Genomic DNA, 284516 nt, shown 5'->3' with positions numbered 1-284516 from the left:
ACATCAACTATACCAGCACTAACAACTCTCTTTTAATCAAACCAAATACAACACCAACTTCATACTGTTACCTGGTTGTCAAAGTTAAAACTAGACCATTTAATTTTTCATAAAATTAAGTTTGCATTGTAGAAATAAATTGTTTTTACTGTCAGCACAAAATCCCGTGACAAGATCTGAAGTTAAAAATCTCCTTCTTGGTGGTGTGGCTTCGTTTTTCTGCTCTAATTGTTCCTAAACGGTTTTGTTTCATTTTCAGTTTTCAGTCACAAAACATATTTGCATCCCTAGATTACCTTTCAGGTAAATGTTGGTGTTTGAAACGAAAAGATGCAAAGTGCTCTAAAAGGAGGCACGTTGCTAAGTGAATGAAAAACAAACATGAAGCTGGAGTTAAACCGTAATTAATAAAATAAGACTATTTTTTTTTAATAAATATTAATATATGTATAAAGAACCACATAACGTAACTGGGGCCGACTGTAATTCATGCAGATCCAGATGGAGTTCAGGGCAAATATGAATGTGTGCTTTATGATCTGGGAGTGGTTACAGTATTCATATGAATAAGATTTTGCAAAATAAAGAGACACAAACTGGATGACACAGGGTGGGACTGGGGGCGTGGAGGGGGCATTGGATAGGTGGTTCGCCCAGGGCCCCAAACAGGCTAGGACCACCTCTGGCTGCTCTCTGAATTTAGGAATGCTTGCCTCAGATACAGATCCTCTTGATTTTGCACATCCAATCTGCAGAATTAGACAGTTTCAACTGCAACAGGTTTCTGCTTAACTGAATTACTGGGTCGACCCTCTGAGAGCTGCATTTGCGTCCCACCAATCATTATTAAAAATCCAGAAATCCTTCACAAGAACCGGGTGGAAACAACAAATTTAGATCAGTAAATCTCCCCGAGATCCGGAGGCAAAGGGTTAAACCAGCACAAAAAGTCAGAGAAGTAAAATTAATCATATTTATTGAATACAAAGATATATTGTTGGGATCACACATCTCAGAACATCTGACAGCAAAACACCCGAAGTGATCAGAGATTTTACCCCAACAACAGAGACTATCTGCCCAAATCATCACACAATAACATTTCCCCTAGAATCTGTTCACCTCTTCAGCTGCAGGTCTGTTTTCCTGAGCTGATGCACAAAATAACCCACTACTTACTGGAACTGACCCTCCACCCGGATTCACAGACTTTCCTGTCCTCACATTGTTATTGAACAAATAGTTATTTATCATAAAACACTTGAATAATATATAAAATGCTTAAAAGGTTAGATGTGAAAGTTAAAAGTTGAACCTGATTACAAATAATCTTTCATTACACACGTCAGACATTTTAGTCAAAAATATCTAAGATGACATTTTATAGTAGCCAACAAACCGAACAGTCATGTCTAAATAATGATAATTCAATCAGAAGATGAAAAACATTAAACCAAAACTAAGTTGTAAGAATCAAAAAAGAAATGCAAAAATCCCATCTGTACATAATGAGATATCAGGTAAAAGGAATTGTGATTAAAATAGTATTTTTTATCAACACATCTGAGTAAGATATCTACAAAACAAAACTGGAATTTTGAGTTGCACAGTAAGAAATAATAAATCATTTTACATGAAAGTGACACAAACATATTTATACAGAAAACCTTTTTCAAAGGTAGTAAAATATACTAAATGTTTCTCCTGCCAGGAATGTTATTCTTAATCAATAATTAAATGCATGCATACATTTCTTAATTTCTTTTAACATTTTTTGGGCTCCATCTAGACCTCTTCTAAAGGCACTGGGTTCCCTCTGTTTTCTGGTGAGGATGAACAGCACCGGGAGCAGAAAAAACAACCCACATAAATGAAGGTCAGCCCAGCTGCTGTGCAGAATCCAATGAGCTAAGAAAACAGTCAAAAACAATTAAAGATATACTGTATGTTATTAGCACACAAAAAATACTCCATCTAAATTATTAGTTTGTATGAATCTCTATAAAATATCATCCTTTCTTACCTGTGATTCAGAATACCAGAACTGGGTGTTGGCCAGTGAGTCTCGCTCCAGAGATGAGTTTGATGGTTTACACCATTTCTGAGGAGCAGCGTTCTCAATCAGTTCATACTTTCCGTTCCAGTTGGTCTTTGCACAGGCGTAATAACGACCATCAACAAACACTATTATCAACCATGTTACGGCTGGAACCAACATGATAATTAAGGCTTCCCAGATTGATTTACATGTCCATGTCCACGGACATGTCCATGTCCATGTCCACGGACATGTCCATAACTTAAGCGAATAACTAATGACGCACATTAGTAAAAAGACTATAAGTGATGGAGCAATGAAAAATACTAAACCATATCCATGGTTGTAACTAGAGTGACAAGGGCATGAAAACTCTGCTTCCACCAGTTTCTCCAGTATCACCTGGATAAATCCAAAACCTACAGTGGCTCCCAGTGGACTGGTTTTTAATAATTTTTTCACCATAGACAGCCAGTTGTCGGTCGACTCCATGGTTAACTAGAAAGACAAAGAGGAAAAACCAAAATTAGGAAAAACTATAAAGATTATTGTTTTTAGCATGTATATGGAAATAATTCAAAAGTTGTTTTTTAACCCCTGTGGATTATTTTCTCCTCCATCAGTCTGTTTTTAATAATCTATATAATGTGTTTCCACTGGTGAATGGAGTAAATTTACTTTTCAATAATATTCACATTTACTGAATGATTGTATGTTCAGCCTGCTTCATAATTAATAACTAGTTGAATGTTACGTGGTTCTCTAGTTAATTATTGTCTAATTCATTATTTTTAAAGCTTGACCAATTTAGAGATGAAAATCACAAGTTATTGCTTATATGGGGCATACAGTTTTCAGATAACTAAAATATAATATTGAAGATGGTAATTCTTAATGTCAAACCTAATTCTGTAAATAAACACTAGCGATGTCATGATGAGTTATAATAAGACAGCAGGTGTTGGAACAAACTGTTTTCAAATCAATCTGACTACTGAGGTGTTTTTACCTTTCAGACAAACTTTGCATTGATTTCCTGTACAGCATTCTTAATTCTTAATGTTACATTTTCAAATTCAAGCTATTATGACTTTTTGTGAATATAAGAGTAAGAAACAAATGGAAGATATTTACCTGGAAAGTGAGTCAGAAAATCTAAAGAACAAGAATCCCTTAAGTCTCTCCTTTATGTTGTCGTCAGTCTTGAACCTTCATGTTGTTTATCAGAGGAGAGACTGAAGGAGAAGCTTTCAGACCAGCCAATCAACTGCTGTTTCTTTACTTATTTTACCTTATTGAGACAAGACATGAAATGATTACAAAAAAAAAAACACACGAACCCAACAAGCAGCTCTGTGGAAAAAAAAAAAACACTTGCAGATGCGTCTCTGAAAGTTTTGCAGATACATCTCACCTTCATCCTGTGTTATTCACACAGGATGAAGGTGTATGCACTTTTACTTACTTCTCTGCAAAGTAACTACAGCTGCGTTTCCTTTAAAAATATACCCAAGTCTTTGTCTAAATTCTGCTAATGTAAAAAAAACAACACAATTTTGCAATTGCTGTGAATCCATTAAATAAGAAATGAAACTAAACTCACACTTGAATAAATTTGCTTATTAAAAATCATTGCAGCACCGGATGTAAACTCATGAGATATTCATAATTCAGAGAAGACGTCTGCATCTTATTCAGGCGTTGGTGTGACAAACCACTTATACTTGGTCAGCGATTTTACAGAACAGCTATGGATTCAGCTCTTTCTAATGACACGTTTCTGCCAAATGACAACCTTTGTTAGAGGTGCACAAAACACAATGATACAGCTTTTATTTTGAAGGCCATTACTGCTTTCTTAATGTAAGAAGAAAGGAATATGTGCCACACCAATGTGTTGAATTTGTTTTTTTTTTTTGGAAAGTAGCTCTCAAAAAAAAAACAACAAGACAGTAGCAAAAATTGTTCTTTAGCTGGTTGTGTCTTCAAGTTTGAGCAAAGAAGTAAGAAGTAAGGGCTTGGTGGTAAAGTCAGAACAACCAGAGCAAAACATGAAGCAACACCTAACCTCAGGTTTCACTCATCTCACAGGAAAGAAACACCCTCACCAAATCTTGGGTTTTATGAATCAAGATAAAGAACAGAACCTGTTTCAGTTCAAACATCTCATAGCTGTCAACCATGGTGGTGGAGGAAGAGAAATAAGTTGCACTTGGTTTGCAGCCTCAGAACCCAACACCGTTTGCATCTGTAACCTTACAACCACATTGTGTTTTATTGGGATTTTATGCAGAAGACTAGCAAAAGGTAACATATTAAGTTTAATGAAAATTAAACATTTTGAAAAATAAAATATACAGTGTGGAATACACTTGTGGTCAGTCCCATTGACTGAAACCCCTAAATAAAACCCAGAACAGGGTTTCCCCCAGAAATCTTGCCAAGACCAGTGGTCGGCTGTCCACTGGCGGTCCATCCATCATGTTTTTGTATTAAAAAATGTTAAGTAGACAGGAAAAAACTGTCATGATGGGCTCTAGTTTTCTAACCTACACAGAAACACCAGGCAGAGAATAGAAATCAGTTAAGTGGTTTATTGTAAAAATAAAAATAATAATCAGAACAGCGTGTCCAGGGGATGACTGCAACTGGGAACTTGATCACTGGAGCGAGAGAGAAGTGGAGGTGAGTTTGAGGAACGTAGGAAATGAGCAATGTGAAACAAATGGACTAGTCTTACTTGGGTTTGCGGAGAAATGATCCAGGAGGGGTTTACTGAGGAAGAGGGCTTGCTGCTTTGGCCGATGGAGGAACAGCAGTGGAGGGCAGACAGGTAAGCTCTTGAGTTTCCAGTGGAGAGGAGCGAAGGAGACAGCCAACTGAGAGATCCTGGGAGGCTTGATTAACTGCGGGTTTGTCGGTGGAACTTGGGCAACCAGTGGGTAACATCCACGGCATCACGAGGGTTCGCCTAAGGAGGAAGAACTCAGAGATTTACTGAGAGATCCACAACGAGGAAACACTGAGGCCTGAAGTACCAAACACTGGCTAACACTCTGGCAGAGAAGTGGTCTTTTTCTTCTTCTTCTTCTTCATAGACATAAATACATAGACGCCTCATGGAGCGGATCGGCCCGTTGCTGCGATACGTCACAGAGTCTGCCATATTGAATGTGGCCTACTGTATGTGGCAGTAAGCTAATACAAGTAAATGGACTGAACTTCACAAAGTGCCATTTTACAAAGTATTTAAGTTAATTCCTGTCATTAACACATTTTCTCACACACACTAATATTTTTGACAATCAAAGAAATGACTAAAGATAGAGTTTCTAACTTTTGATGTGATTATTTAATTGTTTTGGGGCATTTCTGAATAAAGAGCACAATGTTTTTATTTAATAGAAGTTATTCTGATCATTTTCATATTAACATTGAACAGACACTTTTACAGTGTTTAATTAAAGAACATATTTACATAATTTCATAATTTAATGTACATTTAACGTTTCAAGACAACAAATAATTTTCTTGTACTTATTTTTTATACATTATTGAGGAATGACTTTTGATTTATAAAATCAGTCATTCTCAAACATTAAACTACATTTTTTTCTTACTTTTTTCCCAGAGAAAACATATTTATTACAGAATGTCAACTCTGCTATTGACAGCAAAGAGAGAAAATAATTCCAACAGAGTAAATTATTTTTATTTCATTACAGAAGCTGTAAAGATATGAACACTTTAGAAGCTGCTAAACGGTGTAATTTACATTCTGTGTCCCGTCACCGAAGCCCAGTTCGGGACAGAGTTCTGGGATCCAGGGAGTCATCCGCTTTAGTCAGCGCTAACCAATCGGAACACGTCTTACATCGCTCGTCCTTAAGCCCCGCCCAGAATGTTCATGTAAGCTTCGCCAAAGCAAATAAAGTTGTATAAGCAAGAAAACGAGTTCAACCAAAAAACAGGCGCTTCAAAAAAAACAGACTCAGCCAAAAAATAAAAGTTTCAAACAAAAGTTCAATAAAAAATATATTTTTATGATTAAAAAGTTTTTAAGATTTTGTTTGAATTTTTTTTTTTGATTGAATACTACTTTTTTTTATTTTACTTTTTTTATTTATTTATTTTTTGATTGGATAATTGTGAAACAAATCTAACTCCATAGTTTACCCTGACTGGGAACGAGAATACAACCTGCTGAATGTGACAGGCAGCCAATCAGAAAGCGCGGTGACGTAAGAACAGAGGGGAATCCCAAACAGCTGACATATCGCGCAACTGAGAGTCCGGTGGATATCGGAGATGATATGTGGAAATGTTTATTATTAGATGTAAAGGTCATTATTATATATTATGTTTATTGAGTTAAAAGTGTTAACTATAAAAAACATAGTCGCCTCCAAATCATAATAGAGCGGCTGCTCCGCTGTCTTTTATCCACCGCCTTTTCTTTTTGTTACATCTTTTATCCCTTAAAATAACTCCACAAACTATCACTATTGCTTCTACATCGTCATCCGTGTTTAGTCATTCTACATTCCCGTATGCTATGTTGGGGGTTTTACTGGATTTTCTTCTGGAATCGCGATGTTCTTGACTGGAATCGGTTCGTGTTGCTCCTGCCGTGAGACACGAACCGATCGAACCTGTTGTACTTTTATCAGCTCTGTGGTCACAGAGGTTTGGAGAATCGGCCGACAATCCTTAAATGTTGCCGTCTAAACCAGACTTAAGACTCACAAGCTCTACTCATCTCCTCTCGACCACTGCCCAAACGCTCTCTGACTCTGGTCGCTATGGTAACGTTTACATATCCCTTCAAAATAAGATACAGATGAGCCACAAAAACGAACATTTTACTTTCGTGAAAATTTTAACTCACGATAATGACTAACGGGAACCCTGAGCTTGTTTCTCTGCAACGAGACGGTCCCATCTGGGAGTGATGGGAGACAATGACACCCAAAGTGTTGCTTATTTGCACAGCCTGCTGGGTCTCTACGTGACGAAGCAGTTTGAAGCTTCATTGCCTCATTAGCAGCCGGTCGCCGCATGTTACACAGAGCGGCTTGTAATGTGGGACTCACCTACCGGTCCGGGATAAATCCATCCTCCTGTCTCTTCTCTGGGCCTTTTCCCCTTTGCAAAGAAACTTTCCAAAGACATCTGATCCGTTTCTTACTCATTTTGCTCCTTCGTGAGCTCAGCGTTGGAGCGCAAGTAACCGAAAGAATCCGGTTAAAGGATTTTCAAAATAAAAGATCCTCCAGACTCAAACAGTACATAAAACGGAAATATTTAATTATTTCTTGCGCGGCCCGGTACCAATTGGTCCACGGACCGGTACCGGTGCACGGCCGGGGCTTGGGGACCATTCCTAGACGATCCCACCGTGAAGTGGCCTCTCGGCGCCCTCTGGTGGAGAAAAGGGAAAAATGCAGCAAACCCCCAGACCACCACCCCGGTTCCCAACAAAGACATTACTGGGTAATTATATGTTACGGGAAAACGCCATTGAAACGTTATTTAAACCTACAACTATATAATCTTAAAAACAACAAATCAAAAACATACAATTAAAATGAATATCAGTGTGAGGGTTCTCACATTAACCAGCCAGAGAGACGCTGAATGGAATTCAAAAAATAATCTTAATTTATTACAAAAAAGTTCAAAAATAATCAAACAATGAAGAATTGGGTCCAAAAACTGAGGTCAACATAACAAACTACAACTCAGGTGTTAACACAAAGAACTCAAGCACAAAACTGACCTAACTAACAAGACATGAGGGGAACTTAAATAGTGGCTGATCAGACCACTGCTGACACACAAGGGGTAATTTAAACATACAAAAACTTAAATACAATACCAAATCTTTAAATTAAACAAACATTAGACTGAAACTACCAAATAGAAAAAGCATTAAATAAATGGTCAAATTACATTAAAGAAGACCAAATTTCCCCATTCCCTGGCAAACAAATGGAACGGCCCGCTGAGGAGGTTTGCCAGCCATATAAGGACGTCAATTAGCTGGAGTTTTTCTGTGACCCTCCAGGAGCAGCTCCAAAGGAAACTGGGAACTCAAAACAAATAAATTTATTTGTTGCTTTCAACAAAAATATAAAGAACTGACAAATAAGGTTAACTAAATGTGTGCACTCCAAACAGTTAACCAAAAAAGTCAGACTAATGAAAATAATTTAACAAAAATCTAAACTATTCACTAATTAATGTCTAAATTAATGTAAAGGATAAAACAAACAAAATGATTACCATTCAGATCTGTGTGACAGTAGGGTCAGCTGTCACAATCAGTTATTTGCACTGTTTTTAAGTCAGCGGCTCCATAAGGCCCCGCAGGCCTTCATGGGCCCCATAAGTGCTAATATTTTAACATCTATCAATGTAACATTTGTTTATTGAGATCATCAATACTGCTGAATTTGGTTTAATGGTTTCAGCATACATAAATTACAATATTTTAAATTGTTTAACATTTAAATGTTCGATTTAAGGAGATGCAAGTTCAGCATGGCGGGCCACCAGACTTAAAATACACTGGAGGAAACCCTTCAGAAAATTAAGTGCATGAAAGTGAAACATCAAGGATTCAGGTTTACTGAGTACTGTGTGTATAAAAGGATAAATGTCAGCTAAAATTTGTTCATTTAGGTAAGAAATGTTGCACTGAAAGCTGTTCTATAAAGTTTGAAAACAAACACTTGGTTTAATATAAAGCAGAACAAAAGAACAATGACGAGTAACATCATTAACCCTTTTCAAATTGAACCAAATTGAAAAGTAAAGCAAAGTAAAAGTCAAACAAAGTCAGGGTGGGGAAACAAGCCAGACTGAAAAGTGGAGCCGGGTGGAGAAGTCCAACTCCGCTCCACCAGACCCGGGTCACCATCAGGAACACGGCACTAATACAGCCAGGAAACACGGGGGCCCCGGTGGATCTTAAATAATGTTACTTCCTGGATGCCTTGAAAAATAAAGAGCAATTAATGTAAAGGGACGAAGTGGAGGGGGCGTCACAAGGTGGATACAGTGAGGTGAATGAATGCTGTAAGACTGAGGACAAGTTTCCACATTCATTATGAGAACAAAATTATTTTCTTGTCTGGAATATTAAAGCAAGCCAAATTTTCAAATGTAATAAAGAAGCAGATTTTATGTTACTTTAATTGTCTACAGTTTAAAATGAACATGAACATAAACAAAATTTTGATTGAAAAGGAGCAGAAAAAGAAAAATCTTTTATAATCAATCCTTTAAAAATAATTTGCAAAAATAAGCATCGAGATTACAGATTCATTCAGTAAAAGGAAATAAAACATTTCAATGGATTAATTATAACTTTTGTTTTTTATCTTATGCTCTTTGATTATGAATGCAATTTATTTTAATATTTTTGTGAATTTGTTGGTATTTTATTAAATATAACTTGTAAAATATAATAGTCCATCAAGTTGTGAAATTTCAAAAATATGATCTCTGTACCATTTTCTGATAATGATTCTTACGGCTCCTTTTTACAAAATAAGATTTGAATTTATGGATAATTAACAAACATTCCTCCAAACGTCTTCAAAATAAGTAAAGTAAGAAACAAGAAGTGAATTAAACATCAACAAAGCTTCATCATTCAAAGCGCCTTTCAGTTTATGTAACAAAATTATCTTTAAATTCTGATGAGTGGTTTCCAGTTTTGGTTTTCATCAAGAGTAAAACCCGGGGATTTAATATTTCTCGTATGTCTAATTATAACACCAGTTATATTTTAGTTATTGTTACGGCTCTGGGCCTTATAAACTGGGTTGCAGGTGTTTGCCTTGTGCTCCTCCCACCTGGTGGCTGATTTGCTGATTTGCACCGTGGAGTATTTGAAGCTGGCCGTCTCCACTTCCTGGGTCGCCTTCGCCATGTGTGGTGCTCTGCTGCCAGGCTTCAGCTGCTTTTGCACATTTGAATTTCTTTGTTTTTGCACCTCAACACTTCCACATGCACACATACAAGACATGTTGCATTATGTCATTGACATTGATATTCACAATCCATTGGTGTTTTGTTAATAAGTATTTCCTTTTCTGCACCGTAACCATTGCTTGTTCTCCCGTTTTTGTTATGACCTTGAGCCAGTCGTAACAAATTGGGGGCTCGTCTGGGGGCCAGTCGTAACAGACATTCATTGATAATTGATCTACATTGTCATGTTTTTATCCTTTTTAACTACAACCAAAACATGTCAAATCTAATCCTGAAATTTTAAATCATAAAGTTTATACCAGTAGCATTTTAAATTCCAAAACAAATAAAAACAGGGAAAATTTCTAAAAAGCAATATTTCTACAAAATCGTTTCATCCACCCATTTTCTTAGACCCCCATCCCATTTGGGCTGAGACGGGAGCTGGTGCCCATCTAACGGCCGAGAGGCGCGGTCACCCTGGGGATATCCTGTTAGTTATTAAACCCCTCAGTCCTCTGTGAGTTTACCTGTGAACATCAGGGCCAGACAAACCAAACCACATGAACCGGCAACCAAAATAGAGTCAAAAATCCGCAGAACTAAACAATAAATAGACAATGGAGCAATAAAAATGGAAAGAAGAAATATGGTGGTTCTGTCCATATTTGCACAGCAGAATGAGTAGAAGGAAGAGACGATCAAACATAAAATATAAAAAAATGTCAACAAAAACGCTGCCAGGAATCCATAGAACTAAAAACAACAGGGGAAAGAGAAACAGATAAAATTAGATCTCATTTGCAGTAAAAACTACTTATCATCTAAACAGATTGTGCAAATCTCAAGAAAACGTCGTTATTTCTTACCTGCGATTCAGAATACAGGAACTGGGTTTTGGCCAGTAGCTCCTGAGATGAGTTGGGGTTTGATGGTTGACACCATTTCTGAGGTTCAGCGTTCTGAATCGTTTCATACTTTCCTGACCAATCGGTCATTAAGCAGGCGTAATAACGACCGTCCAATAACACAATTACCAGCCATATTCCAGCTGGAATGATGCCGAATCTCAAGGCGTCGTAGAGTTTACAGTCACATGCGGTGACATAAATTAGTGAAAGGACTATAAATGGTGGAACAAAGAAACATACTGAAGTATGTAAACTGTTGTATCCAGAGTCACAGGGACATGAAAACTCAGTTTCCACCAGTTTCTCAAACACCATCTGGATCAATGCAATCCCTAAAGTAGATGCCACTGGGCTCCTGGAAAACTCCTCTTTCAGTTTAGACATCCAGGTTTTCTTTAAATCCACAGTTGGATCCATATTCTGCAACAGGGAAAACACAGAATAATAACTGGGTCTGTCATGATAACAAATTGTGCTGGATGATAATTTGTCCCAGACGTTATTGCGATAAACGATAAAATGTTGAGATAATTTTCAATCAGTATAATAGTAATGGCATAATAATGCAAGAACACATTCTTAAAGATCAATAAACTTTCAATTCCAATGAACATTTAACACTGGAACTGGAAGACATTTTAAATGTACAAAATAAATAAATGTAAACAACAAATAAAATGAATTATGAAGTCTCTTTAAACAAAACTGTTCTTCCATAAAAAACGGTCTAGTTGAGACCAAAACACCAGACTGAAGACTTTTGGTAGAAAGAGAAAAAGAAAGAAATTATAAATCATGCAAGTGGAATCTGAGTTTGTTTTAATTTCATGCAATTAATTGATTTATTGTTTATTGTGACAGGCAAAAGCAATACTGGCAACTGGAATTTAAAATGTTTTACACCTGCTGTGGATGATTAACTTTCTTTTCATTGATATGCTAAAACAACCTCAGTTTTACAAAAAGAAAAGAACATTTACTGCAGTTAAGAAAATAAATACACTGTTAGCATGAAGAGTCTGACTCTGGGTTATGGAGGCCGCAGTAAGACAGAAAGTCCATTTCTGAGAAAATGTCCTGAAAACAGACTTTACACCGAGCTCCACAGCTTCTCCAGATGTTGATTACAGTCCATCTGGTAGAGAAGATAATTTCAGGTTTAGTGTAAAGAGGAAAAATGGAAACTTTGTTTGGTAAACTACTGAAACCCTTCATGGAAGTATTTCCCTCTGAATAATTTGTACAGGAAAAATTTTCCATTGTAAACAAGGAACTGGTTCATGCAAATAATCTCTGTTAGTTCCTGGTCTTATGGTCACCTGCACCGTTTTTATGTTTCTCTTAATCACATGGCAAAAATAGAAAATAAAATAAAATAGAATAGAATAAACTCCATCCAGACAATCTGAATACATAATCAGAAACGTTTCTCCGTAACAGAAACAAGGCAAAGTTTTCAAGCCTGCTGATCATAAAAAGAACATTTTAGAAATTAAAAACCTTCAGAGTTAATATGACTGAATATAGTTATTGTAAGTATATATTCTGTTTCGGAAAGCATTTTTGATCTTCATTTAATTATTATATGCTAATTCGCTCTGGTGGTTTTTCAAGTAAAATCCCAATAAAACAAAACATGTTTTTTATGCATTTAAATCATGCAAAATATCTTTCAAGTTGACCTTTTGATATGAATTTAACCGTCCTAGACCGATTCCCTTTTGTCACTTCTATGCCGTTTTCCCAAACATCACTCAGGAATCCAACGATTGACCGATTTAAATCAAATATATTTACCTGATGATGTGACTCAAGATAAAGATCAAGAACAGAAACAAAATACAAGATGATAAAATGTTTCAGTGTCTTCAGCTGAACAAATGAAACCAGTTTGCAGTTGATCCAGTAAGTAAAAAATTACAGCTGAAGTTCAGAACAAATACAGTCAAATGTGGAAGCAAAAGCAGAAAAAGATTCATTTGATTTCTCCTGAAAGTAGGCGAACCTGTCCTTCTATACGTAGGTCAATGAAGGAGGAGTTACATCCCTAACCAATCCACGACTTAAACAAGGTAGAAAAAGTGTTTAAATGCAACTTATTCTATATGTCAGCCCAGCATCATCAATGAAATTTGACCCAAAACACAAATGATCATTTTGGAAAGCGTTGTGGATCCCAAAGAGTTTTAGTGAAAAATAAAAATAAATGTGAAACAGGATGAACCAGAAGGCGCTATCGTCATGGTCTGACTGCATGAAATGGTGAAAACAGTTTTTCTTCTGATGGAGGAACTTCTCAAACTTTTTCAAAATCAGACCAATACAATAAAACAATAAAACTTTGGTCAGAGATTTTAAATTGAGTTGGATCCATTCAGAGCTGGTGCATCTCCAATGGGAAAAATGTCCTAAATCACCCTGAGCAACATAAACAAATAAAAATATAAATACTACAGCATGGTCAAATGTTTCAGTGAGAGCACTCTTAAAACCTGTGGTCAGTCTGAAGAAGAGTTGAAGCTTTAGATGCAAAAGTTGGACCAACTCCATATTAACGTCCTCAGAATGTAAGAGTTTTGTAAACTGTATAACATATATAGAGTTTACATATTTCTATAGAAATGTGTCCATTTACTTTAGAGAAACAGAGTTAGAAAATGTTTTCAAAGCCTGGGATATTTAATATTTCCTGTGCTTCCTGGTTATCAAAGTAACAAAAAAAGTTTGATAAAATCAAGGTTGCATTGTAAAATTAATTACAGAAAATAAACCAGTACCAAAATCTGAAGTGGTTGAAAATCTCCTTTTTGGTGGCTTGACAGTTTTCTGAAATAATTGTGCCTTTATTTCCATTTCGTTTCATTTTTTAGCAACAGAACATATTTGCATTCTAGGCTAGTTTTAAGGAAATATTTGGAAAACATGCAAAGAGCTTTGAAAGGAAGTGAAAACCAAACATGAGGCTGAACAAAATATGAGGGGAGATTAGAAAACATGACTGATTAAAATGAAGAAGAGACTGAATACATGCAACAATGAACACTTTTTTTTATGACAAAACTTTTTCTCCTGCTGGGAATTTGGGTCGAGACTCTGGTTGTGGAAATTCATCCATTCGCTGAAGATTTCCCTCATTTTTCCTGTATTTTTCCTGTATTGCCTGTATTTTACTTTGTATTTACTACCTTATTTAAATTAATGGTGGATCTGATCTCTGCAATCAAACATAACAAATTACCCCCCTGATTAAACCAGTATAAGACACATTAACACCCATCATCCAGATGTGGAGCATTTTAAACATCTGCAGTCACTAAAAGTTTCTGCGATGAGATTAAACTCAAACCCTTTGACGTTTCAGCCTCCCGTGTTTGGAGGAAGAAGGAAACGGTCCATATTTTTGGGCCTCGTTTTGCATGAATAATTACATCATGAAGCTGATCAGCCTGCGGTTCTGCTGAGCCCAGGTTGCTCTCATAGCTTCATCTGTAATGTTGGGTCTTGTGCAGTGTTATAATAATGTTGGATTTTTCAGTATAGTTTCATTTTATTTTGTCACTTTTTTTTTGTCTAATTCAGTTAATTTTAATAAGGTTTTAGATTGTTTGCTAGTTTTTATTAATTATTTAAATATTTTTCTAGTTTAGTTTTTTTAGTTGTAGTTTTAGTTTTTTCATATGGTTAATTTTTAGGTGCAGATTTCAAAAATCTATTGTATTGTGATGACGTAAACATTGGCTGGATAATAAATACTCAACAGAAGATACTAAAAAAACGTGTTAAATTATTTTTGAACAACCAACCGACTGGCGTTTTCTCCCAACTTTTGCTATTAAAGCAGCTTTTGGTTCTGCTGGAAAATGAAGTTAAGATCTTCATGAAGCTTGTCAGGGAGAGGAACGTGAAATGCTTGGAAATTTCCTGGTAACTGAAACTTTTTCACTATTTGTATGGAGATTTTAATTGTTGCATTAATAATAATGTAACGCGTGGGTCTGTAGCTCCACCTGCTGGTCAAAATGAAAATCGCTGCATTTGGTCGTTATTTTTATTTTTTATCTGCGCAGCCGAACTTGTCTCTATTTTTCACTCATTTATCGAGTTGTTGCATATTTTCTGCAATGGAAAAAATAAGTGCATTAAAAATTAAACCCCAAAGATGCCGTTTTACTGAGTGCCTTGTAAAAATGACAAATAAACTACTGGCTATGTGTTATTTAAGTAAGAAATGTTGCTATTCTATAAAGTTTAAAATCAAACACTCTATGCTTTACCAGCTTTTTATTTTGGCCCTGGCAACCTCATATTTCTCGTGCATGCTAACATACATACATGTTATGTATGCATGTTTTTCTATATGTATGCATTTTATGCATCAACAAATGTACTTAATCAAATGTCTGTTTAAAACAGCTGACACTTAAGATTTCAAATGTGTGAAGCCAGATAATTTGTTCAAATTGCTTCCCAGATGTTGAAAATTGATTTTAAATCTTTTCTTAATTTTTGTCTGTTGTATTTTGTGATGCAGGACAGTGTTTTTAAGTTCCAAAAACTGTGAATAAATGTTTTGCAACATTGTACAATCACTGAGATCAGTTCTTATGCTTAATGCACTTAAATAAATGCTTAACTGAGTAAAAGTATTGTTGAAATTGCAGATACCGTTCTTAAAAACTGAGATTATTCATAATATAGTTTGTAAAAGTGAAATTCGTTCAATATAAAAATCAACAACAAGTCCACTTTTATTGGTTCTATTTAATCTTGCAATGAGTTTACTTGTGTGGCCCCCTGCAGATCAGATTAAGCTGTATGCGGCCCCTAAACCAAAATGAGTTTGACACCCCTGGTGTAGAGACTAGAGAGTCCACTGAAAATGAGAAGAATAAAATTAGCTAGTATATTGGATGGAAATTGAAAGTAGTAAGGAAGAAACTTCAACAATTTTACAAAATTGTTGGGAATATTCGAAGTTAGTAAATCTAACTTTGAAGTCAGCTTTACTAACTTTGACGTGAGTAAAGATGACTTGATTGTTGAACTTTAACTTAGCAAGTTTAGGCTGCGACCGTTAGCTGCCGGTATGCTAATCGTTAGCCATCTTTAGAATGGCGGTTGAAGAGCTTTGCAGTTTAACTTTTCTTTTCCCCTTTATTTTAGATCAGGAAAGAACATACTTTCTCTCCTAGGGAGAATGCAGGACATTCTTCATTTTATTTTCCTGTGTTCTTGTTGAACGCTTTTATTTCTATGTAATGTGGTTTAAAAACTAGATCATGTAATAAACACATAATCTATTTTCTTGGACCAATATTTCATAAATACCTGCTGTTCTCCTTTGTGTTTTGCCCATTAATGAACTGCAGCAAGATGCTTTTGTTTTGTGAACTGTGAGAAATTTTTTTCTCACAGTTCACAGCTATGATGGTGGTCGGGGCCTTCCTCTGGTACCATCTCCGACTTCCTGTCTGTGGCCAACGCTGCATGTGAGCGTGACGCATTTGAGGTGGCTGCTAAGACCCCTTTCACATGGGTAAACATACTTTAGTTTTCTGAATTTTTTTTTTCTCATTCCTGACAGAAGAACCAAGAGAATCGCTATTAAATCGACTGAATATGAAGAATCTGGTTATTTTGAATTGTCACTTCTGTAGTAACCAACAATCTGAACACTCATGTTTAAATAATGCTAATTTAATTAGAAGATTAAATGCATTTTACATTGTGGGGTGCAAAGATGAGAGACAACAAAATACATCTGAAAATGATGCATATCTGAAAAAAATATGCAGGATGTCTAAAAATAATGGGATTTCAGGTAAAAAGAACTGAGATTGAAAAACGTATTTTTATATCAATACATCTGAATAATAGATCCACAAACATATATAGTTTGTCCAAATTTCAGGAATATATCCTGATTTCTTACCTGTTAGTAAGAATACCACAGCTGGTTTTGGCCAGTGACTCTTGTTCTTGAGATGAGTTTGATGGTTTGCACCATTTCTGAGGCTCATAGTTGCAACTATAGTCACAAAGGGATGCAAACTCCAGTTCCACCAGTTTCTCCAGTAGCATCTGGATAAATCCAAAACCTTAACTAATTGCCAGTGGACTGGCTTTTAACAATTCTTTCACTGCTGAAAGCCACTTGTTGTTCTGATCCTTTTAAACATAAGATTTTAAAAGTAGAGACATTATTTTGTTATAAATTAAAATAAATTTAGTATATCTTATAGAAGTTGGATTGTCCTTCACATTTGATCGCCTCCAATTGGAACATGTTTCAACCCGCTCAAATGTCATTTTCTTCTCTTTTGCTTTCTTTCTTTTCTTTTCTGAACTTCTGTCATTCGTTGTTCTGCACCTGGAGGTGGATTTGTTCAGGGGGATTTACTGTGTCTATTTCTTCTTGATGTTTGCAGCAGAACTTACAGAACAAATAGATCTTAAAAACTGCAGTGAGACTAACCGCAACCCAGAGTCCAATGACCTTTTTAAAAAACACACAAAGAAAATGCATGAAAAAATAATGTCAATGTTTAACAGCTGTTTATCTGTTGATGAATGTAAAATAAGTAAAAACACGCTGCATACCTGAGACGTGGCGTACCACTCCAGAGTCTGGATCTCCTCTCCATGAGACAAATTAACTGGTTTGCACCATTTCAGAGGGGAAGCAGTCTCACTGGTTCCATAGTGTCCTGACCAGTTGGTCCAAAAACAGGCGTAATAACGTCCATTCATGAACAATATTATACACCAGGTTATAGCAGGAACTAGACCAGGAAGGACAGTTTCCACATATGATTTACACGATTTACATGGACGTTCAGTACTAAGCATGAGCAGAAAGACAATTAAAGCTGGAGCTGAGAAAAATGATGAAGCAGAGACGGCATTCAGTTTCGACTGACAGGGACAAACAAACTCCAACTCTACAATTTTCTCAAAGCAGAGAAGGATCAGTGCAAAGCCAATGTTTGATGCCAGAGGATTCTTCTCAAGTTGTCCCTTCACTGCTGAGAGCCATTGTTTTACTGCTGCTATGTTCATCTCTGCAGAAAAAAAAGGCAATACAAAATAAATTATTTAATTTTAGTTTTTGGCACCACTTGTTTTTATTTAATTATAGTCATTTTTAAAAGTCAACTGTCCCACCACTAATCCTCTCTTAATAAAAAAGACAATGGCACATCAGGGGTGGAGCTATGGGGGGCCTGGGAGGGCAGCGGCCCGGTGGGCCGGAGGGAGGAAGAGTTTCAGTTGTTTTAACGTCAGAGAAAGTGGGCCCTCTGCTATTGAGTAAGGTGTATATAGAATAATAAAGAGGTGGGCCCCAAGTATATTATACAGTAGGCTTGCCCAGTCATAGTTTCACTCATGGTTTTTCTGATATTTTTTCCAAGTGTTTTTTGGGTAAAATACACTAACGAATACGTTATGTTCGTACGTCCATACCCCCCACCCCCTCCAAAAAAAAGAGAAGGTACGTGAAAAAGCAGACCCGCCATACACATACAGGGGCCCGGTCATTAGCCTCGCTCCCGGGCCCGACGCTGACTTGTTCCGCGATTGCGACACATTAACTTAATGCTGTTTCCTTCTGCTCAATTTTCAAAGATAAAAATAGAAACTCTGTTTTTTGGTTTTTGTTGGTTTGTTTTATATTAATGAAGAAATCAATTATTTTACTGCAAACACACAATAAACCAAGACCAAGATCTGAGGTGGTTATAAAGCTGCTTCTTGGTGTGGTGGCCAAGTTTTCAGAGAATGCTTTTATTTTGTTTCATTTTAATTTTTCAGTCTTAAAAAATATTTGCATTTAAAATTCGCTTTAGGGAAATTTTTAGGGAAATGCAAAGTTCTTTGAAAAAAACTTTGTTGAGTAAACAACAAACAAAGCTGAAGTTGGTGCGACTCACCGCAGCTGAGGGAAAAGCAGCAACCATGACTGCTAACATGAAGGAAAGGAATTTTAAAGAAATGTGGGATCATTATTTAAAAATCGCACGCAAAATTCAATACTGCAGGTGCCTTCAAATGACCATTTACCTTTGCTTAATTATGATTTTTCAAATTTGTGATGCTCTTTAAATGCAATCCCTTTAAATATGTTTTGCTAATTTGGTGGTATTTTACACATAACTTGCCAAACAACATTCCACCAAGTTGTAAAATTTCACAAATTTTAAGTGTAGGAACAATGGATTTGTTTGATCTCTGCATCATTTCCTGCTTATGATTCTTAAAGCTCTTTTTTGTAAAATAAAAATGGAATTTTGTAGAAACTTCTACATAGAAAGTCAAGTAAGAAAAAAAATCAGTGAATTAAACAATGTTAAAGCTTCATCATTCGAATCTTTCAGTTTACATGGCAAAATTGTCATTGACATTATCTTTACATCCTGATGCTTGGTTTCAGTTTTGGTTTTCATCATGAGTAAAATCCAGGAATTTAATCTCTCTCTCATGTTTAACTACAACACAAGTTAGATTTTTTGACATTCATTGATAATTTTACACTCAATCCTGTTTTTATCCTTTTTAACTATGACCAAAACAGATATAAAATCTGTTCATAACATTTAATATTAAAGTTTAGACATCTGATATTGCATTTGAAATTCAAAATTCAATATCAGATAATAAAACAGTCAAAAATTCTAAAAACAAATATTCTCACAAAATCATTTCAAAATTCAACAAGGGTAATTGACAATTGGAGAAATTTTGGTTGTCTCTAACTAGCTTTTTTAAAAAATGTCCATGCTTTTGCACATAAAACTTTAATTGATACGTTTTGGAACTTGATAAATGGCAGTTTAAAATATTCATTCCCTTACCATATACCATAAAGGTTTTGAACTTACATAAATATGAAATATAGACTGAACTACAATAAAAATATACAAAATGTAAAGGAAAAACAATTGAACATAGAGTGCAGTGCTTTTTAAAATAGTACTTTCATATTAATAGTTAAACATATAGAAAATACAACCACAATTAGCTGGGTAGTATGGCTATGAACAATTAGTCAATTACATTTACAGCGCACAAGTAAAGCATTCCAAACATTTTTTGGAGTTGGAATATCTTACAATCATTAAAGATGCTCCTTCCAGGAATGTTTTGTAATCCCACCAAAGCATGGCCAATGATTTTATATATGCATTCATACAAGTATTAATGTAATCATGTTTAGAAGTATCCTTGTTTCCTCCATTACTTGAAATTTATTCGTGTTTGTCAGAACTGAATGAGCACTTGGAGTAGAACAGGTGAACTGCAGTCAATCCAAATGCTATCAAGAATCCAACAGACTAAAACACAGGCAAATAAAGAGAAACAATTTTAAAAAATTAAATCTCATGTTCAGACAAAAACTACTCATCTTTTAAGTTGTAGGCCATGCATATTTCTGGAAAAGGTCAGTTTGTTACTTGAGACTCAGAATACCACAGCTGGGTTTTGGCCAGCTGTGATGAGTTGGGGTTTGATGGTTTACACCAGTGGTCCCCAAAGTTGGTCCTCCAGGGCTGCCGTCCTGCATGTTTTAGGTCTCTCTTTGGTTTAGCACACCTTCATCAAATGATGGCTCATTAGAGGCCTAAGGAGAACATTGACTTGCTGAGGAGGTTGTTACTATCACTAGGGAGAGAACTAAAACATGCAGGATGCCGGCCCTCAGGATCAGGCACCCCTGGTTACACCATTTGAGGTTCAGCGTTCACAATAATTTCATATTTTCCTGACCAATCGGTCTTTAGACAGGCGTAATAACGACCATCAAGGAACACTATCAACCATACACACCAATGGCCTCACGGTGGGCTTTACAGCGACATTTAATGGCAGACATTAGTAAAACAACTATAACTGGTGGAACAATGAAGCATACTGAAGTCTGCTGCTGTTGTCATAGCAATCTTCCAGACCTTTCAGGTCTTCTGGTTCTGGTTCTGGTTCTGCTCTGCATCCAGAACCACATTTCAGCCTTGTTGCTGAAATGTGCTATACAAATAAAATTTGATTGATCTTGTGGTCAGCTTGAAGAAGAGTTGAAGCTTTAGCGGAAAAAGTTGGGCCAACTCCATATATAGAGGGTTAGGGTACTCCATATGTCTTACTCCATATGTCTTACTCCATATGTCTTACTCCATATGTCTTACTCCATATGTCTTACTCCATATGTCTTACTCCATATGTCCTACTCCATATGTCTTACTCCATATGTCTTACTCCATATGTCCTACTCCATATGTCTTACTCCTTATGTCTTACTCCATATGTCTTACTCCATATGTCTTACTCCATATGTCCTACTCCATATGTCTTACTCCATATGTCTTACTCCATATGTCTTACTCCATATGTCCTACTCCATATGTCTTACTCCATATGTCTTACTCCATATGTCTTACTCCATATGTCCTACTCCATATGTCTTACTCCATATGTCCTACTCCATATGTCTTACTCCATATGTCTTACTCCATATGTCTTACTCCATATGTCTTACTCCATATGTCCTACTCCATATGTCCTACTCCATATGTCTTACACCATATGTCCTACTCCATATGTCTTACTCCATATGTCCTACTCCATATGTCTTACTCCATATGTCTTACTCCATATGTCTTACTCCATATGTCCTACTCCATATGTCTTACTCCATATATCCTACTCCATATGTCTTACTCCATATGTCTTACTCCATATGTCTTACTCCATATGTCTTACTCCATATGTCCTACTCCATATGTCTTACTCCATATGTCTTACTCCATATGTCTTACTCCATATGTCCTACTCCATATGTCTTACTCCATATGTCTTACTCCATATGTCTTACTCCATATGTCCTACTCCATATGTCTTACTCCATATGTCCTACTCCATATGTCTTACTCCATATGTCCTACTCCATATGTCTTACTCCATATGTCCTACTCCATATGTCTTACTCCATATGTCTTACTCCATATGTCTTACTCCATATGTCCTACTCCATATGTCTTACTCCATATGTCTTACTCCATATGTCCTACTCCATATGTCTTCAGAATGTAAGAGTTTTGTAAACTATAACATATGGCACTAGAAATGTGTGAAATTTAATTTCTCCATTTACTTTAGAGAGACAGAGCTAAAAAATGTTTTCAAAGCAAGGGATATTTAATATTTCCTTCCTGGTTATCAAAGTCAAAAATAGTCTGTTTGATTTTGACAAAATCAAGTTTCCATTGTAAAATTATTACAATGAAAATAAACCAGTACCAAAATCTGAAGTGGTTGAAAATCTCCTTTTTGGTGGCTTGACAGCTCTTCTGAAATAATTGTGCCTTTATTTTCATTTGGTTTCAGTTTCAGCAACAGAACATATTTGCATTCTAGGTTAATTTTAAGGAAATATTCATGTTTGTTAAGGAAAACATGCAAAGAGCTTTGGAAAGAGTCTTCAGTGAACTGAAACATGGGATTTAGGAAGTGCCAGTTTCCAGGGCCTCTAACCTATCTCTTAGCATCTTATTTACTCTTTTTCTTAAACTCTTTTTCAACTCTTTTCTATGAACCAACATCACATCCAAACCTCTGGCTGCTCTCTGAATTTAGAAACAACGCTCGTCTCAGAGACAGACACTCTTGATTTAACGAGTTCAATCTGCAGAATTAGACAGTTTCAACTACAACAGGTTTCTGCTCACCTGATTTAGTGGGTCGACCCTCTGATAGCTGCATCTGCGGTGCATCGATCAGTTACATGGATTACATTACAAATCCATAAATGCTTAACAAGAACTGGGTGGAAACACCAAATTTAGATCGGTAAATCTCCCCTAGATCTGTATGCGAAAGATTAAACCAGCACAAAAAGTCAGAGAGGTAAAATTTATTATATTTATTGAATACAAAGACATATCTTTGGTGTCTCACATCTCAGAACATTTGACAGCAAAACACCCGAAGTGATCAGAGATTTTCCCCCAACAACAGAGACTATCTGCCCAAATCATCACACAATAACATTTCCCCTAGAATCTGTTCACCTCTTCAGCTGCAGGTCTGTTTTCCTGAGCTGATGCACAAAATAACCCACTACTTACTGGAACTGACCCTCCACCCAGATTCACAGACATTCCTGTCCTCACAATGTTATTGAACAAATAGTTATTTATCATAAAACACTTGAATAATATATAAAATGCTTAAAAGGTTAGATGTCAAAATTAAAATCTGAATCTACAAATAATCATTCATTACACGTCAAAAACATTTTAGTCAAAAATATCAATGATGACATTTTATATTAACCAACAAATCAAACAGCCATGTCTAAATAATACTAATTTAATCAGAAGATGAAATACAGTAAACTAAAACTGAGCTGTAGGATGCAGAAAAGAGACAAAAAACCCCATCTTAAAATAATGCAGATCTGTAAATAATGAGATACCAGGTAAAAGGAATTGTGATTAAAAATAGTATTTTTATATCAACACATCTGAATAATATATCTACAAAACAAAATTAAAATTTTGAGTTGCACCATAAGAAATAATCAATCATATTACATGAAATGGGCACAAACATATTTATACAGAAAACCTTTATCAAAGTTAGCACATAGTAAAAATATCCTAAAGGTTTCTCCTGCCAGGAATGTTATATAATCCTTAACCAAACATGGCCTATCCTCAGTAATTAAATGCATGTATACATTTTCATATTTTTACAAAGATTTTTGGTTCGTTCAGTTCTTGAAGGGTTGCTGTCTTCTGGTGGGGATGAACAACACTGGGAGACGATAAAACCGACCACATAAAACAGGGTCAACCCAAGTGCTGTGTAGAATCCAACGTACTAAAAAACAGTCAAAAACACAAACAATGAAAGATATGTTATTAGCACACAAAAAATAAATTATTAGTTTGTCCAAATCTCAGGAAAATATCATGATTTCTTACCTGTGAGTAAGAATACAGCAGCTGGGTTTGGGCCAGTAGCTTTTGCTCCTGAGATGAGTTTGATGGTTTACACCATTTCTGAGGTCCAGCATTCTCGATCAGTTCATACTTTCCTGACTAATCAGTCATTGTACAGGCATAATAACGACCATCAATGAACACTATTATCACCCATGTTATGGCTGGAACAATCATGATAGTTAAGGCTTCCCAGAATGATTTACATTTACATAAATTAAGAGAATAACTAACAGCACACATTAGTAAAAAAGACTATATATGTTGGAGCAATGAAAACTGCTGAACCATATAAATGGTTGTAATCAGAGTGACAAGGGCATGCAAACTCCACTTCCACCAGTTTCTCCAGTATCAGCTAGATAAATCCAAAACATACACTAGTTCCCAGTGGACTGGTTTTCAATATTTCTGTCACCATAGACAGCCACTTGTTTTTCGGATCCATTACTGAAGAAAAACAAAGAGAAAAACAAAATTAGGAAAAACTATAAAGATGATTGTATTAGCATGTATATGGAAGTAATTCAAAAATTGTCTTTTTAATACCTTCTGTAGATTATCTCCTCCATCAGTCTGTTTTTAATAAACAGACTGATGGAGGAATCGAGTTAGGGACAGTGAAAATCTCGTTCAGTGAATTCATTAAATTGACTTTTCAGTAATATTCAAACTGGCGACCTGTCCAGGGTTTACCCCATCTCTCACTTATTGTCCACTGGAAATAGGCACCAGAACCCTTCATCTCCCCAAACCACCCTAAGGCTTGTTGCCTCATGCGCTGTCGTTGCTTGATCTCTTAAGTTTACCTCAAAGCGCCACACGCCTCCTTTCACTCACAGACTGACCTGTGTGTGCACGTTGAGGGAGTGGTGAGAAGGATTTATCTTAGTGAAAAGAGGGATGATGTGCAGAGTTTACATCTCAACATGCATGCTTACTTTTGCTAAGCAGGAACAGCAATTGCAAAAGGTCTTTTTTTTTTACATTAGCAGAATATAGACAAAGATTTAGATATATTTTTAATGGAAACGCACCTGTAGTTAGGCATCTATGTCTTGTTTCTCTGCAACAAGACTTGCATATCAGTGAACCACTTCATCCTGTGAGGATGCCTGACATGTATCTACAAGTGTTGCAAAGAGTTGTGTTTTTTTCACAGAGCTGCTTGCTGGGTTCATGTGTTTTTTAATCCAAGCATTATTTCATGTCTTGTCTCAACAAGGTAAAGTATGTAAAGAAAAAGTAGTGGATTGGTTAGTCTGACAGCTCCTCCTTCAGTCTCTCCTCTGATAAATAACACAAAGGTTCAAGACTGACGACAATATAAAGGAAACACTTAACGCAGGGGTGTCAAGCGTACGGCCCGCGGGCCGGAACCGGCCCGCCGAACGATTTAGTCCGGCCCGGGGGCTAAATGCATTATCATTGTTCATGAAAAAACTTATACTTCATTTAATTGAAAATCTGCAGTTCCTATACTGTCCACGAGGGGCGCTGTGTTTTATTCAGAGCACACAACATGATGCAACACTACAGCGGAACTAACAGCAGATGGCAGCACTGAGCTTCAGGTTCTGTAAACAAGTTCGATTCTATGCTTTACCAGCTTTTTATTTTGGCCCTGGCAACCTCATATTTCTCGTGCATGCTAACATACATACATGTTATGTATGCATGTTTTTCTATATGTATGCATTTTATGCATCAACAAATGTACTTAATCAAATGTCTGTTTAAAACTGCTGACACTTCAAATGTGTGAAGCCAGATAATTTGTTCAAATTGCTTCCCAGATGTTGAAAATTGATTTTAAATCTTTTCTTAATTTTTGTCTGTTGTATTTTGTGATGCAGGACAGTGTTTTTAAGTTCCAAAAACTGTGAATAAATGTTTTGCAACATTGTACAATCACTGAGATCAGTTCTTATGCACAATGCACTTAAATAAATGCTCAACTGAGTAAAAGTATTGTTGAAATTGCAGATACCGTTCTTAAAAACTGAGATTATTCATAATATAGTTTGTAAAAGTGAAATTCGTTCAATATAAAAATCAACAACAAGTCCACTTTTATTGGTTCTATTTAATCTTGCAATGAGTTCACTTGTGTGGCCCCCTGCAGATCAGATTAAGCTGTATGCGGCCCCTAAACCAAAATGAGTTTGACACCCCTGATCTAGAGACTAGAGAGTCCACTGAAAATGAGAAGAATAAAATTAGCTAGTATATTGGATGGAAATTGAAAGTAGTAAGGAAGAAACTTCAACAATTTTACAAAACTGTTGGGAATATTCGAAGTTAGTAAATCTAACTTTGAAGTCAGCTTTACTAACTTTGACGTGAGTAAAGATGACTTGATCGTTGAACTTTAACTTAGCAAGTTTAGGCTGCGACCGTTAGCTGCCGGTATGCTAATCGTTAGCCATCTTTAGAATGGCGGTTGAAGAGCTTTGCAGTTTAACTTTTCTTTTCCCCTTTATTTTAGATCAGGAAAGAACATACTTTCTCTCCTAGGGAGAATGCAGGACATTCTTCATTTTATTTTCCTGTGTTCTTGTTGAACGCTTTTATTTCTATGTAATGTGGTTTAAAAACTAGATCATGTAATAAACACATAATCTATTTTCTTGGACCAATATTTCATAAATACCTGCTGTTCTCCTTTGTGTTTTGCCCTTTAATGAACTGCAGCAAGATGCTTTTGTTTTATACGCAGCAAACAAAATTGTTTTTTCCTCACAGTTCACAGCTATGTGTTATGTTCCGTGTTTCTGTATGTTTATTTTTGAGTTTTCTGTGTTCAGTCCTGTGTTCCTGTGAGTCTCTGTCCTGTCCTCCCCGTTGATTGCTCCCCAGGTGTGTCTCATTCCCCTGATTACCCAGTGTGTATTTAAACCCACCTGTTGTCTGTGTTCCTCGTCGGGTCCTTGTCTTTGTTGGTCTTTGTTGGTTACACTTTGTATCACTATCCGGTCGTACTGCTAAGTCCCGGATTGTGTTTTGCTTGCATGTTAGTTCCGTTAATCTGTTGCTACCGGCATCTTAGCTGTGCGCTAGTCTGTTTGCCGTGCTGCCTGTACCTGGACTACTCCAAGCGTTATCTTAATTAAAATCATCATCTTCACCACACCTGGGTTCTCAGCGTCTCTCCTCACCACCAACAACCACACCTTATGACACTATGATGGTGGTCGGGGCCTTCCTCTGGTGACATCTCCGACTTCCTGTCTGTGGCCAACGCTGCATGTGAGCGTGACGCATTTGAGGTGGCTGCTAAGACCCCTTTCACATGGGTAAACATACTTTAGTTTTCTGAATATTTTTTTTTCTCATTCCTGACAGAAGAATCAAGAGAATCGCTATTAAATCGACTGAATATGAAGAATCTGGTTATTTTGAATTGTCACTTCTGTAGTAACCAACAAACTGAACACTCATGTTTAAATAATGCTAATTTAATTAGAAGATTAAATGCATTTTACATTGTGGGGTGCAAAGATGAGAGACAACAAAATACATCTGAAAATGATGCATATCTGAAAAAAATATGCAGGATGTCTAAAAATAATGGGATTTCAGGTAAAAAGAACTGAGATTGAAAAACGTATTTTTATATCAATACATCTGAATAATAGATCCACAAACATATATAGTTTGTCCAAATTTCAGGAATATATCCTGATTTCTTACCTGTTAGTAAGAATACCACAGCTGGTTTTGGCCAGTGACTCTTGTTCTTGAGATGAGTTTGATGGTTTGCACCATTTCTGAGGCTCATAGTTGCAACTATAGTCACAAAGGGATGCAAACTCCAGTTCCACCAGTTTCTCCAGTAGCATCTGGATAAATCCAAAACCTAAACTAATTGCCAGTGGACTGGCTTTTAACAATTCTTTAACTGCTGAAAGCCATTTGTTGTTCTGATCCTTTTTAACATAAGATTTTAAAAGTAGAGACATTATTTTGTTATAAATTTAGTATATCTTATAGAAGTTGGATTGTCCTTCACATTTGATTGCCTCCAACTGGAACATGTTTTAACTTTATTCTAGATTTTCTGAATGAGATCTGACTGTTCAAATTGATAATCCTGGTTGTTTTTTTCCCACCCAGATGTCCTTTTCTTTTCTTTTCTTTTTTTTCTTTTTTTTTTTTCTTTTCTTTTCTGAATTTCTGTCATTCGTTGTTCTGCACCTGTAGATGGATGTCTTAAGCGTTATTTTCATCGTCTTTTAAATAGATCTTAAAAACAGCAGTGAGACCAAATGCAACCCAGAGTCCAATGACCTTTTTAAAAAACACATAAAGAAAATGCACGTGAAAATAATCTCAATGTTTAACAGCTGTTTATCTGTTGATGAATGTAAAACAAGTAGAAACTCGCTGCATACCTGAGACGTGGCGTACCACTCCAGAGTCTGGATCTCCTCTCCATGAGACAAATTAACTGGTTTGCACCATTTCAGAGGGGAAGCAGTCTCACTGGTTCCATAGTGTCCTGACCAGTTGGTCCAAAAACAGGCGTAATAACGTCCATCCATGAACAATATTATACACCAGGTTACAGCAGGAACTAGACCAGGAAGGACAGTTTCCACAAATGATTTACACGATTTACATGGACGTTCAGTTTTAAGCATGAGCAGAAAGACAATTAAAGCTGGAGCTGAGAAAAATGATGAAGCAGAGACGGCATTCAGTTTCGACTGACGGGGACAAACAAACTCCAACTCTACAATTTTCTCAAAGCAGAGAAGGATCAGTGCAAAGCCAATGTTTGATGCCAGAGGATTCTTCTCAAGTTGTCCCTTCACTGCTGAGAGCCATTGTTTTACTGCTGCTATGTTCATCTCTGCAGAAAGAACAATTCAAATAAAAGCAACGTTAACTTTTAGTTTATTTTATTTCTAAAAATATGAACAACTCCACCTGTTTAATGATCTAACTTCACTATGAAATAATTTATGCTTCCAATGAAGCAAAACATAACCAGCAAGTTTAGTTATGACATATTATATCTACTCTTAAAAACAACACGGCTCATGGTAGAATTAAAAACATCAACTATACCAGCACTAACAACTCTCTTTTAATCAAACCAAATACAACACCAACTTCATACTGTTACCTGGTTGTCAAAGTTAAAACTAGACCATTTAATTTTTCATAAAATTAAGTTTGCATTGTAGAAATAAATTGTTTTTACTGTCAGCACAAAAACCCGTGACAAGATCTGAAGTTAAAAATCTCCTTCTTGGTGGTGTGGCTCAGTTTTTCCACTCTAATTGTTCCTAAACTGTTTTGTTTCATTTTCAGTTTTCAGTCACAAAACATATTTGCATTCCTAGATTACCTTTCAGGTAAATGTTGGTGTTTGGAACGAAAAGATGCAAAGTGCTCTAAAAGGAGGCACGTTGCTAAGTGAATGAAAAACAAACATGAAGCTGGAGTTAAACCGTGATTAATAAAACAAGACTACTTCTTTATACATATTAATATATGTATAAAGAACCACATAATGTAACTGGGGCCGACTGTAATTCATGCAGATCCAGAGGGAGTTCAGGGCAAATATGAATGGGTGCTTTATGATCTGGGAGTGGTTACAGTATTCATATGCTGGGCATATGAATAAGATTTTGCAAAATAAAGAGACACAAACTGGATGACACAGGGTGGGACTGGGGGCGTGGAGGGGGCATTGGATAGGTGGTTCGCCCAGGGCCCCAAACAGGCTAGGACCGCCTCTGGCTGCTCTCTGAATTTAGGAACGCTTGCCTCAGATACAGATACTTTTGATTTAGCACATTCAATCTGCAGAATTAGACAGTTTCAACTGCAACAGGTTTCTGCTTAACTGAATTAGTGGGTCGACCCTCTGAGAGCTGCATTTGCGTCTCACCAATCAGTATTAAAAATCCAGAAATCCTTCACAAGAACTGGGTGGAAACACCAAATTTAGATCAGTAAATCTCCCCGAGAGAACCCGACGGACCCACCGGTGGGTCCAGCTGCCACGACCTCGGCTCGCTCTGTAAACAAAGGCTCCACGTGCCTTTAAATTTTTTTTTATTTTTTATTATCCGCTAAAAGAGGCTTTGATCTTTCAAAAACTATTCCGCATAAAGGTTTTGCCCAAAATGTTAAGTTTAAATTTATTTATACCCCCTGAGGGTATAAGAGGATTTATTAAACCAGAACAAAAAGTCAGAGAAGTAAAATTAATCATATTTATTGAATACAAAGATATATTGTTGGGATCACACATCTCAGAACATCTGACAGCAAAACACCTGAAGTGATCAGAGATTTTACCCCAACAACAGAGACTATCTGCCCAAATCATCACACAATAACATTTCCCCTAGAATCTGTTCACCTCTTCAGCTGCAGGTCTGTTTTCCTGAGCTGATGCACAAAATAACCCACTACTTACTGGAACTGACCCTCCACCCAGATTCACAGACATTCCTGTCATCACAATGTTATTGAACAAATAGTTATTTATCATAAAACACTTGAATAATATATAAAATGCTTAAAAGGTTAGATGTCAAAGTTAAAACCTGAACCTGATTACAAATAATCTTTCATTACACACGTCAGACATTTTAGTCAAAAATATCTAAGATGACATTTTATAGTAGCCAACAAACCGAACAGTCATGTCTAAATAATGATAATTCAATCAGAAGATGAAAAACATTAAACCAAAACTAAGTTGTAAGAATAAAAAAAGACAAAAACCCATCTGCAAATAATGAGATATCAGGTAAAAGGAATTCCATCCATCCATTTTCTTCCGCTTATCCGGGTCGGGTCGCGGGGGCAGCAGCTTCAGAAGGGAGGCCCAGACTTCCCTCTCTACTCTACTTCTGCTTTTCAAAGCTGTGTTATTGTATAATTGATCATCTGTTTGCAGTTATTTTCACGTGTGGTTGTAAACCTTGACTTGGGGTGACGTGACCAGCAGCTTAGTTGGATTTAAAGTGATAAAAAAAAAAAAAAAATATATATATATATATATATATATATATATATATATATATATATATATATATATATATATATATATATATATATATATATTGGGGTTCCAGCTCCTCCAGGAACCCCAAGGTGTTCCCAGGCCAGCCGAGAGACATAGTCCCTCCAGCGTGTCCTGGGTCTTCCTCGGGGCCTCCTCCCGGTGGGATGTGCCCGGAACACCTCACCAGGGAGGCGTCCAGGAGGCATCCTGACCAGATGCCCCTCAACTGGCTCCTCTCGACGTGGAGGAGCAGCAGCTCTACTCCGAGTCCCTCCCGGATGACCGAGCTTTTCACCCTATCTCTAAGGGAGAGCCCAGCCACCCTGCGGAGGAAACCCATTTTGGCCGCTTCTATCCGTGATCTCGTTCTTTCGGTCATGACCCAAAGTTCATGACCACAGATGAGGTAAAAGGAATTGAGATTAAAAATAGTATTTTTATATCAACACATCTGAGTAAGATATCTACAAAACAAAACTGGAATTTTGAGTTGCACAGTAAGAAATAATAAATCATTTTACATGAAAGTGACACAAATATATTTATACAGAAAACCTTTTTCAAAGGTAGCAAAATATACTAAATGTTTCTCCTGCCAGGAATGTTATTCTTAACCAAACATGGATTATCCTCAATAATTAAATGCATGCATAAATTTCATCATTTCTTTTAGGATTTTTTGGGCTCCATCTAGACCTATTGGTTCCCTTTGTTTTCTGGTGGGGATGAACAGCACTGGGATGAACAACACCGGAAGACGAGAAAACAGAGCAGATAAATCACGGTCAACCCAAGTGCTATGCAGAATCCAATGAACTAAAAAAACAACCAAAAACAGAAATAATTAAAGATATGTTATTAGCACACAAAAAATACTTTTAATTTAAATTATTAGTTTGTATGAATCTCTATAAAATATCATCCTTTCTTACCTGTGATTCAGAATACCAGAACTGGGTGTTGGTCAGTGAGTCTGGCTCCAGAGATGAGTTTGATGGTTTACACCATTTCTGAGGAGCGGCGTTCTCAATCAGTTCATACTTTCCGTTCCAGTTGGTCTTTGCACAGGCGTAATAACGACCATCAACAAACACTAATATCAACCATGTTACGGCTGGAACACAGATGATAGTTAAGGCTTTGCAGATTGATTTACATTTACATTTACATTTAGATGTACATTTACATGGACATTTACATGTACATTCATATGTCCATAACTTAAGCGAATAACTAATGACACACATTAGTAAAAGGACTATAAGTGATGGAGCAATGAAAACTGCTAAATCATAGTAGTAGTAACTAGAGTCACAAGAGCATGAAAATTCTGCTTCCACCAGTTTCTCCAGTATCAACTGGATAAATCCAAAACCTACAGTGGCTCCCAGTGGACTGGTTTTTAACAATTTTTTCACCATAGACAGCCAGTTGTCGGTTGGATCCATGGTTAACTAGGACAAAGAGGAAAAAGCAAAATTAGGAAAAACTATAAAGATTATTGTTTGTAGCATGTATATGGAAATAATTCAAAAGTTATTTTTTAACACCTGTGGATTATTTTCTCCATCAGTCTGTTTTTAATAATCTATATAATGTGTTTCCACTGGTGAATGGAGTAAATTTACTTTTCAATAATATTCACATTTACTGAATGATTGTATGTTCAGCCTGCTTCATAATTAATAACTAGTTGAATGTTGCGTGGTTCTCTAGTTAATTATTGTCTAATTCATCATTTTTAAAGCTTGAGATGAAAATCACAAGAGTTTTTGCTTAGATGGGGCATTAATTTTTCAGATTACTAAAATATAATATTGAAGATGATAATTCTTAATGTCAAACCTAATTCTGTAAATAAACACTAGCGATGTCATGATGAGTTATAATAAGACAGCAGGTGTTGGAACAAACTGTTTTCAAACCAGTCTGACTACCGAGGTGTTTTTACCTTTCAGACAAACTTTGCATTGATTTCCTGTACAGCATTCTTAATTCTTAATGCTACATTTTCAAATTCAATCTATTATGACTTTTTGTGAATATAAGAGTAAGAAACAAATGGAAGATATTTACCTGGAAAGTGAGTCAGAAAATCTAAAGAACAAGAATCCCTTAAGTCTCTCCTTTATGTTGTCGTCAGTCTTGAACCTTCATGTTATTAATAGAAGAGAGACTGAAGGAGAAGCTTTCAGACCAGCCAATCAACTGCTGTTTCTTTACATACTTTATCTTGTTGAGACAAGACATGAAATGATTACAAAAAAACCCCCACATGAACCCAACAAGCAGCTCTGTGGAAAAAAAAAACACTTGCAGATGCGTCTCTGAAAGTTTTGCAGATAGATCTCACCTTCATCCTGTGTTACTCACACAGGATGAAGCTCATGAGATATTCATAATTCAGAGAAGACGTCTGCATCTTATTCAGGCGTTGGTGTGACAAACCACTTATACTTGGTCAGCGATTTTACAGAACAGCTACACTCTAAGAAATAATCCTGTAAATTTACAGTAACATACTGGCAGTTATAGACGCCAGAAGTTTACTGTAAATACACAGTAGCTGTACTGTAATTAATCCTGACAGTAGATTACCGTCAATGCAAGTACGATATGGAAACTGTGAAATAACGGTAAACTTCTGGCGTCTGTAGCTGCCAGTAGTTTACCGTTTTTTTTTGAAAGAACGATAATCTACCGTTTTCTGAAAGAACGCTAAAAAAAATACTGGTAGCTACAGATGCCAGTTTTTTTTTTTTTTTTACCATTCTTTCCAAAAAACGGTACAAAAAAAAAAGCTGGCATCTGTAGATACCACATTTACCTTTTCAATCCGGTGTAGTACTGTAAGTAAATACTGTAATGACGCAAACACACCGCAGATGTGGTACCGCAAACAGGGTTTATTAGTAATAAAAGCGAGCTGCTATTCCTTAGGTTGCATCTCGCCCCTCTAACAAATCGTTACACTCAACTGAATAGCTTCACTGCTAACACACTGAACTCTCCGCTCTTCCAGTGTTCTGTCAGCATCGGTCCTGGTCCTCTCGCTCCCCCGTCCACATGACAGGTTCATCACATGTGAGGGGGAGTCAGCAGTCAGACAGGGGAACCCATAACACTCTACACCAGGGGTGTCAAACTCATTTTGGTTTAGGGGCTGCATACAGCTTAATCTGATCTGCAGGGGGCCACACAAGTGAACTCATTGCAAGATTAAATAGAACCAATAAAAGTGGACTTGTTGTTGATTTTTATATTAAACGAATTTCACTTTTACAAAATATATTATGAATAATCTCAGTTTTTAAGAAAGGTATCTGCAATTTCAACAATACCTTTACTCAGTTAAGCATTTATTTAAGTGCATTAAGCATAAGAACTGATCTCAGTGATTGTACAATGTTGCAAAACATTTATTCACAGTTTTTGGAACTTAAAAACACTGTCCTGCATCACAAAATACAACAGACAAAAATTAAGAAAAGATTTAAAATCAATTTTCAACATCTGAAGCAATTTGAACAAATTATCTGGCTTCACACATTTGAAATCTTAAGTGTCAGCTGTTTTAAACAGACATTTGATTAAGTACATTTGTTGATGCATAAAATGCATACATATAGAAAAACATGCATACATAACATGTATGTATGTTAGCATGCACGAGAAATATGAGGTTGCCAGGGCCAAAATAAAAAGCTGGTAAAGCATAGAATCGAACTTGTTTAAAGAACCTGAAGCTCAGTGCTGCCATCTGCTGTTAGTTCCGCTGTAGTGTTGCATCATGTTGTGTGCTCTGAATAAAACACAGCGCCCCTCGTGGACAGTATAGGAACTGCAGATTTTCAATTAAATGAAGTATAAGTTTTTTCATGAACAATGATAATGCATTTAGCCCTTGGGCCGAACTAAATCGTTCGGCGGGCCGGTTCCGGCCCGCGGGCCGTACGCTTGACACCCCTGCGTTAAGTGTTTCCTTTATATTGTCGTCAGTCTTGAACCTTTGTGTTATTTATCAGAGGAGAGACTGAAGGAGGAGCTGTCAGACTAACCAATCCACTACTTTTTCTTTACATACTTTACCTTGTTGAGACAAGACATGAAATAATGCTTGGATTAAAAAACACATGAACCCAGCAAGCAGCTCTGTGAAAAAAACACAACTCTTTGCAACACTTGTAGATACATGTCAGGCATCCTCACAGGATGAAGTGGTTCACTGATATGCAAGTCTTGTTGCAGAGAAACAAGACATAGATGCCTAACTACAGGTGCGTTTCCATTAAAAATATATCTAAATCTTTGTCTATATTCTGCTAATGTAAAAAAAAAAGACCTTTTGCAATTGCTGTTCCTGCTTAGCAAAAGTAAGCATGCATGTTGAGATGTAAACTCTGCACATCATCCCTCTTTTCACTAAGATAAATCCTTCTCACCACTCCCTCAACGTGCACACACAGGTCAGTCTGTGAGTGAAACGAGGCGTGCGGCGCTTTGAGGTAAACTTAAGAGATCAAGTAGCGACAGCGCATGAAGCAACAAGCTTAGGCACCAGCTGTGTGATTGGGCCGGCTTTAACCCTTTCATGCATGAATTATGATCCTTTGTGTCAGGATTTTTTTCCAATTTTTTTTTTATTTTCTTAAGGCATAAAAAAGATAGGAAAAAAATGTTGCAAAAAGATTTTATTATTATTATTATTATTATTATTATTATTTAGGTGATCAATTGCAATTTTCTCCAAATACAAAGTTGTTACTTGAAAAAATACATCACTAGTATTGTTCTTTAGGGGTTATCTGATGTCACAATTTTTTTTTACCTGCTGAGTCGTCTACAGTAGAAGGAGGGACCGGGTCGGTCGGCATGCTTTGTTGTTTGTCGGCCATATTGGATTTAACAAAAATAATTTCTTGCATTAGCAGCTGATGGCCAGTAGTTTATAGTGTATTTTGTGATGCATTAATGTCCACTTCAGTGGTCTGTGTGCATTTATAACATAACAATCCACAAGAAACACAAGAAAATGGCTTTTAGATAACTGTCCACTGTAGTGACCACTATGCATAAAAGGGTTAAATACATAAACTATAAACCTATTTTTTAGGAATAAATCTGCTCCACCAGGCCAATAAAAAGCTCAGAGCAATAGAGACTCTTGCAATCCGGCTTAAAAAAAATTAAAAACAGCTATTTTTATTTTATTTTCCTAAAAACAAAAACAAGCAACATGGTGTCAGGGTTATGGTACATTTGGGGAAACCCTGTATGATGACTTAAAAATGTGGAGTGAAAATAGTCTCAAAATACCTGTGCATGTGTAAAAGTATCTGTGCATGTGTAAAAATATAAAGTATAGTTCAAACTCAAACCCTTGGACGTTTCAGCCTCCCGTGTTTGGAGGAAGAAGGAAACGGTCCATATTTGTTGGGCCTCGTTTTGCATGAATAATTACATCATGAAGCTGATCAGCCTGCGGTTCTGCTGAGCCCAGGTTGCTCTCATAGCTTCATCTGTAATGTTGGGTGTTTTGCAGTGTTATAATAATGTTGGATTTTTCATTATAATTCAGTTTTATTTCGTTGTGACTTTTTTTGGTCTAATTCAGTTAATTTTAATTACTTTTCAGATTGGTTGCTAGTTTTCATTAGTTATTTAAATATAATTTTAGTTTAGATTTTATTAGTTGTAATTTTAGTTTTTTCATATGGTTAATTGTTAGGTGCAGATTTCAAAAATCTTTTGTATTGTTATGATGTAAACATTGGCTGGGTAATAAATACTCAACATAAGATACTATTAAAAAAAAAAACACCTGACTCTGGCGTTTTCTCCCAACTTTTGCTGTTGAACCAGATTTTGATTCTGCTGGAAAATGAAGTTAAGATCTTTATGAAGCCTGTCAGGGAAAGGAAACGTGAAATGCTTGGAAATCTCCTGGTAAATGGCTGCGTTGACTAGATTTCAGAAAATACAGTGGACCAGAACAAGCAAGAAAAGAAAGCAAGAAAAAATAGATTAAAATTAAAATCTTATACGAAAAGGATTTATTTTTGTTATATTGCCCACCCCTGATTCTAGTTTTCTCAGACACTGAATTTTCTCTTATTATCAAAACTGCAGGAAACAAAGGGTTGAAGAATTTCACTCTGTATGATAAATTTATGTTTAATGTGAGCTCCACTTTCTGATGCAACATATTGTTACATTTTATTAGAGCTGCTTATCATGTTTGACAATAATTACCTTACCTTCTTTGTTGCTGTGGGTCATTCACATTGAAGACTGAGTCTTCACATTGTGAAATTAATAGAAATACAGAAAACACATTAACTGCAATGAACCAATTGTTCCATTTCAAAAATTAAGTTAAATTTTTTTACCAATTATAAATAAATTTCTTCTCTTCTAGTATATTAAAAGCTCAACAAAGTTTTAGAGGTAATAAGGAAGCATATTCCATTTTTATAAATTTTATTCATATATGTCACATAATAGTACATCAAAAAGTATATTTCATAAAATATAAACTAAATATATATTTTGATAGCATGTTATAGAGTTATAGTTGTTCTTTTTTAATAAAAATTAATCTAATCTCCTTCCATATATTATTCTAAATATTTATTCAATAAAAATAAATACTTTTGATTATTTCTGAGTTTTTTTAAGTTATTGGTAATATGTTACTATGCATTTTAAACATAACTTGTAAAATATATTCGTTCACCAAGTTGTGAAATGTGTTCAGTTTGTAACATTTCTCGAAGAAGGAAGTTGCTCATGTCTTCTGAGGTTTTTCTGTCGATTCCTTCAGTTGTTCTTGGTGCAGCGCCACCACAGGCCAGGAGGGGAACAGCTTTTGAGTTCGTTAGGATTGTTTGACACAGCGCAGTGTGAAAGTGACTCACAGGAGCTAAAAATGTAGCTAACGTTGGTTCCCATTGGAGACGAGTCCACAGGACCATCAAGTATGAGAACACCTGATGGTCCAAAAACACGCTGAGCGTCTATCTGTGCACATCCCTGTTGGAAAATCATCAAAAGTTGCTTCAGTCAGGAATGTTTTATATTCCTAACCACACATGATTTGTCCTATGTAATTATACATCCACATATGATTTATTTTTAGGTTTTTGCTTCAGACAGGTGCAGAAGCCTCGCCGTTTCCTTCGTTTCTTGAAGTTCCATCATTTTCATCAGAACTGGATGAGCATCGGGAGATAAACAAGCAGAGCACACAGAAACCCGCCAACCCTAAAACTATCGAGAATCCAATGAACTAAAAGACAGAGAAAAAAGATAAACAAATTTAAAAATCATATCTCCATAGCACAACAAGTCAGCATCGTCTAAATCAGGAGGCCCAATCCGGTCCTCGAAAGCTGCCAACCTGCATCCCTACTCCAACACTCCTGACTTAGAGGATCAGTTACTGCTGACTTCTCTCACCAGCAGCAACTCAGCTCTGCAAACACCTGGTAATGAGCCACTCACTCGATCCAGGTGTGTGGAGGAGGAACGTAAAAGTAGCAGGATGGTAGTTATTGAAGACCGGACTTTGGCACCAATCATCTAAGCTGTTGTGTAAATCTCATTTATTTCTTACCTGCGACTCAGAATGCCACAGCTGGGTTTTGGCCAGTAGCTCCTGAGATGAGTTGGAGTTTTCTGGTTTACACCATTTCTGAGGTTCATCGCCCTTTATCGATTCATAGATTCCCGTCCAGCTGGTATTTGCACAGGCGTAATAACGACCATCAAAAAACGCAATTATCAACCATATTGTGGCTGAAATAATGGTGATAGCAACGGCCTTACAGGCTGATTTACTACATGATTTACAGTCAAACGTTCCAAGTGATTTACAGTGACATTTCATGGCAACCATTAGTAAAGAGACTACGATGGGTGGAACAATGAAACATGTCAAAGAATGTAACTGATTGTATCTGGAGTCACAGGGGCATGAAAAATCTGCTTCCACCAGTTTCTCAAACACCAGCTGGATCAGTCCAAAGCCTAAAGTAAATGCCACTGGGCTTTTGGACAATTCTCCTTTCAGTTTAGAAATCCAGTTGTTCTTGAAATCCATAGTTTTCTCTGTAACTGGGAAACACAGAGAGAAAAGTGAAATTATTGAAGCAATAAAAACATAATTTGTATACCCAATGTTTTAATGCGTGTTTCTTTTCATGGTAAATGCACTGCATGCATCTTCATTCATGAGTTAAAATGTGCTCAGTTTGACAAAAACGGAGAAGAAAAGATTCTGTTTGTGAGAAGAGAAAGATTCATCCGTCCTTTACTTTTTGACTGAAACTGGGCTGGAGGGGAACCAGTTTAAGAAATCCCCAGACCTCTCTGCCTCCCAGTATAATCCCTCCAGGTTGTTATGGCAGTAGTGCACAAAATACTCAGCTTGAGTAAATTACACATTCACATGTTCTGCTGAAAAAAGATGTAAAGGACATTAAAGTTCTCCTGAAGGTAAACGTACCTGTCATTTTATAAGTAGGACAGTGAAGGAGGAGTTACTTTTCTAACCAATCCACCGCTTAATCAAAATAGAAAAAAGTGCCTACATGCAACTTGTTTAATATATTATTGATCCATATTCAATAGGAGAATTTAACCCAAAAAACAAAGAAGCATTTTGGATTATAATCTGGATCTCACTTTCCTTTAAGTGCCATGTAAAGGTTTAAAGTTTAACAAAGAAAAAGAGATGTGAAAAGTTTTCCCAACAGACAAAACATGATTTTAGAGAAAGTTTTAGACAGGTTAAACCATAAATCATCCTCATCTGGTTGTGCTGAAAGAGTTTTTCTTCTGATGGAGTCTTTAAGGTCTGACCACCAACCAAATGTTTCCTAAACCTTGAGCTCAGTCTGAAGAAGAGCTGAAGCTGTAGCTGCAAAAGGTGGACCAACTACATGTAAACGTCTACAGAAATCATAAGTTTAACTGTGTAATATAAATTTATGCATATTTTTTAAATGTATAGTTTATTTATAATTTGTATAATTTATCAACTGGAAACATATGAAATGAAATCTCCCCATTCATTTTAAAGAAAAAGAACAAGACAACCTGTTCAAACCCAGGAATATTCTGTATTCAGCATGCTACTTGGTTATCAAAGTTATACATACACACATATATGGATATTTGATTAATTCTTCATTCTTCATATTTGGATTGTAGAAATAAATTATTTTACCGTGAGCAGAAAACAAAAGCTCCTTCTTGGTGGCCTGGCTTGGTTTTTCTGCTGTAATTGTGTTTCATTTTAATTTTTCAACCGCAAAACATATTTGCATTCCTAGATTACCTTTAGGTAAATGTTGGTGTTTGGAACGGAAAGATGCAAAGCGCTCTAAAAGGAGGCATGTTGTTGAGTGAATGAAAAACAAACATGAAGCTGGTGTGAAAGTTTGACTAATAAAACTGGTTCTTTATGAATATTGTTAGTTATAAAGAACTATAAAACTTAATTGAAACCAAGTTTTTCTCCTTCTTGTGTTCACAGCTGGGCATTCAGCCCAGGGAACGCTTCCCTTCGCCATTTTGCACTCTGATGTTTTCACTTCCTTCTTTTGCTTTGTATCTGTAATTAAACCATTTGTATCAAATTACTAATCATTGTGTCTTTGCTCATGTATTTTTGAACCACGGAGAGAATCAAGTTGTACTGCATATTTTCTGCACACATCATTTTGTGATATGTTTGATCCCTCCACACCTTGTTGGGCCTCGTTTGCATGAATAATTTCGTTGCGTGAGATGATGTGAGCTGATCAGCCTGCGGTTCTGCTCAGGTTAAATAAAAGTCTGTGTTGCTTTGATAGATTCATCTGCAATGTTGGGTTTATAATAGCTATATTTTTTGTTATAGTTCAGTTTTATTTTCTTGTGACTTTTTGTTTGTCAAATTCAGTTATTTTTTTAGTTACTATTAGATAAATATTAGTTTTAGCTTAGTAGTTTTTGTTTTTTATACTTTTGTTTAATTTTTAGTTGCAGTTTTCCAAGCATTATATTGTGATTAACACAGTTTGGGTGATGAAAACTCAAGTGAAGACAAACAACTGACTCTGGTGTTTTACATCCAGAGTCAGTTACTTTCTCACAATCAAACTAACTAAAACAGCTAAAAGCAATTTATAACTCAACTGCTGCAAGTTGTCCATTTCCTGAAGCAGCAAAGCAAGCCCAGGCCATCATACTGCCACCACCATGTGTGTCTGTTGCTATTACATTCTCTTCTATCCTTTGTTAGTTTTGAGTCTCATTAAGGAATATGTGTGATATTTTAGTCTCAGTTAGTTTAATGCGTCTGGTAGTAATGAGATCTGGGTGTGATCAGTGAAAATGATGAAAAAATGTGGTTCATTTTAGTTAATTTATGATTTAATAAAGGATTAAGATGGTTTGGATTGATGTTTGGGTTAATAAATTTGGCATTTTGATCACTATTGTGATCAAAATGATCTGAAATAACTGATTAAAAAAGGAAGAACTGAAGAAAACCCACAAAAGAACCAATACTTTTCACTCTATTTGTATGAAGGTTTTAATTTACCCATGAATAATAAAGGAACAGCTGGGACTGCGGCGCCACCTGCTGGAAACAGTAGGAATCAGCAGAACCTGTCTACTTTTCACTCTTTTGTTGGTTTGTTGCATATTTTCTTCAACGGAAAATTAAATGCATCCAAAATTAAACCTCAAAGTGAAGTTTTACTGAGTGCTGTGTATAAAAGTTACACATTTCAACTATTGGCTAGGATTTGTTCATTTAACTAAGAAATGTGGCACTAAAAGCTTTTCTATAAGACTTCAAAACAAATGCTTGGTTTTATATAAGGCAAAGCATTTGCACTGTAAAATATCACTGACATAAATAAACAAATAAAAATTATTTGTAATTAAAACATGCTTAATGTTCCAACACTGTTGACTCCTATTGTTGCATCTTATTATTAAAATGTTTGACCATAATCTTCTGTTTACCTTCTTTGTTGCTGTGACTCCATCACATTGAAGACTGAGTATGTGAAATAAATAGAAAACACATTAAATACATTTGAACTAATTGCTCTAACCTTGAAAGAACTTGAAAAAAGGAGTTAAATAACATTAAATAACCAATTATAAATGCATTTTCTGCTGTCTTTTAATATATTAAAAGCACAACAAAGTTTCAGTGGTAATAAGGAAGCATATTCTAATTTTTAATTTTTATTCATTTAATACCAACATGTCACATGATAGTATGAACATCAAAAACTAAATTTCCTAAGATATAAGCAACAAAACATTAGTCTGCCAATCATTTGATACCTATTTAAACACAAAACGGGCAATAAAAAGGTATATAATCTTTGCTATGATATGGCACTCAAATTAGTTAATACACTTTTTTAAAAAAAAGAAAACTGATCTAATCTCTTTAGTTTTATTCCATAGATTATTCCAAATATTTATTCAGTAAAAAGAAATGCATTTTATATTTTTTAATCTTTTTCAAAATGTCTTTCTCTTTCTCACTGTTTCGGTGTTTTTAATGTTTTTATCTTTCCTTTTTAAAAAGTCCAAGGGGTTAGAGTCCTTGTCAAGCGACGTTTTAACTAAAGTCTGAGAGGTTAGAGTCCTTGTCAAACGGCATTTTGACTAAAGTCCAAAGGGTTGGAGTCCCAGTTGACGGCATCTCCACTAAAGTTCTACAGCTTTTTATTTCTCTTTCTCACTGTTTCCGAGAGGTTAGAGTCCTTGTCAAACGGCGTTTTGACTAAAGTCCGAGATGTTAAAGTCCTTGTCAAACGGCGTTTTGACTAAAGTCCGAGAGGTTAGAGTCCTTGTCAAACGGCGTTTTGACTAAAGTCCGAGATGTTAAAGTCCTTGTCAAACGGCGTTTTGACTAAAGTCCGAGAGGTTAGAGTCCTTTTCAAACGGCGTTTTGACTAAAGTCCGAAAGGTTAGAGTCCTTTTCAAACGGCGTTTTGACTAAAGTCCGAGAGGTTAGAGTCCTTGTCAAAATGCGTTTTGAAAGTCCGACAGGTTAGAGTCCTCGTCAAACAGCGTTTTGACTAAAGTCCGAGGGGTTAGAGTCCTTGTCAAACGGCGTTTTGACTAAAGTCCGAGGGGTTAGAGTCCTTGTCAAACGGCGTTTTGACTAAAGTCCGAGGGGTTAGAGTCCTTGTCAAACGGCGTTTTGACTAAAGTCCGAGGGGTTAGAGTCCTTGTCAAACGGTGTTTTGACTAAAGTCCGAGGGATTAGAGTCCTTGTCAAACGGCATTTTGACTAAAGTCCGAGGGGTTAGAGTCCTTGTCAAACGGCATTTTGACTAAAGTCCGAGGGGTTAGAGTCCTTGTCAAACGGCATTTTGACTAAAGTCCGAGGGGTTAGAGTCCTTGTCAAACGGTATTTTGACTAAAGTCCGAGGGGTTGGAGTCCTTGTCAACTAAAGTTCTACAGCTTTTTATTTCTCTTTCTCACTGTTGAAGTTTTAATGATGTTTTTTAAATCTCTTTCTCTTTCTCACTGTTTATTACATGCTGTTTTTATTTTAATTAAGTAAAGCACTTTGAAATGCCTTGCTGCTGAAATGTGCTATACAAATAAAATTTGATTGATTGATTGATTTGATTAGTTCTGACGTTTTTTTAAAGTTATTGGTAATATGTTATGTATTTTAAACATAACTTTTAAAATATAATCATCTACCAAGTTGTGAATTGTAATCAGTTTTAGTTTAGGACCAATGGATTCCTTGAATCTCTTCACCAGCTTCTTATGATTCTAATAGATCAACATCAATCAAAGCATTGGTAGGAATCACTTTATTGCTGAATAGCTTGTTTTTTTCCAACATTCATTGATCATTTATTTACTTCCCAAATCCTTTTTAATTTCATCCAACATGTATCAAATCAGGTCCTAAAACTTAACATCATAAAGTTTATGGAAGTAGGATTTAAAATGTAATATCAAATAACAAAAACAATGAAAAATAATGACAATAAAAAAGGAAATATTCCCACATAATCCTTTAAAAAATCAATCAGGGGAGATTAGAGATGACAGGTTTTTCTTTTTTGCTTGTCATGCTTCTGCACAGGTGCTGATTATCTATGAACATTTCTTTTTCAACTTGATGTAAAGCAGTTTAAAATATTAATTTTCTCATAATATAATATTTATGTTCTTAACCTATATGTATGAAAAATAGATCAAACCACAGACAAAATAATAAAGGAATAGAATAAATCAACTGACAACTTAAAATCATTTCACATTAACAGTAAAATATTTAGAAAATACAACTGCAAATAGATAGGTTGTATGGTGAACAATTAGTCAATTATACTACATTTATGGTGCTCAAGAATAATTATACAAACTTTTCTTTTGAAGTTGGCATACCTTATAATCGTTAAAGTTTCTCCTGTCAGGAACGTTTTATATTCCTAACCAAACATTACATCGATGATTACATACATACAAACATGTAGAAGTATTTTTCTGATTTCTTTTAAAAAGTTTAGTTCACTCTAGAGAGAGTTATTTACTCCACGTTTCCTCCATTTCCTGAAGTTGCATCATTTTTGTCAGAACAGCAGGGACAGTGGGAGACAACCAGATATATCAGGTAAATCAATCCCAATCCTAATGCTATCCAGAATCCAATGAACTAAAAAACAGGGGAAAAAGGAGAAACAAATATAAACATTATATCTCATTAGCACAAAAAAGCACTGGCCTATGCTGTAGGTTGTGTAAATCTCATGTGTTTCTTACCTGCGACTCAGAATACCACAGCTGGGTTTTGGCCAGTAGCTCCTGAGATGAGGTGGAGTCGACTGGTTGACACCATCTCTGAGGTTCAGCATTCTTAATCAGTTCATATGTTCCTGACCAATCGGTCTTTGCACAGGCGTAATAACGGCCATCAAGGAAGAGTATTACCAACCATACTCCGGCTGAAATAATGGTGGTACTAATGGCCTCACAGACTGATTTACATGATTGACAGTCAGATGGTTTACATGATTTACAGTGACATTTAACGACAGACATTAGTGAAATGACTATCACTGGTGGGACAATGAAACATACTGAGGTATGTAGAATGTTGTATCTGGAGTCACAAGGGCATGAATAATCTACTTCCACCAGTTTCTCCAACAGCAGCTGGATCAATCCAAAGCCTAAAGTAAGTGCCACTGGGCTCTTGGAAAATTCTCCTTTCAGTTTAGAAATCCAGTTTTTCTTGAAATCCATAGTTCGCTCTATAACTGGGGAAGCACAAGTGGAAAAAAATGAAATTAGGAGAAACAATAACATCATATTAGCATATGTACTGATGTACGATTTAAAATGCTTTTACACCAGCTGCAAAGTATTACCTTTATTTTCATGGTAAATGGACTGTATTCGTCTTCATTCATGAGTTATGAATATGTTATGTTCAGTTTGACAAAAATTGAACCTTTGTTTTCGCACCTTTTAGTCCGGTAGACTTGGTTCAATTAAGAACCAAAATTGCAACTCAACTGAGATGGTTTGTTTTCACATTACACTATGAAATGATCCAAACTAATTGAAAAACCTGTTCCCCTCCTGGCCTGTGGTGGCGCTGCGCCATTAACTATGGAGGGAAATACAAAAACCTTAAAAGAAGACGAGCGCAACTTCATTCTTCACAGAATGTAAACAAAAACGTCAGATTTTAGCGATTGTAGAGTTTCATTTTTTGTCTCTGGCTTATTTATTTTGTCTCTATTTACCCACAGTTCCCTGCGCTTTAGTCCCTTCTGCTTTTGGAGCACTCTCCACAGCTTGAATGTGCATCCACATTCAAAGAGTTCACTTCAACCGAACCGAGATCTAGGTTTTTAGGTGAACCAGAGTTGGCATTAAGTCGCATCAGAGTTTGATTGCGCATTAAAATCTCCCCATATGAACCGGACTTTCTAGACAAACGAACTAGAGTTCGATTAAAGACTCAAACAAGGAGTTAAATGTTACGATTGATTGCATGATTAATAAAACCCAATAATTTAAACAGGGTGTTCTCTTTCTTGTGTTCGCTGTGGAGCATGACCTTAATTGTTGGTTAAAAAATAAATGTTTTATTTTGTTTGATTGCTGGAATAAAAAACGAGCTTGTTTGTCAAGCCCTTATCTCTCTGGTCTGACCTAAAGACACACCCGGCTAACCAGCCATTGTTGCTCTGCTCTTGTTTTCTTTGTGGAGCTCATTTCTTGAAATCTGGACAACACATCTGCTTAGGCACATAAGCACTGATTATGTTAAGAAAGCAATATGGCTTTCAAAATAAAAGGCACATCATTGTATTTTGTGCACCTAATATCCTTAATTTTACTTAAAAGTCACTCGGGACGGTCAAAGGTTATTAACTGGCAGAATTTGGCCCGGGGGCCATAAAATGCTTCATTAAGATAAGATAAGATAATTTAAGATAAGATATCTGTCGTCATAACGCTCCCTTAGGAGTTCCTGAAATAAGTTTAATCTGATTGTACAATTTATTAAAAAAAAAAACAAACAAAAAAACAAATGAAACAATATTTTTATGAAATAAGCAAAGCATGCTGACTGTAGACAAGTGACGAGTTTAACTGTAGATTTAAAACAAACCAAAAAAAAAAAAAAAAAAAAGCTCCGGCAGGTTTGTTAGATAAGAAAAACAACAACAAACCATATCCTAATTTTTTTTTATTTTAATATTTTGTGTGTGGATATGATATTTTGTACTTTTTTAGCAACAAGAACAGAAAGTCACTCTTGTATGGAGAGCCATTTCAGCCAAAATTAAATAAATAAATAAATGGGTGAAATAAATAAAAAAAATTTGGTGCCCAGGTTTGCATTTTAAGAAAAGCCACTGGATGTTTTTGGCCCCTATATACAATAAATTAAATTGAAAGCAAAACCCTGGATGAATACTTTGTGTTTCACTTTACATTTTACGTTTTAATTGTATCTATTTTAAACGGCCTGTCATCAGTGGAAATTTCATCCCAACATTGTCTTTGGATCTGGATCTGCACTGACTGAACTGGGAAAGCTAATTTATTCTATACTGTGACTGAGGTCCTCAAAAGGCCCACGGGCCACACGTTGGACACCCTAACTTATTCACAAAAAGGTCATTTTCACGTTAAATGAAAATGACCAGACAAACATTTTTTCAATAGGGTGTGAAACGGGTATGTCGGAGTTCTGGTCTGTCATAAAAAGTGATGATGTTCTGGGTTGTTCTGACCTCAAACGCACTTGTTATAAAATTAGATCTACAATGTGGCGTCTATTTTATTATTATTATTATTATAAGTCTTATTGTTGCAAGTCCTGTTCTTATAGGATTTTCAGTCAGAACCATTTTTAGTAAATACATGCAAGTATTTTGTATGCAGAACTTTATATCCAAGAATCAAGAAGTTAGATAAACTGAAGCAAAAAGTGTTGGTCATCCCCAGTTTTCCCTACATGACAGTCATACAAAATATTAAATATCTAACTTTTAATGTGAATTTAGGTTGAATTTCTTCTGTTTATAAATATAATCACCACATAGGATCCCAAAAAATTGAAATGTTTAAATTAAGCATACTTACCTGACTCAGGAAAAAGACCAGGATGAACAAAAACACAAGACAAAAGTTTCCTATCAGGCTTATTCAGTTCACAACAGTGAATACAGAAAGTTTCAAACAAATTGAAATCATTTGTGGAAGCAGAAACGTACAGGTGTAGAATGACTTTAAGAAGTTTCAGTTTCTTTTATAAGCAGGACAGTGAAGAGGAGTTAATTACTAACCAACCCAATTTTTAATCAAGATTGGAAACAAAAAGTGTTTAAATGCTACTTGAAGATATCACAACATAAAAATGAATTTAACAAAACAAAGTCATGTCATGTTGGTTATATATGCTGCAGTCCGTCTCTTCCCAAAACGGTATGACTTGTTTTCTACTACATATATATATATATATATATATATATATATAGTCATGAGGTGTGGTGGTTGGTGGTGAGGAGAGAACGCAGAGACCCAGGTATAAAGATGATAATGATGGTTTAATGATGAGAAAAGCTCAAATCAGTCCAAGACAGGCAGCACGGCGAGAGGCTAGCATACAGCTAGATGCCGGTAGCAACTGACTACAGAGACCAACACTAGAGCTGACGCCGACACAGGACTTAGCAGTTCTACTGCGACGACGGACAGACTGATGCAGACCAAGACGTACGTAGACAACAATTGACAAGGACCCGACGAGGAACACAAACAGGTGGGTTTAAATACACACGGGGTAATCAAGGGAATGAGACACACCTGGGAAACAATCAACGGGGAAGACGCAGAGACAGACTCAGGGAACAGGACTTCACAGAAACTCAAAAATAAACACACAGAAACACGGAACATGACATATATATATATGGTTAGTATATATACCATAAATGGACCTAAGATGAGCCAAACAGGACACACATAAATAAGGATTTGTTCTTAATAACTCATTAGGTTAACTAAAATTAATAATACATAATACATTATGTCTTTCCACACACACCTGCACACACTAAGAATAATTTATAACAATCAATTGACTTTTTAAATGTGGGAGAAAGCCATATTATGGAGTTTTGCACTTCTTTGTGTCATGCTCTTTAGATATTAATTTTTTTATCTTCATTTTTTAGTATAGAGTTAGTAGTAATTACTGTAGTAATTACTTACAAACAGAAAAACAAACAGAAAAAAGAAATATGTGTATAAAAATAAATATATGTCTCTGTGTTGTAAATATTTTTTCTTGGATATTTTGCTTGTTCAAAATCAATAAATATTTCATTTCGTTTAATTAGCTCCTTAAAAATGTCTTAAAGTATATATATATAAAAGAAGTGGACAGTTTGTTCAACATTTCCTGCTGAACAAACTGTCCAACAAAACCACCGGCTTCCACCTCCTGCCTGTTCCCTCATCATTGCTCTGTGATTGGACGTCATATAACAAACGAGGTCCCATTGTCTCTGCGCTACTTCGAAATCTCGCGGGAGTTGGAATTTAACGGCGGATTAAAAAAGGTGGTTCCTTCCTCGGCTGCAGCAGCAGCAGCTCCGCAGCACCGGCGCTGACTGACTCAGTGGAGCCGCTCAGGTAGCAGCACCGCCGCGGGCTCCCGGTTCTCTACCCAGCGACACTTCCCCTCCTCTTCCCCCGCGTCACTCCGCAGGAGTGTCTGGGAGGCTCCGTCCCGCATCGCCGCCACCCGCTCGGGTCACCTTAGCGCTTCCCTTACCGGCATTTCTCCGGCAACCGAAGATGATACCTGGCAAGCCGAGAGCCGCAGTCATGTCCTTATCGGTGGCGATATTCGGGACGCTGATGCTGCAGTCCGTCTCATCCCAAAACGGTATGACATGTTTTCTACTTGTATTAAAAAATAAAAATAAAAAAATTAAAATGCATGCCTCACATTCTCTCATCATGGCTGGAATGCGGGTTTTTTAAGACTGCAGAGACATTTTTAATTAAATATGAGAGATCTTTTTTAGCCTCAGACGTTCCCTGCCAATGTGGATAAACTGTTTTTAAATAAATAAAAAGGCTGCTTGCGTTAAAAATGAAGGGTCAATGAATCATTAATAGGCTTCAATCTGTTTTCGGAAGGCTGAATTGGGCCAAACGGAGGCCCGAACCGCGTCCCTAAAATGTCCTTTGAAGTGTGGTGCTGAATACTGAGCGGCGCAGCCAGTCTGCAAGGACCGGTTCCGCTCATTAGTTTGGAGATGAAGCTGCATCCTGAAAAGTTAAAAACAAATCCCTTCACATGCATGCTCAGATATCCGCAGCAGAGCTCATCATGTAGGCCACGATGATGTGTAATTAGATGTAGGACTTCAGGAGTAGGGCTCTCTGTAAATAGCATCAGTCCATTTTGCTGCATGCTTCTATTTTTAGTAGAGAGAGATGCTGCGCTGGGAACCGAGACTGTCCCACCGATCTGTTAACTCCTCTCTCTGAGATGTTCTCTGCTGCAGAGCAGCGTTGATCTTGCAGCGCGGACCCCCTCTTGGTCATAAATGTCATCCCCAACAAACGGATTAAGGCAGCATTACCCCGAGTAGCTGTTGCTGCCGGGGTGAAGCGCTGCTGAACCGGAAGCTTTGGCCCATGTGTGGGACTGCGTTGCACTCCTGCACACTCCGTCCTTACATATCAATCTGAGGAATAGTTGATAAAATCCTGATTTGTTCCGTATTAGCTTTGTAACTTATGATAAATTCCAGAAATATTGTTGTTTCGAGACGATTTTCAAGTAATATAATGGCATAACAATGCAAGTTCCACCTCTCAATGATTAATAAGCTTTGAAATTAAATTAAAATTCAAAAATACTTTGACCCCAAGGGGAAATTAAGTGTTGTTGTAACTCATATCAATTCAGGTTTTTCAAAAAGTTATTGTAGATTGTGATGGCATTTTAAATATCCAAAATAAAAGACAATAAATAAAAACCATTTCCGAAATGTTAGTCATCAGCAGTAGTGTTGCAGCGTTTCTGATTACCGATCTTTAAAAACCTGGACCTGCAGATTCCGATTTTGGCCGATATCAATTTTCTTTATCTGAAATGTTGCTAAATATATCAAGAAAATCGCTGAATTGGCAACAGGGGGTGACTGTTGATAACTATAGGATATAAAACAGCAACCAAAACCAATAAATAGAAAGGAAACAAACAAAACACACAATCAATATCAATATATATCCTGATAGACACGTGATCAATATCAATAAATAACATGTCTGATAGAATATTCAACAGAGAATGTGGCTTGTTTGTTGTTGTCATAGCAACTCCATAGCGACTGTCATGACATTTCGTTACGGATACCTACCAAGATGGCTGTCAGCTACAAAGTTCCCAGAAATGGGACGTCACACGAGGACTATGTGCATCAATTGATAATAATTAATTAAACTCCAATCCAGAACCGCACAGCATTCTGGGGGATGTAGGCAGAGGAAAAGGCTTCAGCCGCTTAGCCTCTCATGGCTAGCTGAGAAAGGTTGGTGGAATCAACTAATTCACTCACTCTTTGGTTACCTAGCAACTCACTCACTCTTTGGTTACCTAGCAACAACCAGTTGGGTAACTTGCGGGAAGAGAAGAAAAGTTTAAATGTTCTTGTTCATTATATCATCCAGATATCTTACAGTCGCGTCATAAGAGTTGTTGTTGTTGTGGACGGTGATGCTGTAGCAGTCAGTCTTGCAACAACTCCAAAGAGCCCTCTGACTGAAGATTGCCGCTGTATGAGTCTCATGAGTGTCGTAATATGCTAACAGCTCAAAATCTGTTACTTTCATAACTGTCTGAAAGTAAGAGCAAAAATCTTTTCCAGCTGCACAGCATCTAAAACCAGAGGGAATCGTTGCCAAACATGCAATGATTCAAGCAAAATAAAAACAAAAATTCAGAAAATAAATTTTAGATTTCAAGGATTTGAATGCATCAATTTTGGTCTTTTATTAATCTTTTCAAGTGTCGTTTTTGGGGGGTGGACATCCTACAACAGTTTTTTTTTAATTGTTTTCATTAAAAATCCACAAACGTATTGCACAGTTTTATACATTTGTGGAAACCCTAAACAATGTTTACAAAAGGAGAACAAACAGAAAATTAATTATTAAATTATGCAAAAACAGAATCTTAACTGTGTTTTGTGTTTGAAGAATAAACCAAACGAGTCTGGCCGTGATTTTTACGACTCTTCCTGTTCTCTGTGTGGTGGATAAAAAGTCTGGGGTCCAATTAGCGTTGCCGTTATATTTAACATCAAAGACCATTTCTGGTCTCTGACGTGTTTGAAGCTCAGAGCTTTTTGAAACTCCCTGATCTCCTCTGATGAACAAGCAAAACTCTGAAATCAGTTACAGAAAAATGATAATCTTGTTATCAAGAGTCGGTTCATGTTTGACTGAAAAAGTACAAACTGTGCAAAAATAACTGCAGATATGAACTTTAATAACTTAAGTTTAAAAGCTCAAATTTAAACAACTTCTAACTCAAACTTGTACTTTCTGCACTCTGAATACTAGATTACAATAATTATCTTGTACACACAAAAAGAAAAGAGAGAAACTAAAAACCAATACATAAAAATATCAGCACAAAATGTTTTTTAAACTTTTTAAAATACATTCAGAAACATTAAACTTAAGTTTTTAAGTGACCTGCACTGCATTTTTATAAATATAAGTGTGTGCAAAGTTGGAGTAATATGTTCTTAACAAAATATTTAATTCTGCCTTTATTCAGTGTTGATATTTTTATGTAGGAATATTTTTTGGTTTTTCTCTTTTCTCCTTTAAAAGCTTTGAAAGAATTTAAAGAAAACGTATCTGCAAACTACAGCTGATAACATCTTGAGTAGTTGCTCAGAAAGTAGTTATTTATGAAGGAAAAATAGAAAATCCTTAAAATTAAACTTAAATAATAAAGCATTAAAAAGTCTTCCAGCTCTGGTGTTAAATGTTCATTAGAATTTAAAGTTTATTGATTTCTCAGAATGTGTTCATGCATTTTTATGCCATTATATTACTTAAAAACGATATTATCGTTTATCACAATAACTTATGGGACAATTTATTGTCCAGAAAAAAATTATTGTGACAGAGTTCCATATATTGCATTTATTGGACTGAAAAAGAACAAACTGGCTTGTTGCACATTTTAATATTTGTATTTTTGATGCAATAATTGGTGAAAGTTTCAGTAAAAATGGAAGCATTAAAAACAGACATAACTTCAGGCTTACAGTAAACTGACTTTAACCTCCATTTGACCATCGTCCCTCTGACATCTGGTCTAAATAAACTGACAGCATCCGCCTCTCAGCACTTTAAATCTGGAATTTACATTTTTTCCATCAAGCTGTTGTAGGAATCTGTATTTTATATTTGAGCTTCATCATGTCTGCTGGAATTAAAAACAGTAACTGTCCGTTCTGAGTGATTCCTTGGATCTGTTTCGTTTTCTTGCTCTGTTGCTGAAGTGCGGTTCTATGGAAACACTCGGGGTCCACCGCCATGCACCACCGCCATGCGCCTACACGCTCCCCGGAGAGCCGGAGCTGCACGGCTCGTTTAAATCTCCTCCGTCTCGGCCGCTCCATGCTGTCTGGATGCAGACAGAGCCTCCTCTTCATCGTTTCTGTTACTTAAATCGAACTAAAAATAATTTTTAATAGCAGCTGTGCTTGTTCTCTGGTATGTCTCATCACTGAATAATTATCTAGAGATCACTAATGATGTTTTCATTAAGCAGACACGACAAAGTCACATAAAGGACTTTTTTTTTTTATTACATTCCTGTGATGCAGATTTTATGGCATCATTAATTGAACAAATTAGATGAGAACGGCCTCGAAGGGATGCCCCGAAAGAATTGAATTAAAGATTCCCAGGAATAGCAGCAATAATGGCTCAGGCAGACGTGAGGTCATGTCTTCAGCTGTTCAAAAAACTCAATGCATTTGGTGTCACCTGGTTTACACACTGTAAAAAAATGTTGTCTCTAATTTATGGTGGAATACTGGCAGCTGTGGTTGCCAGAATTTTACCATATAAATATGGATTTTGCTGTATTTGTACGGTAAAATTCTGGCAAACACATCTGCTGGTATTTTACTGTAAATTAGACAAGTTGTTTTTACAGTGCATATTTTTGTGTTCCATGTAATGAGGTTGTAGTTTGCTTTTGTCTTGAATTATTTGTGAATTTATATGAAATCCTTTCCAATTTAGCTTCTCTGCAGCCTTATCATGACAGACTGAGATTGATTTTAATATTTATGGCACTAAATAAGACTTTCAGATATGTTTAATCGGACTGGAGCTGGGCGTTGAATTGATTTTATTGATTAATTCAGTTTTTGGTTTTTGAAGATTTAATTTTTGGATTTTGGGTTTCCATAGTTCAGAGTGATGTCAGCGAGTCCAGAGCCGCCATCTTGATTCAGAAGGGTCTTTTTTTTACAGCTTCATATTTACTTAAACTTTTAACTCAAGTCAAAATATACAAAGTATTAGACTAAATTTTTGATTTTTTTTAAAAAGGAAAATAAAGTCGTAATGTTACAAGAATAAAGTCTTAATATTTGCAGAATAAAGTTATAATATTAGGAGAATTAAGTAGTAATTTGATAAAAACTCCAATATGACACATAACAAGAAAATTAAGCTTTTTTTTTTAAACAAAAAACCTTTTTCTCACAATTTTAAGATGTTATTCTGGTCAAATTGTGTCTTTATTCTGCTAATATTATGACTATATTCTTGTAATTACCCAAAAATTGCTGTAGCCTAAGCTTAATACTCCACTATATAACTCACAGAAAGGATGATTGGTATAAAAGCCAATTATTGAACATATTTTCTGCCAATCGTAATTTCGTAAGAAAAATTGAACTGATTAAAGCCAAATTTGATGTGTCCAATGGATCATTACTAAGAAAAAATATAGCAAAAAAACTCCAGTAAGAATAAAGTCATAAAATTATGAGAATGAAGTGATAATATTGTGACTATCCTTGTAATACTTCGACATTAATCTTGTATCATTTTGACTTTATTCTCATGCGAGTTTATTCTTGTCATTTTATGTATTTTTTATTTTCTTATTGTTGGCCTAATACTGTGTTGTAGGTATGAAAACACTTATTTTATTTTCAGCTGCATTGCCCAGCCATAAGTAGGACTAATATTTAAAAAAGAGGAAGTTTAGGTTTTATTTCTTCATCCTGTTGATTCCTTTCTTTTAATACACCTTTTCTTGTTTATTCAGTTATTTTTCCCCCCTCATCTGCTTTCTGTTGCCTGTTTTTCTTTAACCATTCCTTATTTTGGCTCTTTATGTTTCTTGTTTTGATCGATCTGGGGATCTGCCGCCCTCCAGCGGGCTTTGTGAAATCCCCTCTGTCCGAGACCAAGCTCACAGGCGACACCTTTGAGCTGTACTGTGACGTGGTAGGTAACCCCACCCCAGAAATCCAGTGGTGGTACTCCGAGATCAACCGGGCGGACTCTTTCAGGCAGCTGTGGGACGGCGCCCGCAAGCGGCGGGTGTCGATCGGCACGGCGTACGGCGTCAACTCGGTGAGCGTGCTGGGCGTTGCGCACCTCACCCTGGATGACGCCGGGACCTACGAGTGCAGAGCTAGCAATGACCCGCGGCGTAACGACGTCCACCAAAACCCGGCCACCACGTGGATCCGAGCTCAGGCCACTGTCACTGTGCTGCAGAGTGAGTGGTCAGTGTTGAGAAACCCAGCTACCCATCACTTCCTGTATGACTCTCCAGCGGATCAGTAGCTCCCTCTGTAGGTGCCATCCTCCCCTGCAGACTTGAAACTGAAGGAAAGCAGAAGATAGTCGCATTAAACTGCAAAAAAACTAAATCTTACCAAGTATTTTTTGGTCTAGTTTCTAGTGCAGAGACCTTAGTGTAAAACTAACTTACAGGAAAGTTCAACCTTTTTGAGCTTTACATCATGTTTTAAAGTTATTTCCTCATCGAAAACATACCTGGAGTGTTGCCTTGATTCTTTCATGCATGTTTCAGAAATCTCTTGATCTCCATGGCAACCATTCAGCTGTGCAAAACGCCCGGGTGGACTAAGCCCCGCCTTCAAGACGCAGCTCCTCCTCAGAGCTGCAGTTTCCAATTGTGTCTTTATTGGAAACTGCTATGTGAGTTGTGTGTGCTATGTGAGAAGCTTTGGAGCTTCTGCCTCACATAGCAGCTTTTCCCAATGACTTCCCCATTCAGATCCTTCAGACTAGCCAGCGGCAATTAGCAAACACCTGGTGAAACTGAGCATCTGCTGAGCTCATTGTAGGAGCTACTTCTCAGTGCAAACGCTGGTAAAAACGTTGTTAAAGGGTTAATAGAGGAGCCATGTGACGACTTCCTGGAGGCGAAGTTTCAGAAAGAGCAGGAGTTTTTAAAGAGACAGAGGTCCAATTTTAAGGTGTTTAAATTGCAAAGAAAATTGGACAAGAAACTAGACTGAACCACTTGGTAAGATTTAGTGTTTTTGCAGTGCATTGTCTGCAGCTGTTCTCCTAATTCAGTCAATCCTTCGATGTCCATCTAGAGGCAGCCTTCCTCTTTATTCCGTGTTCATTCTTTTACCTTTCCACACTTTTCTTTAAATTTTTTTACTTTGTTTTCTTTACATTGCAACATTTATAATTTGATTTTAGTTGCTTAAAATATTCACAGTTTAAAGAAATTACATATAAATTTAACAGAAAAGGGAAGTTTCAACAGTAACCCAGCATATAAAATATGATAGAGATCAATTATGAGTGGGCATTTATGGAATTATCATTTATTGAAATAAACTTTTTGTTTTAAGAATTTTGATTTATCTTTGTTATAATAAATTCCAGTTACTATTTTCTTTCAAAATATTTGTTATTTTAATTTTGTGCTTTTTTTCAGTGGAGGCATTATTTTATTTTATTTTACTTTTTGCTGAGTTGTCTCTCTGTTACAGAGCCATCGATTTCCGTCTCCGAGTCGGTGACGATCACCTCAGACGTGGACAGCATCTTGCTGCAGTGCAACCTGACCAGCTCCTACGGCAACCCCAAGGACAGCTACTGGATGAAGAACGGGGAGGAGATCTCAGCAACGCGAACCCAAAACAAGAACACTGAGCACAGGTGGAGAAGTTGGCACCCCAGTCCTAAATATATCGCCTTGTGACCTGCTTTTGGGTCAACTTGAGGTTCTGTTCTGATCTGCAGGCTCGACAGACCAAGAGGAGACTCCGCCGGCTTGTACATGTGTGTCTACAACTTTGAAACGGCTCCACCTGCCAACGCCACCATCGAAATAAAATGTAGGTGCTTATTTTTGAGCTGCGGATATATATACCTTTTTTAAAGGTGGCCTATTATATTTGAACAGATTTTGATAGGTCTCTGCGCTATACAAAATATATTCATTACAGTTTTTTTTTTGCACTTAATCATTCTTGGATAATACGATTTTAGTCTGCTCAGTTGTAGCTATTTTGAGCTCCTTTCAGAATGAGCTGTTTTTGGGCGTCTGTCACTTTAAATCTGAGAAAGCTAATGGTCACACCCCCCAACTCAATTATACTCGCACATAAAAATGGCTACTTTGACTGCACCATCTGTTCTGGTAGCACAATTCGTACCATCAGCCTGTGTTAAAATAAATACTTCCAGGGATGGTATTTTTATTTCTTTTGTTTTGTGTGTCATTATGTTTTTAAAAATAGAATATGATTTAAAGAGAAGAAATAAAGGTAAAAACAGCATTTTGCAAGACTGCCTCTGGAAGCAAAAGAAAAAATCAAGTAAAGTATGTGCCGGTGTACAATACTGAGGAAAGATTGTTATCAATTCATGTTCACCATTAACACATGGGAAACAACTCATAAAAAATGTGATTATTATAAAGATAAATATCTTTTTTTTGTCCTTGATGAGTCCACCATAGGCCAGTCCCATGGGTCCAATACACAATTCTTTACTGAATTATAATCTTTGAACTAAATTATTCATTAAGAGAGTTATAATATTGTTTAGGAAAATAGGTCTTCTTATAACAAGTAGTATTTTAATTAACATAAATAAATACGTTACACTTTGTTGAAGTTCATTTTAAGAATAATTTATAAGTATTTCTTCAGCGCAAATGAGTCAAACATTGTTCTTCCGTAACAGATCGGACAGTAACAGCTACTGCAGTAAAACCAGTTGAACAAATGTGCTGGAGCTCAGCTTCCGTTGCTAGGTAACGGGCAGAGTTCCGCTGTGGTTGCTAGGTAACGGGCTGGGCTTCTCTGGGGTCACTAGGTGAGAGGTCAGTGCATTTTTGATTTGTGTCTTTACATTCCAAAGATTTTGTTTTTGAAGCAACAAATTTTTCAAACACAAAATAACATTAATTTATTGATTAAAAAAACAAACAAACAAAAAAACCCGACTGGGTTGTTATTTTTAATTTTTTTTAACGCTTTGGCTGTTTTTAAAAGCACTAGAAATTCAAGTGGAAGTACAGAAAGCATGTAAAATGTAAGTTTTGCATGAGGTCCCATCTGAGCTGTGAGCCGTCGCTGCCCCGTCATGTTGGACCTGTGATTTCAAACGGCTCTGCTGGCTGCTCAGGGCAGCCGGCGCCCTTGACACCTTCATCCAGCCAATGCCCGGCTCAGTGGCAGCAGATGGTGTCTTGTTTGCCTGATGGCGAGGGATTAGGACTCAACGGTAAAATCCGGTCAGCCTTTTCTGCCGTCACACATGCATGACTGCAGAGGCCAATTGGATTTTTGGAAGGTGTGCTTATTATTTGTTGGACTGTTTCTTCTGCTTGTTAAAGCAGAAATTAGCAGTTTCCTAAAGTACATAATTCATAACTTAATTCATATTTATTAATATTTAAATTTATTATTTCCTTCTTAATAATATATAGCATTTATGAATTATATATTCTTTCAGTTTAGTGGCAAATGTCAAATTTTAGAGCCAAAAACCCAAACAAACAATCAGCATTTCCATTGATTTTCAAAGTGAAGTCACTTTTGTTAAACACAAATTACTTATAAAGGACACGTGTCAAACTCAAGGTCTGCGAGCCAAATCCGGCTCGCCATAGCTGTTCATTTGGCCCTCTTTCTGTGTATTTTTGTTTCTTGAAATAATATCCGAATTATAATTTTTTGTTTCAGCTTCTCCCTTCATAACAGGCCACAAGCGAAGTGAGAATAAGAACGAGGGCGACCGCGCTGTGCTCTACTGTAAGTCTGTGGGCTACCCTCACCCCGTCTGGACCTGGCACAAGATCGACCCGACTGGCATAAGGGTAGGTCATCAATAATATCACCAGACACAGTTTAGGAATGAAAATTAGTTTATTACTTAACTCCTATCCTCAGATTTCATGTGACATTATTTCCTTCAATGTGAATGTACAGTAGGCCTGTCACGATAAGCTATAAATCAATTGAGCTCATCAATAATTTCCATCTGCATGATTTATTGTTTTTTTCTTTTCTCTCTTTCTACCAAAAACTGGATGATAAAAGTTTTCAGTTTGGCGTTTTGGTCTCAACTAGCCTTTTTTTTTTTTTTTTTTTTGGAAGGACAATTTTGTTTACAGAAACTCTGTAATTCATTTTTTAAATCTCAAGTTTATTGAGCTTTGAGAATGTTTTCATGAATTATTATGCCATTATTTCTGTTGTATTGCTTGAAAATGGTTTCAAAACTACAATATTATCATTTATCGCGATAACTTCAGGGACAATTTATCGTCCAGCAAAATTTATCATGTTGACAGGCCTGTGTGCATTATTTATTTTAAGTTACTTTTCTGTTCATAATTATCATTATTGAAGAAAATTAAATGAACAGATAACATAGCGTGACGATTTTTATCGATTTTTTTTTATCGTCATCTATTTTAATAATCATACCTGTTAATTGGAATATGCAAAGTCTAAGACACCATTTGCTGTTGAAAAAAGACATTTTACATCAGAATCAAGACACTGAGTGTTTCAGACGTGTATAGATATTATTAACCATCAATTGGTGGTAGAGTTTATTCTCTATTATACATGTTATGATGCATCTGCTGCCCCTGCTTGATCCTGTAGGGTGTTGGAGAAAATCCCAGCTAACAAAAGGGGAAGAAGCAGGATACATCCTGCACGAGCTTTCAGTCCCTGTAAGGGGTTAGAATAATAATAAAAAAATACAACATAGATCAATTTACATAATTGCTCAAAGTTGTAAGAAAACCTACAAAGACAATCCATCAAATCTCTCCTTTTTCTGTTTCTTTGCTTGTTAAGTTGATAGAGTTATATAATAAAGAGGGAAACACTTTGAAAAGACGAGACAAACCAGTAAGAAATGTCTCACTAAGAAAAAAGCCGACTGGAAAATGAATTCAGGGGTCAAAAACAGGTTGTCACTTCCAAATCCAAGTTAAAACTGTTGGCCTGCCTGATCTGAGCAGAAGGCAGAGCTGCAGATTAGGAAGTCAAAATCCACTTTAGCTAAGCCACCATTTGTTTAACGACTGTAATCTAATACTATGGCTTCTCATTGTGAGGCAGCAATTGGGCCCAGATTTTTCATTTGTTTAACATATTAAAGAAGATGGTGGTTTGAAACATCAAATATTTATGGTGCAATATGAAGAAATGCAACTGCAGGAAAGATGAAGCACACACACATTTTCAAGCTTAGAAAACCTGAAAATAACTTAATGCTTCATAATTTTACACTGGAAAAATGAATGAGAACAAAAGACGATAATGAGGATTTTTTTTGTTTGTTTATTTTAAAATTGGTCTTGAATTAATAGGATGTTAAATCTTTGTAATAAATGTTAGTATTTTAAATTGATCAGTGTTGTAGAAAATAGTTTATTTGTCTGGCACGTTTTAGAAACGATCATTAAGTGCTTTACATGACAAAAACACAATAAATTATTTTGCAGCGACATATTAAATAGAAATAAGGAAAATGTTCTATGCAGGATTGATTCAATATTTAAGTTATTATTGATAAAAAAAAGAATTAAAAAAAACATTACTTTTTAAAAATATGAAATTTATTAAAGGAACTCCATGATCCAGCAGTTTTGCAGTTTTCTAGAAGTTTGTTCAAGATTAATGGAGAGTAAAAACTGAATCCTGCTTCTCTGTGTTTGGTCTCAAAACAACAATATTATCGTTTATTGCAATAATTTATGGGACGATTTATCGTCCCAGAAATTTGGTTTTCATGGCTGGCTTAACTACAAATCTTTAACGTATTTTGTTGCTAAGCGTGTCAGTGATTTATAAACAAAAGTATTTTAAAGTCCAGTATATATTTTCCTAGTTCTGGATCAGGACTGAGCAGATCTGAGTCTCTGATTGACAAGAAAGTGGAAAGAAAATCTCTTCACATCTTGGGGTGTCGAAGTCTCCATAGCAACCATTAGATGCTATATTTATGCTAACTGGTTGTTTTCAAGGCCAGAAAAAAAAATTTTCAGACATTTATCACTGCAGAGTGATAAATGTGAATGGACTTTAAAAGGAGTGAGATGAAATTGAGTTGATCTGCAGCAAACAGCCCTGATGAGTTTGGCAAAGGATGAATATGTGGAAAAGCTCGTCATGCTTTCTGCTGACTGTGAATGTGTGAAGTGGTGATTTCTGTTTCTCAGGCTGTGTTAGATTGCATGACCTCTTTGAAATACCAGGACATTTAAATTAAATACTGACAGACTTTGCCTGTAAACACAACATTTTTTGTATAATTTAACCATGATGCAAAACATTTGGACAGAAAAGCACAGAGACGTCCCAGTAAATCATTATTCCTACGACTGTAGAGAAAGCAGAAGAAGTTATAAAACTACACTACATGTAGAGAAAATATACAGGAAGGATTCATCTCTCAATCTCTGTGAGATATAAACTTATAAAGTGTTATAGAAGAAGAATAAATGAAGACCTGTTGATAAAGAAGTTTGGCTCCAGGGCTTTGCTTAGAAAAATAGATTAAAAAATAACCTTACGAGAATAAACTCGTAGGAAAATTAAGTCAAAATAATGCCAGAATAAAGTTACAATTTTATTATTTTATTTTCATATTATGACTTTATTCTTGTAACATTATGATTTCTCGTAATTTTATTTTTATTTTCTTAGCGTAACCTAAGTAGAAAATCATTTTTTTACCCACTAAAGAGTTGGATTTCTGTCTGATTTATTTTTTCTTTTAAATCTTCCTGGCTTTTCATACATCTTTCTCATGGTGCATCTGTAAAACCAGCAGCTTTAATTTTCCCAAACCTTCAGGAATCTGTAACGGCTTTGTGTCCGACCCGTTGGCAGGACATCGACAACTCCACCGGACGCTTCTCCGTCGTCAGCAGGGAGAACTACACCGAGCTGCACATTTCCAACCTGGACATCAACCTGGACCCCGGCGAGTACATGTGCAACGCCACCAACATCATCGGCAGCCACAACGAGAAGTTGGTGCTGAGGGTGCGCAGCCTGCTGGCGCCGCTCTGGCCGCTGCTGGGCGTTCTGGCTGAGATCATCATCCTGGTCATCATCATCGTTGTTTACGAGAAGCGCAAGAAGCCGGAGGATTTACAAGACGGTGAGTCACCAGCTGTGATGCTCAACCATCAGGTGTGTGGCTTTGGTGTATTAGGGAACTCAGTTTAGGTTTTTTAATATTGATTTGTAAATTTTTGCATTTAGAGCAGCTTTCCTCGCCATGGTTTGTTTTCTAGTCACTTAACACTGCGCTGCGGCTGCAGTCAATAATTTATCCCGGTCAGGTAGACGCAACACAGACACTGAAGGCTGCACCTTGTCACAACAGCTTCATCCATTTAATATTAATGAGCAACCTGATCCTGCAGTCCTGCAGATGTGGACTTTTTCAATTATTAATTTATTTCCAGGGAAGCTGCTGCTTTGAAAGCTTCTGCAAACTTAACCAGAGTAACTCGTCTTTCAGCTGCTTCAGTGCCAACAAGTGGCTCTCTATTATTAGCTGCTTTGTTTTTGAGGGTCGGAGGACAGAATAAATTATGCATTGATGGTATTTGAGCGACCTTTTCCCCTCAATTTGATATTGTCTCACGCTGATCAAACGCGACACACAGGGAATCAGTGAGAACAGAAAAACACAAACTTTATGGTTTAATGAGAAAACTGGATTTAGGAATGTTAAGTTTTTATTAGATATGATTAATGAGATTAATCAGATTAATCGATAATGGAAAAAAATCAATTAATTTAGCAATTAACTGGAGTATATAGTTTAAAAAGAGCCATTTGTTAAAAGACCAACATACTCAAAGTATTAACTAAGCCAAAACTGTACAAAATATATTTACTATTTCCATTTAAGACAAAAAAAACTGTCAATATGTTCTACACAGAACTCCTTGAGTGACATTTTTAGCTTCACCTTTTCAAAATCTGTTAAAAATATCTCATATTAAACATCTTTTGATAACTAATTATTAACCAGTTAATTAAAAAAGTCAATAACAGAAACTGTATTAATGTTTATAGCCTGAGTTTTTCACATTTTTTAGCTGCAGATGCATCCTGTGATAAAAGAATGCTGTGTTGTTGCATTTTAGGCTACAAAATCTACAAAATTTACACATTTAAAACAGGAATTTAGGTTTTTATTGCTTGCATCTTGTAATAGCGAGGTGGAGAAACAGGTTGTCAGATAACTTAGTAATGATTGATTAAATCCAAATAATATAGATTTTGAAGCATTTAATAAAAGCAGATTAATAATCTTGATCTGGTGAATGGAAAATGTTTTGTGCTCAAAGGCTCAGGATTTTTTATTTAAATAGAAATTCCTCAGAAATAATTAAAAATCACTGTAGACTGGTTAAGTTTTTTGTTTGTTTTTGAGTCTGTTAGCTGCTGAATGTTTTAACAGACCGCTGTAATGTCTCCCGTCTTCCTCCTTCCTCCTCCTAAATTGCGTAACCCAAACCGTGTTCGTGGTAAGTGTGAGACGTTGCATGCTGCCTGAATTTTAATGCATCTTATCTTCCTCCTCTTCATAGCGCAGCTTCTGCTTCTGCTGGATTTTTTTTGTTTTATTTTCCAAACTAATCTCTGCAGAAGCATGCGTTGCGTTTCCAGTGAAGTGAAGTTGTTTTGTTTCTCTCAGTTCTTTCTGCTGTCACTGTTTCACACCGTTACTAATCGAATGAGTCTGACGGACCTGTGCTTATCCAAGCATGACAGCAGTATAGACATGCTGCATGTTACTGCTTACATCCGGACATTTTGCATGTGCACACGGGTGGAGGGCAAAAACATTCTTTTATTTGCCGACCACAGAATCAAATGAAACCTGGAGATGTCGGTATTATTGATTTACTCTACCAAAATAGGAAAATAAAGCTGAAGAACAACTCAAAACCACTTGTATTTTTCTTTTTTCTGGCTTCCTGTGTCGGCTATAGTATACGCAGACGTGTTGCCGTAGAAACCGGCTGACAACAGCTCCACTACTGTGCTTGCTAGGATTCAACACTAAAAAACATGCAAACAAAGGGCAGAACATTCAGTCCGTTACAGTGCCATGTTTTCAAGCCCGATGTTTATTTTGTGATTATTGATGAGTGATCGTCTGAACGCAGCGGTGATTGATTAGCTCATTTGAACACCTGCTCCACCGACAATCTGTCAGAGAACTGCTGTGTGGTTCGCCTTTTTTATTTATGTTTTTGTTTTCCATAACTTTTTGTTTGAATTTTACACAAAAACAAAATACATGTCCACATTCAGCTCTATGAAATAGAGACAAACGCAATAGTAACAACTACATATATATAAAAATATATATTTTAACTGAACCAAATCACAGATATTTCACATCTACATGTTAAGGTTGTCAAAGTCAAGCTAGCATGTCTGACCTACTTCCCTCTCCCTTGCTATTTTCTCTTAGTTAAAATGTTTTACTAACTTGTGAAATGTGATAACCTTTGAACCTTGAGAGGATTCAGCAAAGCACTGAATCCTCTCTTCTTTCATGTATTATGAAAATGTTTAAGGTTTACCGTGTTATGTTTTTAACTAAAACCATGCTAGTCATCGCCGGGTATCAGGTTTTTGCCCTCCAGCAGGGAGTTGTGTTCATGAAATCTCGTTCAACATGTCTATAATATTTAAAATCTGTATTTTGATTGTGTGTAAATGTGTTTTTTTTAATTGAGTGATTTAATCAGTTATTTTTCTTTTTAGCATGTAAAAGTCTTCTTTATGCTGCCTCTTCGCTCCATCAGTCTGTATAGATGTAGAAATGAAACGGCTCTGTGTGTTTCCAGTTAAACTCGTGTGATTTCATCAGCGTGTTCACCGTCTTTACCGTTATTTTATTCATTTTCTGCTCCTCGTTTCTCCCTGTTGCTGCAGACGATGACCTAGCTGGACCAGTGTAAGTACCAACATGCAGCCTGTGCTACCTTATCTGTGTTAAGCTTTGTGAAGTAGTGTGTGTTTTGTTGTAGATTATCCTGATGGATCTCACTGTAAATGGTGTCCTCAGATCTGGGTCACAGAACATACGGTTGCAGTATTACTGTTTCAGATGTCGAATAAATCCCTGGATTGTCGATGTTGGAGTGGAAGACGCCTGATCTGAATCAAAAGTTGACATCTGCAATATAGATGAGGAGATAAATGTGTTTTTCTGTTGCTGAAGGTTTATAAAAACAGTAGTTAATTGCAGTTAAGTAGGTGTGGACGATATAGACTTATAGTTTTATTATGATATTTTGTGGTATTGTGAAAACGATAAAAATGATGAGGAAAAACTACGTATTGCTTCCTTTTTAGGAGACTGTATGAATACAACAAACAAAGATACAAACATCTCCATTAGTAATGTGCTACTTTAGTTCACCAGTCACGGAATGAAGTGTGATTCATATCATGTTTTCAAATTTATTGGCCTGTAAAATTAATAATCCCAACAATACAGCGAGTTTGGGGGCGATTTAAACATCATTAATGGGAATTTATCGTCATGACGATTAATCAGAATTCTTATCAGGATAAGAATTTTATCACGATAAACAATACGATAAATTGCGTCTACTGTTTGGGATTTCCACAACAGTGAAAACTTTGAGTAAAAGTATAATTTTTTTGCCAGTACATCTAATTTACACAACGGGGTAAATAATTTCAGTTGAAACTATATTTGAAAAAACAAAAACAATGTAAAGACAATGTTCATCTGTAATATTACAATGTTGTTGTTCCAAAGTGTAATAACCTCAATTCTCAAAAACCAGCTCAATCTCACCTGAAACAGTGATTATTATTGGAAGACTAAAATAAATGGCTATGAAAAATATAGAACTAAAGCACTGATATGATGTAGAGCAGATATTTTGGCTACATTACATTTTTCATTTACTTTAACGGGGACAAGACATTACAAAAAAACTACAAGTTTAATGTGAGGCCTGCACTGCAAAAACACTAAACACTATCTAGATTTAAAACAAGCTCCTATATCTTGTTGAAAAGTTACTTGTATATTTTGTCTTAGTTCAAGTATACTGAAATATTTGTACTAGAAACTAGACCAAAAGTAGTTTTGTGTTTTTTCAGTATTCAAAAAGAAACTAGAGAAGTTTTTTTCCATTTTCTGCATGTTCCAACTTTAAATTCCCCCATATATTGTCTTAAAACAGTTATTTATTCTGAGATTTAAATGTACTATTTATATTTTTAATAAATGCAAGATGACTACTGACTGTTGCTTATTTTCTGTTTAAGGAAAACTAATTCAACCAACAACCACAAAGACAAGAATCTCCGTCAGAGGAACACAAACTGAGAAACCTGTCTGAACAGTGAGTATTTTATTCCTACTGGAAGTGATTTTAATGATCAGCCAAGAGATGCACTGAGAAAATCAGCTGATCTTTAGCTTAATTTTACCAACAACCAGTCAGGAAGCTACACGTTTTTTTAATCAATTGGAACATAACAGCAAAAGCAGAAGGAAAGAAATCAGACATCTGTTGCTGATGGATTTTTCTCAGATGCTATCAGACACAGCTTGATGTTTTTGACGGAGCTAAATCAGTTTTTGGTGCGTCAGTCACACTGAGTCAACGAAGACATCGAGTTCAAATTAACTTCTAGGAATTTTCTTCCAGATCGCACGGTCTGGCCCAGCTTTAAGGGGGACCTTTTACACAAAATTCCCATTTTTCCCATTTTTGTAATTCCATTTGAGTTTCTGCTGCTTCTAAATTCAACCCAAGCGTTAAAAAGAATAACAAAGACGGTAAAAAACACTCCGTCGTTTATGGCAATAAGTTTATGTTTTTTGATATCTGGGAAACGAGCCATTTAAAAAAATCTCCCAACCCCAGCCGAGCCCAGCCTCGTTACCTAGCAACCCCAGCCGAGTCCAGCCCTGTTACCAGGCAACCCCAGCCAATTCCAGCCCCGTTGCCTAGCAACCCAAATGGAACTCCTGCATGTTTGGTCATCTGGTCAGCCCCCATTAACCTGTTTATGGAAGCTGAATAGTGCCTTAATTTTATCCTTTTGTGCTTCTAAAAGTTGAATTTAAGAAATGTAGATATTTTGAAAATCTCAGATTTAAACTGAGGAAATATTTTCTGTAGAATAAACGCAGGGAGATTACTGCTGATATGTGTATCTTGTTTTAAGTCAATTTCTTAATTTTGATTTAAAAATAACCTACTGGTTCCACTTGTAGATTGTTTCACTTATAACAAGGGAAAGATGTGTCGACTTTTTGTCAATATTAATCAATTATTCGCATAAAACACCCTCCCATATCTTGCTGAAAAGTCGCCTATAAGTTAGTTTTGTCTTATTTTTCAGTATTTGGACTAGAAACTAGACCAAAAATGTCTAGGGAGAGTTTGTGTTTTTTCAGAGTATATTTTATAATTTTTCTTCACCTGATGTTGGCTCCTTTTTAATAATTAATGAACACTCATGACAGTAATGTTTTAATGAATGTTTTATGCAGGTCTTATATATTCTTATAGTTCATAAAGAGAAGCTAGGATAGGCTACACTCATCGTCAGGGGAAGCCTGTTCTCAATATAACTCTGAAAGATGATGATCTGTATTAAAGATGCTGGTTTAATGATTAAATCTTTTCTCTTTTTTTGCAGGTCTCATTAATCATGTATTGACCATATGAAGGTAAACAAGAAGGGACTCCATAGCTGTCGCTCATCAATGTATCTGCCATTAGAGGAGTGGTTGTGGGATCAAATGAGGCATGCCTTATTATTTCATTGTGTGAGGGTGTGAGACATTAAGCTACTCAAACCATTACAGAGTTAACATTATAACCATTGTTGCTGCATGCGGTTGTTGTTTGAGTTTTTTCCTTCTTAATCGCTAATTTTATATTTTTACAACTTATAAAATAATGCATGCGAAATATTGACCTTCGGTTTGACACAGAATAGGCTTTCTTCCTGATTTTTTATTTATTATTATAATTATTATTATTTATTGTTATTTTTCTCCTGAGGTTGTGGAAACTGTACTGTGAAAAACAAAAACCCTGCAATGTAAAAGAAAAGATCACCTTAATCCGGTATGACAGATGTGTATAGTTTTATCATTCTTCTGCATACCATTAATTCATTTTATTATATCATATGAATATATATAAAATATATGTATATCACATTTAAGGGCTTTGCAGTGTCCCTCTAAAGCTGTTTAAGGTTTACTTTACTTCATGTATGTACTGTATGTAATAAATCGCTATAATTATGTATCAGATCATTTAATATATAGATTATTCATATCATATGATGCACTTAAATGTTAAGAATAACGACAAACTGTACAAATCTACTTTAGGAAATCTGAATCATTCTAATATATTATTTTGTATTCATGTGTGTTGTACAGCATGGCTATTATCCTATGCAATTATTATCCATATCAGTATATTGAAAGTCATTGCAGCTTCTGATTCCTCTGTGACAAAGCTTTAAACTAGTAGGATCACCGTAGAGCATCGACGGCATATTTACACAGCTGCATGAGTTTTCATCAGCTGGCATGGGAGGCAGCGGGAGAGAGACCCATGTCAGAGCTGACACGTTTCCCAGGACTTCAACTCATTTTTAACAATAAATATATTAAGACAAACAAACTGTGGTGTTTTCTTTAAGCAGTTTTTATATATGGCATATATATAACGTCTTACATGTTTGGAATCAAACACTCTTGCAGCGTTCCCTGTGAAAATGTGTGAAGACCACCATCTAGTGGATCATGAGGGAATTACAGCTGAGGAGAGCAACAAACATAATGGCTATTTGCGAAGTTACACATTAAAAAATGAACAATAATTTGTTTTATTTAGCTTGTCATGAAAAAAATCAGTCATATTTTAACCATGTTATTCATACGTTTATAAATGTCAAAGTTCCAAAGTAAATATTTAAAATGCAGATAAATATTTAGTTTCGAAACTAAATACTTAACTTTCTAAATATTTAGCTAAATTTTTAATATTTATTTTATTTTAATAAATATTTAAATTGGAGTTAAATGCTGAGTTTGCAAGCTAAATATTTAGCTTTCAAATTAAACATTTTGTTAGAAAGCCAAATATTTAGTTTTCAAACTAAATAGTTCCAAAAGAAATATTTAATTTGGAGCTAAATATTTTTTGAACTAAATTAGCAAATATTTACCTATCTAAATATTCATTTTCAAAATATTCATTCATTTTGAACATGAATATTTAGACAGGTAAACTTAATGAAAGTTTAGTTCAGAAAATAGTTTTTAGTCTAAATATTTATTTGCAAAATTAATATTTAGACAGCTGAACTTAATACTTAGCTTTCTAACTAAATATTTAATTTGAAACTTATTTTAGTTTTCAAACTAAATATTTTAACTCTTAAATTAAATATTTTTTTCCCAAAGTAAACATTTCATTTCAAGCAAAACATAAAATGTTTAAACTAAATATTTACTTCAAAACTAAATATTTAACTTACTAACTAGATATTTGGGATGCTAAATATTTAGCTTGTATGCAAGTTGGCTTGCCGATAAGTGAAATATCAAACTAAAAGCTGGTCTGTATAATTTCCTCCATTGGCGGGACTGTTTTCCTGCAGCTCTAATGTGAAAACACGTGGAGAATTGCGCCATCTAGTGACATCCTGATGGAATTACAGCTGTCAGGAGATCAGACTGATGAGGACCAGCAAAGTTTAAGAACAGATTTGTGCGGAAATAAAAGAAAATCTCCAGCATGGAGGGATCAAAATACACACAACAATCCTTTTTCATTTTGTTTTAACATTTACTAAGTTATTTACAGAGAAGACCAATAAAGGGTTTAACTTACAGAGGAGAAAATGAAACTTCAGTAATTTTGATGTCTCTTTCAGAGGGATTTCACAGAGGCGGCCAGATAGAGAGCATTTATTTCTGGATGTCATACCAGAAATAAAAGCCATAAGTTTTATCATGGTGCTGTATTTTATTAGCAGATACAGCACAGGTGTTAAAATGTGGCACCAACAGACAAACGATCGAGATAAAAAAATTCACAGCTGTGATCAATATCCAGAGGTTTGTTAGAGGACATTAGGAAACCAACTGCACCATAAACACCAAAGACCATAGCAGGTTACGGGAATAAAGATTTAGAGAAATCTAACTTAGGTTATTTAACTTAGGTTATTTAAATTAGGTTATAAAACAAATGGACTTTATATCTAAAATGAAATCCCTGCTGAGGATCATGGACTAATTACAGATTATTTCTGCCTACCTGTCATGATATTCTGTTTGAAGAGGACCCAAAAGCTGAGATGCTGAGGTAGAGAGTAGATTTCATCAGAAACAAACAAGAAGCATGACGGGGCGAACAAAATTTAATTTAACAGGAGGATCTTATAGCTAGGAATAAATAAACATAAATTAGAATCACTGAGAAAGGACTGAACTAAAGTAAAAATAGAAAGAAAACTGATGTAATCAAAATGAGAAACTGAGGAACACAATAAGAATGGAACTACAATAATAATTAAACACTAAAGCAACTCCCTAACAACCCTCCATTTTTATCTTTACATTTAGCTTGTAGGTCAGAATGTGGCGAGCAAGTAAAATGAATAATATTTTTTATCATCCCCCGCAGAAAAGGAGTTAAAATTATAAGCAAGGAAAAAAACTCAAATTGTTGTTTTTGACAGGCTTGACATAAAAACTCAGATTTATCATTAATATTAAGCTTCTTAAAACTCAAATTCAGATTGAAATTGTATTAGATGTCAGTGTTTGTGCCAGTTGTTTAGTTGGTAGAGATAGAAATTACATTTCCAAGTGAACCCTGAACTCCAAGGAAGGTTTTCCAAAAGAGGAGGCAGATTACAAAAAAAATTGCAAAGTAGCACTACTTAATATTTTTACTCAAGTAAAAGTAAAATGTATCCGTCCCAGAAATTACTCAAGGAAGAGTAAAGAAATCTACTCAAGTACCGAGCAACTGATCATTTAAAAACTACATCATCAAAGGGACAATAATATAAAGCTAAATGGAAATTTTAATGATCAAAGTGGCAATAATTCATGAAAATAACAAAACTACAAAATCAGGCTAAAGAAAATGTTTCTAAATCAGTTTATTTCAATATGAAACAGACATTTGACTCAATTAAAAGTATAAATGCTTCCTAATAAAATTCTCAAGTAAAAATAAAAAGTACATGTTTTCAAAAAAAGTTACTCAAGTAAATGTAACTGAGTAAATGTAACGAGTTACTCCCCAACTCTGTGAATATTTCCCTCCAGTTGTCCTGGCAGGGTGGGGTGGGCGCATCCCGTCTCCAATGGCAACCCGATAGATCAGCTCCATCGATATTCGCGTTATTGGAAAGCAGGAGGCTTTTCGGGGAGGATCAGCGATGTCGACGCGCTGTGGATGTCTGTGCCAGCTGCGTGCGTGCGTGTGCGTGTTCACCTTGCACTGAGAGGGAGCTCGGGTATTTCGGAGAGGTGGAGATGCTGCTTTGTCATTGAGGACCTCAGCAGCGGCAGCATCAGCAGCAGCAGCATTATTCTCCCACTCCGGCACGTCCGACGCTCAGCATGCTGCATCCTGATGCGCTCCCGGCAGCGCTCGCTCTGTCTCTGTCTCGCTCAGCCCACCTGGATTTTCTGGCGTTTCTCGTGTTTTTTCCACCCCGGTATGTGCGTGTTGACTGAAGCGGCTGCATACCGTCGACTCGTGTCAATGTTTGAGCCGGAGGAGAGCGGCACGTCCCAAGTGTCGGAGAAGATACGACCCATCCTGCGGATGCGCTGTTGCTGCTTTGCCTCCAGCGGGAGCCCAACTGTGTGAGATCCATGATTTATCCCTCTGTTTTCTGGGGCTGTCCTTAGAGAGCACCCGCTTCTTCCTCCTCTTCCTCTTCTTTTTTTAATAAATAAAAATGGAAAGGTTCCAGTCTTCCATGCGCAAACGGCTCTACAGCTTGCCGCAAAACATTGTGCAAAAACCCACTGTGACTGACAGTGAAGGAGACAGCGGCGACAAGGACACCAGGAGGAAAAGTATTCGGCTAAAACATTTGTCCTCTCTGTCTCCCGCAAGCAGTTGCAGGAGCGTCGAGGAGGCCAGGAGCGAAGACTTGGACAGGGACGTTTCCGTGCTGAAGACCAACTTGAACGGGGACTGCCGCTTTTTCCGGAGCAGCATCTCTTCCATCACCGGGAGGCATCCTGCGGGCTCGGATCCAGCGGAGCAGCGATGCCTCCTGCCGGAGACGGACGCCGGGGCCAGCGAGAGTTCACCCGGGGAGCCGGGGGCCCAGGACCGGGCGGCGGGCGGGCTGCAGGTCGGCGCACCCGGGCAGCCGTCCGTGTTCGACCAGTCAACTTTCATCAAGTTGGAGGGCGCGGACCAGATCATACCCGAAGATGACCGACTGTACCAGGCCGGCTTCATGCACCGGCAGTTCGGGGCAATGCTCCAGCCGGGAGTCAACAAGTTTTCCCTGCGGATGCTGGGCAGCGAGAGGGCCGTGGAGCATGAGAGGGAACGCGTGAAGTCTGCAGGCTTCTGGATAATCCACCCGTACAGTGATTTTAGGTAATTTATCACCACAGAAGATGAATTTATAGGCTGCATTGATTCAGTCAAAGAGTTAGACTGGTCATTAAAAACACCTTAAATCTGGTTTAATAACAGAACATGATCAGGAGCAAAAACTCCTGAAGAATCGTAAATGTCTTCGGACTAATTTAATTATTGGCGATTAATCGACTGTTTAAGTAATCAACAACTAATTTAGTAATAATTAATTGTTAACCGGACTCAAAAAACGGCCAATTAATGAAAGAACAACTTACTCAGAGAGGTAATTAAGCCAAAATTGTACAAAAAATTTTGTTTGATAGGGAAAAAAAACTTTGTTTGTAAATATGTTCTACCCAAAACTCCTCAAGTGGCAGTTTTACCTTCACCTGGTTCAAATTCTGTGATTTAAAAAAAAATTTAATCAGTTAATCCAAAACCTAATAAACAGATTACACTGTATTGATGTTAAGATGTTGATGTTAAACGTAATCTCAATTTATTTTTTTGCTGCAGATTCATCTTTTGCTACAAATAATCAAGCGTTTAATTTATTGTTCAAAAAAGGAATTTAGTATTTTGTTTATTTGTACACTGTTTGAAGGAGGTTTAAATGAAAATCTGCAGAATTGGCCAATTTTTTTTTTTACCGGATTAATCAATTAATCGTTCTGATGATTGATTAATCATTAACTATCGTTTGCGGCAGGTATGTGGGAGGAAGTCGGAGTACCCTGAGAGAATCCAAACATGCAGAAAGATTTGAAGCAAAGAAAAATTTCCATTAAAGCCGCGAAGCAAGAGCAATTATTACCAGCAAACATTTGGTGTAACAAAAAGGACTTCCACTGCAAACAAAATCCTCTTAAATTCTGCCGGTCACTGTGCCGCTTTTAAAGCACATAAACAGGCTGTAAGCTCTTCTTGTGTCCAGCCTGGAGATGTGTGGGCGTGCATGTGCACCGGAGCTGTGCAGCTATCCAACCCACCAATTTTCTTATCAGCTTTTTTATGCCTTCATTACACTCATCCCTCATAATTCCCTAATTTTCCCAGCAGCGCTGCACCATTTTCCCGCTCGACCGGATGTGTATCACCACCATCAAGGGATTTTCATGACATTTAACCTTGAGGTTCACTGTCATCATATTGTACGCTGATGTGTGTCACTGCAGGGGTTTTTTTTTTGCACTCATCTGAATTGCATTTTTTTTCCTATGTTTTCAAGCGGTGGATTACAGAAAGCGTAGCGGCGGCTTGGAAATGGGGTAATCAAAATAGGGTAACATGACCATTCAAGATATTAGAAGCACACATCAGTGGAGATTATTACGGCACAATTAGACTAATGGAGCAGAGTCGGCATGGACAGGGAGGGGACACACCACAGGACGCAGACAGACAGACAGACAGACAGACAGACAGACAGACAGACAGATGATGCAGAGTAAAAACTAGAGAGATTGAAATGGGAACAAAGTGGTGAGGAATCAGGCCGTCCAGCTGTTAACTCTAAACTTGTGCTGTGAGGAGTTGTTACTTCAGGGTCTCTTTGGGTCACATTTTGCATCAGGACGGTTTTTTTTATTATTTTATTTTATTTTATTAGATCAAATTCTTTTCAGCCTTTTTAAGTTGCAGCTCTGAAGATTACGGCTGGATTTTGTTTTTCTTTTTTTGGCTTTTATCAGTGTGAGCATGGGAAGTTCTGCTGCTGCTGCTGCAGACATTCGTCTTCATTTGTGGGAAAATATGAAAAGAGCAGCGAACACAGACTGAGTCAGCTCAACACGGTGGAATAAATACAGCTCTGCTGCGAAAACAAACCTCCCCGCTCTACACATTTCTTATGTTTTTACTTTCTTTTATCAAAAATGCTTCAGACCGCCACATTTTAAAGACAGAACTGGACAAACAATATGACTGAAAAACTTACCACTATATAAATGTTTCATATCAGTCGATATTGATAATTATTGATTAGCTTTTTGCTTTAAAAATATGAAATATTGCCAACCTGGTGATGTGACCTTTCCTGTTTTATCCAGTTTTTACTCCATGATGTTATTTTTAAGAAGTTATGAGGCAAAAAATGAAACTGCTGCTGTGCACGTGTCTCAGCAGGCTGTTGCTAGGTAACCATTACTTACTCAACAAGTTGTTGCTAGGTAACCATTAGTTACTCATCAAGTTGTTGCTAGGTAACCAAATACTTGATTCCACCAACTTTGCTTAGCTAGCTGTGAGAGGTTGAGCAGCTAAAGCATTTCCTCTGCCTACATCTCCCAGAATGCTGTGCGGTTCTGGATCAGAGTTCCGTGAATATTCTGTCAGATGTATTATCTACTAATATTGATCCCGAGTTTTTCAGGACAAACAAAAAGCTACAGCAAAATAAAACTAAACTGCAATGAAAAACCCAGAAACCTATGAGAGCCATGGTCTGAGCCAAAGGTCACAAATGAAGCGCCGGTCTTCATCCTCCAGGTTTTTCTGAAGGATTCGGTTTCACGTGTTACAGCCAGTCATTCAGGTAGTAAAGCAGAAAACTTTCACCTTCTGGATTAGTGAGGTTTAAAACTAGATGTTGGTTCCTGTCATTCTGGGTTGAGTTCTGGGTTTGTATAAAGCTAAATGTTGGTTCTCCATGTCTGATTCTTGTTCTGGTTTGCTAAGTAATAAACTAGCAGGAGTTCCTCTTGGTCTCGCTCTGATATTAAAGTATAAAGCTAAATGTTGGTATAATTACTCCACAGTTTATAAAAGTAATAAACATATGCAGGTAAATGTTGGTTCTCCGTGTTTGATTAAGAAGAAAACAACTAAAACAGCAACAACCAAAAAATCATAATAGCAATCAAACATAAAAAACCAAAACTTTCATATCCAGTTTGATTTAATAAATAAAACATATTAAATCCTTTCCACAAATATCCCACATTATACATGTCTACACATCTTATTTCTACTCTTTCTAAATTATACTTGTACAATTAGTTATTATTATGCAGTCTACTGCTGCTTACTGTCCTGTCTCCTGTTTGTCATGCAGCTGCATCCATCTTTAGCAAAACAACTAAAAACAAAACATACACATCTCACATATGCAGCCATGTTTAATCTGCATCAACAGAAAGCCTTGATATTTGCTTATGTCATCAGACTGACTTTACCTGAGTGAAGTCTGACCTGCTGAACTCTAGATGCTGTTTTGGATATTCTGTAACCTCATTGATGAACTCTTGGAGTAGTTCTGTTAGGCTGGGCTTCTCCTGCAAAAACACAAAATCTCAACAAGTATTTTTAGTTTCTACTGCAAATATCTTAGTAAACTTAAAATAAGTCAAAACCAACTTACAAGGAACTTTCCAACAATATATAGAGGCTTGTTTTAAGTAAATGACTCCTTAATATTGATGTAAAGGTGCTAGTTACACTAGCAGATTAACTTATAACATGGAAAAATGTCTTGTTATAAGAGAAATTATCTGCCAATGGACCTTCTACTTTTCCAACATGTTAGTGTCAGAAGAAGTAAAGAATAAAATGTAAATATTCTTTTCCCCCAGCAGTGTATATTGTGGTCTTGTATCTTTTTGTCTTTGACACTAGAGAACTAAACGCTGTTTGCGGACGCAGGAGCAGACAAACTGAACTGGCACGCTGTGCAAATATGTTTAATATGATTGCTGGAGGGCCTGAGCCGCGGTACAGGTGTGTGTTAAGCCACTGAGCTGCATGCAGGCTGTTCTGCTTCAGCTGCGATCTGCCAGTCGGAGATAAGTATCTCTAGTACAAATGTGATCCCTTTTTTTCAGCTGTCCTGATTGATCTAAGCTCCTTTCACCATTTTAAGCCTTGTTGTGTTCACTTTGCCTGTAACTCCCCTGACTTTGTGCTGTCTTAACGTAGCCGCACGCTAACCCAGATCTTGCCAGGTTCCTCGAACAACCCTCAGCTGTAAGAGGTGTTTTAACTGAACGTCCTCGCACCAGAACGTTTCTCCCCACGCCGTTGTGTTGCATGCTGGGAGCCGGTGAGCCAACAAGTAATGCACGGTCCACTTCAGACCTTTATTTTTATTAATTTATTTATTCTTCATCCAGCTGTTCTGTGACGCGGGGCTGAGCTGTAATGCTAACTACTTAACATCTGGCTGATGGGAGCTGACTTCTGGAGATGACATGGATTCCCAGGAGATAACGGTGGATTTAGCCAGAGTGGGGATGTGCAATTAGGACCAGTGTGTCAGCGCGGAGACAACGGGCCAGATGTGGAGAGGAATGCAAATGCTTTGTTTGGCAGAGAACAACAGAAAGCTGATTAGGACAAATGGTCTCCATCCCCATCGCTGGTTCCTACTTTTCGTGCAGGTTCTAAATAATTAAATTCAAGATAAAGAAGTTGAAGCTGTTCTCTCCTCTGCTTGCAGTGGAGGCTTAATGACGGAGGCTCTTTGTGACCGACCAGCAGGTCAGGGATTCACGTTCAACCGTTGCTAAGCTGCCGCAGCGGGACCCTTAAGCGAAGGCCGTAACCTCATCAACTTTGTATCATGGCTGACCCTGTTCTTTAGCGCCGAGCTGAAATTTCTATGTAAGGTCAAAATGTTACTCCATAAAGCGATAAAAACTCTTATTTTTTTCCCCATGTTGTAGAAGCATCTTTCTGTGTTGTATAAAGTTCTTATGTGTTCACACTGCAGCCTGAAGTGACCCAGTTCCGATTCTTCCGACCCAGAACTTTCCATTTCTAAATTCTTGCTGAATTTGATGTTGTGTTTTTGGGTCGTTGCCAAGTTGCAGGTTTCAGATCTGCTTCAGCTTTAGTTCACCTTTTCCTTTAGCTCATCTTTGCACTTCCACCTTGTTGCTTTAAACATTTGTGTGTATCTTTTGCTGGAATGCTGCATTTGATTTATGAGGTTCTACCCTAAACTATCCGTCCAAACATATCTGTCCTATAAGTTCTGTTTTTTGTCGAACATTAACGTTAAAGTTATTCAATCTCTTTCTGATTGTCCTGCATTTGTTGTAGTTCCTGAGTTGACAGCTTTGTTTCTTTGCAGACTATTATTATGGTCTGCTTGTCTGGGTAAACTGGAAGCGCTGCAGCATGTTGGCACGTTCTGAAAACCCTTCATCTGAAGAATATCTTCAGTACAAGCGCTGATTTTAAATTCTTTAAATTTTGTACCAGATCCACAAACCGTCTTTCTGAAGGCCTCAAGCGGCTAATTTGAGCCATTATGGGTTTGTATCATGGCCAGAATTTAATTCTCACGATAATTTTTTATTCTTTCGATATAAAACAATGCATTAACTGAGTTGTTGTGTAGGTGTTTGGTTTGTCTTTGATTAACTATGAAGTGCTGAAGGCAATTATTAATAAAATTAATAATTTAGATCAGAATTTAGATCAGGGAATAAAACACAAATCGTTTTTATTCTCAGTTGTCTTTCTATGTGTATCTGTGTTATCACAGAACCGTAGATAAATGAGTGAATTTGCAAACAAATGCAGAATAAACATACAACTTCTTTCTAAAAGACAATAGATCATTAAGGCGTTTTGATGCATATTTTTATCTGTATGTCTTCTCTACCTGCTTTGTTTTGTATCTTCTTCCACAACCTCAAAATGCTGCATTTTTAGTGCCTTTTTGCTGGAGTTTGACTTGTTTAATGTGGAGCAGCAGGTCCAACTCAGACTTCTCACATTCCCGTCCCGTTTTCCCATGAACCCACTGGGTGCTAACGGCAGTCGGTGGGTGTGTCGATGCGAAGCGTGCGTCCTGGCAGGTTTAGGTGTGCCAGAACTCCAGCTGGATTGATTACAGGTTAGTTAGTTCTCAGAAATGGACCAGACCTGCAATCTCATGCAAAACCAGGCCTGTAAAAAAAAAAAGAAGAAAGAAAAAAGCTTGACATGTTCAAGCTCCCTTTTCTCATAAAGACTTGATTGTTCCTGTGAGTTTAGATGCAAAGTAAATATTACAATAATATCTAAACTTTAAGTTGATGGTAATATAGAATAAAAGATGCACTGCAAAAACAAAATCTTACCAAGTATTTTTGGTTTAATTTCCAGCGCAAATATCTTAGTAAACTTGAAATCAGACAAACTAACTTAAAAGTAACTTTTACTTGTTTTAAGTAAATAATTCATTGTTACTGATAGAAAATTACTATTTCTGTTGACAGATTATTTCATTTATAACAAGACATGTTTCCCTTGTTATGAGTTAATTTATCTGCTAATGTAACTAGCATTTTTTCATCTACATAATACATTTAAATATTTTCAGTGTCCTATATTAAAGTTAGTGATTTTTTTTTACTGTAACTGATTAAATTTTTTTTCTGGTCTAGAAATACAAATTACACTGTTAATAAAAACTATATTTGCTCATGGGTAACTCATGATATTTGCAACAGAAACTGTTTTTCTTTTTAATGCTGAATTATGATAGTTTTTTTTTTTGGAAGTTCAGCAATTTCTTGCAGTTTTATGCTGAATCAATTTGTTTTCTTTTTTTTTTTGGACATTATTCCACAGTATTTTCAGTTTCAGAAGGAGGCTGCTCCTGGTTTCACACAAATTATTATTATTATTATTGTTATTATTATTATTATTATTATTATTGTTGTTGTTTTTACGTTAACACATGGAAAGAATCGCTTCAGAAATGCGCCTCATTCTCATTTCCCTCACAGCTCACACAGGCTGTGTTAAAGTGTTAACTGGACTTATTCAAAACATTTCTTCTGTCTCTATTTGTCACTGTCACTCACCCGGATCATCTAAACTACAGACGACTTATGAAATGATGCATGCATAAGGAAAGCATTAATTTATTTTGCTCACTGCACATCTGTAGAAAGCTGTTTAATACAATTTAGCTTCTGTTATCTGGGGATAAATGCCTTCAGTGCGTTTCTTTCCTTTGTTTGTTCTAACCTTTGGCAGAAGAAATACTCATGTGTAAGAAAACTAAACAAGAAAAAAGCATTCTGTTGGATTTTACTTATGATTTTTCTGTAAACAATGTTGTTTACAGAGACTTCATGATTCATTTTACTTGTTGTTTTGTTTATTTATTTTGGATATTTCAGATGTCTTCCAGTTCCAGTGTTAAATATTTGCTAGCATTTAAAGTTTATTGATCTTTTAGTCCAGGAAAATTGATCGTCCAAGGCCCAGGCATGAGTCTTATTTCCACCGCTGTTTGCAGGTTTTACTGGGACCTGACCATGCTTCTGCTGATGGTGGGAAACCTCATCATCATCCCTGTGGGAATCACTTTCTTCAAGGACGAGCACACGCCGCCATGGATCGTCTTCAACGTCGTGTCGGACACCTTTTTCCTCCTGGACCTCGTTCTCAACTTTCGCACCGGCATCGTTAAGGAGGACAACACGGAGATCATCCTGGACCCGCACCAGATCAAGGTCAAGTACCTGAAGAGCTGGTTCGTTGTGGACTTTGTCTCCTCCATACCTGTGGACTACATCTTCCTCATCGTGGAAACTCGCATAGACTCGGACTTTTACAAGACGGCCCGGGCCCTGAGGATCGTCCGGTTCACCAAGATCCTCAGTCTGCTGCGGCTGCTGCGTCTCTCCAGACTCATTCGCTACATCCACCAATGGGAAGAGGTAGGTCTGCCTTTTACCATCCACCCTGATTTAGTGATTCCATAATCACCTAATTTATCTGAAATGTTGCTAACAATAGCAAGAAAGTTATTGTGTTGGTAACTATTTTTAACTGCAACCGGTCTGTCAGTCTTTTGCTCTCTCACAGCAGAGCAAAAGAGAATATTTAGACATTTGCTGAGGTAAAAAAGATTAGTGGATAAGATCGGCTTCATGTCTAAATATCGGCCGATCACCAATATCCCAGAATTAAGGAAATCGGCACAGATAAATCAGTACACAGCTAATTTTAGGCATTAGAAAAGCTTATAAATTGAAACTTTATTGAAGGCTTTTGAGCCTCTGCTGTAGGGTTGCAGTCTGTGTTTTAACACTAGCTGTAAGTCAATGTTGTATTTAGGGAGTCTTTTTCATATTTTTTTTGTATTACCTGTGCACTAATGATAGAAACAATTAATTGACTTACGATTAATTATCAATTAATGGTTTATTAGATTAAAATTTGTTCCAATCGATTAAATAACATCCACTTGATGACAAATAAAAATCTTATGTCTTAGACCACAGGTGTCAAACTCCAGTCCTGGAGAGCCGCTGCCCTGCAACTTTTAGATGTGCCTCTGCTGCACCACACCTGAATAGAATAATTAGGTCATTAGCAAGGCTCTGGGGAACTTATCTACACAAGAAGGAGGTAATCAAGCCATTTCATTCCAGTGTTTTGTACCTGTGGCACATATAAAAACTGCAGGACAGTGGCCCTTAAGGACTGGAGTTTGACACCCCTGTCTTAGACCTTCTTTTAGTGTTGTAGTTTGGCTTCCATCCAGCAGAGGGCGCTGCTGGTCATCCGCAAGCTAATTATAGAAACAAAGATGGCGGAGCTGCATGAGAACAGGATGGACTAACGGTCCAGAGTCCTGTTTTGGATGAAAAATGTATGCGGTTCTGTTTCAGAACAGAACCGCATAAAATGCGGGATAACTATAACTCTCTTAAGGGCACCTGATTAACCGAGCCCCGCTTAGTACCGCTCCCAGGGGGCCGAGGAACGGTGGAGTCACTAGCATCGGGATGTTCCTTTTGGGGGTCCTAGGCCACTGAAAAGGGGTAGTAGTTGGGCTGGCTGCCCCCTAATGGCCGAGGAGCAGTAGTTGTACCTCCTCTTGTGGTCCCGCTGGGCAACGGCTTGCCAGCAAAACCAACCTGCCCAAGGGAACGAGTTGAGCCTGACCAGCCGACTCCCGACTCCTAAAAACTCAATCGGAAAGGGGCTGTCCCCCTCCCGCAGCTGAGGCGTCGCAGGCTGTTAGGCCTTCGTCCCTTTAAGTGCAGCGATCGTGAGCTTCCCTTCGGGGAACCACGTAACTTTGTTTGGTCGCCCGCATGTTTGTGGTTGGGCAGGTGTGGCAGCGTCTTCAACCTCCCCGGTGGCGAAGGGACAGCCGCTGGGTGATTGTCTGGAGTCCCACCCACTGGACTGGTGGAACTGGGGGACTCTGCATGCCAGGCCTCGGCTGTGGTGTGTTGGGGGAGCTCTGTGGAACCGGTTGTACACAACCCCCATGGCTACGGTGTCATGGAATTGTGTAGCTTCGGAGGAAGGGCGATTGGGTTCCCATAGCGTGCGCTGGATAGTCTGGATAGTCTGGCTCTCGTGATGATCATAGCATGGAGCAGATTTACTGATGCCGTGACGGACACGATTCAAGCCGGAAAGCGGGATGCGCTACGAGCTTTCCGGTGTTAGGAGGCGGTAACGCAAAACAAACAACCCCCCCCCCCAAAAAAAAACTGCAACATGATGAAAAAATATGATTCCAACAACTACTGTTGATTTTGAGATCTGTCATTTAATTTTTTTTTATTTTTTAACATACCTTCAATCACAGATAGTAATTCTGTACAAGCCTGTTTTACACCTTATTTTCATTTTTTATTTTTTATTTAGCAATATAAGAGGTCACAGTTTTGCTATATTTTGTAAATATGTCTAAATATGCTAATGTGAAAAAACCACAAATTTCAGTCTTGCCAGTCAGTGTTTATTACATCTGACACAAAATAATGTTAAAATTTAAAAGTTATTTTAAAAATTCATAATATTATGAAAATATTTGCTCATATAGAAATATGGTGGTCCCTCTTTATACAAGACAAAACTCAGGTTTTTAGAAAATGGCCACTTATCAATTTATTGTTAATCTATAAGAACGAGCAACTTCAGATTAACTCGTTAATCGATAACCTGTAAACAGTTAGACTTTTTCCTTTAGCTCAGGAAAGATACAAGCACTTGCTGTTTCTAGATAATGTTTTTGTAGAGATCAGATTAGTGCAGCTGGTTTCTGACTTCTGGTTTTTGTAAAGCTTTGAAAAGCTGATATTGATTTAATGAGATTCCTCTTTTACTCTCTTTTAATCAATCAATCATGGGCTGGATTCTGATGTTAAGCATCATACTTTCAAAGCTCTACAGTTTCAAAACCACTACAATTTTCCATAATACTGTCTCTACAGTTTAAAATCCTGAGATCCTATGGAAACGCTCAGGGAGTTTCTTCCAGCTTCATTGAGAAGATTATCTTTCCACCACTTGGTGCTGTGCTCTACCAGGAAGGATGAACCTTTTTCTCTCAAGAAAAATAAATCTGGCCTTTGTAAATACGGCTGGTATTGAAAACCCCAGACACTCATGATGTAACCTTTATAAAGAGAAAACCAAACAGGAAAAGAGCATACACTTAATAGCAGTTAATGTGTTATTGGGGAGTAGTAGGAGAATGAAGCAGAGTGAGCTTTTTCTGAAAAGGCCAGCTGGATCCAAATAATCTAAATATAGATCAGATTCTACAGTTATTTCTATCAATCAATCAATCAAATTTTATTTGTATAGCACATTTCAGCAGCAAGGCATTTCAAGGTGCTTTACATAATTAAAAAACAAAATAAAAACGTAGATACCATGTACTGGAGGATGCAAGAACTTTATTTTTAATAAATTAAATTTTATTTATAACTCAGTAAGTTACTTTAACTATGACTGGCTACTGTCCAAAAAGAAACCAAGGATTATATTTTTATCTATTCTCTATCAGTTAGAATGCAGGGGAATCCTCAGTCCACCCTGTCAGAAAGCGATTGCTGTAAAATATAGTTTATATTATTCTAAAATCCATCCATTACCTTTAGCTTAATCCGGAGGCAGCAGCCTAAACAGAGAGGCCCAGACTTCCCCCTCTCCAGCGAACTGGGTCAGTTCATCTGGGGGAATCCCAAGGCGTTCCCAGGCCAGCCGAGGAACATAGTTCTGGAATCTTTCCCTGCGGAGAAACTCCTCCATTCCACTGCGATTTTATATCATTTTGAAATGTGGACAAACATGATCACCTAAAAGACATTTTAAACAGTTTTTTACACGTTCAGTTTTACACGTTCAGTTTTAAGCTGCTTCTTTGAGGCAGTGTTTACCCACGCTGTATACTAACTGATTAAAACCACTTAAACAGCCTCTGCTGCTCTAAAGTAGATGCTGCACTTCATCTCAGGTCCCCAAATGTCAGGGGAGAGAGTTAAAATCTCAAGTTTGTTTTCAAAGTGTGAGCGTTTCATCACGTCTTGTCCCATTTTGTTTCCCGTTCATCGTAGGTCTTTCACATGACGTACGATCTTGCCAGTGCCATGGTGCGAATCATGAACCTGATTGGCATGATGCTGCTGCTGTGCCACTGGGACGGCTGTCTGCAGTTCCTGGTCCCGATGCTGCAGGACTTCCCTCCGGACTGCTGGGTCACCCGGAACAAAATGGTGGTAAGGGAATTATTGGGCAGATTCGAATCCCAAATCCCAAAATAACATTATGTTGTATTCAAACTAGGGCTTCAACTAATGATTATTTTAGTTATTGATGAATGTATAGGTTATCCTGAGGATTAATCGGATAAAATGACTTAATTTAAGCCTCTTTTATACAATATTATATAAACATGCAAATAAATAAAAAAAATTTAAATAAGAATTAATTATTTTTTTACCTAAATTGCAGCATTTCTTTAGTGTGTGCTAAGCTATGCCACTTAAGGAGTTCTGGTAGAACATACAGCTCTGGAAAAAAGTAAGAGGCCACTTCAAATGATCAGTCCCTTTGATTTTACTTTTTATAGGTATATGTAAAATGAATCTTTTAGTCTATGAAATCCTAAGCAAAAATTTAGTATTTATTTGCAGAAAATGAGAAATGGTCAAAATAACAAAATAGATGCAGTGCTTTCAGACTTTAAATAATGCAAAAAAAGAAGTTCAGATTCAGTTAGAAACAACAATATTAATGTTTTAACTTGGGAAGAGTTCAGAAACAATATTTGATGGAAGAAGCAGGAGGTTTTTAATGGGGTTCATGCAGTGGGCTCTTCATTTTTTCCAGAGATGCATTTATAGATAAAGGTTTGTTTTATATCTTAAATGCAAAATGTATATATTTTGTACAGTTTTGCATGATTTAAGGCTCTGACTATGTTGTTCTTTACAGGCTGTATACTCCAGTTAATGATTAATCAATTACTTAATTATTTTGATAATCAATTAATCACGATTAAACCGATTAATCTTTTCACACCTACAGACTTAACAGGCCATATTTGAAGATTTTCTACTCCTCATTAACATACTGAATATTAGTGTTTAAATGACTAAATATTTTTACTCTTTCTCTTCTTGGGCATTTTTCTTTTCTGATCCTCTGTGTATTGATTGGTGGAACAGAAGCTAAAGTAAGTGCTAGCATGATATTAGGAACACTAACTTAAACATAAGCAGTTATGGTTCCCAACAGGCAGGATAAAATGCTCACCACCTGGACTCTTTTTTCTGAAACTCCCAACAAAGCTCCCACAGACACGATGCAGCAGTATGCTGCAGCATTCTTACTGATGAAGTTTCTCTTTCCGCCTCCACTTCTCCTCCAGAACGACACCTGGGGTCAGCAGTACTCCTATGCCCTGTTCAAAGCCATGAGTCACATGCTGTGCATCGGGTACGGCCTGTACCCGCCCATCGGCATGGCCGACGTCTGGCTCACCATCCTCAGCATGATTGTGGGCGCCACCTGCTTCGCCATGTTTGTGGGTCACGCCACAGCTCTGATCCAGTCTCTGGACTCCTCCAGGAGGCAGTACCAAGAAAAGGTGAGATTTGTTTTGTTGTGTTAGGATACCTTTAAGCAGCTGAACCTTTAGAAAAAGAAATGCTCCAATCCGGCAGATTATGATATTATATACACAAGCATGTCACTAGCCTTAATAATAATTCATAGTAAAAACAAACTGTGTTCTTAAACAGTCTTAAATTTCACTGTCTAAAATTAATGCCTTAATTTTTTTTTTTATGTAAGTAGGCGTTAAATATTTTAATCACAGGTCTTAAATTTTGTGTTGGCTGGATTTGTATTTGTAAAGTTTTTAATTTCTTTTTTTTTAACTCAAGACAGTTAAGGCTACTGCTAACAAGCTGCTAATATAGCTTTGGTAGGTAGCTCGATAGCTTTTTGCGTCTTTTATGGGTATTTTTAGCATATTTTACATGTAAGTGCAATTTTATATGTATATGAAATATTGTATTTTCTTTTGTACATTTCTGTTCTCACACAGATCTTAAATTTTATTCAAAATGATTTTTAAAAAATCCTACATTTGAGTTGCTGAAGCCTGCAGAAACCCTCCATGCAATTTGTTGACATCATCCCAATAAAATACCAATAAGTTGCACTGAGGTAATGTGACCAAATCTGAAAAAGCCTCAAGAGGTGTGAATGTTCTTGTAAGGCACTGTATGTATTATATTAACATAACAAATACAATTTTATGTCTGGTTAAAATCATGTTTGACATTTGATGACAGTTCGCTAACCCTCGTTACAAATACTTATTTTTCACCTAAAATCTGTTTAAATATTTATAGATGGGCAGCAGAAGCTTCACTGTTTTTTGATGTGAAATGGTGACAAAAACCTTAAAAAATGAGGAATATCCAGGGGAACTCGCTATTAGATCTCCATGTCCGACTCTGGGAGGGATAAAACGAGATAAGGCACAGATTTAATAACCTCAGAGCAGAGGCTTATGGCAGGAAGCGCCATACGTACACTGGGTGCTGTGATCGTCGGCGCTGGTCTGCTGGTAGAGTACACTGCTGAAGGACACGCTGGTTAATGTCATTAGCTGCAGCCTGCAGAGCACAACTGTAATTGTCAGATGGGGCAGAGCCACAACACCGCACTGCGAGCAGGTTTCACAGATGGCCTGACAGTTGACTGTTAACATAATGAGATACATTATAGTCCACCTCTGAGCCAGCACATCAATCAGGTTAATATATTCATTCTGACATGACTTTGCATTTTGTCTTTGCAGGAGAAGCAGTCGCTTTAAAGCTGCCGTTGCGAGTCGGATTCTTGGAGCGGTTCTGAACGGGTTTTAAAAGTTGAAATCTTGTTGTTTTGTCACAGTATAAGCAAGTGGAGCAGTACATGTCCTTCCACAAGCTCCCTGCTGACATGAGGCAGAGAATCCACGACTATTATGAGCACCGATATCAGGGCAAGATGTTCGACGAGGAGAGCATCCTGGAGGAGCTGAACGAGCCGCTGCGAGAGGTCGGTTTACGAAAATGTGAAGCCCAACTGAGTTTGGATTCATAGAAGTCATACCATGTCAGCATAAATGAGAGCATCCCGTTCTCAATGATGCTCAGATAATTATTGATATAATCCAATATGGCTGCCTTACTTTCCATGATAATGTTAATAGTGTTGTAATCTGATTAGTAACGGCTGTATGAGGGCAGAGAACCTTATTAACAGAGCACTAAGCTGCTTTTATAATGATTGAAAAATACACATGCAGCGTCGAGATCGCCTCACCCAAGTAAAAACTAAATAAAAATACTCAAAAAAATTACTGTTTGTGAAACAGCTGTGAGAATGCTAATCTACTGAATGGACTCACAGAAGATGCTAGAGGGAGCTGAAGAGAGAGACAGAGCTGAAGAAAGAGACAGAGCTGAAGAGAGAGACGGAGCTGAAGAAAGAGACAGAGCTGAAGAGAGAGACGGAGCTGAAGAAAGAGACAGAGCTGAAGAGAGAGACGGAGCTGAAGAAAGAGACAGAGCTGAAGAGAGAGACGGAGCTGAAGAAAGAGACAGAGCTGAAGAAAGAGACAGAGCTGAAGAAAGAGACAGAGCTGAAGAGAGAGACGGAGCTGAAGGCAAAGACTGACATACAGTTAAAGGCAGGAAGGACAAAATACAGGCATGTAACGTTACGAATCAGCAAAGCCCAGCTCATCACCTAGCAACCGAAGCTGACGGCACGTTTGGTCAGCTGGTTCTACTGCTGTATTTGCCGTACAATGGCTGCTGGAAAAAACTAGTGTTTTCATGTTGATTTACCATCCAGAAACCACTTGCTGCCTTCTTGTTGCTTGTGCAGGAGGCTCTACTTCTGCTTTTCAAAAATGCCTAGTTGTATAACTGCACGTCTGTTTGCAGCCATTTTCACGTGTGAATGTAAACGTTGAGCAGCCCATTCTGAAAGGAACTCAACAGAAGCAGTAATGACTAAAATCTTATCATCTAAGAATGAGTTTGTGCATAAAGATGTAATAAACATGTTTGTGTAGTCCGTAGACGTGTCCTAGCCTGTTTGAGGAGGCATAACGGTCACCTTCACTAACAGCTGGTTTCCTGCGTCCTCCTCAGGAAATCATCAACTTCAACTGCCGCAAACTGGTAGCTTCCATGCCTCTGTTCGCCAACGCCGACCCCAACTTTGTCACCTCCATGTTGACCAAACTGCGCTTCGAGGTCTTCCAACCGGGCGACTACATCATCAGGGAGGGAACCATTGGGAAGAAGATGTACTTCATCCAGCACGGCGTCGTCAGCGTCATTACGAAGAGCAGCAAAGACACCAAGCTGACGGACGGCTCTTATTTTGGAGGTGAAGTTTTCACACACCCCACTGGGCAGATAGAGAGAGGAGAGGATGGGGCGGTGAGGCTGATTTAACATGTGCGAAGGAATGGTGATTGTAAGATTTGTTTTGATTTAGTTTGTGCGGGCACTCAGCAGATTAACTTCCCTGAACATTACAGCTGGTTAAAATCGTCATCTCCTTAAAAGGCCTCTAAGAGGAGCAAAGCTCTGCAATCTTTGAGTCCATCTGTGGAGTTTTGCCCTTTGTTTAAAGGTTAAACCTCAAACTTTCCAGTTGTTTTCTTCTTGTTTGCTTCACCTGAACCTGTAACAGTGTGCTATAGAGGCGCACACCACCAAAAGTTACTGTGACTACTAACAAACAAGCTGATAGAGTGAGACATTTCTAATTATTGTACTCTGGGATTGATATGATTTCTATACATGATCAAAAAGGACTTAAAGAAAAATGTCCTAAATTAGAACTCTAGATAAATAATTAGATGTTATTCCTATGAAGACAACAGAAATTGAGACCATGTGAGTGTGTTTGTGTGTGAACTTGCCTGTCCTGGACAGAAAAAGCGATTTATGTGTCACGGTACATTTTTTCCCCTCTCTTTTTTAATGGGGCATTATTTTATTTTTCTGATCTGGCACGGCAGATGAGGTCAGGACAAAAACTGTAAGCTGCAGAAATTGCATTAAGTGCTCCATCTGTGGGGGTTCTGGCATCAGGCGGCCAACATTTTATTGTCTCACACTAATAACTGTTCCTCACTTTTCTTTTGGAAATGGATCTAAAGCTACATGAACTCTGCCTCCATATGAGGTGTTATAAGTTAATGATCTCTTCCGTTAACACTGATCATACATTAACAGTATTCTTAAGGAGGACATATGCAAAATTCACATTTTGCACATTTTTAAAAAAGTGCTTAAAAAAACAGTTGTGTTTTGCGACAAGTTAATGTTTGTTAGTGTCTAGAAAACGAACCATTGTAAAAACCTCCTGTTTGTTGAATCAAATACAACTGGCATTACACTGTTACTTAGCAACCCCAGCTAAGACCAGCCAGTTACCTAGCAACCAAGGTGGAGCTCCAGCACATTTGGTCAGCTGGTTTTACCGCTGTACAATGGCTGCTGGAAAAGACAAGTGTTTTGATGTGGACTTACCATCCAGAAACCACTTGCTGCATTCTTGTTGGTTGTGCAGGAGGCTCTACTTGTGCTTTTCAAAGATGAACGGTTGTATAATTACACATCGGCTTGCAGACATTTTTAGCAGCAGCTTATTTGGATTTAAAGTTACAACAGTTCATTGCCAAAAACAGATTTTACCAAGTATTTTTAGTCTAGTTTCTAGTGAAAATATCTTAGCACACTTGAAATAAGACAAAACTAACTTGTAAGTAACTTTTTAGCAAGATAAAGAGGCTTGTTTTTAGTGAATAATTCCTTAATACTGATGAAAAGGTACTGGTTCCACTGGCAGATAAATTAACTTAAATATGGGAAAAATGTCTGCCAATGGAACAAGTAAATTTTTGTCAATATTAAGAAATTATTTACTTAAAACAAGCCTCTATATCTTGCTAAAAAATTACTTGTAAGTTAGTCTTATTTCAAGTTTACTAAGAAACTAGACCAAAAATGCTTGGTAGTATTTTGTGTTTTTACAGTGCTCATTCTGAAAGAAGCTCAAAATAGGCAGAACTGATCAGACTAGGAACATATGTTCATTATGTGAAAACATGTTCATGTTATGAACATATTCAGCGTAACCCCATTCCTACCCTAACTTGTTCACGAAGCGTAATGGGTCACCTTTACTTTCCCTTGTCCTTGCAGAGATCTGCTTGCTGACTCGAGGCAGAAGGACAGCCAGTGTGCGAGCAGATAACTACTGCCGGCTGTACTCTCTGTCTGTAGACAACTTCAACGAGGTGCTGGAGGAGTATCCCATGATGAGGAGGGCCTTCGAGGCCGTCGCCCTCGACCGCCTGGACCGCATCGGTGAGCTTTGGAGAATTCTCAGATACAGCTAAATAAAGTAAAATGGTGTCTTTACCTACATGTTATTGAGACATATAAAACAGTTTGTGTTGTATTCCATAGCTACACTGCACAAACACAAAATCTTACCAAGTATTTTGGTCTAGTTTCTAGTATAATGATCTTAGTGCACTTGGAATAAGACAAACAAACGTAAAAGTAATTTTTTAGCAAGATATAGAGGCTCATTTTAAGTTAGTTTTGTCTTATTTCAAGTGAACTTAGATATCTGCACTAAAAACTAGACCAAAAATATTTGGTAAGATTGTGTTTTTGCAGTGTATTCACTCACCTCAAATGTTTCCACATTTTTTTAAAGTTACACAAACTTGACTGCAGGGTTCGTATAGGTGCCGTATAGGTGCTTGAAATCCTTGAAAGTGTTTTAATTCCAATTCAAACACTTGGAAAGTTGTTTGAATTGGTTTGGAAAGTTCTTGATTTCTGCATAAAGTCTTTGGAAGTGCTTGACTTTTAAACTGCAGTTTTGTAATAAAGTACAATCTAACGCTCGATTAAGAACCTAAATTTGTAAAGCGTTATTTACAGTAGAAACTAGATATTTTCATACACCCAATAGAAACATATACATTTTTCCTCACTGTCTGAAGTTAAATCAGACTAAAATTACCAAAATTATTTATTTTCTACTTGCTAAATGCCATTTTGATGTTCTTGTTACTTTCTTTGCATATTTAACCATCTAATTTAATTCTGGAGGTCATTTATCTTACACTTTGTTTGGATTGTTTCAGAGTAATGAATATTTATTATTGCTAGTGGCTCAATGACTTATTGATCTTTGAAATTAAAATAAAGGTTAGGTTTATATTTTATATGTAAAACAAAGTTATTGAAATTGTTTTTTTTTTTTTTTTTGGTTAATTTAGTGTTTTGTTTTTATCTCCAAAGTGAGGTGCTGGAAACATTTGGAAACCTGCCTTGAAAATATGAAATGTGTTGGTAAAAGTGTACAAACTGGATTTTATTGGGATTTTATGTGATAGACATAAAAAAAAGACAAATAATTTTCTAAATCTTTTTTACATAAAAAAATCTGAAGAGCAGGTTGTGCTTTTAAGTTCAGCTCCCAATACTTTGTAGAGGCACTTTTTGGTGTAAATACAGCTGGTTTGTCTCCAGCAGCTTTGCTTGTCTCTAGAGTTTTTCTCTCTCTGAGCTAAAACTCAGTAAAATCCCATTAACTTTGTGGCAAAATGTGAAAAAGTTTAAGAGTACAAATACTTTGCAAGGCCCTGCGACTCATGGCTCATTCAGCTTGACAATGTCAGACAGAATGAGATTTCTGGATTTTAATTACCGTAGATGTGTGAATAATTAACTGGCATCAGTCATAGTCAGATCCACCTATTTTATTAATGGAACCTGCTTTATGGGTTCTGAGCAGAAAATCCACCATATTTACTGAAAATGAAATGAAGCATAAAACATGTCACTTTAATTTTTGTTGGTAAGCCCAGAAGTAATCATGTTGATATAAATCTAAATCAGTTTTCATTCAAAATAGTAGAAAATGGTGCAGGCCAAAAAGTATTAATACTGTCCTCAACAGTCACTGGAAAAATCTTTGCAAATGCTTTTTATACACTGCAAAACACAAAATCTCTCCAAGTAATTTGGGTCTAGTTTCTAGTGCAAATGTCATAGTGCACTTGAAATCAGTCAAAACTAACTTAAAATGAACCTTTTAGCAAGACATAGAGGCTTGTTGTGAGTAAATAATTCCTAATTAATGATGAAAAAGTACTAGTTCTATTGTAAGATTATTTGTCTTACAGCAAAACATTTTTAACATGTTATAAGTTAATTCATCTATCATTGGAACCAGTATAACTGGTAAGATTTTGTGTTTTTGCAGTGTAATTGTTGACCAGATTTTTGCATGTTTCCACTGGTATTTTGAAGATGTTTGTATCTTTTGGTGATATTAGACTGATATGTCTAATTAAAAAAACCTCAGACATATTTCTGGTTAATTTCCAAAAACATACTCAAGTAAATGTAACTAGTTACTACCAAACTCTGGTTCATACAACAAAAATGGTGGAAGTTTGTAGATTTGAATTACGGTTGGATGGTGGGTTGGACGAATAGTTGGAATTAAGTTTGGATGGAGTGTTGGTTGGACGGTTGGATGAAGGGTTGGATGGAGGGTTGGTTGGATGGATGGATGAAGTGTTGGATTTAGGGATGGATGGATGAAGGGTTGGATTGTTGGATTTAGGGATGGATGGATGAAGGGTTGGATGGATGGGTGGAGGGTTGGATGGATGGATGAAGGGTTGGATGGTTGGATGAAGGGTTGGATGGTTGGATGGATGGATGAAGGGTTGGATGGTTGGATGGATGGATGAAGGGTTGGATGGTTGGATGGATGGATGAAGGGTTGGATGGTTGGATGGATGGATGAAGGGTTGGATGGATGGATGAAGGGTTGGATGGTTGGATGGATGGATGAAGGGTTGGATGGTTGGATGGATGGATGAAGGGTTGGATGGTTGGATGGATGGATGAAGGGTTGGATGGTTGGATGGATGGATGAAGGGTTGGAGCTCATTTTAATTTATCATGCTATTAATTGATTTATTGCTAATTGCGACGGCCCATAGATTCCCACCCTCCAGTGCAGCTGAACGGTTTCTCCTTCTGTTCTCACAGGAAAGAGGAACTCGATTCTGCAGAATAAAGTCCAGCATCACCAAAGCTCCGGCACATTAAACCTCCACGAAACAGAAATCATCCAAAGAATCGTCCAGCACGACCGGGACATGGCCCAATGCACGCAGCTGATCCAAAGCAGCGCTGCGCAGAGTCTGAACCCCCCCATCGCTCCGCCGTCCCCTACCCCTCTCATCTGGACGCCGTTGGTCCAGGCACCGCTGCAGGCTGCTGCTGCCACCACGCCACTGGCTCTGGCCTTGGCCCATCACTCCCAGTTGCCTCCCATCCTCTTCCACAGTCCTCTGGTTCCTGGTTCCTCCATGAAGGACCATTCCAGGAGGGTCCACATGGGAGCTACCGCCTCCAGCAGCTTTGGTTCAGTTCCTGGCTCCCCGGTTAGCTCTGCTAAACCCAGATCTGTGGTTGAGGCACCAACGTTGGGGTTCTCTTTGGCGCAGCATCACTCCACCGCGGTTTTATCGCCCACAGTGATGTCGCAGCCCGTCTTTACAAGCAGCCTGCAGCCCACGCCGCACCCTCTTTACCAGCCTCCTCATTGCGCCCCGGTCTTCCCCTCCTACACCTGCTCCGCTCAGCTCCACCCTCAGCCGTTCCTCAGTGCAATGGCCGCTCCGCCTCAGCCTCTAGGTTTGCTGCAGCAAGGGGTGCCGGGGAAGGTTTTAGGAAGATTTCCAGCCCCAACCATCAGCCCTCTGATCTGCAGCTCAGTGAACCCCATCCTGAGCCAGCTGCAGCAGCAATACCACCCTTCTAGCCTCAACAGAGCCACCAGCACATCCAGCAATGTCAACCTCCCACATTTCCCCATCATAACCAGCAGGCACCCGCCGGCCAGGATCAATCCGCAGCCATCTGCGGCCGGCGGAAGCGGGGTGGCCGCCTCTCTGGCGCAGCACACCCTGGCGGGACTGCAGTCGGTTTTCCTCCCTCAGGTTCTCCCTGAGCACTCGGCCCTCGCCTCCCTGGCGCAGTACGGCTCTGCAGAGGCCTCGCCGTGCTACACGCCGCCTCTCCGCAGCCCCGCCACACAGAGACGGACGGTTCACCACGCCGAGCCACCCGGCACCACCAGCTTTCAGAGCTCCACTCTGAGAGAGACAGCAGAGTCCTCGGCGGATCTCTTTACCCAGGAAATAAAGACAATCTCAGGCTCTCACAGCTATTTACACCAGGAAAGGCCTTCGGTGGTGAGCGGCTCCTCAGAGAGGGAGGCAGGGGGCTTCCCTTCCCCCATGGTGGTCAACAAACCCTACACCACCATCCCGGGTCAGGGTGCTCCCATCAGTCGGACACAATCAGGGCCTGAGCCTTGGAACCAGCCCGCCGGCGATCAGTCTCCTGCTAAAGTGTTAGACAGTGAACAGAAACAATCCAAGCTTCCCTCCAACTTGTGAGTGTCAGACACACCCTCCTCAACCTGCTGAGCTGCAGAGGAAACCCCTCCATGTTGGCATTTTAAAGGGGACCTATTATGCAAAGTTAACATTTGGCACGTTTTTATGCTTCCATTTGGGTCTCTACTGCTTATAAAAACAGCCCAAGTGCTTTAAAACATCCCACCCAGATATTTTTTGGCAATAAGTTCATGTTTTTTGGAAAACAAGCCGTTTCAAAACCCTTCTGAATGTAATGTGACAAATCAGCCTATTGCCTAGCAACCCCAGTGGAATTCAGCCCGTTACCTAGCAACCAAGCAGAGTTCCAGCACGTTTGGTCAGCTGGTTTCATCGCTGTAGAATGGCTACTGGAAATGACAAGTGTTTTGTTGTTGGCTTGCCATCCAGGAACCTCTTGCTGCATCCTCTGCGTCTGCTTTTCAAAGGTGTACGGTTGTATAATTGCACATTTGTTTGCAACCATTTCCACATGCGTGTGTAAACGTTGAGTTGGGGAGCGTGGCCAGCAGCAGGTTATTTGGATTTAAAGAGCCAGGCCCTAAATCAGCTCATTCTCCAGAACTAAAATCTAGTCTAAGAATTATTTTGAAGAAAAATGTAATTAACATATCGTAACCTGTTGAAGAAAGCATAATAGGTCACCTTTAAATGTTGAATTCAGTGCTGGGGTGTGTGTGTTGTTTTAATCAGATGAGAGATCACTTTAGTTTTTGTGGATGACGGACAAAAACATATTTTTTCTACTCAACATTTTCATTATGATGATAAAACCCAAAAGTATTAATGGGGTATATATTTAAGACCTGATAAGAAATATCACTTCTTATATATACTATATTATATTCTAACCTTCCTCTGTGATTTATTTATTTGAAACCTTTTTTTGGTTCCCTTTTTAGCTTCACCTCTTGAGCTGAAAAGAATTACCCACCGCTGTATATTCAGTTTATGATTGAAACCAAAAATGGCTTCCCTCTTGTTAGCATCCTTTTCGGAGAAATGCTGCACACAGTCTGTGCACTTTGCTCATTTCAGAGATCACTGCAGCGCGAAGGGTTTGGCGGCGGCGTGTCTTCCAAGATAGAAAGCTTTCTCAGCAATATTGCACACCCGAACGGGTCGCACTGATCAGACTGCTTTAAAAAAAAAAAAAACAAAGCAATGAATGTAACAATGTCAGTCTGAGGGGAAAGGAGGGTTTGGGATTTGAATGTGTGGATGAACATGAACAGACAAAAACAAAAAAACCCTGAGTTGAGGATTGTGTGCCATGAGCATAGTATGCAATAATCTGTGTTTTTATTTTTATGGGCTTATAAAGGTACTGTGAATTAAAGCACTTGTGTCAAATCGGTAAGATTACTGGTAAATCAATCAATTAATTAGAATATAACAAACAGTGACTCAGTTCAAAAAGAGAAATATATAGATCCATAACACAGAGTGAAGCATTTGAACCCTTTGAATTAATTTTGATTATGTCATACAGTTCAGTTTCTCCTATTAATACTCTGACGATATGGAGCAAAAGGTTTACCGTGATATTTTGTGGTAATTATTGGCATATTTATAATAAATTTGCAGTTTTTTGTAGATTTTAGGACTCCTAAAACATGAGAGATCATCTCCACTGCAAAAACACAAAATCTTACCAAGGATTTTTACTCTTGTTTCCAGTGCAGATATGTTAGTACACATTAAATAAGATAAATAACTTTTCAGCAAGATATATGAGCTTGTTTTAAGTCAATAATTGCTTACTACTGATTTAAAAAGTTCTAGTTCCACTGGCAGATTATTTCACTCATATTTTCTCATCTAATAAGTTAAATAATCTGCCCCTGGAACTAGAACTTTTTAATCAATTTTAAGGGATTATTGAATTAAATTAAGCTTCTACATCTTGCTGAAAAGTCATTTGTATTTTTTTAAGCTTAAGTGTACTAAGATATTAGTACTAGAAACTAGAACAAAAATACGTGGTGAGATTTTGTGTTTTTGCATTAATTATTCCTATTGATACTCAAGTAAAGCGACTGCATCACTAAGCAGCACAAAATAACTAGATTTATTCAGATTTTTAGATATTTACTATTATAGAACTAACATTGGGAGGAAAAAAGCAAAAGTAACAATCCTAGCATTAGTTTTGTTTTTTTAAGAGTTTTTTCACAGACATCATCATGTTTAGTTTATTTTGATAATAAATCAAATATTCATAATAACCACAAATAGTAAGATAATTACCCACTCTTACTGCTGAGGTTGTTGTCCAATAAAGTTAATACAATGTATTTATATTTATTTTAGTTCCATGAACAATGTTTGAATAGACGTCGGCTATGTTCTCACTGCATCCTGAAGTTCTTACCTTAATATCTGACCTTTTCATGCAGCCTGAACAATACGGGTCGGATTTTTTTCGATTGCGACTCAGACCACTTTGGTATCCGATACGTATCCGTTTCAAATGTGGCCTGACATCCAGGTCGCGTTCATCTGGCCTGAATGTCATCGATACTCGACAAACGTCACTATGTCCTGATACGAGCAAGCGGGAAGAAAAACAACAACCATGGCGGACGTTAATCGATATTAAGTTGTTAATGTGTTGGTTTCGGTTGGACAACAACTTAAAATGTGTAAGCTAGGCTCCACCGTTAGCATCCATGTTCACTTCCGCAAACACTGAGCACTTCGTCTTCTTTTTGTGGCGGTTGGCAAAACCATGCAAAACACTGAGCACGCTCTCTGTGTGACGTCATTGCGCCCTCTACTGCGCATGCGGGACACTTTCAGGTCCGTTGCAGATCTCGCTGGAGATCACTTACAAGTGGGATATATTTGGAAATGTGAACGACCGCGCCAAAACAGTCCGATTTGACAAAAAAATCGTTATTGGGTCGCTTCAGGTTGCAGTGTGAACGTTGCCTTGGTTTACCACTCTGCATGTTTTTCTTCCATCATTCCTCAAATCGGGAACCACATGCTCAGATACAGCATAGTTAAAAAGTTTAGTTTCTTTGGTGATGACCTTTACCCTCCTGGTGAGACTGATTGTATTTTTTTGGTCTAATGTAATTTTCTAACATATTTTGTTTCTTTAGCTGTGAGCCATAATCATCAAACTTAACAGAAACGCATTAAATGCATCATTGTCTGTGTCATGAATCTATATAAAACATTATTTAACATTTTATAAATTTAAAGTCAGTGGAAACCACTTTTTGATAATAATCTAATTTATTGAGCTCCACCTGTGTGATTTTGGCTTTCGAGTCGTTACAAAAAGGGAACTGATTAAAAACTAAAAGCAATCGAGGATAATCCAACATCTTGAAACCAGCAACGCACTGAGAATGATGTGAATGTTTCTTGCACCAGTCAAAGGGCTACCAGCAGTCACCGGGGCGCGTGATCAACACCGAAACCCTGACGGGTCATATTGCTGCATATTTACCTCTTTCATTGTTTAACTTTTGATTGTAAAATCTGACATCTGCTGCTTTGTGACGCTATGCTGAATCCAAAAGACTGCTTTATGAAACAACAGTGGCATCGTTTTAGTAGTTAATGTGTTTAGCTGATTTGTTTTTCCATCCACCTCCCACCAGCGGGGTTTCACTTTATTTTAAATACATCCAGTGTTGAGGAGTAAAGTTATTGATCTGTTTATTAGTCTATTTCTCATTTTTGTTGCCTTTTTAATCACCAAATCTGATCATTTAATCTCCTGTATATTAGGCACATTTTATTTTAGCTACTGAATTTAATGCAATAAAAAACAGACATATGGTCAAATGATCTTGCGCCGAGCTGTGGGTTTCTTTTTGAAGAGCAGAGTGACGAGGACCAGAGGAAAATCTGATGGGAACGACGGCAGGGAGGGGTAGTCTCAGACTTTAAGCCGGATTATAAATCCAGAACAGCGCGGGGTTGTTCGCTGCCAAAATTCAAAATAGCCCGAGTTATAATCTGCCAGATACTCGATACAAAGAAAATTATTTCCCATGTTCACAGAGTCAGAAGTGGTGGATTAGCAAGTAAATAGGTATTTAATTTGGAGCTTCAGAGGTTAATTAGGATAAGATACCATTCAGTTCTTTAGCTTTGATCATTCTGGTCTGAATTCACTCAAACTTTATGTGAGTGGTGGCGAAATATGAGTAAAACAAACACATCTTATCCAACAGTTCCTTTTTATTTATCATGCCAATTAATTTAAAATATTTTATCAACTTAAAGTTCCACATGTAACATGGGGAGAGAACAAAACAGGATTTAGACAATAAACTGGACAAATTGGAGGAAGGAATCATGGCGTTACTGAGAATCTGCGTCTGGTAAACCGGTCCAAGATGGAGGGAAGGAGGGCTAAAGGTGAGGGAAGGGTTAATGCAGCTCACGGCACCAGCACCACCCTCATGGTGTTGGTGTAGCCAGAACCGGGGCGCCAGCCGGTCACAACAATGGCCACGTCACCTGACTTGAAGAATTTACGGTATTTACCTGCAAAAAGAAAAAAAAAAGGTGAAAATTATTTTAAGCAGAAGAAAATTATTTCGCTGAACGTTGAAACAAAAAATCACAACATTTCCTGCTCACCAACTTCCAGGGCAAAGTTCACGCGCAGGTCGACGTCCTCGGCCCAGACGTCGCTGGCGGGTTTGGTGTAGAGCACCGGGTAGACGCCGCGGTACAGGTGGGCCTGGCGGGCCGTCATCCCGCAGCGGGTCACGGCGATGATGGGGGCGCGGGGCCGGTACCTGGACAGCAGGTAGGCCGACCTGCAGGGAGCAGGCAGCGGCTCGTTACCTCAGCAGGAGAAACCAAAACCCTGAACACACCGGTGATTCTGGTGGTGGCAGCATCATGTTGTGGTTGTGCTGTTCTTTGTCAAGCTGAGGGTCAAATCCAGCCTGCATTACTGCCCTCTAGACAGGCCACAGACAACAGTGAGCTTAAATATTTGATCAGGGTTTGGGTGTATAGAGCCACATTACTTTAAATATTAAATTTTTAGTAGTATTCGCTGAATTCATGTAATTCATTCTGCCTCAACTGGACATTGATGATTTAATGTTTGTTGTCCCTCTGTTAAACTTCATTCTGGGGAAATGTTTCACCTTCCAGCAGGACAAGCCCAAACATTCATCCAGAGCCACAGTAGATGTTCAGACTAAAACCCAGTTGAACATTTATGGTCAGATATTTTCAATTGGTCAAGTTTGAACTTAACTTGAGTGATTCTGCAGAGAAAAATGGTCTGAATATTTTTAAAAGGGGAAAGCTGTTAGAGACAGAACCTGCAGGACTTTCTGTTAGAGATGCACCGATCCACCTTGAGCTGGAAAACATCCATGAAGCAACACAGAGTTCCTCCCCCACAATGGAGCATGTTTCACTTCCGATTTCGATATCGATATCCGAGGTTTCGTATCGGCCGATCCAATACAGGAAAAACAGCTGAATTGATTTAAAACATTTCTTCTTTAAAACATAGATATAAATGTGCCGAATTACTAATTTATTTGGTGATTTAAATACACCAACAGCTTCACAAGTTTGGCCAAACATGTAAAAAACAAATCAACTAATTGTGCAATTTTAGGAGCATAACAGCAAAATTAAAATAAATAATACAGAAACTGAGTAAAACAAAAGGTTGACTACTTTGGTCCAACAGTTAAAATAAACAACAAATCTTTTTTCGAATGGTTCAGAAAGCACAATAAGGAATTTTAAATATAACGTAAAATAAATAATAAAGCATAGAATTAGACTGAAGAGATCAGTATTTATGGATTGGTCACATTGGTACCAGACTTTGTTAAATATCGGTGTCAGTACAGATGTTATCGGATCGGTGCGTCTTTCTAACATTGTTATTTTTAGACGTTTTACCTCTCCACCTTTCTCTGCTTGTTTTAAATTGTCTCTCTGCTTTTTTCTGCTGCAGAGTGAAAAATCATTTGAGCTGGAAAACGTCCACGAAGCAACACAAAGTTCCTCCTCCACACTGAAGCAGCCATGAGATCCATTGTTAAAACAGAAAGCTAAAGTATTTAAGCCGCTATAATCATCCGGTGGGTCCAGCTGACGCGTCGTCTGTATCACATGTTGAGAGGAATGAACAGGGAGTTAAAATTAACCTGTGAAATGTCAGGGTTCACGTCTCAGAAGGTCACCAGCAGAAAGCAGATTGTGAAAGTTGGCACACTTCAGAGGAGCTGAAGGCCGGCGTTAGAAGGAAGCGGAGGCGTCGGGATGGAGAAGTATCGTAACGCAGCAGCCCGAGTGCCTGCAGCGGCGGCGGCGGACCAAAGCGATGACTCAGAGAGCGAAGCGGCGCTGCCCGTACCTGCCCGTCTTGGTGAGCACAATGATGGCGCTGGCGCAGCACTTGAAGGAAGCCTCCACGGCGCCGACGGCGACGGACTCCGTGGGGTCGCGGGTCAGGTGAGAGGTGCGTCGCAGCTCCTCGAAAGTCTGTCTGTGGAACATGGCGGCCTCGGCTTCGCGGGCGATCTGAACGCAGGAAGCAGATATTTTATAAAAACGGTAAACGGGGCTGCAGCCGCACTGCTGGGTTCAGCTGGTCTGCATTCAGAGGACAAAAAGATAAACCAACAATTCTGGCAGAAGAAGTCATAAATATAACGTGGGAGTGATAAACTCATGTTCATTCAGGCTGCATGAAAATCCTAAATGTCCTCAAAACACCAACTGTGGAAAAATCTACACTAAAAAAAAGAATGCAACTACAACTTAAAAAATGTAGCTAATTTATTATATTACATTTATTTACCTTTGTTTAACATGACAACTTAATATATTTGCTTGAATAAAATTAATTTTATTACCTGTATCAAATTAACTATATATTTTTTATTTGATTTGTTCATTCCTTGCAGACAGGGTCTTAAAGACAAGAAAACAAGCAATCAGTAGGACAGAGAAAACATGCATTCAAAACCAAGAACAAAATAATGATACAACTTGAAGCTTACCACTTTGGAAGCCTGCCACATTTATTCTGACATTAAATTATGCAAAACTGGACTGACACATTACTGCTCCTGACTGAAATTATTTGAGCAGGAATAAATAATTTAGGAAACCTGTAATCTGTTAATCTAGACTGTAATGATCCAGTGAAGTCGCTGTGCTCTGTTAGCTCTGCTGCTAGCGGGTCTCACCATGTGCTGGGTGCGCACCGCCTCCAGAGGGTAGTCTCCCTTGGCCGTCTCTCCGCTCAGCATGATGCAGTCACTGCCGTCCAGCACGGCGTTGGCCACGTCGGTGGCCTCGGCGCGGGTCGGGCGCGGCTTCTTGGTCATGCTCTCCAGCATCTTAACCGGAACCAAAACCAACTTTGTGTCATTTCATGTCTGACTTCACGAGCTGCCACACTTTAAAAAAGTAACTGTAGAATTTAGAGTAAATTAGTGGCAGCAGGGCAGCCAGATGCTATAATCTTTACAGTAAAAAAAACAATAAATTATGCAAATAGAAATTATTGAACTCACTTGGTGTAATTTTATTATAATTTTACTGTGAATTTCTTGCTGTTTTACAGTATTTTTATTACAGTTGCACAGTAATTATACTACATGGTTACTGTAATATCAGCACGTTGACATGCAGAGAAGCAGACCTGTGTGGCGCAGATGATGGGCTTGCCGATCCGGTTGCATCGGCCCGTCATCATCTTCTGGGCGATGAACACCTTCTCTGTTGGGATCTCGATGCCCATGTCGCCGCGGGCAACCATGATGCCGTCGCTGGCCTCCAGGATCTCGTCAAACCTGACAGAAACGATGAGAAACACCTTCAGTAAATGCAGAAGCCAACGCTGTGCTGCAGCTTCAGCAGGACGGACGAAGCGCCGCCCACCGGCACACGCCCTCGTGGTTCTCCAGCTTGCTGATGATCTTGATGTCCTTGCCCTTCTCGCCCAGGACCTTCCTCACGGCGTGAACGTCGGCCGCCTTGCGGATGAAAGAGGCGAAGACCATGTCGATGTTCTGCTCCAGGCCGAACTGCAGGTCCTGGATGTCCTTCTCGGACAGAGCCGGCAGGTCGACGGCCGCGCCCGGTAGGTTGACGCCCTTCTTGCTGCCCAGCATGCCGCCGTTCTCAATCTCACACATCAGGTAGTCGTTTCCTTTGGATAACACCCAACACAAAGACAGAGATCCAGGAGAATAAAAACAGCGACGCAACATGTTTTATAACACTGTCGATTCTCAGAGGAAGTTTTCCACATTTTGTCATAATGCAAACACAAAGCTCCAGAGGCGCATGGGCCTCCGACAACAAGGAATGTTACTGGACGATAAATTGTCCCAGAAGTTATTGCAATAAACAATAACATTGTTTTGAGACCATTTGTGAGATTTGTGAACGTCTGTCACGTAAAACACCCCTAGAAATACTGTGAAGTTTGTGTTTGCACCGTGGCAAAATGTGAAGGTTGGGGGTAAAATTACTTTTGCAGAATATTCTAAATGAACAAAGAGTAGCTGTTTGTTTCTGCTCTTACCGATTTCTTTAACCACGAGTGAAATCAGACCATCGTCTATGTAGACGTGGCTGCCGATCTCCACCACCTTGATGATGTTTTTGTAGTCGAGCCACAGAGTTTTCTCATCGCAGTTGTCCTTGTGCTGATCGTTTGTCGTGACCTTGATGGTTTCGCCCTTTTTGAGCTCCACCTCAGCAGTGCCGCTCTGATAAAAACAGAGCCATTACAGTCAGTAGTCCTCCATAAATCAAACACTTGCCTCGTGTAATTTGGCAGGAACTCACGCCCTTGATGAGGCCGGTCCTGATTTCTGGTCCCTTGGTGTCCAGAGCGATGGCCACCGGCCTGTATTCGATAGATCCGGGCCCAAAGCTCTCGGTCGCCTCGCGGATATTCTTGATGGTCTCTGCATGGTACTGAGAAACAAAAAGATGTCACAATAATCCTTCAAATCTCTGTAGCTCTACTCTGCAAAAACACAAAATCTTACCAAGTATTTTTGGTTCTAGTTTCTTGAAATACGACAAAACTAACTGAAAAGTAACTTTTCAGCAAGAAACATGAGCTTATTTTAAGCCAATAATTCCTTAATATTGATGAAAAAATGTTTGTTCCACTGTCAGATTAGTTGTTGCTAGGTGGCAGAGGTTACCAGGCAACCAGCCAAGACAGGACGTCGCCTAGCAACCAGTTCCTCTAGCAGATTATTTCACTTATGACAAGACATGTTTTCCATGTTATAAGTGAAATAATTTGCCAAAGGAACTAGAACTTTTTCAGCAATTTTAAGAAAACATTGACTTAAAACAAGCTAATATTATTGTTGAAAAGTTATCTGTATGTTGGTTTTGTCTTGTTTCAAGTCCACTAAGATATTTGCAATAGAAACTACACCAAAAATACTTGGTGAGACGTTGTGTTGTTGCAGTGGGTGGATTTAAATTTAAAGGGGCAGTACTATGTATTTTCCAGCCACCTTGGTGTCATTTTATAACACAGCCAAGTAACTATGTTAAATTGAGTTGTTATAAAAATCCTCTATATCAAATATTACTTAAAAACAAATTTGACTTTGTAATTTAAAATTGGGCCAGATCTTTCTGAAACTCCACCTTCAGGAAGTCACCACCTCCTCTCTTAATGTTTTTACCAGCGTTGCACTGAAAAGTCGCTGCTACAATGAGCCCAGCTGATGCGAAGTTCAACCAGGTGTTTGCTAATTGCTGCTGGCTAGTCTGAAGGAGCCGAGTTGTGGAGGAGGAAGCTTGGAAACTGCAGCTCTGAGGAGGAGCTGTGTCTCGAAGGCGGGGCTAGGTCCACCTAGGCGTTGTGAACAGCTGAATGGTTGCCATGGAGATTAAAGGATTTCTCAAACATGTATGAAATAATCAAAGCAACTCTCCAGGGAACAACATTATAACATGACGTAAAGCTAAAAAACAGTCTTTAACTAACTCAAAACACCGAGTTTTATTTCTGCAGACAAAAACTCATCTGGAATCGTGTCCCGTTCCCAAAGCGTAAACTGCAGCAACAGGTGGCCACATTGTCAGGCAGCTACAAACTAAAAACAGAGCTAGCAGAGCAGCAGCATATTTTTAGCGCAGGACCTTCAGCCTAGCTGTGCTTTGAATACGCACTTTGAGCTGCATCACTTCAACTCCTGCTGTACAACTGGAAAAAATGGCAACAAGCAAATTAAAGTATCACAAGCAAAAATCTTAGAGGAGAAAGAGTGAGCGCAGCCTGCTGCTCCCTCTCTACATGCCCTCCGCTCCCACTGTTGCTGTGAGCCGTGTTCCTATTTATAGCTGCGCTGACAACTGCCACACCAACCAGACAGAGGTCACGTCTATTTTCCCTCTCCCCTCAAAACGAATCATTTGGTTGTCATTTGTCATTATTATTATTCACTAAACTGAAGATTGTGTATATATATATGTATATTTTTAATTCAATCCATCAGGTCTGACCTGTGTTACTGAAAGGGCTGCAGTTAACTTGTAAAGCTCCAAGTCATGATTCTGGACGTCCGCTCAGGTGACAGTCAGCGGGGTCGTGACTTTTAAAGGTAAAGTGTCAGGGAGTTAAGGTCAGCGGCTGATCAACCAAAGAGTTTTTATCCTAGGATACAGGCGGAGTGCTGAAGGGTCAACTACGAGCTCTGAGATCATGTAACCAACGGTTAGCAGGCGGCGGGACAAATGCCAGCCTGATTCAGTGAAACGCATGCATGGAGCTTCAATCTGCTGCTGCACTGTTTTATCAGTGTTTAGCTTTAAAATATGATAGTAAATCAATACTGACATGTATCTGTCACAAGCAGCAATAAATCATTTAATCCCACGATGAATTAAACTGAGCTCAATAATTTTAATTTGCACGATTTATTGTTTTTCTCTTTACTCTCTTTCTACCAAAACCTGGATGACAAAATTCTTCATTCTGGTGTTTTGGTCTCATCTAACCCATTTGTTGAAGGGCAATGTTGTTTGCAGAGACTTTATTATTAATTTTATTTGCTGTTTCTGTTGTTTTCTTTATTTATTTTTAGACATTTAAAATGTCTTCTGGCTCAAGTGTTCAATGTTTATTAGACTTTAAAGTTTATTGATGTTTGAGAATCTTTTCTTGCATTATTATGCCATCATTACCATTACATAACTTAAAAATGGTCTCAAAACAATATTACCATTTATTGTAGTAACTTCTGGGACGACTTATCGTCCGGTAATGCTTAAGGCGACAGGCCTGCAAACGTCTCGCTGCTTCTTTACTCACTTCATGTGTGCCATGAGAGAAGTTCATTCTTGCAACGTTCATCCCAGCTTTGATCATTTCTTTGGCCATCTCCACGGATCTGGAGGCAGGTCCTGCGTAACAGAGCAGGCTCGTTAACATGCTGTAATGAACGGAGAGTCTGCGCTGCGGTGGTTTGTCTGACCGATTGTGCAGATGATGCCGGTGTTGCGAGACGTGGCCGGCTCGGAGTTGATGTCCAGCAGGCACATGTGCTCGATTAAAGTGTCGGCCAAGGCGGCGGGGAGCTGCTGGGTCTGCATGATGGTAGGGACAGCGTCCTTCGGCTTGGACATGTTTGGATTGGAGTCTGCAGGGATCGTCCTGGCGACACAAAGGAAGGAGCGATGGGACAGGTGACCAACATGTTTTCGTAATATTTGTAAGTTGTTGATTTGAATTTTCTGTTTAATTTAATCTTGTTTGTGTCTTAAGAAATATCTTTTTGTCTTTTTTAGGAATGTTTGTAAAGGATTCTTACAGTAATGTCTGATACATAAAGCTGCTGAAATGTGCTACACAAATAAACATGATTAATATAATAAAATCTGATGTCTATCTATTATTTTTTATTTTCATTGCTAAAGGTTAGAACACAATGTTCAGCTTTTGAACAGGTGCCTGCATGACCTTTGCATTTAAAAACAAGGCCTGCAAACAACCAGAAACAATAGATGAAACATGGAAAACCTGTCCCTAAAAATTACTTTCTCTTATTATTGATAACATTTAGTTCTTATTTGAAGCACCAGATTAACAGAAGCTCATAAAATAGCTTCTGTAGAAGGCAGAAAAATACAGGACGCCCCTGATTTCCTGTCTCTCAGTGATATTTAAGACAAAACAGGACCAAGGGACAAACATAGGCAGTTTTTATGCTGCTAAGGTGCAATAATGATTGAAAATCCTCCGCTGAGTTAAGCTGCAATGCTAAATGGCTGACATGTTCCTATCATCAGCATTTTCTCTCTTGGAAATGATCATGTAAATGTAATCTACCATGAAACATATCTAATAAAATAAACTGTATCTTGTCACGTTAAAGGAGCCTATTTATCAAAGTAACTGACATGTTGGGTCAACAGGTTTGCTAAAGGTCACTACTAAAAATATATGAACCAATAACAGTTAAATATCCAGATGGATGCCGTAGTTTACGGAGCAGCAGGTAAAACTCGCAGATGTTAGATGATTTTTAAAGAATAATTATTTTTATTATTTAATTAATAAAGACGCAAACTAAGATGTTATGTCAACGTTTGTAAAATGAAAACAAGCCAAAAAAAGTGCAAATAAAAATGTAAATGCTACAATAAATTAACACAAAGCAGCATATTACCGCGCTGTTTAGTATGTTTCAAGGCACCCTAATTTCGCTTACCTACTGGGTGAACTTTGCAGGGGACCAAGGCGCCACCCTCCCTGCCGGAGCGCCCGCGTTTTATTCCAGCAGGGACTACTTTCTTGTGCGCATTAAGAAGCTTCTGCCACCGGACACCCCGGGCGCGACGGTTGGGGACCAGATAGCTGCACAGATCTTCTAAAGTGGACGAACTTCACTCATGACGTTTGGTGTTCTATATGTTATGTTATTTTATTAAATAAAGCCTTAAAGTTAACCAAATATTCAGTCGGATGGAGCGCAGGTGCAATTTCTCTTCGCCTGGCCAATCAGATCATTATACTGGTGCAGAAACAGTTCTTAAAGTCGTTTAATCTTCAACCTGATTATGTGTAATATTCTTAAAACAAATATCCTTATTTTTTCTCTTTGCTTGCGCATTTTTTCGTCCATGAAATGTACTAAAACTGGTTAAATTAGCCCTCTAAACTTACTTTGTAAACATTTAAAATAGAAAGTTTAAAAAGCTCTTACAGATGCTATTCAGCGAAGAAAATGTAAATATGAAAAATAGAAAGAAAGGAAAAATCTTTATTTTCTTTAATAAAACAACAATTGTGTAACACGTGGCTGGCTAGACATCCAATAAAATGCTTGCTTTTCTTAAATGATTATCTTTTACTCATTTATCTTTGTAACTGAAATGCAACAGAAGGAAAAATTACATCGCAAGGCTAACGCTGAACTCTAAACGTTTTGTAACTGAAATATAACAGAAATATGCTTTACTAGCCGCTAAGCTAAAAAACAACCAAAAAAGATAAAAAGAACAGGAACACTTCTCTACATTTTATCAACAAAAGAGAAATCAACAACAACAACACATGTCTAAATGTCTTCCAAACACACAAATACTTACATAACTGGAAATTTTCTAAGTTGAAAAGTAAATAACATTGAGAAAGTTAATTAGCCAAAATTCTTGTACGGTAACCGTAAAAATTACCTCAAAGATTGTTTGATGTGAAGAGCGCTCACTCGGCCATGTTTCTGTAAAATACAATGATACGGATGTCACACACTGATCACATTTCAAAACATTTGACATTCTGAAAATGGATTTAGTCTTACAATTATGAACTTATTGAGGTAACTTATTTCCACTACAAACTGTTTTATGGTATTTGACAGAAGCTGTAGCATCACAGGAATGAATATAAGCTCCCATAAAATATCCTTATTTGATTGGGTCTAGCTAACTGTTATGCAGAATGGAAAAAGTTTTCCTTGTGCTAAGATTTTCTTTCTTAAATATGACTGAGTCTTAGGGTCATTGTAGGTAGACGAAAAAAATAGGAATACATTTCCAACAAAAATCTAATAAAGTTTGATATTAATCTTATATTTTTCTAGAAAAATACTCAGAAATTTCTGAGATCCAAAGGTTGAAAATTTGCTAGAAAAATTCTGAAATTTTTAGATTAATCTCAGAAATAATAATTAAAAAAAGTATAAAAAATTTCTCAACTCCAAATGGCAAAAATTGGTAAGCACAGAAATTTTGAGATTAATCTCAGAAACTTCTAGAAAATTAGTTGGGAAATTCTGATCTTTAAAAGTCCAAAAATTTGCAAATAAAATAAATAAATAAATAAGAAATTTGGAGTTTAATCTCAGAAATTTTGTAGAAAAAAGTTACATTTCCCAAAATTGAAAACTGTTGACAGTTGGAATTTTATCTGAGTTTCAAAAGTCTAAACTTCCAACTTTTGAAACTCAGAAAATTCTGAGCTTTTTCTTGTAAATTGTCACTCAGCATGTTAGTGAAATCCATGTTTTTTTCCCCTAGAAAATTTCTGAGATTAATCTCAAAACTTTAAATTGAGATAAAGGGTAGGATTAAATAAGCGCACTTCAAAAACACAAAATCTTACCATGTAATTTTGGTCTAGTTTCTAGAGAAAATATCTTAGTACACTTGAAATAAGACAACTTAAAAGTAACTTTTCAGCAAGAAAACAGCGCTTGTTTTAAGTAAATAACTCCTTAATATTGATTAAACACTACTAGTTCCATTGGCTGATAAATAAATTTATGAGAAAAATGTCTTCTTATAAGTAAAATAATCTGCCAGTGGAACTAGAATTTGGTTGCTAGGTGACGTCCTCCACTTGGCTGGGGTTGCTAGGTAACGGAAAGTGCCAGTTGATAGTGACATATGTGAAAAAATCTGCCAATTGAACTGACACTCTTTTATCAATATTAAGGAATTATTTACTGAAAACAAGCTTGCTATATCTTGCTAAAAAGTTACCTGTAAGTTAGTTTTGTCTTATTTCAAGCATATTAACATATTTGCACTAACAACTATAGACCAAAAATACTTGGTAATATTTTGTGTTTTTGCAGTGTGATCACTTCTTCTTAGTCCTTTTCAAACAGAAAAGTATTGGTAAACAAATGATTTTGTTCTCGGTTATGTATGCACATGTTTTTCTCTGTCCTACTCTTTACTTGTTCTCTTGTTTTTTGTTTAAAAATAAATACAAAAAAATCTACAATGGCCGTGATACGGTATTGTACTTAAATGCATAGTTTGGTTTAAAATATATAAAGAAACAACAATAAACAGTCTGTTCAGTAGTTTTTATGTCTGTCTTCTCTTTTTGTTTTGTGTTTTTAGATCAGCAGGGTTCCTCTTCTTGCTACCACCCTGGCGTTCTTCAGAGACCTGATGGAGTTATTACCCTGTCGGGAAGGAGACAGGCGATGACTCAAGTGCATGTAACCTTATTATCGACCAACTCGGTGGGTACGACACCAACACCCAGATTTCTGGTCAGGCCCAGGCAGAAACTTCACCAAAAATAGAGGGTGGATGTGCACCTCCGTCTGGCTGCCATGTTGTCACGATAAATCATGTCATACAGATCTGAGCGACCACTAGTTCCAAGACGAATATCTAACATACCGGAGCTCACATCAAATCAAATCCTCCCCATGGAGGGGAGGGTCTCAGCATATACCTGCAGATTCCTGTCTGGTAATGAATATGGTCAAGATGAGCTGTCTCATTACTATCTGGAAATGCAGCCAATACAAGGGGAAGGGAGTTCGCCTATTCGTTTTTACCAATCCAGAACATGCACTTCAAAAACACAAAATCTCATTAAGTATTTTTGATCTAGTTTCTAGTGCAAAGATTGTAATACATTTTAAACAAGTAACTTTTCAGCAAGATATAAGAGGTTGTTTTAAGTCAATAATTCCTTAATATTTATGAAAAAGTACTGGTTCCACACATAACATGGGGAAATGGCTTGTTATAACTGAAATGAATACTTATTAAATCATTATTAAGACTTTATTTACTTAAACAAGCTCTTATATTTTCCTGAAAAGTTACTTGTAAGTTAATTTTGTCTTATTTCAAGTATAGAAGGATATTTGCACTAGAGACTAGACCAAATTTACTTGCTAAAACATTTGTGTTTTTGCAGGGTGGATGATTTTAATGCTGAAAATAAACAAACATGACAAATAGTTGTTTTAATTCCCACATCGAAGAAAAACCTCACTATGTTTTCATATAATTAGAAAGAACAAGCCTAAATTTGCTGAGTTTTTGCACAAATGGCCAAAGGTTCAAAACTTATGACCTTGGCTTTAACTTTAAATTAAAACTCTCACATTCTCCGAAGCAACAAAATAACCTATAAATTGGCCAATATTTTGCAGCATATAGGAACTTTAATTTTTTAGGAAGAAGAAAACTGATTCCAAACTGTTACCCAATACAGAAAAGGATACATTTACACACCATAAATCCAAAAGAAGCTGCTGCCTAAGAGAAAGTGCACAACTCCAGTCAGAGTGAAATTAATTTGAAGTCTAGAATAATCATAAAATCAGATTAACAATTACAGCTGTTCTGAAAGCGTAACACAACCCATTACAACTATAGAACAAAACTTAAAGTCATGAAAGTCTCTTTAAGTCATATTTAATTTCATGTGTCCATCTCCTATAATTTTAAACATTGGCTAAAAGTGCTGTGAAAAGCTGTGAAACCAGAATGTGGGACACGCTCAACAACTCAGCTCCAGCTCCCTCTTGTGGTCGATTGCCTGAACTGCCTTAAACCTCCTTTCACGTGTCTGCAGTTTTATCCTGGACGATGAAACTAGATAAACTGCTGAAGTATTGTAACCTGATTAGCGCCGACAACTCATTTATTGCAGACGTGTGAACATTATGCAGACGTCACTTGATATAAATTGGAAGACAAACAAGACCAAGTCCATTTTCGTTGCCTTATACAAGATCACTTCGCAAAGTACGTGCTTCAGGAAGGAAATCCAGATCATCCTCGGGGATCCCGGAGCATATCCAGTTCAGAAGGGATGAGCAGCTATTCACAGACGTTCTCCAGTCCATCTGGCTCTGCTTCAGCTATTTTCCAAAGAATAAAGCGCAAAAATGTTGGTGGAAACTGCATCATTTTCCATCCACTTCACAATAAGGCTGCAACTAACGATTATTTTAGTTAAGAGTTAACGCATCGATTATTCTGACCATTATTCGGATGAAAAAAACTGGCACATTCTGAAGATTTTTTTTATTTAACTCTATTTTATATTAGAAATACATTAAAATATGCAAATAAACAAACAATCCAATTCCTTTTAAAATAAGAAAATAAACTTTTTATCGTCAAATATGCAGTAGCACAACATCCCTGCAGTATGTTTGGTCATTTAGCAAAACAAAACAAACAAAAAAATAACAATTCTACGGCTACGATAACGCTGCAGATCTGAATGCTCAATACCGATTTTTTTGTGAAATCCCAATTTTTTCTGTGTGGTCGTTTGCACTTCCAATTATATTCGACTTTGTATGTGATCTCTGTCTGAGCAGCAAACGAGCTGAAAGTGTCCCGCATGCGCTGTAGAGGGCACTGTAACGTCACACGTAGCGCGTGCTTAAAAGAAGAAGAAGGAAGAGAAGATGCTCAGTGTTTGCGGATGTAAACATGGATGCTAATGGTGGAGCATATCTTACAGTTTTAAAGTTGTTATCCAGCTGGGCATTAACAACTTAATCCTCATCATTCGTTGAAGATTCGTTGTTTGTCTATTCGACGCAGAATAGTTATGTTTGTCGAGTATCAATGAGGTTCATGTCGGATGAATGCAACTTAAATTTGAAAAGATCAGATATATATCGGATTTAGAGCCAAATATCCAAGTGGCCTGGGTCGCATTCGAAAACAATCCGATCTGTGTTGTGCAGACTGTCAGGAAAAGATCAGATACTGGTCGCATTAAGGCAAAAAAGAAGAAAAAGTCGCATTTGGGTGTTAAGGTAGCATAAAGCAGCGCAGAAAATCGACGAAATCGTTTACGACTTCTACTGGTGGCTGATTTGCCCGATCAAAAATCGACCTGAGACAGTCAGAGTGAAAGGGAGAAAGCCAGACAGTGTTGTAAGAGAGATTTTTTGTGAGCAGGCTAGCATGAAGCCCAAGAATCCATGAATTTGTTCTCAATCAACCCCCGACACAAACATCTCTAAGTAGATTACCCCGAGAAGACCTGTCGGGAGAAGAAGTGCACCGATGCAGGGAGTCGTGGAAGTATATCTAATCTGACCAGACTGCAGAGCAGCAGGCGACTGCTAACAAGGCTAACTGCTGATTAAGGTCAGCGGTGATGCAGCACAGAGACAGGGTGACTAATAGATGTCAAACAGCGCCTCAGCCGCCATCCATCAACCCCTTACAGCACTGCTCTTTGTTTAAATCACGATGTTAGACGTGACTCGTGAAACTGATTCCATAAAAAAATGGACTCTGAAAGTTACAGAGACAACAAGCAGCACAGCTCTCTGCTCCTGCTCAGGTGTAAACCGGAACTTCCCCTCAGTCTGAGTCCAGTCATGTGACCTGCAAGCCAGACTGAACATGTGGCGTCCCAAACAAGAGAGAGGACTAATGAGCAAGAGCTTCCAGACAGGAAACCCTCCTTTAGCTGGGATCTCTCTGGGAAACCTGCTAACATTTTCATCAATTTGTCTGAATTATGAGGAGGCCGAATATATTCCCAGAGGAGAGGTAAGAGCTATTTTATATCTAATTTACTGGGTTTATTATTTATTTATTGTCGAGACTTTCTGAAGTTATTTATTATGTTTAATGATTACAGTCAACGTGAGGAAAACTGATCATTTCTGACAGAGAAGCAAGAAATGACCACATGGTGAGTCAATAAAATCAACATTGTTTTCTCCTGTTTCAGTTTTATCAGTGGTTCACCTGGACTGGATCAGTCCTCTAATATTCAAAACAATAATAATAATTTTCTCCATTCACTTCTTATGGCAAAGTTAATTTGACTATTGATTTATTTTTGATGGGAATAGCAGAGATCAATGAATAAATAACTAGATTAAAAAAATTAAATGTCAACCAAAGCAAGTGCTTATTTATTTAATAAATGAATAAATAATAGCTTTTGGTTGACATTTAAATAAATAAATGTGTATGTGTTTAATAAATAAACATTTATGTATTCAATAAATACATAAATTCTAGCTTTTGATTGATATTTTTAAAAAATAAAAATATTTATTTATTAATATTTGTGGATATTAATAAAACTTATGTATTTATTAAGTAAATATTAAGATAATTACTTAATAACTAAGTAAATACTTACTTAACTATTTACTCAACACATATTTGCTTGTGAGCCCCAGCAACTCATTTAAATAATTACTTATTTACTTGATAAATTATTAAATCAATATATACATAAATAAATAAAAATAAGTGAATGCTTTTAGTTGACAGTTTTCCTCTACTAACCACAGGATGCGTGGCAGCAGTGGGCTGAGAGCTGCAGCGATGAAGAAGGCAGCGACTCAGAGGACTTCCTGTGTGGAATCCAGGTGATTTTCACTGAGACTGTAAAAAAAAAACTTGGCAAATTATATTTAACCCTCTTATTCCCATCCTGCCAGTCAGACAATATTTTTTAAATTATGCGCTTTAAACCCTGATTGTACAGTCAAAACACAATCAGTGTCATAACTTTCAGAGAAAAAGAGGCAGAAACACTCATTTATTGCACTTTTTTATTTTACGGGACAATTTTTAAATCTAAACAAATCAAAGTGGTCTATATCCATAATTCAGGTCACCAGAGCCTTAATGTAAAAATAACAGATTGAAAAGATATTTTAGCAGATAAAAAACACTTGAAATTTCATCTTTTTTGTTAAGTTTTATTAATCGCCATCAGATTTGATTGTCTCCTAAAGTATTTCATTATTATTATCATTGTGTATTATTACATAATCACAACTGTGCTGCAGTTATTTCTCAATTTAAGTCGAACTGAGACTAAATATTGCATTGAAAGCATTTTCTAATCGCCACAGGACTCTTCCCAGCTATTGCATTTAAAGTATTTCAGCCCTGCAGCCCCCTGCAGCGCCGGGCCATCAGAGCGGACGTACAGTAAGCATATTAGTGTTTGTCTCAGCAGGAGAGCTGTGCCACTGACCTTTACCACCATCACCAGCTGGATGCAGACGTGGCAGCCGTCCGGTCTGTGTACTCAGAAGCTGCCATCTCTGTCAGGTAGAAAAATCTTTTCTTGGGTTCCTGAAAATGTAAAGATCTTAGCTGAATTTTCCATAAAAGTTCCCCTTTTTCTTCTGTTGCTAGGGAATACCCATCCATTGATGGCATGGATGTGGAGCTGAACATTACCCCCAACATTGTGGATGTAAGTTAAATTCTTGTTTTATTTAAAAATATTCAAGTAAAAACTCATTTTTTAAGTTAAGGTGATTTATACGTTTTTATATGTTGAATGGAAAAACCTTGATCAGCATCAATTGCTAATTTCTGATCAGCTTCCATCAGCATTTATGATTTATATTTGTTGATGAGTTCCAAGTCCAAGTTGGAAGGACTCCTTTCCATCACCCTAATATGTACGTCCCTCAACAGATTCTCAGCATGTTAGTGAAATTAAAATATTACTTCAAATTTGAATTTGCCATAGACTGCATATAGATTGACGTTGGTCTCATTTGTTAATTTAATGCAACAAAAAATAGAGGGACAGTTTGTTGAATAGTTTCAAAAATTGCTACACGGTCAGCTGGTTTTTAGATTGCAGTGGTGTACTGGGGCCACTGTTGGTAGAAAGAAATTTCTGCCAAAAAACTCAGAAATTTTGAGATTAATCTTAAAAATTTTCCTAGAAAAGACAAGGGAATTTCTGAGTTTCAAAAGTAGAACATTTTTCAGCTGTGGAAATTTTCAAAAGTCAAAAATATTCAACTTTTGAAACTCGGACATTTCTTTGGTTTTTCTAGCCAGTATGCCAAATACTTAAAAAAGTTAATATCCTGTTTTCAAAGGGTGTATTTAAGGAGTTTTTACAGTTTTGTTGTGGAATAAAAGAGACTTGAAATTTAACAGTAGTATATTTTTATCAGCTCGAACCTTCATAGACGTTGAAAGCTGACTGGAAGTTATGCAGCTTTCCTACAGTCTGCTCTTCCAAACTGTAAAGAAACCAAACAGAGACTACAGATTTCCGGTTCGGTCTGATCTCAGTGTTTGGTGTCTTCAGGAGGAAGTGGCTAAAGCCTGGAGGTTTAATCCATCAGAGCCAATCATCATCCGGCTGCACTTCTCCCCGTCTCAGTACCTGGACGGACCCGGTGAGCCCCAGCAACTAAAACCTCAACCGATCCTCCTGACGTCTGAGTAATCGATGCTTCTCACCACAGCTCCCTCTGTGGACGTTTTCCAACCATCCAACATTGATGATTTCAGTATAGGAAGACAACTGCAAAAGTGAGTTAGTGGATAACTCACTTTTATCCACTAAGAGATAAAAGTGAGTTATCTCTTAGTGGACATGGGGATTTTGTTTTTGCATTTCCTTGCAATAGATTTGGAAATAAAATTCAAATCTGTACTTTAATTTGAAATTGTTCCAGGTAATTGTATGAAAATTGAGCTACTAACTTTGACAGGATATTAGCGCAATCTTAGATAGAAAAAAAGGAGTAAATTTCTCCCAAAAAATCTCTGAAATTTTGAGATTAATCTCTGAAATTTTCTAGATAAAACAAGAAAATTGCCAAGCTCAAAAATTCGAAAGTTTGTGAGAGAAAACTCTGAAACTTTGAGATTTACTGTCTCAGAAAATATACACTTTTTTTAAAAGAGAATTTATGAGATTAATCTCAATATTTGACTTTTATATCTTAGCAATTTTCATATTTTTCTAGAAAATTCACAAAAGCCTTACAAAAACCTCAAATTGCAAAGTAACGCAAAAGAAAAAAGAAATCTCCCATACATTATTGTAGCTTGAAATAATTCATGGACCTTCTGTTGGTTACCAATTTTCATTTGTTCCTCAGTATTCTCCGAGTCTTCATATCTCGGGAGTGGAAACATCTGACCAACGACAGCCCTGTTGTCCAGAGAAAGAGCAGACACAGCTGGTTCAGACCCAGCGGCACCATCAAGAAGTTCAGCGCTCGATTCAGCGTTTGGTTACCACCTTCAAAGTACGACGAAGCTTCATAAAGCATCTCTTCTCTCCTCTTGGATGGCTCAGTTCATTGATGCATTTATCGTGTTTTCTCCAACATGAACAGGCCAAATGAGATGCAGGAACCGACTGACGAAGACAGGAATGCAATGAAATGGAATCACTTCACCAGTCAAACAACTTCTTATGGCATAAAGAACTCAACGGGAGAACTGTTCACTTACACAGCTGGAGGAAAGGTTGGGACTTCCTGTTAATAATTTGACGCACATGCAGATGGAAATGGTTGTGTTGCAAAGGTTTAGCCATTTTATTTACCAAATATGTTTATTTTGCTTGGAATTAAATTAAAATTCTAAACTCAAATTGTGTTAGAAATGTTGGTGTTTAAAGTGGATCCATTAAGCAAAATTAACATTTTACATGTTTTTGTACTTCCATTTGGGTCTCAACTACTTCTAGAAACAATTCATGCACTCAAAAAAAATGTATTTGGCAATAAGCTACATTTATTTTTGTTGTCTGGAAAATGACTAAGTCAGAATCAAGTACACTGGGCTGTTACCTAGCAACCACAGCGGAACTCCGCCCGTTACCTAGCAACCCAGGCAGAACTCCAGGATGTTTGGTCAGCTGGTTTAATTGCTGTACAATGGCAGCTAGAAAGGACAGTTTTTATAATTGTGTAGCTGTTTGTAGCCACTTCAACTGTGAGTGAGTTGGAGGCGGTGGCCAGCAGCAGCTTCTTTGGATTTAAAGTGACAGAGGCCCTAAAATAACTCATTCTGAAAGGAAGCCCAAAATATTCAGAACTGAGCAGACAAAAATATCATTATCTAAGAATGATTTTGTGCAAAAAATGTAATGAACATTTTTTTATATCCCCCATAATCATATCCTAACCTGCTCAAAGAAGCATAACAGGTCATAAGAAAAGTCCCATTCTCCATTTGAAATTGCTAAATTCGCATATAAACTGATATATGTGAACAGTCTCAGAAAAACCTTTTTCCCAATGTCCGGTTTTTCCTGCAGAGAGTGATGGTCTCAGCGGTCAAATCTTCAGCTCATCTGAGCACCAAGCAGCTGGTGGAGCTGCTGTTCTCCTCCCAGGACATCAGACACTGTAAAAGCGCGCCGACCCTCCAGCACGGCTTCTTAGTACAGGCAAGGCAGGATTCTGCTGACGCACGTAGCAAGATACTGTTTGTCCTTAACAGCTTGATGCAGCGATGACGTGTTGGTTCAAAAACACACATTCTTGTTTTTTAAAAAATGAATCTCAAGTCAGCACAAATACTTAACGTTAAAAGTTTAGCTTCAATTTTCAGCCAAAATCTAAAAATGTAAATGTTAAAATGCTCAGTGTTGGTTGTTTTCAGTTACTGTAGGATTTATAGTCAACAATATGGTTTCCCTGTTTAATCCTCAGTTTTTTGTTTTATTCAAGACACTGAGAGCCAGATAAGAGTCGCAGAGAGTCTGGCATTTTTTACTCCTTAGTGTTTTAAACAGCAACAAACAAGTGTAGTTTCTTAAATGCTATCGTAGTGAAATATACCTTAGCCTGTTTTGTTTTTGGTAAAGTATTGCTTTGTAAAATAGTGCTTTATTTTGTTTCCTTTTTTTGTAATGTTTTAAAATAAACCTAATCTGAATCCATGTGCAGATAATGAGGTACGCTGAGCAGAGAATCCCAACGCTGAATGAATACTGCGTTGTTTGTGACGAGCGACATGTTTTCCAAAATGGGCCGATGCTTAAGGTACGACTTCATGAAATTAAATTAGCTGGAGATTCAGGTGTGTGTGTGTGTGTGTGTGTGTGTGTGTGTGTGTGTGTGTGTGTGTGTGTGTGTGTTTAATTGAGATTCTGTTTTTGTTTGCAGACTGCGGTTTGCACCAGGGAGCTTTGCGTATTTTCCTATCATACGCTGGGCGTTATGTCTGGAGCTACAGAAGAGGTCGCGACTGGTGCAGAGGTCAGCGACAGGTTCATGTGCTGCAGGAGTGATTTTATATTTCTGTATCTCAGTATTTTCTGCTGCTCCAGGTGATCGACCTGCTGGTGGCCATGTGCAGAGCTGCCCTTCAGTCGTCCCGAAAAAGCATCATATTTGAACCGTACCCCTCTGTCGTTGATCCATGCAACCCCAAAACTCTGGCCTTTAGCCCCAAGGTATCAGCTGAAAGTTACTGCTCACAAACAGCTGCATATTTTTACATCGTATTAAATTATCAATGCTTTCTGTGACAGAGGAAGAGTTATGAAAGGCTGCAGAAAGCTCTGGATGGTGTGTTGCTAATCAGGAGGTTGGCTCAGGTGATTGTTTTAAATATAAAAAGATGAACATATTCCTCTCTACTTAATGCCTCCCTGACTTTCAGCCTCAGTTGGATTGAATTTAATTTGTTTCTTTCATATTCAGGGTCCATATTCTGAGATAAAGAAGCAGATGGACAAGACAGACCCCCTCTCTCATCCTTTACTACAGTGGTGAGGGCCTAATCTAGACTGGCATTCAAACTGTGTTAAATTAAAACATGTTAAATCAAAGGGTGTTTTAAATTAATGTCATCTCTACTTTTCTTAAAGGATTTTAGCCAGCAACAGATCACACATCGTCAAGCTTCCACTTAACAAGGTAGGTGGGTTAAAATCCTCACAGGCTAAAAATCATTGAAAGACTCATTTAGAAGAAGAATATGTACAAAAATAGCACCAAAAATAGAGTCTATTTTATTTTTAAATGACGTTATTACTGAAATAATAATAATAATAATTTATTGTTATTTTGAATGATAAATGTATTACTACTAAGACATTTATTATAATATAGTAATTATTTATAATAATGAGAAATTATTATTATTATTCCAATAGTAATTTTATTCTCATAATAAAATTATTAATGGAATAATTTTAAAAATGCATTCATTATGATCAATGTATTGCAAATAAATTTATTTTATATTTATTACTATAAAACTCATAATTTTAATAATACATGTATTATACTGAATGTATTCTTCTAATCAGCTTTAATGCATCCATTAAAATGGTCATGATCCGCGTTTCTGTGTATTTTAAGGCTTTTCTGTGTTCAGTTTCTGTCCTGAGTCTCTGTTGTCTCTGCGTCTTCCCCGTTGATTGTTCCCAGGTGTGTCTCATTCCTTGAAGACCCTCCCTGTGTATTTAGTCCCACCTGTTGTCTGTGTCGCTGGTCCTTGTCGACGTTTGTCTGCCTGCCGACAGTAGAACTGGTTAAGTCCTGTGTCGGCTCTCGTTTTCAGTCCTCTGTGTATCAGTGCTACCGGTAATTAGCTGTGTGCTATACTCTCTGCTGTGCTGTTTGAGCTTCATCATTAAATTCATCATCATCACCATCATCTGGGTCCCTGCGCTCATTCTCACCACCAACCACACCTCATGACAAAAATGTATTAAGAAACTGGTTGTTACAACAATGTTATTAATAATAAATGCATAATAATAATAACAACAAACTCATAAACAACAATAAGTTGTTTTTTCTTTATTGTACCGTCTTTATCACCATGACTTCAGCATGGTTTCCTTTAAAATCTTTATTTTCTCTTTTCTCTCCTGTGAATCTGACAGCATCTGAGGTTTATGCGCACACCCCATCAGTTCCTGCTGGTCAGTGCTCCTCCGTCCAAGGAGGTTCGCTTTCAAACCGCCAGGAAATTATACGGCAGCACTTTTGCTTTCCAGTGAGTGAAATCACGTCTGAACGTCACAACGCTTTGAGATCAAAGCCTGATTATAAAAACGTTCTCTTTGCTTCAGCGGTTCTCACATCGAAAACTGGCACTCCATCTTGAGAAAAGGCTTAATCAATGCGTCGTACACAAAATTACAGGTAAACGAAAAAGGAAGATTAGTTCCTTTACAGCTTCTGTTAAAAAAAAATGTTGAGAAACTTATTTTGCTGTTTTGAAGCTTCATGGAGCTGCTTATGGTAAAGGGATCTACCTGAGTCCCATTTCAAACATATCTTTTGGATATTCGGGTAAGAATACGTACTTTATTACCTTCTAGAAAACTTCTTTGTCAAATTTCAGCTTTCATAAATCATTTTTTTATTATCTCCCTGGTTAGACATGGGAAAGGGTCAACACCAAATACCAACCAGAGAGGAACTCAAAAAGAAATACAACCAAATAAATAAAATCAAACAGGTCAGGTTAATCACATTTTGAAATTTAAGAAAATATTTCCCGTTTCTTATATCTCTTCCTATATATTTTTTTGTTTGTTTTAGGAGGAACCAGGACAACCGAGGTTTCTGCAAAGCAGTAATCTGAGCTGCATAGCACTTTGTGAAGGTGAGTATTTAGTCAGTTTTATCTGACCTGTAAGTTGAAACCACATATTTACATACACTGAATAAAAACACATTTTATTCTCACTGTCTGAAGTTAAATCAGACCAAACTTAGTTAGAATTACCAAAATTATTTCTACTTGCTAAATGGCAGAAAACTTTTTTTTTTATTTGTAACTTTCCTCAAATTAGAAAACTACAACAAAACAAATCTACAAAATGTTCTTGTCAAGTTTTCTGGCATTTAGCAAATAGAAATAATTCTGATTATTGTAACTAAGGTAAAACAAGTTCAGTTTGGTCAGATTTAACTTCAGGCAGTGAGAAAAATGTACTTAAATATCTGGTTTTAACTGTAAGCAGATTTAAATCCTGGGCACATTTTACATTAAGTATTTGTACTTTCTACTCCACTACATTTCTAAAATATGTTACATTCACCTCACGGTCACATTGAGTTGTTTTTATACTATTTGTTTATTAGTTTGAAAGTAATCAATGACTTATTCAAGTTAAATGGTTTAAAAAATTATTTTTGGGTACGCGTTTTGAAAATGGTGTCTAAAATTTAAATATTGTTCACTGTTGATCAATTACAAGGTTGAATAACTGGAGTTGATGAAACACAATAAAAACATGGACTATCTGCTCCATTGTTCATTAAAATAGCACATTATTGATGTAGTAAAGAAAATAAACACACAGTAGTCACACTTATATGTTGACCATTACATTAAGGAATATATTAAACTTTTACTTTCAATAGTTTAAGTGTTTTTAAAAGCAAGCAAAAACTTTTATTCAGGTATAAATGTTAGTGCGGCACTTTTACTAGATTTTTGTCTGTACTTTCTCCACCACTGTAGTTTTACGTCTGATCTAACAGAGTTGTCCGTGTGTCGCAGTGATAACCTCAAAGGCTCTTCAGAAGCACGGAAACATTTGGGTTTGTCCGGTGTCCGACCATGTGTGTACACGCTTCCTCTTTGTGTGAGTAAAACACCCAGCAGTGTTTATTTCTGCCTTCCCGCTCAATAAAAACCGATTAATATTCCACCACGGTTTGCTTTTTGTTGGAACAGGTATGAAAACGGTCAGGTGGGAGACGTGCACATCAATACGCAAGATGCACAAATCCAGAGGGAAATTTTACAAGCAACTGGTTCAGAGCCAAGCTGAGAAAGCCTGAGTTCACACGCCTGCTGGTGAACCTGCACACATTTACTGGAAACCGGAATAACTTTAGGATTTAAGCTGTAAACGGCAAATATTTTATATTTTCAAATATATTTTTACAGTATTTCATTATGTTTGGCAGATTCTATTTTTTGCTGTTTATTAAAGCTGTTTTTCTTTAACCTAAAAGTCCACTTGCTTGGTCATTGTTGTAAAAGGCCTGATCGTATAAACCAAACCATCAAATCTGTAAATGTATCACTCATTCTTCATTCTCGTTTGAGATTTAATGACATGAGGTTTAGTCTAGTTTAGTTTATTTAGGATCCACATTTAGCTGCTGCTGTTCTTGCATATCACATGATTTACATCACTAAAACAGCTTTGAGAAATTACATAAAAACAATTTAACGAATAAATAAACACATTTTCATAATATTGTTAATTGAAAAGCTGTTATATAATGACATTCAATTCACGTCAAGGAACTTACATTGTCAGTAGTTGACTAAAAAAATGTTTTATTTGTCTGTTAACATTTTTACTACCATTAAATATAACACACATTGGCATTAAATCTCAGATAAACCCTCAGCTGGTCATTTGTGTCTCAGAAAGTCCTTCATTTTCATTTGGATTATTACTTTTTTTCCAGTTTTGTGTAGATATCAAAATAAATTGCAGTAGCTTTAAGGTGTGATTGTCCTCATGTCAGTCACTGGGGGAAAAAGAGGTGGTGTGGAAAGTATTTTCTGGGTCACCCCAGCAGGCGATGAATTGAAGAGTGGAGAGCTGTGAAGTTGCTGCTATAGCCCAAAGGAAGACATTTTTCCTGGACCATATGGGCCTCTAAAGATAGAGAGGAGGAAATTTATCTTCAAAACAGCCAGCCCTGTTGTACCGCAGTGTTTTTTATCCTCTCTTTTTATTCCTGTAGTTCATTATCAGCAAAACTGCAGCGTAAGAACGTCAGATGAAACTATCAAGTCCAAATCTGTAAAAAACAAAAGAATTGTTTCAACTACACGCTTTGTTAAATCTCATTAACTCACATTCAATCATCCGTGTTTCTCAAACAACTAAAGACAAGAAAAATCTCTGAGTCCTAAAGTATTTCACAAAATTATTAAAATAAAAAAACTGCAATGAATGTATGAGACTTTGTTAGAGGATGAAAAATGAGCATGTGCCTTTAAGAGCTCTATGTCCCACTCTTCATGTCTTTCTCTAAGCCTCATGTGTTTGTTGGCATCAGCTGTCCTCGGAGCTGAAGAGAGCAAGGACATCTTTTCTTTCACGACTGGGATTAGGAGAAGAAGTGGCTTTCTTACTCTGCAGGCTGTCATCTCAGCTCCAAGAAGACAAAACAAATCGGACAGGCGACCGAGAGAAGATGAAGACAAGTGGAAAGTTTGGATTGCAAAGCAGATTTTCTTTAAGTTTGCTGCTTTTAGACCTCGAGGGAAATGGATTAACAAGCCTGCAGACGCAGAAGAATCATCTTATTTAGTTTCCACCATAATGGAGCATCAGTCTTCTTCACTGTCTTCTGGTGACCAGTTTGCGTCTTGTCCTCCACAACCGGAGCGGAGCGCCCGGCGGAGAATCGGACGCTCCGAGGAGAGAGCCCCTTTTCCCATTCCTGGCCTTGCTGCAGACGTCCTGCACATGCGAGTGAAAGAAGGAAGCAAAATTCGCAATTTACTGCGGTTTGCAGCCGCCCGCATGCAGGGGGAAGGACAGGACAGCAGTGCAGCGGCAGTGAGACAGGTGGTCTTCACAGGCCTGGGCCGGGGCATCACCAAGACCATCACCTGCGTGGAAATCCTGAAACGCAAAGTGGCAGGGCTGCATCAGGTGTCCAAACTTTGCTACATGACGGTTAATGAGGTTTGGGAGAGCGCACCGCAGGAAGCGGCGACCACCACCGTGGAGAGGACGGTGCCGGCCATCTGCATCCTGCTCTCCAAAGACCCGCTGGATCCCCAGGAGCTGGGCTACCAGCCTCCACAAACCTTCAGCGTTCCCACAGAGGAAGAGGAGAGACGCAGGGATCTGCGAAGAACAGCTGGCAGGCCAAACTCACTGCACACTGCCAAGAGGCTCAGTCTGGATGATTGGACCAGATGTCCTCCTAAAACCTATAAAGTTTAGCTAAAAAGCCAGCAAATGTGCAATTACATGTTCCTTCTTCGTAGTAATATTTGGCTGAAAAAAGTACTCGTGTTTTTGGTGAAGTAATTTATAGCGGTGCACTGATTTCTTTAATTTTGGGAGATCGGTGATCGGCCAATACTTACATGTGAAGCCGATCTTATCGACCAGGTTTCCTGTCCTTTTCTGGTCTGCTGTGACAGAGGTTTGACCTCTGACCCAGCAGGTCATGTCTGCAAGTTTGCAGTCAACAATAGTCACTCCACTGTTACCAACTCCACCAGTTTCTCACTGCATTTAGCGACATTTCAGACATAAAAGATGGCATCAGACAAAAAATCAGAATTGGCAGATCAGGCTTTTTAAAGATTGGTAATCAGCGATCGGCCAGAAAACTGCAATCTGTGCAAACCCAGTTATTAGATACTGCTATGGGGCTGGACAATATGGCTGAAAAACATATCACAATATAAATGTTTTTATATCAGTCATTTTAGTTTGACCGACTTATCAAACTAAAATTAAGTGAAGTAAATAAAAAGCATCAAGTAAAAAAGAGTAGCAAGATATATTCAAAAGTCAACTCAGTTACAGTGTTGACTTTTTAAACTACTTTGAATAATTAGTTGAGCTTTCTGTAGTGTTTGATGGCTAACATCAATTGGGATGTATATATAATTGAATTGAGATTACATTTCTGTTAAGTGCCTACAAACATTTGTTGTGAATTGGCATTAAATAAATAAAACAGAATTGAATTGACTTATAATTTCAGTTTCAAGATTCATATTCATCAGATTCCTTTTTTTGTTGTTGTAATAAAAAAAAAACTGTTGTTGTTTTATTTAGGGAGAAACATTTATATAAGTAACCTATACAATCTGCTCCAAAAAGACATTTGGGCACTACTATGCCTTCTTATGTAGAGTAAATAAAACTTTTTTAGTTTATTAGTTAGCTAGTTTCCTTGTTTGTACAAAAGACAAGGAAATATATATATATATGTACATTATCCATACTGTAATTAGCTTCATAAATTTTATTTAGAAAAAGAATGATTTGGATAATTATTTCTTCTGCTTTAAATGTGCTACTTTGAAATTGTTATTTTTATGCATTTTCTTTTTCATTTCAGTCTTTAACTACATTTTCGGCTGTCTGATGATGCCATTGTAAAAATATTAAATCATTTCTTAAAACCTGCCTCTTGCAAAGTCAGAAATGTCAAGATTGATCAAATATGCGTGGATTTTATGGCCGCTTATATCTCTTGTTTAGAGTTATATGTGTGATTTTCATCCTTGTTTTTATAATCTGTGGTTTAAGATGAACATGCCAATGGGAATAAAGGCAGAAATGAGCCACTTGACTTATGTTCATTTATATGTGTTTTTTTTTTTAAATAAAAAAGAAACTGAACTGAGATGTTTTGATTGGAAGCTTATTTCTGACAGTTTGATGGGGGGAAAAAACAAAACTTGCTTAGTTATGATGTCTAACCTATAAAGATTCGCACCTAAGTCATTATCAGGTAGCACAATAATGAAATTCCATTATTATGAGATAGCTAAGATAAAATTATAAAATGGTATCTCATAATTATATGGTAGTTCAGTCATAATTATCAGATACAAGTTTTGTTGGTTTTTTTTACCATCAGAGTGGCGGAAACGGCGTCCATGGTTATGTTTGGTTACTCATTACTTTTACAGAAAATGTTTTCACTCTTTCTTGAGTAAATTCTTGCACTTCTAATACTTGTTACTTTTACTTAAATGAAAATATGTTGAAGTGGTGATACTCTTACTCGAGTACAACTTTTACTACTCTATTCACATCTGATTATATGCATATGTATATATCTTTATATATATAATTTATCATTATCAGTTATGATTTTTTTTTTCTTTTGTGGCTCGTGTGTGAAGTATTTGTAGAAACATGTTTAACCTTTTTGCGTGGCATTTCATGTCACTCGTGGCAGACCAAAACAGGTCAAAAATTAGCTCCGCTTTGCACATGCGCAGAAGGATCTCACCTATTTGCTGGCGCCTGCCGTTAGAGCCGCTTCCTCCGGATAAATCATACCGGGTTGTCTCGTTGGCTGTACCGCATCATGTTCAGAGCTGCCGTCCGACTGTCGGTCTCCGGTGCTCGGAGCTTAACTCGAACACAACCGAGGTGCCAAGGTATTTGTTTATTGTTTCTCTCCTAGAAATGGCTGTTTAAATGCGGCAGAGTGTGAAACCGTAGGGGCGAAGTTCATGCGGATATCCAGTGTCTGTCGGCACACTGCGGTCCCAGCTAAGCTAGCTAACCAGCCGGCCACTTAATAATACATTCAGTTTGGTTAAGGTTTTTAACATGTTGGTCAATTGGTCAACATAAAAAACGTAAAAATACATAATCTGAGGCTGCTTTGTTGTGATATTATCCAAATGTTTCGCTCTGGGGTAGTTGTGTCCTTGCCGTGACCCAGCTGGGACATGCTAACATGCTAACTGTGTCGGTTCATCTGCTGAGTGAACCAGCTGCGGACATCTCTGCACTAAAATGGACTGGCAGCGTCTTCAGCGCCTGAGAAAACCACATCATCCTGATGCTTACGTGATGTTACAGCTGATCTAATTCATTATTTTAGGTCAGAATGATCTGCAGGATATCCATTTGATTTACAGTAGATCTTACGTATCTAATGCGTAAGTGTATCATCAGCTACGTGCAGTCCTATATCCAGACAATGGAAGTAATCCACCTGACGCGCAGCATTTGCCCTTTTTCTCCTTCACTCGCTGCAAACTTTCCCTCTTATGACCCTCCGTGTGACAACGTTGTGCAACACTGAACACCACTGAAAATGACTTTAAGGCACTGATTGTTGCTTGTTTTTATCCCACAGCTCCTCTGGCATCGAGGTGTTACTCCCACGGGAAACAGGAGACGGATGAAGAGTTTGACGCCCGCTGGATTACATACTTCAACAAGCCTGACATCGATGCATGGGAGTTGAGGAAAGGTGGGTTTTTAATCACATTAAATCTGTGCAAGACGACACAAATAATTGTGCATAAAAATATTAAACTTTGGTATGAGGAAGTTGTTTCTGCAAGGTCGGTTAATATTAACTGCAGGTCAACAGGGGTTTTCTCAGACTAATATCAAAAGGTAAAGATAATTTTATTTATATAGCACATCTTCAGCAACAAGGCAATACAAAGCGCTTTACAGGAATTAAAAGGAAATGCCAACAAAATGACAGAGCAAAAGAAGAAAAAGATCTAAAGTATGTTAACTAGGTTCTCCTGTTCAGGGTTGCTATGTTCCCTCAGGTCTAATTCCACTTCTGGGTTGGGAGAACAGGATTCTGAAAAAGAGTCTAACAATGTTGATCCAAAAGTGTCTTCTGGGCCTCTGGTCTCTGCATCTAAATAGACTCAAAGTCAATCAGTCTGGATTAATTCCTCATCACAACATCCAGGCCATACGGATCATCTTTAATTTTCAGACTGCATTACTTAGGTTAGTAAAGATTAGTTTGGATTGTCTCGCAGAACCGTTTTTAGAATTAACCTCAGTTAAAAGTTTTTTCATCAGCAGTGCTGTGGAGCGCAGACACGCTTTTAGAATAGGAACTTATGTTATTTTAGATAGCTGGATGGTGCTTTGCTTTCCTAACTCTTAGTTTTGAGATGGTACTGTTGAGGAGTGCTCAGTATGTTGTTGTTCTGCGTTTTAAGTCATTTTGTACTCAAAATGATTTTAGATCAGATGTTTGTTTCTTATGATTGTAGATCTGCAGTAGGTCTTTTCATATAGCCTATTTATAATCTGCATGTGTAATTCCAGGAAAATTGCACAAATAAATATAATAAATGTCCAACTGATCTAATAAACATGCAGTGGTAATCTTTCTGTTAATGTATATAATCAGTTAAATAAAGCTTTTCAGATCTTCTCTCGTTTGCATTAATTTTTTTTTTTAACTTCCTTTAAAGATCTTACCTTACTTTCTATCGCTCACTGACTAGAAGTAGAATAAATGTAATGAATTTTGGGATTTATTCACCAACAAAGTAAATGTGAAGCAGATAAAAGCAGCACAAAATCTATAAATGTATAACCCTTTCTTACTATCTGGTCTGAACTGAATAAAACTCGGTGTCCTGCTATCAGTCAGGTTCTGTTGCTCCCAGCTGTAATTCAGTGAAGAATGGCATCTTTGGTGAATATGAAGAAACACCAAAAAGTAACTGGAAAAAGTTTTTTTAAGGAACTTTACTGATTCCTGGAAACATAAAGATCAGTGTTTAAGTTTGCTGTAGTTGGAGTCAAAACTTGCGAGTTGAGGAATTTTTATTGCACAGCGAGATGCAATTTTCTTTAACTGTTTCCATCTGCTTTAATGTACAGCTTTACACAATGTTGTTAAAACAAACTATTTTGCTTTTGTATTTGTTTTTTTTGTTTTTACAGTTTCCTTTTAGCCAACCAGACTGACAGGTCTCTGTTTCTAACAACAGGTGTTTCACAATTTGGTTAGATTCTCTTAGGCTCCACTTGGCAGGAAACTGTCCTCTCTGGTGCCTCCAGTAACGGGGCTGAGGTATAAAATACAAGTTTGTGTTTCCATAAAAGGAGCTTTTCCGCATCTGGAGATTTTTTTAACCCGTTGCCGTAAAGATGTGATTTAAGGTTTTTACTCCAAGTTGGAGACAGAAGTGAAAGTTAACTGTTAGTTTACTGGCTGTTTTTGATACATTTTTAGAAAAAATGGCACCTTTCTCTGCATTTTAGCTTTATTCTTTTGGCTGCTGTTATCGCAACAGAAACTGCTCTAGATAATAGTGAATGCTCTGAAATATAATCCTCCTTGTTTTGTTTGCAACTGATCCAATACATGTTGAAACGCAGGTTTTTATTACCAGGAAGAAGGAGAAGTAGTTAGACGACAATGCTTGTCATCCGGTGAGAAGTGAGAAGTCAGGAAATGCTACATTAGATAATCAGTTTTGTTTAGTCTGTTTAAAATGTTTCCAAATATGGTTCTGCTACCATTTTGTCAAAACATTTCTACTTGCTTTAAACTACATGATTTTTTTTCTTAGAGCAAACAAATCAGTGTTAAAGTTTTATGTTAGCATTATTGACTCGTGTAGATCAGTTATTGGGATTAATCTGTGAATTGTTGTATTTTTAATGGTTTGTTTTTGTAGCCAGAGCTCTGGGTCAGCTAATAGACAAAAATATATATTTCTAACAATGTTCCTTTAATGAAAATATGTTTAAAATGAATTAAATAAATGTTTGATGTTAGTCATTTTGTATGTTTTCCAGTTTTGGCTTATTTTGTGGGTAAGTTTGTCTCTACCAGCTTCACATAGTTACTTTATCTTTACTTTATATTTACTTCATCTTATTTATAAGCTAGCCTAGCATGTTTTTTGAGAGGCAATAGACCCGCCTCCTGGTTCTGATTGGTTGTTTCTAGTGGGCTAAGGCAGAGGAGCTAATTTCTTTCGCAGATTATCTGTCTTGTATTGCATCAGAGACCAGAAGACACTTTTGGATCAACATTGTTAGATACGTAGCAACCCTGAACAGGAGCATCTAGTTTATACTTTAGATCAACATTAGATTATTTTTCTTTTTTCTTTCCTTTTGTTTTTTTCCATTTAATTCCTGTAAAGCATTTTGCATTGCCCTGTTGCTGAAAATGTGCTGTATAAATAAAATTACATTTACCTTTACCTTTGTAGCATAGTGTGACAAAATAGTGACAATTTAATTTCAATAAATATTTAAACAAAAAAAATGATAAAAGTTACGTACTGCAGCTTTAAAGCTTTTCATCGCTTTTATCCACAGACTTTCTGAAAATATACTTTTGACATGTACCTACTATGGAAGATTTATTTTGAAAGGACCACTATTTTTCTTTCTATTTTTAGGTTTTAAAATACAGAAGAAAAAAAAACTTTTTTTTTTTTGTTTTAGAAAAAAGTGATGGATGTAATTGATATTGGAAAAAGAAAAGCAAATATTTTTCAACCTAATGACAACATTAGATATAAAAATGTTGTCGGTGTCATTCTGTTGTGGAAATTCAATTAAATTATTCAGAGAAAAACTGTAAAATTGCTAAAGCTCCAGTTATTATATTTATATTTAGAACCACGAATCAGAGCTGCAGGTTTCAGATCCATGAGATCAAAAGTTTAGTTTACAGGAAGTCAAAAGAAGTGGAAAATTGGCATGGGTCTGAGAATATAACAGGTGGTTCTGTGTTTCCTGCAGCTCGTAAAGTGTAAACTGTGTTTCAGGGATGAACACGTTGATCGGGTACGACCTGGTACCAGAACCAAAGATCCTTGAGGCGGTGCTGAGAGCCTGCCGCAGACTAAACGACCTGGCCAGCGCCATCCGCATCCTGGAGGCGGTGAAGGTCAGACATTCAGAACGTCTGGGAATAATGTCAGCCAAAAATAAATGAAGATTTCAGTGATAAACTAACGGAGTTTAACTTTGACCCAGGACAAGGCCGGGCCTCACAAAGACATCTACCCGTACGTGATCCAGGAGCTCAAGCCCGTATTAAGTGAACTCGGCATTTCTACACCTGAAGAGCTTGGACTTGATAAAATGTAAGTTTATTCATTTTAAATTAAATCAAGCATTTCACCTCTTCTAAATAACCTTTCTTTTTTTTTTTTCCACAGATGATATACAAGAAGATCGAGCTCTTGCATTTAAATGTTGACCTCATCAAAACATGTCTGAATTAAATTTTGCCTTTACTGGTTTCTTTTGCTTGTAAAATATGGATAAATATACTGTCTTCGCGTGTCGTAAACATACTGGAATTTTATTTTTTTGTTTTGTGAAAGTTCAACAATCTGTTTAGCAATACTTAAGTACAAGTTGCTCTAGATGAAAGCATTACCAAATGATTCACACCACCTGAATGCTTGTGAACCACCAGGGGGCAGCAGAGTCACACGAATGTAAAGATTCAGTTACATCTGTTCATTTCAGGGAAAATTTATTTGCGGGTTGAATAAAATTAATCAGCGATGGCATTGGTGTAATGTGGTTACTATTTGGAATTTTATTATTATATCAGTTAAAGTATGGATTTTTTTATTTATAAGAGTGAAATATGGCTTCCAGATTTTATTCATTATTAAATATTTGGAGGATATTTATTTGCCAAATATATTTACATTTATAAACATTATATAAACATACTGAACTAAATATATGTATATAGTAGATGTATATAAAAATGAAAATTTTATATATTTTCATATACGAGGATATTTTATATTCTTACCCTGATTGACTGATTTACCTTGTAGCAAATTTTGTGAAAACTCATTAAGCATTTTAGTTTTTAAGTTGCTGACAATTCTGCCGCATAACAAACCATAATCATTAATATTCATGTACAAAAATGTAATTAGAACCCATATAAACTTCAAATATAATAGTCCTATAAAAGTTTTTAAAAAGTACAGACATTGACAGTTTTTCTAGTTTTCTGAAATCTAGCCTTTAAGATTTTTTATTTTTTTTACAAAAAATAACTTAAATATGTATATATTTATTGGTGTATGATAAATGAATAGATGTGACCATTTTCAGTGGTTCCATTAGATCTGATTACAGTTGTTCAGGATGCCTGAGTCGAATATTAAACCAACAAGATTTGTAGAAATGTAAATATTTTAAACTCAAATGTGCAGATTGGTGTAGAAATTATTCTTGAAAACCAACGAAATTTGATTTTTGTTAATTTTTCCCTCTTTTTGTTTGCTTTTGCATTTATTGCTTGTAGTTTCCTTCACATCCATGAAAGGCTTGCTGGACGGCTGCAGAGTTATGTTCATATCCTGTAATCAATCAGGTCACGTCAACTGCCTCTGCCATGGGCTTTATTTAGGACGGGGCGGGGCAACTATAGCCACGAATTACCACCCGCAGGGTTATCACTTTGAGTAAGAATAGAAGCACTTCAAGTAAAGTTCTGGTTCATTCTTTCAGTGCCCTGTGGAAAATATTCATACCTGCTGAGCTTTTTCTCAAATATCATCTCAGATTAACTTAAAGTGGTGCCAAATTGTGAAGTGTATCATTTCTAAAAGTCTCCAAATGCAAATTAGAAAAGTGTTGTAAGTATTCAGCTCCCCTTAAAAGTCGGTTTATTGGTAAATTAGGCCCACCTGTGTGTAATAGTTGGTTTTTCTGTGAGAACAAACATCATGAAGACAGAGGAACAAAGCAGGCAGGTCAGAGATGAAATCGTGGAAAAGTTTAAAGCCGGGTTTGGTTGTAAAATAATATCCAGATCTGATGATCTCCCGGGGCACCGTCCAGTCCGCCGTGAGGAAATGGAAAAGGTTTGGCACATCGAAGAGCCTACCAAGACAGCTGTCCTAAAGTTGCGGCCCAGAGAAGGCCTGAGCTGAGCAGAGTCGCTCCCAAGGCTCTGTTGGCGACTCTGGAGGAGCTGGAGGGGTCAACAACTCAGGTAGGAGAACCTGATAAAATCTGGCAAGAATAAAATCAGAAAAAAAGTTCTGTTTGTCATATTCGGAGATGGCAAATGTGAAATATGGTGGTGGCAGCATTATGCTGTGGTGATGCATGCCCTTTTTGTTAAATTCACAGATTCTCTGCTTTCAATTTAACATTTTACCCAGAGTACTCAAAAATTGTACTCAAGGTTATCACTTCAGCCTATTTTTACTCAAGTAAAAGTGAAAAGTAGCTGTGCAAAAAATGACTAAAGTAAAAAAAGTGTTTTCCAAAAAATATCAAGTACTGAGTAACTGATCAATTCATCAATCATTGAATATTTAAAAAATTACGTCATCAAACGGGTTAAAATATAAAGTTAAGTGAAATTTCTGGTATTTTAAGGATGAAAATAATAATTCATATAACAATCAGGCAAAATAAAACATTTTCTCTCAATATAAAACTTATGAAACTTTAAAACTGCAGGTGTGTCTTTGTCTGAATTTTTGGTTAAAACATGTTTGTTTTTCATCCAAAACATACAGAAATTATACTCATGTAAAAGTAAAAAGTACAGGCGTGATAAAAATACTCCTTAAAGTAAATTTTTCCAAAAGGTTACTCCACTAAATTACATCGAGTAAATGTAATTAATTACTCAACTCTGATTTCAGCCATTATTAGTATCAGACTTTCTAGATGAATAGACCAAAAGGTGGCTCTGCATTTAAAAAAATATTTATTATATTTTTTTTAAAATTGAATATATATTTGGTTTATCCCCCCAAATCAAACCGAAATGCCCGCAAACGTTACGTAAACAATGCGGTGCTTGATTGGCTGAAACCGCGGGGTGTTTAGTTGCAACAGGAGAAAACAGATTAGTTTAGATTTAAATTTAACGTATTTTCACCTTTTTGTTTTAGAAAATCAGTTCTGTTTTCTTTAACTGCAGGTCTCTGCAGTTAAAATCTGACTGAATGATAATCAGAGGGTTGTGCATCGAGTGGGAGTTTTCCCGTGGAGAGGGTGGGAAGTTTCTCATCGCTCCTCCAAGGAGAGGAAAGGAAGAGGAAAAAAAAAACACTTGAGTATTTTTTACGCACGGGGCGGGCCTTTCATTCACCCGGGCTGTGGGTGAGGGGGTCACCTAGTCAGAGACAATCAAAGATGTTTGAGTTTCCATGCGCAGTGACCAGGGAGGTAACACTGCGCGTTATTTACCCCTCCTCCAGCTCCGACCGCTCCGGCCTCCCACACCAACCCAGGCTTTTAAAGTCACCCCGGTCCAAAAGAGCAAAACAAAAACCAAGAAAACGCGTTCCTAAAGGACAGCGCTGCTGAGGAGATGTGACTTAATTCTGCCGGGAGGAACCGAGGAAAACAAAACAAACCTGTTGGCGACGATGAATTACTCCAGGGCGCAAATGGTGAGTGTCGACGCTCCCACTCGTGTTTGTTACAGTAACAAAGCCACTGTGGGTTGATGAAGACGTTACAGAGCGCAGGTTTACCATGAGGTTGTCTCTGAAATGTGGGATAATTTGCGGGGGAAAATTAGCCGCGCTGTTTGTAACAGAAACACGGCGCCGGGCAGGATGGTTCATGATTTAGCCGCTTTTTAGCAATGCGAGACGTTTGTCATGCCGATGACTGAATGAATTCATGAGTTCATGTAAATTAATGACTGCCTGTTTTTATTTGTAAGCGTATAAAACTTCAAATCCACTTTAAATTTGCAGTTAACCTCCCCTCACCCGATGACTTTGATAGTTGTTTTAAAGTTTTATCTGTTCATTCACCCTCTAGAAATGAACCGATCATTATTTTCCGGACCGATACCGATTGTATTTTATTTTAAGGTTCACTTTTTTACTTCTCAAGGCTTTTTATAGAAAAAATTTTTTAAAATTTAATCATGCATATCAGTGATTCTTGAGAATAGGGACAAAATGGGTTTTAATTTTCCCATATTTTTTTTTAATTATTTCTCAACCTTATGTATGCAAATATGACAAATAATGTTTAGAAAATATGAAGATGCTAAGGTACAGGCTCCCAGTTGCAAATTTTTTAAAAAAAATTACATTTTTAATCGACCTGACCCAAAACTTTGTCATCACCATCTGACAAAAATAAATCTAAAATGATTTTTAAAATACCCCATTAGTGATATTTTTACTCAATTTACAGACAAATGCTTCTCAAGAAATAAAATAAATATGATTTAAAACAAAAAACAAGAAAAAGTCCATCTGATGGAGTTGACAGTGCATGACGGAGTTGACACAGAACTGAAGGTGGTGACAAACTAGTGAATGAAATGAAAAACTTGGTACATGTGAAGTAATGCAATTCATGTAAAATACATTAAAATGAATTAGTTGCACAATTAAGTGAGATTTGACAACAATTTCCCTGAAAGAGTCAGAAAAACTCTGACGGAGTTGACATCTGACGGAGTTGACGAAATGCCAAACTAACTCAATTTATATGATGTTATTCTGAAGGAGGCCATATTGTAGCTCGTCAGGTCCATGACATCCTTACATTATACCAAAATTAAGCTTTTATTTCGCAAAATTTCATCAAAGTTTTGTAAATTGTCAGTTATGGAGTTGACACATCATGGTTGTGACAAACAACTTAGGAATAAAACAGAAGAAAAAACTAAAGAATAACTTAAGCTAACCGGAGCTAACTAGCCCTCCTAGCAAAGGAAGAGAAAAGACAACGTCATGGGGTCCTCAGAAGTTCTGGTTCCCCCCAATAATGCCTGATTTTTTTACATTCTTTTCATTTCTGATGGTGTTGACAAAAACTAAGGACAAATTTCAACGGAGTTGGAAAATATCTAAAAATTATTTTTAATTCAATTTATTGATACTTTTATAATTATTTATATGACTACTTATACTTAATTGTCATAATATATAATTTTAGTATTTCTTTAATTGTTTTAAACTATAAGAATGTATTGAGTTCTGCTCCTGGACAAGGGCTTTTACAGGCATCATCCACCGACTACAATATTTAAAATAAAAAAATATTCAGCAAAAAAAAGAAAAATATACATTGTTGTGCTCACATGACCCAGGTTAGTTTAGTTAGATATTTGAAAAAAATATATTTTGTGTATATTTTATTCAAATTTCATGCTTTATCCATAGGACCTGTTTTGTCCCTATTCTCAAGAATCACTGATATGCAACTTGGTTCTAGGTATCAAACACTACAGTATGTGCTATTAATTTTTATTAAGAAAAGTTTCTACATAAGGAAACCCTAAAGATTGCATCGATTTGTTGGATTTAGTCCATTTTTATTTGTATTTTATTATAAAAACTAAAACAAGCACAAGCTCATTTGCTGAAACTTTTGTTTCAATTCATGAAATCTAATTTCTGGGCGTCATATTGGATGGTAAATGTTGCTGAAAACCTGCAAAGTAAAATCAAAACCAGCTCAAAGTGTTGCTGTTTTGAGAAGAATAAGATTTTCCTCTGGATTACAAATCTCAGTTTATTTTATATAATACTTTCATTGTAGCATATTTGAGTTATTGTGTAGAAGTTTGAGGCAAAACATGCAAAATAAAACATACAGCAATAAAAAAAACAAGACAAAATTCAGTCAGAATGCTAAATAAAGTGGAAGATTGGTAACGTACAAATAAGTTATGTTTTAAATAAAATGAAATTGTATATGAATAATATGCAGTACTGGAACAAATTGAGACCACTTTAAATGATCAGTGTCTACTTTGTATATGTTTGAGTAAAATGAACATTGTTCTTTTATTCTATGAGCTACTGACAACATGTCTGAATTTCCAAGCAAAAATTTAGTATTTATTTGCAGAAAATGAGAAATGGTCAAAATAACAAAAATATGCAGAGCTTCCAGAGCTCAAATAATGCAAAGAAAACGGTTTCATATTCATTTAGAAACAACAAAACTAATGTTTTAACTCTGGAATTAGTATTTGGTGGAATAACCAGCAGGTTTTTAATGGGGTTCAGTGCAGAGGGCTGGTAGTTTTTTTTTTTTTTTTTTTTCCAGCGTTTATGTTCAAAGTAACCAAAAAGAGTTTTTGTATAACAGTTTTTGGGGTAGATCAACAGAAAGGATTAAATGATGAGCTCAATGTAATTCATTAATTATTATGGGTGAATTATTTTGGGATAGTATAAGATCTCCTTATATGTGATCTTATCCGGCGATCTCATTTACCTCATCAAAGGTCTAAAAATCAGCCGCCGTCCTTCTGCGTTTAGAGACGTTTGACTGACCGGCTGCACGTTTTCAGTTTACAATAGTCACCCCACTGTTACCAACTCAGCAGCTTCCTTGCTATGTTCAGCAACATTTCAGATGATAAAATCAGTCAAAATTGGAATCGGAAGGTCAGGCTTTTTAAAGATCGACAATCAATGCGCCCGTATTAATTATTCTTAAAAAAACAAACACACAAATAAGCCCTGTTCCAATCACCAGTCGGAGCCAATAAGGAAAAAACTTTCCGATTCTGAAACAGGGTTTCCCCCAGTGTATTGTAAGCCTGGCGGGCCACCAGACTAAGCATTGCTTTTTTATTTAATTTTTTTTTAAATGTCTGCGTTTTTTAAGACTTTATAGTTGGTGTTAAGGTATTAATCTTCCAATCTTTCAATAACACATAATTATCAAGTGATATTTCCAAATTTCCTGCCAACTTTAAACATTTTGTAACTCAAAAACACGACGGACTGCCTCTGGGCGTTTTCTGGGGGAAACCTTGTGATATTTAGTCATCTGATTGGTGCATCAGGTGTCTTAAGCTTCTGATAATTTAGTGCTTTTGTTTGTTTTCGTCCACAGTCGAACCTCTCTGAGGAGGGGAGTCTGCAGCAGTCCGCTCCTGCAGGCGTGAAGCTGGGGGCGGTGATGGAGCAGCTGCAGAGGCACCCAGGAGCCAAACTGGAGATGAACCTGCAGGAGAAACATTTCCTTCAAGCTCAGTTCCTCTTGGCCCATCAGGCCGCGGCGGCCCGAGGAGCCGGCGGCTCCAGGCCGGACCCCCTGCTGTGTGGGGAACCGGATGGACCGATCCACCAAACCGTCCCGAACCAGAGGGAGCCGAAGCAGGAGAGCGAAGATTCGGACGGAGAACAGCGGGAGATGCTGGAGCCTGGAGAAGGGGATGAGTTGGAGGAAGAGGGAGACGAGAGGAAAATGAGTTTCCAACATGTTTCCCACTTCCAGCCGTATTCCGCGGAGCTAAAGTCTGAGCCTTCGCCTTCAGCAGTGAAGGAGGAGCAGGAGGAGAAGAACCTGCTGCCTCCTGCGGGTCAGAGCAGCTTCACGTCGCCCAGCGGCCTCGCTGACTGGGGATACGACGAGCTCTTCAAACTGGTAGGCTGCACTCGATTCCAGGGTTAACAACGCTGATCATATATTTTATTGGTGCAGATGTCTGTTTCTCCTCAAAAAAGGTTTCTTGGATGTTTTCTCGTCTTCACAGTCAAAACAAACATCTGCAGCTGAAATGATTAACTGAGTTGGATGCAAACAGATTTAAAAAAAGATCAGTTGCTGAAAGAACAACAATCTTTCAGCAGATTATTTCACTTCATGAAAATATATTTTCCCATGTTACAGGTGAAGTAATCTGCCATTGGATCTAGGACCTTTTCATTAAAATTAAGAAGCTATTAAAACGAGCTCCTACATCTGGATAAAGTTACTTATGAGTTTGTTTTGTTTTATTTCTAAGACTAGGATATTTGCACTAGAAACTAGACCAAAAATACTTGGTGATATTTAATGTTTTTGCAGTGAAAAATGAGAGCAGAGGTGATTTTCGCTGCTGTATTGATGCGTTTATGGAAATCATGAATCCAAAGCTGATGATGGTTCCCAGATGTTTTTTAAGGAGAAGGTTTCCTTGCTGCGAGTCGTTCCTGGTTGGTTGTTCTCTGTGGATTCCCCTTGAACAGCGTCATGTCACTATAACACATTATGATTAATGAGGCCAGTGGGTGGAGGGACAGCTGGGCTGGTGACTCTCAGCGTGAAAACAGCCACTTCTGTTTTCCTTTCTTCTGCTTCCAAGGATTTATTCACAAATTGTTCTCTTTTGACCTTGTTTTCCTTCAGTTTTCACATTTCTAATAACAGTGGAATCATATTAATGCTTCGGCATTTAATTATTAGAAATGCACCAATCAGGTTTCTTTCGGTTTATTCCGATTTCTGGTTTTCTTTCACGTTTGAGCTCATAATTGTTTTTAATTGCGAGAAATAAGACGAGACATAAATCCATAACCTGCGATGCTCTTTAAGCCCCAAAGTATTGTATATTTAAATAGATGTTGATGTGTTTTATAGACTGAAACATGGTGGGAGATTTTAGTTTGATCCTTTTACTGAACAGTTCAGTATTTAACCAGCTTCCTCGTTGCTGATTAGGATAAAAATGGCCGATTCCAGACTCTGTTTGTTAAAATAAGTTCAGAAATAATAATTTTCAGATATGAAAACAGATTAATTACACACTTTTTAGTGCCAGCTGTGAAGATTTTCAAAAACCATCATGTGGAATAAGCAAACTTCCTACTCAGTTTGCAGCTTTGCATCCAGTTTATTTCTTCTTCAATTTCATGCATGTAAACAACTTTTGGCTTAAACAGTTTTATATATTTATTGGAGATCTTCATGAATTATTGAGATGAATTGTTTAAAAACAAACCTCAAATCAGAAAAATATTTTTAATTGTATTTCTTTCTGAAAGCTTTGTGTTGTTCCTGATTTCCATTCATTTATTTATTTTTTTTGTTCTTTTATGGAATATAATTGACTAAACCCCCAAAATAACTCTAAGCCACCACCTACCGGTAAATATTATGAGTTGCATAACCACATTTCAGATCATCGGTTATCAGTAAACATAACCGGATGTACATTCATATATGTTAGATATTTATAAATGTGTGCATAAAAGGGCCCAAACTACAAAGAAACACATTTCGATGCAGAACCTAATCTCCAGATGTTTGTATCAGACAAATTGGCTCTGATTGGTACTATTTGTTTCTATATTAATCATCAAATAATCTTGTTTCTTTCCCTTATTTTAAATCTGCTTTTAATTCACTTTGTTGCATTTTAGTTTGACTATATTGAGATAAAGGTGATTAAGAAGTGAACTATCCAGGTTGTGTGCTGCCTCCGACCCCATAACTCATGCTTTTGGTGCATAGTTGGAGATGATCTTGAATAATTAAATAATCTTTATTTTTGTGAGAGAATTAAGGGAACATTTTCTGTGTTTTAAAAACATTGGGAAAACAAGTCTAAAACGATCAAAATCAAAATGAGCAGGTCAAAGAAAACCAGAGATCGATATCAAGTCTGTAGTATAAAAAGGAGCCGTATTGTAGTAATAATTGCTGATAGTTTCTGAGAAACCTGCAGTGTAACCACATGGTTCGTTAAATAGTTGGATGATCTTGACTTACTGGAGCAGATTAAAGGTTAAACTACGAATTAATTTGGATTAGAGAAAAATCCCACCCATTAATTTCCCCTCTGTCAGTTCATTGGCTAGCTTTTCGTTTACGTCCATCTGGACTGGTGAATCATTTTAATCAGGCTTATTAGGAGAGTGACGTTAGATTTTTACTGTTTGTATTAATTCGTATCATCCATGAATGAAGATAAATTCAATAATAATATATATTACATTACACACATAATATCGATAAAAATACATCCGATAAAATGTTCAATAATTCACTGAACTGCGATGCAGAACCGCACTGCATTCTGGGAGATTTAGGCAGAGGAAATACTTTAGCTGCTTAACTTCTCACGGCCAGCTAGGGTCAACTGACTCACTCGCTCTTTGGTTACCTAGCAACTCGCTCACTCTTTGGTTACCTAGCAACAACCTGCCAACAACTGCAGTTTAAAGTTAAAAATAAGAAACAACAAGCAGTTAAAACAGGAACGGTTTCATCATTTGACTGTATATTTAAAACAAAAAACTAGTCAGTAATTATCAACATCGACTGATGAGACACTTACATTGTGATACGTTTGTCAGCTCCAATTCCTACTTTCAGCACCATTCATTAAAACTTAAAGTAAAATACTTAACGTGACGTTGCTAAATGATATGTCTCTGAAAGAGCAAACGAAACCGTTTTCTGATCTACATGCTGCTGGGTGCTATCAGGGCTCCCAGGCCAGCATGTGGGAAAGCTCTGAGCAATTAACCACAGGCTCTTTGTTAATAGAGCTGCAGTTGGTCTCACTGGCTCATCAATAAGTTGGGGGTTGGTTATTTCGGAAAGGAACGGGATGTTTATCTACCTTCAATGGGTTTTTGCTGGAACGCTCAGCGTCTTTTATTAGAAATTCCAAGTTGAGACTATTAGCAGAGTCGACGGCAGTGCTACCATAGGAACGCTGTGTGTGTGTGTGTGTGTGCGTGTGTGTGTGTGTGTGTGTGTTTGTTTATAATACCTTGTGGGGACCATCTTCCTGACATACTGCGTTGTGGGGACTCGCTGTTCCGGGAACTGGGCCTGGTCCCCACAAGGGGAAATGCTGTTTTTGGTGGTTTAACTCCTGAAAACTGAGAAAGAAATTATCTTTATGAGGGTCTATTAAACACATCACCTTCTTCAGGATGTGCACAATTAAAGCACCAACAGTCAAGAGGCGACGTGTATTTTACCAAGCAGTTGATTATTAATAAAAACATAGCTGTACTAAAGTAAGACCTTAATGTTGATTGGTATAGGTAACATATTAATAAAATGGTTGGCTAAATGATTACCTGGATTAAATGGTTGATGGAGTTCAAATGGCTGTTGTGATAGGAAAAAGCTTTGACGCACTCAAGTGGAAGTAATGATTAAATAAGGAAGATGTCCGACCTTTACCTCTTCATCTAGTAGTTTTTCAAATGCATTCAACTATGTTTTAAAAAAAGGTTTTTAAGCCATTTAAAGCTTTTTTTGCACACTTCAAATTAAATGGTTGAAATTATAGATTTTAATCAGTTGAGTTTTAAATTCAAAACATTTTATTGATCCCAAAAGAAAATTAAATGTTGTAACTTGTATTAATTCAAAATTTTCAAAGAGTTTTTGTAGATAGTGATGGCTGTTGGCAGGAAATATCTCTTGTAACAGTCTGTGTTACAGTGAATTTGAAGAAGCCTCTGACTGAAGACGATAGTGAAAAAAATGTGATTGGACTATTAATATCTAGTTTTGAGAAAATATTGAAAAATAAAAATCAGTTATTGATGACAATGTGCCTGATCCATAAACGCAGATCTATTCCATCTCATTCTATACTTTGCGCTCTGAGCGACATCATGTTTATTATTTATTTTACATTGTATTTATAATTCCTAATTGCACTTTTTTTGTTGTAGTTTATTTTTTACGTTTGAATAATTTAGTCAACCTACAATTGTTTTTGTCAGTTTTTTTTATTTTATATTTTCTTTTTCTTCAGACGGCAATAATAGCTCTGTCGTTTCACATAGTATCCGTCTCATAACAAACTGTCACGACATAATGACAGTTTAAACAGATATGTTTTTATAAAAGTTACATACTGTACCTTTTTTTAATGGAGCTCATTTTATTTAATTAATCAACACAAATAGCTTTGCTGCCATATTCAGGAAGTAGCTGACTCAATCAGTCTAGCAGGATAGATCCAGATGTAGGATAAACTTAGAAAAAAAATTGAATCAAAAAACCTTAAAACAATAAAAGAAATCAGCATCTTCAAGTTACACTTCAAAAACACAAAATCCTACCAAGTATTTTGGTCTATTTTCTAGTACAAATTTCTTAGTTTTGTCTTATTTTAAATGTACTAACTTGCAGGTAACTTTTTAGCGAGATACATGAGCTTGTTTTAAAGTGTAAAAGTACTGGCTCCACTGGCAGATTATTTCATTTGTAAAATAGAAAAAATGTCTTGTTATAAGTAAAAAAAAAAAAAAAATCTACCAGTGGAACGAGTACTTTTTTAAGTGAGTATTTTTACTCAAAACAAGCTGAAAATCTACTTTAGGTTAGTTTTGTCTTATTTCAAGTGTACACAGATTTTTGCACTAGAAACTGGATAAAAATACTTGGTAAGACTTTGTGTTTTTGCAGTGTAAAGGTAGATCGGTGGAGTTTTGCTGCATTTCAGTCAGAAAAATCAAACCATAACAACAGAATCTGGTTACCATGCAGTAAGAAATCAGCATTTCTGTGGCAATAAGTTGGGGATTTTTGTTATAGATGCTTTGCTGGTGTGTCTTATAATGACGCTGCCAAAAATAATACTGTAAAATGTATAATATCGACTATCTTTTGACCTTCAACGCACAACTCAAAACTCATCTGTTCAAGTAAGCCTTCTCACTTTAATTGTGTAGTTATTGTGTGGTTTTGTGTCCTGTAGCCATTTCTTTGCTGTTTAATTTGTGTTTTTAATGTTGTAGTGTCCTTGGTACTGTCAAATAAAATCCATTATTATTACTATTAAACCGACGCTCTCTGTATGTCTTCTGGTGGCTTAATCAGGTGCTTTACAGCTGAAGGATGTCACCTTTACAACTGTATAACCTCTACAAATAAAAATATTTCTCAAGTGTTAAACATGCATTGGTATTGGTTTGTTTTGCTAGCTGTGGTTAGCTTGGTTGCCTAGCAAAACGGTTACAATCTCCTGCTAGTTTCCCAGTTTAGTGTGGGTCAAGGCTTTGAGGTTAGTGGAACCAAACATTTTAAAGCATAGAAAGACTTCCTAACTGGACAGACGGTAGTTTTTGACCAAATGTTTGCCAACTGTGTGGGGACTAGCCCAGACACAGAGTGGCCTGTTGGCATGAGAGGAAATTAACTCTGAGAGGAATGTGGCTGTAAATCTGGGAAACAAGCGACACGTCTGGGTTTATCACAGCGATGCAGCTGCTAATTGTGTGCCAGTGTTTCCAGTTTGAATTGTTTTTACTATAAACACATGAACTAACTGATTAATGGTTCCCAGGCTAAAAAAAATCTGGTTATTAGCCTCAAATGACATCTTGTTGCCACATTAAACATTAAGTGAGCAGGAAGATTTGTATATAAGGCATAATTGCTAAACAAAGCGCCTTTGAGAAAAGTCTGATGTTATGAATGACCACAAAGGCAATCTTTAGGGGATTTAATTATGTCTAATATAAAAACATGGTTTGTTGCCTTAACACATGTTTGTTTTAATCTACAACATGATCATCTAAACACAGGGATCACCTGTGTGCCATTGACATGCTTTAGTCCTACATGACAATTCTCCACTAAGGCAGAGAAATTCAGGATTTGTAATGTCAAATGCAATGTAATCAAATGAATACTGTGGAAAAAACGCACATTCTGCGTCGGCTTTCAGTTTTAATGCCTGCATCATAATAAAGCTTTCAGAGCACTTCAGCTAGAAAATGGGCTCTCAGCAGGCTTTTCTGCGCAGTTGCACTCTCACTGCCCTCACATATTTAACCTTTAATGTCTTGCTGGTTGCTTGAAGGGGGGGATGGTGATTGAGGAATAACACACGTCACTTTAAACTTCCCAAAGAGCCTGACTCGTTTAATCTCCCTCCGCTTTGTTCGCTAAAGGCCCAATTCGGATACTTTCAAGGTTTTGCTTTTTAAAAGATTTTTTTGCAGTCAAAGCGAGAAGTGGGCAGAATACCTAAAATATTTAATCAAGATTAGCACTACTTCAAGAAAGTTTTATTCAAGTAAATTAAAACATCCAAGAAATTACTCAAGTAAGAGTAAAAAGGTATTTGGTAGAAAGTCTAGTACTGATCAAATTATCAATCATTTAATACACATCAAACTCGAGGCCCAGGGGCCAAATCTGGCCCGCCGTAGCTTTTTATGTGGCCATCTAGTTTCCAAATTACGTCAATAACTCCTTACAGTTTTTGACCACTCTGCAAAATTGTCACAAAATCAACAAATCCCCACATTTTTTCAGATTTTACTGCAACATTTTCTCAAAATTGGTAAAAAATTGGGGGTTAAGTGACTGCTGCCTCAGCCTTACCTGATGTCAAGTTATCGTCTGTATCCTATAAAGTTCAAACATCATAAAAAGTCCTTGCAAATATTTCTAAATTAGCACCAGAAAGTCTCTGATTTTGATTACAAAAATCACAAAAAGAATCACAAAATCCTGGAGGAACAGCTATCGTAACAGTTTAATGGGTTTTATCAATAAATGCTGGTGCAACCGGACCTTTAAGAACATTCTGAGTTTTGATATGACCCAAAATGAAGATGAGTTTCACACCCCTGAATTAATACTTAAAAATTACATATTCAGATGGACCAAAATAAAAAGTTAAGTGGAAATTTTGGTATTTTAATGAGAAAAAGAAAACTTTTCCAAATCAGTTTTTTTTCAATATAAAACTTATGAAACTTTAACGAAAAATGCAGGTGTCTCTCTGTGTCTGGTGAATTTTTTGGTTAAAATGTTTGTTTTTCATTCAGTGGGGAGAGAAAACGTAAACGGAGAAGCTGGAATAGTTTATGTTTGGATAATTTATGTCTTTTCATGTTTTTAAGATGTTGAAGCGGCTGATTTGAATTTTGTGTTTAATTTTGTTTGTGTTTTAAGGAATACCATTATGAATTAAAGGATTTTTTATTGCAATGTTTTGTTTATATCCAAGAAGTAATAGTCTGTAATACAGTAGAGGCTAATAGTGAAAACACAACAGCAGAGACAGTCCGTCCTGTTAGCAGTGCCTTGGCTTCTCTTCACATTATTTAAATGTAATGTTAAAGGTCTCTGGGTTCAGACGCATCTGTAAGCTGCAGGAAAGGATTTAATGGACTTCCAAGGCTGTGAAACCAGAATGTAAAACTGGTTTTAACATGCCTTCTCTTCAGCTCTCCCCACTCCGGCTTTGTTTTTTATTTTTTGTTTTGAGGTTCGTTGTCATGTGATACGTCTTACAGCAGCCACACCCACCCACCCGAACGTTTCACAGGCCACTTCAGTAAATGTAAAGACTCTTTCAAACTGGTGAGAAGCTGGTGGCATCTGGTAAGAGTCTGAATAATTAGTGTCAACAAAAAATGCATCTAACTACTGCAGTTATTTGCTTTGATCACAGTTTGAATGAGGTGTAATTATTACTTGTAGACAAACAGAAATTGACTAAACTACCAACACAAAGTGGAATCTGGTCTGATCTCTGTGAAACATCGTAGTAGATATTAGGTTTAAACATAAATCCTTTCAGGTTTTCCATCTTTTAATAGGATCTGTAACCTGTAAAACTCATTAGAAAAACAATCTTTTTGAGAGAAAATTAAAGGTAAGTGTTTGCATAAGTGTATGCTGACTGCAGAGATGTTCACAAGTCTCAGTCTTTACTTAAGATACAAGTCAAAGTTCAGTCTCAAGTCTCTTTACATCTGAAATAAACATTTTCTCCTCAAATCCACAACATCTGGTTCACCTTTGACCTGGAGTCGCTGCAGGTTAGGAATCCAAATCTAAACTGTTTGTCCTCAAGCCTCGGGTACCGACTTCCTTTCACTCTCCATTACATCAGATAAAAACTGTTTTTAATTCACTCAGCAGGTCTTGATGCTCTCTCTCTCTTGTTTTAATTTGCATGGTCGTTCATACTAACAGTAATCAGATTTCTGTAGATTTACAACCTAAAAACGACACTGATGCACTGAAGAAGAGCGCTGACGTCACTCAGCGGCGCTCTGTTAGAAGTATGTCAAATTTTAATTAATCGAGCTCGATGGATTAAAAAGACCCACCCAAATAAAAAATCGATCGTTATCGCATCGGCCATCTGTTGCAATAACGTCGTATGAAGCCTTATTATATCAAACATCTGTTTTAATTGTATAATTTGACCCTTATCGTTGTATTAAATCCTTATCGTTAATTTCCAGATGGAATTGGGCCCCTTTAATCATTTATATTAAAGTCTTATCTTAATAAAACATGCATGATTTATCCCCTCCCCCATGGAGCTTTCTGGAAGTTTTCAGAAATATGCAACTTGCTGATGTAACTCCTCCTCTGAATTACATGAGTTTTGACCCAGTGACGTCCTCACACGGATGGAGCCCTCTCCCGCTTCTTGGATTTAAAAAAACCCGCTTTTCCGTGCGTGTGACCCCGTCTTTGTCTCTATCTGTGCTTGCAGAGCTCAGATTTTAAACAAAAAATAAGACATGCATGATTTATTTCCCTCCTGGATAAACAAGGGGTGGGGGGGAACCTCTAGACCAGGGGTGGGCAACTCCAGGCCTGGAGGGCCGGTCTCCTGCAACATTTAGATGCGTCTCTACTTCTACACACCTGAGTCAAATGATGAGGTCGTTAGCAGGACTCTGGAGAACCTGACTGGTCTTATCTTCCCGTTTTCCTCCAGCAGATGCCATCCCACTTTTTTAGTTTGTTTGAAAGGGGCGGGATTTCCGTTTTTATGCTTTAAATATTTTCTGAGATCGTCTTTTTCTACTTGTCGCATTTGAAGAGGAAGAACCACTTGCTCTGAAAAATGGTTTGCGTTAAAAGAGAAAACAGCAGGAAGCTAATCAACTAGCATGTAGCTCATCTGCTCCAACCTCAGAGACTACAGATGGACAAACCATCGTGAGACCCTGCTCCATGACTGATGCTTCATCCTCCACACTCCTGGATAAAAATCTGGTCTTACCTCCATCAGCGTTTGAATCCTTGATTCAGCCCGAGATTCCCACGTTCCAGGACTCCGAACATGCTATGCCTGACTCCAACGGCTCAAGCTCTGCGTCTGTTGAAGCTGTTTCATCCAGCCTGGAGAAAAAAACACCACCCGGTGTTACCCAGTGGGATCTCGTTTCTCTGTCAGACTCCAAGCTCGGTCTGTCAGCTTCCAGTCCATGAACTGGTTACTTCCCAGAAATCTGTGCAAGAGAAAACCTGAAGACAAAAGGCAGCAGGTTGTGAAGTGAGGTGGAGAAGCTAGTCCGCTAAGATCCGACTCAACTGCTTGAAGCTCCCAAACATCAGAATCCCACCATGAGAGCGTCGTTACAACAGCTTAATCTTATGAACAAATGTTTTCTGTCTCTTTCGCTGTCTTGCTCTCAGTTTGTATCAGATAACTCAGCAGCCTGTCTCCAACAGCTGTTGCTTACTGAAAAACAAGTCAATCTGCACTTGGCTAAGTGAAACGGAAAAGAGGGTTTTTTTAAATCCAAGAAGCGGGAGAGGCGTCCATCCGTGTGAGGAAGTCACTGGGTCAAAACTCATGTAATGAGTGGAGGAGTTACAAGTTGCATATTTCTGAAAACTTCCAGAAAGCTCCATGGGGGAGGGTATAAATCATGCATGTTTTATTAAGATAAGACTTTAAATTATTAAAGGGGCCCAATTCCATCTGGAAATTAACGATAAGGATTTGATACAATGATAAGGGTCAAACTATACAATTAAAACAGATGTTTGATATAATAAGGCTTCATATGACGTTATTACAACAGATGGCCGATGCGATAACGATCGACTTTTTTTTGGGTGGGTCTTTTTAATCCATCAAACTGGATTAATTAAAATTTGACACATGATGCTTACATTTATATTTTTTTCTGTTTATGGAAATGATAATGGGCGTAACCGTTTATGGATCAGTTTTATAGTTTATTCAGCTAATTAAAATAAGACACAACCAATAGAAATGGCTTTTGTGGGGCACTGACTGCAATTTCTGTATGGGAATCTGTAGATGCGGAGTCGAAGCCACGGTGGACCGTGATGTGATGCGTTTCAGTGACAGACTTATTTCATAATCATAACTTTCTGGTGTCGTTTTCGCCTGGATTTACAGTTGCTGGCTTTTTCTGGTGCAGAATTGACGCACGTCTCACATCAGTGACATAAATGTCAGATAACTGCAGTAAGGTCGTTCAGACTGCAGACGCTTTGAAAGAAATCAGATACGTATCCGAATTATTACCACATATGGGAGCAGCATTCTATGCACCACAAATCTGGAACAAACTTCCGGAAAACTGGAAAACAGCTGAAACACTGAGTTCCTTTAAATCCGGACTAAAAACCCACCTGCTTAGAGTTGTATATGAAATGTAATCAATTACGAATTTATCGATGGCACTTGATTAAATGTAAAGTTTTGATTGTTGATTCTATGCTGCATGACTGTGTTTTTGCCTTGCTGCTGAAATGTGCTGTACAAATAAAATTTGATTGATTGATTGAAGTCCATATCACTCGCTCCTAGATCTAACACTGCAAAAACGTAAAATCTTACCAGGTATGTTTTAGGTTAATGTATCTGCTGGTGGAACAAATACTTTTTCGTCAATTTTAAAGAATTATTTACTTAAAACAAGCGACCGTATCTTGCTAAGAAGTTACTTTTAAGTTAGTTTTGTCTTATTTCAAGTGTGCTAAGATATTTGCATTAGAAAGTAGAACAAAAGGGAAGATTTTGTTGTTTTTTGCAGTGAATGGTTTGGAAATTCCTTGGTACTCTTCGCCTGTTTGATATCATTCTACAATCGGATATTTTTTTAGGTTTGCAAGCTCTGTACAGACAACACCTTTAATTTTAAGATGTCAACCAAGACATCAGAACTTTATTTGGGATTATTCAGAGCTACTTTACATGACGGTGGGGGAGAACTGACTTACTATTTAACACGAGTTTGACTGTGGTGGTTAATAAGCAAACATAACTTTGCATGACTGGGAGATTGTGTCTCTAACCGGACCTCTTCATTTGCACCTCAGACTTCCAGCTTCGTGCTGAAACGCTCCGACTGCAGCTGAAAAAGTGATGAACAGGAAACTAGACCTGCTGCGTTGCTCTGACTTAGCATTTAACTCATGTTGAAGTTTTAGGGGTAAAAATGGCCGGATGTGAAGTGGTGGCATTCAGCATGAAACGGCAGCACTCTGTTTTCATACAGTTATAAACTGAGGAAGCTTAATCATTTATAGTTTGCAGCAGGTTTTAGCTGGACTGGAAAATACTAGCATGATCTATTAAAAGATGCTTTGAGCTGGAGGCCCAACTGCAGAGTCTAAAGCTGATTGTGCAATGAAAGAATTGCACAAGCTTTTTTCATGTGGAAAAAAGTGTAATTATTAAGCAATTGCTCCAGAAATTATTGATGGTAATATATCATCATCTTCCTAAAAAATAACCCAAGTTATTTTTATCCAAAAGTGTTTATTTTTTTTTGGCCTAAATTATCTTTTGGCGATAAAAATGTGGTGATATTTTATTTTATTCTTTTGCAATAATCACTTTTGGCAAAAAACTGAGTTGGGGCATTATTTCAGGAAGGTGACGCACGTACTCGCCGTATGAAATAAAGTATAATTTTATAATGAGCTCTCCACACTGGAACTGGGAGACATTTTAAACATCCAAAATAAAACACAATAAATAAAAATCAGAACCACACAAAACCAAAACTATAAATAAAATAGATTATTAATATCTGTAAACAAATTTGCTCTTCAAAAAGTATTAATAAGCAGAATGGAAATTATAAAGCTCATTTTAATTTAGCATAATTATGCCTACAGGAATATTTTTGATTTGTTAATTTATTTCAATACTTCATTCTGCAGCAGCTTAATTCTCTCTACTTCCACTTAGAAAGCTCTTATTTGACACATAAAACTCTAGTTGCTGGTTGTTTGTGATCCTGATTGCTAACGATCTCCACTTGCAGTCAGGTGTTTCAATTAAGCAGACAGGATTGGGGCCCCTCCCTGTAAATAAAGGCACACCAGTTCATCGACTCCGAACTGCAGAGGTGAAAATGCCTAGATCAAATCAGCTTTCAGAAACCGTCAGGAGAAGGATCATAGATCTGCACAGCTCAGGGAACGGTTACAAGAGGATCTCTAAAGAGCTGTCTGTTCATCGGTCCACCATCAGAAAAATTATCTACAAGTGGAGGAAGTTCAGAACAGTTTCCACTCTGCCCAGGAGCGGGCGTCCCCGGAAAAACGCACCGGAAGGACGATGTGCCGCCCAAAAAGAGGTGGAAAAGGAAGCTGCGGTTAGATGGAGATAGTTTAAGTTTGAATTGTCAGAATTTAATGTGTCACAAGAAAAGCATTACACTGCAAAAACACAAAGTCTTACCAAGTATGTATAAGACAAAACTAACTTAAAAGATATAGGAGCTTGTTTTAAGTAAATAATTCAGTTTTAGTTCCACTGGCAGATTATTTCACTTGTAACATATTTTTCCCAAGTTATAGGTGAAATACTAGAACTTTTTCTTCAGTATTAAGGAATTATGGACTTAAAACCAGCTGCTATATCTGCTGAAAAGTTACTTGTAAATTAGTTTTGTCTTATTTCAAGAGTACTAATATATCTACACTACAAACTAGATGAAAAATATTTGGTAAGATTTTGCAGTGAAGCAAACAGACAAGATGAATTTACTAATAAGACAATTTCCTCATGCTTTAAGTGAAATCATCTGCCAATGAAACTAGAATTTTTTTCATCAATGTTAAGGAATTATTTACTTAAAACCAGCTCCTATATCTTACTGATAAGTCACTTGTAAGTTAGTTTTGTTTTACTTCATGTGTACTAAGATAAGTGCAGTAGAAACTAGACAAAAAATACTTTGTAAGATTTTCAGTGTAGGAAAATGTTTAACTGTGAAAGTAAATCAGGTTTCCTACAAATCTGGACAGTTTGTGCATATCAAAAAACATAATATATTATCCCGATTTCCAGTGTGATGAGTTTTAGTTTATCCTGCCTGCTTCTCTAAAATTTGCTGGAAGTAAACTTCCAAACCTGCAGGTGATAAAAATGAAGTCTGTGTGTCTGCAGAGAGGAAGCGGCGTCTGGACGGAGGAATCTGACGGAGCAAAAGCGAGAGGAGAGCCGTCCAGAGACTTTGCCAAGGTTGGACGGCGTAGGAAATAAAATAATATAAATATGTATATTTATGAAAAAGAACCCCTCTGTGTTAAATAGCTTTTTTCTGTTGCAGCTCTATGAACTGGATAGTGATCCACAAAGGAAGGAGTTTCTTGATGAGCTCTTCGTCTTCATGCAGAAACGGGGTAAATCTTTTACTTTTTTCTGTTTGATGCAGTTTTTTTTTCTTGACAACGTCGAGTCTATACTAGGAAGATTTTTGTTTCTTTTATTTTAATATCAGATTCAAAAAATTGTTATATCTTGTTATGCAAAACTACTCAAACCCTTTCAAGCATTTTCTTACATTGCAACCATAAACTTCTATCTGTTGTATTGGAGTTTTAAGAGATCAACACGTGGAAAATTTTTTTAATATGAATATTTTAAAAGTGTGAATTGTATCTGTATTTACTTAAATAACCCCTTGTTGTTCCTCACTTCCTGCTTTTCAGATCTAGAAACCAAATTTTCTGTTTGTTAATCTTTGCAAAAGAGCATCTGCAAATATAAACTTTTAAGTCTTACCACAGATTCTAGGTTGTATTTAGTTCGGGCTTTGACTGGGCCATTCTGACACATTAATATGCTTTGATTTAAAACATTTTGAATGTTGATTTAGCAAATGCATGCCATACTTTTCAAATTTAAGTTGTGTAAAAGTTCAATCATTATCACCCCACTTCACTTTTTGTCTCTAAATATAAAGTAAAATGCATTTAAGCTTGTGATCAATTAAAATGAGAAAAAGTTAAAACTGCGAATATTTCTGCAAAATTATTATTAGTTAATGTAGAAATTGGAGCTGTGGTGTGAGTTTGTTGCAGGTGTTCAGTTTAAGCACAAACTAGTCGTATTTCTGCAGCTGTGTTTTCGTCGCCTCCTTTAATTGGCTTTGCTCCAAATCTGAAGTGGAGGAGTTGGCCATCAACCAGTGTGACTTGCAGACCCGGTTGGTCCCACCAGCCCCCCTCCCTCTGTAATCAAATGAAAGCGGCAACAAAAGCCGCTGTTCCCCACCCCCATCAGCCTGAAATGAGCTTCACTGTCGAGTCAATCCACATGAATTATACCAGTTAAACCTCATTACCTAACACTAACCTAACGTCCTCAGGTGTGGAAGTCAGAAAATGTTCTCATCCTGCCGCTTGAGCCGCCCCTGTCAACAGTCTATGAAGGCTACGGTCACACTGCAGCCTGAAGTCACGCAAATACAATTTTTTTTCTTTTTTTTTACCTGAACATGACCTGCACCTGATCTTTTCATGACCGTCTGAACAGATCGGATTTTTTCGAATGCGACCTGCCATGTTGCTTTCAGCCGACCGGGAAGCTTCCTGAATCTGTTTCTAGAGATGTGGTAACTTTTGGAGAGTTATTGAAAAACAAACTTAAAAAAAATAGAACTTTGTTGTAATCTCATATTCTGTCTGGCAAAATGCTTTATTCATAAACAAAAAGTGCTAAGATCATCCCCAGTTTATTTATTTTTTATCTGAATTCCAGTTATAGTTGAAATATCTTAAATGTACTCAAAACTATGAATACCTGATTACCTGAATGCTTATTTTGATTTAGTAAAGTCGTACGAAAAAAAAAAGATAATTCGAACTGAACGTCATTGATACTCGACAAAACGTCACTATTCTGCGCCCTGATACGCGCAAGCGGGAAGAAAAACAACAAGCATGGCGGACTATAATGAGGATTAAGTTGTTAATGTGCTGGCTCCGGTCGGACAACAACTTCAAAATCGTAAACTATGCTCTACCGTTAGCATCCACGTTTACTTCCGCTAACACCGAGCACGCTCTCTGTGACGCTATTGCGCCCTCTACTGCGCATGCGGGACACTTTCAGGCAGTTTGCAGTTAATACGAGCGATCATATACAAGTCACATATTCCAACGACCTCACAGAATAAAAGGGATTTCACAGAAAATCGGATTTTGGTCACTTCCGGCTGCAGTGGTAGCCTAACAGAACCTTCGTGGTTAATTTCTACTAATATGGTCAATGGTTTTTCCTTACATCCGCTCCTTTGCGTGTGCAGGAACTCCTGTGAACCGCATTCCCATCATGGCGAAACAGGTGCTGGACCTGTACAGGCTTTACAAGCTGGTGACGGAGAAGGGAGGACTGGTGGAGGTCATTAACAAGAAGATCTGGAGAGAGATCACCAAAGGCCTCAATCTGCCCACCTCCATCACCAGCGCAGCCTTCACCCTGCGCACGCAGTACGTCTTCATTTTTAACGCAAATACCCGAGGCTGTGTTGCTGAAACGCAACATGAAAAGATAATTATATTCATAATGAGGAGAAACAGAAGCGCTATGAAGAAACTGCTAATTTCTAAATATTCTTAAAGGAAGTTGGGTAATTAATTGATTATTTGGTATAAAAATCTACCAGCTATAAGCAGCACCTTACAAAAATATTCATAACCTGTAAAATATCCCACAAATACCCTACAAAGTTTGTTGGACGATAAATTGTCCCGGTAATTATTGTGATAACATTGTTGTTTTTGAGAACATTTTCAAGCAATATATCAATAATGGCAATTGCTCCTAAAGATCAATAAACTATCATTTTGTAAAGAACATTGAACATTGGAACTGGAGGATATTTTAAATATCCACAAAAAACCCCACAACAACCAAAAATATTAAATAATTTATATAAAAACCATATATATATATATATATATATATATATATATATATATATATATATATATATATATACTGCTCAAAAAAAATAAAGGGAACATTTCACTTTAATTTTGTGTGTGGCTCCAAATCCAGGCCTCCATTGGTTAATAAATTTAATTTCCATTGATGAATTTTGTGTGATTTTGTTGTCAGCACAAAGTATTCAATGAGAATATTTCATTCATTCAGATCTAGGATGTGTTATTTGAGTGTTCCCTTTATTTTTTTGAGCAGTGTATAATGAAGTCTCTGTAAACAGAATAAATAAATATTAATTAAATAAATATTAATCATCAGAATTTATTGAGCTCATTTTAATTTATTATGCAATTAAATCCTTTTTGCAACGGCTCGATTACAACCACAGATTATATATTTCTTTTTTTCCTTTGCAACATACAGAAATACTTTGTTGTGAAGTGGAAGACTGAGCGTATTAAGTCTCAGAGCAAACTCCTAAATCTTCAGACTTTTGTTAAAGATTAAGAATTATTCTTGATCTGAATCACATTTTTTATTGTTTAATGACAACAGTCTTTGTCTCCCTTAGATGGCTGGTAAGGCTGTTTTGATTATTTTTGGATTAACTGATTGCAAAATAAGACTTTTTTTGAACTGGATGAAACTTAATCTGTGGTACTTAAGGAGATTTGAGTTGAACATATTTATAAACAATGGGTGTTATTTTTATGTTTAATGCATATATATTGTATATCCATCCATTTTCTATACACCCTTGTCCCTTAGTTGGGTCGGGAGGTGCTGGTGCCTATCTCCAGTTCCGGGCGAGAGACGGGGTACACCCTGGACAGGTCGCCAGTCTGTCTCAGGGCAACACAGAGACAGACAGGGCAAACACCTAGGGAGAATTTAGAGAAACCAATTAACTTGACAGTCATGTTTTTGGACTGTGGGAGGAAGTCGGAGTACCCGGAGAGATCCCACCATGCACAGGGAGAACATGCAGACTCCATGCAGAAATGCCTGGGGCCGGGAATCGAACCCAGAACCTTCTTGCTGCAAGGCAACAGCTCTACCAACTGAACCACTGTGCAGCCCTACATATTGTATATATTTTGTAAATTTTTGGCTCATTTTACTCATCTGAAAATTTTGCTCATTCAGAAATTGGCCTATTTTAAATGTGTTGTCTCCAGTCAACAATTAATCAATTACTAAATTAGGTGATGATTATTTCAAAATCAGTTAATCATGATTGATAATGTTTCCTGTATTGATGTTTTTTTTTCTTTTTAAATAGATCTATGTGTTCTGTGTTCTTTCCTCTGAATTGTATAGTCAGTTGTCTTAAAACAAGATAAAATTTAGCCATTGTGCTAATTCCTGCATATTTACACGGCCATGAATTGCAGTTAATGTTGATTAATGTGCACTGTCCTAATCAAGTAAATTAAGTTAATCCGATTAATCATTTCACCCCTGATTAAATTACAAAACTGTTCCAGCTGAAATTGTAAATGAGAGTAAATTACCCCTAACATTTTACACATTAAATGCTTTTGTAAATTATTTTTATTGTGATAACTTTCTTGTGGAATGTCTCCCTGCAGGTATATGAAATACCTGTATCCGTTTGAGTGCGATAAGAAAGGTCTGAGCTCTCCAGGCGAGCTGCAGGTGGCGATCGACAGCAACCGCAGAGAGGGACGCCGTCCCAGCTACACCAGCAGCCTCTACCGCTACTCTCCTTCCCAGACTTCTGCCCCGCATTCCCTCCTGGCCTCCCCGATCGTGCACACTCCCCCGACCGCTCACAACGGCATCAACATGAGCCTGTCTGCCGGGTCAAATTTAAAACGGACTACAGGTAGGGCAGGAGGAGGTACGGAACAGTATACTGGTTAAATGATTAGGTTTGATGCAAAACAAGGAGGTTGTGATATGTTTTTGTGTTTTGGAACCTTATTTATGTTAATTAACACTGCAAAAACAAAATCCTATCAAGTAATTTTGGTCTAATTTTTGTGCACATATCTTTGTTTTATTTCAAGTGTACTAACTTAAAAGTAACTTCAGCAAGATATTGAGACTTTAAGTAGATAATTTGTTAATATTGAAGAAAAAGTGCTTTGTCCATTAGTAGATTATTTCACTTACAACAAAATATTTACCCATGATGTAAGTTATTTTATCTGCCAATAGAACCAGCATTTTTTCATCAATATTTATAAATTATTTTCTTAAAAAAAAGCTCTACATCTTGCTGAAAAGTTACTTTTAAGTTAGTTTGTCTTATTTCAAGTGTAGTGAGATATTTACATTAAAACTTGACCAAAATTGGTAAGATTTTGTTTTTGAGTTGTGTTGCTAAAAATGGAGGTTGCTTAGCCTGGTGGGGGCCAAGTTAAGCCTGGTGGCCCGCCAGACTTATAAACCAGTGTGTAAATTCTGGATGTATATTTAAAAGAAAAACTAAAAGAGTGATTTAGCCTGAGTAATTCCAGCTTTTTTCTTTATTTCCTTTATAACCAGATGAGAACTCAACGCCAGCCATATCCAGGCTGCCGATGGCTCTGGGCCACCACCACCAGCAGCAGCAGCACAGTCATCCACATCATCAGCTCGCGCAGCCGGCCACGTTAGAGCATCTCAGGGAGAGGCTGGATCGAGCAGCAGGGGGCGCTCCAGTCGACGGTCCGGAGAAGAAAATGATGCGTCTTGCAGAGGAGCAGCAGCGTCTCATGCAGCAGGCGCTGCAGCAGAACCTGCTGGCGATGGCGTCCCACCTCAACCCCGTGAGCCTGAAGCTCAACAACGGGAATGGTGCGTCACGTCTGCTGCTGGTTCCTCACCACAACCGATTAGGGCTGCAGATGGCGATTATTTTAGTAACAGTTGATTAATCAGATGTATTTTAAAAATTGGCATTTTCTGCAGATTTTTAAGTTTTATCCTTTATTAGAGATACATAAGACAATGCAAATAAGTATTAATTTCATTTTTAAATATGAAAATAAACATTTTATTGCCTAAAATGCAATAACTGTATTTCTTTAGGGAACACTTGATCATTGTATCACAGATGCATCTGCAGCTAAAAAAATATACTTCTACCATCAACATGTGAAAAGCTCAGGCCTTCCTGCTTGACTTCACATCAACACAGTCTAGTGTTGTTGAATTTATTTTTTCATATTTAGATTGTTTGCTTAGCCAATTAAAAACTGGACAGTGAGAGGTGCTTAAAGTGATTTTTCTTATTGATAACAGAATTTGAACCAGATGAAACTAAAATGCCACTTAAGAAGTTCTGGGTAGAACATATTTGCAGGAAAATAAGTTTTTTTTGTTATGTTAAATACAAAATGTTTATATATTTTGTACAGTTTAGGCTTAATTACTGACCCTAATATGTTGTTCTTCCAGCTAATGAGCTTTATTTAAGTCTGTAAACAGCAGTTGACGATGAATCAATTACCAAATTAGTTCATGATGTCAATTGATTAATATATTGTTTTGGATAACAATGTGGAAGGACTGCTATTAACTGGCTTCGTTGGGTTGCAGAAAAGAAAAAGGATTTGTCTCTCAGCATCTCCACCAACGGACCGGCTAGCATCAGTGTATCTGTGGAGGTCAACGGGACAGTTTACTCAGGTCAGTTATGAAACACGCAGTGCCTGGAAAACTGTTCATCCATCGTGAGTTTTTAATTCTTACAGTTCTGTTACAACTAGAGATGAACCGATCCGGTATTAATTTCTGTGTCGGCCCTGATATTGAAAAAGTTCTATGTGTATCGGTGACGATGTGACCGATCCGTAAAGTCAGAGCTATTCAGTCTAATTCTGTGCTTTGTGCTCTGACTGACGTCATGCTTTATTATTTATTTTACAGTATTTCTAGAATTTGTGAACCATTTGAGAGGTTTGTTGCAGTTTTTTACATGTTTGATTAACCTGTTTGTCAGTTTTATGTTTATTATTATTTATTTTAGATTGACTTTTATACTCCTAATTGCATTCACTGAACAACTTAAAGTTGTTTTGTTCTTACATGTTTAAGATTGTGAAGCTTATGCTGTATTTAAGTGTGCTGAACTGGTGCATAGATATCAAATACGTTTGTAATTCAGTGCATTTATGTCTGTGTTTAAATCAACCAGATCTGTTTTTCTGTATCGGATCCGTATTGATCGATAATAAACCTCAGATATCGGTATCAGAAGTGGAAAAAAAGTGGATCGGTGCATCCCTGGTTACAACCACATAATTTTAATGTGTTGCATCAACACATTGTGTCACATGCCTCAAGTTTGGACACATGGTTTTCAGTTGAAAAGTTGAACACCATGTTCAGGGTTTCCCCCAGTGTATTATAAGCCTGGTGGGCCACCAGGCTATGCTTGCCTCCTGCCAGGCTAAGCGTTATTTTTTATATAGTTTTTCTTTTTTATACACCAGTAAGAGTGACATAAAAGTCAGTTTAAGCTGCATTTATGGTTGACACATTGAACTGGGCACCGACCTGTTGGCCTCACAAGCTATTATTTCCTAATTTTGCATCTCCAAATTTTTGAAACATTCAATATTTCAAAAACACGGTAGACCACAATAGTGTCCCTACCACTGAGCTTACCAGGTTTTCTGGGGGAAACCCTGTAAAATTATCACTTTTGTTGGTCTATTGCATAAAATCCTAATTAAATACATTGATGTTTGTGGTTGTAATGTAAAAAAATGTAATTTAAGGGTTGGGAATGCTTCTGCTGGGCAGTGCAAGCTGCTGTTTAGGGCTAATTTTACAGTAGTATTTGCACAGATTGATGAGACTTGATTGTGTTGTCTTATCTCTGTGCTGCAGGGACCCTGTTAGCCCAGAAGACCTCCGCTCCCGTGTCGTCGCAGACCGTAACTCCAGCAGGAACCAGCGGCTTCAGCGCCCTCTCCTCCTCTCACAGTCCATCCTTTTCGTCTTCCACCTCCTCTAAGGGACCAAATTAAAGCTTTTAAAATCTGTCTCTGATGCATCTAATATGCCTCTCGAACCTAAAAAGTGGGACCTTCAGGGAAAAATAATGTCGCACACAAAACTCTTTTTTTTTCACTTAATCACTTTTAATTTACTCTGATATCATTTGAAACCTACACATAAATATAGTTTCATCTCAGTTTATTGTACCTGTTAGGAGTATTTTCTCTTTTATTAACTTCACAGGGATTGCAGAACACACAGTGATTATCTTTAATGGACTTTGCTTGGGTTTCAGTGACACTAATAATTTCTGCTTCTTGCATTTATTTGCATAATGATCTGAATGTAGTTGCTAAAGTGCAGCCAGCAGAGACCATAAAGCCTTAGCTTGGTGTCGTAGCATCTGTCTTTAACTGTTTTTGCTGATGCATTTTGTAATTATTCAGGTTAACTTGACTGATGCTATATGCTTTTCATCAAGAATTTCAGGGAATATACAAGAAAATGTTTTCTCAGAAACTGTCAGAAGAAGAAAGTGTGCAGAGTGGATGGATCTATTTACTGTTTTTTATTTAATCACTTAGGTTTAGTTTTAAACATTTATTTCCTGTTGGCTGTGAAAGTGAGACGTGTTTAAGCAGGGAACTACTTGTAATGCTGAAGTGGTGCAACGTTTACCTCTTCCCATGTTAAGTTTCTCAGACTTCTGCTAATGTATTGCTGTGTTTGTACAAAAGCAGAGAATGTAAGGTTGATGACCTCCTGTTTTGGACAGGCGAACACCGACACATTGCTACCTCATTCTACCCGAAATATGCAACATGTTCCTTTAGCCGCGAGCTAAAAATAATCTGGATGTGGACAATCAAGTAAACATATCTTTGTTGCCGCTGTGGCTTTGGCATTTACCTCTGTGCTGGTCCTGAGTTTCATTCTTTGTTTGATGGGCAGCCATGAGAAATAAAACAGTGATTCATGGTGTTGGAAAAACTCTGGAAAGCAGCTAGAGCTGGTGTATTTATTCTGTTAAATTCAATCTTAGCTACGTTCACATTGCAACCTGAAGTGACCCAATTCTGGGTCCTGCGATCTGTGTCTTATCAGGTCGCGTTCATCCGACCTGAAACTCATTTGTACTCGACAAACGTCACTATTCTGCGCCATGATACACGCAAGCGGGAAGAAAAACAACAATGGCGGACGATAATAAGGATTAAGTTGTTAATGTGCTGGCTCCGGTCGGACAACAACTTAAAAGTAAGCTATGCTCCACCGTTAGCATCAGTGCTTACTTCCGCAAACACCGCGCATGCTCTATGACGTTTTGTGCTCTCTACTGCGCATGCGTCACACTTTCTGGTAGGTTGCAGCTCACACGAGATCGCATACAAGCCATGTATATATGAAAATGTGAACGACCACGCCAAAAAATCCGACTTGACATAAATTCAGAATTGGCTCACTTCAGGCAGTAGTGTAGTTATAATGCAATATGGTTAAATTCAAGCTTTTCTCATCATTCAGAGCACTCTTACACTTCGTTGGGGTTTAAATGATTAATCGTGATTAATCAATCATTGACGTAGTCAACTAAGTTAGTGATTAATCGTTAGCCAAAGTATACAGACTCAAAAAAGGGCAATTTGCTAAAAAAAAAAAAAAATTAAGCAAAATCCTATAAATACATTTTATATTTAAGATAAAAACGCCTTTGTTTGTGAATATCTTGTAGTCAAAACTCCTCAGCCAAAAATTGTACTCAACAAGAAAGTAGTAGTACTATTTCACTTTTATTCAAGTAGAAGTAAAAAGTAGCCATCCAAGAAATTACTCAAGAGTAAAAAAGTATTTGATAAAAAAGTCTACTCAAGCACTGAGTAACTGATCAAATTATCAATCATTTAATATAAAAAAAAACATAATTAGATGGACCAAAATATGAAGCTAAGTGGAAATTTAGGCATTTTAAAAATGAAAATGACAATAATTTATGTTAGTAACAAAATCAGGCCAAAGAAATGTTTCCAAAGCAGTTTCTGTCGATGTAAAACGTACGAAACTTGAACAAAAACTGCAGGTGTGTGTTTGTGTCTGGTGAATTTTTGGATAAAACATGTTTTTCATCCAGTGGGCAGAAAATCCAGAAATTTTACTGAAGCGTAGCGATACTTCATAATAAAACTACTCAAGTAAAAAGTACAGCATAGTAAAAATATTCCTAAAAGTAAACATAACTAGTTACTACCCAACTCTAGTCACAAACTTAATTTTGATGGATGGTTGATTCCCATTCGTCTGGTTGTCATGGCAGCAGAAAGAGGGAGTATAAAGGAAGTATTAGTGATGCTTTAGTCCTCCTGTGCTCTGCAGGCGGTGCTGCAGGAAGTTGGAGCCGTAGGGTGCGGGGACGTGGGTGGGGGATGGAGGTTTATGGTTGTCCTGTAGTGACGATTCACTGACATCTGGAGCAGAACAGAGAGAGATGTAGCGGAGGTATTATGAGCTGGGAAATCCCCACCCACCGCAGACAAGTGATTCTCTTCAAGTCGCTTCACAGATGAGAGCAGCACTGTCCTGTGATGGGGACGGGGAACATGTGGAGGGTTTTATGGAAGCATTTCAGGAAAATGACTGAGGAGTTGAAATAACCAGAATTTCTTTTTCTTTATTTTAGTTTTCTATTGTTGTGCCTTTGTTGTGTCAAACAATGGATTTAACTCATTTTCTAAAACTGACAGCTTTAAGAGTCATTTTAAATACTTAATTTTTTTTAACATGATCTTTGGACTTTTACCTGTGGATGTTTTTAAAAAAGGCTCTGACCTAAACGTTTCGGTGCCATGCCGTACCATGATGAAGAGTACCCGGGTCAGCCCCTGTGGCAGTCTGTGCTGCTTTTCTGCTGCAAGGGCATGATCGAAGGGATCATGGTGGTCCTCTTCTTCTGGCTCCTGGTGCAAGTCCTCTTCACCAAACAACTAGAAGGTATGCTTTTAAAGTTTTAGGGTGCAAATATTTATCTAAATTACACGATAAGGCTAAAAAAAACAAAAAAACACCTGAATCTCGCTTTGAGATAAATTTTTTGCAGTTTGTCAGAATTACTTCTGCTTTATTTTCTCCCAGAAGTGACGGTTGTGGTTCACGGTTGTTGTTGTTTTTTTTCATCTGGGTCGGACACTTTTGCAGAAACATTATCCGTTCTGGGAGTGCATTAGGCACCTGTTCAGCAAAGGATTATACACAAAATCTGGTTATCCTGGTTTTAATCTGGACCAGTCACAGATTCACAGATTCAGCTCTAACTGTTTGCTTGTGACCAAAGTCAGGGAATCAACAAATTATTGGCTGGATGTGAAAATAATTCAGCCTCAATATGTGTATGTGTTGGAAAACAATTTCAATGTTTATTTAAATATCCCTGCTGTCCTTTGGAATCCTAATGTTCATCAAAGTGATAGAGGTGTATTTTTGGTCAGACATCCTGAAAGCCAACGCTGCAAAAACACTAAATCTTGCCAAGTATTTTTGGTTTCTTTTGTAGTGCAAATATATTAGTACACTTAAAAGAAGACAAAAACTAAATTATAAGTACCTTTTCAGCACAAGATAAGAGCTTGTTTTAAGTATAAAATTCCTTAATATCGGTGAAAAAGTGCTAGTTCCACTGACAGATTACTTCACTTCAAACATGGAAAAATGTCTTGTTAAAAGTGAAATAATCTACCAGTGGAACAAGTAGTTTTTCATCAATGTTGTGTACTTAAATCAACTGTCTATCTTGCTAAAGTTACTTTTAAGTTTGTTTTGTCTCATTTCAAGTGTACTAAGAAATTGGCACTAGAAACTAGACCAAAAATACTTCTTATATTTTGTGTTTTTTCCAGTGTAGAACTAAAAGAGGATTTACTTTGATTTCACTTTGACCTGAAAGCTGGAAGACCAAACCTTCTAACAAAGCTCGTCTTTCTTATTCCTGCAGTTCATCTTCAGGTTCTTCTTCTGGTTGGGCTGATCGTGTTTTGTCTGTCTCTGCTGCTGGGATGTTTTATGTGCTGGAAAAACAGTGACATCTGGACAACAATCCCTAAATCATTTACCTCAACTCAGACTTCTGCTGAAACTTCCACCTCAGCGCACGAAATACGTCTCCCAAGAGAGGCTTCTGGACCCCGGCTGGTGTTGGGCGGAGAAACGCCGGAATATCCGTCCACGTTTACCAGCCCGGCTCTTTCCGAGAGTGAACGTTCACCTCGTGTATTTTCTGACCGAACCCAACCCGACAGCGATGAAGATGAGCAGACTGCATCTCGTTTTTCCCTGCGTCGCTTCAGCTCCCCACTGCAAACAGCTCCGCTGTACAAACCCATTCACCCGAGCCGAGCTTCCCTGCCATCGCTACCCAAACTGGGAACGCTGACCAGAACATGCAAGGCCATGCAGAGGCGCTGCACGGTGGCTGGAGATTACAGAGCGTCCAGTGAACGCAGCAAACTAATCAGGATCGGTAATAACTCACATTTAATTCCCCTGGCTCCGCTGAGCTACGGCTCCAGCGCTTCCCGCAACAAACCTTTCCTCCATTTCACTGCGGCCTTTTCTCCGGACCAACAAACACTGACAGTCACCGTGTTAAACCTAACTGGGAGACCTCAGAGCCTGGAGGACGTGACTGTCCTCGGCAGTCTCCCACCTTTGCACGCCTGTCCGACTCGGAGCAGCTTCAGCCCCGAGTCCAACAGCCTGGTGCTGATTCTGAAGGTGAGCTCTCTGGACGAGCTCAAAACCTGTGAACTGAGACTAAATCTGTTTGCCACTGAAGCCGTCGCTTTAGGAGGCGTGGTGGTGAGATGTGGAGAAAGAGACTGGAGATCAGAGAATCCGCTGCACTTTGTGAAAGAACTCATCAATGTTGAAAATGTACCTGTGAGCGTGCTTTAACTTCTACGCACTGCAAAAACACAACATCTTACCAGGTATTTTTGGTTTAGTTTCTAGTGCAAATACCGTACTTGAAATAAGAGCAAACTAACTTATACGTTTAAAAAGGTTCTCATTATCACTTAAAATGTCTTGTTCCATTTGCAGATTATTTCACTTATAGCCAATTCCTTTTTAATAAATATTAAACCTACAGAGTGCAACTTTATTTTTATTTTCATTTTTTACAAAATATATATGACTGTCCTAACAGTATCAAATAGATCATCTGTGAAAAAAATCAAGTTCATACACCTTCTCCCAGAGCTACTTTTGCCATCTGAAGAGATGCACAGCTCCCTGTCAAAAATAACCAATCAGAGACAGGAGGAGGGTCTTAGCGCTGGCAATCAGCTTGTGCTAATTTTGGAGAAGCAACTTAACTTTCCAGGTACACTATCTATCCGGTGCCATTGGTGGCTATGCTAACTAGTCTTAACATTGTTAGTAGACGAGGGTGATTGACAGCACTAAAACCCTCCTCCTGGCTCTGATTGGCTGTTTCTGATGGAACAGTGTATTTCTAGATTACAGCAAGTCCATAAGGAGAAAGCAGAGAGCTCAATTCTTTTCAAAGGTTATTTTTTCATATCATAACATAAGGGAACATAAGGGTACTTTTAACAAATGTGTAAAAAAAATTATAAAAGCTACATTGCTGCTTAAAGAAATAGACTTAAAACAAGCTATTAAATGTTTCTCAAAAGTTACTTGTAAATTATTTTTTGTTTTATTTCCAATATATCAAGATATTTGTACTATATCCAGACCAAAACACTTAAGATTTTGTGTTTTTGCAGTGTTACATGGAATAGTGTTGTACTGATAAACAGTGTGATAACAATACAAATTGCTACAAATGTATATTGGTAAGAACAGTTTGAACAGTTAGCAAGTACCACCATTGTACCGTCCTATGAACAATAGATGTAAATCTCCTTCAAAAGACTGTACATGTACAGAGACCAATGAAGACTCACTCACTTCAGCATGCAGAATGCTTGGAGTTGCCTCAACTGCTTGAACTAGTTTCTAGTAAATTCAGCTGGGATCTATGAGTAGACGGACAGTCAGGTACAGATTGAAGTCTGAAAAAGTGTTTTTTTATTTAACCCAAACCACAAACTTGGGTAAATATAGAAAATGACAAAATTGAGCCCATAAAAGAGGTCAAGTCACCGAACTCTACTCAAACTGACAAGAACACTAACTCAAACAAACAAACCTACATAAATGAGACAAAGGGGAAACTTAAATACTGGCTGACCGGCCCACAAACACATAACAAGGGGAGAACAGGCAAAAACCTAACTGAAGCCAAGATAAGAAAATCCCACTTACCCTCCCTCCTCTCCCGGACCCGCTCTATTAGAACCACGTTCCCCAGTGCTGACAACCTGGACATGATCAGACATCAGCACCAGCAGGTAAACCAGCTTGGCGTTCCTTTATTTGGACAGAACAAAGTGCACTTAGAAACATAAATCCTCTAACTGCATGTGGGAATAACTTTTGATTTTTATGGGCAGAAGTAAAGTAATTCCCAATGTTTGTGTTTCATGTTCAGGGGATTAGGTAAAGTCTTGCAGAAGCTAAATGCAACAGATCATCCCTTTCTGTAATGCCATTGTGGTTTAATCCTTCACCATTTTCAATCCTTAGGAAAACGCTCCAGTCTAGAACAAAATCTGATCGAGATAATCTTTGTGAGACTGCATAAGCAACATCTTTACTGCAGAGAAATCCAGCCTGCATACAAAACAATTGGATTTTATAGACACTTGTGTTGTATAATATGGTGACGTTTACATACATTCATCCTGTGCATGAAAGAAACACAAAAGTTGAGTATACAGGTTTACGTTACTTTGATATTTTCTTTACATGGAGAAAATTACATAGACTCAAAATATGCACAAAACATCATCAATAAGTCTTCAATAAGGTTCTGCTACGGGTCTGTTTGACCAATTTTCTTATTAGAAATATTGGACTTAATTTAAATTGGTTGGTTTTCTGCCGCATGGTATTTAAATTTCCATTTCAGAACCTCAGTGATGGTTTTCCAAAACCATTTATGGTGAACATTTGGGATGATTGTCCAGGTTTCAACCATCTGAGCCATTTTCCATTAGCCATGAAGGGAAAATGGTTAAAAAGTTCAAGAATTATCTTGTTTCTTGTTGATATCTTTTTTTCTTCATTTTACTACTTTAACATTGAATGTGTGTAGGTCATGTGTTGATGTTCTTATAAGCCTCTTAGCTCAAACTACTCTAACATGCATGTTGATGTTTTATGGGCTACCGGATATATAAAATGAAGTATCTTAAATAGAAAAAAGACAAACTCATATCTTTTGATGGCCAAGCCAGTTTACCATCAACATGAATTGGAAGCTTTCCAACCAAGAAAAAACTCCAAGCCTGACACCTGGAAGCGTGACTAAAATTTGCAGGCAGCGCTACAACATAATAGTTTGGATCAAAGCATGTTGTAGGAATGACCCAGTCAAAGTTCAGACCTAAATCAATTTGGGAATTTGTGGCACGACTTGAAAATGTTCACAGATGTTCCCCATCGAACCCGACTCAGTTTGAGCTTTTTGCACAGAGGAGCAGACAGAAAATGTGTTGCTGTGCAGGAAGTAAAATACCCATAAAGACTCACAGCTGTAATTGGCTCCACATATAATTTATTCATGACGGTTTAATGCAAATGAACACCAGACTTTTTAGATTTTGTGAAAATGTTTTTCTTCCACTGCATATTTATTCGACCCTTTGAAAGTTTGGAGTTTCAACGCCATAAAGTGTGAATATTTTTGCAAGGCACAAACATCTACAGTCTGATCTGTAGATAAGCCTGTAAAATTAAACTGACTGAACATTTACATAACAGTCTTTAAAATGTATGTAAGTGTATGTAAGTATTTGGGGAAGTGACGAGCACAAAGCTGGGTGGTGCTTTCGAAAATATAAATAAAAAATATACATTCAGTTTGATTATAGAGTTCAATGCTGCTTGTTTTTTCCAGATACTGAAAATTATCTAAGCTACAGTTTTTCCTCTTCTTCATCTTCATCTGGATTGCAAACATCTGCAGTCTGATCCAGAAATGCTCCATCAGGTTGATGGTGTTCCTCCACCGCAGGTCACCTTTCCCCCTACAGACCATCAATTTCTGCAGTTTGCAGTCAGAGCGGTGAGACTTTAACACTTTTTAAACAGAAAAAAAGAGGAAAAAATAAAACAGTTAATATTCAAATGTGATCAATGTAATAGAAAAGGACAATAAAATGAGTGAACAAAATTAACAAAATGAGAAAAATATCAAACATTAGAAATTAAGATGGGAATCTTAAACAAAAGCTCCAGTTCCCAAACGATTTGCAAATTTTGCTGGATAATAATTATCGCGATAAACAATAATATTGAGGCTATTTTCAAGTAATATATTGATAACGGCATAATAATGCAAATTCTTCCTCTCAAAAATCAATAAGCCAGTAGAGATCACTTCACACTGAAGCTGGAAGATATTTGAAATATAAAAAATAAAACACAACAGACCAAAATAATAAATAAAAAACAAAAAGAAACACAACCATAACTTTAAATAAAATGGATGATAATGTCTCTAAACTAATTTTGTCCTTCAAAAATATTAAGCATAAGAATGGAAATTATTTATCTTATTTTAATTTATCATGAGATTAACTGATTGCTTATTGCTACAGGATCAGTTGCAGCCAAAGCAGGAGTTAGGTTGTAACTGAGTGGATAATATTTTGTCATGTTTTATTTCTAATTAGTTGCAAATTACTGATGTGTTCTCAGGATTTAACAGATGTGGTGATTCACACAAATGCAGCTTTTCTGTGTCTGGATGTTAAAGACTCTCAGCCGTATTTAAGCTAAACTTAAATATCTACTCAGTTGTTTCTGCCTTTCCTTCCCTAGCATAACCAAAGTTATTTGGAAGTATTTTTAAAACCACTTTAAGGTTTTTAGCTTTATAAACAAACTGTAACAGGTTTTCATAAGGCTGCTCACCCAGGGGTGCCTTTCTTTTTGGGGCTTAACAAGCATTTGGGAATTTAAATAAGAGAAACATTGACATATTTTAATGTCCAGTCAATTGAGATTATAAACACTGAAAAAAGATGGCTGCACATCAAGTTTAGTGATAAACTAAAAGGCTTTTTAATAGTTTTCAAAGGAATCTGTAATATTTTAATGTTTGTTACTTAGATTGGTGAAACCTGACCTGGATAATTTTACACTTAAAGGAAATTCAGTATTGTGACAACACAGAAATGCCACTTTTGATACGTATTTTGGCTCAAGGTCTAAAATAAATTGGCGAAAAGGGGGAGGTTATAATATATAGACAGGCTAAATTTCACCATAAATTCTCTACATTGATGTTTTGATTATGTCTACGTGAAAATGTTAAAATCTGGACTTTTAGTTAAAATAAACTTTTCTTCATTCTGCACTCTTCTCAATCAGTCTAATAATAGTAATAATAATAATAATCTAGTAATACATCTAATTATCTATTACTACAATATGCAGGCAGGATTCATGCTGAGGCTGATTCCTCTTACGTTTTGAATCAGATTTGCACCAGCTAAGCGGTTATTTAGCAAAACCAGAGGAGAAAGAGTCTTTTTATTTTTCAGATTGTTGCTAAAACATGGAGTTTAAGGAGTTGGACATACAAACCTTCATCCCCTCCCCTCGTACTGGATGCAGTTTAATTAAAGTAGAAGCTGGGATTAGCTGTGTCTGCACATATGTGGACATATAGGTAATGAAATGAGACACTCTCTTTATTGGATGAGATTATGTGTGGACCATGATTACTCACACATTTCAGCAGACAGAAAACTATTGCGTATTTTTATGGTTGAGGGAAAGTTGGACTTAAATCTATGTTTAAATCTGCAGTGTGAAGGTTTTACCTCAGTGTGGGCTTCCTGTTTTACATCCCCTTCATCCACTCCTGACCAGTCACCGTTCTCCTCATCCTCCTCCAACACCGGCATCAAAGCCGAGCCAGGCTGCCAACTTCTCCTGTCTGCTGCAGCCTGAAAACACCAACAAACAAAAAACTGGATTTGTTTGCATATCTCAGCCCTGATAAGTTGGATTTCCTGTTTTCTTCTCACCCTAACAACCAGAGATGTGGGAGTCCAGTCCTGAGTTGAGGAGGATCCACTTTGAGCGACTGATTGTGTATCAGCTAATCTTCCTGCCTCCTTTCCTTCTCGCTCCTTAAACAACCTCTTTAACTACAATCAACGAGATGTAGGAGTTTAAATTCATTATTTATTCATAAATGTATGACTTATTTGACATATAAACATCTTGATCTGGTGGCATTCCCTAAAAATCTAAATATATGATTGATCAATTAAAAATTGGCAGCTCATTTACTTTTAGGTGACCAGATCCAGGTTGCGTGAACCATGAAAACCAAATTTTGTTTACAGGAAATATTAGCATTAAGTTGATCCAGTGGTGGTACCTTTGTATTGCATAAAAAAATCCAGAAAAGTTTTTGACTAGATTGTGAATTAAAAGTGTTGCTACTTGCCCCACCCGTTACCTAGCAACCCAGTGGAATGCCGCCTGTTACCTAGCAACCCAAAGTGTAAACGTTGAGTTAGGGGGCGTGGCCAGCAGCAGCTTATTTAGATTTAAAGTGACAGCAGGCCCTAAAACACCTCAAAGTGGGCAGAACTGACCAGACTAAAATGTCAATGTCTAAGAATGATTTTGTTCAAAAGATGTGATGAACATGTTTTGTATCGCCCATTGAACTATTCTAATCTGTTCAGTGAAGCATATTAGGTCACCCTTATTTTAAATCCATCACTAGGAAAATGTTTCTTATGTCCAAATTGGACAAACAGAAATTAAAATCGTCTCGGTCTACCTGCTCAGTGACCTTTCTTCTCTGCTGCTCCACCTCTTGGTCAACAATGCAGATGGTTTTATTCTTCTTGTCTTCAATCCATGAAGTCTCATTTTTACCCTGCAGAAAAGATACTTGTCATTGACATATATTTTAGTATATAAAATATTTTGCGCACTGGAAGAGAAGAGTATGTTCTTGTAGACATTCCAGCCTTGTTAAGATTAGGGATACCTGTACATGATAAACTGGTTTGAGCAACAAATCCCTAATCTATGGATCCAGGATTCTGGTTGGGTTGTGGCAGTGTGTGGAGTGTTCTGTACAAAATTAAAGTTTATTAGTCTTATTATTATGCCATACTTATTATGTTAGTTGAAAATAGTATCAAAATGACAATGTTTTGGTTTCTGGGACAATTTATCATCCAGTAAAATTTCTTATTGTGACAGGCCTTTATAAAAATCTGCAGAGCAGAGTGTTATTTTGTTTGTCAAAGAAAAAACCGTAATAATCAGTAAAATATTCACCCCACTGTGGGAAACCTTCTGCCTCTGGTTGGTATGTTTGTGGAGGGCTGGAGGATTCAGCTGCTGCGTCTCATCCGACTTTTCCCTCCACTCTGAAATCACACACAAGGTTTTAGCTTTAAATCCCTGCTGGGGAAATCCCTCGATTATTACTATTATTATTATTCTTTACTTGCACCTTCCTTTAAAAGCAAAAGCTCCTACCGTCTTGCTGCTCGTGCATTGAGGCAGGGTTTGACACATCCACCTGAACTCCTCCACAGTTTTGACAAACTTCAGGCGCCTTTTTCATGAGCTTTCACAACAAAGCGGAGAAAGAAAAGAGACAGTCCAACCTTTTAGCCTGAAGTCAATTCCCTGTGGTTTAAACCGGGAGAAGGTTTTTGTACCTTGAGTTCAAGAGCAGAAATCCTAATTTGAGCCTCAGCTCGTTCCATCTCTCTCAGCCGTTCCATAGTCCTCAAATCATGCTCTCTAACACAGAAAAAAAAAAGAAAACATCATTTTAGGAACATTTTTTGATTGTTTTTCTGACACTAGTCCTCACCTCTCACTCACTTCCCTTTCTGTTTCTGAAACTTTTTGCTTCAGCCTCTGAACCTCGCCACTTTTCGCCCACAGCTGAGGATCATGTATGCTCAGGTTAACATTTACGGTAAATTTCTTAACACTTTAACATTAAATGTGTGTTTGTGTTACCTGGGGAGATTTATTTATGCTGCATGTGGAGTCTAGTGTTAAAGAGGATTCTGAAAGGCTGAAAAACAATGAAAGGTCAAATCACAGAGGTTATATTCTGAGTATTTTTCCAACCCTGCTTTCTGTGGAAATCTGATTAAAATCCACTCACTCTGTCTGTGTGTCTTTGTGAAGAGTCTGCACCAAATCACTACCTGCAAACAGAAGCTCAGTGCGCTTTACTGCCCCCTTGTGTTCAAAGAATACAAAACTTTTTTATCTTAACCTTTTTTGTCTTGGGTTTGTTAAAGTTAATGAAGACGGTTAATTGCAGCCTCATTGAGAATATTTACTCTTATTATAAAACAACAAAATGCATCTTTACCTGTTTCCTGTTCAGACCTCAGCAAAGACTCAGATTCTCTCTGGAAGATTAAAAGGAGATGACCTCATTATTTTTAACAATCGTAGGCTTACTTCTAAACTTTTTGTTCTGGTCTGATCAGTGAAAATTTTCAAAAAGAAATTGGGGAACCAACTCTGTTCTGTTCCCATTTCAGTAAGACTTTCACAGAAATCCTGTTACTATTCCTGCTGCAGTAACACAAGTTACACAGTTAAACACTTTTTTATTGATTTTTTAAAAGGGGATTATGATGCAAAATTCACTTTTCCCCATTTTTACACTTCCATTTGGATCTCACTTGCTTCTGAAAACAGCCCAAGTGTTTTAAGAAAATCTACCCAGGTGTTTTTTGGCGTGTCTGGAAAATTAGCTAGCAGATAAAAAAAAAGAAGAAAAAAAAAAAGAATACCGGATTATTGAATTACGCTGCATCGTTACCTAGCAACCCCAGTCCAGCCCGTCACCTAGCAACCAGAGCAGTGCTCCAGTACATTTGGTCAGCGGGTTTTACTGCTGTTTGCACTACAAGAACACAAAATCTTACTAAGTATTTTGGATTGTTTCTATTGCAAATCTTAGAAAACTTGTTTTAAGTAAATAATTTCTTAATATTGATGAAAAAGTACGAGTTCCATTGGCAGATAAATTTACTTGTAACAAGGGAAAAATGTCTTGTTACAAGTGAAATAATCTGCTGATGGAACAAGCACTTGTTTGTCAATATTAAGGAATTATTTACTTAAAACAAGATTCTATGTCTAGCTGAAAAGTTACTTTTAAGTTAAGATATTTGGACTAGACACTGGACCAAAAATACTTGATAAGATTTTATGTTTTTGCAGTGTGTGCTGTTTTGTTGTTGAATTACCATCCAGAAACCAATTGTTGCATTATTGTTGGTTGTGCTGGAGGCTCGACTAATGCTTTTCAATAATATACGGTTCCATAATTCTGCATCTGTTTGCAGCTGTTTTCTCACTATTGACTGGATACTGCATGTAATATATTTTTAGTTTTGTGACCTGATAATTAAGCTCAAGTTCTCCAATCAAAATATTTCTAATGCAGAATGTGAAGACATACGACATTTAGTTAGGAAACCTGAAGTTTGTGTTCACATCTGAGCAACTTGAAATAGTAAATGTCTTGAAACCATAAACATATCAAAGCACATGAAAGAGTTGTAAATGTGTTGCTTCCTTACTGTATCAATGGTGCAGTTTCTCTTGAGTTCTTCTAACTCGTCTTGTGTGGACTGAAGGCTCAAAGCAACATTTTGCCATTTTTCTGTCCAGTGTGAGGCCAGATCTTCTAGTTCTTTGATGCACAGGAGTCTCATTTCGTCCTTTTTTTGATACGTTTTCTCATGCATTTGCAGCATTTTTTCCTTCTCTTTGAGCTTTCCTTCCAAACAGACACACTCATTCCGCAGTTTCTGATTTTCCAGGTCCAAATCATCTGTAGATGTCCTGTGAAATATATATTTTGGTTATAACTGTGTTAACTTGCAGAGTTAATATTGAACCTTCAGATACCGTTGAGTTCACCTGTTTACCATCTCACCTGCGCTGGTTGATGTTTCCCGTCGATCCGTTTAATGCATCATGTCCGTTTAATGCATCCTGACTGTTTCTTTCAGTCAGGAGATTCTCCTTTTCTCTGATCTGATCTGTGATCTGTCTTAAGTTTATGTTTCTCTCCTCGTTTAGCTCCTGCAGCTGACGTTGTGACTCAGCCAGATGTTTCTTCATCACTTCCAGTTCTTGTCTCAATTGTTCATTTACCTGCTCCAAAGACACAACACACATAGTTTAGTTAAGAACTCAAATAAATTAACAAAACAACTAAAATCTCTCTGAGAACCTCTAAGTTCTCCTTCTTTGGATTAGTGACGATGTTGTGCATCTCAGAGCCGTGTGGTTCTTTTGTGGTTCTGTTAAGCTGCTGCTCTGGGTTTTCTTTATCCTATATAAGAACAAAAGTTAAAGATGATGGTTAGAAATGATGCACAAGGCATTTAAATACAAATGAACAACACACCTTTAAGATTTCTAGTTGTGGAGAAAAGATATTCAGCTCCAGGAAAAAAAATAAGTGTTCTCTATGCTGTCAATCATGCTCTAGTATGCACAGCTAAATGTGCTAATGGTGGAGAAACAGGAAAACTGTTTATCCCCTGTCATTGGTGGCTATGCTAACTAGCGTTAGCATTTGAGGCTGACTATGTTGTAGTAAACAAGAGGTGATCTATTTTTTTCATTGATTATCTGTCTTGTATGCTTTTATGTAAAAAACATATATTTTAAATAAATGTGAGGCTTGAGCATGTACATTTCAGATTCAGGCTGTTCATTCTCACAGAGAAATTGTATAAAATAGCAACTTAACCTGAAAAGAGATTTTGCTGTTTTCTTCTCCGAGATGGTTTTGCACCTCAGAACGACCCGGTTTGACGTCACTGACTCTCTTTTCCATCTCCTCCATTTGATTAATCAGCATCTTCTGCGTCTGCATTGTCAACAAAAATAAATGACAAATAAAAAAATCTGGAATCAGATAAAAACTGATAGTAACAACAATATTCTATAGCAGAGGCAACAAATTCAATTTCTTTCTGGGCCAAATCAAGATCATCAATGCTCTTGAAGGGCCGGTTATGCCAGAAAATATTGATAAAACCTGTTCACAAACTGTTAAAATGTCAATGAATTCTTAAAATTAAGTAATATTACTGAACAACTTTTCAGTCCCTCCAGGATTTTGTGGTACTTTTTGTGATCTTTGCAATAAAAATCAAAGTGTTTCTGGCACTAATTTGGAAATATTTGAGCTTATTTATGACTGCAAATGTGACTTTTTATTATTTGCTGTATAGATCATGGACTATATTCTGACATCACTAAAGACTGAGGCAGCTGTTTAGCACAAGAAACACAGTTTTTGACATTTTTCGAGAGAAACCTGCAATAAACTCCCAATTATTAGCACAAAAAAGTGCGGGGATTTGTTGATTTTGTGTGAATTTCCGCAATAATTCTCAAGAAACTGGAGGGACTGATTGATATAATTCAGCAGTAAACAGATAAAAACTGCATTGATTTGATTGAAAACATAATATTTAAGCACACTTAGTGTTTAGTCTAGAACATGAGGGCCACATAAAAAGCTATGGCGGGCCGGATTTGGCCCACGCGCCTTTAGTTTGACACAAGTGCTCTATATGATTGTTTTCAGGCTGTATTTGTTTGATACCTCAACAGAAGTCTGGAGATCCTGGAGTGCTTTGTTTCGTTCTTCTTGGAGAGTTGCTACTCTCGCCTCAGCTTCTCTCAGAGCCTCCCTCAGCTTGTCCACCTCTGTCAGATCCTTCTTCTCCTGTATTCAAACCAGAATTTACATGCAGTAAAAAGCAGAAACAGACATTTTCAACATATGAAGGTCAAACACCTGTTTCTTTATGTCCCCTGGAGTCTTTGGTTTGCTGTGTGAAGCTGCCAGACGAGACGTCAGCTGATCCTCGCTTACATTCACCAGAGAAGACCTCAGGTGCAGCAGCTCATTTTCCAGTTTCCGGACTCTTAAAAAGATTTTTTTTATTAATTCTCATCAAAGCTGCAGTATATAACTTTTATTTTAAAAAAAAGTTTTTTTTACATTTTGTTAAAACTCTCACTGTGTTCTGATATGTTCCTACTCTTTGCATTTCTACACAAATAAACGAAAACAACCAATCAGAGCCAGCAGGAGGGCTTTAGTTCTGTCAATCATCCTCATGTAAACGCTGCTCAGACCCTCTCTGCTATGCTGCATCGCCATCCAGATAATGGAGTCTGTCATGAATGTTCAGGTTAGTTAGCATGCCCACCTAATAAAGAGTTTTCCTGGAATGGTAACTTGTTTTTCCACCATTACATTCTTTCAGGGTTGATTGACAGCGCTAAGACCCGCCTCCTGGCTCTGATTGGTTGTTCTGGACCAGAAGCAGTGCAAACATTAATAGTAGCTCAGGGAGGACATTTATTTTTTACAGATTGTCAGAATTTTTTACAGAATATGTAAAAAACAGATTTTTGTAGAAGTTTAATTTTTATTTACTTTTCTTGGAGATCTCGGCACTGTTGACTTCGCTCAAACAATTCATCCTGACTGAAAGCATCCATCGTTTTAGACAGCAGCTGTGTGACACAGGAGTACATGTTAATATTTACTAAATCATGCAAGTAAAAAGAAATAATTAAAATTTATTAACTTGTATTTGACCTTCTGTTCCAGGTTGAGCATCTGAGCCATCGTTTTGTTGTGGCCCAGAGTAACTTCTCTGGTCCCAAGCCGGTCCAGCTTAGTGTTCAGCTGCTCATGAGCGTCATGGAGCCACGGCAAAACTTCTGCTTGTCTGAAGCTCCTTTCACCTCGACCAGTCCACATTTCTGCTCCAAATGATGAGAGGGACCTTGTAGGACTCTCAGGCTCCAGATGGTACATCGACCGCCACCTCCTTAGACCCGGATCGCAACGTCTGAAGGCACCAGCACTGCAACATGAGCAGAAACACAAAACTCATCCAAAGTTACCCAACTTACTTAAGAATCACCGCTGTACTGCAAAAACACAAAATCTTACCAAGTATTTTGGTCTAGTTTCTAGTGCAAATATCTTACTACAAATGAAATGAGACTAAACTAACTTACATGAGACTTTTAGCAAGATGTAGGAGCTTCTTTTAAGTCAGTAATGCCTTAATATTGATGAAAAAACACTAGTTCCATTGGTAAATTATTTCTCTTATGAGAAAAATGACATGATACAAGTGAAATAATCTTTTCGTAAAGGTTTCATTGTTAGACTGTAAAAAAATAACCAGGTGTGCATGAGGAGGCTGCAGTTATCACTTTAAGACCATAAGAACGGCCCAGTTACCTGGAGCTGGCTCTTGACGTAAACCCTGACCCACACCACGAGGAAGACTAAAAAGAAAAAAGAACACTTTTTGTTTTTTATATTTCTTTTCTTTTCTTTGTGAAATGAAGAACATTTACATTTAGGTCTTACCTGGGCTGTAAAGTCAGATCTGGAGTTCCACATGTCCATGAGTAAAAAGTAAACTAGTGTTGAAATATGGACAAAACGTCCTGCAGCGTCCTCCGAGGTTTAAGTTGTCAGTCCGAAATGGCTCAGCGGTCTGCCTAGAGGACAAACTTTCACACAAAGCTGTTATCTGGAGGTGGGCATCTATTACTGGACCATGTCTGCTGATATTTCCACTGTTTACGTGACAGGAAACACATCGTCACAGCTACTGGACTCATCCACAAACCCTTCTGTCATGACACGTTTTTAATCATACATATTATTACATATGTCATCCAAAAAGCTGATTTCTGAAAAATTTAACAGTCCTAGCTAAAAGAACAATTTCTCTAATGTAGGGTTGTCTAAAGTGCGGCTCTGGGGCCATTTGTGGCCTTGGGCTAATTTTTTGAGGCCCCAACTGCAATTCAAAAGTAACACAAATTTGCACCATCAAGCACAAGTGGTTGATGCAGATAGAGTTTTTATTTATAATCAGAGTAAAATTATTACTGATATAATTTTCTTACAATGGAAACTGTTAATTAGAACATAAATGTGTCTTTTTGTGACCAAGCTTTTACAATAAGTAGAATCATGTTTATTCTGACTTTCATTTCGCTCCACACAAATCAACTATTTTTTTATTATTTTTATTTTTTATTAAACTTAGCCAATATATGGCAATCTTTTTTGAAAGAAAGAGACCCAAATCTTACTCTTATTGCTGAAAATAAATTTGTTTAATCGAGTGCAAAAGAAACTGAAAACTAGATGCTTTTCTTCTAATATAGCAAACGTGCAACATCTCTTCTAAGGTTTGGATCTACAATGAATATCATCCATTTTGGATAAAATAAAATTGGATTACTTTATTTGCTTTATTTTATTTTTTTTCTTTTTGGCCCTTTTTGTGGACACAAAATGTTTGGACACCCTGCTCTAATGGAATCTTACTTCAGAAATCCTCTCCTGTTCTCTATCAGAGCCAACCTGCTTCATTTGTTTTCCTTGCATAGCTCTGAGATTGTCTGTAAAGCAGGGAGTATCCATGATGACCTCAGTTCATAAAAAGCAGCTGGATGACAGAGTGATGCTCCCCACTCCCTAGATATTCTCCTCATGATCTCATTTAACCTCAGTCAGATGTTTACTGACATTTCTAAAACACCAACCTCAGCTTTCTTATTATTAAATATTCTCTACAGTAAATTTGGCACAACAAGAAGGAAAACTGTCTCTTGCTCTTTTGTTTTTTTAAGGCTTTATTCTTTAATGTTAAGGTTTGTGATAAATTGTTTCTAAGGATGGAGATTTTCTTCAGCTTAGTGTGAAATGTTGCATCCTGGTGACTAAATCTAAAGTTGTTTCTTGGATACGTAAGTGAGGCCAGAATACAGAAGTACTGCTCTTTTATTAGAACATATGATACATTGAGCCAATTTGTATTTGACAAATACTTTATAAAATAACATATAAAAAACCCACAAACAAGCCAAGAAAAAAAAAACAACAACAACAAGCAAACAAGCAGACCATTCTCTCCGACATAAGGTCATAATCAGTAAATTAGGGAATGCATTTGAGGCTTGAGTCAGATTGAAAGTATTTTTATGGGGAAAATAACAATTATCTTTACACAAATATTAAACATTATTTTATTTAAACCCACAATTATGTATAAAAAAGTTTTTATTGGTCTGTTCTTATTGGTCGTAATTCGTCTATGTAATGTGTTTCCCCTTAATAAACCGAATTTCAGTCGAAATCTGAACGTATATCCAGTGGGAAGTTTCTTATAATATTTGAAAATTTATATTCTCAGAATATTCCTATTCTATCTGACTGACTGTAATTTGGCAAAATTTAGAAAACTCCTCCAAACAATTAACATTCTCCTTTAATGCAGCATTCTTTGATAATTGAATGTTCAGTTTAAGGTCAAAAGCGTTAAATATAATTCGTCAACAGAGCTTAATCTATTTTACTGTAATCAGGAAACCAAATCGAAATGTAAATAAACCGGCCTTGATAATCTATGTATAATCAGTTTAGTTAATCATTGCTCGAATGCATCCATAGATCAACGTACATATTATAGAATAAAGAAATGAATAGACAAAATAACCTGCTTTAAGTGATTTTGTTGTCATGGGAAAAAGAGTTCTCATGTGTTTTATTTTGAAAAGTGAGGTTTCCCGGAAACAGGAAGCTAGTGTCAGTAGCCGTTTAAAAGCTAAGAGGCTAATATCAAAGAGCTATCTTCTTAGCCGTTGTTTGAAAATTGCATTTCCTTGAGCTGTCCAAAGGAGTCCGCGTCGATTTAACTTTGAAAAAGTATAAAACTTTGTCTTTATTTAAAGCGTATTACAATTGAAATGTGTTTGAGATAGCAACTTAGCTTGATACAAGGCCGAAGCTATTGCTAAGTACATTTTGAAAGGTTAGCTCCAAACTGTGAATATTTCGCTGTACTGCCTGAATGTTAACTTGTTCGGACTTATGAGTCGGTGATCATTGGTGTAACTTTTTTAGCGGTTCGTGTTAATTTAAAATAGAATATTTATTGCAGATAATGGCCTCGGACTGGTTGGGTAGTTTGGTGTCTCTTAACTGTGGACCAACGCTGGGAGTTTATCAAGGAGAAGTGTCATCTGTGGACCAGTCCAGCCAGACCATCTCCTTACGACAACCTTTCCACAATGGGGTCAAATGTCCCGTTCCTGAGGTCACATTCAGGTAAATCTCGACTTAAATGTCCTTTTCCCACAGCTTGGGTCTGTTTTATGGGTCTTGCTTCATTAAAAACTAATACTGGGACACGCTATTTAAATAGAAGTGGTGTTTTGAACCAAATTGTTGTTTTGCTGCTAACCTGTTTTTAAATTTAAGCACTTCCTCTCGTGGTCTGGCATTTTTATTTTAAATGATGTGCTACAAACTCAAAAATGTGGATTCCAGAAGTGAGCAGGCCTCTCACGACAATAAACTTCGCTGGACGGTAAATTACCTCGGGTATTATTGCGATAAACGATAACTCTGTTTTGAGACATTTCCAATAATAAATTGATAATTGCCCCCTCAAGTTAAAGTTTTATTTTGTTATGAACTCTACATTGGAACTGGAAGACATTTTAAATGTACAAAAGAAAACACAACAATCAAAAACAACAAATGATAAGGAAATAAAAACCACAAACAACTGAAACCATAAATGAAATGGATTATAAAGTCTCTAAACAAAATTAGCCTTCAAAGATATTAATCATCAGAATGGAAATTATCAAGTTCACTTTAATTTATCATGCAATTAATTGCGACAATCTTAGAAGTGGAAAAACAACCCTATTGGGTTTCTATAAGTGGTAAAATCTGATCCATTTTGGTTGTTACTGAAGATCTCTCTTGTTTTTTTTTTTGTTTGTTTTTTCTTCCAGTGCCATTGATATACAGGAACTAAAGATTTTGGACATCAGAAGCTTTAATGCCAGGCCAGCTTCCAGTGCAGCTGCAAAGGGAAGCACTGTCCCAGTTGCCGTTCCAAAGGGGGATCCCAGATCTGTGGAGAAGCTGAACTCTCCACAGCAGTGCTCTAAAAGTTATGGAGAACGTCACCTGGACGCAATGGGTCAACCTAAAGGCTTCCGTCGAAGACATAACTCCTGTAGGTGTGATTCAATTGGCTGCAGGTAAAACTTTCCTATGAATATTGAGATGCTAATAGCTGCTTTCCCCCCCCGCCCCCGATACCGTCAGGGTCGTCCACCAGTCGAGGGGCAAACCAAGCGACGCCGAAAAAGAACGGAGTGAAAAACGGGCAGATGAAAAACAGAGACGACGAGTGCTTCGGCGACGGCATGGATGACGGGCTGGATACGGATTTTGACTTTGAAGGAAACCTGGCACTGTTCGACAAAGCTGCAGTTTTCTCAGAGATTGACACGACGGAGCGACGTAACGGCGCGAGGTCACGTGGCACGCCTCAGGATCAGACGCCCACACGGTACCGCCACGACGAGAACATCCTGGAGGGCAAACCGATTGTTTATAGACAGATTACTGTACCACAGTCTGGGCACAAAGAGTACTGCACTGGTACGTGTTTCACATTGCAGCGACTGAATTACAGTGTCCAGTAGAGTCGTTTAAACCTGCTTCTTTTCTTTACGTCATACAGACTCTGGACTCGTTGTTCCGAGTATTTCCTATGAGCTCCACAAGCGTCTGTTGTCTGCTGCCGAGCGCTACGGCCTGACGCTGGAGCGGAGACTGGAGATGACTGGAGTGTGTGCCAGCCAGATGACACTCACGTTGTTAGGAGGGCCCAACAGGTACGAATATTGAATTAGACGAAGCAGATAGTTACAAGTTCAACCTCAATTCTGAGTTACAAAGAATTAAACTGAAGGTATGTGGGGAAAAAACATGTTTTGAGTTAGTCAGTTTTTTTTGTTGTTGTTTTGTTGAACATCCACATTTTTTCCCTTTTCATGTTCTTACAGTCTTGGGGAAAATCTGAACTTTGCTTCTAGCATTTTTTAGTTCTGTATAAAATTTAAAAAAAATGTTTATCACAAAAAAGTTTAGGTTTTGAAATTTCATTCTTTATTCTCACATGCACAATATCTAAAATATGGATTTCTAAACAACAAAGCAGTTAATCTCTCACATCTCAAGTTGATTCTTTCGTAAAACTTTGATTTAATACTTGAGAGAAATGATAAAGATGAATGTATCAAAAAATAAATAAAAAGAGGAGTTTCAGTGCTTTCTTTTGATTTAAATCTTCCAAGTCTTTGACTGTTTGTGGTTGTAAAAACTTGCTCTGGTATAGGCATCAAACAAAGCACCAAAACTCTTTAACTTTTCCAAACAAAATATACGTGTAAAATGTATAAACAGAATGTTTAGTGTAGAATAATTCAGTCTAGATTTGAGAAATCTGTTATAAATTTCACAGCTGAGTTGGTGGAATTATTTGCCAATAAATATGTAATCTAGTGGCCTTTATCTGTCTGCTGAATCAGATATCAATACTGCTGTCATGATTAATGGATAAAACTCAACTAGTTAAATTGTTTTTCACTCAAATGTCTGGAAAATCTTTGGAATCTGTAACTTTGGACTTTAGTAATTATAGGAAGTTAAAAAATCTGATTAATTGCCTTTTATAAATTGTTTACGTGTTTCAGATTTACACCCAAAAACCTCCATCAGCGGCCCACGGTGGCGCTGCTGTGTGGGCCTCATGTTCAGGGAGCGCAGGGCATCAGCTGCGGCCGCCACCTGGCCAACCACGAAGTGGAGGTCATACTGTTTCTGCCCAACTTCGTCAAGATGCTCGACGCCGTGACAAGCGAGCTGACGCTTTTCAACAAGACCGGCGGCAAACAGGTGTCCAGCATCAAAGGTGAGCCTGGCTGGTGGTGCAGGCTGCGTTCACACAGCAGAGTGGTGCTCAGTTACAATTTTAATGTTTTATTATGAAATGCGACTGGCATGATTGTTCATATCAATAATTAAATGAGCCATCAAACTCCTGTGTAAGTGATTTACAACCCTGAAGCGATTATTGACTTATAATCTGGCTCACATGGGAAAATGTTTTGGTATAAGTTAAATAATCTGCCAGTGGAACTGGCACTTTTTCATCAATATTCAGGAATTACTGACTTAAAAACATCCTACTACTTGCTGATAAGTTACTTCTAAGTTAGTTTTATCTTATTTCAAGTTTAAGATATTTGGAGTAGAAACTAGAAAGAAATACTTGGTGAGATTTTTAGTTTTTTGCATGACATGACCGTCCATAGTGGAGACGATTTGAAAACAATCTGATTTAGCACCATGTTTTGTTTACAGAGAATTTATGATTCATTTTATTTGTTGTTTCTGTTTTATTTATTTTGGATATTTAAAAATGTCTTCCAGTTCCAAATTTAAAGTTCATTGATCGTTAAGAATGAGTTCTTGCATTATTATGCCATTTCTGTTATTTTACTTAAAAATGACTTCAGAATTACAATATTATCGTTTATCGCGATAACTTCTGGGACAATTTTAATTAAAATTTATCCTCCATACAGACTCGCATGTGGTCAAAAATGTGTGTCTCATTTTCCTGCTGTGTGAATTTTATAATTTTTTTAATGAAATAATCATCAGTGGGTCATGCTTGTTGTTTTTCTCCCTTTAGATCTCCCAGACACCCCCGTGGATCTAATCATAAACTGTCTGGACTGCCACGAGAACACATTCCTGATGGACCAGCCTTGGTACCGGGCGGCTGCGGACTGGGCCAACCAGAACAGAGCGCCGGTGCTCAGCCTGGACCCCCCTGTAAGCGGGCAGGGCCACGCAGTCGAGGCCAAGTGGTCGCTGTCGCTCTGCCTGCCCCTTCCTCTGGCCGAAGGCGCCGGCAGAGTTTACCTGTGCGACATCGGTGTTCCTCGGCAGGTGTTCCAGGAAGTGGGAATCAAGTACCACTCTCCGTTCGGCTGTAAATTCGTCATCCCTCTGCACTCCGCTTAACGAGACTGATTGATTAAACCGTTCACCTTCCTTGACCATTTAGGTTTTGGCGCCTTATATTCCATGAGTTTCATCTCCAAGTCGTCGTCTGAACTGTTTCCTCACGCTGAAGGACCACTGTTGCATACTTTGTTTTGTTTGTTTTTTTCAGACGTGGAACTTTCAAGTCTTTATTGGTCATCTTGGTGATTAAGCTATGGGATTGTAACACAGTTTAAAAAAGGACAGTCTCTTAAAGTTGAACAGTTTGGTGTAAATCCACCGTATAATACACTTAATTTTCACTGCGGAAACCCAGCTGGCTCCAAAGCTTTGACTTTCGGTGCTCGGTTTGTGTTTCCAGGTTTACATGACGTTAATCTGCAGGAAGCCTCGTTTGTCTGTCGATGTGCTGCTTTCTATTCTTTCCTTTTCATACCTTTTGACGGCACAGACAGAAAACGCACTGAATGCTTTTGAGCCATGAAAGCAGGGAGTTTGTAGACGTAACTTCAGTAGCGTTTTGAGCAGATTAGCAGAATTCAGTTAAAGTTACTGTTTTATACCCCACTCTGCATGCACCAGTATTAGAATCGGGTTCTCGGTTTATAAAAATCTAATTTGTCATATTCGTAGCTGAAATACGAGCCGAGGTGATTTTGTATTTTTGTACTCATTCCTGTGAATTGGCCGGTTGATAAACAGTTGCTGGATTTGGGTTCTGGTAAAGTGGAGCAGCACAAAAAAACCTGCTGATCATGTGGGGAGAAATATTTGTCAGCCCATGTTTTGAAAGGAGATTATAACGGCGTGTTTGGAAGTTTCTGCAGAAAATAAGGTCCAGAAAGAGCTGGCTTAAAACACAACAGAGTTAATGTTTCTGATCCATAGAAGAAAATGTCTGACACCTGTAAGATTTAGCATTTTTATTTGGTTACGATTCGATTATTTCTGCTCTGAGCTGTGACGACCTGCACAGAGTAGCTTTTGTGAACCAATAACGGCAAGTCCCAAAAAAAAAAAAGAAAAATGATATATACCAGAAAATATTAGAAAAAACACCATGAAACTGTGAACAAGAGCTGCTGCTGTTGTGCCATCTTCTGAGGGCGACACATCTTTCCATGTACGCTTGACAATGAAAACTGATTTTTTTTTTATTTATGTATCATTTCATTTGTAATGAGTCCAGAAATAAAGTTACTACCTTGTTGTTAGCATCATTTAACACTCTCACTATCAGGTTCTTTAACATCTGGGTAAAGTTGAGATTACTAAATCTTGATACTTTTTTTTTGTTCTTGTTTAAAGGTCAAATTTCCAACATCTAGCTAGCAGCTTCCACTGGATTCATGTGCATATTCGATGATGGCTGCAGCCATGCACAATAGTTCTCTTTTTCTCCAACATTCCTCTTGCCTGATGTGTAATTATTTCACATCTGTTGAGACAAGCCTGGCTTGGAAAGAGAAGCCAGCGCTGCTGAATGTGACGTTCGTTTATTGACCAGCAGGAGGCGATAAAAGCAAACATTTCCACGCTTCCTCTTTTGAAACCCCGCAGCTTTGGGTGATTATCATTGATAGGCTTTCTTTGTTTTTTCCACTGAGAAATGGGAACTGAGTTTTATTTTCGCCTGTTCAGAAGAACCGCGTTAAAAAATGGCAGCGGTGGCTGGTTTGCGTTGGGTCTGCACAGGAGGCTGTTGTGAAATGAAAACTTCATTGTCACTGATCGTCTTGTGCAGAAACTTTGCATTTTTCATGTGTCATGTCTGCTGATTGAACCAATAAAAACCGACAACCACTCACCGTTTGCATGTCTGTACTTTTTTAAAAACTTTTTGTAAACATTGCCTCATTGATGATCAAGTTCCTCCAACTACTTCGCTCGGTTTGGGTCTTATTTTTAGCAGGACTGCCACAATGCGCATGTGCGCAGTAAAACCAAGGTGGGGCAAAAAACTTGAATGTTTGTGACGGGGAAAATGAGCAGGACCGCCTGAAAGTGCACTAAATTTAGTCTGCTTCTCTTGTACCTAACCACTGCCTGCTTAGTTACTTCTGCCTGCGCAATTTTACTTTTTATTTATTTATTGCTTTTTAATTTTAAAGCAGGAGAACCGGAACATCGTAGGGCTGCAGAAAACCTTTTATTTGGGGAAAATAATGTTGACAGGAGTCACAGCATCGACCCTCCCGTTTGCTTTTACTCCGGGCTGCTGAACTTTCCGATCACCTTCAGCATTTCACTCCTTCCTTATCAGACAGCTGAGGTGTTGTTTGTGGGAAGCTTCAACCGGGTGTGAGAAGGATTTTATAGGATCTTCTCCAATGAACAAGGACGCCGAAAAATAGCTGACACGACCTCAAAACACTTGGTTTTACCTGCAAACAGGTGAGGTAAGTCCTTAAAAGGCTACAAATGTACTAATACGTGCGCATCAGTTCCTCTAACATGACCGTATTAATCATTGTGCGGTGGAAATACATGATTTAAACTTTCGTTAAAGTTGTTTTCACGCTGCAGTTGCGATTAATTTGCCCCCAAAGTAAGTAGAAATCAGACGTTTTTGTGCTTTTTTCTGATCTGACGTGGCTTTTGTTAACATCCTCCTTCAAACTTCTGCCACTTTCTCTGACTTCCTGCCGTTAAGAGGCCGCTTCTCGCAGCCCAACTCTTTTTTCTTTTTCCTTTTTTACTGTGTCACAACATGTTGCTGTAGGTGTTGTTACTAACTGATCGTCTGCTTGGTCAGCATTTATCAGCGTTCATCCATGGATCAGCTCCAGGCTGGAGGTTTGAGATCCACAGAGTGATGCTGGTCTTCAAGATAATCCATCCCGGCAATTTTTTTAACTTTTTATTTTATTTTAGTGGCGATGCAAGCAGCTGGGAAATGATGAGCTGTGCAGCGTTTCTCAAAATACGAAGCGCTGCTTTTTAAAATTTTATTTAAGGGATGGTAAAAAAAACCCTACAGGTCTGCTTCGCCTTCATTTGAGTGGATGACGTCACAAGAGGCGCAAGAATCGAGCTGGTTTACTAGATTTGGTGAATATTGTGAGGGATGAGTGACCTAAAACATTTCAACACAGATTCAGAAGAATTTGAGTTGCAACAGTCAGTTTGACTCCAATCAGTCCAGAATTTTAACCTTTAATATTCTTTTATGAGTTTTTTCCCTTCTCTTTTTGTGCTTAAGTAATTTTAAAAATAGATAAAAGCTGTAATCTGCTTGTATCACCTTAAATAGTTGAACTCGAACTAGTTCAGCTAAACCAACCATCTTCTGTCTTTGTAATGAATGAGCTATAGCATTTTTCTTTTTAGTTTTTACCTATTTTTTATGTCTTCTGGTGTTCACTGGTTGCTGTATTGCAGATCCATGTGTGTCACGGCTCAAAAATTATTTCAAAACAATTTCTGCAGGTCGTGCAAACAAATCGGATCCATATTTTGCTGCAGCTGCATAAGACAGACGCATACATTTAATTAAAAATGTGCAAATAAAAGGGCTAAAAATAAGAAAAATACTCATCAGATGCATGCAAGTGTGGAAGTTTGTTTGTGGAAAGGTGTTTTCTTATCTGGATTAAATACAAATTTACAACAAAATAGACAAGCTGACATGTTTGGCTTCATTTAAAGTGAGTTAAGTTGATGTTAAAGAAAATCAAATCTGGCCAGTAGCTTTAAATAGTAAAACAACCACAGCAAAAGCATTTATAGAAAGCAAAAACACAGTAGGAAACTGGTGAGTCTCTGAAATAAACCTTTTTTTTTTAATGAAGTCAGAGGTCTGCTGATGCTGCCACTGGGCTTTTATAACTAGGCCCTTTTGTTTTACACTGTTTAGAGCTGCAGAGGCAGATCAAGCAGGTGAAACTAGATGAAACCACAGCAAAGCAGCAGCAGTGCAAGATCTGCACATGCAGCGCTGCAGAGCAAGGAAGAGTCCGTCTGCTGCTCAGGCGTGCATCCTTGACTTATACGGCGTTTTTGTGACGCGTTGGCAGCTTGGTGAATCTTCATGACCAAATGTGCCGGTTAAGCTGTGGCACAGCTGTAAAATGCAAAGTTAATGACAGTCATTGATTTTTCTTTTCCTGCTACTCGGAGTTTGGCTCCATTTATGTTTAAAAAGGGAAATGTTTTAAGTTTATACACATTCTGATCTAAATTTGAGCATCATAGAAAAATAAATTAGTGTGGGCTATTAATGATAATATAATGAAAGATTGTGTTGCTATAGAAAATATACTTCCTCTCTGTGATCTGATGGACAGTTTGCTGCTGGTGTGAATGCAGAGATGATTCCTTCTCTGAGGAAAACATCTGGGAGCTGCTGCACTGTCCTTTTCATTCAACTCTGGAAAAGATCCATCTGCACTGAACCCCATGAAAACCTCCTGGTTATTCCACCAAATACTGATTTCTGAACAGTATTGCTGTTTCTAAATGAACATGAACTTGTTTTTCTGCACTATTTAAAGTCTGAAAGCTCTGCATCGTTTTTGTTATTTTGTCCATTTCTCATTTTCTGCTAATAAATACTGATTTTTTTGGCTTGTATTTTCAGAGACATGTCAGTTCATAGAATAAAAGAACAAAGTTCATTTTAGTCAAACCTATAAAAAGTAAAATCAGAGAAACTGATTATTTTAAGTGGCCTCTCCATTTTTTCCAGAGCTGTAAATGTGACAAAATCAGGCAAAAGCACAAAAGCTGTGGAGTGAAAACACCATTTAAAAACCACATGAACTCTTTATTTTAGCTAATTTCTGAAGCTCCATTGGAGTTTATATTAGCATAATGTCTCAATATGGGCCTTAAAAAGTCTTAAACACTTCAGGAATTTTCATGTAAAATCTTAAATTTGTACATTTCTACATTCATTCATTTTATTTTTTTGTTCAAACTGAAACTTTCACCCACATTTTCTCCCATTGCTGCTCCTCAAAATGGTTTTTGGTGTAAATCAAACTGAGGATATTCTTTTGCGTTCTTGTGCGTTATTAAGCTGTTAGGTAATTCGTTTGAATGTTAATCATTTAAGACCACTTAAGACTTTATTATTCATTTTATTTGTTTTATCTGTTGTTTTGTTTATGCATTTTGGATATTTAAAATGTTTCCTGGTTCCAGTGTTAAATGTTTCTTAGAGTGTAAAATGTATTGAGAATGCATTATTATGCAATTATGTTGCTTAAAAATGGTCTCAAAGCAACAATATTATCGTTCATCTCAATAACTTCTGGGACGATTTATCGTCCAGCAAAATGTGTTATCTGGACAGGATTTTTGTTGACACTCCAGTAAACAAAAAACAAGCAAAACTTTAAATTAAATTATTGTTTTATTGTTGCAGCATAAATTCACATCAAGGAAATGATAAAACTCCAACTTTAATTTTAATTTTACCTTTTATTATTGGGATTACAGAAATCAAACCCTTTCAATGTTGGCTAATAATAATGTAATTTTCTGTATTAGTAATTCTTCAAAATGGGAAAGACAAGAGTACGCAGTTTTTAACCAGCGCAGTAAAGGAACGGCTATGAGAAATGTTGCCACAGTTAAAGTCTGAAACAGTTTTAATGATTCAATAACTTTATCTTGTTATTAAACACCATGAAGAGAACTGCAAAAAACCACAAACTGCATCTGAAATAATTCAAGTGTCATTAATGTCAGTTAACAGAGACAGAGATAAGTTTTATCTAAGATTTAGAAAGAGTTGAATCTTTCTATCCGCCTCCAAAATAATAAAACAAAAAAAAACCCATTTGCTTACTTTTGGTTTGATGAAACCATAAGAGGTGATTTTGGCAATCGGTCGAAAAGAAAACGGCTGCAGACGTTTAATATTATTGTCTTGATGAATAAATTGCTCTATATTGTTATATTTACTTATTTTACCAGTTTATGGTTCATGATTTTCTGTTTGTTTTTAATCGTCTTTCAAAGGATAATTAAGTAATTTAATTGTTTGGTGTATTAAGTGACTTTCACAAGAAATGGTGGCACCAGAAAACCTTAAAATAAGTGGTTGTGATGGAGGCTTGGTGACTCTGGAGACATTTTAACCTCCCTGTAAGACAAACATCGGCCTTCGTCCAGTTTGCTTTTTCACAGTTTTAAGCTTTTTATTTATTGCCTTCAATGTAAATATGGATGATGTTAGGAAAGTAGCAACATCAGTAAAAATGGTCCCTGCTTTAATCCCATGTTGACAGTTTCTTCAGTCAGAGGCTTCTTCAAATTCACTGTAACACAGACTGCTACAGGAGATCTTTACTGTCCACAGCCTTCAGCGTCTACAATAACTCTTTAATTTGACGAGTTAAACTTAAACATTTAAATGTTAAACAACTTGAATTTTTAAATTCAAGTATTTTTAAATATTTGAATTTAAAAATTCAAGTATTTTTGAATTTAATTCAATTTGAATTTTCTCACGTCTTTCCTATTTACAGTGGCTGACAGAAATGTGCTTTCTTTAAAAACATTAAATATTGTAGGGGCTTACACATTAAATTCAATTTTAAAATGAAATTATAAGAATGTTTTAGTGACATTTGTTGCAGCAGAAAGGGTAAAATGTTTGTTTCATGATTGTGAGAAAAACATTTGGTTGTAAGCAATTCTTCACTTTCTGCTGCTGAATAAATGTGCTCAAATTACAGGTTGAATTTTTCAAAAAAAGTAAAATAAAATTTTATGAAAATCCCAAAGTTGCCATTAATTGATGAGAGGATACTTTAAAAAGCACTCATTATTTTTAAAAACACAATCTTCTGTCATTGATTTTATCTTATACAATAAATTGTTTGAATGAACTTTGACTTTGGTTTGCAAGTGCAACGCCTGAACTTCTCAGCACTTTGTAATTTCTAATGTTGCTTTGCCTCGTTTAGTATTAAAACATCTTAAAATATCCCTTTCTGGCCAAAGCAGAGTCATGATTCTTCAGCTCAGGTTTTGTCTGCGGATAGTTGAGGGAGTGGCAGATCCCAAAAACAAAAAAAGTCCAGAGAAGTCGGTTCTGCATTCCTGTCCCGTCTTGCTTCATGCAGTCAGTTTCTCTGATCTGAGCAGATCAGACATCCACTGACTTGCATAACACAAACCATAATGCAGCATTTCACTGCATTACTACCTCTATATTGTGGAGTGTAAAGATGTTTGTAATCCTACAGTATTATTGTGAAGTTTAATTTATCGTGTCGAATTCGAGGCCCAGGGGCCAAATCAGCGTTTCATGTGGCCCTGTAGGCTCTGAATTACATCAACAAGTCCCTCCAGTTCCTCACTAATCAAATAAGTGACTGCTGCCTCAGCCTTACTTGATATCAAGTCATAGTCCGTAATTAATACAGCGAGTGATAAAAAGACACATTTAACATCAGGGGAGTCAAACTCATTTTCATTTTGGGCCAAATCAAAAACACTGAATGTTCTTAAAGGGCCAGTTGCGCCCAAATGTGTTGATAAAACTGTTAAAATGTCAATAAATAGCTGCTCCTCCAGGATTTTATCATTTTTGCAATCAAAATTGCAGATTTTGTGGTGCTAATTTAGAAATATTTGTAAGGAATTTTTACGATATCTACGCTAATGTGTGATGTTAAATGTGTCGATTAAACTCAGCGATTAAGTGACTGCAATGTTTTAAGTTTCTAAAATCCAAAGAAAATGCGTGAATCTGTTGATTTTGTGTGAATTTTGCAGATTTGTGAGAAACTGGAGGGACTTATTGATATAATCTGGAGTCTATAGGGCCACATAAAAAGCTTTGGCGGGCCAGATTTGGCCCCTGGACCTCAAGTTTGACACATGTCTTACATAATCCATTAGCATAAATATTGTAAAAATTCCTTACAAACACGTCTAAACTGGAACCACAAAATCTGCATTTTTGATTAAAGAAATTGCAGAATCATTTGGGAACATATATTTTCCCAAATGATTTATTGATATTTTAACAGATTAAATGGTTTTAATTCAATACATTCTGGGACAAGCGACTTTTTAAGAACATTTGGATTTTCAATACGGCCCAAAATGAAAATGAGTTTGGCACCTCTGGCATTAAAGCATTAAATATGGCAGCGTTTCCACACAGTTGGACTCTATCTTGAGAAGAATATGTCCCATTTTCACATTTTGAAGCTTCTCGCTGTCCAGACTGATGGTGATGGACGCTCAGTGAGACACGAGCCTGTGGAAACTGGACCGACTCACAATGATCGCCTTGTGAGCTTCCCTGAAGGGAGATTCACTCAGCTGCCAAAAGCTTTTGCTGGAATAATCTATTCAGTTTCCTGAAAATTAAATCGAAGACAATGTGGGACATGATTTATTTCGTCCTTGCTGTGATTCCAGTTCAGATCCACTCATGTTCCAAAATGTAAACTTTTCTCTGGAGAAAAGACCAGAGCGACAGAACTCAACATTATTTTTCTATTACATTTTTAAATAAATGTTAAATTTATCTGGATTTGTTGCCAAAATAATCTCTGTCTATCCATCTATAATAATTTAATGATTTGCCAAAAACACAAAACCTTACAAAGTATTTCTGTCTAGTTTCTTGTGTAAACATCTTAAAACACTTGAAATAAGACTAAATTTACAGCAAGACATAGGAGCTTGTTTTAAATCAATAATTCTTTAATACTGACAAAAAAGTCAACAGATTATTTTACTCATAAGTCATAAGACATTTTTCCCATCTTATGAGTGAAAATGTTTCCATCAAAACTAAAACTTTTTAACTCAATATTCAGGAATTATTGGTTTAAAATAAGCTGAAAATTGTTAATTTTGTCTTATTTCAGGTGTATTGTTTAAGAAATTTGGACTCAGCATTAGACAAAAAATAGTTTTTTGTAGTTTTCTTGAGTATTGACTCCTTTGATTCTTTCCTAAATGTTAGTAGCAACATTTCTGTTAACTTTAAACACTTATGTTACGTGTTTCAGCGTCAGCAAGTTTCACGTGGGTCTAAATACAAACGATGTGCATTTTGTGTACTATAAAGTCTGTCACCCTCTCCTGCAGTGTGTGCTGCTAATGCTGTGAACCTGTTTGAGGGTTGCATAATAATTGGAGCAAAGCGGCAAAGGCGTGTTTCAAATTATTTTTACTACCCAACTATCTTTAGCTGAAAGTTCATGAACTGCCTCCAATTGGTAAAAAACAAGTATTAGCTGAATTTATTAACAAGTAGGTTGGGCTGCCCTGCCGTTGTAGCCACTTGAAGTGTTCGGCATTCTGAGGTGAGTGAATCATCATCGCTTTAGAGAGGATCTGAGCAGAGCAGCATCAGAATAAGTGACATTACTGAGGAAAAGTCGTCAGCTTGAACTGCTCCTCCTTCTGTTTGGATGTAATCTCTTCCAAAAATAGAAAACACATTTAATTTTTAAAAATGCATGTAAATGCATTGTCTGTGACATTTACAGAAATGTTTTAGAGTGGCGTCTCAAATCTGCAATGTTGATAAAATATAAAGATGATCTATAAGTCATTGAGCCATTAGGAATAGTAAATATTCATTACATTGAAAAATCCCACTAAATCGCGATAAAGTAAATTACATGATAACATTAAACACAATATGCAAAAAAAGTTACAAAAATTATCTAAAAAATATTCTAAGTTTTGTGACATTTAACAAATAAAAATATTTATGCCAACTGACCAGAAACAAGAGACGTTTAATCTGATCTAACTTCAGGCACTGACAAAAAACAAACCTGTGTATGTCTTTTTAAAAGGTGTATAATAAATATGTGGTTTCAGCTGTAAATAGCGTTTTCCAAATTTAGACTTATAGTCAAGTGTTAGATTGCACTTTATGATAAAACGGTGTAGTTTCAATATCAAGGACTTTAAACAGAAATCAAGCACTTTCCAAACCTTTAAAACACATATTCAAGCTTTTTCAAGGCTTTCAAGCCCTGATTCGGTTGTTCGGCTGATGATCATGATGTGAAATTTGACAGAGTGTGTATAAAATGATCTTTTTGAACTCGTATGTCATAAAACCCTACAGAGGGCCCTTAAACATGCCAGACTATAAAGTGTGTAAAACTGACTCACGTTGGCGTTTGAACTTGGCATGTGGCTGCTGCCTCCATTATCCAACTGTTTCAGTCTAAATGTACTGAAGCAGAAAAAGCCCAAACACTAATTATTCTGCAACTCTCCAGATAATCATCTTGTGATTTCCGTCTCATCAGCGATAACAACCTGAAGGTTTGAAACCGTGCTGCTGTGTCTGTTGAACATGTGAACCTTGAAGGTTTTACACTTTCTGGTCATGACGGTGTGCTGCAGTTACATCTGTGTTCAATTAACTTTAGTTTATATTGTGCAACTGACTGCAGGAGTCATTCCAGGGCGATTTAAGCACCAAAGAAGATGATTCATTTCCAGTTAAGTAAAGTATTATAATCCGTTTTAAATTAGTCATTAAAGTTTTATGTGACTTTGTGATTAAAGATAAATGACTGAGTAAAAATACAACAGATGTGCAGAGCTAAAGGAAAAACATGATGTACATTTTTCTCAAGAATTCCTGCAGAACTACATTTAGTAATATGTTGCTATTTTGATAGTAGTGATTGTTATCGGTACTCTGATCGTTATAGGGTAACACAAGAATATATGAAGCTAATACTTCCTGGTTAATTAGCCGCTAGGGTAGCGCTTACAGTTAGCGTCTTAGCAAACTTTCAGCTCTGCTTTCATAATAAGTGGTATGTAGCGCTACTTAAAGAGTAACAAAACCCCAAATTACCTTTTTCTTTTGCTGAAAAACGGTATAAATTGGTCCTTAAGGGTGTTATCTTTATGTTAATTTACAAATTGTAACATTTAAAAGTGGATATTTGGCCTGAAACCGTCTCAGTGCTACCCTCTCTGGGTTGAACGTGGTTATTGCAGTTGAATTTTCTCCCCGCCTCGTGTTGTCAGCAATAACGCACAAAAACATCAATAGATTTGTCTCTAGATTTGTCTCTAGATTAAATATAACGACCAAGTCGGTAAGTTAGCAACAGCATTTCCCTCGTCGCAGCTTTACCCTCTCCATTGGCCACGCCCATCAGCGTATCATGGCTCCGCCCACTTTAGTTGAAATTTTCACACACTCTCAGGGCGAGTTTATGGTTATTATTTACCAAATAATGCAAAGTTTAAGCTTTTAAAGGACTTTCAATGCAAGTTTTAAGGAAACATTACATTAAAAGTTACATTTTTTTTTACCAAATGTCACTTAATGACAACAGCCGTAAACATTCATGAAGACTCCTCCATCTTCATGACAGGTGTTATGTCACCCCTTCAAATAGAGTGTGACCAAAAACACTATTATTGGCTGAAAAAGTCTTATTATTGTTATAGTGTAAAATTTAAATGCTGTAGTTTTTAAAGCAGCTAGTGTCACTGAAATGCCGTAGCGGTTTATAGATGAGTCAGATTAAGGAGGGAGGGGGTGTTGAGGGCAGGAAATGCATCCAGATCCTCAGAAGACAGCTGCAGTTTTGCATCAAGAGGTCAACATCCGTTACAGAGAAACTATGGTGAGAGACAGCCGTCTTTGCGACTCGTGAGAATTACGTTCTGCACCAGTAAAAACTAGTAAATTCTCAGTATTATTCATGTTTCAGCGAAGGGAGTGCAGGCTGCGAGGAGGGGAATTTGTGATGTTTTCTGTCTGGTTTCTAAGCAGCCGGGACTGTGACTCTGGGATATCATGCAGGAAGCTGACATGCTGAGGGATGTGACCTCATGTAAAGTGGTGGATTATTAGGAGCTGAATTTTCCCTTTAGCACGGATCGTTGAGCTACTTCACCTCCTCGTGGGAACTGAAAGAGGAAGAGAGGAAGTGGGGCTCTGAGAGAGGGGAAAGGGGAGTGTTTTGCATGACATTTAACTACGACGCCTCTGGTCTGATTGGTGGTATGTGAATGATAGGAGCGCAGAGCCTGCAGGGAATGGAGTCCCTAACGTCTGGTCATCACATGTCTGGAGTCCAGCGCTGGTGGAGACCTGAGCCTGGGTTTTATCTCTCTAAACACGATCAAAAATGGACTTTTCTCCCATTTTTTAAAATCCTGAAAATCAATTTCTGTGTGTTTGTAGTCTCTCTGGAATCATGGAAGCTGCTCTATATTTACATGGCTTACGTCATGGAAACTTGCACACTAGTTGTGAAAGTGTGATTGTAAAAAAAAAAAGGCCTGTTGGTTCTGCTTTTCATACGAGCAGGTTATTTTTACCAGCATTGTCAGATCTGTCTTTACAGTGCATTCAAATGATAACTCGGTGAATAACTGTAATTGTCACGCGTCTCTGAGCTGACTAAAAAGAAAAAACTATAATGGACAAATTCAATGTCTTCCTGAAATATGCTTGTGGTTTGTAGGTTTTTCAAGCAAAGCCTGTTTTGCTCATTTTTTTCTTCTTCTCCGCAGGTACCAGCTCTGATGGTAGCAGGGAGAACACCTCACCTGTGAGAGGATCCAAGAACCTCACCATGACAGAGGTCCAGGTAATTTAGAAACTTTGACCTCAAACACTGGCGTTTGTCAAAATTAAAACTTATTGGAAAACTTTATGTGCATAAGACTGACAGAACAGCTGCCATAAACATGAAGGAGTCTTCATGAATGTTTATGATTGCCGTGATCTTGTGTCATTTGGTAAATAATGACACTTTTAATGCAATTTAATGCAAGTTTTAATTCGGCTTTTCATTTAAAAACACATAAAGACAGTTACAAAGTTGGCCTTCCATCACCTGAAGAAAATTTCCACGACTAGAGAAACTCATCCATGCATTTATCTTTAGCCGTATTGATGACTATTTTTATTCAGGCAACGTCTTCACAGACCTGAATAAAACAATCAGAAAGATGCACACTGTAAAACATTTGAAGGTGATTTAAGTTGAAAATGAAAGTCCACCTGCTGCCTTGAAAATGCAAATTAAGTCACAAGAAAACTGTTTTGGTTTTAACTCAGAAATTAAAGTTCATGAAGTTGATTTAACAACAAGAGACAAGTTGTCCAAACATTGTTTTTAACTTCATTAAACTTGAATTGTGAGTTTTAACTTAATGCTGCAATTTAAATCAAATAATTATTTCACAAATCTGCCCTCACATAGTTAAAGAGCCACATTTCTCTATTTTACCCACAATATCAAGTTAAAATAAATACTGATTTTACTTTAGAATAATTTAAATTCTTGTTTGAACAAAATTTCTGATCTGATGATGAATTTTATTAAACATCCCGATGAATTCAGCTCAGAAACATTTAGTGAGATCAGGACATTATCCTCAAGCTTTGCTGACTGAGAATTGCATTAAAATGAACATTTGCCTTAATAAAACACCAGAGTCAGATCAACGTAACGCACTTCCACCTAAGGAGACAGAAACATGCCGCTAAGCATTCTGGGAAATAGTTCCCACTCCTGTCTTTCTCTTCTTTCAGTTTTTAAGTGCAAACCTAAAAACTCAGTTTATTCAACTCTTGGAGGTTTGACTAAATTAATAAAAAGTTAACACAACTTACTGCTGTAAGTTTATCTTTCACAAACTCACATTTAGGTTCAAAATCTGAAACTGGATAAATTTATTTGACTTAAAGAGTAAAAGATAGTAGACACAACTAAATGCAGCTCTAATGTTTTACAGTGCAGCTGATCCAGACGCTGCTGCTGTAGTTCTGACTAAACCCAGGAAGTTAGAGAACATCACCCAGTCCTACAGTCCACTGTCTCCCTGTAGCTCAGAGAATAGACTTTAAAATACTGTTAGTTTATAAATCACTGAACGGCTCAGCACCACAACACATTAAAGATCTACTGTTGTCATAGCAACCTTCCAGACCTCTTTGGTCTTCTGGTTCTGCTCTGCATCCAGAACCAGAACCAAACATGGAGAAGCAGCATTCAGCTTCTATGCACAACAAATCTGGAACAAGCTTCCAGTAAACTGCAAAACAGCCGAAACACTGAGTTCCTTTAAATGCAGACTAAAAACCTGCCGGTTACCGTTGTATTTGAAACATAATAAGTTAGTCATTAATCAACAATCTGCTGTATAACGATGGCAAAATATAATGCTTCAATTGTTGAATTTGTGTTTTTATGATGTAAAGCACTTTGAACTGTCTTGTTGCCGAAATGTGTTATAAAAATAAATTTTATTATTTACAGAATGACACTTAACGAGAACAGCCATAAACATCCATTAAGACTCCTTCATGACAGCCATTATGTCAGGTTATGATTTCACCCTGAGGTTCTGATCCGCCGTCTCCGGCCTGATGTTTCAGAGTCCGTGGCCGCAGGGCACAGAGTGCGTGGCGAGGTACAACTTCAAAGGCACATCAGAGCAGGACCTGCCGTTCAACAAAGGAGACGTGTTGACCATCATCGTGGTCACAAAAGTAAGACTTTACTCCTAACTGTCAGGGCAAAACATTCCTCCTTCAGATGACATTTTCCACTGCTGACATTTGTGTGTTTCCAGGATCCAAACTGGTACCATGCTAAAAACGCTGCGGGCCAAGAGGGGACGATTCCAGCGAACTACGTCCAGAAAAGAGAAGGAGTGAAATCCGGAGGCAAGCTGAGTCTAATGCCGTAAGTGAACAGATTAGTCAGGCTTCTGGAAGGGCTTACGTCATCATTTTTACAACTTTCACTTTGTGTTTGGGCTTGTAGCGCACCGGGTTCATTTTCGTCATGTCCATGTTTGACACAAAAGGAAAATTACACAAAGCAGAGGAACCAAGAGTGAAGTCGAAAGTGACTTGGATATCAAAATCTGCACCTAAATGTCAAATGTGCTCAAATGTTTGTCGCAGTTCTGCTAGTGTTGAAAAAACACAGTTTCGCAATTGCTGTGTTTTCATTAAATGAGAAATTAAATTAAAATCACATGTAAATAAGGTTGTGATACATCATGAAAAATCCTGGTGGCGACGGATGTAAATAGTTACATGAGATATATTCATAATTCAGCCATCGATCATCATCTATCAGCCAATCAGAAAAGAAGTCAGAGTTTTATTCAGGCATCGGAGTAAAAAGCCCCTGATAGTCTGCAGCAGCTACGTGTGCGGCGTTTTGGGGAAATTGTTAGTGATTTTACAGAACATGTTTAAATGACTCATACATTTCTATGAACTGTCCGATAAAAACAAAAACAAACCATCATCCTCCTGCCAATTCCTGTTGTCTTCTTTGTTGCTTTTGACAGTAGTAACAGTAACAGTTTGGTGAAATACGTCTAATTTGATATGGCCAACAAACCGGCTCGTTCTAGCGTAAAAAGTTTTGTAGCGTACTTATTTTCATCCATCCATTTTCTAACACCCTTATCCCTTAGTGGGGTAAGGAGATGCTGGTCGCAGGACACACAACCATGCATACACACACTCACACCTAGGGAGAATTTGGAGAGGCCATTTAACCTGACATGTTTTTGGACTGTGGGAGGAAACCAGAGAAAACCCGCGCATGCACAGGGAGAACATGCAAACTCCATGGAGAAAGACCGGGAATCAAACCCAGAACCTTCTTCCTGCAAGGCAACAGCTCTACCAACTGCGCCACTGTGCAGCCCCTAAATTTATTTTCATTTAATGTAAATAAATCAAGCAAAAAGACATGAAAACAATTTCAATTTGCACAGTTTATTGTTAATGGAAACACAGATTAGCACGAAGTCCAACCAAGCAGGAATTAGTGATTAAATAAAGAGCAGGTTGTGATTTATCCAGACGATGAGAACAATAACGGGGACACTTAAACTGAAACACTACTCAGAAATTTAAAAGTACCACTTATAACTTCCCACAGTGATGATTTCCTACTTAACTAATTAAATGAATATAAATTGTAGCAATAGTCATTTCTGCTCCAGTTCTGACCAGCATTGTTAATAGTATTTGCACAGGAGTTGGTCACTGGAATAGTTTACTTTTAGTTGACTTTGAGTTGCAGATCTTCTGCTCCAAATCCTTCTGCAGTTTGTTTTCAAGCTGATGGACAGGACATTAAAACACTGATATGTAGTGTTAATGTCAGACTCAGATCATATTCGAAGCTCCTGTCCAAACTCTGGAAGGTAATGTTTTAATTTTACAAACATGTTTTGCAGCAATCCAAAGATAAATCAAAACACGCAAAAAGCTGGCCAACAATTCAAAGGATTTCATTGCTGTGGAGATGTTTTCATTATTTTATTATATTTTCAGATCATGAAATGACATTTTCATGACCTCAGAGCATGATGCGGTTCCGATCAAAATCAACATGGGAAAACGTACCAGATTGACATTTTGAAGTTGCCGTTACAGATTTAAAGCAACCTGTGGACATTGGCAAACTGTCAGAGGACACATAAAACAGTGAAAGTTAGCATCATCAGCATTTGGTTGGAGAATTTCATGCAACCAAACAACAGCTGCGGTCGCCTCAGAGGTCTGGCTGCTGGCTTCCTGCTAGTCGGTGATTTGTTCTTTTAGTTTTGATCTGTTCCTTTAATAAAATATTAAAATTGTTTTAGTCCTGGAGTAGAAACAGTTTGAATGGCGAGACTCTTTTGGGCAGGTGAGGAAAAGCAGAGCTCTGAGCTGTCAAAGTTAACGGATATGATTCATCTCAAAAGCTCAACACGTTAATTTCACATACCATCCACAAACTGCACGACCTATTTCGACCTGAAAGCCTGACTCTCATGGAGGGTTACTTAGTTCAGATCAGCACATTTCACAGCCTGGCACTGCGGTCAACAACGCACAGAGAAAAGATGGACGAAGAGAGACAAACCGCTGCGCTTTAAGAAACATCGTGATGGATGTAAATATTGCAACGAGGAATTATCCTTTCCCCAAAGCACCAGCAGTTTATCATTAACACTCGCAGATGCTACATTTATAGCTGGAAGCACATATCTGGTTTGAGGGTGCGACCCAGAAGGCCCTTTTAGAGTAAAAAACTATTTTGGAAGTTACTAATCCACTTTGAGTCTTTCTCACTAACAATAGAAACGCCAAATGTGACTTTTTTTGTTCATGCTAGCATAATTTTAACTTTTACTAGCTCCCTGACCGCAATCTAATCTTTAGCTTTTACAATGACCAGGATTAGGTTAAGGCTTCTGCTGCTCTTGCAACCACAGCATCTCATAGCCTGGTGTTTACTGAAATGGCCCCAACAAGCCTCTTCCTATGGCTGCGCGGTTGCAGCAGCCAGTGGCCCGTTTAGCCGTAGCAGGGCTGCTGTGGTTGTGTGAATGGAGGCCTCAGTTTGTTCGGCCTGTGTTGTAATTGCAGAGCTCTTGTGTCTGCCTCCACCTCAGCTTTGCATGAACTCGACACAGTTTCCTGTTGTCTCCTCTTCTATTTTAGACGGAAGTAATCTCGAAAATCTTCCCCTGTTTTGCTCATGTGACGGGTTTCCATGTGTGTGCATCTTTGCATGGAGAACAGGGTTATTTTTAGGTCTCCTGATCACAGAATTGTCTTGAATATTTTCATGGAGATAAAGCTGCACATGCACCAACACGCAAATAGTAACGATATGAAACAATGATTTGATACCAAATCTCTAATAGGAAGTCATGAAAGCTGTTCTTATTATAGAGTCTAGGTGAGATAAAGCTATTTACATGTTTAGAAAGTTTATACTTATCCTCTAAAACAAAAACAGCTGCAGGAAAACACCTTTGTCAGTGGCTGAGCCGGAGGAGGATTCTATTTCTGCTTTTGTCCTGAGCTTTCCAACAAGCTCTGTGTGATATTTACATTTCCTATGGAGCCACATGCAAATGCAGTAGCTGTACCCTCAGAAAGCTGCATTTGAATATTTGACTGCCTCTGTAATATAACTGGTCAGAGGGACGATGCAAAGTACCATAATCTATACATCTGACGGCTGCAAACATCATTTCAATTATTTGCATCAAAGGTTCATTAAGGGTCACTGACAGATCACACAGGTTCTGGAGGAGGAGACGAACGGTTCTGGAGGAGGAGACGAACGGTTCTGAGACTAACAGGAATAAATGCATAGCAGAGGCAGAGCGGATGATCTTTCAAAGGCTTTGAGCAATAATTTGATTTTTATGACGTTAAGTTTTATAAGAAGCAGTTCAGAGTTTCCAAAGGACCTAACAGAGTGCAGAGGGGATGAGGGGACAGTCTGCTGGGTCGGGTCTGCTGGGTCGGGTCTGCTGGGTGAGGGCTGCTGGGTCGGGTCTGCTGGGTCGGGTCTGCTGGGTCGGGTCCGCTGGGTGAGGGCTGCTGGGTCGGGTCTGCTGGGTCGGGTCTGCTGGGTCGGGTCTGCTGGGTGAGGGCTGCTGGGTCGGGTCTGCTGGGTCGGGTCTGCTGGGTCGGGTCCGCTGGGTGAGGGCTGCTGGGTCGGGTCTGCTGGGTCGGGTCTGCCGGGTCGGGTCTGCTGGGTCAGGTCTGCCGGGTCGGGTCTGCTGGGTTGATTCTGCTGGGTCGGGTCTGCTGGGTCGGGTCTGCTGGGTGAGGTCTGCTGGGTCGGGTCTGCTGGGTTGATCCTGCTGGGTCGGGTCTGCTGGGTCGGGTCTGCCGGGTCGGGTCTGCCGGGTCGGGTCTGTTGGGTCGGGTCTGCTGGGTCGGGCTCGCTGGGTCGGGTCTGTTGGGTCGGGTCTGCTGGGTCGGGCTCGCTGGGTCGGGTCTGCCGGGTCGGGTCTGTTGGGTCGGGCTCGCTGGGTCGGGTCTGCCGGGTCGGGTCTGTTGGGTCGGGTCTGTTGGGTCAGGTCTGCTGGGCCGGGCTCGCTGGGTCGGGTCTGCCGGGTCGGGTCTGTTGGGTCGATTCTGTTGGGTCGGGTCTGTTGGATCAGGTCTGCCGGGTCGATTCTGTTGGGTCGGGTCTGTTGGGTCGGGTCTGCTGGGTCGATTCTGTTGGGTCGGGTCCGCTGGGTCAGGTCTGTTGGGTCGGGTCTGTTGGGTTGGGTCTGCTGGGTCGATTCTGTTGGGTCGGGTCCGCTGGGTTGGGTCTGTTGGGTCGGGTCTGTTGGGTTGGGTCCGCCGGGTCGGGTCTGTTGGGTCGATTCTGTTGTGTCGGGTCTGTTGGGTCGATTCTGTTGGGTCGGGTCCGCTGGGTCAGGTCTGTTGGGTCGGGTCTGTTGGGTCGGGTCTGCTGGGTCGATTCTGTTGGGTCGGGTCCGCTGGGTCAGGTCTGTTGGGTCGGGTCTGTTGGGTTGGGTCTGCTGGGTCGATTCTGTTGGGTCGGGTCCGCTGGGTCAGGTCTGTTGGGTCGGGTCTGCCGGGTCGGGTCTGCCGGGTCGGGCTCGGAACCGTTGATAACTGCTGGCTGTTCTAGTTTGATTTTATCTTCTTTCATGAATTGTTCTTGTTTTTATCACTGCATGAAAATATCAGTGATGTTTAGTTTATAGGAGCTGAAGGTTTATAAATGTTTTCAGTCACAAATTTGGTCTTTTTTTTGTTCATATTTATTTAAAGTTATAGAGATAAGAATATATCCAGATTACAGACCCTGAAAAAAAATTAAACTTTCTTTGACACGATAATTAAAAAAACAGCTCTGTTTAACTTATTATTAAAATACATAAATATCAGATTTTTTTCATTATTATATTGTTTCATTGCAACTACAGATGAATCTTCTTCTGTTGTGAACAAGAACCAATATTTATATTGGTGAAGTCGTATTAAACACAATTTCCCTTTTTTCACAGTTATTATTTGTTATAATGATTTAGTTTACACTTTAGCATCTGTTATTAGCATTTAGCATGATCAGCATATTTAGCATGTTTGCAGCATTAACTATGAACAGCAGTGTTTGTCTGTTCCTTGAAAAGTAAGAATGTTTTAGCTAATCAGCACAAGTATTTTTCACAGAAACAGCAACATCATAAAAAAGAATAACTGCAGTTATCATTATTGTAATTTCAGTTTGGTTTGGACTTTTTATTCTGGGTTATTTATGCCATTCTAATGTTCTTCCTGCTTCCCTGACAAAGAAATGCCAACTTTCTCTTTTTTCCTGTCATAAATTCTTCCATTTAATAAACGGTTGAGCTGCACAGCATATATCAATGCTAAAGGCTGAATCACTGTGCAACATCAAAATCACAAAGGACTGTTGGGATGGAATATTTCCAGGACGTTTTTTCAAATGCAGCGCATTTGCACGCTGCACGTCAGTAATATATTTGATGGTTGGATGAATTTATGCATATAAAGTAACAGAAAATCAGTTACCCAAACCTTAACTTTTATATAAAGTAGTATTGAAATAATAACAGTGGAAAAGTCAGTTGAAAACTGAGGAAAATATGTTAATTGCAGTCATCGCAGTATTTAGCTATATTTATAAAACTGCATGTTTTCCTGATGTCGTGCAGCAACTGTATCTGTGAGCAAAAAGAGAGCAATGGAGCCATTTTATACATATTTCATGCAGAAGGACGAGATCCCATGTAAAATACTATGCAAAGTTGAACATTAACGCTAAACATGTAAATTAGAAGAAGAGTCCATGACACGATGAAAACAGAGAAGGAAGGTGTTGAAATAAAATTCAAGATAAAATTAAGCTAAACTTTCAAAGTTTACATCTAAAGTCTACTGCAACAAACACTGATGTAATTACATGTTTTGTATTGTTTCTCTTGTGAATGAACCTACATTGATGCGGACTGTTTTTGTTTTTCTTGAGTGCGATAATCCCTCCCTGGTTCTTCCAGATGGTTCCACGGGAAGATAACTCGAGACCAGGCCGAGCGGCTGCTTGACCCCCCTGAGACGGGCCTGTTCTTGGTGCGCGAGAGCACCAACTTCCCCGGCGACTACACTCTGTGTGTGAGCTGCGACGGGAAGGTGGAGCACTACCGCATCATCTACAAAAACGGAAAGCTCACTATTGACGAGGAAGCCTATTTTGAGAACCTCATGCAGCTGGTTGAGGTGAGACTCCCAGTTTAGATGCCACAAATAAAGTTATATGCATTATTTTTTACACATGGTTTGGGAGTGAAGGTGGGTGGGGATTAAATGTGCAGACATAACTGTACAACTTCACAGACACCATGTAGTTCCTGGAACATGTGGTGAACAGGAAGTGTCAAAGAGGAAGTGAACACTATGCTGAGGCTCAGAGTTATAACCTCAAAAAGGCAAGATGCTCTTACTGTCAAACTGGCTGCTTTTCCTGTGTAAAGGTCTTATTTTGAACTGCAATTTTTTTAAACTATTACTGAGTAAAAGTAGAGTTCCTGAATATTCTCTATAAATGAAGCATTCAGATTTGCTTAGAGAGTCCTCTGCAGGCCAGTAGGTCACCCTGCACAGAGAGCTGTGAACTCTCTTGTTGCAGCAGCTCTGTTAGTGTGCGCTTAAGTTTTTTATTTACATTTTCTGCAAAACCAAACAACACAGGGATCAAAAAATGCATAGATAACAATAAAACCACCAGGAAAAAACACAGAAAACACTAAACGCGGTACTGATTATGTCACAGATACATTCTTAAAGCACAAGCAGTCAGTTTTAGCCTCAGTCATGCATGTCCAGGTCCTTTTCACTAAAAATGTTCACAGATTTACACACAACCACATTTTTACTTGAACTTTTTCCACAACTTATCATGGTATAACCACAGACATGTGTTGTTGGGGGAATTTTCTGCAATAAATCAATATAAAGTCATATGTAGCTCCAGTTGCAGGGGAAATTTCTGAAAAAAAAAAAAAAAAAAAAGAGAGAAAAAAACATGTGGTTTGAATTTATGTGTAGACCCTTGTACTCTGATACTCTAAAATAAAATTCTAGTGCAAACAACTGCCTGTTATTTAGTAAATAGAGCCACCTGTGTGTATTTTAATCTCACTATAAATCTGGCTGATGACCTTAAAATCTGAAACTTTCGTTGGTAGATGTGCAAAACTGGCAGAAACTTTACCCAAGAAGACCTGCAAAAAAAGAAACAGTTATCTTAGATTTCCATTTTCTAAGCTTTTTTGCAGTCATTGCAGTCTGTCTGGCAGCTGAGACCCTGACAGGAACCCGGACATTGATCCCAAAAAACTACACCCCTAAAAACATTAACCCTTATAAATCATGTTCTGGTCAAAATATTGAATTTTTTTGCAAAACAAACTGAAGGTTTTTTTTATAAATACAAAGTAAAAATTCAAAGATTTCAGTAGTTTTCTGGCTTAAGACAAATGTAAGTTTTTGGAGAAAGGCAAAATAAATGTTGTAAAAGTTGAGGAGCTTTCTGAGTTGACCTGTTTTTTAGTTTGATAGTAAACATAAAAATGTAAAAAAAAAAAAATCCCAAATGAATCATAAATTGTCTGCTATGTAATGCAGGTACATAAGGGGCGGTCTCTGTTTGTTCCACGAATTTATTTCATAGTTAAAGATAGTTAAAACACTTTGAAATGAACTTCTGTGCAACACTTAGCGTAAGTTATATCACACGTCGTTGAGATTGCCAGGAAGAGATAAGCATCTTTCAGGCTAAATCTGTCTTGATTAGTCTTGTTTTGTAGTTTCTGCATGGCATGTTTTCCGTCTCTCTTCCTGCTTCTGACTCATTAGCCGTCTGCGAATGAGAGTTTTTTAGGGCTGATGCAAATGAGGCACTCAGCTTTTTATTTAGAGCAAAAACACGACCTTTTATTTGTATTAATCTGCACAGCAACATATTAAGAGAAACAAAATGATCTACACTTTGAAAACAAAATCTTACCAAGTATTTTCTACTACAACTGAAATAAAACTAAATTAACTTGCAAGTAATTTTTCAGCGACATTTAGGAGCTTGTTTTAAGTCAATAATTTCTAAATATGGATGAAAATGTTCTGGTTCGACTAGCAGATTAATTTCCTCATAACCAAACATTTTCCCTGTGTTATAACTGAGATAATCTGGATTCAAGGATTTTTTTTATTGTCATACCTGCTTCGCTTGTTTGAGGTACAAAATTAGGACTCAGGTCCCAGATTAAGAAATTTACTACACAAAAATAAATAAATAAATAAATAAAGTAATAAAGTAATTAGTGTGGTATATATATGAGATGAAGCTGTTAGGTGCAGCTTGAGTTCAGGAGTCCGACAGCTGAATGAAGAAGCCGTTTCTCATCCTGTTGTTTTGCTCCAGACGCTCCTCAGCCTCCTGCCTGAGGGGAGAGGCTGGACTTTTCATCAATATTAAGGAATTTTTTATTTAACAAATGCTCCTTTATATTGCTGAAAACTTACTTGGAAGTTAGTTTGGTCTTATTTCAAGTGTACGGAGATATTTGAACCAGAAACTAAACCAAAAAGACTTGATAAGGTTTTGGGTTTCTGCAGTGTATAAAGAAAGTTTTAGTTCCTTATTTAAATAATTAAGTTTTTCTTTGTTTCAGTGTATCATTGTGACTTTAAATTGTCTTCATTTGAGCATGTTTTGGTTCTTTTTCTGTGTCCAGCACTACACCAAAGATGCAGACGGTTTGTGCACCAAGCTCATAAAACCAAAGCTGGAGGAGGGAACTGTGGCCGCGCAGGATGAGTTCTCCAGGAGTAAGACAAAGTTTATTAATGATGCATGAACCTTTTCTGCATCTCAACATGTTGTCACCAATATGTCTTTTCCAACAGGTGGATGGTCGATGAACAGAAAAGACTTGAAGCTTCATCAGGTTATTGGAAAAGGAGAATTTGGAGGCAAGTAGCTTCACTCCTCCGTGGTGAGGATGAACAGTTCCTGTTTTAATGTTTATAGCAGAATTCAGTATAAGTGAGTCTAAAAATCTACGCTGCATTTAGAAAGTATTCATATTCATTTACACACACACAAATATATGTCTATAGACACAATTTAAGGTATTTCTTTAAGATTTTATCTGGTTAACCAAAACAAAAACAAAAGATTGCCAAACTGTAACGTGGAAGGAAAATGAGGGACTGTTTTAAATGTTTTCTTCAAATAACAAACTGAAAAGTGTGGTGTGCATTTTTATTCACTTCAAATCATTAGAAATATTTATTTATTTCTATTCTTATAAAATTCCTCAGTCGAGTTTTCAATGCTTGCTAAAATGTCCTACATCCTGCTGAAAAGTAAATACTTCAAAGTTAGTTTTGTCTTAATTCAAATGTACGGATATTTGCACTGGAAACTTGACAAAAAATACTTGGTCAGATTTAGTGATTTTATTTGAGAGTAAAATAAAAAGGGGTAGCAAACATATAGAAGCCACTCTTCATATCTTCATTTGCCCTAAAAAAGGGGAGCCATGAATCTATTTCTTCCTGCTTCTCAGTTGTTGCTGCTTCCTGGTGGTTTATCAACTAAAACCCAATAGAAGGCATTAAAGATTGGGACTATTAAAAACTTATTTGGGACCAAGAAATGGTAGCATATCCATTACAAAAGATTGCTGTTACTGTTGTATATTTTCCCATTTTATGATCAACTGTTTGTTTTTCTTCTCCAGATGTCATGGTGGGAGACTACAGAGGGACGAAAGTAGCTGTGAAGTGCATAAAAAACGATGCTACGGCTCAGGCTTTTATTGCAGAAGCCTCTGTCATGACGTAAGGCCTTAAAATACAGAAATACTGTGATTCAGAAACAAAAATGCCCATTGTGACATCCTCATGCTCTTCCTTTTCCTTAGGCAACTACGGCACAATAATCTGGTACAGCTGCTTGGTGTGATTGTAGAAGAGAATGGGAGTCTTTTTATAGTTACTGAGTATATGGCCAAGGTAGGTGGACGCATACTGGATTATTTGTTGCAGCTGGGAGAGTTTTTAACTTAAAACATTAAAAAAAAATTATGTTTGTTTTCATTTTTCAGGGCTGTTTAGTAGACTACTTACGGTCCAGAGGTCGAACAGTACTTGGTGGAGAAGCTCTCCTTAATTTTGCTTTGTGAGTATTTGAAATCAGATATCTACATATGCTGTTTAAAAAAATCATTTTTAACACTGTCTGACATGAAATCAGACTCTACTTTTCCAGTTTTAGGTCCGTTAGGATTACACAAAGCAGTTCTTTAGCTAAATGCCAGGATAATAACAGAGCAAATCTTACAGATTTTATTGTATTAATCAAATTCAGATGTTTAATACGCTCAAATTACTTAGCCATCTGGGATTTCACAATTTGTGAAATTGTGAAAGCAATTCACAATTTGAGAAATCCCACTTGGCTTGTTAAGTTTCTTATTGACAAATTTCACGTGACGTCACGCTCTCCAGAACTCCGCCCACTCCGCCATGACAGACGTCAAAACAGCCCATGCGCTCATTTAAAGCCAGTCTAAAAACAGACATCTATAACCTAATATCGCTTAGATTTAGTTGATTTCACTTTAAAGTGGTCACAGGGTGCTGCGAGGTCGGCTGCACAAACAGAGAATGATAGAAACCAAACTTGTCATTTTATTTTATGACCTTTATTGAGGAAAGACACGGCAGCAGCCGTTAATCATATTGACAGTCAGCCCTCGGTGTAATCAAGGGTTTACAGCGAACGCTATTTACAAGGTAAGAAGATTAACGTTCATAAACTTTATAAGTAAGTATGATTAGAAAGGTTATGTCAAATATGGCATTATGGAGAAGGTACGCGTCTAACCGTAACCATGGAAACAGTACCCCACCGTCATGTAGCCTAGCATGTATGAAAAAAAAAACAAAAAAACTGGTTAGTATCTAGTCTTTTGTACGTTTTTAAGGCCGCTCCGGTTTAAGGGGAAACGCTGTTTATGACACAGTGATTTAAATTATATGGTGTGAATTCAGGAAAAGTTTTAAATTTGATCAACACGTCAGGAGGGAGGCGTTATGGGTCGGTTTCTAAGCTAGCTGTTTTTAACTTTTGTAAATCCCGTCGTCTTTGAGCCCCAACCAGGTGTGTTACGTTCAGACAAATTAGCTCGACGCTAACAAGTAGAAGCCACGAATAAACTGGTAAAAACAACTTTGGAAAATAATTTCAGTCGCTCTGTTCAAGACTTCCGGTATCATGGCGTCTCGAATGATTAGTACGGTAGTTGCAAATGGTCATAGGTTAATTCATAACATTTGATTTAATTAGCATTAGCTCGTGGTTTTATTTTAAGGTAAAAGCTCAAACAAACTTGTACGGAGTTGAATAGTAAGTTACATCTACTTGAGTTATTTGGGAAAAAACGTTAATGTAGGAATAATTTTTTACTAGACCATACTTTTTACTTTTACTTGAGTAATTACATTATGAAGTATTGCTACTCTTACTTGAGTAGAGTTTTTGGGAACTCTACCCATCTTAGCCCTAAAAAGTAAATAAAAACAGACAAAAACCACTCAGTGAGGAAGAAGCCATTTCACCAAAGGCAACATGGAAACCCAGATTTGCATTTCGCAAATGCACTCAAAAACCTTCATTTTTGGAAGCCTTTCCCGTTGTCTAATGAAACTGAAAACTGACTTTAATAACATTCCTAGTACAGAAAGATAACATAACTCCAACTGTGAAGTCAGTACAGGGGTGGCAGCATCATGTTGTGGGTCTGTTTATCTGTAGGAGGAACTGGTGCAATTGACTAGAAGGCATCAAGAGAAAAGCACATTATGTGGAAATATGAAACAACAACTCAATTAGCTAGGAAGTTAAAGCTTCAGTCTAAGCATACTGCTAATTTCTGTTAGAAAGTAACAGAAATCCTCTAAAAGTCTCTCATATATCTGGCATTTAGCAAATAGACATAATGTAATCCTGAGTGATCTAAAGCAGAAAAAGGTTTAGTCTGATGTAATGTCAGTGAGAATTGTCTGTGAATACAGTGTATGTACTTCTAGTACAGTAGATTTATTACTGTTATTGCTCATGACCTTTGAGTCAAACGTCAGGAAAAGCGATGTGGTGGGAGTTTCAGATTAGACATCCTGTGCCTGTTCGCTCCCCACCTTCCCCCAGTTCACATATAGGAGGCGTTAATGAAACCAGTATAACAGACCACAGTGTCTTAAATTTCACCTGAACATGTAAATGCTCCCTTTTGATCAGATAAAACGATTTTAGTCAACAGACATGTAGAAAACAGTTTGTGCTGCTCATTTTCATCATTTGCAATGCTGGTTTAAGTTTACTAAAACATTAACACAATTGTTAGTTTAAAATAAAATATGCAAATATGATAACCAGGGGTAAAAATACAGTTTTACAGTGTTAACATATACAGCATACTCAGACATATGGCACTTTGTAAAATGTTATTAATGTAAAATCACGAACTTGAATATATTTTGTGACACATTAGTGTGACGGATCATAAAGTAACATATAGAAAAGCATCATGATGCTGCCACTAGGGTGCAGTATTAGATTTTTTAAGCTGCATTAATGGTTTGAATGTAGATTAAAAAGTTATATTTTGGTCCCTGCTGATGAAACACGTTCCTATAGTATGATGCTGCCACCACCATGTGTCACCATGGTGTGGTATGTTCAGAGTGATGTGCATGTTTCTTTTTTTTCTCCCACATATGGAATAAAATGTTTCTGATTTTGAAGCTTTGTTAAACTAAAGATGGGCATCTGAATATGAAGACACCTGTGTGTCGTAGCGTTAAACATTTGGTCAGCGCTTCCTGAGACTCGTTTTTATCACCTGTGTTTCACGTCTGCAGAGACGTCTGTGAAGCCATGGCTTACCTGGAGGCCAACAACTTTGTGCACCGAGATCTAGCAGCCAGAAACGTTCTCGTGTCGGAGGACAACATCGCCAAAGTCAGCGACTTTGGTTTGACCAAAGAGGCGTCGTCCACTCAGGATACGGCCAAGTTGCCTGTTAAATGGACGGCACCAGAAGCCCTCAGAGAAAAGGTACAGATGCAGCTGAGCTGCCAGCTGCTAGAAACTGGATTAGTCCCACTGTGTTTTTCTGTCGGACAAATACTTTAGTTTGTAAAACTAACATTTTTTTTTTTATTATTATTTTGTATACTAAACACCGTAAATGCGCAAGAACCAGGAAAAAAGCTATCCAAACCTCTGCTAGTGTCTTAGGGCCAGTGTAGGTAGAAAAATAAGAGGAATTTCTGCCAAAAAACTTAGAAATTTTCTCGAAAAATACAAGGAAATTTCTGAGCTCCACAAGTTGAAACTTTGCGAGAAATAAACTCAGAAATTTTGGAATTAATTTCATAAAATGTTTAGGAGAAAAATGGAAATTTATGAGTCTCAAAAGTCAAAAATTTTAGACTTTTCATATTTTTTCCAAAAAGATTTCTTAAATAATCTCAAAATTTATATTTTTTCAAGCCGACTGTCAACTTTTCACATTCAGAAATTTCCTTGTTTTTTGTCAATCATTTCCTCTTCCTTTTTTTCTACCTGCAGTGGCATCTCTATGTTGCCATTGATCACAGAGATTCTGAGCATGAATAGCCGTGTCTCTGTTAGATCTGTCACAATAAACAATAAATCAATTAATCGCACGATAAATTAAAGCGAGCTTAATAATTTCTATTTGCATGATTTATTTTATTTGAGAGAACTATCTCATGTGCAACTGAAACAAGTCTGTATTATTTTTACGGGTATTGTTTCGTGTATTTCAGTCAAATAAGATTAGAACACTGAAGATGTATTGTGACTGTTTAACACCTGAAATGATCAGTTATCAGAAATATCAGCAGAAATCAGAACAGGAAGGTCAGGATGGTTAAAGATCGATGCAGCTTTAACAGCCATCACTGTGTTTGACTGTCATTGTGTCAATGTGGTTTGATGTGGTCATTTTTAATGCTTTATATGTCAGTGTCAGTTTCAATTTATTTAAAAAGACATTAATTGTACTTAAGTGGTAAAACCACAGATAAAAACACAAATTTAAACAGACAGGACAAGTGAAGCAGATTAATGTCAGTAACTTTGTTTTTTCAGGTCTTTTAGCCTCCTTCATGTTGTCAGACAGATTCTACTTACCCGATTTTTTTTTAGTTCTTCATGTCAGGCAGCAATCAGCTAAAGCTGTAGCTTGTGGAAATTTTCACACAGGGGCATGTGTGGTTGGATAGTTTTTTTCCTATATAAGGTGAAAAATTTGATTTGAAAACATTTTTTTTTATTTACTCCAGTTATCTCTTCCTAATATTACCATTTTTTGATGATCTGAAACATTTAGAATTACACAAAAAAGCAAAAACATTGGATATAAATGAGTCAGGTTTAAAAAAAACCTTCTGCTTTTTCTTGTATTAACAGAAATTTTCCACTAAGTCAGACGTATGGAGCTACGGTATTTTACTTTGGGAGATTTACTCTTTTGGCCGAGTCCCCTATCCAAGAATTGTAAGTATTAATCTCAATGTAGGACAAATAATTTTAAAAAAATAAATTTCCTCTGGTATCAACTTTGCTGCTTTTTATTCTTTTTCTCCAGCCATTAAAAGACGTTGTGCCGCGAGTGGAGAAGGGCTACAAAATGGACTGTCCTGACGGCTGTCCCGAAGTCGTGTATAACATCATGAAGCAGTGCTGGAACCTGGATCCTGCAGCGCGGCCGAGCTTCCAGATGCTCAAGGAGTGGCTACAACATATTATTCAGAAAAAATGATCGCCCACTGTCCGTTTTGACTCCTCAAAGCAAGGACTGCCACTCTGTTAAAATGTCAAAGCGTTTTCTTTTCATTTTACTGTAAAGTACAACTGTCCACACTGCAAAAACGCAAAATCTTACCAAGCATTTTCAGTCTAGTTTCTAGTGCAAATACCTTCGCACAGGTGAAATAAGACAAGCTAATTTAAAGGTAACTTATTTAGCAACATATAGAGCAAGGGTGTCGAACTCAATTTAGTTTTGGTCCAAATCAAGATGAATGCTTTTAAAAGGGCCGGTTGTGCCAGAATTTATTGCTAAAACCCATTAACAAACTGTTAAAGTATATAAATAAAATTTAAATTAAAAACATTGAACATCCAGGGTTTTGTGATTGTTTTGAGGATTTTTTGCAATAAAAATCAAAGTGTTTGTGGTACTAATCTAGAAATATTTGTCCTTATGTGACTTTATTACTAGGATTACAACTTGACATCATGTTAGGGTGAAGCAGCTGTTTCGTAGAAACCCACCTGCAAGTGGGAGTAAAATGTCACTTGAATCCAATATTTTTTTATAATTTTGGCCAAAAATCTGCGATAAACTTACAATTATGCATTAGCATTATTGTGCAATTATGCATTAGTGCAAAAAGTGCAGCGATTTGTTGATTTTTGCATGAATTTCCACAATAATCCTCAGAAAAGTGCTTGACATAATTTGACAGTAAACAGATAAAACTGAATTTATCTGATTGATAAAATAATATTTAAGCACAATGTTAGAGGGCCAGATAAGAAGCTGTGGCGGGCCAGATTTGGCCCCCGGGCCTTGAGTTTGACACATGTCATATAGAGTCTTCTTCTAAGTAAATAATTCCTTAATACTGATGAAAAAGTACCAGTTCCACTGGCAGATTATTTAACTTATAACCAGACATTTTCCCATGTTATAAGTTAATTTATCTGCCAATGGAACACATTTTCATCAGTATTAAGGAATTAAAACAAGCCTTTACATCTTGCTGAAAAGTTACTTTTACGTTTGTCTTATTTCAAGTGTGCTAAGATATTTGCACTAGAAACTAGACCGCGGTGAGACTTTGATCTTTTTGCAGTGCAAACATTTGCTTCTTATGCCTCATATCAGATTGTTTCAAAGTCAGCAGCTCTCAGCAGCTGAGCTCCTTCCACCCTTTATCTGGAGTCAATAAATAACTTTAATAGCATCAAGTCCTTCTTTTGAGCAATTGCCTTAACCTGTTTTCACATTATTTTCCATTTTATATCCCTCATCATATTGGTGCCAACCTTTAATTTGTCAACAGAGACGAAGAGGAAATACACTCTTGAGTAGGATTTTGCTTTTCATTACTTGATGTATTAATATTATTATTTTTTATGTCTCCAGGTACAGCTTATTGTTTGAATGTTGAATTATTTTGTTTAAAGAGCTGAAATGAAATGACAGCTTCATTTGTCTGAAAATGTTTAATGCTTCTTGGTTTATTTGTGAGTCAACAAAAAAAGCAGCTCTAAAAAGACGTTTCTGTGCCGGTGTAAAAAGTTCACTTCAGAAATCTAAATCTGACAGAAAAACATGTTGCTGTGTGAATATTTGGGGGACTCAAACTGTTTGGATTTTGAATGGTAATAAATGTACTATGCTGCCATTTTCCACAATAAAAAAAACTGTTTTAAGAAAACATGCCACTTTGAAATTAACTGAATCATTTTCAAATCAAGGAGACTTAATAACTTACTGGACAATAAAGCTTAAGATGAAAGACGACAGTATAAAAGGTATGCGAGAGTTATAAAAGTTTATAAAAAAGATGGAAATAGTGAGGAATTGGATAAATAAAATGGAGATTTAAACACTAAAGAATCTTTAAATGAATTCAGAGAAATGTCGCTTTGCGTTTATCTGACATTCATCAAGTTGTGGTATTTTTCTAACAGTTGTAAAAAAGAAACCGAGGACCAACTGATTGAAAAAAGAAAAGCAACCAAAGCAAGAGGTTATGGATTACTGCTACAAGGTTTCATTTACAGAGAAAAGGCTTCATGTTTGACGAGCGCCTTCACTGTGAGAGAACACAATTTTCTACTGAATTAATGTGACTTTTGAGTTTAAGGGAAGTATTAATTTCACACCCATCAGAAGTCAGAGAGGAAACAACGATACAGGTGTTCCTGTTGGTGTCACTCTCATGTTGGTCTAGATTCTAGTGCAAATATCTTAGTACACATCAAATAAGGTATAAAGTAATTTTTATCAAGATATAATGGCTTTTTTAAGTAAATAATTCCTTAATATTGATGAAAAAGTACTGCTTACATTGGCAGATAAATTAATTTATAACCAGGGGAAAGTATTTATAAATTTTTATGTGAGAAATCTGCCAACTAGTATTTTTTCATCAATATTAAGGAATTATTTACTTAAAACAAGCCTCTATATCTTACTAAAAAGTAACTTTTAAGTTCATTTGTCTTATTTCAAATGTACTAAGATGTTGCTCTAGAACTAGACCAAACATTATTTGGTAAGAATTTGTGTTTTCGCAGTGGAAAGAGTAGCACTAGTCAGCATATTTTTACTCAAGTAAAAGTAAAAAGTATTTGGTAAAAAGTAGTGAGTCACTGATCAAATTATGAATTGTTTAATATTTTAAAATGACATCGTCAGACGGACCAAAATATACAGTTAAGTGGAAATTGTATTTTAAAAACCAAAATGACATTAATTTTTATAAGTAACAAAAAATAACTAAATCAAGCTAAATTAATTATTTTTTAAATCAGTTTCTCTCAATAAAAAATCTGATGAAACTTTAACAAAAACTGCAGGTGTGCATCTGTTTCTGGTGAATTTTTGGTTAAAATATGTTTGTTTTTCATTCAGTCGGTAGAAATTTTACTCAAGTAAGAGTAGAGATGCTCTATAATAAAATTAATCAAGTAAAAGTAAAAATACTTCTAAAGGTTCACTGTTTTCAAAACAAGGTACTCAAGTAAATGTAACTAATTACTACCCAACTCTGGCTGTTCTGTTTTTCGACAGACATTTAGCACCAACAATGAAGCCTCCTCTGGGAAAGTCAGCTGCGGTAAAATAATTGATTATGATGCAAAAACTTTGATACAAAAAAAAGGACAAACTTGTTCCAACTTAGAGAAAGTCAGTGTATTTATATAAACAGCATAGTTATTCATTTACTTATCTGTTTTCATTTTTCTTTTATTTTTCCTTCAAAAACTGACCTGAATTCATTCACTTTAATCCAACTAATTGTAATACTGTTCAGTCCAAAACAGTTACATGTAAATCTTATTCAAAACTGTTATAGTACCACACAGTCAAAGTCAGCAGATAAGACAAAGACAATAAGCAAAAAGTTGTATACGTCATAAGAAATCTAACAGATTACATTTTATTTTCACTTCAGCGCAATCTCCCTGATTCTGAGCAAGCACAGGGCGACAGTGAAGAGGAACAATTCATATTTAACAGTAAGAAACATCCAGAAAGAGGGTTAATATGAGCAGCCATCTGCCTCAACCCACCAGGAATCGACAGGGCAGGAAACAGACACAAACACTGATGATGTTGGCAGTGAACACCTACCAAAAATAAAGAGGAAACAAAATTTACACACGATAATGGTGAACACAAACATCAAAAATAAAAAGGGAAGTAGGAAGAAAAAGACATGTAGTGCTACTGCAGTAAATATCAATATTGTTTATGTTAAAATATTAAAATAAAAGCTTCCGCTGAGTTTTTCAGAGTACAAAGTATTTATCTCCCTAAAATATCATGAAAGCAAAGGAGAAACCTTATCACCTAAAGCTGACATACTAATGGAGGAACCACAGGTTATAATCTTCAGTTTGAGGGCAAAACAATGTGAATGAAATGAAGTCTTAAAAAATGAAGCAAAGTATTACAGTAAGGAGATAAAACAGAAACATGAACTACATTTTCTCTACTTCTGTTAAGCTAGAAGGATTTACTCGTGAGACTTTATTTTCTGCAACTATGCAGAATATTATTACATTACGTTTTATTTAATATAGTTTTCTTAAACAGAGTTAATGATTTCCGAAAGGACGAATAAAAAAAAGGAGGGGATTCGCTGAGGGACCCGGAACTGAGCTGCGGAATGAGGGAAGGATTTCTTTGTTGCACGAGGTGCATCGGGAAAACGTGCACTGAAAATATCGACAGGGATAGTTGGAGACTGAGACACCGGCTGTGATTTTACTGTGAGGATGGACGATAACGCTGAGTTTTATAAGGATCTACCGAAGGTGGTAAGGAAACTCTGTAATGTTGTTGTGTTTTACGAGAAGAAGAAGAAAAATGTTTTGGGAGGAGCTGATGAGGAAAAACAGCAGGAGTGTGTTATTTGCTTTTAAAACACTAACGTCAGCGTTTTGATGTGTGAACAGGAGCTTCATGCTCACCTGAACGGATCGGTGAGCGTCCAGACCATGGAGAAGCTCATCCGGCGGAAACCGCACCTCAACATTGAACACAGCATGACGGCCATCGGAAAAGGCCAGCGGAGGACGCTGGACGAGTAAGGAATTTTCTAGAAAAATTTGGGAATTCTCCGGGCTCAGAAAGTCGAAAATTTGCGAGAAAAACTCGGACTCGAAAAGTCAAACATTTGCGTGAAAAAAGGAATCAGAAATCTCGAAATTATTCTCAGAAAGGAAAGCTTGTAGAAAAACTTGGACATTTCTGAAATCCGAAAGTCTCACATTTTTAACTTTTGAAACACAGAAAATTTCCAAAAGTCGAAAATATTCGACTTTACAAGCCCAGGAAACGTCCAGGCTCTTTTCTAGAAAATTTGTAATTTTAATCTCAAAATTAATAAGATTTGAGATTAAATATTTTCAAGCTTTTTTTCTGGAAAATTTCTGAGATTAATCTCAACATTTCTATTTTTTTTACTTGACATTTTTTACGTTTGGAGCTCATGAATTTTCATGTTTTTTTCTAGAAAATCTCTGAGATTAATTAAAAACATTCACAGTTTTTTGGTGAAAATTTGCTCCTCCTTTTGTTCTTCTCTACACTGGCCCTTATACTGCATACACACTAACCACAACAGGAGGTTAATATAACAGATCTCACACTTGATTGATTAAAAAAATATTTTATCTCTGATAAAAGAGGCTGCACTGCTTGCTGGGGTAAATATGTGCTGATTATAATCATTATGATCAAGGTTAGTTTGGTTTGATCATGGATTATATGCTATAATACCTGTTTTTTGTGACGTTGAGAATCTAAAGTCGTGTTAAATTGTTATTCATTATCTCATTCTACAACATCAGTTTTCTACCTTTTACTTCCATGTTTGCAGATGTTTTGAGGTCTTCAAAGTAATCCACAAACTGGTGGACACGGAGGAGGACATCCTGATGGTGAGCACGGATCTTCAGTAAAACAACTTTTATTTAAATACATTTTCCAGATTTCCACTCACAGATTTTTTTTTATTTCTAATCAAGGTGGCAACAGATGTTATCAAAGAGTTTGCAGCTGATAATGTCAAATATCTTGAGCTCAGAAGCACACCGAGGGAAGAGAATCACACTGGTAGAAATCTTAAAGACGGATTCAGAAACTTTGGCATAATGTTTCACTGCTTAGAATCTAACTTTGGTTTATGATGCATTTTTTTATTGCAGGACTAACAAAAAAGAGTTACATTGAGACAGTCATTGAAGCCATTCAGCAGTGTAAAAACGACGGAGTGGACATAGACGTCAGGTAGATGTTCACCGCTTTCATGTTATTATTAATAGGACTGAAACAATTAATTGTAATAAATCGATTATTGAAGTAATTGTGAATTAATCTAGTAAGTGTAATTCTCCAATATAATATAATATAATCAATTCTCCAATATATGCAATTAATCTGAGCACAGACTCAAAAAATTTAATTTGTGGAAAGATCAACAGTCAGAGCAGAAGTTAAACCAAATCTATACAAAAAATAAACATTTTGTATTTAAGATAAAACACTTTGTCTGTAAATATGTTCCACAAATAATTGTACAAATAATTAAGTGTTCACTAAATGAGTGCTATGTTGTGGCTTTTTAGCCAATAAAATGTTTATTTTTTATTTATTTTAAAATATTTATTTGAGTCTCTTAATTTATGAATAATATTATATAAGGTAAAGTCATTTTATTTATATAGCACATTTTCAGCAACAATGCAATTCAAAGTGTATAAAAAGGCTTAAGTTGTTAATGCAGAATGTGGCAATTGTTTGAATCTGATTAATCACCAGAATAATCAGTTACTAAAATAATTGTTAGTTACAGCCCTAATTGTTAATAACAGATCTGCTTCGACACTAAACATCATTTATCTGTCAGGTTTTTGGTGGCCATCGATCGCAGAAATGGCGCAGAGGTTGCTATGGAGACGGTGAAGCTGGCTGAAGAGTTCATGTTGTCGTCTGGAGGTTTGGTGGTGGGAATCGACCTCAGTGGAGACCCAACGGTTTGTGAAGCACTAGACTTTGCGTTTTTGCAGTGTAATGTTAACTTTGCAAAAACACAAAATCTCTCCAAGTATTATTGTTCAAGTTTCTAGTAAAAATGAAATGAGACAAAACTAAGTTATAAGAAGATGTATTATTATAAGTTAAATAATCTGCTAATAGAAGTAGTATTTTATAAATAGTTTTAAGGAATTATTTACTTAAAACGAGCTAAAAAGTACAGAAAAGTTACTTGTAAGTTACTTTTATCTTAATTCATGTGATATTTGCACCAGAAACTAGATAAAAACACTTGGTAAGATTTTGTGTGCTTGCAGAGTGAGGACAAATGTTCAATGAGATAATTGATGTATTATTTTTGTGCTAAGCTTCAGAAACAACAGCCATGTTTACTGTTTGGAAATAACAATTTGTTGTTAAGAAGAAGATGTAACTTTTGGTTATTAAAAATGTTACATCTAACCTTGGCTAAGGGAAGGCAGGAATAAGCTTGGCTTCAGCCTATCCTCTTGGTAAATTAAGGGTTTCTTTATTGTTTTTTTTTTTTTGTTCTTTCCTGTGTTTAATGTGGACAATGTACCAAAATAAAGTGATTGATTGATTGAAATACGTCAGTATTTAATAGATAAAAATAAAATCCTAAATTGGATATTTTGTAAAAAAAAAAAAAAAAAAAAAAAAGAAAAGGTTAAGTGCACCGTAATCCCTAGTCAGATAATAAACCTTCGTATTTACTTTGTTTTCATCATGTGTGTGTTTTGGATTCTGTTAGCATCCACATGCTAATGAAGCTTTCGTCTAAAGGTGGGAGACGGCCGCTGTCTTCTTCCCGCTCTGCAGAGAGCCAGGAACTCCGGGCTGAAGCTGTCGCTGCACATGTCGGAAGTAGGTCTCATCATTTAATTTATTCGGACTAGTTGTGCAACAGAGCCGTTACTGGAACCAAACTGGTTGCAGGTTCCCTCCCAGCTGGAGGAGTCCGAGTTGCTGCTGAACCTTCCTCCTGACCGGATCGGTCACGGAACCTTCCTGCATCCGGAGATGGGCGGTTCTCAGTCCCTCGTAGACCGAGCGGTAAAAGGCAGGATTCCTCTGGGTAAGACTTAACCGAGATCAAGAGAACGACTCTCAGCCAATAATATTCTGATTTCATTCTTCCTCGTTTGCTTGTAGAGATTTGCTTGACGTCAAACGTCAAAGGACAAACGGTGCCGAGTTACTCCCAACACCACTTAAGATACTGGTACCAGCTGGGTCACCCCTGTGTCATTTGCGTAAGTTTCCCCTCTTGGAGTAACTAATTACAATAAAACTACAGTATTTTTCGGACTACAAGCCGCTACTTTTTTCCCCACACTTTGAACCATTGAACCATGTGGCTAATAGCCCAGTGCGGCTTTTCTGTGTATTTTTCTTCAACCACCAGGGGGCACTTTAACAGGAATTGAATCATTGGAAGTCAAAATTGGAAATCAAAGAAGAAAGCGCTAATTTTCATTTAGAAGAAGCACATGCTAGCTGCATGTACAACGGAGAAATGTTTTCAAACTCATATGATCCAGCTTCTACGTTAAAGGCTACCAATCTGTACTGCCAGATCGATGGCTGTTGAACGTAAGTTTGGTGTGAACGAATCCATGGTTCAACGTTGATGACGCAGAGCTGCGTCCTTGAGAGCAGCGGATAGATCAGCGGCTTTTTTATATATATATATATATATATATATATATATATATATATATATATATATATATATACACATATATATATATATATATACACATATATATATATATATATACACATACACACTTTCCAGTTTTTTTTTGTAGGTGCGGCTTACAGTAAGGAGCGTTCTATAGTCCGGAAAATACAGTATATATTTTTAATTTAGTGGCACTATTCATAGATAGATGCCTTTTATATCCACTTCCTTCTTGTTTTGAAATTTTAGAGCAGTAGTGTCCAAATGTTTTGCTGTGTGAGCCAAAATGTCTCAGTTAAAAACACGTTTGGCCTCAAAAATTAGTTTAAAATGCATAAAAGAATTCTGAGTTAAAAAGAAAAAACCATGTTTTATAACAGTATTGTAGTCAGGTTTATGTTGAAATGAATTTATAGACCGTTGTAGATCCAAAACATAAAAAGGGTCTCACCTTTTTAAATGAAAGGTCCACTGTTATCCTACTTGTTGGAATAAAAGAAAAACTTGTTGGTGGGGAAAAAAGTGACTATTAAAAGTGTGAAATGTGCCTTTAGTCCTAATTTCAACCATCTGAGTAAATTCATTCCTATGGCTTTAAATTGTGACGCAGCTAAGAAAGTGATGGTTTTGTTGCGTTCCAGACGGATGATAAGGGAGTCTTCTGTACGGACTTGTCTCAGGAGTATCAGCTGGCTGCGTCCACCTTCGGTCTGCGTCCCGACGCGGTGTGGACGCTGTCAGAGCGCGCGGTGGACTGCATCTTCGCAGGAGATGAAGTGAAGCAGCAGCTCAGACAGAAGTGGACTGAATTAAAGCCTGGGTTGCTGCAGGGAGCCGAGCTGCAGGCTTAGAGGTTTTACACTGCAAAAACTAAATTTTACCAAGTATTTTTAGTTTAGTTTAAAGTGCAAACGTCTTAGTTAACTTGAAATAAGACAAAACTTACAAGTAACTTTTCAACAAGATAAAGTGCTAGTTCTACTGGCAGATTATTTCACTTACAACAAAACATTTTTCCCATAAGTGACATAATCTGCCAGTGGCACCAGATACTAAAGAGGCAGGATTATGTAAAATCAACTCGGCTCCTTCAGACTAGCCAGCAGCAATTAGCAAACACCTGGTAGAACTGCTGAGCTGATAGCAGGTACTTAAAAGGTTAATAGAGGAGCCATGATGTGATGACTTAATGAAGGCGGAGCTTCAGAAAGAGCAGGAGTTTTTAAAGAGATGGAGGCGTTAAATTACTAAATACATTTTTTAAAGTCATATTAGTTAATTACTTGATTATGTTACAAAATGATACTATGTGGCCAGAAAATACTCCAACTGTTTAAAAAATTATTAACTTAAAACAAGCTCCTAAATCTGCTGTAAAGTTGCTTGTAAGTTTTGTCTTATTTCAGGTGAACTAAGCTGTTTGCACTGGAAACCCGAACAAAAATACTTGGTAAGATTTAGTTTTTTGCAGTGTGCTGAAATCCAAAACAAAACTGTAAAATATAAAATGTTTAACACATTGAGGCAAAGTGTTATTTTTGCTGTTTTACAGCGTTGTACGGGTTCCTCATGCAAAGTGTGGAAATGAAGTCAATAAGGAGCAGAAATAAAATAAAAAATGAATTTTTATGCATCTATGAGTCCAAAGACGAATCGTGTGCAGGCCAACTCTGCAGGTTTTTATGCCTTCTTTCCAAATTTTCCATGTTTGTCTTTGCTTTTCTTAAATTTTCCGTGTTTCATTTCCTTCCTCTGCTTCCCGTCGCCGTTGCTCGTTACGACGTTTTCTCCTTCCCATTTCCTCTTCTTGTCGCTGTGGGAAAAAGCAGCACGATTACCACTGAGCCCCTAAAACAAGCAGACGGCGGCGTTTTCCTGGCGATGCTGCACCTTTTGATGCTGACGACCGCCGTGCTCCCCGCTTTCTTCAGCACCTGGTCCCACTCCTCATCGTCTCCACGGATCTTGTACCTGGAAACACAAAGGAAGTCTTTGGCAACGCAGCAAACCGAGTTTTCGTTCCAGTGGCGCGTCGACCCAAACACTCACTCTTCTAGCTCCATTTCCTTCACTTTCTCCAGATCCTTCTTGTGCCGCTCCTCAAACTCTTTGGCAGCTTCACTCTATGAATCCGGAGACACGACAGTCAGTTTCTGCTTCAGACACAAACTAACAGTGTGATATGATCTCCTGTTTAAAATGAGGAATTTACTTAAAAAACTAAATGTTTTATGATAAAGGAGCATCTTAATATCTCCAGAAAACTTGATAATCCAACTGGCTTTGTGTGAAAAAATGTTACAAATTCACAAGAAATGTGAAAAAATCTGTAATCAGGAGATATTGAAAATATCTAAACACCAATTATAACATCTTTAAAAAGTAAGACACATAAAAGTAAATTAAAAATGTTATAAAAAAGACAATAATAAATAAGCATATTAAGCCTGTCACAATAATCAATTATCCACATAATTAACATAAACCAGATCATTTCCAATCTTAATATTTTTTGATGAACAATTTTGTTCACAGAAACATCAAAACCTGTTTTATTTATTGTATTTGGTTGTGTTTTATCTTGGACATTTAAAATGTCTCCCAGTTTTAGTGTTTTTTACAAAAAGAAAGTTCACTGGTCTGTCAGAGCAAATCTGTATTAATATGCCAATAGTATCAATACATTAATATTGTTTATCGCAGTAATTACCAGGACAATTAATCATTCAGCAAACATGACAGGAATAAGCATATTGAATGAACGTAGGCAATATTATAAGTAATATACTATAAAAATAGGCAATTAATAACATTAATTTCATTTCTAAATATTGGAAATGGGAAAACCTTATAAAAAGATCACGGTTTTTGTTGTCGCATTTACATTTATTTATTTACTTTCTTTCTCTCTTTTTCACTTAATAATAATTCAAATTAGAAAACAACTGCAGAGAAAAAAGGTAAAAGTTTATCCTAAACCACGTGTTCACTGTTTTTGTTGTATCCAGATTAGTATAAACCTCGTTTGTTTGGTTATTTTATCCTTGTTGCTGTTATTCGTTCTATTATCCGGTTGTTTATTTTGTAGGTAAAATAAACAACCCCTTTTAGCTCTTTGTTGGTCTGCAGTGTTTGTTGTATAAACGCTAATTGGTGAATTTAAAACCCGAACATTTGCATCACTCAGTTCTCATACCAGATCTTCATTGAGGCTTCTGACAGTCGGCTCCATGCTGACGTCTTTAGTTTCCACCATTTCAGCTTCGATTGCCTTTTCCTGGATGCTGGTGAAAACCTGCAGCGGGGTCAAAGGTTAACATGTTGCTTTAGTGCAACATCTTTATTTAAATCTGACAAAATAATCAGGAGAAACTCACCTGCACGAATTTCCGGATGAGACGGTTAAAGAGCCCCATGAGCTGCGAGCTCGGCAGCTCGATTTCTTTCTCCAGCTGATCCACGGGTTTGTGCTGCAGACCGATTCCCAGCAGCAGCGCCTGGACAGGAAGAGTCAGCCAATCAGCATCCGGTTCATCGCAAACGAGACGCGCTGAAGTCAGGATGAACCTACACACTGCGCTGCCGAGAGGGAGACGTCACCCAGCTGCTTGAGGAAGAAGACGCGCGCCACAGTGGGGACCAGGTCCATGACCAGGTGGTAGTCCACCATGCTCCTGGAGTACAGCTCCAGGCGCTTCAGGTCGTACGGCGTGAAGTGGGCCGCCAGCTCGGCGCTGCTGAGAGCTGGTGGAGATTTACACAAATCAGGCGACCCAGAGCCGAAACCCGAGATTTAACTTTTTATTTTTAAAAACGTCTTACAGGCGGCCTCCTCTTTCAGCTTCTTATTCTGCAGGATGCTGAGCGCCAGGCTGGGGTGGAAGCTGCTGAACTGGTAGGAGAGCAGCGACAGGAAGCGCCGGCGGAAATCTGAGGAGGGAACAGGAGGGAACAAGGAGGGAACGATCAGGAGGAGGGAACGATCAGGAGGAGGGAACGATCAGGAGGAGGGAACAAGGAGGGAACTACCAGGAGGAGGGAACAGGAGGGAACAAAGAGGGAACGATCAGGCGGAGGGAACGATCAGGAGGAGGGAACAGGAGGGAACAAAGAGGGAACGATCAGGAGGAGGGAATGATCAGGAGGAGGGAACAGGAGGGAACAAGGAGGGAACGATCAGGAGGAGGGAATGATCAGGAGGAGGGAACGATCAGGAGGAGGGAACAAGGAGGGAACGATCAGGAGGAGGGAACGATCAGGAGGAGGGAACGAGGAGGGAACGATCAGGAGGAGGGAACAAGGAGGGAACGATCAGGAGGAGGGAACGATCAGGAGGAGGGAACAAGGAGGGAACGATCAGGAGGAGGGAACGAGGAGGGAACGATCAGGAGAAGGGAACGATCAGGAGGAGGGAACGATCAGGAGGAGGGAATGATCAGGAGGAGGGAACAAGGAGGGAACGATCAGGAGGAGGGAACAAGGAGGGAATGACCAGGAGGAGGGAACAAGGAGGGAACGATCAGGAGGAGGGAACAAGGAGGGAACGATCAGGAGGAGGGAACGAGGAGGGAACGATCAGGAGGAGGGAACGATCAGGAGGAGGGAACAAGGAGGGAACGATCAGGAGGAGGGAACAAGGAGGGAATGACCAGGAGGAGGGAACAAGGAGGGAACGATCAGGAGGAGGGAACAAGGAGGGAACAAGGAGGGAACGATCAGGAGGAGGGAACGATCAGGAGGAGGGAACGATCAGGAGGAGGGAACGATCAGGAGGAGGGAACAAGGAGGGAACGACCAGGAGGAGGGAACAAGGAGGGAACGATCAGGAGGAGGGAACAAGGAGGGAACGATCAGGAGGAGGGAACGATCAGGAGGAGGGAACGATCAGGTGGAGCGCAGAGGGAATCAGACCAGCTCTTCGGGTCGCACCGCTTAGGGCTGCGATCTCTCAGCAGGAAAATACCCAAATGCGACTCTGTCGACTTTTTTCACGGCGATCTGAACGGCACTGTTGCCGTCTGTTCACCCAAAAGAAAAAATCTGATTTGTGCCAAACTGCCAAAACACAAAATCTCACCAAGGATCTATGTTCTAGTTTCTTTTACAAATATCTTAGTAAACTTGAAGTAAGACAAACTAACTGACAAGTAACTTTTCAGGAAGACATGAGCTTGTTTCAAGTTAATAAATCCTTAATATTAATGAAAAATTATTTAGCTCACAAGACATTTCCCCATGTTGTCAGTAAACTTATCTGCCTAGATAAACTAGAACTTTTTCATTAATATTAAGGAATTATTTACAAAAAGAAATAAGCTTGTAATAAGATATTTGCACAAAAAACTAGACCAAAAATACTTTTTTTGTGTTTTTGCATATGTGAAACTAATGCAGATGAATATCAGATTATTTTCAAAGTGTCTTCTGTCTGAACGGACATGTTTCATTTTATCCGGCTCTTTTATGTGAAACGCGTCATAATTCTGCACCAGAAAAAAGCCAGATGTGATAAATCAGGATGTAAACAATGGCTGGAAATTATGATTATGAACTTATGAAAGGAATCACTAAAGTGCATCACAAGCCCACCTCTCTTCCCTAAAGAAGTTGCAATCAGTGCTCCACAAAAAGAAGTCTCTATTTTTCATGCTTTCTTTTTATTCGCTTCCTTCAACTTCTATGGCTGAACAAACTTTAAAATGGATCCATAGATGGAGGCGTCCATTATTATTTCTGTAAACAATCCTCTGCACACAGATTTGATTGGCCTTAATTAGTCGTATAAACATAAAAAAAAAAAACTATGCATGAAAACCAAACAAATCCACTTTCACCTTTCCAGAAGGCGGCGAGCCACAAGCTCTGCTGCAAAGCCTCGTCCGTGTTCAGCTCCTTCAGCATCACGCAGGAATGCTCCCCTGTCAGCTCGTTCTGAGCCAAACAGGACATGTCAGAAATAAAACACAAACACTAAACAGTCGTCTGATATCAGCACTTACAGGTGTTTGCCTTAAATAGACTGGAGTGTAACCGGCTTTCTTCCAGAACCTGCAAGACACCAAACAGTTTAACACGTTTAAGTCTGAAAATATGTTTCAGGGTTTGTTTGTTTTTCGTAGATGAAGCCACTGCAGGTAGGAAAAAACAGGACTAAACGTCTGCCCAAAATGTTTAGATTCTCAAAAATAATCTAGAAAAAAACTTTTTAATTTTTCTAATTAATGTGAGTCTGAAAACTTTCAATTTTTGAAATTTCCGAAAGACGAATATTTTTAAACTCAGAAATTTCCAAGTATTTTCTAGGAAATTTGAGATTGAGCTCAAAATTTCAGATTTTTTTTTCCTAGGAAATGTTCAACATTTCAAACTCAGAAATTTCCTTGTTTTTCTATAATATTACTGAGATTTATCTCAACATTTTTGAGAATTACTCATAAATTTACTACTTTTTTTTAGTTTTTTTAACCTATGACGCTGATACTGTGTTGTTTTTCCCCTCACTTGAGCAGCTGCGCCGTCAGTCCGTAGGAAACTCCTAAATAGTCCAGCCTCTCAGCTCTTCTCTCGCTGAGCTTCAGCAGCAGAGGAGGAAGCTCCTTCCGAGGAGTCACCACCTCCTCCAGCAGGCTGACCGCCTGAAAAACAAAAAACATTTATTCACCTTTAACCAGAACATGAAGGGAAACCATCAGACTGTGACTGGAATCGATTTACTGACTTCGCTGCTGACGGAGGCGATCTGTGTGTGAGCTGGTTGGACGCTCTCGTCCATGGTGGGAAACTTCCCCTCGTAGTACATCTGCAGCTGCTGCAGAGCTCTGGAGCCGTAGCCCATCTGTCGGACAGACGCAGCTTAGTAATTATTATAAAAAGGAAAAAATTTTGGACGTTTTTTTTAAACCTGCATTTGCTTCTAAAAGCAGCGCTTGGAAAAAAAACAACAAAAAAAACATCCAGTTACTTTTTGGCAATAAGTTCATGTTTTTTGGTGTCTGGTAAACGAGCCGTTTCAAAAACCTTTAGATTGTTAAGTCAGAATTACTTAAAACGGTTGCCTAGCAACTGCAGCCCAGCCCAGCCCGTTGCCTAGCAACCCACTCAGAGTTCCAGGGCTTTCAGTCAGTTGGTTTAAAAAAGGAAGGACTCAGCATTTAGATAATGGAAATATAAAGGTTTCACAAAGACTTTCCCATGTTATAAGTGAAACAATCTGTGTGTTTAGATCTTTTTCATCAATATTAAGGAATTATTAACTTAAAATAAGCTCAATTTCTTGCTGAAAAGCTACTTGTAAGTTATTTTTGTCTTGTTTCAAGTGTGCCAAGATATTTGCACTAAAACTAGACCACAGACAATTGGTAAGATTTGATGATTTTGCAGTGGGAAAAAACAGAAGCATATTTGTGTTGCATTTGCCTGCTGTGTGAAGGTAGATGGTTGCTCTTCACTTTGATTTATGGCAACAACAAAAAAACACAACTATAAAAAAGTCAGCTGCAGCTTTTCACCACCATGAATTATGAGCACACACTCAGAGCTCAGAGCAGGTCTGCAGCGGCTCTCACCCCTTGGTAGTCTGGATTGACCGCGATGCGCACCACTCTGCCTCCAGACAGGCTGCCAAAGTCTGCGTCCTGAAACTGTGTTGGGACAAAGGAACAAGTCATCAGCTGACAAGAGAAACACACTCACTGTGTGTGTGTGTGTGTGTGTATGTACCAGGTTTTTATATCCTTATGGGAACCTATTTCTGTCTACAATGTGGGGTTATGGGGACCATTGCTCCTTGTGGGGACATTTTCTTGGTTCCCATGAGGGAAATTGTTGTTTAGGGTTAGTGGTTCGGCCTGTGATGGTTAAGTTTAGGGTTAGGCTGTAGAAATGAATGGAAGTCAACGTGAAGTCCCTACAAGTGATGAAAACACAACTGTGTGTGTGTGTGTGTGTGTGTGTGTGTGTACCTGTTCTGATACAGTCCAGGGGATCAGATCTCCTGAGGCCTTCTTCCCTCTGGACAGACTATTGAGGATGGACTGCCTGGAAATTTCTCCTTCAAGACAAACCTTAAGAACCAGACAAACAAGAATCTGTTTTCTCTCCAAAGTTACCCATTTCATAATGACTTAGATGAATTTTAGGTCCATCACATTCATACGACTTTAAAGTAATAATGTGCAGCAAAATCAGACGCTGAAACTAAAACTGAGGTCTTTGCTGTTTGTGAGTCACCAGCTGCCAACCGGAAGGAGATGAAGATGTGACGCGGATTTTGTGTCCTGAAGTCATCTTCATGGTTAGCGTTGATTTTTTTAATGCGGTTTAGTCATCTTCTGCTGATTCTTTGTGTTTAGTAGTTTAGCATTAGCATCTGCTGTATTTTTAACATGTTTAGTTGTTTAGCATTAGCATCTGCTGTATTTTTAACATGTTTAGTGGTTTAGCATTAGCATCTGCTGTATTTTTAACATGTTTAGTGGTTTAGCATTAGCATCTGCTGTATTTTTAACATGTTTAGTGGTTTAGCATTAGCATCTGCTGTATTTTTAACATGTTTAGTGGTTTAGCATTAGCATCTGCTGTATTTTTAACATGTTCAGTGGTTTAGCATTAGCATCTGCTGTATTTTTATTTTATTTTTGCAATATGTCCACCAGAAAAAGGAAGCTGTATCTCATTTCTGTGGTTCAACATATTTAGGCTACGATTTGACACCAAAAACATTAATTTAATTGCCAATTTTAGTGCAAAGATTAACTTCCATGTCAGCCATCTTGAAAAAAAGTCAGTAAATATGATTTCATGTGTGATTTGACACCAAAAGTATTATCTGTGATGAATACAGCCAAATTTAGTGCAGAAATAAACATTTTTTTGATGACCACGGCAGCCATCTTTAATTTTTTTTTCCCCCCTAGCAAGTTCCTGGGTGCATCTGTGCCAATTTGGGTTTTTGTATCGGCATGTGAAGGATTCTGCTGCTCTGTCCCACCTGAACGACGGCGAGGACTTCGGGCAGAGAGTTCTGGGTGGGCGGGACGGGTGGCAGCAGGCAGAAGAGGTGATGGGCCGGAGCGTCCGACAGCAGCTGCAGGTCGTTGGGGGAATTCTGCAGCGGCAGAAAAAACCAGGTCAGCAAAAAGAAAAGGACACAAAAGACGACGTGTTGATTTTCAGAGCGAAATGTCACCTTATAGTGCGACGCCACGTAGAGAGCCATCAGCCTCTGCAGAAACGCCTCGGATGCCTTGTGGTAGCAGAACAGCGTGTCTCTGTTTACGTAATACCTGAACGGCGTTCGCTGAGGAGAAATGCTGGAACATCTGGGGAACATTTCACTAAATTCACAAAGTAAAATAATCCGTAGAACATTAAAGGTTTAAATTATGACTTTTTATTTGTTTTTCTACTCTGATCTTCTGGATCTACTGTCCTGCATGTTTTAGGTGTTTCCCTGCTGCTGCTACAAACCCGACCAACGATGTTATTATTTACTAAAACTAACAAAATAACAACAACTAAAAGTGATAAAACACTTTTGTTTTATCACTTTTGGTGAAAAACTATAACTAATTGAAACTACATGGGCATTACTGAAACTAAAACACTAAAATTATAGATATAATAGCCTTCATTTTTGTGTTTATGAAACTATTTCAGCCTTTTGAATTGATGTGATCTTAAAAACTAACAAAAACTAAAACTAACCGAATCAGACAAAAAGTCACGACGAAATAAACTAAACTGTAATGAAAAACCCAAAGTTATTGTGACCCAGAACCCGACATAAGTGGCTTCTGCAGCAGCAAACAGCAATGCACCTCTGATCAATGCCTGATCAATATAAATAAATATTCTGATGAGGTAGTTTAGTGCATCATAAAGTTCTGCCCATGCATCTGATAAATCAGGCAGGACTTTCTATTATTTCTGATATTTGCAATTCTTTAGCAGATGTTCAACGTTTTGCGGTGGAAAATCGTTACTGCGATACGTTTTATTTCCGAGGAGTGTTAGTAAATGTAAAAGGTGCTTAAATTATATTTTAAAATTTAAAACGAATTGGTTGAAAATGAAGGATACAGGTCGCAGACCTGTGGCAGCGGGCAGCCAGAAATGAGTCTGGGAATGTTGAGGCAGTCCAGACACAGCAGCTCATTCAGCCACTTCTCCACGGCGTCACCTGCGCCGTACCGAATGGACTCATGCAGAGAAACCTCGTGTAGAGTCCGAGCTGCGCACAGCAAGACACGACGACAAGAGACGACGACAAGAGACGACGACAAGAGACGACGACAAGAGACGGTCAAACTAAACTCTGCTTGAGGAGGGAGGAGAGCAGTGAGAGGATAAAGGAGAACCTGCTGCCAGCCTCGCTGTGTTTGTGTTCCTGTTCTCTGCAGAACGGTTCTGCTGACTGTCGGCGCTCTGCTGCCTCAGCTGCTGGATCAGTTTGAGAGAAAGAGAGCGGCCGGTGCCTTCATAGCTGCAGAGGAAGCACAAACACTTCAGATCTCAGTGGCACGTTGATAACAGCCAGAAGCTTCTGTGCTTTTCATTAAGACTCCATGTTAGCTCAACACAAACTGCTGCGAAGTGGGAGAACCAACAAAATGCAGGAAGACGATGAGAAAAGGGATGAAGAATAAAACCTACAGCTGCACCGATAGCAGTTTTCTTACCAATCTTTAAAAAAGATCGATACGTTTTATAATCCCATCATGAGAAATTTTATGGAACTTATGTAGTAAATATAAAATACGTAATTCTTATGAATTCAGTCCATCGTCATGTGTTTTATAAAGGCAGGACTTTCTGTTATGAGGCTGTTAGACATCTGCAGACTGACAGATGTTTCACATGCAACTATCGGCCAAAATCAAAGACATGGAGGCCGATCAGTCGGTGGACCCAATAACAACAACATGATCTATAAAACTGTGGCAAAAGACTGAAGACCTGGAGGAAACGCTAAACACACAGCTGCAGCTTTCATGAAATGGTTCAAATAAAAATGAAATCCATGTGGCCTAGTCAAAGTCCAGACCCAAGTCCAGTTGAGAACCTGTGACAAGACCTGAAAATCCTTCCCACCCAAACTGACTAAACTTGAGATATTTCACAAAAAAACAACGAGCAAAAATTTAAATTTATAATGTTGATGCTGGTAGACAACAAAGAGACAACAAATATTTTAGTTCACTTAAAATAAAACAAAACTAACTTATAAGTAACTTTACAGCAGGATATAGGAGCTTGTTTAAGTAAATCATTTCTTAGTACTGTTGAAAAAGTTATTTTTCCACTGGCAGATAAATTAACTTCTAACAAGACATTTTTCTCATGTTATTAGTGAAATAATCTTTCAGTGGAAGCAGAAGTTTTTCATCAATATTAAGTTATTATTATAAGAACTGAAACAGATTCGCATATCTTACTGAAAGGTTACCTATAAGTTAGTTTTGTCTTAAACTGAGATATTTGCACTAAAAACTAGAGCAGAAATACTTGGTAAGATTTTGTGTTTTTGCAGTGAAAGCCGTTTGAAAACCAGACAAAACAACTTTTAACCATAAAAGAAAATAAATCTCAGTTTGAGGCTGTAAAGTTAAAAAATGTGTTAAAGTTCCAGGGGAATTTATTGTTGCAACATTTTTTAGTCTGTCTGTCTTTTGATGCGTTAGCATCATTTTTATGCGAGCGGCGGCGGCGTTCTGTCTGACCCGTTGATGGTGGAGGCCATGAAGACCAGGTAAGGCCCCAGGAGGTTTTTAACCAGAGGAAGCGGGATGGCCGCAGCCTCGTCGATGACCAGCAGCTCAGCTTGGCCCAGTTTCACCGCGTCTCCGGGATGGATGTACTGACGGACGTCACAGTGAGGATACTTTAGTTTTTATCATCATATCGGGTCGTTAAGCCGTTTAAAGTGGTTTAACGTTACCTGGATGGTCTGTCGGTGCTCTTTGAAGACGTTCACTCGCACCACTGCTTTGTTGAATTCAGGATTTAGCGACTGGATGATTTCGTAGTCCAGATGCTCCTGCAGATTCAAGCTGAGCATTTTAACCTTCTCTGATTAATCACAGGCAGGAAGATGCGGGCGGCGCCTACCTGATACTGCAGCGCATCGAAGCCTTTGAAGATGAACTCGAACATGGTGTGAAGGTTGTCGGGACTCGGCGACGTTACGAAGATGTTGGAGTAGCTGAATTAAAAGAAGCAGGCGTCAGAGATGGTGAACAGCAAAATGTTGGATATTTGGGGGGAATTTGATCTGTACCCAAACGCCACGGCGCCTGCGACCGCCAGCCCCATGGCGGCGGACTTTCCTCGGCCTCGGGCGGCGGTCAGAGCCACGGTGCTCCGCAGGGTCTTCTCTGAAACGGCCTCGATAAACTTCAGCACAGCCTTAGCCTGCAGGAACCAGAACGTGTGTTACCTCAGGGCTGGAAGGTCCAATAGACGAGATTTTATCAATTAACCACATATTTAGTTTCAATTTTTAGACTTATAATTTAGATGAACTCTACGATGGAATACGAGGTCCAGCCTGGGATTTATATATTTTGATTGCAAGACAAAAAAAGTAATAAAAATACCAGAATGAAGTCGTAATACTAGAATAAAGTCACATTTCATGAGACTCCAATGCAAACAATGAAAATGAGGAATGCTGAGCATCTTGTGAAGTAATACTTTAGCATAAGTTTTCCAGATAATTATCAAATTATTAACATTAGCAGGACTTTGAAGCCATCAAGCAAACAACTGACTACACTGAAAAGAACCACACAAACTGGGCTGATCATATTAAATTCTGATAACTAAGTTTTCTTCTGATTGAAACAAAGTTTTTCTTGTAACTTTAAGACCTTTTTTCAGTTAAAATTGCATCTTTTTTGTTTTCTCATAATAAAACAAAAGTTCTCAGGCTGGCCCTAATATTTTCTGTCCTCTTTTTGTTTTAGAAAACAAAGCAAAAAAAGGACAAAATATATTTTAAAAATGGATTAAAATCAGAAATCAACTCTGTCATGAAAGATGAAAGAAATCTGATAATTTCACTGCAAAAACACAAAATATTACCAAATATTTTTGGGCTAGTTTCTAGTACAAATATCTTAGCACACTTGAAATAAGAGAAACCAACTTAAAAGTAACTTTTTGACAAGACATCCAGGCTTGTTTTAAGTCAATAATTCCTTAATACTGATGAAAAGGTTCTTATTATTAGCAGATAAATTAACTTGTAACACGGGAAAAATGTCATGTCATAAGTTAAACAATCTGCCAATTGAACAGGCACTTTTCCATCAATATTAAGGAATTATTTACTTAAACCGAACCTTTATATCGCACTGAAAAGTTACTTTTTAGTTGGTTTCTCTTATTTCAAGTGTGCTAAGATATTTGCACTAGAAACTAAATCAAAAATACTTGGTAATATTTTGCATTTCTACAGTTTTATTTTTAAGTCGTGTCGCCTGGGTAAAGCCATCAGCGGCTCCAACAATAATTGATCAGTTTCTACTTTTTTCTACTTTCTAAGCTTCTTCGCTTTCCCTAAGACGTCAAATCTCCCGTCAGCATTCGTCATCTCTGAATTTTCCAGTGGGTTTAACAACAGTGAATGTGAAGCAGCGTGTGATCGATGCCGACCTGGTCCATGGTCCTGCAGCAGTCCACCAACACGCCAACAGGCTGCGTGTCCTGCAGAGACTCCTTCAGCTCCTTCAGCTCCTGCTCTCCAGGAGACAAACCGTCCTCCTGGACAGTGAGGACAGACTTAACCAGAAAACTGGACCTTTGTTTTGCTTTAGTGTGTGTGAAATTTATAGCGTTTCAAATACTTTGATAAAGGAATCTAGAGGTCAGATTTCAACAACAAAAGACCAGCCACTTCTGACTGATCCAACAGAAAGACGCCCGTCCGGAGAATGGGTGTCCAAACGTTTTGTAACTTGGGTCACAATTAACAAAAAAGGAAAATAATAAAGGAATAAGGGAAAAAAAAAACAAGGAAAAAAATGGAACAAATGAAAGAAAAAAGGGCAAGAATATAGATTTTTCTTACTCAAATGTTTAAATTATCGTGCAGAAATTTAAGGGTTTTGCACGTTTGCCTCACAAAAACATCCCAGTTTGTAAATGTTTTAGGTTTCAAACTTTGCCTGAAATGTGAGCTTTGGTTAAATGAGACTGTTGGGAGCAGGAACAATCCCAACTCACTGTTATGTACGGTGGAGAATCTGTGATGCTGTGGGACTTTTTCTTTTCTAAAGGAAATTTAAGTTGGATTTCTACCTTTTTTTCAGTGTAAATTAATTTATTTCAAAGCTTTTTACACATTTACCAGGGCAGCAAATAAATATGTGTTGACCTGCCAAAATAAAAAAATAAATCAAATAATCGCATAACAAATTAAAACAATCTCAATAATGATCTTTTTTTTCTTTTCTCTCTCTCTTTTTCTGCTGGTCTTCAGTTTGGTGCTTTTGGTCTCAACTAGACCTTTTTATGAAGGATAATTTTGTGTACAGAAGCTTCATAATTCATTTTATTTGTCGTTTTGTTTATTTATTTTGCACATTAAAAATGTTTTCCAGTTCCAGTGTTAAAATGTTCATCAAAATTTAAAGTTCATTGATTTTTGAAAATGTTTTCTTGCATTATGGTCTCACAACAACAATAATATCATTTATCACGATAACTGCTGGGATAATTTGAAATCTAAATATGTCTGCATCAGGATATTTATCTGATTTACTTTAATTATCAGTTTAGGTTTATTCCACTCATTCCCAACTTATCTTAGTTTTGCTAAAAGAAAAAAACAAAAACAAAGTTGATTTCAAACAGTTTTGGTACCTGAGTCTTGGGAGGAACTGGCTTGATGTTCGCCATGTGGCTGGAGATCGGCAGGATGTTGAGCTGGTCGTCGATAACGACGCAGTTTTTACAAGAAGAAAGCGACAAAATGAATCTAAAAGGAAAACAGAGGGACTTATATTCCAATTTTGTTCCACTGATTGAATAAATTTAATTAAAAAAAGCAACACCGACCTCTCGTTAAATCTGCCAACGACATCCTGATGAGCCTCGGTTCTGTATCGGGAGTGGACGTCCTGCAGGGAGAGGGGAACTGTTCTCCTCCGAACTGAACTGATGAACTGACAGCAGGAGAAGCTGAAGGCTTACCATGGTCATCGTGTAGAGCTGCTTCAGAGAGTTCATCGTCCTGAGGAGAATCACCACTATGCCACCTCCTTCCACCGTCTCAATGGTTCGCGCCAGCAGGTTGGGAGTGAGCGCTTCAAAATCCTGGAGGACGAGTAAAAACACAAAAACTAAACATGGAAAGTTAAAACACATTCAACTACATCTGTAATTAATTTCCTCATTGGGATCAATAAAGTACTTTAGCTCTTATGGGCAGGAAGGTGTCGGTGACGATACATTTTGGGAAGCCAAATTTGAGGTACCGTAATTTCCCAACACTTTGCGCTCTCCTCTGAAAGGGGAGACATTTCGCTTTCCAGCCAATATCAGGTTATTACGGTAAGTTCACTCTCACAGTTTTACTTCAGCTTAAATTTGATGAAACACTCCTCACAGACTTAAGTAAATAAGCAATGCTTAGCCTGGTGGGGACACAAGTAAAGCCTGGAGGCCTGCCAGGCTTATAAGACATTGGGGGAAACCCTGACAATCAATGAAAAATTAATCAACAATCTGATGTGTATTGATAATTTTAACAATAGTGTGTTATTGGTTTTCAGAACTATTGACTGTATGATGTCTTTGTTTGTTTGCTTTTTTTAAATGTTTTTAAAGAACTTTGACCCGCCATGTTGCTGAAACGTTCAGTACAAATAAACTTGATTGATTGAAGACATGCTTGTTTTTCGGTGCGTGGATGGGTAGAGTAGCCAGAAACGGTCCTCCTGTGAGCAGAAGCAGACTCACCTGTAGGACACACATGCCGTACGTGTTTCCCAGGATCTTGTGCGTCTCGTTGTAGTAACAGTAGCGGATGTTGGTTGCAGCGACGAAGAGCTCAAACGGATCGTCCTGGTTCAGATTCAATGTTCCAGTTTTGATCTTCTTCTGCAGCTGTCTCATCCGTTTCTTCCGGTTGCTGTTTCAGAAAGACAAATCAAATCTCTACCTGCTCGTCACCGATGGCAGCTGGATGTGTGTGTTGTTTACACACACCTGCTGAATCCAAGGTCCTTTTTGTAGCACCAGAGGACCGACGGTCGGGCTCTGACGGCGGCTTTGGACAGCATGTGATGAAGGATCACCACCTGGATCAGAGGCAGGTTGGTTTGTGTTAACGCTGTGAAAATAAACTCTGTCGTTTCTACGGGTGTGTCGGGTTTATACCTGATCTCTCCCTCGGTCTCCCACCACCACAAACAGGGTTCGGTGTTGGAGCGCGACTCCATTCTCGATCTGGACCCGAATCCGGTTGTCTACTTTCTTGCGGATAGTCGCCATCGTACTTCTATAATCATCAGCACAACAATGATAAAAAATCAATGGCCGCATTCACTCTGTCAGCAGATGAACATAAACTATTATAAAATTAAACCAGCACATTTTAAATTACCTTAAATAAAGCTCTTGGATATTTCTTTTCACTTAGTAATCTTAAGGTTTACGGCTGCATGGAGCTACATGCCGACCATGTTGATAAACTCACGTGGAGACAGTCGTTCATGAAGGACCCCTGTGTGACGTCAAAATAGTGCGACATATTCTAAAGTTTCATTTTTGTTTTCACCACGCTGGGTACATTATAAAATGTTTTCATTTTTGGTCATAGTAATTATTACGGACACATTATCCTGACGCTTCAAGAAATGAAAAGCTACCACAAACCTCAAGCCGCAGCCTGTTGCTGGGATACGTCAGCGAGCCGCCATATTGGGAAGGGAAACAGAGGTATTATGTGAATGTGATATTTGGCTTTTTAAAACAAGGATTATTTAGTTGTTTATATTCTAACTTATTTAATCAAGGTCTTTATCACACTAAAGACTAAAGCAAAATGCCCTTTTCCGTTAATTTGGATAAAATGCTAGAAACATTATTTTTTTTCTAAGTAAAACTAAGTAAATTTACAAATTAACCCAAACATCATAGTCAACTATTTTCATTCATGTTTTGAGTGTAAGGCAGTTTATGAGAAATTCGGTTATTTTAGCATTACAGAATAAAAATGTAACATATTTCCTCTTACAAACCATCTTCAACAAGATTTTAAACCCAAGAATCCTTCAGTTTTATCAATGCGCAAAACTTTCATTATTCCTAATCGAGTTGAATGATTAACCAATTTTCTTGATTACAGTTCAAATAAATTAAAATATATTCAACTTTTAATTTTGATACTATGTAAATATTTTCAGCTCCTCTAAGAAGCTAACAAAGCCCACACCAGTTTGACCCATTTCTGGATATTAAAATACTTTTTGCAATTGTTTCTGGTTTTATACACAACTAAGATATTTTTTATGTAAAAACTCAAAGCTGAAACATGATTATGCAACACAACTTTATTGAAACTCTTGAAGCAACATGAATTTACAAACAAGAATACGGGAGCTTGTTAAACAAAAAGTCTTCTTTCTTTGAACCAAAATGACAGAAAAGAACCGAAGGGAAAGAAACTCCCATAATTTGGACCAGCAGTGGCAGGTGCATTTGTTAATAAAAAATATATATTTATATATAACTTATGGAATCTTTCAAGTTTACAGGACTGTTGGTACACACGGCTGGTGTGAACCAGTGATTGGGTTCACAGCTTACCTTGTGTTTTGAGCTTTAAATGATTTATTATTTCCAGATATCAAAGCTCGCATCACTTTGATTGAAGAGACAGAAAGTAAAAATACCACTGATAAGGAACAAAGAAATCAGAGCAAACATGAGATGGGGAAATGCATTCATGAATTTTAAATTTTTCAGTGTGGTGCAAATTTTTCAGTCACAGTCATTTTAAAAGGCCATTTCAGGATCGAATTGCTTGAGTGCTGCTTCGTGAAACTCCTCTGGGTCCTTGGCCAGCTCCTCGCTTGTAGTTCTGTTGGTAACCATCCTTGATCGGCGGCAAAGAATAGAGACATTTTAGAAACTTTTCTGACAGCACATTTTGTTTTCACAAAGCCAGCGGAGACTCAAAGCTTCTTTCATACCCTCTGATAATTCCCATTTGGATAATCGCGAGGTGTGTTGAACTGGGGCTGTCCATATCCGGAGTTGGGAGTGCTGGCGAAGGGAGGGCGATAACAGTCATAACCACCTGGAAAAACCCCCAAAGATTTCCATTTAGCTCCAGAACACTGATGGAAAAACATAAGATGTGAATCTGTTTGGAACATTTCTCCACTCTGGGAAGTATTTCTCACTATCTGTCAAGATATTTAGGTTGCAAGAGAGATTTCAGCAGCTAAAGGAGGAACTGCATTTTTCATCTTTAAGTTTTCAACCTGCCCATCATTGGACAAGCTGAATGCAGGGCTGCAATAATCCCTCGAATGATTTGATTAAAAATATCCTCAATATCTCATGTCTCAATTCTATTAATTCCTATGAATCTGTTGAGGAAAAAAACTATGTTTTTAGTAGGATTGAAACAATGAATTGAATTAATAGTGATTCATTATTCAAACAATCTACTAATGTGGTCATTGATTAATCGTTAACTGGAGTTTACAGACTCAAAAAATGTCCATTTGCAGAAAAAACTAAATCTTACCAAGTATTTTTGGTCTAGTTTCTAGTGCAAATATCTTAGTAAACTTGAAATAAGACAAAACTAACTTATGATTAACTTTTTGTAACAAGAAATAGGAGCTTGTTTTCAGTAATTAATTCCTTAACATTGATGAAAAAGTGCTTCTTCCATTGGCAGATCAACTTATAGCGAGACATTTTTCCCGTTAGGGCAGGGTAGGTAGGGTTAGGGTTAGAATTTGAAGCAGGTGAAACTAAAATGCCACCTGTGGAGTTCTGAGTAGAACATATTTATAGACAAAGGTTCTTTGTATCTTAAATGAGTGTGCTGATCTTTCAGCAAATGTTTTTGTGGTGTGAGGTCATCCCGGAGGTACATTCATGGCCGGGCTGAGGAGAACTGGGAACCAACTGATTACTAAAACCTGCAACTCCCAGACTGACTTTTACCACCCCCCCAAATTTCTTTAAAATATACTAGTACTGTATTTTTTTTCCTCCCACGGGTTCAGTTAATCAACTGATTACTAAATTAGTTGACGATTATTTCAGCAGTCGATTAATCAGGATTAATTGTTTCAGACGGGCGCTGACCTCTGAACCCGTTGGAGGCGCCTCTGTAGCCGTTGATCATGCCGCGGGCGTTTCTGGGCCCACCGCGGCTCATGCCTCTGCTGTTGTAGAAGGACTGAGCCTGCCTGCCGAAGCCCGGGCCCTGCTGAGGAGGCGGCTGGAGGCCCCCGGTCTGGTCCTGGGCGTGGAAGGCACCGACCACTGGAGCCGGGCATCAACGAAAACACGAGTCACACAGCCGTCGATGACGTCAGGAATGTAAAACCAAACTACTGAAGTAGTTACGCACCAGACTGTAGCTGCTCAGACTGAATCTCCGTCTGCTCCACAGAATGCTGCGACTGGCTGCTGAAAGCCGGGTTGTAGCTGTTCTGGTACTGGTTGGCCTGGTTCAGGGCCTCGGGCTCATTAGCTGGCGGGACTGGGGCATTAAGGTTGAACACCTAACGGGACAAACAAAGGCCACATTGAGGCGAAGCCAAAACCAGAGGAAAGCTCACGGGTTCACTAGCTGTGATGTAAAACACGCTCTTCATTCACTGGATGTAAAAGAAACCCACAAATACAGCAGAGAGCTTCACAGAGCAAGCAGAAGAGCTGTAAAACAATTAATCCAGATTACATGTAATCTCTGATCACATTCCTGGATGGAAAACAACATGGCATGAGAACAGTTAATGCAAACAAGCTAGCAGACATATTTTAGAATAAAACTAACACTTAAAATTTAAAACCTCCATAAATCTTAATCCAGACTCGACTTCTGGAAGCAAAATATTTCAAAAGCATTTTGTGACAACAAAATGACTTCATAGCTACAGGAAACAGTTTCAATACGCAGCATCTGATGAACGATTGCTGCAACATGAACCTTTTTCTTAACATGAACATGTCAAACTGATGTGGAAGGTAATTTTATTTATATACCACATTTTCAGCAACAAGGCAGTTCAAAGGGTTTTACATGAATTAGAAGGAAATACAAATGAAGCAACTAAAAGAAAGACAAAAACGTAAAAGTATAAAGCTAAATATTAGCTCCCCATATTTAATAAATAGTCTACTTATAAACTAATAATGGTTTCTCTGGATCTTCAGTTTGTTCTGGACTATTAAGGTATAAAACTAAATATTGGTGAAGTATAAAACTAGATGTTGGTTCCTGTCATTCTGGGTTGACTTCTAGGTTTGTATAAAGCTCCATGTTTGACTCTTGTTCTGGGTTAAGTAATAAACTAACAGAAGTTTCTCCAAGTTTTGCTCTGATATTAAGCTAACGTGCTAAACTTATTGGCAACAGAAAAAAGATGAACTACTGTCAAAGTAAGAAGTGAAGATAATCCACACACCAGTAATCTTATGTCTGTTGCCAAGGCAACAAGAGCTGTTTGTGAGCATAAAGTTCTTCAGGAAAGAAAATTATTTATTTCTCAGTGGTTTTCACGTTTTATGCGGTTGATGTTTGTGGTGTTAAAGCATTTAAGTTACCCGACTTTACATTTTGACATTTACATTAATGTAGTGCAGTTACACCCTGAAAACGTTTAGTTGAATATTTGCTATTGGAAATTTGTGGTTGTTTTTTTATTTTATTTCTGTTTTTAGGTTTAAAAGCAAAGAAAAACATCAAACATTTACAAAAGAAGATTGATACATTTTCTTCCATGGGATGTTGATGTTTGTGGAAAACGATGTAAACGAAAAGAGCACTTCGTTTCCAAAAAAAATGATGAGGGAAAAAATAAAAATACTGCTGATCTATGCCGTTCTATAGCAGAAATAAAATGCAGAATTTATTCCATGCATGCAAAAAAGCTTTCTTTTTTTTTTGCACGGAAATTAGATGTTTAACAAACATTTAAATTCTCCATTTGTTATATCTAAATTTCTTTTTTAATTCTGCACTTTTTTAAATAAATTTTTCAGAGCCTTTATGGAAGGTCCAAAGAGCCACTGGCTACAGACCTACAAGTCTTTTTTCTATGTTGTAGAGAAAGGACTTATGTAATTACCGCATGGTTCTGTACTGCAAACAATTGATGGGAGGAAAATGCCTCCAATGGAGGACCGAACTAGAGCAGAAACAATGACCTCTGTCTGAACGGTACGAGTTTGAGTGAATCAAACAACCGGGCTTGAGAAGATTAGCTTTTAAATCCCTCAGCACAGTGCTGGTTTTTTAGGTTTCCAAACTGCAGTGTATTTCCGATGTCGTCTTCTAAAAATCGTTCTTTATGAATCAAATCTTACCATCACTACTTTTGACTAAGATGAAATGTGGTTGGAAACATACAGTCGTCACTTTTGGAGACTTTCCACTCAACTCCAAGCTGCCGTTTGCTCACTTTTATTTTTCTCTCAACCATTTTTAAGAGAATGACCAGAAATTATCCTGAGCTGCAGGCATGAACGCCTTCAAAACTGATGAGGAATACTGCTCCTTGCATCACCTGGATATTTAAAACAAATCTGCTTTAAACATGATGGGAAAATAAAGATAACGCTGCAAAAAGAAAGAAAGAAAAAAAACCAGGCATCCATGTTTTCTCATCAAATGTGCACTCTGGCTTTTTGCTAAGTCTTAAAGTCGAATCTTTGGCTGCACTCAGGCCTCTGGTGAAAAGCCAATATGAGCCCCAGCAGCTACTGACATTATGTCATGCAGAACAATGCAGACAGACACACAAGAGAAGCATGAGTTTGCATTCTTTGCAGTATGAGACTGGTTTGGCGTTGAGACAGAGAAACAGGAAGTATCATCACGGCCTTACTGTTTGCATTGACTGGAATGGAGCTGCATTGACATTGATGCCACTGCTGTGAGGAGCTTTGGAAACAGGCTGAAAGACCTGCGTCTGAGAGGCAGGAGGGAGGGCAGTGGAGGGGGGAGGCTGTTCTGACGACAATGACATGGAGGTCTGTTGCAGAGGGAGACACAACACACATTACATTTAGGGTTGGGATGGATATGTATGCTGCTGAAAGGCTGAGGCTGCAGTTTTAGGACAGATTAGAGGTTTTATTTGTTGTTGTTGCTGCAAATGAGATTTTCACTTCATAAAGTATTAGTAAGACACAAGTCTTTTCCTTCTGTAAAATGTTTCTGCTAAAAAGCAACAAGTGAAAATGGACACCAGAGTGGTCAGACGCCGCTCTCTTGAAGGCAGAAAATTTGTTTCAACACTTTCTGCTCGTCCAGGTCATCAGATAAGGACAAAGCTATTCCAACCACGAGCTCCGCCATGACCATTTATTGATAAATTAGTCCATTATCTGCATCTTAAGACACTTTCCTGACAATGGTTTGCTAGAAATGGTTACAAAGTTAGTTCATTTTTTCCCCCACAGTAAAATTCAATAACTTTTTTTCAAGCATTTTCCAGGTAAGTTTTCAAACTTTTCCAGCACCAGAGTCTGAAGATAAAGCAATACAAACTAAAGAAGAGCTTCAATTCACTATTTTATTAAATCATTTATTACTATTGTTAATAGCATCTTTTGATAGTATTCTATTACTACAGCAGGGACATGGTAACTTAAAATATAATAAAAGTTTTATGTTTCGAAATGTTTCTCTTACACACCACCTATGCAACCAACTGGTCTGAAAAAGGTACAAAAAATCTCATTAAGTTTTCTGCCATTCAACAAAAATTATTTTGATAATTCTAACTGTCCTAAAACAAGACAAATTTGATCTGCTTTAACTTCAGACAGCGAGAAAAGTAAGTGATTTTTTCCAAAGTATAGGCTTTTAATCAAACGTTAGCTTCCTGTCAGATGCAATCTAATGTTTGCATCCAACAAACGATGCAATCTTGTTAGATTGCAGTGGATTTTTTTAAGGGTATCAGAGTAGAATGGGGTTAAATGTTCATGCACACTCTAGAAGCCAAGCATTGTTGTCACTTCACTGCTGTACCACATGCACTAGTTTGAGTTTTTTTTTTTTTACTCTATTAAAATAAAATACCCCCATATTTATTACCGTAACTTTACAAAATGTGAAGCAGTTCAAAGGGTCTGAATCCTTTACCAATCTTAAAAATGAATAAATAACTTGATAATTTCCGTGGGACTGACAGACGCCAGAGAAAAGCTGCTTCACCTGGATTGGGTCGATTGGTTCTGTTGAGGGTCGAGAATCCGGTGTGTGAGAGGTCTGGTACAACGGCGGCGGTGTCGGTGAGACGATGGGGACCTGAAGACAACACAGCCGTTTCATATCGCCGTCACTATGGCAACCCGCATGGTGCTCATGGGTAGCTACTCACTTGTGTGGGCTCAGGCTGGACAGGAACAGAAGTGGGTTGCGTTGGCCGGGACTCGGGGTGACCTGCAACGATCGCACGTTAATCAGACGCAACCGGATTTCCCCCGTTAAACCACAACGCGGCTTTTAATCGGGGCAAACGTACCTGGAGGACAAACCATCTGCGGTACGTCCAGAGGCTGAGCAGGTTTCATGGGCTGTGCCGACACGATGGCGGGATCGATGGGCTGTCCGTCAAACTCCAACATGGAGTCCTGGGCGCAGAAAAACTCAGCGATAACGTACGACAACGACGTCACACAGCAGCTGCGTTTCCATTGACCACTTCACTGCGCAATTTCACATTTTGAAAATAAATGCTATTAATGGAGAAACGGCTATTTAAAGTAAAAAATAGCATGAGGTGGATTTTTCTGGCCGGATTGAAATTGGTTTATTTCTCAAAACTGCAATGGAAACACGAGTCACACGATCAACAACTGGATGTTTCTACTGACGCAAACCATGAAGAACGACAGGAAGTAGTTAGAGGATGACATCACAGGATGCTTTCTATAAGTGAACACATTTATTCACATGTGACTAATTACTTAATGGATCAAATTCAAAAATACTTTGATCCCAAAGGGACATTAAATGTTGTTGTAATGGTGCGTTTTCTTGCGTTATGCTCATCATGAAAGTTTCCGACACTTAAAATTTTGCTGGGTGATAAATTGTCGAAGGTGCATCAGAATTACTCGAGCCGTTGTTTTCCATCGCCGGACTATTTGTTGGACTCGTCAAACGCTCCAAATGGCGCCGCGCTAGACACGTAAAACAACAAACCCTGGGCGCGCCTCCACATAGACTCTAAATGTAAACCAGGTGTGTAACGCGTTTGGTGTGAACGCAACTTTACTCATTAATTCAAAGTGTTATTAGAGGTAGTGATGGCTGTTGTAGTGGACAGTGTTTCAGCGAATCTGGAGAAGCCTCTGACTGAAGACAAAACAGTCTCATGAAAATAATCAAGGAAAAAGTATTTCCCTACAAAGGCAAATAGAAAAATATCTCAATGAACGTACAGAGCTACCCCAACGTCCTGCCGCCCTGAGCGGTTCTAGAATAAATTGTGTTTCTTTGACATTAGTGGAATATTAACAACATTTTGCGTATGTTTAAAGGAAACGCAGCTCCTGTTGCTCACCTGCATGAAGTTGTACGTTCCCTGCATCTGTGCCATCAGGTCCTGCACCACCTGCTTGCGGACCATGGGGTCAGTCGGGGGAACGGGAGACGCGAGGTTCATGGGGTGGGTCTCCAGAGCAACAGGTGGCGCTGTTGGCTGTACGGGCTGCTGCTGCTGCAAGGCACTGACGGCCTGAAAGAGTGATGAAATGTTTCATTAGCGAAAGCTGTTCTGAATTCACTTCCTCTGAGTGTTTCAGAGCAGAGGGATTTTACTCCAGACTCACAGCTTAGTTGGTGTAAAAGGAAACAGCAGTGATTAAAAAAAATATTCTGTTCTCATTAGCCTGTAAGATTATAAACAAACATTCCTAAATATGTGCTGCACAACACAATAATGTGTTACTTTTGCTCCAGGTTGTTTGATTCTCAAACTGTAACACACGAGTTCTGGGCTTCTTCTTCTCAGTAAATAAACTTTACTGAGTTTAATGCATTAAAATAATTTAAACAGAGAAATGTATTTCAACAGTTTATGGCTGACGGCTGTTGAAAAAGCCAAATTAGGGCTGGGAAATATCGATTTTATCGATTCGTCAACCTGCTAAAGGTCCGCCGTCTTGTTTGCAGGGATTTTAAAACTTTTAATTATCTGGGCTTTAAAATTCAGGTCAGCTCACAAAAAGGATGGTTGAAAAAAAAAAACGTTTTTGAAAGTATTTTAGGATATTTGTAAATTCTTTTTAAAAAAAGAAAGCAAGAAGTGATTAAAATTAGAAACTGACTTTGGTCTGAAAAAATTAGATTTTATTTATTTTCGCCCAGCCTGAACTCAAATTCATACATTTTTCTTCATCAATCTTTGTAGACCATAACCAGTTTATAACATACTTTTGTATTAAAACTGATCTTTTAGTTGCTCTTGTTTAATTCATTTTCTGATTAACTGAATTTCCTGTTTTCATTAGAAGCACAACTCTAAAACCACAGATAGTCTTGCATCAGATTCACTTTTTTAATGGACTTACTAAAAAAAAATCTCTATTTTAATTAGTTAAGTAGCATCTAGTTACTGAAAAGTGTTTTTCATGTCCAAATGATTCAAGTTTGGGCTACAGACAATAAAAGGAACGTTATAATAAATAAAGTCGCCTCTTCCTGCTGTGTTCGCCTGAAAACATGCAGCAGCAGATATTTCTACCAGAGCAGCTTCCTGCCACCACCAACGGCGATAAAACATCTAAAAAATGTCTTCTAGCCTCGTCGTCACAGAGGGAAGAAGATGTGGGAGAAAATAAACACCTGGAAATACTTCAGTGTTTTTAAAAACAAACAACAAAACTTCTAATGGGGCAAATCTTTATATAAAGTGCAGTGAGGTTGTATTTAAAAGACACCTGCATCCAGTATTAGCATAATATAACTAGGCCTGTCACAATGAACAGTAGATCAATTAATTGTGAGATAAATTAAAAGAAACTCAATAATTTTCATTTGCATGATTTATAAAAACGGATAAAAGTCGTCATTCTGCTGCTTTGGTCTCAGCTGGACCTTTTTTTGAAAGATAATTTTTACAAACAATTCATTTTATTTGTCGTTTCTGTCGTTTTCTTTATTTATGTTGGATATTTAAAATGTCCTCCAGCTCCAGTGTTTAAATGTTCATTAAAATGTAAAGATAATTGACCCTTGACGCTGCCATTATTACGATTATATTACTTGAAAACAATATTATCGTTTATCCAGGGACAATTTGTCGTCCAGCAAGATTTGTTATTGTGACAGACCTAAATATAACTCGTTAATGCTGAGCTACAAAACTCTTGTTGCTTCAAATCCGTCATTTAAATCAATTTTCCTCAAATTATTTTTACTAAGCAAAACTCCCTACTGTAAAAAATAAAGCGGCTCTGCTACACACCTCGGGTTCCCTGGTCCACTCATCCGCCTGCTCCTTTTCACTGCCGCTGTAAGAACTGTCTGGAATGAACTGTCTGTTTATGAACTGAAACAAAACAAAACATCAGTAAACATGTTTGGAAAGCATAAATAAAATACTTTTTTTTAAAAACTAATCTCACTTCTGTGGTTTCCACTGTGAGAGACTCTGTGAATTCCTCAGTGACTTCAGTTTCTGTCAAGTCAACGCAGAACGGTGAGCAGATTTCACTACTGGACGACTTAATCCTGAAAAATTATTTTTAGGAAGTCGCTACCTGGATCAGCTGTCTGCTCTTCTGCCTCTGACGACTCGGCGACTGGTGCCACTGCTGCCACTACAGCTGCCGGCTCTTCCTCCTCCTCTTCCTCACACACTCCGTTTTGGAGAGAGGCAGTCCGGTCAAAGTATCCGCTCAGCAGAACCTGGTCCAATATGTCTTTCAGTGCCTTGTCTAGAACAGGATTAACAGGGTCAGAATTAGAATTAAGATTCGTAGTAAACAAAGTTGCAGAAATTATTTCATAAGCTGTAAACCTTTACTAGTAAATCTGAATTTGGACTGAATTTTTAAGTTTAAGCCGTTTATATTTTACTACTGTTAAACATTCAGATCGTGTGACTCAGATCAACATTTTTACCAGCTTTGCACTGAGAAGTAGCTCCTATAATGAGCCCAGAGATGCACAGTTCCACCAGATGTTTGCGAATTGATGCTGGCTAGTCTGAAGGAGCTGAGTGGGGGAGTCACGGCGAATAACATTGTAACATGATGTACAGCTCAAAAAGTATATTTTACATGCTACTGCCCCTTTAAAGAAAGTCTTTATTACTTAACACCATAAAGGAAAATTAAGCAAATCACAACCTTAAAATCAAAAACCAGAATAATTTCAAATATGAAACCTTGACCAAAGACTTCTGCATACATGTAACATTTTTACACTTTACCCAGTTATTTCCTTTGCGGCTCTTCATGCAAAGCAGCGGCCTCTGTAATTTGACCCCTACTTCTCCAAATGACCCCTCAATGAGGCGAAAGGGACTGCCTGGAGTTACAGCAGGGAACTGGGTCACCGTCGTCCCAGCAGAGACCGGACCAGGGGAACCGCAGGCGACGGGGCCCCTGGCACCATGCCCTGCTGCTGAGTCAGGATCAGCCTGCGCCCGGAGCAGAATGCAGCAGCACCAAACCCGGGACCAAACCGCTGAGAGCGCAGGACGCTCACATCCGCTAAACCGGATCACTTCAGTCCAGTCGCTGCACACAGAGTGTTTTAACCAAAAACTCACTCATGGATGCACAAACTTTTAAACCAGCTACGCTCAGAAGCCTGAAACTGATCACTTGCAGTCGGCTACAACATGGTGAAAAGCGTCATGACGACGGCTGCACCAGCAGCCATCTGATGAAATAAAATGTCCTGCCAACTATTAGCACCAGCTGGACATCGAGTTGCATCAGTAATCATTAACAAAAGCAGTTTTGTCCATGTTTTCCAAGATAAATGCCAAAAAATTGTACTAATAAAAAACACGGCATTTGGTCAGCTTTACCTTATTATAATAAATGCATAAAGTTGAAAGTAGTTGAGATTTTTCAGTTGCATTTCCAACACAAAGCTTATCTGTAAATATGTTCCTGTAATGTACCATCATTTTTAAATTTGTATTATTCAAAGACAATAAAAAGGTAAATCTAGAACATGTTAATACTCCATCAGCATCGACCCAGACGCACAAAGGGACATTTTGTACTGTGAAAATATTTTATATATTTAGTCAGGAGATAACAGAAACTCTTTTTAAGCCCAATTTATATAAAGATAATGAAACCAAGTCTGTCACAATAAGCAATTATTGCCAAATAAATTAAAATGAGCTTGATCATTTAATTTGTGAGGTTTTTGTTTCTTTTTGATTTACTCTTTTATTTTGGATATTTAAAATGTCTCCCAGTTCCTTTACAAGATTTTGAGAGAGCAAACTTACATTATTATGCCATTATCAATATATTAATTGAAAATAGTCTCAAAACAATGTTATTGTTATCACAGTAATTTGTTATTTTGCCAGGAAAAGCAAATCTGGAGCTGATCCACACTTACATGTAGTTCCAACCACAGCCTTGTCCTTCCCTTCAAGCAGGTCCCAAAGGTGCACAGATGCTTCTTCGTACTGGTCAATCAACCTGCGAGCATCAGGGCTAACAGTCAGAATCTCTATGCTAAACGTAAAAAATAAAATTAGTTTTGCATCTCGGCGTCTTCCACCAACCTCACGGTCTGATCCCGTTCTGGTCCCACCAACTTGTAGAACTCATCAAACGTGGAAAGGTCTCCGTCGGTGAGGAGCGGCGAGCCTCCCACGCCCTGCTTCAGGTCCTGCCGCACCGCTTCGTCTCCCAGCCGGTCAAGGACAAACTGCAGCTCAAGGACGTTCTTGAGCCGCCGCTGCTCTGCCTCCTCTCGCTGCAGCTGCTCCCGCCGTGCAGACTTCTTCACCACCTTCTGGAGCTGAGGACGAGGAGGATCAGTTAGCAAAAACTGGAACGGACACAACTCTGAAAGAAGAAAAGGAAAAAAAAACACTCTTACATCTTGTCCCAACGTAATAAATGTCTTGTGCAACTCTCGGGCAAATTCCAAGTTGTTCATGACTTCTTGGTACTTGGAGAGAGCCTCCTAAGAACGTCAAAGAGAAACAAAAGGTTAAAAATGAGAAACGATTGTACAAATACTAAAACAATTAGAGAATGTTGCCCTTCTGTGTACATACCAGCTGGTCCTGGTTGAGACCTTCTCCCTTGTTCTTCCTGACTTTGTAATCATCCAGTTTGCTCTGCGATGACGAACCAACAACACAGCAGATGAAGTAGTTATAAACTTAACGCAAATGATGCTTTTTGTTCTGGATCATTCAGAATTTAAAAAGGATTCTCAACTGTTTAAAGCCTTTACCAACATTTAGTTTTATACTTCTAAATCAAGGTGAAAACTTCAGAGCAAGATCTAGAGAAACTCCTATTAGTTTATAAATTGTGGAGGATTTTTAGCATCAAAACACAATAAAGACTTAATTTTACTGTTGCGTCAACCTTCCAACCACTCAGGCCTCCTGTTTCAACTCTATTCAGCAGCCCAGATCCAACATTTAGTTTTCTACTTCATGACAAATGGAGCATTTTAAAGTGTAGTTTTTCTTTTATTATTGTTGTTTTTCTTCTAATTCATATCTGAACTGCCTTGCTGCTGAATAAATAAAACTTCTTCTTCTTCTTACCTTCTTCTTCTCCATGTTGCGGACCTTCTTGTCGATGACGCCCAGCACTTGCTTCAAGACCTCGGACTGGCCACAGCCGCCCATCGACCCTGGAGCGGATCCCACCTCTGGACTGGCGGATTGCACGGTCCTGTTTGCATTCATAGCTGAGGGCATCTAGACATACGACGAGAAAATACAACATGTGACGATGATAACAAAACATTTCACTCACAAAATGTGTCTCATCTGTTTCAGCAAATGTCTGGGGAGACAAAATCAACTGGAGCTGCTGTGAGAATAATAAGTACAATATAAATATTCACTGAATTTACATAAAACAGGTATTGTCTGTTGCTTTAATAAAAGTAAAACAATGTTTTCTACCACTACTAAAATACAAGATAATACTGATTGGTTTTACTGTGACTGTAATAGTAAACTAAATATAGAATAAATGAAAATAAATGTTCTTATTGTGGAGAATTGTATAATCGTTTACTATTTTATAGAGCTACAAGTAGAACAAGCTAATATTAGCCAGTTAGTGGAGCTATCTGCTCAGGTAGCAGCCCACAGAGCTTGTGAGTTTCCAACCATTGTCTTTAATTCTCATAGTAACAAATAATTTTGTTCACTTTCAGGGGTAAAAAGAAAGATCAGATCAATGTTGGAGAAAAAGGTTTTGAGGCATTAATTAGAACAATCTCGAAATTCCATCATTTTCTGATAAATTGTATACCGTTTCTGCTAAAAATGTTGCAGCAAGAATATTATCTTTTATATTATAGTCCTCTGGGGGAATAATTGTATAAAAAAAATCCATCAAGTCAGACTTACAAAACAAAAGCAAAATCACCACCCTTGGTGTTTTGTTTGCGATTACTCTTGATTAGCTTCTGTGGTTAGCTTCAGATGTTTTTAATGTGCTCTATAAGTCAACTTTGACAGCTAGAAAAGGCCTCATTGTTAACCTCTTCCATGAACGCAGCATCATTTTAAAATGTGCTTTACCTTCTACGTTATTACTCCTAATATTTCTCAGACTAATTTTATAAAGGCAGAGAAAATTAAAATTGCATTAAACTACAGAAGCTGTATAATAGTGTGGTTTTGTGAATGTAATATTTAAAATCTTACATTTTAAATACCAGAAACAGGCACATAAATACAGCACAAACTGAGGGATTTGGCTGCTAAGCTTTTATTGTAACCTCCAGTTTGCCAATACATTGACAAAGAAACTAACTGCATTTTCTTTTGGGGGACAAAAAGAAACTTTAGGTTATTGTGGGTGCAGGTGATTTTTCGTTGTGACATCAGCACTGTACAGATCAGGCAGGTTGGTGACTCGGGTTTAAATACCAGAACAGTTTCATGACTCGATGTTCTTTCTGTCAACACATTTCAAACGTTAGCCTGAACGTTCTTCTTACATAAACAAGAGATCAAGCAGATACTTAACAATGAGAACATAATGGACGTTTTCCAGTTGATTTGAAGTGTCAATAATGTGGGAAAAAATTCTAATCAACATAACACACTATTTACTAACCATCTCTGTCGCTTCTCTATTTGTATTGTACTCCGATAACACGATTCTGTTTGAACATTTTAAAGGAAATTGATTTGTCCAGATTGAACATTTATGAAGATGGTGCTAAACTACGCATTTAAAGCAGCACCTTAAGAGGAACACTGCTTCCGAAAGTAACTGTTATAGGACTTGACGATTCAATCAAGGAAAAACGACCATACTCAAGTTGATATATGTTAAGTATTAGCTTAGATGTATGGAATATATAGTTTCGTAACACAGGAACTGCTCCTGCTAATCAGACGATATCTGTAGCAACCTGGTAACTTTCGATTCAACGGTTTAGTATGAACAGACGTCTGGAAATTACATAATAACATGGTATAAACGTATAATTCCGTCAAAACGCGCCGTAATTATCTCAACAGTGCGGTCAAGCCGCCTGCTTTTGCCTCGTTTCGGTAAAAATGGCCCTGGCCGCACCACCGTTAGCACACAGCGAAGACTTAGCATTAGCTCGCCTGGCTGATGTTAACACCAACGCGTGTTGACCACCAGCTGGTCGGGAACCTCTTTTCCTCGACAGCCCGACTCCCGATTCACCCACCTTGTTGTTATATATCCTCGGGGAAGCTTGATAGCTTAATTTAGGTAAAAGGCCAAGTTGTTATTGTTGTTGTGTTGCTTTTTATTTTTCTGTTTCACTCTAATGTGGGATCCGCCCGGCCGGCCTCACCGACAACTGAGACGGTTAGAAAGGAGCAGAAACTCTTTATAAAGACCGAGGTTCCTCTTTAGCTCTTCAAGATATGCCTGAATAAATACGGCAAAATTAAAACAAGGTACGAAAAAATATTAATGAATCATAATAGTTCGCATACTCATGATGGAAAATAATCAATTTATTGTTTAAAACAATAAATTGTTTTAGATGGTAACTGATTAGTTACCATCTAAAGGACAGGTACATTTTTATTTGTGGACAGGCACAACTTTCAACATACTCGTCAAAAAATCTGCACAATCATTAGCTTTGATTAGGCTGTATAGTTTCCTGTAGGAATAGGCATTTCATATGCCTATTAAATATTTCTTACTTCATACGTTTTACAATGTAGATTTTTTTTAATGTGTTATATTTTATAGGTGTTTATTTGATTAGGTTTATATTATGCTATATAATTATGTTATATGACATTGTTATTTTGGTATAAAACTATATAATACTGATGACAGTATTAAGTGCACTTTTTAACTTGTGTATATATATTTTTTTTCAAAAAATAGAGCATAGTTTTAAAAACTGCAGTCAAAGTTCACGTGAATATTAATAACATTTGCTTTGGTTATTTGCTTATTGGGTAAAACTTTTCATTTCAGCAAGTAGATTAAATAATAATTTCTCATGTAAATATCAACAAATTATTTTAAAATTTCATTTCATTTCATTTTAAACTTTTGACATCTACTTTCACATAAAGCCTTGATATAACAGTAGATGGCAGTGAAGCACATCAATAAGAAAGGAAACATGAAGGCGAGGTTCAAATTGAAACTTGGCTTGTACAAATATCCACCAATATTGTTTTTGCTTGTTTTAGTTTTATTTAAAATTTTATTGGACTGAGTTTACAAAGCAGATTAAAAAATACTCATCAACGTTAAGAAAAGAACCAATACTAATGTTAAATGTTTATTGTGAGGTCCTCTTGTGTCATTTTTATGAAACTACACTTTTATTACATCCATTTTCAAAGAGAAATAAATGTGCCTGAGGCATTTTTGAAAGAATGTTGTTTTGCCAAATACAGGAAGCAGTTAACATGGCTGCACAGCTATTTGATTGCATTGTTCCATGGAAAGTGTTTTCTTTCAGGGATAATACTGATTAGGGGAGGCACCCAAGGCCAAGAGAAGCTCCCTTTCAGCGAGTGACTCATTTCCTGCCAGGCTGCAGCATTTCAGTCGAGCAACAGCTCAGTCAAACACCCCAGGGTGGCTCCTTCCTCAGGCCCCTGACCTTTAAAGCCAACGTTGTCAGGACAAAAAACAAAGCTGTCCAGACTGCACATTTTGATGAACAAGAAAACATTTTTACAATTTTGTCAGTTCAGGAAGGGCACTGAAAGAGCAGCCGGTTACTATCACACTTCAATCCAGACAGGAAGCCGTTGGTTTTGTTAATGCTGTAACAGAGTTCATGCTGTGAAAGACAGGGATAAAAACAACGTCCTAATCAACTCCGTTTTGAGTGAAAATTTGGATGGAGATGGATATACACTGTGAATTCTCCAAAAATGTTAAATATAAGAGTTTTACTTTAGATTTCAAATTGTGGAACTTATAAAAATTCTTCTGTTTTTATGTAAGTTTAGTTAACAGGAAGGAGGACATGATGACGTCACTTCCAACACGATCATTCTTTTTAAAGTAGCACTTTAAAAAATATATCTCCATTTCAAACAAATTACGATGTGAATGTCGAGCCTGCGGTAAGATGAAGTTTCTTTCTGGTGACCTTTTGGAAGCTTTTTGCTGAAGATAAGGCTTTTATCGCTCAGTGACATCCAGTTGAAGCTTTAAGGTTGTTCTATCATGCAGGCGCATCTGGACTTCGCCTGTCCAACTGTGAAATGATGACAAGGTGCCATCGTGCATGTTGGGGGGTAGGAAGTGATTGCAATAGAGCCGCCACCCCCCAGGAAAGCATCCTCTCTGCATGCCAGTTGCACATCCTTTTCACAGTCAACTATACAGGAAGTGCTGGATGATTTGTGTCTTGCCTGCTCTCACTTTCACTCTGTTTCTTCTTTTTTTTGTCTTCCAGCTCTCCAATGGTGAATCACAGTTGAAAAACCACATAATTTAGTCTGGAATATAAGTGTATTGTCTCACAGAAAACATAAAAACATGTGTCAGAGGAGTGAAAAAACAAAAACAAAGTCAAACTTCACACAGGAAGGTGAAGGACACAGGAAGTGGGATGAAAACGAAACGCTATGATGTGTTAAATCCAACAGATAAAATCAAAAAGCAAACTGAGCAAGACAGAAAGCAGAAGAAATGTAAACCCAGATGATGAAAGTAAAAGAAAAGTTGTAACTTATATGTATGTAATGGTGGAACATCACTGTAATGTAAATCTGTTGGGCCTCACATTAATTTCTGACAAGACATTAAAAAAGAAAAGAAGTCGTCACTGGATTTTATTTAGGGGTATTAGATTCAAAAGGCATGTCACAGTTTTCAAAATGTTTTTTATAAAATTGGTAAAGGGATGTATAATATTTCTTTCATTTAATTGTTGGCTTATGTCATCATTTTTACGTAACTTAGTCAGCTGTGCAGTTTGCTGAGATGATTTATCAGTCATATTTAAGACTCTTAAAGGAACAAAGTTTGAACAACAAACTCCTCCATGACCCGTCCGCTGAGATGCCGTGTTATACAAACAGCGGACGAATCTGCGAAAACCGTTTTTCTATTTGAGGGATTTGTAGTCTGGAGTTTTATCCCCGTCAAGCCGCTGTGCTTTCTGCAGCTGGCACCCGGCCGCGCCGCGCTCACCTTGCTTCTGGGTTTTGGTGTGTGTCCAGTCAGCCTACACAATCCAGCAGCAGGGCAGCCTGGAGAAGCTTTCAGCCTACATCTCGAGTTTATACCTTCGATCCCTCCCTGCTCTGCTTCTGGCCGCTGGAGCCGAGTTGCTTTATCTCTCTTCCCAGCCCAACTGCTGTCTGCGTCCGTCCCTCCTGCAGGCAGCCCTGAAGCGCTGGCAGCAGATAAGAGGAAGGCCCACTGGAGCTCCGGTTTGAAAAGGAAAGTGTGGAAGGACACAGCCAAAAATATAGATTTGTTTAGGAAAGATTCTAGGAGATCATTTTTCAGAATATGTTACAACATAATGCTGCCTTATATTACAAGTTTAAACCCCAGGAAAGGGAAAGACTCATTAAAACGCTCTGTTCCCTCCTGGTTATCCTGTTTCTCTGATGAACATGAAAGGCAGCACTGCCAAAACACTAAATCTTACTTTTGGTCTAGTTTCTGTTCAAGTTCTCTGAAACAACACAAAATTATTTTACAAGTAACTTTTAAGCAAGATATAGGAGCTTGTTATATTGATGAAAGTACTTGCCCCATTGGCAGATTACTCCGCTTTTAACAAGACATTTTTCCCATAAGTGAAATAATCTGTCAATGGAACAAGTAATTTTTCATCAATATTAAATTATGGACTTAAAATAGCCTCATTTCCTTGCTGAAATGTTACTTGTAAGTTAGTTTTGTCTCATTTCAAGTGAACTAATATATTTGCACTAGAAACTAGACCAAAAATACTTGGTGAGATTTTGAATCTATAATAGTGAATTGATACTTTAATGCGTTTTGGATCATTAGCATGTTGAACAACCCCTAATGAAAATCCATTTCTGTTAGCCTGGTTGGTTTTTTTTAATGTAAAACGTTCTGGTATTTTAAGTAGTTTTTGATGCCATGAACTCTAACAAGGTTCCCAGTGACTGAGAAGAGATCAGACCGTCACACATATTTTAATATCAATCAATCAATGTGGATAAAAATCATTCAGCAGAAAACATATGTAATTAAATTTGGTATTTAAAAAATTAAGTAGGGATGCACGATTTCTGGTTGGGTGTCAAAATGGTGAAATATATTGGTAAATATCTGCTATCGGCCCTAACAGCAATACTGATATTAGATATTGATATTGGCCCAAATTATCATTGCATCCCTAAAATTAAGTATTTATAACTTTGGATTCTGTAAATGTAGAAATTCCTCATAATTAAGGAAGGTAAATGGATGAAAAATAATCATATTACTTTAAATTTTTAAAAAATAAGTCTGAGAGGAAATTTATTGTAAGCCAATAATTTCATAATAAATCGCAAACGTCACAATTTGGTTAAGTCTAAGCTCCTCTATTTACTCTTTTCGTTTCATCTTGACTCTGCTCGATGACTCAAGGGGGGTAACACAGTGGTGTTGAGCTAATGATACCAGCCCAGGCTTTATCTTGTGAGCCATCAGCTCTTCTGGAGGCGAACTTTCTAATGAACTCATTAGTTTCAGTCACGACGCAGCTGCGCGGCTGCCGGGGCCGCCGCCTGCCCTGCGCGCCGTTTTTAGCTGTCGCTTTAAGACCCATTTCCCCCTATTGTCAAAGCGGTCGTGAACAGGAAGAGGCGAGAGGGGCGGGGGAGCGGGTCCGACGTTATTTAAACACGCCGTGCAAGGAGGCATGCCAGGGGCTACATGTGGAGAGCAGATCTGCGGTCGATCCGCAGGAGTTGCCCGCTGATCGGATCGGATTCTCGGCGTGTTGGCCGTCAGTGAAGCCGCCGCAGGACAGGAAGGCATGGAGGTGTCACCGCGGGTTATCGCCTCAGGAAACGATGACAGCGTCCTCCATCAGGGCTTAGCTGCTTGAAGGAAAACATCATCTGCGACCGATTTGTGTCGCAGATGATTTTGATTTTTGCTTATTTCAGACGAAGAAAAGAAAAACAAACCTACATATTAGAGAGCAGGAGCAGGTGCAGTGCGCCCGCCTGCAGGTTGTGGACTCAGATCTGAAGCTTCTGCAAGAATGGCATCTACTATAGAGAGGAAAACACTGGAGGCCAATGAGTGAGTACATGCTTTATGATTTACAATCACATTATCTGCGACGCATTGTGTAGAAATTCAAAAATAACATCAAAACTACCCGAACAACTAAACACGGCTTTAGCAAGAGGACAGCTCTCTATTACACAGTAATAATCAGGTCGATGTCAAGGAGTTTAAGGATCAATATTATTTTAATCAAAGACTCCAGTTTTCAATCAATCAAGTTTAGTACATTTCAGCAACATGGCAGTTTAAAGTTCCATCACAAAAACACAAAAATCAACAACTGAAGCATTACATTTTGTCAAGTGCCATCGCTACACATCAGAATGTTGATTATTGTTTCATTTATGTTTCAAAAGCAACCCTAAACAGGTCGGTTTTTAGTCTGAATTTCCTTTTTTCCTGGAATTTAACACAATATTTTTTTAGTTAACGTAGTCACACATGACCTGTAGCAGCTTACGGTACTAACAGCTACAATCTTAAATAAAGAATATAGAAGAATGTTATTTTGCGAGTTCAAAATGGCATAAACCAATGTAATAAGCACATTCAGATCAACAAATCTTATAATCTTGTATTCCTCTGAAAACATTTACAGTCAGGGCCAGTGCAAGCCTTTTTGGGACCCTATGAAGATTTTAATTTAGCTCCCACCAGAGGCTTCCTCATTTAATCTGCTTTATGTGTGTAATGTCCCTGCTATCATTAGCGAAATTTGTAATTAGCATACATCATACTGATTTTATTATAGCTACTGATGAAAACCTTACAGGAGTAGCAACTAAAAGTAATTCATTTGCATTTTGAAAAACAGAGTTGTGCCACATTATTTTAGCTATTTGAATGTAACAGACACTGACTTTACAGTAAACAGGTTAACAAATTCAATATTTTATATTTCCCCAGCAGTGGAGTTAATAAAAATGAGTTAGAAATCAATTTTCATATGTAATAGCATTTAGTTAGTATTATTACATGTTACTTTGAAAAACTATGTATTTTTATCATGCTGGCTTGGTGCTCTTGAGGGCCCTCTGGTGGTGTGGGTGGTCCTTTGCAGCTGCTTAATTTGCATATTCAGGTTTTATTTTTGTGCTGTAGTTTCTCAACTCGAATTAAAAAGGTTATTAAACTTGTTATTAAAGTATAAATAATGGCAAGTCATTTATAATCGCAAGTCATTTATTTCCTAAAATAATGGCAAGTCATTTATTTCCAAAAGTGATTATTTTAGCAAAAAGAAATACCCATCTTTCTCATATAGCAAAAACAATTTAAGCCATAAAATACTTTAATAACATGTTAAGATAAAAAGAAACAAAAACACAACAAAACTAATTTGTGTAATAAAAAAAATTAACACTTCAGAGGAAAATCAAAGCAAAACCTTTTTAATTCGAGTTGAGAAACTACACCACAAAAATAAAACCTGAAATTAAAAAATCAATCTTATCACACTAGTATTGCTCCGATACTGACTTGGCCCCGATATTATTGATATTTTGAATCGATCTGCTCACCTCTGTATGAAGAAAAAACCCAACCATTTTCTAACTGGTTATTAATTTCGGGTTCAGGGAGCCGGTGGACGAGGTCCTCCAGATGCCGCCGTCGCTGCTGACGTGCGGCGGCTGCCAGCAGAGCATCGGCGACCGGTTCTTCCTGAAGGCCATCGAGCAGTACTGGCACGAAGACTGCCTGAGCTGCGACCTGTGCGGCTGTCGGCTGGGAGAGGTCGGCCGCAGGCTCTACTACAAGCTGGGAAGGAAATTATGTCGGAGGGATTATCTCAGGTGACGACGGCGTGATGTTTTGCTCGTTTCTATGGAAACGTGTCAAAATAGTGTTGCAGAAAAGCATTGATACACAGAATCACAATTCTTTATCCTGAGAAGTCTGAATCGATTCAAAAATCACATTTTACGTCCACACTGCCACCGTGATTTATTTATTTTGAATAAATCTTTGATATTTTTTTAAGTTTAGCAGCTTAGCTAACCTAATAATTTCAGTTATAAGATTTTATGCACAAACCTACTTATGTTTAAACATAAACTAAAGCGATTTTATACAGAATTGTTTTAAATAAATTGTTTTCCTTTCGTCAGTCATCATTTAAACAGAATCTCTGAATTGGTTTCCGAATCGAAAATAATTTCTGAATCGAATCACCAGACCCGGGGTGTCCAAACTTTTTGTCACACGCCACAATCAACGAATCAAGAAAAAAGCTAAAATTATTATTTTTTTTAAATAGGAAAGAGACATTACTAATCATAATTACAAAACATAGCAAGGATTTTTCACTTTTGTTGTATTAAATGAAAGGAACCAATTTTTCAAATTCCTTTAGGATTGGTTGAACAAATTTATTCTCAGTTATAAGAACAGGATTTGGATCATTTACTTTGAAAATGCTTGATATGTTTAGCCAAGTTTAATAAATTAAATTAAAGTTTATTTGGGTGCAGTAAAGTCCAGAAGGCTTTTCAGTAAAAGTTTACAGATAAATATCCATCCATCTTCTTTACACCCTTGTCCCTCAGTGGGGTCAGGAGGTGCTGGTGCCTCTCCAGCTAACGTTCCGGGCGAGAGCCAGGGTACAACCTGGACAGGTCGCCAATATGTCACAGGGCAACACAGAGACAAACAACCATGCACACACACTCACGGGCAATTTGGAGAGGCCAATTAACCTAACATGTTTTTGGACTGTGGGAGGAAACCGGAGAACCCAGAGAAAACCCACACATGCACAGGGAGAACATGCAAACTCCATGCAGAAGTGTCCAGGCTGGGAATTGAACCCAGAACCTTCTTGCTGCAAGGCAACAGCTCTACCAACTGCGCCACTGTGCAGCCTACGGATAGACATGGTTCTACTTATTATAAAGTTTGATCATATAAAGATGAATAATATGTGTTGTAATTAATGTTTTCTATTGCAATACAAATTTGTATAATTCTTGAACAGCCAGAAACAATCACTGAGAGAATTGAAAGATGTGACTGATCCGAACACCGACTGAATGAAAGTTGTCTTTTTTCTGCACCAACATGCTGATTCTGCCTCTTCCTCCCAGGCTCTTCGGTCAGGACGGACTCTGCGCCTCCTGCGAAAAGAGGATCCGGGCGTTTGAGATGACGATGCGCGTGCGGGACAAGGTTTACCACCTCGAGTGCTTCAAGTGCGCCGCCTGCCAGAAGCACTTCTGTGTTGGGGATCGCTACCTTCTCATCAACTCAGACATTGTGTGTGAGCAGGACATCTTTGAGTGGACCAAGCTCAACAACAGCAGCGTGATCTAGGGCGATTTCTGAGGGACTTTTCTGGCTGTTTTGATGAACAAACGTCTTCAGACCTGAAGAAAGGAAGGCATGTTCATGCAATAAGCCTGGAATCAAAGGAGGAGAGAATGTCCATTGTCCATTGAGACAATGCCATCTCAGTGTTTCTGCATGCAAACCTGCACTTATGATCAAATGGTTTATAATCCAAAGCTTCCTTCTTGAAAGAAAAAAAATTAAAGACTGAACATGTTTAAATTTGTTATACACTGGAATTTCTAATGATATAAATGAACAAAGGAGCAAAATGTCTTGGGTATGTTTAGACATCAGACTTCCTGCTGAGTAAGCTTCCTTTTACTGATTTTGTATTTTTAAGTCTTAATCATATGATCTTAATTCTTTTGCCTGTGGAAAAAAAAAATCTTATAAATGTACTGCAATAATTAATCGTAGTTAAAATGTTATTTAAGTTGACACTGAAATTCTTATTTTCTAACTGGAAAACAATCAAGGATGTTTGTTTAAAGGTTGAACTGTGGCGCCCTCTTGTGGCAATACTTGTTTTACAGCTTGTTCATATAAAATCTTTTAAGAAACTTTTGTAATTTCGCTAAAATCCTGAACTTTCGATATTAACTGATCAGTATGTTTAATAAATGACAATTTGAAGTAAAAAAAACATTTCTTTAATTTAAATGTGTGTCTGGAGAGGTTTAAAGAAACTGAAAAATATGGAGGTCCCTTACAATGCAACTACATCTTCACCTTTCTGAAAACAAACCCAGGAAAAATACATACTGTTCCTACAAATTATTATTACTGCTTATTTAGAGTCAAAAGTAACATATAGTAATCCTATTGTCACATTTTTAATAAAACAAAAACATTTATTGGCGGTCTAGATGAGCGTTATTTTATAAAAGCAGGATTTCCAGATTTTTAACGGGAACTTGTATTATATGCAGGAACATCTGAGTTTAACATGAAAAATGATAAAAACAACACAAACAGGATTTAGTAACAAAACAGCCCAAAACCAGGGAACGTATCTCTTCAACAAACTGCAGATTTAGTGAAAACAGAATTATTGTTTAAACAAAACAAAAGAATAAGTTTAAAATTACCATAGGATGTAATTAAAAAGAAGAGAAAAAGTTAAGTAACTTAAAGTCAAGTTGAGTATTTAGGGAATTTTTAAAACATTTAATGAATATTTTTGCACCATTTTACAGTAAATTTGTGAGATGATTGGAGTGGTTAATTGAGTTCAGGATAAACAGACAAAATTTAATATAAGAAATTTTAAATGAAAAAAAATAGCAGTTTTTTTAATAAACTGTATTTATTGTGCACAATGATTGAATGAACCAAGTCAGACATAGAAATAAGACTTTAACTATGAATCTCTACTGGGCTGAAAGATTAACTTTTAGAAAACGTGATAAAACTAAAATTTCAGGTAAAAAGTGACTGTAAATCAAAACTTTCAGTTGTCTCAGCTTAGATTTTGGCTCACAGTGTTTAGTTTGACTATTTCAGCGTTTAAAAAGTCTACTCATACTTTTTATTCTCTATTTTAGAAGTAAAATCAAATAAAATCTACCTGCTCACCTCCCTCACTGAAAGGGCAAAGACTCCAGCTTCAAAACTGGAAAGAGCTAAAACCAGTTTTCACCACAAGAGGTCACTAAGTGATTTAAAAGAAGCAGAGAAGCTGCTGGTGGGATGACCTCTGTAGATTTTTCTTCATAATAAAAAGTACCTTACAGTTTATACATCAAATACAATCAACAAGAAAATTAAAGAATCACAGACAAAGAAATAACATAATTTTTATGTGTTTGCTATTTTCTTCAGGATCAGAATCTGTCAGACCCATTAAACAATCTCCTTCCTCCACTTGTCTGTGCAAAAAGTGAAGTGACACACACACACCTCCAAATTGCACATTCCCAGATTAATGTCTCCTTAAGGCAGGAGGGTCACAAGAAACATTAAAAAGTGTTTCTAAAAAAGAAATAATTTGTGACCAAGAAGGAAAACACAAAGGAGGAGAGGCACAGAAGCCCCTGATCATTAGCTGCTTCAGTCATGAGTTTATTCACACACAAAGGAGGACGAAACCCACCCAGGCTGAGATGATGTTTTTTGAGAAAAAAAGATACTTGTGGTGAAACTAATGAGCCTTCCCACATTAGAGATGGGAATATACTGTGCAGCCTTGCAGAGGGATAATGTGCCATCGCTCATTTGGAGGGCTGAACAACTGTCATCTTGGTGTTAAGCAATGCGTGAGGAATGCTGGAGTAGAGCAGACTAATATGTGGTGGTCTCATAAAAAAAAACAAAAAAAAAACAGCTCAACATTAAACGACATGTTTAAAATATGTGGGGAAAGTTATGGCAAACAGCAGAAACAATTCAAATTTGGCTGAAACTTGACGACAGAATTTGGCAACGTGTTGAAACGCAGATACATTTCAACACAGATGCACTTCAGGAACGCACCGTTTGAGAAATATTTAGATATTAGCTGATAGCAGGCAACAAAAATAAATGTACCGAGCAAGGAGAGATGTATTTTAAGACTATTTAAACTGCTTTAAAGTATTTCAGCTCAAATGTTCAAATTAGTAAGTAAAACATTTATGTTGTTTCATTTAATATCTGCCTCTGCAAAAACACACAATCTTCCTAAGTTTTTATTGTCTAGTTTCCAGTGCAAATCTTAGTAAACTTTAATTAAGACAAAACTAATGTAAAAATAACTTAGCTAAATATAGCAGCTTGTTTTAAATAAATAATTCCTTAATATTGGTGAAAAAGTACTAGTTCCTTTGGCAGATTATTTCACTTATAACATGGGGAAATTGTCTCGTTATAATGGTACAAGCACTTTTGCATCAATATTAAATTATTTACTTAAAACAAGCTTATATATCTTGCTGAAGAGACACTTGTAAGTTAGTTTTGTCTTATTTAAAGTGCAATAACACATTTGCACTATAAAAGAGACTAAAATACCTGGTAAGATTTGGTGTTTTTGCAGTGAAGATATTAGGCTGATATCATTATTTGCACCAACTTAACATCAAACAGTGCCAAAGCTCCTCCAATGCACATATTTTGTATTTTGTCCCTTTTAATTATTGCTCTGACTACATGTAGAAAGTTTAAGGATGGAGCTGCTTTCCTGTAGCCATTAACTTGTGAAGATCAACATAAAGCTGCCTTACCTGAATGGCATCTTCACTTGTCTTTCCCATTTTGAAGAGTAGCAAAGACTACAAGGATTAGAGGTTCTCTTGTTATAGTGCAGGTGTGGCCGTTTTCATTAAATTACTTTGGTTGAGAGAGGAACAATCCACAGTCAGCGTGTAGCTTCAGTTATTACAGCTACAAACCAGCGACCAGGCCCAAATCTGGGTGTGGAGATGGATTCAGGCCTGAACCTTCAGAGCCACATAAAGATGGTTACAAAGTTGGCCTTCTATCACATGAAGAACATTTCTAAGATTAAATGATTACTGTCCTAATTCGATGTAAAGAAACTCATCCATGTGTTTATCTTCAGTCTCATTGATCACTGCAACAGCGTCTTCACAGGTCTGACTAAAAACATCAAGTAGATCCAGAACCAGAACGCTGCTGCTGGAGTTCTGACTAAAACCGGGAAGTTAGAGAACATCACCCAGTTCTATAGTCCTTCCTCTGGCTCCCTGCAGCTCAGAGAATAGACTTTAAAATCCTGCTGTTAGTTTATAAATCACTGAACAGCTTTAGATTAAAGATCAGTTGTTGTCATAGCAACCTTCCAGAACCTCTCAGGTCTTCTGGTTCTGCTTACCCAGAAACAAACATGAAGAATCAGCATTCAGCTTCTAGGCACCACAAATCTGGAACAAACTTCCAGAAAACTGCAAAACAGCTGAAACATTTTCTTTAAGTCAAACCCACCTGCTTAGAGTTGCCTTTCATTAGTAGTGACTGAAATATTGATCAATGTTGATGATCAATGATGACTTTGATGATGGCATTTGACAAAATGTCATGTTTGTTGCTTGTTTTATAATCGATGAATGAACTATGTTTTTATGACGTAAAGCACTATGAACTGCCCTGTTGCTGAAATGTGCTACAGAAATAAACTCAACTTGACTTTACTTAAGGTTTTGATTTAAAGAAACTACAGACCTGACAAGTGAATATTAGGCTTAGATAAAGATGTTGTGCTGTTTATGCTCCGTTCTACTGGGAGTTCACCGAGTTTAGTACGAATAAATCTGAGAGGAGGGAAGTTTCGGTCTGACAACAGTCACACACACAACACACTGAACTAGACAGACCCTCAGCGTCGTCGAGCGGCCTGTCTTTCATCGGCCCGGTCTCCTCTCTGCTGCCTTGCAGGCTGAGCTTTGCCAGATCCCTGTGCTGATTTGAACACCACCCTCAGCGGGACTCAATAAAGCCCTGCGCCTCTTGTGTCATCCCCACAAGCGGTACACAACGCCAGGAGTGTAGTGCTGTGTTTGTGCGCCAAAGGAGGCCTGTTTCATCTCCAGTGCCCGAGTCACAGCTACCCCGTTTGGGTAAACCTAAAAACATCCAGCTGTGTGAGCATGGAAACCAAGAAGACTCTGTGAGGATGTAACCGCAGTGGCTTGCAGCTTGTTTTTATCAAACAGCTCGCCTGTCTGACACGACCGACACACACATCTGCATCCTCCCTCTGCAGTGTGCAGAGTGAGCGGTAGGTGGCAGTTCTTGCCAAAGTTGATGCATGAGGAACTCTGTGAATGTATTTGTGGGGAAATAAGCGACAGGCGAGCTGCAAGGAAACCGGTTTTCATGTGCCAGTTCACAAGATTAATTAGAAGTGAACAGAAAGTGACGAGCTAAATTCAAAGCGTTTCAGACACGACGGACTTCAGTGACACCTCCGAAGGAAGAAGTAGTCAGACAATTATCTGCAACACCATGGCGATTTATCACCCAGCAGCCTGTCAATGTCAAGCCCATCTGAGAAAAAAATGAGTCAAATGCTATTGATCATGACCGCCTTGGGTTTCACTTGCACCCACACTTTATCAGATGGAGTTAATTGGGAACATATTCAGTCTGAGGCCCTGAGAGATGTGTCTGTCAGGAGTCACATTCCTGCTCCGATTCCCTGATAGCCCACAGCGCCTGGAGTCTGGATGGAGGACGGGATGGGGGAGTAAAGTTTGGGGGTGTTGGTGTTTGGAACGGGCAGGATGTTCACGTCTTGATTGGTGAACAAGTCGGCATCCTGTGACTACAGCTGAGCAGATGGATTTACTGAATTAAGAAACAATTTGGCAAAACAATTCTGCTTAGAAAGTTCAGCGCTGACTTTCCTTCCTCTTGATCTTCTTGCCACTTTACATTTTCTGCCTTTTTTTTTATAGAGACTGTGTGGAAATGTATTTTCTCTTCTTCATTGTCCTCAAAATGTGTGCAAATAAGAGTCACAAGTTATTTCATTTTTATGAAGTAAAAAAAGAAGTTTCCAGACTTCTGTTGAGTGGCAAGAAAAACAAAACAAAAAAAAGTCAAAACGTGACATCTGGACACACACTGCATTTTGTTTTCTTCTGTTACCGTTAGTGGATGAGATGTAAATGTCTAAAAATGATTTTATCTTCAGTTTTAAGCACTGCAGTTATTGCCACTTCGTTAGCTTAGCATAAATATCGCTTAGCATAAACAGATGGATTAGTTGTTGGATGTAAAACTGAATGGGTTAATCAAAAGTGTCAACTATCAGATGTTATTATAAAACTAGCTGCTAACAGTTAATCCTAATTCAAGATGATTTTGACCATTAAAAAACATAAAATTAGCTTGACAGTAGGTGTGTCTAGCCAACTGTTCCCTTCCAACACTTTGAGTTTTTTTTATTACTTTTCATTAAACTTTAATATTTTAACAGTTTTGTTTAAAAATATGGCTTTCCCTAATGACTCATTTAGCTTCACAACGTTATCTTGTATTTTTGTATATATATACATACATACATACACACACACACACACGCACACACACACACACACACACACACACACACACACACACTTCAGTTTGGTCATCACATCTAACAAAAAAAATTTGTTTGGACCAGATTTGTTGGGTAAATTCAAAACATCAAGCAATTGAAAACTTCTTGGGTCAAACTGTATAATTTTACCATTTAAGCATAAATGTTATAGGTAATTTATCTCATCTCTCGTCCCTTCACGAGGGTTTAAAATCTCATGCAGTTACCCTCAACCGATTTAAATATGTCAGGATTGTAGAAAATCTAAAAAACTTTCTTCAGCATGAAGCAATTTACCAAACTTTACAACTTGCTCAGTACATTTTTCCCTGCTATCGGGGAAGGTAGACGACCAAGCTAGGTTATCGACAATGTCATGAGGTCACCGTGTCGATAGGCGAGCTAAAGGCTAAAGTTCTCAACAACCATGCCAGGCCAGTACATCGAGTCATGATTGTGTTGCAACTGCAGTAATGATCCACTTAGTCCTCTCTACAGAAGTTTTATACGAGCTCAAAACCTTTTGTGTCACATAATTTTGCAACCACTTAATTGTTCAGATGCCTCTGAAGACCTCTTACCATACAACTTCTTACTGATTTTATTGCAACATCTTGTGTCTTCATGCTCATGTATGGCATGTAATTCAAAAATGATGTCCAACTTTTTTTCCCTCTTCTTTTGCCTTTTTTTAAACCTCAAGGTTCAAGGTAGCATATTTTTATTGACTAATTAAGACATCCTCCAGAGTCAAACTAAAGTTTATGTTGCGTAAGCTCTGGAAATTTTTTTAGATCTAAGATGCTGTGACAGTAAATGTTTCCAGGCAATCAGTTGTGTGTTTTTATGGTTTCTTTGGTTATAACTCTTTTTTTCCTTCTAAAATGATCCCCATATGTATAACAGTGTCCCTGGCTTATGCTGAACCAACCACACAGTGCACTAGCGGCTCTGTGATGGGAGCAGCGCTGCAGAATAATAAATGCAGCTTCACAATGAAACCACATACTTCAGATTAGAAACTGCAATCACAGGAATTATTCCCTTTATAACTCCAAAACCACGGACTTGTGTTTACATGGATGGATGGTCAAGGAAATGAACAAATGACACACCAAAAACCTTCAAGGGTTCAGTGCAACCATGATTTAGAGGGTATGGTGTTACAGGTCAAAGGTTAACCTTTTTTTCTGGGATGCAAGTCTAGAGAGCCGATGGTTACAAAACGTAAAAGCTGTTGAAAAAAAGCAGAAAAATGATTTTCATAACTGAGAAATCTGAGTTATTGAGTTTTACTTCAGTAATCTCACCGTTATTAACATTTAGTGACTGATATATCTGTGACCTCTTCTCAATCAGTCAACTGCTTCTACTTTCTGATTAAACATAGCAGCAGCACACATAACATGTGCGTTATAAACACTTTACTCATGTCACATTTGGTCTCCTCTTGCTGCATACGTCAAGTTCAGATCGGCATTTTTTACATTAGTGCAACAAAAAAAGACCTTCTGGTACGAATCTAAGTCCGACACATGCCCCCTTCTCATCAGACACATCTGAGAAATAGCTAAACAAAAGCCAGACCATTACCAGGAAGCAGACCGTGGCAGTGTTTTCATATTTTCAAGCAATGAGCAATAGAAACTCCAATTAAGGTGGTGGAAAAAGGCAGCTACTGCTTTAAAAACATCAGTGCAGATGTGCAGGTGAGTGACCATGTGGTAAACCTTGGCTACACCATGACTGCCTCAGTGCAATTTCCATTTCTAATTTGACTTCCCACGCAGTGCCTGCTTCCAATCACTACAAGGAGCCAGCACAGTGAAACACACTGGTAGAATGGCAGAGTGCAGTTGGTGTGTAAACTCTGGGTCTTAATGGAAAAATTGACTGAGCATGAATCTGTAGTTTGTGGTTTACTCAAATAAGCAGGAATTGCCAGCATTTTAAAATGTATCTGTGTGCAATTACTTATATTTTTCAGGTTTTTATTGTGCAGCCAATCAAGATTTGACAGTTATGCTAACTTTGTCCAAGATGATTTTTAGGTACAATGATTAGTAAGCCTGTTACAAAATAAAACTCAATTTGGTCATGCTTTAATTATTTTTGTCAGGTACTTGATCCAACTGTTGGTCTGTCAGGACAATAAATTGTCCCAGAAATTACTGCGATAAACGATAATATTGTTGTTTTGAGACCGTTTTCAAGTGATATAATGGAAATGACATAATGCAAGAATATATTCTAAAAGGTCAATAAACTTTAAATTCTAATGAGCATCAAACATTTAACACTGGAACTGGAAGGCATTTTAAATATACAAAATAAACAGGAAAAATAAATTATGAAGTCTCTGTAAACAAAATTCTCCTTAAAAACAGGGTTAGATGAGACCAAAACACCAAACTGAATAATTTTGTCATCCAGTTTTTGGTAGAAAGAGAAAAAGATAAACTATGCAAATAGAAATTACCAAGCTCATGCAACTAATTGATTTAGTTTATTGTGACAGGCCTATTGAACTGCATTATGTTAGATCTGAATGTGATTACTTTGTTGGTTTTTACTGTTAGAAACTAGATCTAATTCTGATTTGAATTTAGCCTGAACTGACTTTATATAATTGGATGCATGAATTGGACTAATTTGTGTTGTAAAGTACTTTGAGATGACCTTTAATGTGAATTAGTCCTGGACAAATAAATTGGGGATGTTTTTCCAAGTTGTTTTTGGGAGTTTATTCATGGCTTCTACTTGTTCCGGTCGAGCTAATTTATCTGACCGTAACTCACCTGGCTGGGGCTCACAGACGGCGGGATTTACAAGAGATATAAACAGCTAGCTTAGAAACCGACCCGAACCGCCTCCCTCCTGACGTGCTGATCAAATTACCGACTTTGTCTGAATTCACACCACATAATTTAAATCACTATGTCATAAATAGAGTTTCCCTTTAAACCGGAGCAACATTAGAAACGTACAAAAGTCGAGATGCTAAACAGTTTTTTCTATACATGCTAGGCTACATGACGGTGCGGCACTGTTTCCATGGTTACCAACGGTTAGACACGTATCTTCTCCATAATACATTTTTAATAATACTTACTAATAAAGTATATGTACATTAATCTTCTTACCTTGTAAAAGGTGTTCGCTGCAAATCCGTGATTACACCGAGGGCTGACAGTCCTTATGATTGACGGCTGATATCCGTATCTCTCCTCATTAAAAGTTATAAAATAAAATGACAAGTTTGATTTCTGTCCTTGAGTGTTTCAGCAACCGACCGCGCAGCACCCTGTGACAATTTTAACAGCGAAATCAACTAAATAAAAGCGATATTAGGCTACAGATGTCTGTTTTTACAGGAGCGCATTTGTTGTTTTGACGTCCGTCATGGCGGAGTTCTGCAGAGCGTGACGTCACGAGCAAACGGTCAATGCAAAGCATGTAAAGCTATATTTTAAGCTGTACGCAATTGTTGATCTAACAAATCTGCGTTTCCTCTTATTATTTCGTTTTAACGATAGACATGAATACGTATTCATTAAATTAAAGATCAATAAACTTTAAATTCTAATGAGCATCAAACATTTAACACTGGAACTGGAAGGTATTTTAAATATACAAAATAAACAACAGGAAAAATAAATTATGACATGAATACGTATTCATGTTTATGGTTTTAAACCTTTACATTGACACTCACTTCCTGTCAGTCTCGGTCATGACCTGCTCTGCAGATTGTGTCCAGACTCTGGGGTGTGTTTAAGGAAAATTACAGATTAAAACTGATGATCAAACAGTGAACAGTGTAACGTTTGGGAAACAAGAAGATACGTGTCTCGGTATTGTCTGCGCATGATTACCCAGATGTATGTGTTCAGAAAACAGAAAAACATGCTGTAGCACCTGAAATGTCATTCGTGAGTTTGTTGATTGGATGTAAAACGGATGAAGGCCAATGTGTTGACTTTAAAGCTACGGAGTTCTCAAGTGTACACGTGGAATCACTTTTAATGAAGTATTAAACTGCAAATAAATCTCAACTTCAGGGAAAGTAACAGCTGATTTTCAAGCAGCGATGTTAGGCAATAGAAAATGACGATAAATCTATTTGGGGTCAACCTTGTAAAATATTTGTTATCACAAACAGTGAATTTTTTTAAAGCTACTCTTACCCATCTGTACTCAAATTAACACCTTTTCCTTTCTCTGGTATGCATTGTTTCAGTTCTATCTATTCAAAAACTCTCTTAAACTAGATTTAAAAAAATAAAATAAAATCTCTGACCTTTTTAAATGTTACTGGATTGAAGAACTTCCAAAGTTAAAAAAAGAAGAAAAAAACCCAGGCTCATATTCTACAAATAGAAAACACAGCTGGTACAAATTGTCCTGCAGTATACTGCACCACTCTGAACCCAAAATGAGGCCGTTCTCCAAACTGGACCTAAAAAATCCTGTTTTTAAAGATGGATTTTAAAAAAACAGTTTTTTAAATGAACATCAAATGTTTGGTATGAAAACATTGGACATTTTGGTATGAAATAACTAAAGCAACAAATGTGCAAAATGGTGGAGCGGTAAAAAGAAGCAGCACTCTGTGACTTTGTAAGCTGTTCTGTATTTTTCTTTATTTACAAATATTCTACTATTCGGTCATTTTTTAAGGTCTAAACTGGATATTTACTCACATCAATACTTGATTGTTTCTTTACTGAACAGATAATTACCAACTATTGATCATTGTGCTGCACCTGCTGCTCTATCTCATCATCATCCTTGTTGAATTCCCCGTACGAAACTATAATACAATCAAAATTCTTCAACTTGAAAGCCTGTTTTTTTTTTTCTTTTATATTCCATTTGACTCTTTTTCTCTTCTCCTTGGTTGCACCAACAACCATGTCTGGAAAATATCCTGCTTAAAATAGAGCCTCAGTCACTAATGATTATGCAAATCTCCTTGAAACAATTCATGTGTTCTGCTTTTCTTGCTTTTGCAGACAACACAATGGAGGCTTTGTTTAAAATGTTGTGCAAGAGAGGAAAAAACAAATACCAGGAACTTTATTTGTTGTGAAGCTGATGCGAAGCGCCTTGGTAATTTAAAGTGAAAAAGTTTGAGTTACGACCAAAATAACTTGGACTCGTTATTCAGGTTTAGAGGAGGATTGCTGCTTTTGTTGATTTTGAAGACGTAAACATTAAAACGGTGTTGTTTTTTATTTGTGTGGTCCTTTCTTTGTTTTAGCATTGCCCTCATCCATCACGGACGTTGATCACGGCTCCTGGATGAGCCGAAGCTGACAGTCTGCATGCTGCCTGCCCATCACTCGTCCTTCGCAGCCTCAGAATGTGTTTGGGATCACAGGGTTATTAAACTGTAATAGCTGCCTTTTTGAGAAGCCCAGCGGGATTTACTCCTGAGTCAACATGCCAGAACCCATTTCCTCCTCACTCACAGCTGCCTCTCAACACCCGATAGCAACTGCAGAAACACTGGATGAAACTTGTGTAGATTGAGAAAACCCTGGAAGTCACCCTGCATAATGTGCTACCTACACTTGGGGAGCTGCGCCAGTAAATGTCCGTTTCAAACCAAGTTACTGAACCAAAAAAGGCACATGATGGGAAGATATACACACTGTATTTACAGGTGGTTTAAGTTGAAAATCAAAGTCCACCTGCTGCCTTGAAAATGCAATTTAAGTCGACAAGAAAATTGTTTGGGTTTAAACTCAGAAATTAAAGTTCGTGAAGTTGATTTAACAACAAGAGACGAGTTGTCTAAACTTTGTTTTTAACCTCATTAATCATGAATTGTGAGTTTTAACTAAAATCTGCCCTCACCTGGTTAAAGAGCCACATTTCTCTATTACTTTACTCACAACATCGAGTTAAAATAAATAATTATTTTACTTTAGATTAATTTAAATTCTTGTTTGGTCAAAATTTCTGATCTGATGATGAATTTTATTAAACATCCCAATGAATTCAGCTCAGAAACATTTAGTGAGATCAGGACATTATCCTCAAGCTTTGCTGACTGAGAATTGCATTAAAATGAACATTTGCCTTAATAAAACACCAGAGTCAGATCAACGTAACGCACTTCCACCTCAGGAGACAGAAACATGCCGCTAAGCATTCTGGGAAATAGTTCCCACTCCCGTCTTTCTCTTCTCTCAGTTTTTTAAGTGCAAACCTAAAAACTCAGTTTATTCAACTCTTGGAGGTTTGACTAAAATAAAAAGTTAACACAACTTACTGCTGTAAGTTTATCTTTCACAAACTCACATTTAGGTTCAAAATCTAAAACTGGATAAATTTATCTGACTTAAAGAGTTGAAGAGAGTAGACACAACTAAATACAGCTCAAATGTTTTACGGAAAATCTCAAGATGTTTTTCGTAACAGTATATTTGAAGTGCATAATCCTGACATAACAGTCGTAAGCATGAAGGATCTTCTTGAATGGTTGTTTCTGTTCTCATGAAGTGTCATTTGGTAAATAATTACACTTTTAATGCAACTTTTAGTGCAACGTTGCATTAAAAGTCCATTATTTACGGAATGACTCTTCATCACAGCAGTCATGAACTCCTTCATGCTCATAACAGGTGTTGTGTTTATGACAGCATCCTGTCAGTCTGATCCACACCCCTTCAAATAAAGTGTTACCCAGTGTTACCGACCTTTGCCCCTTTTCCTGTGTTTTCCTATGATTTTTGAGAAAACCCTTGGTTTGTTAAAATGGTGGCAGTTCCCCAAATGCATCACTCTTCAGCATTATCCTGCATGAATAGGAGGGAGAAATGGTGGCATTTGGTCCAGATTTCCCAAGCTGCGGCTGACGACTCCGGCGTCTGTCACAGCGCAAACGCTTCGGACATCTTGTTTTGAAACTTCCCACGAGGAACAACACACCAGCCGTTGTCCAGCGGGCCGGTTCAGACAATGTGCGTTCCTCCTCCATGTGACTTTAATTGAGTGATTAGATGTAATTCAATAAGCAATCGAAGGGCAGTGCGCGTGAGTATGAGGCGTAAAGCAAAAGAGCACTGGTGAGTGGACCTTTTGTCTCTGAGCCGCCATCATTGCTGCTGCCTTTCAGCCTCAATCACACGGCCTGATCGGCCTCCAGCCAGCCCCTCTATCTGGACCCCTCTGCTCTAATTTTCTTGGCCACCAATTTCCAGAACCACGCACTTTACAGGTTTACGGCCTGGGCTTGCCATGTCTTGTGTTTGCCATGTGAGTCGCTATCTTTAGATGGGAATCAACCACACAAAACATTCCGATGTTTATCGTCTGAGAGCCGAACAACTTCAATCCCGTTGAAACTCAGCGAGTTTTAGGAGCATCTGCAATCAGCTCACATTGTCAAGTCAAGACAAAAATATTTATAATTGTGCTGTGAAGTTCAGGTTCTGATGGAGCTTTACGTCCACTTAACACAAATATTACTGTAATTTAAAAAGGACACTTTTCCCTGGTGTTGAATGGAAATAAAACTCTTTAAACATGTTTAAAAACTAGAATTGAGTGCAGAAGCTCAAATGTTTCACACTGTAAAACATTTAGTTGTGTCTACTCTCTTCAACTCTTTAAGTCAAATAAATTTATCCAGTTTCAGATTTTGAACCTAAATGTGAGTTTGTGAAAGATAAACTTACAGCAGTAAGTTGTGTTAACTTTTTATTAATTTAGTCAAACCTCCAAGAGTTGAAAAAACTGGAAGAAGAGAAAGACAGGAGTGGGAGCTATTTCCCAGAATGCTTAGCGGCATGTTTCTGTCTCCTGAGGTGGAAGTGCGTTACGTTGATCTGACTCTGGTGTTTTATTAAGGCAAATGTTCATTTTAATGCAATTCTCAGTCAGCAAAGCTTGAGGATAATGTCCTGATCTCACTACATGTTTCTGAGCTGAATTCATTGGGATGTTTAATAAAATTCATCATCAGAAATTTTGTTCAAACAAGAATTTAAATTATTTTAAAGTAAAATCAGTATTTATTTTAACTTGATATTGTGAGTAAAATAATAGAGAAATGTGGCTCTTTAACCAGGTGAGAGGAGATTTCTTTTATTGCGTATTGTGAAATAATTATTTGGTTTAAGTTGCAACATTAAGTTAAAACTCACAATTCAGGATTAAAGAAGTTAAAAAAAACAAAGTTTAGACAACTTGTGTCTTGTTGTTAAATCAACTTCATGAACTTTAATTTCTGAGTTTAAACCAAAACAATTTTCTTGTGACTTAATTTGCATTTTCAAGGCAGCAGGTGGACTTTTATTTTCAAGTTTAACCACCTGTAAATGTTTTACAGTGTACAGTTATCGTCTAATCTCAGTGGTTTCTCCACAAATACAGAGGAAGCTTTGAATTTCCAGATATCCTTACCATAATGTCAGTAAATCAGCTCTAAACGCTGCTCAGCCTTTTCCAGATTAAATTATTGCCATTGCATTTGAACGTTATCCCCACATTCACATGTCTTTTTATTGACACGGAGCTCAATAAAATACGTCTGTAAACAGCTGAACAAAGTCTCATCTTCCAAAATGTTTCTGAACAAATTGAAGAATTTTGAACAAATCAAAGTCTTCAGAGGAACTCAAGTAAATTCCTCAGAGAAAAGCTTACAAACAGAAAAGAATGCAAAGAGTTTGTTTTAACACACTTGATAAAATGCTAATCTCAAATCAAGGTTTGTGGAAATATCTGAGATTTATATGTGCTTTAAAAGAACTGACAGTGTTTGGAGAAAAGAGTTTGAAACGTGTCTTCACCAGGCCACATGCTGATTCCTTATTGTAAAGTCAGACTGCAAAGTTTTGGCTCTTGGAAAAAAAAGCCCACAGATTTACAAGAAGAAACCGCTGCATTGCAAAGTGGCACACACTGGTCCCTTCTGGTCAGTAAAACTTGTTATTGTATTTGTAAAACACTAACAACTTCTGCAGCTTTCTTTGATACTATCTGAACATCCGTTTTAAAAAATTCAAACAAAATGTTAGGTGCACAAGAAAAAGTGTTTTTCTTTTAATGTCATAGTTAAAATGATTTGGTTAGATAGAGCATATTTGAAGGGAGGCTCCTTTCTTTCTTCTTGTTGCCTAAAATATACAGTGAATTTCAATAAAAATACGTCTTTAATTTGCTGAGAAGGTGAAGAAAAAATATGAATGTTCAATTTGAAAGGTTGGACACCTGCACTTTAATTCACTTTAAGGTGAATCGACTTTTGCAAATGTGAATTGTTTTATTTTAAATGCTGTCGGATTTGGTATTTAGGAAAAGAGCTCTTTGTTAATTTATTTTCTCGACATTTCAGGCATACCGTATAGAGAAGCTGTTTCCCTACATGTCCCATCTGAGCTAAAGCATCTCAAGACTGAAACCTAATTTACTTTATTAAATCAAAACTGCATCTGGAATAAAAGTAGTGAGAGAATAACAATCTGTGTGTGCATGAACTTTCATCATTTGGGTTATGCACAGGTGTGTGTGTGTGTGTGTGTGTGTGCGTGCGTGCGTGCGTGCGTGCGTGCGTGCGTGTGTGTGTGTGTGCGTGCGTGCGTGCGCGTGTGTGTGTGTGTGTAAAAATATCTTCACACCTGACACATTTGATCCGTTTTAAACAGACCAAAGTTTTTTTCTCCTTTCCGTCAGACTTTTTGTGCAGATGTAACGACACTCCAGCGAATCCAGTTTCAGACCGAGACACTTTGTGAGGTTCTCTTGGTCCGTGTATAAATTAGTCCACTTGCAAAAAAGAACATTGTAAAATCAAACTGCACTAAACAAACAAACAAAAACAGTCTGTTTTGGCTTGGACCAAACCAGACAACCAACTGACTCCTGATGTGAGTCAGGAATCACTTAACTGAGAGTATTTGAGTCGAGTGGATGTGTAAATCTGTCACCTGGAGGTGTAAAGTTGTTACAATAGTGATAAAAGTACAAAGCCTGCAACACGCAGCGCGCTGACGAGACGTTAAAATCCTCACTTCAGAGCAGACGAAGGCCTGGACAGAGGCAGCAGAGAGCCGTTCGGGCCAAGCCAGAAACCCGGGAGCACCACGTAGGGGAGACCCCTCCAGAACCCGAGTGTTACGGCTTCAGTGGGTCTCTGCCCCTTTTTCCTTGTAGGGTTCTGAAGACAACTCTTTGCAGGTGATATGTGTTGCCCTGATTGTCGCTCTACAGCTTTAAAACTGCCATGAATGCAGCAGTCAGGAGGGCTTTCCTCTCCCTCAGACCCCCATTTGGTTTGGTTTGTATCTTATGGTTGAGGTTTGTTAGGGTTTTTTTTGCATTTGCTTATTTCTGGTCAACTATAGGTTCTGCATTAATCTAGTTTGGTTTCTCATTTCAGGCATTCCTTTTTTTCAGGTTTATTTCTTTAATATAATTTAATAAATTCTATTTTCACTAAGTCATTAAATCCTTGTGTGGTCTCCTTTAATGTTACCCCATCAAACGAGCCTGGAGACGTAACACGAGTAATAAAATTTCATTTTAACTATTTAATTTTAATTTTATCTAAATTTGGACTGATAGTGTTTTGTGTAGAATGTTTTTCTTTAATGTGTGTCCCTGTGTGTAGCACATTTCAGCAGCAAGGCATTTCAAAGTGCTTTACATCATAAAAACACAGAAGTCATGCAACATAGAATCAACAATCAAAACATTACATTAAGTCAAATGGCATCGTTAAGTTCGTAATTGATTACGTTCAAAAAACAACTGTAACCGGGTGGGTTTTTAAGTCTAGATTTAAAGGGAGTCAATGTTTTGGCTGTTTTACAGTTTTCTGGAAGTTTGTTCCAGGTTTGTGGTGCATAGAAGCTGAATGCTGCTTCTCCTCATTTGGTTCTGGTTCTGGGAATACAAAGCAGAACCAGAACCAGAAGACCTGAGAGGTGTGGAAGGTTGATACCTCAACAGCAGATCTTTAATGTGTTGTGGTGCTGAGCAGTTCAGTGATTTATAAACTAACAGCAGGATTTTAAAGTCTGTTCTCTGAGCTCCAGGGAGCCAGAGGAAGGACTGTAGAACTGGGTGATGTTCTCTAACTTCCTGGTTTTAGTCAGAACTCCAGCAGCAGCGTTCTGGTGGATTTGTGGGACAGACCTGTAAATGCATGGATGAGTTTCTCTAGAACTTGCTGAGACATTAGTCCTCTAATCCTGGTGTAAGTGTGAGAGAGCCTGCAGCTATGAGTGCCTGATAAAGAAGAACCAGAACTTTCTGTTCCTTGTCAGCTCTCATACATGTTAGGTGTGGGTCTCCAACAAAGACTCTTAACTAAAATCCATTTCCTCCAATGAGGTGAGGTTCAGTTGCATGCCAGTGGATAAAGATGTGGCTCTGCTGTCCACCTTGTGACGGAGATAAGTTCAGTCGTGGGGTGAGTCCTTCTTTCCTGTGACTATATAATCCTGTGATCTGTGTCGTTCGGACTCTTTTGGGTCTTCGAATGCTTTTGCTTTTGAGTAGAAATAAAGACAAAGATTAATCTTTCTCTAGTTATTGGAACAGACTCATTCTTTGACGAGGCTGGGCTGGCACCAACCCGGTGGGTTTACACTGCAAAAACACAAAATCCTACCAACTTTGGTCTAGTTTCTAGTGCGCATATCTAAGTACACTTGAAATAAGTTAAACTAACTTAAAAGTAACTTTTCAGCAAGATACAGAGGCTTAAGTCAGTAACTCCTTAATACTGATGAACAAGTACAAGCGTACTGGCAGATAAATTAACTTATAACATGGGAAAAACGTCGTTATAAGTGAAAAAATCTGCTGGTGGAATTAGTACTTTATAATCACTTTTAATTGATTATTTACTTAAAACAAGCATCTATATCTTACTGAAAAGTGACTTGTAAGTCAATTTTGTCTTATTTCAAGTTTACTTAGCTATTTCCACCTGAAATTAGACCAGAAATACTTGGTAGGATTTTGTGTTTTTGCAGTGTAAAAAGACAAAGGTATTCCTGAAGACCAAACAAAGTAAAATTAAACAAATTTTAAATTGACTGCTTCAATAACTTACAAACATTACAAGACATGAGAAAAAACCTCATCACACAAACTATTTTCAACTGTATCAGAACTTAAAATACACTGAAAGATACTGAAACAATAAGAGACAATAAAAATAAATGTAAACAATATCAAATCATTCTCCAGTACAGATATTTTTTTATTTACATGATCAACCATCACTGTAACTTCAGACATATTCCAACAGTAAATTGTTCTGTACGCAGCTGGTTGCTTCAGAGTGCTGGTAACGTGAAAGAGATAATAAAGGCTCGTCTTGTATTGAAAGCAGGTGATAAAAGGCCAAACGGTTTATGTGAGGCAAAGATGAATGTAAAAATGTTCCACCCGTTATTTGCTAATTGCTGCTGGCTAGTCTGTAGGAGCTGAGGAAGGATTTCTCAGTCATTCACCAAACAGGTATGTTTTTCATGAAGGAATAACATTATAGCATAACATAAAACTCAAAAAGTTGATTTTACATATCACTGTCCACTTAAAAAATGTTTTGTTAATAAGAAATCTATTTTAAACTGTTATAATAAAGAAAAACTGAACTGAAATAAAACATATAATACCTAACTTCTATTTTTCCAGATGGACGGTTGGTCAAACAGCATTTCCTTTGTGCTGCAACATAAACAATCCAAAGATGACTGAATAAAAAATACTTTTGAAAAGTCCTGGTACGTATGATGATCTGGTTCTTTAAAGATCGGTCCTGTGCTGTTTTTGCATCGTTTCCTGCTGTAGCTTTAGCCCGTCTTTTCTCAGCGTGCGCCCTTACATTCAACTCTGACACAAACCTGATTAACTATTTCTGCAGATCTATCATTTCTCTTTAACTTCACAGCCTCTAAACCAGGAGCAAATAATCAAAGCAGCATGACAGACAATAGTCAGGCGTTGTGTGAGGTGGCAGCGACCGGATGCTTCATTACAGAGATGGTGACACGGGCCGGGCTGTGGACTAACACTGAGCTGTGGTGGTTCTGCAGGGTTACAGGGACTCCAAGTCTCTGCAGCTGTTTAAAAAGAGGACAAGGCAGCTGTTCAGCAAGTGTCCTCTGGAATTAAGAGCGTAGAGCATGACTCTGATTAGCTGCCATGTGAAAGGGACTCTTTCTTGTCTCAATAAGAACATTCCCCACAATTAAGAGGATGTGTAGCGCTCTGTTTGTCTCCTGCAGGCGACCTTGTCTGACTACCTGGGAGTTTGAGATGAACAACAACCACACTGTAAAACATATGAGCCACATTTAGTTGTGTCTATTATCTTCAACTCTTTAAGTCAAATAAATTTATCCAGTTTTAGGTTTTGAACCTAGATGTGAGTTTGTGGAAGATAAACTTACAGCAGTAAGTTGTGTTAACTTTTTATTAATTTAGTCAAACCTCCAAGAGTTGAATAAACTGAGTTTTTAGGTTTGCACTTAAAAAACTGAAAGAAGAGAAAGACAGGAGTGGGAACTATTTCCCAGAATGCTTAGCGGCATGTTTCTGTCTCCTGAGGTGGAAGTGCGTTACGTTGATCTGACTCTGGTGTTTTATTAAGGCAAATGTTCATTTTAATGCAATTCTCAGTCAGCAAAGCTTAAGATAATGTCCTGATCTCACTAAATGTTTCTGAGCTGAATTCATTGGGATGTTTAATAAAATTCATCATCAGATCTGAAATTTAGTTCCTGCAGTTTGAAACAAGAATTTAAATTAATCTAAAGTAAAATAAGTATTTATTTTAACTTGATGTTGTGAGTAAAATAATAGAGAAATGTGGCTCTTTAACTATGTTTCTTTCTTGCATATTGTGAAATAATTATTTGGTTTAAATTGCAACATTAAGTTAAAACTCACAATTCAAGATTAATGAAGTTAAAAACAATGTTTAGACAACTTGTCTCTTGTTGTTAAATCAACTTCATGAACTTTAATTTCTGAGTTGGAACCAAAACTATTTTCTTGTGACTTAAATTACATTTTCAAGGCAGCAGGTGGACTTTCACTTTCAACTTAAACCACCTTTACATGTTTTACAGTACATGCACTGCAAAAAAACAAAATCTTATCAAGTATTATTGGTCTAATATAGTGCAAATGTCTTAGCACACTTGAAATAACACAAGCTAACTTAATAGTAACTTTTCATCAAGATATGGACGCTTGTTTTAAATAAATACTTAATAGCACAAAAATATTAAGGAATGGAACAATCCTCTGTATCGTGCTAAAAAGTTACGTTTAAGTTTGTTTTATTTCACATTTTCTAAGATATTTGCACTAGAAACCAAACCAAAAACATTTGGTAAGTTTCTGTGTTTCTGCAGTGTACGATGCATGTAGATCACCATAATGCCAATGTTACCATACTAACTTTATTTATAAACCACTTTAAAACAACCACAGCTGATACAAAGTGCTGTACATTAAAACACAACATAACAATAAAAAAAAATAAAAACTTTTACAGTTTAAAAACAAATAAATATAAAATTTAAAACTAGATCCCGCTGGAGTTGAAAGCCAAGTAAAATAGATGGGTTTTAAGACGAGCTTTAAAAGTGTTACCTTTTTTTCATTACAGTTGCCAAGAAACGACAAGTGGAAAAATAAAAGTGTTTTGTAACGGAAGAAATAAAAATTTTCCATGGAATAAATGTTTACTGGGGAAATTCTGCTTAAAATATGAGAGGAGCGGGAAGCCTTTGGCTCAGCAGGGACGCCAACTGAGCAGAAAGGAACATCACTTCAGTAATCTCTTTTATGGTACAACCACAAAAGCCAATTCCGGATAAAGCCTCCCAGGATGCTCAGCTTTCCAAACACACCAGAAAGAAAACCAGAGAATATGAACAATGAAATGTCTTCCTTAAGGTTTATTTCCACCGCAGGACGTTACTGGTAATTTACACTGGAAAACAATGGAAAAATCAACGTTCGTGGAGAAGCTCTTTTAAGTAGCCAAACAGGACCAGCTTTGCATGTCTACTTTGTCACAAAAAGGCAAGTCACCCGCTGAGACGTGCAGGTTTTATGATTCCTGTGTCATTAACCAGGCATTTGTCCTTCACGCTGGTTTGGACTGAAACAGCTAAATTCTCAACTTACCTTCTTGGAACCTATTATTTTCCCTCTTGTTTCCTGACAGTACCTTCCCTTTTCTCCCGGGTCTGTTTCCATTTTCTCTTCTTTTCCGCCAGGTTGAGTCACTACCAGCATCAACACAACTCTACATCTTCATACGTTTCAAAAATGATCATCTACCTCGTGATTATTATTGCTGACGTGCTACAAATCTGTTGTTATTAAATTGTCTTGGCAAAAAATATTTGTTTCCCACATTCTCAAATATGTATTTAATAGCTTTCTCTGTAAGCCGTCGCTTCTAAATTTGTCTTTCAAATATAAGAACGGCATTTTGACGAAAACCACAGAACATATCTTCAAAAACATAAAGTCTTTGTTTCTGCATTGCAATCTGGAAACTACACTGTAAAACATTTACAGGTGGTTTAACCTGAAAATCAAAGTCCACCTGCCGCCTGGAAAATGCAGTTTAAGTCACAAGAAAACTTTTGATTTTAACTCAGAAATTAAAGTTCATGAAGTTGATTTAACGACAAGAGACAAGTTGTCTAAACATTGTTTTTTAATTTTGTTAATCTTGTGAGTTTTAACTTAATGCTGCAATTTAAACCAAATAATTATTTCACAATATGCAATAAAAAAATAGCTTCTTCTGGTGTTTTTTTAGTCTGGGATTGATTCAAACCTTTTCCTCTGGTTTCTTTGCTTTTGTAACCTTTCAGAAATGTTTAAATATCAGTATAGCCAAGACTTGTGGATGTCTACAATCCTCTTTTTGACATATTTCTGAATTTCTTTGTCATTTCTCATAATGTCAAATCAGGAGAAAATGTGTTTGAGGTTTTTCATGAAGTCTGCAAATCCACAGTTTGGCTCCATTTATTATAAATATTCAAGTTTAACCTCAAGAGCTTACAAACTACAATGTTTGGACTTAATCAGATTCTTAAAACCTTATAACAAACTTCTGAATTTGAAAAAGTATTTCAAAAATGTTCCTCTCATTATTTTGATGTGAAGCAAATAGAAATAATCTGGTAATTCTAACCTAAAGAAAGGAAAGTATTACAGGTCATGTGATGAAGTGCATGTAAACATCTAGTTTTAACTGCAGGTAAAATAGTGATTTTCTTTTTTAAAGAAAAACCTGAGTCCTTTTTAATTTTTTTTCCTGTACCAACAAACCGCGGTCACTATTTTTGAACCAAAGCTTTTTAAATCTACCCAACGATAATCTGATATTGTCAGATTATCAGCACCACAAAGTTTTGA

General features: G+C 37.6%; 18 protein-coding genes and 4 long non-coding RNA genes across 32 annotated transcripts; 11 read left to right on the top strand and 11 right to left on the bottom strand.

Moving 5' to 3' along the window:
- Positions 1-959: 959 nt before the first annotated feature.
- Positions 960-33323, bottom strand: LOC106910014 (uncharacterized). 3 transcript variants are annotated; one of them, XR_001416227.2, is made up of 3 exons: positions 3173-3884; positions 2024-2536; positions 960-1908 (listed from the first exon to the last, which is right to left on the bottom strand). XR_001416227.2 is itself a non-coding variant. In XM_088006194.1 (3 exons), exons 2-3 carry the CDS (start codon positions 32406-32408, stop codon positions 1786-1788), a joined length of 639 nt encoding a protein of 212 aa, XP_087862320.1. In that variant the 5' UTR covers positions 32409-32414; positions 33037-33323; the 3' UTR covers positions 960-1785. The 3 variants fall into 3 exon arrangements, 2 of the variants coding, with proteins under 2 accessions (XP_087862320.1, XP_087862322.1); XM_088006194.1 differs by lacking the exons at positions 2024-2536; positions 3173-3884 and adding exons at positions 31893-32414; positions 33037-33323; XM_088006196.1 differs by lacking the exons at positions 960-1908; positions 2024-2536; positions 3173-3884 and adding exons at positions 30147-31776; positions 31893-32414; positions 33037-33305.
- On the bottom strand, positions 4615-7367 carry LOC148158640 (uncharacterized). Of its 2 annotated transcripts, none has more exons than XR_015763142.1 (3): positions 7132-7367; positions 4779-5009; positions 4615-4701 (listed from the first exon to the last, which is right to left on the bottom strand). It is a non-coding gene; the product is annotated as an uncharacterized LOC148158640 (long non-coding RNA). The 2 variants fall into 2 exon arrangements; XR_015763141.1 differs by having other exon boundaries at positions 7136-7366.
- On the bottom strand, positions 7677-12897 carry LOC106910016 (uncharacterized). Its single transcript, XR_001416229.2, has 3 exons — positions 12727-12897; positions 10888-11349; positions 7677-10774 (listed from the first exon to the last, which is right to left on the bottom strand). It is a non-coding gene; the product is annotated as an uncharacterized LOC106910016 (long non-coding RNA).
- On the bottom strand, positions 17150-17998 carry LOC148158639 (uncharacterized). The gene is made up of 2 exons (XR_015763140.1): positions 17530-17998; positions 17150-17425 (listed from the first exon to the last, which is right to left on the bottom strand). It is a non-coding gene; the product is annotated as an uncharacterized LOC148158639 (long non-coding RNA).
- On the bottom strand, positions 23275-24414 carry LOC148158638 (uncharacterized). The gene is made up of 2 exons (XR_015763015.1): positions 23910-24414; positions 23275-23805 (listed from the first exon to the last, which is right to left on the bottom strand). It is a non-coding gene; the product is annotated as an uncharacterized LOC148158638 (long non-coding RNA).
- A 4100-nt stretch (positions 33324-37423) lies between the features above and the next one.
- On the bottom strand, positions 37424-40411 carry LOC148158637 (calcium homeostasis modulator protein 6-like). Its single transcript, XM_088006773.1, has 3 exons — positions 40190-40411; positions 38576-39075; positions 37424-38248 (listed from the first exon to the last, which is right to left on the bottom strand). The coding sequence occupies exons 2-3, from the start codon at positions 39059-39061 to the stop codon at positions 38108-38110; spliced, it is 627 nt and encodes a 208-aa protein (XP_087862899.1). The 5' UTR covers positions 39062-39075; positions 40190-40411; the 3' UTR covers positions 37424-38107.
- Positions 40412-44537: 4126 nt separating this feature from the next.
- On the bottom strand, positions 44538-45253 carry LOC148158636 (calcium homeostasis modulator protein 6-like). The gene is made up of 2 exons (XM_088006718.1): positions 44771-45253; positions 44538-44663 (listed from the first exon to the last, which is right to left on the bottom strand). Exons 1-2 carry the CDS (start codon positions 45251-45253, stop codon positions 44538-44540), a joined length of 609 nt encoding a protein of 202 aa, XP_087862844.1.
- A 3763-nt stretch (positions 45254-49016) lies between these two features.
- On the top strand, positions 49017-68801 carry nptna (neuroplastin a). 2 transcript variants are annotated; one of them, XM_014977333.2, is made up of 9 exons: positions 49017-49424; positions 54975-55322; positions 56581-56749; positions 56834-56928; positions 58786-58919; positions 61957-62230; positions 65038-65059; positions 66412-66488; positions 67798-68801. In XM_014977333.2, exons 1-8 carry the CDS (start codon positions 49334-49336, stop codon positions 66470-66472), a joined length of 1194 nt encoding a protein of 397 aa, XP_014832819.2. In that variant the 5' UTR covers positions 49017-49333; the 3' UTR covers positions 66473-66488; positions 67798-68801. The 2 variants fall into 2 exon arrangements, with proteins under 2 accessions (XP_014832819.2, XP_014832818.2); XM_014977332.2 differs by lacking the exon at positions 54975-55322 and having other exon boundaries at positions 49033-49424.
- A 3307-nt stretch (positions 68802-72108) lies between these two features.
- On the top strand, positions 72109-94635 carry hcn4l (hyperpolarization activated cyclic nucleotide-gated potassium channel 4l). 2 transcript variants are annotated; one of them, XM_088006193.1, is made up of 8 exons: positions 72109-72767; positions 79987-80410; positions 84059-84220; positions 85375-85593; positions 86913-87059; positions 88163-88403; positions 90233-90357; positions 93121-94635. In XM_088006193.1, the coding sequence occupies exons 1-8, from the start codon at positions 72109-72111 to the stop codon at positions 94531-94533; spliced, it is 3390 nt and encodes a 1129-aa protein (XP_087862319.1). In that variant the 3' UTR covers positions 94534-94635. The 2 variants fall into 2 exon arrangements, with proteins under 2 accessions (XP_087862319.1, XP_087862318.1); XM_088006192.1 differs by having other exon boundaries at positions 90233-90397; positions 93116-94635.
- A 4083-nt stretch (positions 94636-98718) lies between these two features.
- Positions 98719-107334, bottom strand: pkmb (pyruvate kinase M1/2b). Its single transcript, XM_014975124.2, has 11 exons — positions 107244-107334; positions 106008-106186; positions 105845-105936; positions 103348-103479; positions 103082-103268; positions 102433-102703; positions 102194-102344; positions 101736-101888; positions 100898-101064; positions 99142-99323; positions 98719-99045 (listed from the first exon to the last, which is right to left on the bottom strand). The coding sequence occupies exons 2-11, from the start codon at positions 106156-106158 to the stop codon at positions 98939-98941; spliced, it is 1593 nt and encodes a 530-aa protein (XP_014830610.1). The 5' UTR covers positions 106159-106186; positions 107244-107334; the 3' UTR covers positions 98719-98938.
- A 5835-nt stretch (positions 107335-113169) lies between these two features.
- On the top strand, positions 113170-122503 carry parp6b (poly (ADP-ribose) polymerase family, member 6b). The gene is made up of 22 exons (XM_088006717.1): positions 113170-113319; positions 114078-114155; positions 114755-114849; positions 114937-114997; positions 115856-115946; positions 116016-116082; positions 116658-116807; positions 116898-117030; positions 117827-117958; positions 118461-118556; positions 118680-118772; positions 118844-118969; positions 119048-119113; positions 119220-119287; positions 119387-119435; positions 120413-120525; positions 120602-120674; positions 120755-120824; positions 120914-120993; positions 121077-121140; positions 122044-122128; positions 122221-122503. The coding sequence occupies exons 1-22, from the start codon at positions 113170-113172 to the stop codon at positions 122315-122317; spliced, it is 2037 nt and encodes a 678-aa protein (XP_087862843.1). The 3' UTR covers positions 122318-122503.
- Positions 122504-123635: 1132 nt separating this feature from the next.
- On the top strand, positions 123636-124500 carry rpp25a (ribonuclease P/MRP subunit p25, a). Its single transcript, XM_088006772.1, has one exon. It carries the CDS (start codon positions 123836-123838, stop codon positions 124466-124468), a length of 633 nt encoding a protein of 210 aa, XP_087862898.1. The 5' UTR covers positions 123636-123835; the 3' UTR covers positions 124469-124500.
- Positions 124501-126497: 1997 nt separating this feature from the next.
- On the top strand, positions 126498-131544 carry cox5aa (cytochrome c oxidase subunit 5Aa). Of its 2 annotated transcripts, XM_014975127.2 has the most exons (5): positions 126498-126657; positions 127368-127484; positions 130789-130910; positions 131000-131109; positions 131185-131544. In XM_014975127.2, the coding sequence occupies exons 1-5, from the start codon at positions 126585-126587 to the stop codon at positions 131186-131188; spliced, it is 426 nt and encodes a 141-aa protein (XP_014830613.1). In that variant the 5' UTR covers positions 126498-126584; the 3' UTR covers positions 131189-131544. The 2 variants fall into 2 exon arrangements, with proteins under 2 accessions (XP_014830613.1, XP_014830614.1); XM_014975128.2 differs by lacking the exon at positions 131185-131544 and having other exon boundaries at positions 131000-131113.
- Positions 131545-134064: 2520 nt separating this feature from the next.
- On the top strand, positions 134065-160634 carry arid3b (AT-rich interaction domain 3B). 2 transcript variants are annotated; one of them, XM_088006191.1, is made up of 9 exons: positions 134065-134415; positions 137846-138379; positions 151896-151970; positions 152059-152131; positions 154039-154222; positions 156272-156543; positions 157194-157484; positions 158229-158318; positions 159525-160634. In XM_088006191.1, exons 1-9 carry the CDS (start codon positions 134392-134394, stop codon positions 159662-159664), a joined length of 1683 nt encoding a protein of 560 aa, XP_087862317.1. In that variant the 5' UTR covers positions 134065-134391; the 3' UTR covers positions 159665-160634. The 2 variants fall into 2 exon arrangements, with proteins under 2 accessions (XP_087862317.1, XP_014828961.2); XM_014973475.2 differs by having other exon boundaries at positions 134071-134415; positions 156272-156528.
- A 1690-nt stretch (positions 160635-162324) lies between these two features.
- syt18b (synaptotagmin XVIIIb) lies at positions 162325-164771 on the top strand. The gene is made up of 2 exons (XM_014973468.2): positions 162325-162620; positions 163618-164771. Exons 1-2 carry the CDS (start codon positions 162476-162478, stop codon positions 164574-164576), a joined length of 1104 nt encoding a protein of 367 aa, XP_014828954.2. The 5' UTR covers positions 162325-162475; the 3' UTR covers positions 164577-164771.
- Positions 164772-167292: 2521 nt separating this feature from the next.
- Positions 167293-177468, bottom strand: LOC106907655 (uncharacterized). The gene is made up of 21 exons (XM_014973466.2): positions 177205-177468; positions 177073-177119; positions 176416-176686; positions 176251-176330; positions 175603-175732; positions 175408-175530; positions 174544-174663; positions 174019-174120; positions 173719-173939; positions 173360-173624; positions 172135-172174; positions 171922-171964; positions 171771-171828; positions 171619-171692; positions 171461-171545; positions 171276-171366; positions 171072-171163; positions 170563-170661; positions 169793-169915; positions 169586-169711; positions 167293-167834 (listed from the first exon to the last, which is right to left on the bottom strand). The coding sequence occupies exons 1-21, from the start codon at positions 177241-177243 to the stop codon at positions 167829-167831; spliced, it is 2235 nt and encodes a 744-aa protein (XP_014828952.2). The 5' UTR covers positions 177244-177468; the 3' UTR covers positions 167293-167828.
- A 1958-nt stretch (positions 177469-179426) lies between these two features.
- Positions 179427-184955, top strand: edc3 (enhancer of mRNA decapping 3 homolog (S. cerevisiae)). Its single transcript, XM_014973471.2, has 7 exons — positions 179427-179559; positions 179795-179961; positions 180660-180886; positions 180979-181317; positions 181400-181553; positions 182415-182632; positions 183419-184955. The coding sequence occupies exons 2-7, from the start codon at positions 179798-179800 to the stop codon at positions 183751-183753; spliced, it is 1437 nt and encodes a 478-aa protein (XP_014828957.1). The 5' UTR covers positions 179427-179559; positions 179795-179797; the 3' UTR covers positions 183754-184955.
- A 740-nt stretch (positions 184956-185695) lies between these two features.
- Positions 185696-215065, top strand: LOC106915849 (tyrosine-protein kinase CSK-like). 3 transcript variants are annotated; one of them, XM_014983773.2, is made up of 13 exons: positions 185696-186129; positions 196222-196298; positions 198095-198208; positions 198292-198404; positions 204517-204736; positions 207253-207346; positions 207425-207490; positions 208264-208363; positions 208447-208537; positions 208630-208703; positions 211448-211643; positions 213027-213113; positions 213205-215065. In XM_014983773.2, exons 2-13 carry the CDS (start codon positions 196284-196286, stop codon positions 213376-213378), a joined length of 1344 nt encoding a protein of 447 aa, XP_014839259.1. In that variant the 5' UTR covers positions 185696-186129; positions 196222-196283; the 3' UTR covers positions 213379-215065. The 3 variants fall into 3 exon arrangements, with proteins under 3 accessions (XP_014839259.1, XP_014839260.1, XP_014839262.1); XM_014983774.2 differs by having other exon boundaries at positions 185696-186134; XM_014983776.2 differs by lacking the exon at positions 185696-186129 and adding an exon at positions 194152-194177.
- A 2473-nt stretch (positions 215066-217538) lies between these two features.
- mapda (N6-Methyl-AMP deaminase) lies at positions 217539-223238 on the top strand. Its single transcript, XM_014983779.2, has 10 exons — positions 217539-217679; positions 217818-217948; positions 218744-218804; positions 218892-218979; positions 219072-219153; positions 219773-219899; positions 220705-220785; positions 220858-220996; positions 221074-221174; positions 222247-223238. Exons 1-10 carry the CDS (start codon positions 217638-217640, stop codon positions 222454-222456), a joined length of 1062 nt encoding a protein of 353 aa, XP_014839265.2. The 5' UTR covers positions 217539-217637; the 3' UTR covers positions 222457-223238.
- On the bottom strand, positions 223213-238325 carry nat10 (N-acetyltransferase 10). Its single transcript, XM_014983780.2, has 29 exons — positions 238215-238325; positions 237989-238109; positions 237818-237909; positions 237569-237740; positions 236801-236923; positions 236666-236727; positions 236471-236585; positions 235262-235369; positions 233883-234016; positions 233714-233807; positions 233544-233642; positions 233326-233462; positions 231964-232088; positions 231686-231836; positions 230793-230889; positions 230595-230711; positions 229567-229668; positions 229171-229245; positions 228324-228440; positions 228107-228240; positions 227605-227653; positions 227440-227536; positions 225428-225535; positions 225177-225349; positions 224983-225102; positions 224802-224900; positions 223655-223728; positions 223496-223576; positions 223213-223418 (listed from the first exon to the last, which is right to left on the bottom strand). The coding sequence occupies exons 2-29, from the start codon at positions 238100-238102 to the stop codon at positions 223286-223288; spliced, it is 3102 nt and encodes a 1033-aa protein (XP_014839266.2). The 5' UTR covers positions 238103-238109; positions 238215-238325; the 3' UTR covers positions 223213-223285.
- An 823-nt stretch (positions 238326-239148) lies between these two features.
- caprin1b (cell cycle associated protein 1b) lies at positions 239149-253880 on the bottom strand. Of its 2 annotated transcripts, XM_014983782.2 has the most exons (18): positions 253710-253880; positions 251587-251742; positions 251083-251145; positions 250902-250988; positions 250582-250820; positions 250413-250495; positions 248582-248758; positions 248447-248499; positions 248287-248370; positions 246382-246555; positions 245338-245446; positions 245194-245255; positions 245028-245120; positions 243691-243837; positions 241209-241362; positions 240941-241120; positions 239806-239912; positions 239149-239708 (listed from the first exon to the last, which is right to left on the bottom strand). In XM_014983782.2, the coding sequence occupies exons 2-18, from the start codon at positions 251740-251742 to the stop codon at positions 239622-239624; spliced, it is 2055 nt and encodes a 684-aa protein (XP_014839268.2). In that variant the 5' UTR covers positions 253710-253880; the 3' UTR covers positions 239149-239621. The 2 variants fall into 2 exon arrangements, with proteins under 2 accessions (XP_014839268.2, XP_014839270.2); XM_014983784.2 differs by lacking the exon at positions 243691-243837.
- A 4309-nt stretch (positions 253881-258189) lies between these two features.
- Positions 258190-262715, top strand: lmo2 (LIM domain only 2 (rhombotin-like 1)). Its single transcript, XM_014983786.2, has 3 exons — positions 258190-258757; positions 260323-260538; positions 261829-262715. The coding sequence occupies exons 1-3, from the start codon at positions 258717-258719 to the stop codon at positions 262052-262054; spliced, it is 483 nt and encodes a 160-aa protein (XP_014839272.1). The 5' UTR covers positions 258190-258716; the 3' UTR covers positions 262055-262715.
- The last annotated feature ends 21801 nt before the right edge of the window (positions 262716-284516 follow it).

The sequence above is a fragment of the Poecilia mexicana genome, unplaced genomic scaffold (assembly GCF_051168715.1).
Source record: "Poecilia mexicana isolate PSO_F unplaced genomic scaffold, ASM5116871v1 scaffold_6, whole genome shotgun sequence".
Classification (NCBI taxonomy): domain Eukaryota; kingdom Metazoa; phylum Chordata; class Actinopteri; order Cyprinodontiformes; family Poeciliidae; genus Poecilia; species Poecilia mexicana.
The sequence above is the reverse complement of the archived record's forward strand: the minus strand, read 5'-3'. Positions and strand labels throughout refer to the sequence as shown.

Bases quoted from the DNA above. Each gene is read 5' to 3' on its own strand.
- LOC106910014 (XM_088006194.1), bottom strand. From the start codon at position 32,408: ATGGATCCAACCGACAACTGGCTGTCTATGGTGAAAAAATTGTTAAAA. The intron at 1,909-31,892 runs GTAAGAAAGGAT...CTGTTTTCTTAG, and splicing joins TCTGGTATTCTGAATCACAG to CTCATTGGATTCTGCACAGC.
- LOC148158637 (XM_088006773.1), bottom strand. From the start codon at position 39,061: ATGGATTTCAAGAACAACTGGATTTCTAAACTGAAAGGAGAATTGTCC. The intron at 38,249-38,575 runs GTAAGAAATAAA...TCTGTCTTTTAG, and splicing joins TGTGGCATTCTGAGTCGCAG to TTCATTGGATTCTCGATAGT.
- LOC148158636 (XM_088006718.1), bottom strand. From the start codon at position 45,253: ATGGATTTCAAGAAAAACTGGATTTCTAAACTGAAAGGAGAATTTTCC. The intron at 44,664-44,770 runs GTAAGAAACACA...CCTGTTTTTTAG, and splicing joins TGTGGTATTCTGAGTCGCAG to TTCATTGGATTCTGGATAGC.
- nptna (XM_014977333.2), top strand. From the start codon at position 49,334: ATGATACCTGGCAAGCCGAGAGCCGCAGTCATGTCCTTATCGGTGGCG. The intron at 49,425-54,974 runs GTATGACATGTT...GCCGCCCTCCAG, and splicing joins GTCCGTCTCATCCCAAAACG to CGGGCTTTGTGAAATCCCCT. The intron at 62,231-65,037 runs GTGAGTCACCAG...CTGTTGCTGCAG, and splicing joins GCCGGAGGATTTACAAGACG to ACGATGACCTAGCTGGACCA.
- hcn4l (XM_088006192.1), top strand. From the start codon at position 72,109: ATGGAAAGGTTCCAGTCTTCCATGCGCAAACGGCTCTACAGCTTGCCG. The intron at 84,221-85,374 runs GTAAGGGAATTA...CTTCTCCTCCAG, and splicing joins TCACCCGGAACAAAATGGTG to AACGACACCTGGGGTCAGCA. The intron at 87,060-88,162 runs GTCGGTTTACGA...CGTCCTCCTCAG, and splicing joins TGAACGAGCCGCTGCGAGAG to GAAATCATCAACTTCAACTG.
- pkmb (XM_014975124.2), bottom strand. From the start codon at position 106,158: ATGTCCAAGCCGAAGGACGCTGTCCCTACCATCATGCAGACCCAGCAG. The intron at 103,480-105,844 runs GTGAGTAAAGAA...TTTGTTTCTCAG, and splicing joins TCTCTCATGGCACACATGAA to TACCATGCAGAGACCATCAA. The intron at 103,269-103,347 runs GTGAGTTCCTGC...TGTTTTTATCAG, and splicing joins GGACCGGCCTCATCAAGGGC to AGCGGCACTGCTGAGGTGGA.
- parp6b (XM_088006717.1), top strand. From the start codon at position 113,170: ATGTGGCGTCCCAAACAAGAGAGAGGACTAATGAGCAAGAGCTTCCAG. The intron at 114,156-114,754 runs GTGATTTTCACT...TTGTCTCAGCAG, and splicing joins ACTTCCTGTGTGGAATCCAG to GAGAGCTGTGCCACTGACCT. The intron at 114,850-114,936 runs GTAGAAAAATCT...TTCTGTTGCTAG, and splicing joins GAAGCTGCCATCTCTGTCAG to GGAATACCCATCCATTGATG.
- rpp25a (XM_088006772.1), top strand. From the start codon at position 123,836: ATGGAGCATCAGTCTTCTTCACTGTCTTCTGGTGACCAGTTTGCGTCT.
- cox5aa (XM_014975127.2), top strand. From the start codon at position 126,585: ATGTTCAGAGCTGCCGTCCGACTGTCGGTCTCCGGTGCTCGGAGCTTA. The intron at 126,658-127,367 runs GTATTTGTTTAT...TTTATCCCACAG, and splicing joins AACACAACCGAGGTGCCAAG to CTCCTCTGGCATCGAGGTGT. The intron at 130,911-130,999 runs GTCAGACATTCA...ACTTTGACCCAG, and splicing joins GCATCCTGGAGGCGGTGAAG to GACAAGGCCGGGCCTCACAA.
- arid3b (XM_088006191.1), top strand. From the start codon at position 134,392: ATGAATTACTCCAGGGCGCAAATG. The intron at 138,380-151,895 runs GTAGGCTGCACT...GTGTGTCTGCAG, and splicing joins ACGACGAGCTCTTCAAACTG to AGAGGAAGCGGCGTCTGGAC. The intron at 158,319-159,524 runs GTCAGTTATGAA...TCTGTGCTGCAG, and splicing joins CAACGGGACAGTTTACTCAG to GGACCCTGTTAGCCCAGAAG.
- syt18b (XM_014973468.2), top strand. From the start codon at position 162,476: ATGCCGTACCATGATGAAGAGTACCCGGGTCAGCCCCTGTGGCAGTCT. The intron at 162,621-163,617 runs GTATGCTTTTAA...TTATTCCTGCAG, and splicing joins CTTCACCAAACAACTAGAAG to TTCATCTTCAGGTTCTTCTT.
- LOC106907655 (XM_014973466.2), bottom strand. From the start codon at position 177,243: ATGGACATGTGGAACTCCAGATCTGACTTTACAGCCCAG. The intron at 177,120-177,204 runs GTAAGACCTAAA...TTTTCTTTTTAG, and splicing joins GATCTGACTTTACAGCCCAG to TCTTCCTCGTGGTGTGGGTC. The intron at 176,687-177,072 runs GTAACTGGGCCG...CTCATGTTGCAG, and splicing joins ACGTCAAGAGCCAGCTCCAG to TGCTGGTGCCTTCAGACGTT.
- edc3 (XM_014973471.2), top strand. From the start codon at position 179,798: ATGGCCTCGGACTGGTTGGGTAGTTTGGTGTCTCTTAACTGTGGACCA. The intron at 179,962-180,659 runs GTAAATCTCGAC...TTTTTCTTCCAG, and splicing joins GTTCCTGAGGTCACATTCAG to TGCCATTGATATACAGGAAC. The intron at 180,887-180,978 runs GTAGGTGTGATT...CGATACCGTCAG, and splicing joins CCGTCGAAGACATAACTCCT to GGTCGTCCACCAGTCGAGGG.
- LOC106915849 (XM_014983773.2), top strand. The intron at 208,538-208,629 runs GTAGGTGGACGC...TTCATTTTTCAG, and splicing joins TTACTGAGTATATGGCCAAG to GGCTGTTTAGTAGACTACTT. The intron at 211,644-213,026 runs GTACAGATGCAG...TTGTATTAACAG, and splicing joins CAGAAGCCCTCAGAGAAAAG to AAATTTTCCACTAAGTCAGA.
- mapda (XM_014983779.2), top strand. From the start codon at position 217,638: ATGGACGATAACGCTGAGTTTTATAAGGATCTACCGAAGGTG. The intron at 217,949-218,743 runs GTAAGGAATTTT...CCATGTTTGCAG, and splicing joins CAGCGGAGGACGCTGGACGA to ATGTTTTGAGGTCTTCAAAG. The intron at 221,175-222,246 runs GTAAGTTTCCCC...GTTGCGTTCCAG, and splicing joins GTCACCCCTGTGTCATTTGC to ACGGATGATAAGGGAGTCTT.
- nat10 (XM_014983780.2), bottom strand. From the start codon at position 238,102: ATGGCGACTATCCGCAAGAAAGTAGACAACCGGATTCGGGTCCAGATC. The intron at 230,890-231,685 runs GTATCCTTCATT...AACGCCGTTCAG, and splicing joins CTGCCACAGGTCTGCGACCT to GTATTACGTAAACAGAGACA. The intron at 227,654-228,106 runs GTGAGGGGAAAA...GGTGTCTTGCAG, and splicing joins CTGACGGCGCAGCTGCTCAA to GTTCTGGAAGAAAGCCGGTT.
- caprin1b (XM_014983782.2), bottom strand. From the start codon at position 251,742: ATGCCCTCAGCTATGAATGCAAACAGGACCGTGCAATCCGCCAGTCCA. The intron at 245,256-245,337 runs GTACGTTTGCCC...CGATCGTTGCAG, and splicing joins GCAGATGGTTTGTCCTCCAG to GTCACCCCGAGTCCCGGCCA. The intron at 239,709-239,805 runs GTATGAAAGAAG...CCGCCGATCAAG, and splicing joins CAAATGGGAATTATCAGAGG to GATGGTTACCAACAGAACTA.
- lmo2 (XM_014983786.2), top strand. From the start codon at position 258,717: ATGGCATCTACTATAGAGAGGAAAACACTGGAGGCCAATGA. The intron at 258,758-260,322 runs GTGAGTACATGC...TTTCGGGTTCAG, and splicing joins AAAACACTGGAGGCCAATGA to GGAGCCGGTGGACGAGGTCC. The intron at 260,539-261,828 runs GTGACGACGGCG...TCTTCCTCCCAG, and splicing joins TGTCGGAGGGATTATCTCAG to GCTCTTCGGTCAGGACGGAC.